Raw genomic sequence first — 243793 nt, forward strand, 5'->3', positions numbered from 1 at the left:
ACTAGGGGAAAAGGCTTTAAACTAGAAGAGCGTAGACTGAAATTAGACATTGGGAAGAAATTCTTTCCCATGAGGGTGGTGAGGCACTAGCACAGGTTGCCCAGAGAAGCTGTGAATGCCCCATCCCTGGAATTGTTCAAGGCCAGGTTGAACAGGCCTTTGAGCAACCCAGTCTACTGCTGCATGGGGGGGGGGTCTAGTGTCCTCTGTTGCAGGGGGATTGGAACTAGATGAAGTCTAAAGTACCTTCCAACCCAAACCATTCAATGATTGTATGACTGGTTTTATTACTAATATTCCCTTTTATGATGATGATGATTAGAGGTATCAACATTTTTACTGGTCATGGTGCAAACATAATAAATTGTGTCTCCCCACCCCTCAGATTATGAATAATCTAACAACAGTCTGATGTCAGCAAATCTGAAACCATCAAGTGGCTGGGAATTTATGCAGATCACTGATCACTTCCTCCTCACATGCTTGAGCCTTTAACTTGGCCTCCTATGCAGTGACTTCATTTTCCTTTAAGGAACAGAGCAAATCAGAGGTCTACACCATGACTTAGGATGTAGTCCCATTGGACCTGAGACTCTTGGGAAAATTTGAAGGGAGCATAGCCTGGTCTCTGGAAGACTTGCAGCACATGGCGTCTTGCAGCCACACAGCCTTCCTGGATAGGGTCATCTCTGCCCAGAGCTGTGTGTCCCGCTAGCCCAGCCTCTTTAAAGCCTTTACTAAACAAATTCCAAAGGGATTCTGCCAGGACACTACATTCACCAATGTTAAGAATTTGTTGTTAGGGGTGTTTTCATTTGTTTGGGTTTTTTTGGGGAGGATGTTGTTTCTGTTTATTATTTCATTTTTATTAAGGGTATTTTCTATTTCTGCTATTATTTTTGCTGAGAAGTGGTGACACTCACGGAGATATGCGACTGTAAATGTGCATAATTCACTCTTGACTATGTCCAAGACAATACTCTTTCCTTATCTCAGATAGTGGTTGAATTAATGGTTGTCGTGGTTTAAACCCAGTCAGGTAACTCGTTCACTCACTTCCCCCCCTTTCTTGCCCTCCCCCTGCTCTCAGAGGGACGGAGAGGAGAATCGAAAAGAATGCAACTCCCACGGGTTGAGATAAGAACAGTTTAGTAACTAAGGTATAACACAAATCACTACTGATACCACCAATGATAATAATGATAAAGGAAATAACAAGGGAAGAGAATACAACACCTCAGCACCAGCCGACCTGATCACTCGCCCCCCAAGCCCGACCAAGCTCCGACCGATACCTCCTCCAACCCTGCAGTCTCCCAGCCCTTCTGGCTAACTCCCAGTTACCTCCTGGGCATGACGTGCTGTGGTATGGAATACCTCTTTGGTCAGTTTGGGTCAGGTGTCCTGTCTCTGCTTCCTCCTGGCTTCCCCTCCTCCCTGGCAGAGCATGAGGCTCACAAAGTCCTTGGCCAAACCAAAACATCGCTATCAGTTCTGCTCCCAGGCCGAAAGTCAAAACACTGCACTGCACCAGCTACCAAGAAGGGGAAAAATGACTGCTACTGCTGAACCCAGGACAATGGTGATGTCAGTCAATAGACTATTGACCTGTTTTGATTCTTCCCCAGCTCAGGCACCAGCCTCTAAGGAGGACATGGGGTTCAAACTGGTCATTTGGCCAACAGCTTTTCCAGATTTTTAGTGTGTTGTGACAACACGATTAATTTCTGCAAGCAACCCACTTCCCAGTCCTCTGATAAACACCCCACAAGCCAGACCAGAGTGAAGCTGCTGAGGGTTTTCATAGCCTTCACCAAGGTATGGTTTAGGAGCTAGCTGAGCCAAGTACAGCTTCTGTGTCCTTGCAGTTCTGTCCCTGAATCTGCTGGGTCTTTCCCTTCCAGCATCCACCACATCCTGCTGTGGGCAGTTCTGCAGCATCAGTGTACATCATGTGAAAGCCACCTCCTCCTGAAGGTTTCTAATCTGCCACATCTTGCCTTCATTGAGCCCTCTGAGCTTTTGTATCAGAGGAGGCAGAGGTTGATTATCTCTGTTAATTTCTTGTATGCCATCTGAAACACTGATTTCACAAGGGGCACAGGATGGCTGAAAGCTGCAAACTGTGTCTAACATATCAGCAAACATGCAGTAGATTGCTAACAGTCTCTGTGTCATCTCTCTTCCCTTGAATAAGGCGAGTTAGGTAACTTGATGGCATAGAAGGAAAGAGAAGAGGTACCCACGTAGATGCTTCTCTGTAGTCTTGCAACTGCTAGACTCTTTCAGACAAAAGAAAGCTACCAGCTCTGTAAAACCATGGCCCCTCTTGCCTTATCCTAGGCTGGCTGCTTGCCAGGCCAGCTAGGCTGATCAAATGCCATTGCATCTTATTGCTTGCTGTGACCTGCTCTAGAAAAATGCACTTTTTCTGTCCATGTTCTTACCTGCCACCCATCTCCTGAGCCAGCCTGTGGAAACTCAGTTTGAGACAGCGAGTGACATACAGCTGTACTCTTCTCCACAGAGATGAGTCTTTCTTTATATGTTTGTTGTATTTTTAAGTCAAGGCCTCTGAAAAACAATCCCTCGCTTTCTTAAGTGGGAGATACAAACACTGAGACCTTGGCCTCTGTGTTAACTGGAATAAGGTGCACCTCTCTGCTTTCTCTCTGCTTGTTTTCTTCTTTCTATTTCATCCTTCAACTCTGAATGTGTCCCTGGAAATGATTCCTTCAGACAGCTAGTCCTCAGCAGCTTAAAGGATACTACTGCCTGTACAAGAGCAGCTGGATGCCCTCTGCATGCCTGCAAGGCTGAAACCCACTGATTACTTCAAGGTAGAAGATGGGAGGGAAGAGACCAGGATAGCCAGAGCAGAATGGCTTAACCCCTGTGCTGCCAGATCTCCTATCCCACTGTTGTGCCCATGATCTGGCAGTGTGTGTAGGCTGGGACACACTCAGGCACTGCCTTGGTGCCTCGCTCTTGGAAGAGTGTTTGGTAGAAGGAAAAGAAGTGAAGGTGGTACCAAGCAGCAAGTAAAAAAATGCATCATCAAACACAGAAACTGCTAGTGTCAAGGAGAGACAGCAGAGAGAACCTGGGAGATGCTGGTGCATTTCCTGCTGAGGGGAAGCAACACTAGAGCTGGGTATTCTTTCTGAAACAACCATGTTGTAGTCACCTTGAATCATCTTCTCCTCCCAGAAACAGCAACGCCATTGCTCCTAGAGGCTCAGGTTGGTACTGAGTGCAAGCCGAAGTCATCCTTTGAGGGTGGCCCCTGCGTGCCCTGGCGGTGAGGACCACCAGCAGCCTGTGGTGGGCAAGGAGAAGTAGGAAGTGGGGGCATGGTTCCTTAAAAGAAACCCCCTCTGTTCATTCTCCAAAGCCCCCCCCCCCCCCGCCAGTAGCTGGAACCTTCAGTCCTCTCCAGAGCTCTGCCTGATCCTGAGGCCTCTGCCAGGCCTTGCACTGGGGAGCAGAAAATCCCTGGGGACTCAGGAAAATTTGCTTTGTGCCATTTCCCTATTTTACTCCTCCAGCTTTCCTGTCTGCTGGGCTTTGTATCATCCTCAACGCCAGCCACGAGGTCCACTCCCTGCCGGACTCCATTCCCTCTTCCCCAAACCCCATACCTGCAGAGCTATCCTCCAGCTGTGTGTTTGAAAATGCAGGCTCTCAGAAAGGGTCTGTGATACTTTGCAAGGAGACTCAGGGATCACTCTGCAGTGCCCTCCCCTTCCCGATCCCTCTACTTCTTGCTCCCAAATACTCCCATTTGCTTCTGTTCAGCAATATGCGAGTGGAACCAGTATGTTGCAAGGCCAGTGAGCTCTTCAGTGTGTACCCTGAGTAAGAAAAAGCAGTTGTACATCATATTTGCAAATGAGAGCTTTCCACTCTTCTCTCCCTTCCTAGCGGCAGCCTGCACTGCTCCTCCTATGCACAGAGTGAAGGCACAGCTGTGTTCCTTCAAGACAGGAGAAAATGAACTGCAGATACCTCAGCAGCACGCCCTCCTCCTCCCCTGCTTGTTAATGCTGGGAAGCTGCACGAGTGTGACGGACCTTTGAAGCTGAGCTGTCACAACTCAAGCGGGAAGTGGCAGCACAAAGGGACTTGCAGCATGCAAGTATGTGCCCAGCACCTCACTCCCTTCATGCCCAGGCTGTGGCTTGCTTCCTGCAGCGATTCCTCTACCATCGGTGGCAGGAGCAAGGCAGAGAGAGGAACGCAGTGGGGACATACTGCCCCACAGTAAGTGACACACCATGAGACTCACAGAGCCACAGCTGCTCCGTGCTGCACAGGCCATGAGCATGTTTTGTGTGGTGCCTCTGGGCTTAAGCCAGAGCGTTCATCAGGAGAAATTCACCCTTAGGATAACACCCTACAAGGGACATTACCAACGCGCCTCCCCCTCCGTGAAGGGAAGTTTCAGCATGTCGCGCTCTGATCTCTCTGCTGTCCGCTTTATCCGGAGTTTGCTGCACTTGATGGAAACAGCTCAATCAGCTTTGGATCGGACTTGTGTCAGCCGGGATCAGCAAAGCCTGCCAGGGGAAGTGGGATCTGCCAGCAAACCGGTGGCGCCCTCTCCTGCCTTACCCTTCCTTTTCGGTTTGCAGCCAAGTCGTCGCTGCCTTTGCAGGGTTTTGTTAAACAAAAATACCCTCCTTCTCCCTCCAACCCCAGGAAAGCAAAACTTAGCTCATCCTCCTGGAGACCTCTTCACCCACAGCAGTTTGCCAGCCACGACTCTTAACATAAGGCTTGGCACTTTCCCCTTTCTGCCACTCATTTCCGCCTAACAGTGAATACAGAACAGTCTGCAGAGAGAAAAAAACATGCATATTACTCTGCATATGATTCCTCCACAAGGTACCTCTCTGTTTAGGTAGAGACTTTCATCAGTCAGTTGTCCTTCATAACCCAGTAGCAAATGCTGTCCAGAAGGTTGTCTATTATTGTGACTATTGCCACAATAAGAGGCTATTGCTTCTTAAACATCCTGCTTAAGAGGAGGTGTCAATATCTGTAACGTGGTACTAGGGGCAGTGGTTCCAGTAGCAAATGATGAAGTCCAAGAAAACTCTGCGAAATACAAGGATCTCTGACCTTGTATAGTCTTGCACAATTTTTCTGCCAGCTGATGCTAAATCTACATTAGTGAACAGCAAAGGGGGAAGAGGTTGGCTGGCAAAGGGTAAAGTCAGGATGCCCACAGATCTGCCCATGCCCTTGCTCTGAAGTCTGATGGTGTTGTTGGAGCCTTTCAATTCCTTCTGTTTTCCTTTGGCAGCCACTGCAGTCCAGCCCTGAGGGAAAGACCTTGCTAACTGAGCTGGAATGTGGTTTTATTGCTTGATGCTGACTCAGTGGTTTACAAGGGTGAATTCCAGATGTCATCTACCTGCTAACATCTGCTTAGATGTCTGGGGAGTCAGAGCATGGAGGCAGACCACCTGTCACCCCAAAATCAGAAGAAATACTTGGAAAGTTCCCTTGCAAACAGAAATGTTCATAGGCTAGGGGTCAAATCTTGGACTCTTTTACACCTGAATAATCCCATATGGATTGGCATTGGCAGGAACTGGCAACCTCTAGGGCATACAGATATGCTGCATTACAAATCTTCATGCATCGCCATGCATGAAGATTTCCAGAGTCAGGAAGAAACAGCTGGAAAAAGAAGCACCAGGTTTTAATGATACATGCACTGACTTCCATTGGATCAGAAATAAAAACCTGTGGGGAGGAGGGAGGGCTGCTCCTCTCAGGTGACCTAGCTTCCGATGGTAAAACAGTCACTTTCCCTGCCAGCTTTCAGCAAGGGTTTAGCTCCCTTCAGCAAAGCAAGACCACACAACCCAGTGTCACCCACAGGGTGAAGCAGTCCCAGGGACCATCAGAGGCATCAGAACACAAGCTGCAAGGACAGAGAAATTCTTTATGAGAGCACAACAAGATTTGTGTATCACTGCTGGGTTTGGGGTTTTTAGCCCTGTTATAACACTGTGAGCCCAAGGAATTGTCAAGGAGTGGGGTGGCTATCATATTTTTCTAACACAGGTCTTGGATGACCAAAAGGAAGGATGTAGACCTGTTGGAGTGAGTTCAGAGGAGGGCCACAAAGATAATCAGAGGGCTGGAGCACTTTTCCTATGGAGACATGCTAAGAAAGTTGGGCTTGGTTAGCTGGGGAGACCATATAGCAGTCTTCTAGTACCTAAAGGGGCCTACGTGAAAGCTAGAGAAAGGCTTTTCACAAGGACAAGCAGTGATAGGACAAGGTGGAATGGCTTTAAACCAAAAAAGGGTAGATCTAGGAAGAAGTTCTTTACTATGAGGGTGGTGAGGCACTGGCACAGGTTGCCCAGGGAAGCTGTGGATGCCCCACCCCTGGTAGTGCTCAAGGCCAGGCTGGACAGGGCTTTGAGCAACCTGGTCTAGTGTAAGGTGTCCCTGCCCATGGCAGGGAATTAGAACTGGATGATCTTTAAGGTCCCTTCCAACCCAAACCATTCTGTGATTCTATGAATTACAGATCAATTTACTTTGTTCTGCTCCACCTGCTAAAGTTGTTGGATGTAGAGAGCAATGAAAGGCTTAGCTGAGCTGTCACTTGATGGTGAAGAAGGGCTGGTGCCCTTAGTCTGTGGTGGTGGGACAACTAGGTTGGAAGAAGGTGTTCTATTAGCCCAGTGAGAATCTGGCTAGAGTCAAGGATTGATTTTAACCTTGCGATGCCTCAAGGGGGAGTGTGATCATATGAATCGTATGTGCTAGTTCAATGTTAAGCACCCTGAAACAGGATTTTTTTTTGCTTTCTTTCCCTAAAAACATAGCTCTCTGATGATTACTGTAGGCTACAGGATACTCTTGTTCTTAAACTTTTTTATAGAAGCCTAAGAATTATAAGTCTGTATTATTACTAGTGAGTGAAAGCTCAGGTATGTAAATCATCACTAGGAGGCTGGAAACCCACGGCCCCAAAGCCCTACTGCAAGACTGCAAAATAGCCAGAGTTGACAATGCTGCAGGTAAGTCAGGCCCAAAGCATCAGAGTTAATTTCCAAAAGGTCATCTCTGAAATTCCTCCTCCTAAAGGCTCCTGCTTCTCTGATGAGGGTGATCTTGATTAACAATGTAGGGCTGTGTGAGAAGGCAAAATCAGCAGCAATTACTAGAGACCATTCAATATAGCAACAAATGCTGTTTTCCCCTGAGGTTTGTATTTATCCTGGCAGTGCTGTGATGAGAGAGAAGAAAAGCCAGGTAAGATGGGTGGTTCTGGTGACTCCTAGATCATCATGCATATTGTGTGGCTTTCTTTCTGTCTCAAAATGGATATAGGCTTTGTGCCTCCTCTTGTTTATTGGGGTACTGCCAAGATCCTTCCTCCTTATTGTCTCGGCTCATAGGAACTCAGCATCAGAGAATACAACTTTTCTTTCCCACACACCCCAGCTGTATTGGAAGGTAGGACTATAAGTTTCAGTTCATGGGGAAGGCAGAGCAACAAATATGTACCTGAGGATTAAAAAAAAGTGCTTGGATTGGGAACCTCTTTTGTGTCAGGTCTGTGGCTGCTTTACCAGGGAGAAACAATCAGCTCAAATGAAACTTAACATGAACCAAAAAGAAAAGAACAACTTGACAACAGTAACCCTTGGCAAAATTAAACTAGTTTGAAAGCCCAGCTGCAAAAAATATGGCTAATCACAATTTTCATTCTCATGTGATGAGTAATGTCTCCTGGTACCTAGCAAGTAGTCAACACCAAGCTAGCAGAAGACGGGAAGGATGCTGAATAATCCTGTGTTTTGCAGCAACATCAGCAGGTGAAAATCAGAGGCTGAAAGTGGCAGCAGCCTCCTGAGATGCCTGACAATAACTGATCCCTTCTGGTACTCCAAGGGTGGCTAACTGTAGCTGGTTTTGGCAGCTCCTGACCTGGTGTAGTGGCTATAAACTATACCATTTCCCAGATCAGTTGAGCTTCTGAAGTGAGATAAACTCTGAAGCCCACCTGCTGCTCCCACAAACACCAAAGGAAAGGTACATCATTGAGTAAGCACAAGACCTGAACAATACCTTTCTCTGTGGAAGATACCCTGGCTCTTTTAGAGGCTTTAGCCCTTTCAAAGGGAAGGCTGCAAGCCATGGTTGCTATCCATAAATGTAGTTACTTCTTTGAAGGGTGCTAGCCCTCCTGTGTGGGAACTCCAGCTTTCACTTCCCCTTCTGCTTTCTAGTGTATTAAAAATAGATATTGTGATCTAATATAAGTAAGTTAAAAACTACTAAAAACGGCTTGTGATCTACTAAAAATCTAGAGAGTTTTACATAGGATTTTGGGTAAATGTGTGAACTATATGAAGTACTGTCTAACTTGTTTGGTCTGATGAAGGTTTGATGTGGTTTGAAAGATGTAGTGAAAAATAGTTGCCGCACTTAAGTCATTAATGAATGGGGGGCCACATATCTCACTCATTCACTCATATGCCAGCAGTGACAGTTTTTTTCTGTGTGTTATATTCTCACTCAATGCATTGTGCAACCACTCAGGGTTTAGAAGGTCTGCACCAGTACCTTATTAATTCAAATAGCATGATGCCAGCCTCAGATCAAGCGGAAGTAGGGGCCTCATACAGTGTCAGTGATTTCTTTCCACTGTTTCTATGCCAACAGCTGTGAACATTTCATCTGGACAGGAGTGATGAAACTTGCTCTAGTTGGGTTCTTTCTGATGACCAAGCAAGTAGAGAAGTGGCACGTGGCCGTATTGCTTCATACAGATAGACAAAAAAAGCTGCAAGTATAATTGTTTGCTTAAGGGTTTTTCTTTCCTGATGGATGCATTTTTTTTCTATGCCTTTGCAGTGTCAGGGATACTGAGTCCTATCTTATTTCTCACTGTTGAAGGAATACTTCTAAATTACCAAAGAGGTGTCTAATGTACAGATATGACTCATGCCTCTAAATCTGATTGCCAGTTGCCAGCTCTGAATAATTTTCAGGTCCTTTTTACTGCGCTCCCCCTATATACATCTCCTTAGGATACACAAACCTTTGATATGAACTCCCAAGCCACCTGCTCCCTCCTCATCTTCTGCTCTTTCTCTCTTGGCATGAAATGTCTGGCTAAGGTTACTGGCCCGAAGGACGTAACAGCTGCTGAACTGGGTTATTATCCCCAAAGAAAGGAGCTAGGGAAATACAGAGACCAGTAACTTAGCTCTATTTTTTTCTCCTACAGGCAAGGAAAATTCATGAGAGTAAAAGGCAAGAAAAGAAGCTTTGTTTGAATAGTCAGCTTTGTGATCTGTTTTCTCTTCCCTCAAGAATGATCAATCTATGTGGCTTCTGCCAACCCAAAGATAATTCTTAGTAACCAATAAAGTAAATTTTTTCCTCTATACCAACAGAGAGCTCCTGTTAACTCATCCCAAAACTGTATTAGCTGATTTTGCTAAGTCTTTTGCAAGGCTCCATATTTCTGTGTTCAGCTTGTGTTTTATCACAGTCACCATGTCCCTATCCAAGACATAGCCTGTGCTTTTCTCTTCTCCACACCACTCTTGTCAGCTTGGAATAAAACTCTTATTTCTTGGTGTTCCTCCTTTCACAGGGTTATATTAAAAAGTACTTTGATTGAATGGGCCCATGGCCAAGTAATCCAGTCCATGCCATACGACTGATGGTGGCAGATGCTGCTCTGTAACCACTAAGTAGTTTTGCAGGAGTTGAACCACCTGGAAGTATTGTGCTGTCCTTAGGCATATTTGTCAGATGACAGTACAGTGTGATTATTATTTGCATCATTTTCTTCTCTCTGTCCTCTTTCTTCTTACAAAAAAACAGATTTAGTCTGAGTACCATACTCTACCCATGAGACCTGGTGGAGTTTGGTGTAAGAATATTTCTAAGGACCTATGCAACAGCTCCTGCTTAAACTCTTCTTTCCTCTCATAATGGAACATTCTTACTTCTCTCTTCAGTGCTTTCCCTCTCTCCTCTATGAAACACTCTTCAAGCAGACCAATTGGCATTGCTGAAGGGCAGGCCTGGGTCATAGAATCATAGAATAGTTAGGGTTGAAAAGGACCTTAAGATCATCTAGTTCCAACCCCCTGCCATGGGCAGGGACACCTCACACTAAACCATATCACCCAAGGCTCTGTCCAGCCTGGCCTTGAGCACCGCCAGGGATGGAGCATTCACAACTTCCCTGGGCAACCCATTCCAGTGCCTCACCACCCTAACAGGAAAAAATTTCTTCCTTATATCCAATCTAAACTTCTGTTTAAGTTTTAACCTGTTACCCTTTGTCCCATCACTACAGCCCCTAATGAAGAGTCCCTCCCCAGTATCCTTATAGCCCCCCTCAGATACTGGAAGGCTGCTATGAGGTCTCCACGCAGCCTTCTCTTCTCCAGGCTGAACAGCCCCAACTTCCTCAGCCTGTCTTCATACGGGAGGTGCTCCAGTCCCCTGATCATCCTCATGGCCCTCCTCTGGACTTGTTCCAACAGTTCCATGTCCTTTTTATGTTGAGGACACCAGAACTGCACACAATACTCCAGGTGAGGTCTCACAGGAGCAGAGTAGAGGGGCAGGATCACCTCCTTCAACCTGCTGGTCACGCTGCTTTTGATGCAGCCCAGGATATGGTTGGCTTTCTGGGCTGCGAGCACACACTGAAGCCGGCTCATGTTCATTTTCTCATCGACCAACACCCCCAAGTCCTTCTCTGCAGGGCTGCTCTGAACCTCTTGTTTGCCCAACCTGTAGCTGTGCCTGGGATTGCTCTGACCCAAGTGTAGGACCTTGCACTTGGCATGGTTAAACTTCATGAGGTTGGCATCAGCCCACCTCACAAGTGTGTCAAGGTCCCTCTGGATGGCATTCCTTCCCTCCAGCCTATCAACCGAACCACACAGCTTGGTGTCATCGGCAAACTTGCTGAGGGCGCACTCAATCCCACTGTCCATGTCACTGACAAAAGCGTTGAACACGACTGGTCCCAACACCAATCCCTGAGGGACACCACTCATTACTGGTCTCCAGCCAGACATTGAGCCATTGACTACAACTCTTTGCGTGCACACTGATGCACGCTACCACAACACACCTCACCTTCCATGCTGGTCTGCCTGGAATGTCTTAGCTTTACATGTGAAGTCCAAGGTGACAACAGGACTAGACATTGCAAATATTTGAACTTTACTGTGAACAGAAAGACCTCAGAGGAAGGAGAGCCACACAGAAAACACATGACCCAGAAGAGATTATCTGGTTTCTGCATATACAGAAGCTAGAGGCTATTATTTACCCTGTGGGCCAGCAAGGTCAGTATGAGTCAATGTTTTGCAAGTGGTCGTTTCCTGTTTTGAAGGTGATGCTCTGAAGTCCTGAACAGGGATGCTGACAGGTGGTGATCTCTGGTATACTGAATGTGTATGTAGGAGCGGTTAAGAACAATATAAGAACACACATTTTAGTACCATTTAGAAAGCAACACTTAGGCCATATATACAAAGCAACAGATAAAATATCTAATCACTAATATGGACATTTGCATACTTATAGTTTGCTGTTGTGTTAGGCAGTGCTTCTGCATTCACATTCAGTCTGTCATCTTAATGAAAATAAAGCATGTGAAGCCAAAGAAAGCAAGTATTTGTCCACTGATGGTTTAGAGACATGGATGTATTTTTGTGTATATATATTTTTGGAGCCACTTTTATTTTTCCCACCACTGTTTATGTGTATGATTACAGGGTAAGGAAAGAGTAGTGTCATTTTAGGCTTGAGCAGCTGGGTGCTACCTCTAAACGACTGATATTTTAAAGTTATTATCATTAGGTTTCAGAGTTAAATGATCCAGTTGTAAGGATGGAGGCAGTGCACACCTGCCATCCTGAATGAGGAGCAGGAGACACTGCTATGATCTGAGATCATAGTGAACTGTAAGATCAAGTACTTTGAAGAGCACTTTGAAGTCAATTGAAAAGGTAACGGATCCAAGCAAGCAGCTCATGACAGTCTCTTGTTCTGCACTGTTTGTGAGAAGTGGTCTTTGAGGGGCGTAGAGGTCAAAGGAGGCCCATTTGCCACAACAGCAGCAGACTGGGGAACATCTTAGCCCAGACTGCAGTATGAAGCTCAGATCTCTTTAGAGCCGGAGTTGGACATGTACAAAACAGCCCAGCTTGTCTCAGAAATGTGCAACAGTGTGTGGGGTAATGAGCAAGGCTCCCCTACATGCTCCCATGTTAGGCTGACCCCTCTGACAGCCTGGTGTTTCTTCGCAGCTGCTTTGCCAAGCTGTGCAGGACAACTGGTGCAGCAACAGGAGATCGTGTGGAGTCCCTCTGATCCCCTGGGCTTTCGTGGGTGGAGGCTGGGAAGCCCACAGTGTCCTGGGCAGACTAGAGTGGGAACTCCCATACACCACCAAGAGTTCCCCCTCTGAGACTGCTGCCTTCTGCTGCCCTTTCCCCTGCCAGCCCTGGGGAAGTTCTGAATCCCTCAGCTGGGATATGCCCCCCACATGGAAAGGGAAAAAAATCCATAATCAGCTCAGTTAATGTTAAATGGATTGTTATTTAGGAAACTAAGCACCAGAAAGTATGTTACTGCTTAACTGACCTCTCTTGTCCTGGCTGTACCTGATTTCAGGAGGAGAATGGCACCATGCACTGCTGTCTTCCAGCTTCTGCAGACACTGCATGGACCCCTGTTAAAAATAAAGATGTAGGTGTTTGTGCATGTGCTATATCATTAGAGCAGCTACTGTGTCTTTCCATCAGTGCTTCCAATGTTTAGACTACTCTGTGATTTGTTTGGGGTGATTTTTCTTTCTTTAAAAAACTACAGGTACAGACAGTGATGGCTTGTTAATAACACAGTGCCTCTTTCTACACAGGGATGCCTCGGAACTCGTCTGAATCCAGTCAAAAGGCTTTGCTTTAAAATAACTAGCTTTGGTTTTGTATCACAACACACTGAAATCACACCTGCTCCACGCCGAGTTCATTTGTGCAGGTTTCTGTTAACTTCACATTTTAACATCGAAGCTATAAACCCTGGAGTGGTAAGGTGGTGGTCAGAATGGTGTCTTGCAGAAATGCCATGAGGCACGAGGCTGACAGCAGCACTGCCAGGCATTGTTGCAATGATCTTTGTTTTTCTGAGTTATGTAAGTACTACAGTCTCTTCCTTCTATGCCTGTCTAAGGGCAGAAGGCTGATGTTCAATGGATGCTACTGTTGAGGCAGAGAGTAGATAGAAAACAATGCAAAATTCATTGGCAAATCCATTGTCGTGCACACAGAGGCTGAAAAAATCAAACCAACAGCAACATTTGCAGAGCATTTAGTTAGCTCTGGCTTCAGCTGCATGTAATTGTTAGGTGTTCTTGGCATAGGATAAAGGTCCCGGTTTACGGTGTGAGAAGGGAGGGAGAAGGAGGACTGAAGCAGGAAGCCCTGTATTTGATTTGAATAAGTTGCACTCAAAATCAGGTGTGGTGCAAAGTGTGCTGCCTAGTTGATTGGGAAAGTAACATTTGAGATTGATTCCTTATGTGGCTGATCTCTTCAAGCATGACAAACCCTGCTTTCATCCTAAAGGATACAGGCTCAAGTTCCAGGTTATTATTTTTAAGCACCCCTAATCTCTCAGTTTAGGAATCCTCCTGGCATAGCTCTAGCAAAGATGGGATTTGGTGACTACTTTCTTTTTTTATTTTTTAAAGATGGTGGTTGCTTATTCTCTGCCACCCCACTCAGGAACCCACTTTTCCCACTATTTAGCTTTTTGCTTATGTTGGTTTTCCAACTTTACTTTCTGAAGGGATTGACTGCTGCTCCCAAATACATCTTTCGCATCAGCTTGGGTTGTCCTTTAAAAGGGGAAACAGCCAATGCAGAGCATTCTGTTGGGAGTCAGAAATCCTTACGGATGAGCTAAACACAGCAGAGCAGAAACCAGGTCAACAGTAGTAGCTCTCACGAGGATTCAGCTATATCCCTGGCATGGCACTTCTGATCTCTCTCCCAACCCTTCTACTTCCCTGTATGGCCACACCAGAGGGAGAAGTGTGCTTAAAATCTTTGTGTGGACAGGGCAGGTTGTACTGACCAAGCATGTTTCCCTTTGCCTTAAGAAAAATTCATCAGTTAATGCCCTGATGTCCCTTCTCCTTTTCCACCCCCATTAGTGAAGACAAAGGCTGTCCACTCTTCTTCAGTATTGTGTTTCAGGAGTGAGGACCATCTCTTGTTGCGTATGTCTGTACAGTACCCATCAGACACGTTCCACATCTGTTTCGCAAGAACATTACAAACCAGCGGTAGAGAACACCACATGCTCGCCCTTTGTAGTGATGTTAGAATCACTGCATCATGAGACATCCAAAATGCTAGGACAGCCAAGAAGCTTGAAATTTGACCCTTGGGAATTGTTCTGAACTTGTATTGTATGCTCCAGTTCTGGTGTTATTATATAACCCTATGCTATATGATGGCACCATCGCCTACTAGCAGTGCTCAAGGCCAGGTTGGATGAAGCCTTAGGTGAGATGGTTTAGTGTGAGGTGTCCCTGCCCATGGCAGGGGGGTTGGAACTAGATGATCTTAAGCTCCTTTCCAACCCTAACTATTCTATGATTCTATATACCAGGCCACATCAGTGGAGTGTAGCTGTCAGCTGCAGAGATGAGCTACAACAGCATTTGCACCCAGCCTCACATGACACATCTGCCATGGATGAACTATTATGTTGCAGTCTCTGATGCAAGTATCTGATAAGAGACTTTCCATGTTGCAGTGTGATAGCAGAGTAACATGGTGGGACTGTGGTTAGAAACTTCTCAAGAGCTGCTTTCTGCCTTGTACTATCACCCAAAGGCAAACTTGCTAGCATCCCCTTTCTGCCCTAACTCTTCCACAGTCCATCGCTCTCTTCTGTCCCAGGTCCCCTCTGCTTTCAGTCTGTACGTTGTCTTCCATTCTATCAAGGATTATAAGCCTAGCAAGGAGCTGCTCTAGGAGACAAAGCTAGCCACTAAGGAAAAAGCTACTAAAGTACAGGACATTGCAACACATTGTGCCATGATGTCAGATACAATACATGCCTGCTGATGGCCTGCTGGAAATACCTTTCATGCTGCTTTTTAGATGTGAGGAGTTAATATATGTTTTAACTCATGCTTCAGAAATTCCCATGGCTTCAGAGAGGCAGGATTTCTGGCAGAGCGTGATATCAGTTTTTCATGATGAAGCTACAGTAACATGACGCCAGTGGCACAGTTCTAGGAGTCTGAACACAACTGGAACATCCTGATGGGTTGTGAGTAAAGTTATACCTGTGGCTGTAATGTTCTGTGGATGCACAGGGAAGATGTTTTTTAGATGTCTGAAGGTCTTTAATTCTTTATAATAACTCAAAATGCAGTCTGTTTGATGTTCTGTCCCTGTGACCAATTCTTTGGTGCGCACTGCTACAATTATGGTATTACATGAGAATCTTAGCTTTAAAATAACTTGATAAAGAGCATTTTGAACATTAGCTATTAAATTTGACTTGTCAATGGATGGGAATCCCTATGCTCAAGAATGAGGAGTTCAGCTCACTTGAGATATGCATACCCACATTTCCACTTCTAGGGGCACTTATTTCACATTTTCAGACATCGCCTCACATACACAAAAGCTATTTTAAAAGCCAGGCAAGACTCTCATGCAGTATCTTGACCAAGGAAGCTAGAATGCTCAGAAAAGACTCAAAATTACAAGAGCTGCCCAGACTTATGATTTGGGGGAACTGAATTCAGGGCTAGGAAAGATGCAAGACCAGAGAGGAACTGTGGTCAAATCCCTTCAAGATTGTCATGCCAAAGCTAGCCATTGTAGAGCTGACTGCAGGCACTAGTCCTGCTGGATAAGGACTCTACTTCCCCAGCTAAAATGTCCCTTGTGTCAGCCTTACTAGGGTTCCTTGCTAGGAAAGTCTGTGCTTCTGCAGTGTATGCTTCCCCAATTGCACAGAGCAATAGTACGAACTCCAGCACTGAAATCTTAGGGAGAATGTAATTCACAAGGAATGTATTTCCTTATCACACCATTGTCTTTAATAAAATAGTTCCAAAAATTCTTTAATAAAATAGTTCCAAAAATAAGTATGGACTATTTTTTTCAGTAGTAATTTATTCAGCCTAGCAGATGCCAGCATGCAAACTATGCAAAGAGCAAATCTCTTCCTCCAAGTGGAAATATTTACAGATCATATTAAATGGTATTTAGTACTCTGCAAACATATTGTCAACAGTTCCATACAGACTCTTCCCTAATCACAGCCTGAGAGTTGGCAGAGGCATATCCTCTGTGAGAAGATGGTTATGGAGAAAAATGGTAGCAGCTAAATAGGTTCTTGGCTTAATTAGACTGGAGTTATACCAGAGGTGAATCTGGCCTAAACCAAGTTAAAAGTGTTATAGGAGCTTGTACCTACCACATACAGGGTTGGAGGGATGATGCTTCTAGGGGACAGCTCTCCCTGGCAGGAGGGGATGAAAAGGGTGGTTACAATGCAAAGGAGGGAGTTTGAACTTTCCACGTGTTTTAAGGGATGTAGTTCCACCTTTTCTTAGACATAATGGACAGGAGACGTTTGGCTATTCTTTGCACTGCATCAACTGGCTAAGTTTATGTGAACAGTCTACAAGAGCAAATATTCCCTACCAAAATCTGTTCTTAAAACAGAAATGTTTTATTTCTTAAACGCAGACCTACCTTTTGGTTTCTAGCTCAGTCAGTGCAAAATCCCTGAATGGGTTAAGGTCTGGGACATAGCTTGACTATATCGGAGCCATTCTGTTTAAACTTATATAAAATCCCCTTTCCTGCACCTTCAGCCCAATCCCCTTTAACAGAATTTCATTACATCTCATAATCTCTGCTCTCCTGGCAATCCGGCACAAATACAAACGAACTGAAAGCTCAGTGGTGGCTTAGCCCTCATTTATATTATCATAGAATCATAGAATCATAGAATAGTTAGGGTTGGAAAGGACCTTAAGATCATCTAGTTCCAACCCCCTGCTATGGGCAGGGACACCTCACACTAAACCATGTCACCCAAGGCTCTGTCGAACCTGGCCTTGAACACTGCCAGGGATGGAGCATTCACAGCTTTTCTGGGCAACCCATTCCAGTGCCTCTCCACGCTTACAGTAAAGAACTTCCTCCTTATATCCAATCTAAACTTCCCCTGTTTAAGTTTTAGCCTGTTACCCTTTGTCCTATCCCTACCTTTCATACTACTTTCATATTCTATGAAAATCTGCTAATGCAAGCATGTCTTAGCACCCCACATTTTCACACGAGGTATGAAAGTTGCAAAGATCTCTAAACACTTCAAAATTATGTCCTCTGGGATTCCCAGAGGAAACAGCCTGACTGATTGACACTCACTGTGCATCACAGGGAAAGAGGTGAGTACATTCATGACATCCCATTTTCTTTGCTTGCTTGATGACAGCTTTTTGTTTTCAGTGCCCATATTTTCCTAGTCCACATCTGGGCTTCTGCACGAGCATTTTCCTTTTTTCTGCCCGACACTGTTCTTCCTCGAAATGTGCTTGTTCCCCACTACACCAACCCTAAGGGCCATGTGCCCCCCCAGCCTAGCTCAACAGCTTCTCATTACTTCCTCCATTATTGTGCTTGGTCCTGCCAGATAATGTGTTCTACAGCAGACAGTCCTCCTCCCTCCTTCAATTGCCTCTTCTAATTCTCTTAAATTGCAGTTTCCTTCTCCCTTCCTCCTTCCCTGGAAATGAGGGAGGGAACATTTCAGTAGATATCAGTGTCCTACATGAAAGATGTGATGATATGTCAGTACAATATATACACAGACATGGCTTAAATTGAGTCCTTAATGTGGAGTGCTGGCCAGCTCTGTATTTTGTCTACTTTTAATTAACTGATGGACCACAGTATCAATTCCTCCTCATTGCTCATTCAGAAAGCAAATTTCTGGGATCTAAACTTACACTGGGATGTGTGAATGATTTCAGCGACACTTTCATCTGTGGCCAGATTAGCAGCAGTAGCTGAAATCCTGACATGATTTGAGATAGCAAGAGCTCTTTCTTCACCTGTTCAATGCCACTGGCACAATGTAAAAGCATCTCAAATGTGGACTGCCCCTGTGTGTGCACAATGCTGTTTTCTGCACTTTTTTTTTGATGACTCTTCTTCGGGTAACCCAGAAATAACTCAAAGGAGCTGACTCCAGGAGATAGGGTGCTTGTTCTAAAATGGGCACCCATGCCTTAAAGGAAGTCCTGCGCCTGCTACCATTTCATGGTGCTGGCTCCACACTCCAGGATGTAGCTCAGATATATATGAGTCTGTATATACATGTACATAATGTGATATATAAAAGCTTCAAAGATCCACTGCTGATAGGGTTTGCCCAAGCAGCTGTCAGCTGCTGCTGTGTAACCTTTTAGCATAGGCAGCAGCACTAAAAATAGCAAAACAATCAACAAGGAACTGATCTCTACTATTTGATTCAGTATTTAGTTCAGCAGTCTCTACTTAAGCAATGCTGTTGCCAGTAGACTATAATGTCTAGTAAACCAGAGACTTGCATAGTTTAGGGGTTATATGAGAAAAGTTATGTCTAGGTTATGGTGGAATGCCTGTGTTTTTCATAGTCCAGAGTAGCAAGAGCCTGTTAGCCTGTACATTTTTCTCCATTTTCCTCCTTGGTGGCAATTATCAAAGTCTGAATCCAACTTATTCAGCCATTGTTCCTTTACTCATTGCAAAAAACATGTCCAAAACACACTGGTATTAAACTGAGCTTTGCCAGAAAGGCACTCCTGCTGCTACGCCACAGCTTGCAAAAGGTGGTGGATACTGAAAGTCATGTTACAAATGTTCAGAAGAATGAATATACCTCATCAGACTACTGCTTCTGTCCTTGTTTAAGCCGGGTTAGAGTTGTTTTTCTTCCTAGTAGCTGGTGCAGTGCTGTGTTTTGGCTTTAGTCTGACAGCAACGCTGAAAACACACCGATGGTTTAGTTGTTGCTTAGTAGTGCTTACTCTGATGAAGGACTGCTCTGTCTCATGCTCTGCCAGTAAGGAGAGACACAAGAAGCTGGGAGGAAGCAGAGACACCTGACCCAAACTAGCCAAAGAGGTATTCCATAACACAGCACGTCCTGCCCGGTATATAAACTGGGGGAAGTCACCTGGAAGGGACCAATTGCTGCCTGGGTCGGGCGGGGTATCAGCTGGTGGGGGGTGAGCAATTGTACTGTGCATCACTGCTGGTTATTGTTTTCTTTTCCTTTTCCCTTTTAGTTTTATATTCTCTGCCCTTATTTCCCTTATCATTATTATTTTTGTTATTATTAGTGTACTTTAGTTATTAAACTGTTCTTATGTCAACCCACGGGGTTACTTTCTTTCGATTCTCCTCCCCATCCCGCCCTGGCTGGGTATTAAACCACAATGGCTTCTCACCAGCATATCCTAGCCGGAACTCCAAGGCCACTAAACCTCTAAATACACAGGAACAACGACCGGCCCCTGGTACGTCCTGGTGTACACAAAGGACAGTGGCTCGCGTACCAGCTCCCGCACAAACCCATCTATCGCGCTGCGGTAGGGGCGGGGCGTCAGGCGGGCGGACCAATAAGAGGCTGAGGGGCGTGTCCGGGGCGGTGATTGGTTGTGGCGCGTGTCTCCGCGCGGGTCGGCGGGATCCGCTAGTTCCTCGGTGTGTGTGGTAGCGTGGGGCCGGGGCCGGGGCCGGGGCCGGGGCCGGGGCCGGGGCCGGGGCCGGGGCCGGGGCCGGGGCCAGGCTGCGAGGGGGTGCGGGTGGGCCGGCCGGCCGGGCGGTGGTTCGTCCTGCGCCCAGTCGTGGCTGCCGTGGTTTGCACTCACCCGGTGCTCCTCTGCAGTACGATGTGCGTGTGTTCACACGATTGCGGCCCTGGGGAGGTGGGAGCGGGGGAAACTCGGTTTCATTGCCGGGAAGAGGCTGACTGACTTGGCAAGTAAATCACTGCCTGAAATGGGAAGTTTTTAGGCCTTACAGACCACCTCAAAAATACGGTGTCTGAAGCAGATCACCCTCATGCATGGCAGCACGGATACGTACAAGTATCTTGTGTCTGAATAAAGAATGTCGAGTGTGTGCAGTTGAGATTACCTTTGTAAATGGAATCCTGCTTTGTGTGGTATGGTACTGAAATCTTTTTCATCTTACTGTACCTTAAGTAAGGGTTCTCAGTAGGTCTCACTGTACTCTGGGCAATATTAGCAAAGTGTCAGCTGGGATCTGGTAAATACTGTTCTTTGACCAGCATCCTGTTAGATATCCTTCTGTGGGGAGTGCTGCACAAGAAGCTGCGCCAGTAGATCTGAACGAGAGCCCGGACATCTGGACTCTTACCAGCCACAAACCTTGGGAGAAGTGAACGGGACAAGTCAGGAAGAACTGGAGAAAGAACATCGGGTGAAACTGAAGAAGGAGCATCAAGATAATTTCTGAGGACTGTAAATTTGGAAACAGGAGGATGCTTAAGACAAGATAAAGAATGTGTAGTCAAGGGGAAGTGGAAGTGATGATGTAATGAGTAGTGATAGCAGAGAACTATGTTTAGAAATAATTACTCAAGCAAATGGCGCCCAAACAGGGGCAAGACAGAGGGCCGTGGCTCGGCGAGCGGTTAGGACACCCAGACAAACTCCGAAAGGCTGCGGCAATTAACTGATACTCCTGACTGAAGTAAGCGGCTGGGAACGGGGACATGGGAAATTCAGTATCCCCTGAGCACAAATCGGTGTACAGAGTACTAGTAAAATTCCTAGCAAAGAAGGGGGTTACTGTGAAAGAAGATAGACTGAAAGACTTGTTAATATGGGTCTCGACCCATGCCCCTGAGGCGACATCAACTAATATTTATCAGAAGGGAGTATGGGACAAGATTGGGGTCTATCTCTGGGTCTGTGCTTCCACCCTCACATCCTTCCACAGTGGATATTGTTCCGATGTATTCAGTGAATGCCTTAACTTTCCTCTTTGTTGTCTCCCAAGTTTTGTCTTCTAGGATTGTCAAAGAAAAATCCCGTCTCAGCATCCTGTCACGTCAGGTGCCTTGATCTCATATGCTGGCCAACTGAATCCCTGCTAGGCTTGGTCATGCAGCAGCACTCCTGTCTACTGATACAGTGAGTTAACTGCTTACTGGAGGAACAAACCCATAGAAGTATTGACTCTCTGCACCTTGAGCTAAGTTGCAGCTGAGTGAGGTAAACTCACTGCTAATGAGTCTTTTAAACTTTTGTGCCCTTTAGACCTCAGAGGGTTTTTGGCTGATCAGTAGCTTTGAAAACCAGGCTGTAAGGTGCATGTTGATGTAGCATGTCTCTTGAAAGTGCATGTATTTCTGTATCAATCTTACTTATCTACTGTGATTATCCACTACTATATATGTTAATGCAGTCCCTTACACGATAATGGATAGTTTAGATGGAATCTATCAATTTTTATTATCTTTCATGTCTCTAGTAGATTAATACACTTGCTGTGCATGTTTGCTGCTTGGTTTCTAGTTTTTATGTATATATATATGTGGATATAAAAATGTACGTATATGTGCATGTATGGTCTTAGGGAGAAATTGCAGACTACATGAGTTTTAACATGTTGGTGCAGACATCTTTATTTTTTGTTTTAACGGCAAATTCCCTTCTGGATTTATAAACCCATCTGCCAGAAAACAGACTTTGGTTATCTGCTACTGCACTTCTAATTGGCACATCCATGCAACCTGCAGCCTCTGTCTTCTAAGGAAAGTCTCCTGGCACATGCTTTTCCAAGGCAATGGGAGTAATTTGCAAGCAAAATTTCAAGCTTCAGTGGTGAAAAACATTCAAGCTGAAGATCTGATAATGTATTTGAGATGTCTGGCTGCATACCTGGGTTTACAGGGTTAGGTAATGTACCTAGTTTTAAATGTAGTAGCTTTTTCAGTGAGTGACTGGATTTTCAAGGGAAAATGTAGGGACATTAAGGAATTGAGATGTCTGTTTAAAGCAGTGCATGCTGGAAATATCCAAAACTTTGCTTGAAGAAACCATGAAGAATTGGTTAGTTTGTGTAGAGTGTCTTGCTTCTTTTGTTTTTTAAGGGCCTAGATGCAACTTTTCTCCATGACGTTTTTAGTATACAGTTCTGCTGACGTCTTCTCATGCTCTGACACCCAGTGTTAACTGAGCATGTGTTCTATGTGTCATTATGCACACTTGAGCATGATTTTATAACCTGAAAGCGCCATAAAGTGGGTCCAGCATGAGTTTACGCCATCATATCTGTAGTGGAAAATACGGGGGACCTGGATGTAGGAGGAATGGACATCTTTTGTTCTACTGCATTCCCACAAACCAGGTGTATTGCAGGGGCTGCTTCGTGCTGGCTGACGTGCATGTTCTGAGTGGTGCTGGTCTTATGGCTCAGAGCAGTGGTACACATGGCTGGGTGTCATGCACACACATTTCCTTGCAGTCCTCATCTCTGTATGGAGATTTCACACACTGGCTGCATGTATGTGGTGAACAGCTCAGATTCATCTGCTCTGACTTGTTTCTGTTCTTATTGCTGGACCTGGCATATAAGTGTGTTCAGGCAGTGCTAATGTCAGTTTTAGGTTTATCCTTGCCCTTTAATTGCTGATTTGTGTTTTAAACAAATGTCTAATATTGAGAGCTATTACCCACTAGGAAAGCCAAAGGAAAAGCAGTCAATTCACCGGCACTTGCATGTAGATCCTCAGCTGGTGTGCAGTTGCTACTGCTATGGTTCTTTTTATATCCTCCATCCCTGGCAGTGTTCAAGGCCAGGTTGGAGAAGTCTTTGAGCAACCTGATCTAGCAGAAGGCGTCCCTGCCTGTGGGACAGGGGTTGGAACTGGATGAGCTTTAAGGCCCCTTCCAACCCAAAGCATCCTGTGATTCCCTGTGGTGATGTTTATCCATGGGGCTTGGGCTAAGGGTATAATTTTGTTGTACTTTGGAGTGCTGGGTTACGATCCGATAGACTCGCTGGTCACGAGGCTCATCCTGTCTGTGCTCTCAGTACTGTGGTCACTTTTGTTCCTCGGGAGCCATCTGGTGGCAACGGTTAACAATGGCGCGTTTGGACATGGAGAGCCAACCGTTAGCAGAAATGGCTTCCTACGGCTTCCGTCATTCCTTTACCTATTCCTTCCTTCCTTCCTTCCTTCCAATATCTTCCTTCTCCTCCAGGATAATTACAGCAGTATCTGACAAGTTTAAAGATTTGGAATAGCCTTTGAATACCCTTGAAACCAACCTGGCTGTATTTGTACGAGCTAGCATGTTGTTGAGTATGGTTCAGATGTTGCTTAGGCTTAAACAGCTTACTGTGGCTGCTCCAACCCCTGTGAGGAGCACTGTGCCTTGAAGGAGAGGGACTCAGACTCCAGTGACAGGCACTGTGGCTACTCAAATTCTGGCAACAGGGATTTTGGTTACATCAATGCCTGTGACATGCACTAAGGCCACTCAAACCCCCGTGGCAAGCACTGTGGCTACTCAAGCCCCAAAGACAAGCATTGCAGCTATTCCAGTTTCCATGACAAGCACTGTAGCTACTCAAACTCTGATGACCAGTTCCACAGCTACTCAATCTCCACCACAGCTACTTTCATCCATGTAACAAGCGCTGCAGCTACTCAAATTCCACCAGGAGCTGTGCTGAAGTGACGGGAGGTGGTAGTCAGTGCATATTCTTTTCTCTCTGGCTATCCACCTGTCCTTTTTCAGTGAAGGCAGAGCTGGCAGCATGTAACAAAGTTAAATCAGAATCCTGCTTTCCATACAGGAGCTTGACTTTTCTCTGAAAAAGGCAGGTTTGCTGAACCAAGGACCAAATGAAGGCAATATTTTAATCATCAGGAAATAGTTCAAGAATAAAGCTTTTCACGTCCATCCTCAGTCACCTATGAGTTCTTATCATAATGTTATTAAAAAACTAGGAAGCTCTCCTTAGCTTGAATGTTATCAGAGAGAAAGGATTAAATACCAGAGAAGGGAGCTGCAGGTGTTATTTGAATTGAAAAGCAGCAGAGCCTTTTACAAACCAGTCTTCAGCAGATCCTAAGGAGCCAAGTAATACTCATGTTTTCCTTAGTCAACAATTGCTTTTCAGTTGCCTCTGTTGCGGAGGAGAAGATAGGTGTTCTGCTGCATAAAAGCCTACACGCAGTTCTGTTAATGGCAGGGGCACAGTGCTTCCAACAGACAAAAGGGAAAGGAGAAAATGAATGAACAAGCAACCAACCAACCACAGGACATGAAAGAACATTCGTAAAGCTTTATTTCCTGGTGCCTGAGACACTCCTCACGGAAGCTGATGGAGAGACTTGCTTCGTTGCTGCAGCCTTTGAACGCTGTTAGCGCTGTGGGGAACAGGCTGCGTTTGTTTTCTGGTTTTTAACTGCCACGTATGTTTAGAAGAAGCTTATAAATAAAGGCACCCTGCACCCATAAACTTATCCTTATGGCTTAGGATGGAAAAATCAAGTCCCCTAAATGGCAAGATTTTAGCACATCATTTAAATTTTTGGAAAAGGGCTGATTTGTCACGTATGCTTCTGCAGTTACTTCAGGTTTGCCCTTTAAGATGATCTTCCTAACCAAAAAGGTACTTATTTTATCTGGATTTTTTGTTTGTTTGTTTGTTTGTTGTTTGTTTGTATTTGTGGTTTGGTTTAGTTTTTTTTTTTTTAATCTGTTTTACCAAACCAAACCCCAGTTTCGTGATCTCTTATAAATAAGCATAATATTCGCACTTTCTGGGAATTCATCTCTAGTCACACCATCATGGGACTGCGCCTTTGTGTGTGCGAATGGCTGAGAACAGCTGCCTTCTTTCCATAGAAGAAAACGCTAGGGAAAATCCTTGTCCTTTTCCCCACTGCCTGTTGATAAAGTGTCAGCAGCGTAAATGAACTGTCTAAGCATGTTGATAGGTTTTTGAGACTGGAACCTTTTGCTTATGAGGCCTGCCAACACTGCCAGATGAAAGGTCTTTCCCTGTTCCTACGAGTTCTTGTATTCTCTCTGCTGATTGTATCTCCATCCGCAGTAACCTGCTGCTCACTTAATGGTAGGAAACAAGGCTTGAGACTGAAACACAGGATTTTCATAGTTAGCTATTCAGGAAAAGAAATAGATGCTCTTGATGTCCATCCTTCTATGCATAGGGGTTGGCCTGGGCATGTCCAAGCATGTCCATAACACTTGAAAGGGTGACCCTATTAGGCAACAGCTGCTCTCAGCCAACGGTCTTGAAATAGCACTTGATAGAAAGCAGTTCCTCTTTATGCCATTGTGATAACATGAATGAATTGTAGTTGTTGATTCATTTGGTGGGAGAATCGTTAATATAAACGCCACTAACAAGCCTGGACTTAATTATACTCAGAATTCCCAAAATGGTCATCTGTTACGAGGCCACTTGCTGGCCACCTTGTCACCCTGCAGCTGCTGGCTGCACTTGTAAGTGCTGGTTACAAGGACCTTCTTGCTCAAAGAGGGTACTGCCATTCTCCAGTGTTGGTACATAACTAATCAGCAATGCCACTCAGAATTCGGCGCTGAATGTGGTTCATCAAGATATCACATTTCCAGCCACCAGGCCTCTCCACTGTGGCCTGGCCAGTGAAGCTGGAACAGTGCAGAGGTGCTATAAGGCAGCTGTCTTATTTCACCCAGAGCTGGGTTAAACTCCCAGAGACTCCATCGTGTCTGTTCTTGGCATCTTCCTGCATGCAAACTCCTGCCTAGAGGCACCTATGTCCTTCCAACACAGGACCACAGAGATGACTGACATGTTCAAACTAACATCATCAGGGGTAAGAAAAACTGTGGGTATCAGTCTCTCCTTTCAATGCTTTCCTTTCTCCTCACTCCTGGTTAGTCTCAGACAGACAATGCAGATGTTTCTGCTGCTTTACATGAGAGAAACACCTGAAGTCTTGGAGAGGACCCATAGGAGTGGCAGTGTCCTGCCTGCTGTGGAACAAAAAGGGATTGCATAGGAGAATGGGGACATTTTAGGCAGTTGCTTAAATTCATTTAAAATGTTTTTTGTTTCTTTGCTTGCCTTTGGCTGAAGTTGCTACCTCCTCATTACAGAGTTTGTTCATTCTCATCTACAGTTTCTCAGCTGTATCCTTTCCTCTGCAAGATGCAGGCCATTCCTGGCTCTGCTAAATGTGTGCTGCCTGCACCTTCATGGCCCTATAGTGCCACCACATCTATTCTCTTGATCCCCACAGGCTAGTTATGTTCCCTAGAGTATAGTTGTTGTGTAAAAAGGACAATTTCTATAATAAATCTGTTTCAAGCAATTGATCCTAGCTTGCCAACTCTCCCAAGGTGAGATTATGCTTTCAAGTGTGTTGTGAAAGCTGTATGTTTGTTCTCTGTCAGGAATGTTATTTTCAGTATCTGCACCATGTGCAGCAGCCTGTCAGGAGTGCAGAGCTAGAGGTATGTTCCTTGTTGATGCACTCAAACTCCTTTAGCTCTGCCAGCACTGGGCAGTTCTACTACAACTTTAGTTTTTGCAAGGTGGCAAAAACTTGGTGCATTAGGCTAATGGTTTATTCCAGATGTGTCCATATACAAACTTCAACTTCATTGCTTTGCTGTGCTGCTCTTTCTACGTACAATTTTTGGCTGCCTGGGCACATGTGCTGGTTTGTATCTAATGGCCTTATTCGGAAATGCTGATAGGCATCGCATATGCTATATTGTCTAGGCCTTGTACGAGCCAGCTTGTGCAAACACTGCAAAGATTCTCTTTAGGCTCTAAAGGCTTTGCTCTTAGGGTGCTCTGGGCTGTGTGTTAAACTCCTCAAGCACCAATAGAAGTCCGTTGTACTCTCTCAGACACTTCCAAGGGAATACTGTACAAAATGGATACATGCCCCATGTGGATGCCACTGTATTTCTAGCAAGACTACCAGGTGGAAGTGGCAGTGGGTGGTTCAGCAGATGTTCAATGCTGAACTCTTCAAGCCTCAGTATGAAGACAAAAATGGAAGTAATTACCATGTATTGTTTGAGAAATTGTAATGTTGCCTTGCTCATCTTTGTTTTTATGAATCATAGCCCTACATGGTGCCTTTGGGAGGGCTCACTTAAGAAAAATTCCTAAGTGCCTTTAGTTATACTTCTGTGCATAGCCTGAATTGCCCAAATTACACCACTCAGCACAGCACAGGACCTGTTACGTTTGAGAGCTTTCTCTTAGGATCTACAACTAACCAGCCCTTCACTTTATTTTGAAAGGGGCTCAGCCTGTTAGACTATCTCAGATAATGTCTAGCATATGCACATAGACCCAAAGCCTTCACAAAATGCAGTGCATTGATAGCATTGTCCTCTAGAAGGCAGGAGAGACCGCTTCTTCCGTTACTGGATGGCATTTAAATTCCTGTTTCCCAGCTGTTAGTCTGTTCCCCTGCTCACAGTAAAGTTTTACAGGGAAAGCAGTAAGGCCCTGCTGAGCAGCAATGCCTAGTTCTTAGGGTACTTAGGGGAGGAAGGAGTAATGGGGTGCAGCCCTTACTCCCAGGGCAGTTTGTACATTTTAACCAGGGACTGTTTAGTGCAAAACAACAAAGCTTAAGATGTTCAGAGGATCTTTTTGTATCCCAAATTACTTGTTTCTTGATGAGTTCAAGTCCTGGTGTGGATTTGACAGTTGCCTAGAAATAGCACCCAAAATGTCAGGTCCCATTTCTCCTGTATGTTTGGCTTCAGCCATGGATGTCTGAACTGCTGTTTCCAGTTGACTCTGCAGAAGCCAGCTGGGTCATTTGCAGTTCTTATACAGTTCCCAGAAGCAGGTGCCGCTGTGGGAGACTTGGCTTTCTATTATGAGATGCCGCTCAGTGGAAGCTGCAAGTGTATGCAGCCTTCGATGAAGTTTCTGCCTGAAAGGGGAACTGGTCTCTTGGTGAGTAATCAGAAGCTGTGCTTACTATCCCAAGCGCTGTCTTTCAGTCTGTGATCAGGACTGCCTGCCTCTGTGGGTTAATAATTTACACCTCCAGGGACCTGATGGTGAGCAAAAGATGAGGAAGGGAAGTGCTATGCTCGAAAATCATAGCTGGGCACAGCAGGTTTTCAAAGGTTAGGGAAGCCCTATGTAGGCTGAGGTGTTCCAGGCACTGCTGCCAGAAGTCCAGTCTTTGGAGTACGTAAGTATTCCAAAGGGCTTCCCGTCCCACTCTTCTGCCTCAGATAAACTGTAACCAGCTGCTGAGCTCATATCAGGCTTGTATCTCATACAGGCTTAGTCCTTCTGTGACTATTTGTTTCTTTGACGGTCCTCTCTGGTCTGCTATGTATCAAAAGCCTCAGCTACTTTGTTGTCCAGTGTCAACCTCAGGCTCCACTGCAGATATATTAAGTTTCCTGAAGGGATGGTATCAGGACTATTTGGTATGATGGACAGGACCAGTGATTTCTGACCCATAATAGTTTATTTGCTAACTCTGACAGAACAAGTATGTGACCCGTCACAAAGATGTTTACCCCTTTTAAAAGAGAAAACCTCACTTTGGCAAGGAAGAAAAAATCCTATAAAATCCTAAACTCTAAAACATCTAAAAAAAGAGTCCTGTTGATGGAAACAATAGATGGTAACAGAGTTCTATGAGTTTATTATCGTTACAGCTTGTGGTTTTCAGCTGACAATTGCTCTGAAGAGCAGCAGTAGGTAGATTTCTCTGTGGCTTCATACGCAACTGGAAAACAGCCACTTCATCTTGCTTGTGCTGTTTTATTTAAACTCAGTTGGCTTAATCTCATTCCATCAGGTTTATTTAATGTTTCTTCATTAGCTAGGTCCTGCTGGATGCTCCAGCACAATATTCTTTATGTCAAGGAGTGAAAAACATATCCCCATTCCCCACCATTGCCCTTTTGCTCCTGTTGAGCATTGTGTTTTGCTGTGGAATAGTAACAAGTCTTCACGGACAAGAGGTGAGGACATGCGTGACTGAGGAAAGGGAAAGCACTTTGACTTCATCATTATCCTTAAGCTCCGCAAAGTGCCTTTTGCTGATTGACGACCTCATGCCCACTCATCTCTGTTCTTCTGTCTCTGCCTTGCCTCACTATTTCATTCTGGGTGAAGAAGCTCTCATACATGAAAGGCAAACATCTCAACATTGCTTCCACATTGGGAAATGCTATTTTAGTTGCTAGGGGATCTGCTTAGCAAAGAAAGCCAACTCTTGAAAATGGTGTTTCCATTTCAGGGAATCTTATCTTGTGCTGTTCTGTTGTTTCAGCTAATTTTCTGAAGAATCATACCCTGGTTTTGTTTTTCTGTTAATATCTGGGGGGAAGTCTTTATCGAGAGTTAAGACTGCTTGAGAACTAAACTTGCATGCACTCATACACCACAAGAAGCCTGAACTGAGTCACTTTCTACACTGGCAATATGTTGCCCAAGTTCCTGGAGAGGAAGAAAGAGAAACACTGCAAAATGTAGAGGCAGTTGTGCTGCACTTTTTGGCTTTGCCTCAGGTTCAGCATCAGAGTAGAACACTTTGAATACACTTTTAAGTATCTTGTGAAAATGGTCAGATATATCTGGTGAGAAAATCAAATGGATCAGCAAGTTTTCTATGAATGAGTCTTAAATGCAGGTGGAGAGGTCATCTGCTTATAGGCTCAGGTGATAGCTTAGCAATAAAAGCCAGGGATCTGGATGGAGAGGAAGAATTCCTAATAAAGTAGTTGTCCCCAGATTAAAAATGTTGAAATGCAGGTTCACATAGCTGTATCTGAGGTGAAGTAGTATGCGGTAAGAAGTGAAATAAAAGTCCTTGGGGTGTATTAGGTTAAGAACAGTCTATGATTGCAAGTAATTTTAGCAGCTAAATGGCTCAGCTTATTCTTTGATACCTAATGATAATGTCTTCAATTTCACACACTGATTTTTAAACAATGCATGTCAAAAGAAAGGGAATTCTGTAGTCAAATAAGGACAGTTACAGATTTGCCACCTTCTCCATACCTCTTTGGAAACCCTATGCTGTTGGAGCAAGCTAATTCCCTTATCCTCGAGGTGAATGTTGGAGTAGGGCTTAGATCATGCTCAGGACACATGGGTTATCAGCTGTAACAAGTATAATGCGGCACAGCCCATCCTCTAGCAACTGCTCCAGATGTGCTCCCTGAAATTCTCTTGAAACCTCCAAGCCCTGCATTTCCCTTGCCAGTGACAGACATCTTGCCAAATAATCCAAATAATCTAGAGTGGATTATAGAATCATAGAATAGTTAGGGTTGGAAAGGACCTTAAGATCACCTAGTTCCAACTCCCCTGCCATGGGCAGGGACACCTCACACTAAACCATGTCACCGAAGGCTCTGTCCAACCTGGCCTAGAACACCACCAAAAAACTTGAGGGATAATTGACCATAATATTTGGCCTGGATGTACCAGAGAGCCAGATTCTGCTTCAGCACTGGTGTTAAGTCCAGAGTCACTCCACTGAAGCCAGTCACATCCTCCAAATCAAAACAAGGTCCTGTGTGTTTAAAGAGCCACTTGTTACCATAGGCTCAAAAACCTAACAGTTCTGTACCAAGTGGTAGTACAAAAAGCAACAATGAATAACTTTAATTATTTGTACTTCTCAAACAGAGGGTTTCAAAAAGGGCATCAAGAAAGTCACAGATCATTGGAGTATTAGAAAACTGATGTTAGTAGTGGCAACTGTGCTCTTTCAAGGTAAAGGAGTAAGAAACATCTGTAATTACTGTATTAAGAGAATGAAAGAAAAAACACAGAGTCAGAAATCACAGCACATTCTGTAACTGAGCTGCTGTCATTCATCTGATTGAAGGCAGATTTCCAAAAGGAAATCACAAGTTCAAAAGGCTGGAAAACACCAAGTTACACCACCACTTGAACCCACCCGCCTGTGCTGTCAAGCTGTTGCAAAGAGCAGACCCAGTATACTGACTCTCCACCCTGCCTGCAACCATGCTACCCAGTCTGCAGCAACTCAACAAGCTAGGATCAGTTGGAGCAATTACTTGCATGGAAATCAGCAGTGGCAGAGCATGTGTAGCTGTTTAACACAATGAATATGTTTTAGAAACATTCTGAGAAGTCACCCAGTTACTGTTACTCCTTCTTCCCCCACACACACTCCGTTACAGACTTACAGGGTCTATGGAAATTGCTCTGTACGGACCATCATCAAGCAGTGCAGACAGTGCTTTTTGGGAACCGCAGCCCTAAGTAGCAAATGCAGTGGATAATTATTCATTCCTGGTTATCCATGTGTACACACATGGCTAAATGTATAGCTCCCATCTCCTTTCACTTCTGCTAAGTAAAACCATCAGTCCAATCTGACATGCTGGGAGGCTAAGAGGTCACTGGGAAAGCCAGACCTGGTTTCAAATCATAGAATCATAGAATAGTTAGGGTTGGAAAGGACCTTAAGATCATCTAGTTCCAACCCCCTGCCATGGGCAGGGACACCTCACGCTAAACTGTATCACCCAAGGCCTCGTCCAACCTGGTCTTGAACACTGCTGGGGATGGAGCATTCACAACCTTCCTGGCAACCTATTCCAGTGCCTCACCACCCTCACAGTAAAGAACTTCCTCCTTATATCCAATCTAAACTTCCCCTGTTTAAGTTTTAACCCATTACCCCTTGTCCTCTCACTACAGTCCCTAATGAAGAGTCCCTCCTCAGCATCCCTATAGGCCCCCTTCAGATACTGGAAGGCTGCTATGAGGTCTCCCCGCAGCCTTCTCTTCTCCAGGCTGAACAGCCCCGGCTTCCTCAGCCTGTCTTCATACGGACAAACATCCTTTAGTTTTTGTAGTAATTAGTATTAAGTGTAGGTTTAGATGGAGGAAAAGCAGAGGAATTTAGTATTGGCAGAAGGTATAGTATGGACAACCCTGGGACCACTAACTCATGTAAATTGTGGTGCAAGGTCTTTGGGGTGGAGTTTCCTCCCTGCCTGTCTGGCTCCGTGGGAGACAGCACTGGGAGGGACGGAGAGTTTAGGTATTATGACCTGTACCTGCCACAGACTTCAGGGTCTAGTATGCTGGTGTGGGGCCACACAAACACTATTATTTTCTAAAGACCAGCTCTTGAGGCATCGTGGCTCATCAGTTCCACGTGCCTTTCCTGTGTCTGGTAAGGGAAACGGTAAAATGGAAACTTTCCTTCTGTAGCCTAAGCCAGCTACAGCTACTAAAATCTGGCACCTGTACATATCTGTGGTCAAATGCTACAGAAGAAAGGGTCTGCCTGTACACAGCAAGTTGCTTCACTGTGCTGAATATGGTATGACCTTGGAAAACAGCATCTGTGGTAGCAGAGTGTAACCCAAATCAGTGCCAGGAGCATCTATGATGAAACACAGGCCTACTGAGAAGCTAGTATTTTTCTGTTTGTTGCTTTCTTTCTGACATTTAGGAAATGCCATATGAAGAGAAATTAAAGGGTGATGTGCTAGGACAGGAAAGGACCCTCAAGATACTTTAACTTGACTGATCTGTTGTGTCAGCCCAAGGAAGAAAAGTGAGCAGCAAGAACAGCTTCTTTGCCATCTCCATCCACCTGCTCTGTGCTCCTCAGGGTCTGGCCAGCAACAGCCTAAATATTTTTCAAAAATTTTTGGGTTACTTGGGAAATGAGCATCATTGTCTCGGTTGAGAAGCGCCAGCAGGCCTGTCCTTTTATCCACGGACTGCCTGGAGAACAGAACACCCAAAGCCACGAATGTTTTCCCCTGTCTCTGCTATGACGCTGACAAGGGCTATGGCTGGCGGGGCTCTGTGTATTTGCACATTCACAGCTGTTTCTGACTGCAGAAGGTGCTCCCTACATTTCAAACAGCTCTCTTCTAAGCAACACAGAATTCACCCTGCTGAGTTGGTGGTGCAGATGGGGATGACATTGCCACTATGCACGTGTAGTGGTACTATTAACTATGCTCCTTTTTTTTTTGTTTGCTCCACAGATTCTATGTGGGAAGGAGATCCCCCACTGGGTGAAGTGCCTGGCCCACTTCAGCTCATGCATCCCCCTCCTCCAGAGCTGCCTCCTCAAGGAGTGGCTGACCCCAGCAGTCCTGCAGAACCATGTCAGCCTCAGCCTCCACAAGGAGGATCAGGGGGACACAGCAGATGAGGAGCCCCTCAGCCACATCATGAACCTTTAGACATAGCCCACTCTGCCCTCAAATAACCTCTCTCCCTATTTCTCTTGTACTATTTCTTTCTATGTCTGCTGCCCTCTTGTCAGCTGAATCCCAAAGTACCCACAGAGCTTCTACAGTACCGAGCGTTCCCAGTGTAATGCTTCAAGTTCAATGCGACTGCTTGGCTGTTCTCTTCAGTTGTTACAGTGACACCTGATGGTTTTAGCCTTGTTGATAGAATTTGACAGTAAATAGTTGTATTGCCCTGGATTTAGGAAGCGGAGGCTTTAAAGGATGCTTGGTAGCAATAGTGGCTCAGCAGCTTGTTGAGAGAGAAGTTTAATGTCCCTTTGCCCTGAGGGTTGTCCAGCTTTCTTGAAATGTGCATCTTTGAAAAAGAAGAGAAGTCTGAGACATGTTCCTGGAGAGAGCATTCCTCTCTTGAAGCAAGGCAGGAACACACAAGTTTATGCACTGTTATCCAGACAGCTGGTTTTGCCTTTTTCTCCACAGGACTGAGTCATAAATGTCTGCTTTAAACCTGTTACAGCTAAAATCTGCAAGCTGGGATGTGGAATCCCAGATGAGCAATACAAACAAATCAATCTATATAGGAGAGATAATTAAAATCAGTATTCTATGATCCACATCTGCATCTATGAGAAGCTCCAAAATTAAGCTGAGACACCTTTTGGCAGCTGGTTGCTCCAGAAAACCGTGATGTGCACCGTTCTGCGCTCTGGGGCAGCACAGTTGTAGAATGCGTTTAATTGACGTTGGTACCTAAGGTGTTTTTGCTTGCCTGTCTGAGGGATCTGTGGGAAGCCTTCAATGAAAGCAGATCTTCTAATGAGCTGTCTCAAGTTGTGTTTTGAAGATTGCAACCCAAAAGTAGAGCATTTTGGTTTCTTATGAGGATGTTTAGGGATGTTTCTGGATGGAGTCATGTAGACAGAGCTTTGTTCCATGAAGGCTTGCTGAAGAAATGCAATCCCTTCCCACCCTGGTTTGGAATTGCTTTGGTTCAGTGCCAGTATCTGGAATATGCAGTTTCTGCATTGTGGCAGTCTGGGAACTGCTGGAAAGTTACACAGGTTTAGTTACTGCATGCTCACGTGGGTAATACAAACCCCAGGTAAGGACTGCAGGAGTCCCAGGGTAGTGCAGTGACAACAAGGAGCTGGCACTTGTGTCCCCAAAAGCAGCGAATTGATGGAACAACTGTAGAGACTGCTTACAGCGATAGCTGAATGAAGAGAAGCAGCCCAGTGTTAATGCTGTCGAGGTGCTTTAAGGGCCATAGCAGCTGCTTGCTCGTGGTACCTTACAGGGAAAAAGATGAAGAAAAGAAAATGGCCAGTTTTCCTTGGGTGCTCCAGTGCAAGAGGGACAAGAAGCTGTGGATTTAGTGGGTTACCTCTGGGGATGAAGGGTGGTCACGTTCCTGTACTTCTTTCACAGTGTGCTCACCATAGCCTTGACCTGTGTTTTTGCCAGTTGGTTGGCCCCTTCTGGGGGGTGAAGGGAAACCTTGGATTTTACCAAGAGTCTAGTATGGTATGCAGAAACAGCAAGCTTACTGACAACTGACTGAGTTGGGTACTGAGGCGAGATCTGTTCTCCACCCGTGCTGTGTTCAGACCTAGGCTCCTGCTCCAGGACAGTCATTGAGGTGCTGGAGTGGGGCCAGAGGAGGGCAACGGAGCTGGTGAAGGGCCTAGAGCACAAGTGTGGTGAGGAACGGCTGAGGGAATTGCGGGGCCTTAGTCTGGAGAAGAGAAGGCTCAGGGAGGAACTTATTGCTCTCTACAGCTGCCTGAGAGGAGGCTGGTGCCAGGAGATGCCTGGTCTCCTCTCCCAAGGAATAAGGGATAGAATGAGAAGAAATGGCCTCAAGCTGAGGAGGGGAGGTACTCCTACTGAGCCTGCTGTCAACCAGCACCCCCAGCTCCCTTTCTGCAAGGCTCGTCTCCAGCTGCTCCTCTCCCCATTTGTGCTTCTAGATGATGTTTTTCTGTGTCCATTGGTGTCTCTGCCAGGTCTTGCCTAAAGCGCCTGCAACTGTTCTTTGGACAAGATTTACTGGAAGGTGCCAACTCCGGAAATCTGGCACTGGGCATTATTTCTTCTGGGTCATCCCCTCTAGCTTAGGACAGAAAGTGGTGAGTCAGGAATGCGAGCCTTGGAGAGGGCTGTATTGAAGAGGACAATCATTACGGATAGGTAATGTTCTCTCTTCTCCTCTTGTAGGTTTGGAAGAACATTGTTCTCCGGCAGTGAGTGATCTGCACTTTTGAACAAGGTGCTACCTGAAGGAGTAAAAGGAATCGATAGTTATTGCTTTCTTGCAATTCCTTTTTGTACTTGAACCTCTTCCTTTCTCTGGGTTTTTGACTGAGAAAGACCCCTGGAAGCCCACGGCAGTTCAGTGTCCCAGGATGTGGAAGATGCCTGTGGATAAAGAGGCAAACACTCATTCCCAGCTCGCTGTGGGCAGGCCAAGTGAGCAGAGAAGGCACCAGGTGAGGGCCGGGGCAGGAGAGAGAGGCCGGTGGTGGGACAGGGCCGCTCAGAGCTGCCTCAGTGCCAGGGCCAGGCACTGCTTTTAAGCTCCTGAAGAATTAGAAGATCTTGTAGGCCTGTCTTCCAATCCTGCAGTCATTGATTTCACTCTGGTTGATTTTGATGAGGTTAAGGTGTGAATGGCACATTTACCTGAACCTGGTAGTCAAATAGGTTTTCTGTCTTGCTTCCGGATAGAATCCATCCTTAAGGAAAGATTTGAAATTCAAAGTTGTCAGTGCACCTGTTTACCCAGCCTAGAGGTGATTGTATGTGTTTTTGTAGAGCAGACATGATGAAAAATGCATTTCGTGTATGACATTCTCTCAGGAGCAGACCCCTCATTCACTGAGTGTTAGCCCAAGGCTCAGAGAAAGTCTGGCATACTCATTGTTGTGGTTTAAAACCAGTCAGGCAGCTCATTCACTCACTCCCCCCCTTCTTTTCCTCCCCCTACTCCCGGAGGGATGGAAAGGAGAACTGAAAAGAATGCAACTCCCACGGGTTGAGATAAGAACAGTTTTGTAACTAAGTATAACACAAATCACTGCTGCTACCACCAGTAATAATAATGATAAGAGAAATAACAAGGGAAGAGAATACAACACCTCAGCACCAGCTGACCGATAACTCTCCCCACCCCACCTGACCAAGCACTGACTGATACCTCCTCCAACTCCGCAGTCCTCTAACCCATCCAGGTAACTCTCAGTTACATCCCCGCGCATGACGTGCTGTGGTATGGAATACCTCTTTGGCTAGTTTGGGTCAGGCGTCCTGTCTCTGCTTCCTCCCAGCTTCCCCTCCTCCCTGGCAGAGCATGAGGCTCAGAAAGTCCTTGGCCAGGCTAAAACATTTGAACGGTAACTAAAAACATCGGTGTTATCAGCACTGTTCCCAGGCCGAAAGTGAAAAACACAGCACTGCACCAGCTACCAAGAAGGAGAAAACTAACTGCTACTGCTGAACCCAGGACACTCATCATGGTGCTGCCATGAATGAACTCTACTGGTAAGTACTGAGCTTGAGGGATCTGGAAGACTGAATGCCAGGGCACTGAAGAATTCAATGAAATGTGTATTGGACCTATCTTTGAAGATCTGTATGGTAAAAGTAAATGGAGGTCGTGAATGCAGATGTAAAACGTAGGGTTGATTCTGAATCCAAATAGGGAGTACTGAAAGTGGGGAGGAGGGAGGAGCATGTTCTGGTGGTTCATAACATTAATTGTTGACATTGCTTAGCTGATGTGTTGTTTGTACGTGACACCAGGTGGGCACACCAAAGTCTAATTGTGTTTTCTCTCCCTTCCCATATGATCTGATGGAAGACTGATGCAGAAGGTGACTTGATGCAATTGATAATGGGATTGTCCTAAACTTAATCTTTTTTTGGGGGGGTGTGTTTTTGCATGAACTTGAGCAGCATGGATTGAAGCTGCCTTTTCCCAAAGGCAAAGGACAGTACTTAGTAATCTGGGGACTGGATCCAATCTGTGCTTGATAGTCACTCTCAGAGCTTGTAGAGACTATCTGAAAGCAAAGCTGTGCAAAGTCTGATTTTATTTTCCTAATTCACAAGTTCTTTACCACTGGAATATCTGAATATGAAATATTCCAGAAGATTATTTTTAGCATGTATTGCAGTGAGGAAAATAGACGTAGTTACAGACACTACAGAATCCTGCACTTTAAGGAATGTTCCAGAGCTATATATTTTACACTCTTTCTAACTTAGGAAAATTCTGTCCTTCTGGCAGTGCAACTTGCAGAAGTGGCAGGAAGTTTTATTCCCCTGCAATCTCTGATTTTGATTCTCACATTCTGTGTTTAAGCTCCTGAAGAAGTAGATTCCTCCTCAAGTGAATCTTCTTTATCTGATATCCTTGCTCCCACTCAGGATGATTCTGATGAGGTAAGGAGTGATTGGCACACTTACCTAAACCTTGTAGTCAAATCTAATTGATTTCTGTTGTGCTTCCTGAGGGAATGCATCGTTAAAGATGGATTTTACATTCAATGTTGAGTTGTCAGTGCATCACTTTAAGCAGTCCAGAGGTGATCATATGCCTCTATATAGAGTAGACATGATGATAAATACATTTCAAGTACAACATTCCTAAGGATGTAGACGCTCTTTTTCACTAAGTAAAGTAGTACATACAGGGTCTGTATGACTCAGTCTCTAGGACTACTCCTAAAGGCCTTAAAAAATCTTTTTTTACACTTACTGCTCTTTTTGCAGCTAGAATAACACTTGATCCATTTGATACTGTAGTTTTTAACATCACTTTTATGATGCCACTGCTAGCTTGCAAAACAGAAGCAAGCAGCAGGAATCACATGGGGTGGTACCACATCCAGGGCTTCTTCCTGAGCCTTTGCAAAGGAAAGGCCTCAGACTTTACACAAATATTTGCATAGCCCAGGTTTAGTTCCAGCAGGCACCATCGTGGGCTTTGGGCTTGTGTGTTTTTTTTCTTGATCAGCTGTTGGTCTGATAGGAAGTGTTTCTGGATATCACACCTGAATTGGCCTGTTTGAGGGAGAAATGGGGAAAGAATCTCTTCCAGCCTAAATCCAATTAGGGGATTCTGAAGCTGGGGGGGGCGGGAGGAGGCTGTTATTCTTGGTCATAAGCTGCCTTCATTTCCACCCCTTTGCAGCAGCATGAGCAAAAGCAGAAGCAACCACGTTTTCAGAGCAGCAGCTGATCTGCTACTACTTTTCATATTCTTCTGCAAAATTAGAGAGCGATATCCTACCATTCTAAGCTTTTTTGTTGACATTGCTTAGCTGATGTGGTTTGTATGTGACACTGGGGGTGCACACCGAAGTCTAATTGTAGTTTCTTTTCTCTCCCTTCCCGTATGTATTGATACCAGTTGGAGGATGAAGGTGAATTGATGTTTTACAATTGATAATGGGATTGTCCTAAACTCATGTCCTGGGGGCTGTGTTTTCCAATGAATTTGAGCAGCATGGATTGAAACTGCCTTTTCCAAAAGGCAAATGATAATGCTAAAGCATCACACAAATGGATCCAGTCTGTCCTTGATAGTCACTGTCAGAACTTGTAGGAAGTATCTGAAATCAAAGCTGTGCAAAATGTTTTCTTATGTTCCAAATGCACAAGTTCTGCAAACATAAATTTGATATTAATTTAATTATTGCTTTTACCACTGGAATTCTTGCTTTGAGTAAGAAATGGACAAAAGGGATATTTTGGCCTGTACTGTGTGACGGAATCATCTGCCACCAGTTTCAGTGGGGTTGGAACTATATGATCTTTAAGATCCCTTCCAACCCAAACCATGCCATGATTCTATGGCTCTACGAACTAAAGAAGTTATAGACTCTAGATAATCCTGCATTTCAAGGAATGTTCCAGAGCTGTATGTTTTATGCTCTATCTACCTTAGGGAAATTTTGTTCCTCAATACAGTTCTATAGTGGCAGGACATTTTATTCCTCTGCAGCCTCTGATCTTGATTCTCACATTCTCATGTTCTTACTCTCCTGAATCAGGTGAACCTAATCCTCCTCAAGAAATGGTTGTCATTTTCATTGTTCATATTGAGGTAATTAGTGAATGGCACTCTTAGCTAAGCCTTGTAGTCAAATTAGTCTTCTCTTGTGCTCCATGGTAGAATAGTATTTGATCCAATCCACAGTGCTGTGTATGACCTCAGTTTTGAGATTCCATTGCTGCCTTGCAAACCAGAAGCAAGCAGCAGGAATCATGTGGAGAGGTATTTCCTCCTGGGATTGTTCCTGAGCTTGGCAAAGGGAAGGCATTGAGCTTTATGGCAGAATCTGCATTGCCCCACCTTTAGTTCCATCAGAGACCGTAGTGGGCTTGGTTTTCTTGTTGTTTTTTTCAGCACCTTTTAGTCTGATAGGCGTGTTTCTTGATATCAGAAAAGAAGGAATTTCTTCCAGCCTAAATCCAATTAGGGGGAGAAGGAAAGATGGTGTTCAGGGGCTTCTTTAGCTGCCTCCATTTCTATCCTTTTGCGGCATCTTGAGCAAAACCAGAAGCAACAGCTAGTTTCCAGAGTAGCAGCTAATCTACTACTACTTCTAAAATTCTTCATCAAAATGAGAGAATGATACCCTGCCCTTCTCAGCTGCTGTTGTTGTCAGCACTTAGCTAATGTTTTGATCTTTAAGGTATGTAACACCGGTGCGCACACCAAGTCTAACTGTATTTTCTTCTCTCTCACTTCCCATATGTCCTGGGTTCAGCAGTAGCAGTCATGTTTCTCCTTCGTGGTAGCTGGTGCAGTGCTGTGTTTTGACTTCCAGCCTGGGAACAGTGCTGGTGATACCGATGTTTTTGGTTGTTGCTAAGTGATGTTTACCCTGACCGGGGACTTTGTGAGGCTCATGTTCTGCCAGGGAGGAGGGGAAGCCGGGAGGAAGCAGAGACGGGGCGCCTGACCCAGGCTAGCCAAAGAGGTATTCCATACCACAGCACGTCATGCCTGGGGTGGGGGTAACTGGGAGTTACCCGTAAGGACACGGGCTTCTGGGTGGGACTCGTTTCTTGGCCGATGGTATCGTATTCTCTTCTCTTGTTATTTTCTCTTATCATTGTTGTCGGTGGTGGTAGCGGTGGTGATTTGTGTTGTACATTGGTTGCTGGACTGTTCTTGTCTCAACCCGTGGGAGTTGCACTCTTTCGATCCTCCTCCCCATTCCTCTGGGAGCGGGGAAGGGGAGACCCCCGGGGGGGGGGCCTCGATTGCTCTCAGCCCGGCACCACTCACTGGGAGTGAGTGAACATGCTGTCTGGCTAGGGCTTAAACCATATATACCGGAAGAGGCCTGCTGAAGGTAAGCTGACGTTTTACAATTGCTAATGATTTTTCCTCAACTTGTTTTTTTTTGTTTTGGTTTTGTTTTTTTCCAATGAACATGAGCAGCATGGATTGAAACTGCTTTTCCAAAAGGCAGAGGACAGTGCTAAAGTATCTGGACAGTGTCTTACAGAATGGATCTATTCTGTACTTTACAGTCACTATCAGAGCTTGCAGGATGTATCTGAAATAAAATGCATCAAAGCTGCTCAAAATATGTTTTCTTGTTTTCCAAATACAGAAAGTCTGTAAGGACAAAGTCACTTGTAATCATCACTTTTAGCACTGGAATTCACCTGCTTTGAATAAGAAAATGTTGAAAGAGGGGTTTATCCTTTATTGCAGTGGAGTTCCTGCAGTGTAGGACATGTTGAAAGCTATTCATAACCACACAATTCAGGATAGTTCCAGGGCTATAGATTTTATACTGTATCTAACTTGCTGTCATTAAATTACAGAGAACCAGCAAGAAGGGGGAAATTCTGGACCAAGAGTCCAGCAACAGTCGGATATCACTGTTCCAGCTAGAGGTGATCCAGATGAGTCAAGATGTAATGATATGTATGTAACAGCTAATGTGTCTCTCTAAATTCTGATTTTTTCCAAGCTTTTGGGTTATGTTTGATTACCATGTGAATTTCAGTCATAAAATCTATTTGCATTTCTTGAATAGAACTTCTTTTTTTTAAAACCCAACAAAACCGAACACAATGTTTTCTTCTATTGTTCATCAACTCAGGATCTAATATATTTTACAGTATGGCTTGACGTATGTCGAAATGCTTGTAATACCTGAAGGACACACCCAAAATATCTGAAAACCTGCTTCTTATCGTGACAGATTTGATAAGGAAAGAGTTCGTGGAATGAACGGTTTCCAAAGGACAGCTAGATGCTTTTGTCACAAACCCCTTATTTCTGACCTGTTGAAGATTAATGCTGTCATACCTGTGCTGCGCTGTGCTACAGACTGCTGTTACTTGTAACAGTAGAGCAGGGGGACTGACTACATCATCCCCTGTAATGAGAAGCAAGACCCTGTTTCCTTTAGGGAAGGGTCATCCTAACTGCTTATTACATGCAACAAATGAAGAGAGTGAAAGGTACACAGGGACCTTCAGATGAAATGCATCATGGCCAATCTGTGCAGTTGGGGGATGATATCACATTATAGGAACCCGTTACCCTCAATGCACAGTGACATTAATGGATGTGTGTTCTTTCTGCTTTTGTTCTCTTTACCACAAGGCCACCTGGTACCATTAGATGTCTGATCTACATGGATTTCTACTTGGCGGTAAGAATCTGCATTTTGTCGTGGCTTCTTTTTTGTCAGAGGGAGAACAGGGTGCGGGGTGAGCCGAGCCTCTCTGCTGGGTGATGTGGGATGCTGCAGACAGCTGGTTTGAGGTACAGACCTCACTGTGAAGGTCAAGCTGGCTTGCAAGTCAAAGTCATTTCTTGGTGGTCAACACAGTGCCAGAAACACTTCCCAAGGGGGCACTGAAAGACCTTTGGGTTCCTTTAATCAGTAATGTACTGATCCCAGGCACTCAAGTCCTCTCTTCCAGGTGCCAATAGACCAGCAAAGCATAATTCTTCACACCAAATTCCTCTTGTGCTGTTTTTTCTTCCAGATTGTGCAAAACGGATGACATCTTGTGGCAACCATATGCGGCCACGTCTTCTGCAACCACTGTCTTTATTATTCCCTTATGAATGCCAACACTTGCCCAACCTGCAAGACAGAGCTTGGTGATGGAGACTATCATCGCCTATATATATGAGTTTATTTATGTTTTATTGTTCCAAATAAAAATAGTTGTGTTTTTGCAAATCAGTGACTTTTTGCAAATCTAGAGAGCTTTCTTATGTTCCAAGTGGCTTCTTGTAGTGTCCATGGTTAGAATGTTAAAGTTAGGACTGGCTGTATATTAGATCAGTAGAAGAAAATATCTGTTGGGAAGGTCAGTATTTCCTTCAGCTTTTCCTTCTGCTCCCACAGATCTAAAACTTGGCTCCAGAGCCGCCCTTCCCCAGCCTATTTTTGGGCCGTCACTCCACCACTTCTTGAAGTGATGCATGTCTGGGCAACAAACCCCTTACAATACACCTCCCATTGTCATCCTCTGAGCAAACTGCTTCAAGTTCTGTATTGAACTAAAGTCATGTTCCTTATTAATCTTGCCTATTCACAGCCAATACTGAATTGTGAGCATTTCTGCAGCTCTTGGTATCCAGTCCAGCACCAATTCTGGCTTGTCCATGGATGTTTAATAAGATTTCCATCCTGTTCTCCATCCTGCTGTCCAGAAATCAAGTTACACAATGTACTGTTGCACCCTGCAGTTGTGGTCATCGCTGCCTAAACCAGCAGTGCAGGCTTAATACGTCAGAAGTTTCCAGAGTGCCTGCCAATAGCCAGCAGCAGATTATGTGCACTGAATTTTTATGTGCACTGGTCCTTCTCTGGAGGAAAGTGATAAGAGGCTTCCCCAGAGCTTTTCTCCAGAAACACTCAGTTCGTGATGGGACAAAAGCCAGCCAGCCATCACGCTTGTGTTTCTGTTCTGCCCCCGAGTTCCACATAAAGCAATAGGAGAGAACCAGGACTCCAGAGGCATGCTTCACACAGAAAACCTTCTTACAGTATTTCACAAGGTAAAAGAATGCTTAACTCACTGTATGGTAACCTGGACCAGAAAGCTACGTTCAGCCTCCTCGGGGACATGAATACGTGCTTGAAGTATTGGGCTTTACCTCTGAAATTTAACAGCATTTTATAACAGATTCTTAAACACGAAGACATTTTAAAAGCCTAATTTACCATTCATTCCTGGCACAGCATGTTTGTTTTAGCACTTTTCTTACTTCAAATGTACAATCGGGATAAGGGATAACGACGCAGGAAAACAAAGGCCCACCCTCCGAAGTCGGCTCCTGCTACCAGACACCCACTGGTGCGCAACCGGCAGCGCAACCCGCAGATACGGCCGCGGAACCCGTCTTGCCCGGGCGCGTTGCCGCGGCAGAGGGGCCGCTATGGCGGCGGACCCGTGCTTCGCCGGAAGCGCTAATGCCGGGCCGGAGGCGGGAGGACGATGGAGAGGCTCCGGAAGCTTTGGAGGAGCCGCACCATGACCTTCGGGGTCCCTCTGTTGGTGAGCAGAATGGGGGGTTGTACCGGCACCGGGCAGGAGAAGCGGCGGCAGGCCCCACCCCGGCCTAGGCGAGCGGCCTCCGAGCGTGCGGTGCTCCCGCCGGTGCCTCAGGGCTGGCAGTACGCCCCGCCCCGGCCCGGCCCGCCCATGGGGCCGGTGCACTGCGGGGAAGCCCGCGTCGGTGTCAGGGGAGAGCGGGGGATGAATTTATGGTGGCAGGAGGAGGAGCGGGTTTTGAGTGAGCTGCGGGACGGTGCCGCCGCCTGCATGCTTGTGGGGAGCGGCCGGTAGGACTCTGCGGTGTGTCCTGACAGGGATGAGGAAAACGCGTCTTCGAATCATAGAAACAGCGAGGCTGGAAAAGACCTTTAGGATCATCAAGTCCAACGGTTAAGTCAGGGCTGCCAAGACCACCACTAAACCATGTCACTGAGGGCCTCATCCACACGGTTTCTGAACATTTGGAGGAACCGTGATTCTGCCACTCCCTGGGAATCCTGTTCCAATACCTGAGCAGCCTCTCTGGTGATCAGGTTTTGGTGTTTCTAGTTTAAAGCACTGCTTGCGTGTTTGTCTAACTTTCTTCAGCTTTTCAGCGGATTTCAAGCCGCAGCAGCAATCATCTGGTAATTTGTACATACAGTTAAAAGAATTTGAGTTAGAGTTGATAGGTTAGAGTTATAGTAGAACTAATAGGTGAGGCGTAACTACTTAGAATAGTTGAGGCTAGAAAAGGTCAATAAAGTCAAAGGAATAAACCAAGATTGTAAGAGATGCAGCGTAATGGATTGCACTTGCTTATCTTAAGTACCTGTGCGCATTAGAGGAAAAAATTAACAACTTGGGTGCACTTATGTATAAAAACTCCGGGAGATGGACAAAAACTGCCGCCAGGACATTGTTGTTTCTGTTTGTGCAATTCATGTCTGGTTTTCTGTATATACAGTTGGTTCACAGAAAGTAAGCAAAAAAAGAAGTGGATAAAGAGTAGGTTAAAGTAGGTTAAATTCTAACTTTTAATAATACTGCTAGAGAAATTATTGACTTTTTCCTCAAATATGAAGCAGCATGCAGCAGAAAAAATGGAGTGGCCCAAAGGACAGTGACACTTGTTGGAGTTAAAAAAGTTTAAGCCCATTTTTTTTTTTTTAAGTCATACTACAGAGGTTCTAGAGTAAGGACTTTAAAAGGATTAAAAAAACATTATAAAATGTAGTTATTAGGTGCCTTTGAAATTGAAAGGTATCTTAGGTGGGATAGGTCTTGCAGAATAATAGAATCATAGAGTAGTTTGGGTTGGCAGGGACCTTCAGAGGTCATCTAGCCCAACCCTCCTGCAATGAGCAGGGACATCTTCAGCTGTGAGCTGTAATACTGTGAAAAGACAGAGATGTTATTGTAAGACACCGAAACTTGTCAAAAGTAGTGTAAAACACGGAACAGGACTCTTACAGTCTACTCAAAGTCCTCAGCTGGAGTAATTTCCCAGCATTGTGGTGCCATTGCAGAGATGACAAAGACAAGCTGTAAAGTCAGGATTAGAGAAACATGAAAGATACAGCAGGCATTCCACCTTTAAGGAATGCTTGAAGGAATTGACTTAGTTTATTTTAGAAAAGGCTGAGAAGTTCTGTACATCATGTACATGTGGTGATTGCTTTCCCTATAGCTTGGGAAAGAAGTACCAAAGCAAACTAGCTTCAGAGAAGATGTAAGGAAAATACTGTTCTTCATTAGGAAAGTGCACTCGTGGTACATGCTTAGGATTTTTAAGGAGAGGTTAACAGCCGTCTGGCAGCAGAGGCATAGATTTTCTAAGTTCTTCGTCAGTGCTGGAGCTAGGACTTCAGCTTTGCAGGCTGAGGTAGACCTGTGGTTGTCTTTTTGGCCCTCCTAGTGTTTTTGTACAATCTGACAGAGGTTATAGCAGAAATCTTTGGGGCTGGTTTCTTTGACTTTGTACTAGCTAATTTCATTCCATTTCTGTTACCACAGAGCTCTTTTCTCCAGAGACAATATTATATAGAGAAATAGTCTATTATATTTCTTTCTAAGGTTTCATGTCTCCCTGCCTTAAAATTATTCTCTCCTCTGAATGCTTCAGAATGTTTCTGTGTTGCTGCCCAAAGGCTTCCCGAGGAGTAAGAAAAAGGAAACTTCATGTAATTCTTGTCAGCTTCCCAGGTGTCTATTGAACTCTGAAAGCATCTCTGAAGCTGAACAGAATTGTGCTAGAAGATAAGTTACAGCAAAAAAGACAGTGAAGCTATACACAGAATTAGAAGGAGCATGCCTTTTTAACCCTTTAAATTCTACTGAATTTATTGATAATACTGAAACCAAAGGTTTCTGTTAGATTCTTACATCCTCTGCAGCATTTCTTTTACTAGGAACTTACTGGACTTTACTCTTTAGTACTGCTGGACTTTTCATCAGTACCATATTTGATTTTTCAAAGGAAAAAAAAAATCAAACGGCTTTCATGTCTTCCCTTCTTACACTGCAAATTTAGATGAAAAAATCCCTGTGCTACTTTTTCTAAGGGCTCCAAAGTTAGAGATAGTTAAAGAAATAATTCAGAGACAGGTGAGTTTCTCATTATACACACACATGCACAAATATACGTTTAAAATACTTCTTTTTAGTGTAAATTATCTTGATCCTTTTTGCTTTGTTCTTTGCTCTTAGAATATTTCAGTGAAAAAGAAATATTCTTGGTTGACCTTTAAACCTCAAACTGACAACAGCTTTCAGAGTAAGATGTGTAAATCACAGTTTTCAGTCATACTTTTTGAGAAGATAGGTGTGTTTCTTTGTAAGCATCAACAAGACTGTAGGAGGTAAGAATGAAACCTGCAGAAAACCTTAATTTGTGAATGTTTAATTATGTAAATCTTACAGATATCTCTACATGGCATAAAACAGTAAGCATGCAGGGGAGAGTGATGTAGACTGGCATGGAATATCTTAACAGCTTGATCGCTACAGGGTGAGTAGTCCTAAAGCATTGGTAAAGATAGTAACATCTGTGTAGATGCTGGGATGAACTCCAGTGACCTTACAGATGTATGTGTAAAAATTGCTGTTGTGCTGGAAAGCTCTGCTACCTCTGTGGTAACTTAAACCATCTTTGTCATCTGTACTGACATCACCGTTTCCTATCATGATAATGGGAACTCTTTCCTTATACTGAAGCTTATCTTGCAACTCTTCAGTGTTCTTGGTTTTGTTACAGAAGAAGAGCTTCAGTCACTGTTCCTTTATATTCCTCAGGGGATCTTGAGCACCCTGGTTTAGTGGAAGGTGTCCCTGCCCATGGAAGAGGGGTTGGAGCTGGATGATCTTTAAGGTCCCTTCCAACCTTAACCATTCTATGATTCTGTGACCAGAATTGGTGAGTCTATTAATATCCTGTTGCTGCTGTGATGCTTCTATAAGATCCTGAGAGAGGAAGGCTCTTTGGTATTACAGCTAGTGGATCCAGTGTCATACACTTCTTATGAGACACTGGACATCTAAAGTTACTTCTGTAGTGCTGTTAGAATGTTTAAAGGTTGCAGGAAGTTATATTTTTAGACAAGATAAATGTATATTTTCAGACAGGTATGATATGGTGATTCTAGATCATTGAGGAAACATGTTTGGATTTTGAAATTGCAAAGCAATACTATTCTAACACACGTATTAAAAAAACATTGTATCATATGCTCACACCACTTTCCAAAACTTACATTTGTGGTCCTGTCTCTAGACAACTCTAGACAAGGATCTTTCATACTCTGTAAGTTGCAAAATGAATGCATAGATGCAGTTGCAGTTCTGCTGTCAACTGTGTTCAAAGGGAAAAATGAAATTCTGAGGATCTGAGGCGGCATCTTAGCAAACAGCAAATGTAGTCTGAGGCTCATTTGCTGATTTTTATTGCACTCCTAAAAAAAAGTATATTGTACGATATATGTAGAGCTGCAAGTTTCAAATTTGCAGTATGCTGCAACATTTTCCATATTTATATAGCTGTAGATTATTACTTTATTTGGGGGTTTTTGCTTGTTTTCTCCCTCCCCCCACTCTGTCCTGTACTGACTACTTTTACAAGTACTTTGCTTCTCTTCCTGGATCTTGTCTTTAGTGTTCTATGTGCTGTGCTAGTGTTGCCAAAAGAGAAGATGGAGGAAGCTTGAACAGTGAATTTTTATCCTTTTTTTTTTGGTGAAGAAACATGTTTCTAAAATCTGCTTCCATCAGTGTTTGTGTACCCAGACTGTACTACAATGCCATCTACATTGCTGCCTTGCAAGTGCAAGTTTACTTCGATAAACACTTTGTCAAGAGACGCCAAGAATGCACATCATGTAGAGGACAAGAAAAAAGGTCAGGTTAGAGAGTCCCTAACAGTGCTGAAGTGATGTGGTCAGTTCTTCCAGGCACCATTAGAGAAGGTCAGTGGCATCTCAGGCCTTTGTTAACAAACCAGTTGTCTCTCACCCTTTTTGATAAACAAAACAAAACAAAACAAAATGCCTTTCCCAGACATTAGGACATGAAATTACATGTCTCTGCATTAGTTTTGTTCACTGGTGAAGTCAGGGTCATCTGGACTCCTCAGAAATTTTCTGCAGATATTGTGAAATGGTATTTTCTGGTGCTGTGAGTTGCTGAAAGCAAAAGTTTTACAAGATTAATGGGCAGGGAAGTGATATTTTCATCTTTTAAATGTATTTAAATAGCTACGTTGCCACAGATTTATCTAAATACAACATTACTAATTAATTTCATAAAAAACTGCTGAATTCGGAGTCCTTGGCTATGCTGAATACAAGGCACAATTTTTTTCCCATGGATTCTGGAGGGATTCAGGCTTATAAAACCTGAACACTGAGAAATACGGGAAAGTCTTCTCAGGAATAATGATGTTTCTGAGATCTATTGTTGCCACTGGTGTCTATGCATAGAAAATGTTTATTGGTCTGATATTTGTTCTGATATTGTTTATTGTTCTGATATTTGTTCTGATATTGTTTATTATGTGATTACTGCAATCAGCATTTTTCACTTTTAGATATGTCAGTGTTATTGGTAACATTATTCACATTATTGCCTTGAACAATTCATAATATTGAATTGCAGCAATTTTATTAATATATATTACTTCATGTAGCTTTGCAATAAAATTTGACATATGCAGAACAGTTGATTTAAATGTTAATATGCTTTTGAGAGATGACTAGAAGTTAACATTTACCTATGAGAAGAGAATTCTGACTTTTAATATTTGTAGATAAATTGTGATTGACTGTAAAAGTCACAAGCATTACGTTTGTAGCATAGAAAAGCAATAAATACAAAACTGGGTTTAGAATTTCAAATTGGTTGCTCCCAATCAGCAAATCACAGAGTGTTGCTTTTATGCTTCAGTGACTTGTATTATAAATATTGGGTCTCTAAGCTTGTGATGAGATATGTCTTTGACTTCTGCTGTGCTTCTGCTTTGCATCTCCTCTTCGTCTGTGTGTGTTTGAGTCCACAGCAGAGTGTGGAGCTGTTCAGACAAAACCATCCCCTGGAACTGTTTGTGCAGGAGTGGAAGCCAGTGTGTTTAAGCTGAATGGGCCTCTGTGGACCCCAGCTTGTTCAGTCTGAATTAGCTGACTTCCATCTTTCAGTTGACCGTCAGGCCTTAAAATGTGGGAGTTCATATTTTGAATCAATGCCTTAAACTTTTGATTCTTAATCTTTGATTACTATTTTTCAGTAAATGTTAGACAAGAAAATAGACGCTCTTTAGGTCTTCCAGATATCCCCTCTGTTTCATTTTAAAACATAAAGAATGTATTTGCATTGTTTATTGCTGTTAGAATGGACTAACTGGCACTGCGGGGAGCTGATGTTCTGTGTCGATCCTCAGAACAGAAACATAAGTACAGAATTGCCAGTTTTCACTTAGTGCTTTTAGCCACCTTCTTCATAGGGTGGTGAGGGTAATGGTGTAAGATTAATATTTTCTCTGTAGTACATTTCATCTTCATCCCTGTCTACCATTGTCAACAGGGAAGTATTACTTGACCAGTAGTGGTTTCTTTTTATGTTCTTTAATGCAAGTTTCATCCTAACACATCACAAGAACACAAGGATGTCGTGAGATGTAAACAGTTTCCCACTGTAGTGCACTTTGGCTTGATTTGAGCCAATTAGTAATCACAATGGTACTTTTATAAGGAATCAAGATTTTGGCTTTTAGAAGCATATGAAAGATGAGAAGATGGTGTTCAGAAACTGCAGCTTCACCACCACAACAGACTTGGTTTTCAAACAGTTGCAGCTGCGGAGTGAAATTCCCTTGTCATCTGACCAGCCCAAGCAACGTGTATAGTGCAAAATGGCAATGCTGTGGCTGAAAATGGCTTTTTTCACTTGTGCTGAGGAACATATGGGTTTCTGTCTCTTCTGCACTGTTCTTATATTGGTTTCTATTAAATGATCTTTTTTGTGCTTCCCAACCTGTTACGAAATGGACATCTTAGTAAACAGAGGTTTAGTTTTTTTCCTGAGACATTGAATAGTAGCCTTGAAAGGATATGGGCAGTTTTTGTTGTGCTCTGGCCCATAGCCATTTGTATTTGCAATTTCAGAAATAATTGCTTTGACCATTCTCTGTACTGAGCCAATTAACCTGATATTGATAAACTTGGGTCCAGTTTAATATTCTGCTGAGTTCTGCATGCTGTGAAAACTACACTCTTCTGCTCTGTCAGTCAGCTACAGCTGGCTCCAGTTCAAACTAGCTGCTGGCCTGGGTTGCCAGCTTCATATCCATGCAGTCATCCAATAGCATGTATCATCCATTTTTGAATATAATGCAGTTCAATCTTTCTACAGTTTGTCAATTCTTGTATGTGTGGTAAGTCAGTGCATTCTCTTACTTTGTTGAGCTTTTGAACAGAATAACTACTAAGGGATTCATAGTTTTGGTTTCTGTTTTCCCCCAAAGGAGGCCTTTGATCAGAACTAAAAATGATTTCATTTGTTGCAGACTAGAAGAAAAGGTAGACCCCTTCTGTTCCTATCAACGGTAGGGAGATGATTTAGGAAGTTTTTGAGAAGCCTTTGAGCTGTTTTTCTCTCAGCAGTTTCTGCATTAGAGACAAGTACTGGAATGACTGTGGGGAATAAACTCTTGAGAGTTAGAGCTGGCAGAGGGGGGCGCTTCAGGTTAAGATGAATTGCCTAGGTCTTTTCTGGGACTGGCAGTTTGCCCTCCTACTTTATTTAGGGAACATAATAGAGACTTCAGTCTTCTGGGCTGTCAAATTGCCATCTTTCACCAGTCTTGCACTGTACATATATCAGTTCCTTAAAAAGGAACCCCCAAAACCTTTTTTATTGTGACCACTGCAAACTAAAATAAAATATTTCACATGACTGTTCTAGTTTTGAAGCTCCTAATGAATAGCTGGAGGGTTTTGCAGCAGCAGTCTTGAAGAAGAGGTCAGAAAATTACGATGTTCCTTCTCTAGTCATATGTATCATGACATTTTCCACCACTGCATAATGTGTATTGCCAGCACTAAATACTGTGATTTGGTTAATTTAGGGATTTATGACAAATGTAATTTTGTAATCTGGCTTTCACAACTGGTGCTATTGTAGGAACGGCTTTCGCTAACAACAGGGATGCCTGTAATACGGTAAATTGCTGGTGCTGCTGGAGGATTAGTTTCTTGTTACTTTGTTAACCCAAGGAACTGAAAGTGGCAGCTTCAGATTATGCAGGAAACTAAAGAAGCAGGGATCTGCTCTAAGTCCCTGGTATTGTTGTTATGAGTCCCCAGTGGCCATCTCATTGTGGTTGGTAACAAATTTAAGTATTTCCCATCCTAAGATGTGGTTAAAGGGATCAGTCTGATGCCATCCATAACTCATTGCATAACACACTTCCCAGTGGCGAAGTGAACAAATAGAATTTTTAAAAGAATGTTATTAAAGAGAATTTGATGTCATTTCTTTACATAAAACATTTATTGAGGTTTCTGAGTGTATGTGACAGATGGTGCTCCAATGTCACATCCTGTCATACATTTTGTTTTGGAACACGCAAGTCTTTTATGCATGCATAATTGCATTACAACATTGTAGAGGTTTTTTGTGTACTCACTGAAACATAAAGAAATAATCCAATGTGAGATCTTTAATGGGAGTTGTGCTAACAGTGCTGTTAAGCTGTTTGCTTTGGTGTTAAGTGCTGGTTAGCTAGTATGTTTTATGTTTTTTGCTTTCTTATGGTAAACTTCAGGTGTAAGAAAAAAGTGAGAAATTGTTACTATTTAATCAGTCTGCTGAATGTATTCAAGTATCTAAACAGGTGATGTTCACTACATAGTAACATTTTTTGCTCCACATTCTGAAGCATATAAAATGAATCCCTTGCAATTAAATAATGCAGGTATTTTTTAACTCCCAGTTTGAGTGCTCTTCAGATACCAATACCATAACATCTCATGATTCTGAAATCAGAATGAAGGAAAATATATTTTAAATTTTCATTATATATGGCATGGCTTTTTCCTTTTCTGTTAACGGGAGGGTGAACTTGAGCCTGACTTAATTAGAATGGTGCCAACCTGTGTTATTTATATGGTGTCCTGAATAGGTTCTACTGTTTCCTTTATGTCTGGACTAGTGGATGGAACATACTCGGCTTCACTGTTTCCCTTGGCTTGCATTGAGCAAATTTGTCCATTGTAGTGCTTTTTTTAACTGAAGAGTGTTTTGCAAGGAATCACAGAACTGTTTAGGTTGGAAAAGACCTTTAAGATCATTGAGTCCAACTGTTAACCAAGCACTGCCAGATCCACCACTAAACCATGTCCCAAAGTGCCACATCTACACATCTTTTAAACGCCTCCAGGGATGGTGACTCCACCACTTCCCTGGACAGCCTGTTCCAGTGCTTGACAGTCCTTTTGGTGAAGAAATCTTTCCTAATATCCAAAATAAACCTACCCTAGTGCAACCTGAGGCCATTTCCTCTCATCCTATTGCTTGCTACTTGGTAGAAGAGACCAACACACAGCCTCCTTTCAGGTGGTTGTAGAGAGGATGAAGGTCTTCCTTGAGCCTCCTGTTTTTCTAGGCTAAGCAACCCCAGTTCCCTCAGCCACTTCTCATAAGACTTGTGCTCTAGGCCCTTCATGTATGTATTCATTAATATAGAGATTATGTTACAAATTGGAAAACCAGAAATGTCTGTGAAACATACAGAATATGCCAAACCAAACAAGCTGATAATGTTGCTGGACCTTTTGAGTCTTATCCCACTTCGAATTATTTTGACTGGTGACTCCTGATGCTTCACTGTTGTTTGCATATGTACGTTCTTCCCTTTAAATGCCGTCAACTTAAACGAAGGTAGTGAGGACATCTTCTAATGCAAAAAAAGAGAAAGGAGAGACTTAAACCAAGACTGATATTTCCACTCAATGCATTGTCAGTCACTGAGTCCTTTACTACCCTTAATGCTATCATAGTTGCATAAATTCATTTATACCTTCTTTTATTGGCTTTTGAACAGAGTTTTCAAAAATTTGATTGAATAGCTGTTCATTGCTGTTCTGGCTTGTATAGATCAAAGCAATTCCTGCTCAGGGCTGTCAGATAACTATATTGACATATTCTTGGTTGATTAAATCATTCTGGTCTGGTTTTACAATGAAATCTTAGACATCGTATTTGGTTCTTTAGAAAATTGGTCAGGTAAACTTGCAAACATATTACTTATATTTTTATGTATATTCTGTGCTTTTGAAAATTATTAAATCTTAATCCTAACCTTCCAGCATTACACTGTGTAATATGTCAGTGGCATTTGTAATTTCTTACAGCATCAGCATGTTTTGATGCAGCCTAACTAATGTTTCATCATAAGGTAAATCAACCATTGCAGTATTGGAAGTGTAAAGGCAACTAACCACACCTGTAATGCCTCATAAGCGAAATATGCCAACTTGACAGGGTAGTTGCGTTGTTTATGCTGCATGAAGAGCAAAAGCACATCAGAAACCAGGTGGGCTATTGTCGTGGTTTAAACCCAGTCAGGTAATTCGTTCGCTCACTTTCCCCCCCTTTCTTGCCCTCCCCCTGCTCTCAGAGGGACGGAGAGGAGAATCGAAAAGAATGCAACTCCCACGGGTTGAGATAAGAACAGTTTAGTAACTAAGGTATAACACAAATCACTACTGCTACCACCAATGATAATAATGATAAAGGAAATAACAAGGGAAGAGAATACAACACCTCAGCACCAGCCGACCGATAACTTGCCCCCCCTCAGCCCGACCAAGCACCGACCGATACCTCCTCCAACCCTGCAGTCTCCCAGCCCTTCCAGCTAACTCCCAGTTGCATCCTGGGCATGACGTGCTGTGGTGTGGAATACCTCTTTGGTCAGTTTGGGTCAGGTGTCCTGTCTCTACTTCTTCCTGGCTTCCCCTCCTCCCTGGCAGAGCATGAGGCTCACAAAGTCCTTGGCCAAACCAAAACATCCTTGTTATCAGCTCTGTTCCCGAGCTGAAAGTCAAAACACTGCACTGCACCAGCTACCAAGAAGGAGAAACATGACTGCTACTGCTGAACCCAGGACAGCTATACTACCCCAGTAGTATAAAGGTGATGTGAGTAAAATTAGTCACATGATAAAACCTCTCTATAGGAACTGAGGTGTATGTGTGCAACTTCTTTATTTTATGTATAGTTGCCAATGTAAAATGCACGGTATAACCAGATGGTTGCTGTCAAGCAAGTGATAGGGTATGATGAGACAAAATAAGTAGCACATGACTTATTTCACTTAAAAACCTTCTACTTAATTTGCCTTAGTTACAGTGTATGTTACATAGTTTTAAATGATCAAAGGTAAAGAATGTAAGAATTCTTTTTTTAGCTTGGAGAATGGCTTTGTAAGCCACAATGTACCTTTTCATTATTTTAAATAATAGTTGGGTTATGAGGAGCAGGCCAGTTAAAGGCCTGCCACTTGTTTGTATTGCATCTCATAATGGTATATACTCCCTGGAAGTTTGTTGTTAGGCAAACTAATTTTCAGTTGTTGTCACAAGTAATTGCTACTTTCTACCTTGTTTAACAACTGTGTGCTAAACCATTTCTAGTGTAGTTGCTTTTGCCCTGTCATAGCCACTCTAACAACAATGAACTGTGGTTTGTAACAGCCATAAATTTGTCTGTAGCACTTCTGATTTCTGTTCTTTAGGGCTCAAAGTTAACTCATGGCTGTTAATTAGCATAATACTTGTTAGGAGTTAGAGAAAAGCAGCTAATGAAAATTTATGCTGAGGTGTCAACCATATTAAAATTCAATTACAGTCTGATCCTTGAGACTTTTGGCATTATGCATTACCGTATGTTCAGCTGACAAATCTTCTGCTTTGGTTAAATAAATCCTGACTAATGTTTTGTTTTGTTTTTTAACTATTTTGAATACTTTTTTTCCTCTTTCCTGTTGCTCTTTCTTACCAAAATACTGATGTATGAGGAAGACTGTTCCCCTTTATACAAACACCTTTTTTTCTGTTGTGTATTTTGATGATTCAGTATTTGCAAGAGTGTCATTAATTCCTTGAACAGTTATGATACAAGGACAGTGCCATCCAATTTTTGCTAGGTCAAATTTCTAGTCACTGAAAGTTAGCTTGCTAGCACATGATGATTTTCTGATTGGCTTTCTGAAATCAGCATTCTGTGGCCTGTCAGCTGGATGTTCGTATCACAGAATGTTGATGTCTTTGTTTCTAATTAACAGCTAGCTTCTTAGGCTTATTGAAAGGGCCATGCCAAAAAGAGACTGTGGGTCCTGTAACTCCTGCCTATTGGTGAAGAGTTCCCTGTCCTGTGAAGAGAGTACATTAGTTCTTGGCTGCTAATCTGTAACTTACTAGTATCTAAGTGAGTGTGGGCACTACATTCACATGCTGGTGAGTAGTTTTCACCTGATTGATAGGAAATAACGTAGCCCTGCAAGTCCTGCAACTTTTAGAAAAAATAAACATAGAAGGCTTTTTTTCCTTTTTTCCCCCTTTCTTCCCCTTCCCTCATTAATTTGAATGAAAATGGCTTTTTGTCTCAGTGACCTGAACATTGGATAGCATACTTTTTGGAAAAACACATTTTTGACTACCTTACCTGTGCAGCATAATTATAACAATTGTTGTACACAGGCCATAGCTGCAAACCTAATATGTAGCAAGAAATCTACCAGCAATGTGTAGAAAGCAGTATCCCGTGCAGCAACAGCCTGTAATGAAGGACTGTAACACTAATGTGTGATGATAAAATGCGGTGGTATTAGGCTTTGTTTTTCGATTTTGTGGGGTTTCTTTTTGTTTTTTTTTCACTCAGGTCCTTAGAGCTTTCTCATGCTTCCACCTTCCTTAGATTTATGTCTTTAGAAGTGACGGTTTTTGGCCTCCTGTATGTCTGCCTTAACAGAGAACAGCAGACAGTCTGTCAGGTCAGAGCAAGAGCAAGAAGTGTGATTCTTCCACAGAGTAGCTAGATTTCTACACTAATTTTTCAAGTCCTTAATGGTGTTTGTTAACGATACTTGATCTTCTGTTGGTCTGCCATTTTTAGTTGTAAAATATAGACAGTTTTATGATCTCCCTCTGTCATAATAAAGGATAATTGAACAATTTATGTGGATATGAAGTTTCCCCCCCCACTCATTTCTTCCTTTATTATTTGTATTCATAAGCTTTACAGGTGTGGAGAGAGTTGAAAGACAACTAAGAAGGCAATAATAAAAGCGTAGGTGTGCTGGATATGATTTCTTAGCCTATGTGATAATGTGTCACTGAACCACAGCTCAAATCAGCTGTTCTGATGTTTAGTTAGATCTCTTACTGACAGACATCAGAGTAAGTCAATGTGGCATTGTTACTTCCCCATAGAGTTGGAAAATAATAAGAATAAATCCAGTAGTGGTGAGGTAAAGGTTGCTTTGCTGCAGTTATGCCAGGAAGCCATGTGGGGAGGGAAAAGAAGGTGTTTGAGGAGAGGAAGTCCCTGGAAAATATGAGTCCTGAAGCAGCTGTCTTGGTATATAAGAGAAATTTGTGAAATCTGTACCTAGAGAGTGGAAGAAGGCTCTGACTTTGTATCTACTTACTCTCCTATACATACCTTTCAGTTGGTTATTTTTTTCAGCTCCTGGTGTTTCTGTTGGAAGAATAGTAGGGTCCCTTGGTAAATGAATTGGGTCAGGATGCTCCCTGAGTGCTCTTTGTAAGTATGCAAAATGTTCTTTTTCATAATAGTAATAACACATTGTTTTCATTTTGTTGTTTTTCAGCTGTATCTTATTGGAGGATCTTTGGGACTCCGTGAATTTGCTCAAATAAGATATGATGTCCACAAACTACATGGCAAGGTAGTTGAAATGGTTTTCTTTTCATTTCATTTTGTATGTTTACTGTCTTCTAAAGAATTGCTAGGACAAGCAAGCTATAGTTATTGGGGATTGCCTTTCACCCCTGGGCCCTGGGCTGCAGCTGTCTCTTGGACAGTGAGTGGTGTAGGTGGCAATAAAGGGGCTGACACAATGATAAATCTTTCTACTGTCTGTGAAACAGATCAACATAAGTAACAGAAAAACATTTTTCCTTAGGCTGACTGATTATAAATGGCAGTTCTGAATCCTGAGAAAGAAGCATAGCACGTCTAGGAGTTTATTACAGAGAATAAGAAATGTAGACTAAGACTAGAATAGTTAGGGTTGGAAAGGACCTTACGATCATCTAGTTCCACCCCCCCTGCCATGGGCAGGGACACCTCACACTAAACCGTCTCACCCAAGGCTTCATCCAACCTGGCCTTGAACACTGCCAGGGATGGAGCATTCAAAAGCTCCCTGGGCAACCCATTCCAGTGCCTCACCACCCTAACAGGAAAGAATTTCCTCCTTATAGCCAATCTAAACTTCCCCTGTTTAAGTTTTAACCTGTTACCCCTTGTCCTCTCACTACAGTCCCTAATGAAGAGTCCCTCCCCAGCATCCCTATAGGTCCCCTTCAGATACTGGAAGGCTGCTATGAGGTCTCCACACAGCCTTCTCTTCTGCAGGCTGAACAGCCCCAACTTCCTCAGCCTGTCTTCATACGGGAGGTGCTCCAGTCCTCTGATCATCCTCATGGCCCTCCTCTGGACTTGTTCCAACAGTTCCATGTCCTTTTTATGTTGAGGACACCAGAACTGCACACAATACTCCAGGTGAGGTCTCACAAGAGCAGAGTAGAAGGGCAGGATCACCTCCTTCGACCTGCTGGTCACGTTCCTTTTGATGCAGCCCAGGATACGGTTGGCTTTCTGGGCTCTGACTAATGTAGACAGAGACTAAGGTAGACTGAGAAAACTGGTATTTTGAAAGGTTTTGTTTTCAAACAATGCTTGGCATGGAGTATATAATGTCAGATGCTTTTCAGGGCTTGGCTCTGTGTTGGCCGAGTTAAGCACTTTGTGGCATACCTGTGTTCAGTTCCGTATTTTACACAGCCCATAGACAGGGGAGAGTTATTTTACAAATGTTTTCTCCAGTCCTATCTTAGTTATTTCCTTTCAGTCCTGGGCATTTAGGACCAGTTGGAGCCTTGTTTTTCCAACCAGATAGGGTTGGAAAACTGAGGGGTTTTCCAACAGATGGGGTTGTCAAGAATTTGCCTGCTGTGTTTCTGTCAGTATTTTGGTCTGATTCATATTCAGTGAACTACATTTGACCTCCATGATCTGCACTGTGACTGCAGCTGAGGGAAGATGGTAATAGTTGTGCTTATTTAGATCTATGAGGCAACTTGTCCCAGCATCTATTAGCAAGGGAAGCATCTCTGAAATAGATAATAGTGCATGAAAGCTCTGAGGGGAAGCTACTACACCCTGGAGTTCCTAAGCTCTGAAAGCTAGAATAGGACATCTGGATTCTGCTCTAACTGATATTACTATTACTTAAGGTTACAGCATTTCTTTTGGTTTTATTTTTATTTATTCTTTATGATTTTATTTGAGAATAGATGAAATTTTAATGAAGAACGATGCAGTACTGGCTGAGAACTAGCAGCCCCAACTTTGAGCTTGTTTGCAGAAAGACAAATCAAAGCAATGTGTGCCATTAATATCTGTTTCTATGTCCATAAAAACAGACTTAATAACCATTCTAATTCATTAAATAAGACAGCAAAAGAGACTAAAGTATATTTTAACTCATAAAGAGAAACTAGCTTAAAATGTACATGAAACTCAGAAAAAGAATGTTAATCTAAGTAATTTAAAACTGCTATTAAAAATCTTGATGGTCATAACATCTGTTTAGTTTGTCACTGGTTAAAATGTTTCTGTGTTGGAGTAGAGTATGCTTTTCTCATATTAACGCACTTGGGCTAACGTAAATCCTTATGCGAACAGGGACAAGTGTGCCTTTTTGGGGGTTGGACAGGTATTTGCAAATTGCAGTAGGCAATAAAATAAATAGGATTTTTTTCTTACAGTTGCTCCTTTGGAATAATAACAATGTTTAATTAAATAGCAGTTTTCATAAAAGAAGCTTCAAAGACTTTCACAGAATTTAAATGAATTAAGTTTTATAGCATTACTGTCAGAAAAGGCAGGATTATTTCCATTTTACTACTGAAAAAATTGAGGTTGCAGGAAGTTAAGCAACACATCCAAAAGTAGCCTAGGATTTGTAATACCTAGTGTCTGTCTTTTCTGGTCATGTTGTAAGGATTTGCAAACTATAATATCCCCGCTTTTGTAAGCATGGAGTCCCCTCATCAGGGACTGCAGCGATAAGTCAAGAGGTAATGAGTTCAAATTTAAACAGGGTAAGTTCAGGTTAGATATAAGGAGGAAGTTCTTTACTGTGAGGGTGGTGAGGCACTGAAACAGGTCACCCAAAGAAGTGGTGAATGCTCCATCCCTGGCAGTGTTCAAGGCCAGGTTGAACAGAGCCTTGGACAACATAGTCTAGTGTGAGGCATCCCTGCCCAGGGAGTTTGGAACTTGATGATCTTAAGGTGCTTTCCAACCTGAACTGTTCTATGATTCTATGATTCTATATTATAGTTACTCCTAAACTTGTTTTCTTGATAATTAAACTGCTAGATAGACAGGCAACCTTTTGTGGTATATCTCTACTATATTTAAAATGTTAAACCAGGATCTCTGCCCTTCAAAAGTATTTGTCCTTTTTCAGTCTAACCATTCTCATTGTGCTGAGAGGAAAATCACGTAAGTAGGCAAGTTCTCACTTGACAGTGATATTCTGAAGGAAGTGTTATAGTAGAACTAGTGTCTGTGTTTCAGTGGCTAAGGGGTTATAACTGCCACTTTGTATTCTTGTGGCTTAATGAGCAAAAGCTGCATTAGTGATAATGCCTATGTTATGTCAGACTGGCTTTTGAAATGTTTTGCTTGATAAAGGAATAAAAATTTAAGAGAAAATGGTTTGGACTTTTGAGGGAGTATGGTGTAGTGGTGATGCACTGGTGTAGGATGAGGGTTACGGTTGTGAGAGAGATGGAGCCTACAGCTGTGACTGGAGTGGGGGTGGGAAGGGACTACAAAAGGAATTCTGTCCTCTTGTTCATTTGGGCCATTGCCTGGCATCTTGGGCTAAGGCTCAGACGATGTGTATGAGAAAGAGGCAGAGCCTAGAGCTACAGTTGAAGAGGAGATGTTAGCATCTCAGATATTTTACCCATTTAGTATAGCATCTTTGGATATCAGGGCTTCATATATGCCCATCTCTTGCAAAAGCAACAAAAATAGACCATTTTAGGTACACCTTAATTTGCTCAGGATACCTACATCAGTCATGTTCCCTCAGCATACTGAATGTTCTGCATTTAAAATGAGCTTACCCTGAGACTCTTATTGATGCAAGTGCCTGTTTAGGCTAGTCAGAATTCTCCTGAAACTAATCAAGGATTTCTCCGTTATCTATTGTTGCCAAAATGTCCATTAATAGAGAAATCATTAGGTTAGGCAGTGTTTTTTTTTCTGGGAAGAATTTATGCAAATGAAAATTGGTTATAGAAAACCAGGTATGCTTATGGGAAAATCATGTAGAATTAATGGAGAAGAAATGAGTATGTTTGTATAGGCGTTTTTCCAAATGCCTTTACAATTAATTGGAAAACTAGGCCCTTTGTCTGTCTTCTTGTTGAGTATGTAACTGAACAGACATGCTTATTTACTGAGTTTTTTTACAGAAAATGTGACTTCTATTAAATATACAGAAAATATTTTAAGTACATAATAAAAAATTGTTTACTATGTGCCTACTATTGACACTCAAAGCATGGTAGATACTTGCTGATTCAGATCTGATTTGGATACAAGAATCTTGGACATGTGGAATGGTCTGTACTGCTGAGTGGTACTTACTGCAGGGTGTTGAAGAGAAGCAGCATATTAACTACCTGGGAAAATCTGGACTTCCATCTCATCAGCAAATCAATTAGACTAATAAAATAGAGTTTGTATGCTCCAAAACGGCTTTGTTGAAGAAATATTATTGCAAAATAGGTTCTCAGAATATGGGGAGGGGATGGGACTGAGCAAGTTCCTCCAGGGTAACATGAAGCAGAAGCACTTTTAGGAAAGCTAGAATCTCTGGGTCATTTTGTCAGGAAACCAAATACCAGTTAACCTTTGAAGTCTGGAGGCAGTTCCTGCTGTGGATTACGTATGACTGTTACAATACTGGCCTCTTCAGTGTTTACAAACTGTGTAGGTCCTATTCACTTTGTCTTGTGCAAATTGAGTGCACCCTAAAAGTAGAATGCTAAAATATGAGAAGAATAATGCTTTCTGTCTTAGTGAAGCAGGAAGTAGAGGTAGTAAAGAGTCAAAAAGACAGAAGTTTGATCTTTTCTCCTGCACGAGTTTCATCCTTGAATCTGCTCTTGTGCATTAGAATGTATATGACCATTGTGCAGTACTTTAGGAATTAAAATCCAAGTGAAAATGAAAATACCTGACGTGTTCTTTCAGAGTACCATCCATCCTTTATGAGCAATAAAACTGTAAACCCAAAAAGAGTATAAAAGGAGCTATGGTGGTCATGTGAAGCATATTCATAAGTAGGTGTGCTGGGAATGTAAAGCTTTTTTTGTGCAGACTGAGTAGATTGCCTTTAAAATTTCTGTAAAGGGAATGGCAGTGTTTTGAGTTCCGTAGGTAATCTTTTTGACCAATTGATTGGCATGTGTTTATCCATGAGATATTGCTTATAGACATCTGCAAAGTGTTAATGTTGTCATTGTCAATTCTCATGCATTGCATTTACTTGGTGTCTTGAAGTCCTAACTCGTGAAATGATATAACTGTGAGGATCTCGGCTTTCATTTTATAATCCTAGAACTTGGAGTTGGGAAGAAGAGCACATATGGTGTATAGAGGATTATCCCAGAAGCTTTGCTGACCTTTGAAAAAGAAAAGAATGAGGAGTGGAAGAGAAAGAAAGCTAATATGGTCGCTTATGACATTCTGACACGTCACTGGTTTATACCTGCTCTCATAATTGGGGTTGATAGTGATTTAAATGTGTTGACTGTTGGTCGGTTATACTCAGTGTTACGGTTTTAGAATATTGTTACTGGGTTCCTGGTGTTGTCCTTTTAACATCGTGTCTTGCAGCTCATGAATGGTGTTAGGGGACCCATAGCAGCATGCAGTTTAAATAACTGATCTCATTGGAAATTTTATTTCCATCGTTCAGGTTCTTGCCTCCATTCCCTCTGCCTCAGGTCCTCTCTGCCTGTGAGCAAGTCACTGAGTTCTAATGAGTCTCGCTTTCTCAGTCTACAAAAGGGAGATAATTACTACTGCTCTACTTTACATGGGGAAAGAAAAGTTAATTAATTCAAATAGAAGGAATTCTTTACATTTTTATGAGTACTTAAGAAACTATTTTCTGAGGTGAGATCCATTAATTCAAGTGTTTTGAGTCGGGGTGAAGTAGTGTAGGAGGAAACAGGAACAGAAGACTGACCGGTTTCCATGAGGCCTTTATATCAGGGGAGAACACGACTTGCATTTGCCTTAGGAAAGACTGGGGTATCAGTCCAGTATTTTCTCATTATAATAACAGGATAGTTGAGAAGTGGTATCCACCTATTAGAATGCTTTTGTGTTGCAGTCAAAACATTACTCTGGTTTACAGACAGCCTGCAGTTTGTTTCAAACATTTGAGTTGAGATGGTGACAATTGCAGCAGTGCAGTGCTTGAATGAGGTTGCAACATCCACCCAAAAAAGGGGAATACATTTGTGAGTGACTGGACAAGACCATGCTGTGTTGCTGGCTGGCACATTCTTATTGCTTCATTATGTAAACTTGCTCAGGGATGTCTGCAGGAGTTGTACACACACATAGGCGTGCCCTGAAGTATTAAAACTAAAATTGTTGATTATTGCTTCTGTTTTACCTGCCTATGAACTCCACCTGGATAGGATTTCTGTGCCCCAGCAAAAGTTTGGTTCGGTTTTTCGGTTTATTTGGTTTACACCCTCTTCCCGGGGGGGGGTTGCTGTGAGAAAGATAAAAGTGTTACAGAATTAAATGTAATTTAAAAGATTGTAAAGTTAGTATGGTTACTGAAAAATGTCTTGTGTTTTTATATGTCACATAATTTTCTTCCTTTAAATAATGTATATCATATGAGGTGAAGATTTAAAACCAAAATAACCTAAACCTTTGAATATGTCTGTAGCATTTAAAATGACACAAATAATGCTGTTTTTTACTTATAGTTGTGGAAGTCAGCAGATTGTCCCTATCATTAAACATATTGCGAGCTACTAGTGCTAGATAGAGCTGCTTTATTGCAAGGTATCTTACTTTTCTTATTTGAGTATAAATAGCAGTATTTGCTCTCTCTGCAAAGCTATCAAAGATACTAACAATTTAACTGAGATAGCAAGCAGTATTACAGCAGGATGTAAAGGCCTGGCCAAAAGTTGACTGATTTCACCATTTCAAGGAGTAATCTGGATAGCCAAGTCATTGTGATTGGATTGGACTGGCAAAGCCCACGGTGGTGTAGTTTGTTCTAATGACAACTAATGGACTTAATGCTATTGCTGTCAGCCCAGATCTTTCCATGCACTTACTTATCCTGTGTGTTCTGCAGGCTTTCTGCTTGATTTTGTTCCACATGAATTTATACTCATTCTCTAGACTTCCTGCTGTGTCAGTACTCCCTACCTATGCTAAGGTCAATTTAAATTAACACTGTTAGTATTCAAAATACTCTGGGTTATTTGTATTATTAGAATTTAGTGAAATTTAAATAAATACCTGCTCCTATTTCTGTGTCTGAATTTATTTATATTTCATTTGACCAATGAATGGTGGGTGAGATAAACCTCTGCCTAACTTCAGGTGCAGATGAGTTAGGTTTTGGGACACATATGTTAAAATGGGATTTATTTTCTCTAGATATGCCCATCTCTGTTCAGCTGATAGTAGGAGGAGCCTAGATACAGACTTTATGCTTCAAGTCAAAAGTTGAGATGGATAGAATTAGGTGAGATAAAGCCTGCCCTAAATATTATTTCCCTGGAGCTTTATTGGCAGTCTAGCAGATGGCTTGAAGGTAGAGAAGCTCTTACTTAATCCGTTGTTTGTGTCTGAGGAATTCTGTGGTTCTGGAGAGTTTGGAATCATTTTAGTGTCACTGAACTTGGAAGAATAATTAACTCTTCTCATCTATCATTTTAGCATTTATTTTTTTATAAATATATATTCATGTGTTTAATTGGTTTCAGTAAGCTAATTACACAAGCACAGTGTGGCAAGGGATCGGTGTTGGTGATTATTGTTATCTTTTATTTTTGCTTAAGCAGGTCAGGTTAGTGTGAGTCTCAAGTCTAATGAAGGAAAAATTTGGCTAATTTCCTTGTGTAAGTAGATTTAGTTGATTTTCAAAAACTAAATTCATTAATGAGCTTGGTCCTAGGTCCCCCCAAAATTAAGAAAATAATACAGTGAAATGTTATTTGGTGCTTTAGATAATGTGAGAGACATTCATTTATCATTGCTTACAGGAGAAAAAAAAAAAATCTTTGTAAGTTGTTTATGCAATGAAGCACATTTTACTAAATTAAAGCACAGACCTTGCTTTCAAGCATGGCCTGCTTTGTGGAGGGTTTTAGAATTGGATGTTAAGCAAGGCAGCCTGGCTTTTGATTGATGGCTAAGCAGGTGCCCTTTGTTTCTGTTGGCAGGGGAAATTTGGAACTTGTTACATCTTTTGACCATGGTTCAGAACCATCCCAGGTAGTAATTTCAGTCCTGCAATATGGCACAGAAATGAAAGGGTAGCAGAGCTTTTCATACTCTATATTGTGGTGGTACCAGATGTTCAGACATAAATTTTCTTTCTTGTTTCAGTTCAGTCCAGAGGATTGTATGAAAATGAGCTCTTTATCCATGCTATTCTTGAAGATTTTGAGGTTCAGCTGCTCGAGTTGGGGTTCATGTTTTTTGCATTGATTTCAGCAAAAACTAATCCATTTTGCTTTATCTCAGATAATTTCCCCACTTTGTCTCTAAACAGCAGCTTACTGAATTTGCTGTGGTGTCAGACAGAGGTGTATGTTTTCATTTATCAGACATTGTTTCAGTTTAGTGCATTAACCACCATTTTTCTGTAAAAGATAAATACAGGGTCAGTCTGGGAATTCAGTAAGATTTTTGTTTCCCCATTCTGAGGCTGACACTATATGTGTGTTTTTGAATGATTTCCGGCGATTGAATCCACCTAGACCTACTGCTTATTGTCACCACAAACAGCTTAAAGCACTGTAGGACAGCCCGGAGATGATGTATTACTTGTGATTGTCCTTTCATACCATCTTGCATAATGTTTAAAAAAATGAGACCAAGGTTATCTGGCCTGTTCTGATGAAACCAGGAGACCTCTCAATACCAAAAGACTTCAGTTAATACCCTGAAACAGCTATGGGCTCTCAAAATCACAATGTGGTTGTTAAAAGTTGGGACTGTCTCATGAAATCTGGATGGGATGATGTTAATAGTAATACAGAGATTATTTTGGTAATATGCGTATTTATTGATGAAGAATTAAAGCTGTACTAATTTTTAACTTTGAAATATCCATTTTTTAAATGGGTCTTTAGTTTCAATCTTGTAATATTGTGCCAGCATAATTTTTTGGCAATGAATATGAAAATATATTGTTAATGATACTGAGTTTGGCCACAGATGCTAAATAATAATTATGATGAGGTGTTCAACTGAATCCTTGTCTAAAATTTTTTAATAAGTTTTTTTTTAATGAAGAGAAGCCCTTGCCTGTGAGTTTCTAGGTGTGCATGGTTACTGCTGTAGAAATTGCAAGGCTCTTCTGCTGTCTATGCTGTGATGTCATGCTATATCCTGTGTGTAAGGATACATTAATAAACATAATTCAGTCAAAAATGGCATGTATCTAAGAGGCAGGGGATTCTTGTGCCTTTTATAAAGATTTGGAAAATTAACTTAAAGTTTCAGATTGAGAGTTTTGATTCTTAAAACTTCCATTCTCAACTACCTGCATGTATGTTGCTTTTAGACTGAAGATCCTTTACGTTCCTAAAATTCTGCTTTTGGACAGGCTCTCTACTACCATAGTTTTCGTGGTGCTGCATAGCTTGGCGTTTCTTAAATACATAGAAAATATTTTAGGCTCCATTACATAGATGTTCTTCAATTTGTGTTAGCTGAGATGTGAGCTCTGGTAAACATGCTGTGAGCGCAACTTGTGAGGCTTCACACGAACTTCCTGTGATCCATTGTTTCAGACAGAGGATGTGGATGGGAGTTTCAACGCACATGTCCTTTCTCTGGGAAACATTCAGTAACTGTAAATTTGTAGATTGCCTGAAGCTACAGGCATTACCAGCTTTTCTTTTTAAAATTCATCTCAGTATGAAGTAATTAAGAAATTGGGAGAACGAGAGAGAAAATGTTATTGTGACTTAGTGGTTAGATTAGATATGTGAAGTAGGGGAAACCTGGGTCTTAATTTCTATGCCATTTAGAATTTCTGTGTTTTTATGAAATGAGTATTTGATATTAAGCATCTTGAAGTAGAGTTCCATTTTGTAAGGACATTGTTCCTTCTCTGAAACGAGGGATTTGTTCTTTTCTTTAAAATGAACAAAGTGTGGTCTGCCTCACTCTGAGATGACTGAAGACTATGAATCCTAACTGGAAGGAGGTATCTTTTCAAATCTTGGGGTGAGTTGGCTGGTTCTTAAAAACTCTTCAGTCTTTCCTCTTGTCTGTCTGTAGTTACTGCTGCTCTAATTGCCTCACAGTGTGTGTCCTCTTTCTAAGAATCTAAATCTTCTCTTGCCCTTTTTTTTTAATTCCAGAAGTCTAATTCAGGCTGTGGATTTTGCTACATAACCAGGTGCTAGATCTCTGTAAATCTAGTTCTGAATCTTCAGATGTGTGTACTAATACGTGTGCCAAGTGCTATTTGCCTATTTTAATTTGCTTTCTTACATGTATATGCAGTTGTGGATGCCCTTAAAAGATTGCATTAGAATGAGTAGTTGATGTGAGGGCTCTCATATTTATGGCCAGGAAATACAGGACATTGTTTGGATCCTATCTGGCAGATCTTACTTGGGAGTACTCAGTAGAGGGAACATGTTAGGTATGTTCTGCACATAAGTCAGATGCACAAAAGTCCCAGTGGATTTACATTGTTCAGGATTTCCAAGCATCAAGCAGCCACATTAAAGCTGCCACCTGACTGTGCTGCCCACCATCTGGAAATTCCAGGCACATGGCCAAATTTGCATGCTATTTATTTATTTATTTATTTAGCCAGGACGAGATTTCTGTGTTGAAAAAAAGGGCTGTGATTGGATTAACCTGGACATATGGTAGCTTTACCTCAGATTATTGAGCTTCTCTGTGATGAAATACAAAATAAAGTGCAAGTATTAAGAGTTCCTTGTTTTAAACAGGAGCCATTTTTCCATTTCATAATTCTTGATGGAGTTTCTGTTGTCAAGATTAGATTCAGATGAAGAGAAGGTTGTTAACCGGAGAAACTCGTTCTGATGCCACTGCAAGTGGAACTAATTTAAGTACATGAAATGTTGATAGCTCTCAGATTTTTACATTTTATATACTATCAAGAACTCATTTTGGTTCCTCTAAATCTTGTCACACTGCCACAATTAATTACTGGTATTTTTGCCTTGCAATTGAAGTGATTACAAGTGTGTAATTTAGCTTCAGGCAGCTTTTAGCCAAAACATAATTTAATATCCAGCAATTTTTCTCCTCACCTCCATCAAGCACCAGAAAACATCCAGCTTTTCAGACTCATCTCATGAAGCCAATGGCCATGGTGTCAGCATACTGGAGCTCAAAAGGAAGTTCTGGAGTCTCAGTTCTTAGGTCACGATTTTCTGCACTTCTGGACTTGGAGAAGTTTACAAGTCTACTACAGTTTTTACCAAGAAAGTGTTGAATACAATTTACCCAGGAGTGTTTCCGTTCTGAGGTGCAATCTCTACTTAAATGGTCCTTTGCTGTCTTCTTCTTTGTGTTTTGAGGTTAGAAAGACTTGAGTCAATTTGTTCTGTTGCAAACTTCAGCTATGCAGCTGTCTGAAATAGCATAGCCCAAACTTTTATCTGGAGTACGATCACTAATGAGAAGGGAAAATGCATTATCTGTCTCTCTTCAAATATCTGTCACTGCAGAAAGCATTTATAGGTTTGCTTGTGATTCAATAGGTGATACGTTTTCCCCAGAGTCAGCACTGAACCTCCTGTATGTTGTCAGGCAGTGCTTAACTGCCTTTTCTCAATGAGGCATAAAAATGAGACTTTGCCTTTAGAAACTTAATGAGTGCTGAAATTAATGTTGTAGCTGGTACAACATCATGTCTTGCCTCCCTGGAGTGCAGCTCGAGGAGGGTAGAAGGTATCTGAGATAGTATTTTGTCCCTATGCATATATGGCAGCTATGGGGTCAAGAAATTCACAAGCTCTCTGTAACAGTCCCTCACTTCTGCGAAGTCTTCTCAAAGACTATGTGTACTGTTCATAAAGCCTACCAAGCTCTGGGATGACTTAGAGCAGGAGACTAATTTAGGTATTCCCAGAGGAATCTCTCTTTTTTCATTGATTACTGAAAGAATGTAGGGATACAAGATTTCTGGATACTGCATAGGGAAGAGAGATGACTTGTCTTATTAGTAACTAAAATGTATGAATTAAAATATTTTGCATTCATAATTCCCAGTGAATGTAATAGAATTGTTTTGTTAATATTGGATGTTTAGCTTTTTAAGTACATCTGGCATGATAGGAAGAAAAGTAACTTTGCTACTGATGTTTTACATCTAATTACATAACTTTTTCTATTTTACTGATCAGAATGTCTGAACCTTTGGCAGGTAAACATGTTATTTATTAAAATGGTGGCAAAATATCTCTCAAAAGAAAATAGTGCATGATGTATAATCATGTTGCAAATTGTAGCAATAGAAAATATAGGTAATTCGGAAGTTTAAAAGCTTTCTGTAAGTGCAAAATATTAGAATAGGCCTTTTTCTTACTGTAAAACTTCACTAGATGTCAGTGTGGAAAGTATTTTTACTTAAATGTTATGTGAACCGTATGATGAGAAGTGTTAATTTAAGACATGCAAATTTAGGATGGCAGTTATTAGAATTTGGTAGTTGGGGAGTTCTCAATACATAATTTGTAGAAATGCAGTTTCAGAACAACGAAAGCAATTTCGGTAAGTTCACACTGGATTCTGATAATTGTTTCTGTTCAAACAGACAGAAAAACATCAAAGCAGGTTTCAATGCTTACTGAAAGTTTGGAGGTTTGTATTATAAATAGAAACTAAATTTTAAAACATAACTAACAGATTTTAGTGTTAACAAAAGAGCAGACATTTTGGTTTGGTTTTACACTGTTGGTTATTTTGAGCCAGCGGAAACGTTGTATGTATATTTTCTTGCTGTTGTTTTGTGAAATCTGGGCTTGTTTGCATGAGGATAGCAAGTATATTTTCACGTGGTTCAGGACAGGCCTTAGGCATTAAGTTATACTTTTAGAAAAAAAAAAATGCATAAACATTTACATATGTTTATGTTTGATTCAGGAAAGCATTCCTAATCTGTATGTGTGCTTGTGCGTTCTTTTAACTGTGTTACGTGTTTATCTGACATTTGAAGAATCAGAGTAGCTCTGTTCCTTCATGAGAAGGTTGGTTGTTGCGATTTTTGGGAGTTTGGGTTTTTGTGGTGGGTTTTGTTGTTTTATTGAAGCTTCAGTGCATTCACTGAAACTTTAAGGTTTGGCCTCCTATGAGGTAGTTAGACTTTTCACTTTAAATGTGTTCCTGATACACCAAGCAAAAGATAGTGGTTTAGATATTGTATGGTGCCTTTGGTTGTGCTCTTGTGTTAAAATGAGCTGCTGCCAGGATTAATTTACCAAGATGAGTCGAATTGAACGATCAGTGCACAGGTATTTCTGCTGAAGCACAGAACTAAGGAGTACACCCTCTCCAATCCTATCCTGTCTGCTAGTACAGGAATGAAAGTATGAAAACAAGAGGAACACAGACTGCTTGCATGATGGCTTCAAATGCCAGTTTATGATTTCTGTCTGGAAGTTACTTGCTTTTAACAGAAACTTAAGTGACTTTTTCTGTTTTTCAGAGTTACCACAAAGAGGCTAATTTTGTCCAGTTAGGATGTGACTAAGGGAGTAATAAGGAAAAGCTTAAATGGTATTTGCACCAATGTTCCAGCTTTAACTTGTATAGTAGATACATAGCCATTAAAAAGCAATATTTTAAAAATATGATAAAGAATGTTGACTCTGCAGGATTTGCATCTAAAATGTGTATTTTGTCTTTATTGTTTCTAGCTATTAAGTATCTTCCATTTAGAGGCAAAAGGTGGGGTTTTTTTGTTTGTATGGTTTGTTTTTTTTTTTACCTAAATACTGGTCTCAAACTCACACTCTCTGTAAGTCCTTAGATGCATCTTTCAGTAGCATGTCCATTACTCCCAGCAAGTTGGTGCACATGAGACCAATTAACCCTGTAATTTAGATACAGCAAATAATTACTTAGTAAATACTCAAGAACTCTTAACAAAGTTTCTTTTGTATTTGTATAGCTTTTATTCAAAGTAAAAGCTTTTGCTTTTGCCAAAAAAGATGACGTGTTTCTGAATGCAGGAGTTCAACGTTTTGTATATTATCATACAGTAAAAGTTAGGGTTGGAAGTGACCTTAAAGATGATCCAGTTCCAACCCTCCTGCCATGGGCCAGGCATGTTGCTCAAAGCCCCATCCAAACTGCCCTTGAACACTTCCAGGGATTAGAACTGGACTTCCATCTTGCATACATTGGTTAATGCTGTACTGACAGTAACTAAATAACATGCTGATGGGTTAACTGAAATATGTAGAAAATGCATTTGAAAATGTGGATGTCAAATATGTGTATTAACAGCAGACAAATTATAACGAATTTTCAGAGGTTTATCCTCCAAAGAGATCACATGTAAGTTAAATTATGATAAAACCAGTATTTCAGAACTTGAAGCCTTTTAGTAGATTTCATTAATTTTTCATGTATTATACCTACACATTGAGGAGAAGGAAAGGGTTTTTTTAAGTACTGCTTTATGTAACATTTCCTTTTTTGCACTGATACCTTAAGGGTGTTTCGTTTATGCCCTGTACTTCACGATGTCTAAGTAGCTGTAGCAGGACAGGTGTAGCATATTAAAGAGCCTTTACAAAGGCACCTTGAGAAGTTGTATTTTAATGTTTTTGAAATAGGCAGCTTATTCCTCTTGCTGTTTTCTCTGTCGGGGTTTTGTGATGGCTGACTCAGCAAATTCAGCAACTCTTGTTCCAGCCTAAGAATCACAGTTTTTGTGACCAGCAGTCCACATTTTGACCCGCAGGAAGGAATGTGATGTTGTCTTACTTTTCACTCCTTCCTGTGATGATAAATAAATGCATAGAATTCTCTCACCAACTTTCGTCTTTCTTCCATAGTTTAGACCTGTGGCTGGCATACTCCAGCCATTTCACCTGGGAGGTCCTATACTCCTATACGTCTTTTTTTGGAAGAAAGTAGAAAGGGGATTGGGAGACATTGCACAAATACTTAGCGTGCTCTTTGTACTGTTGGATTGTGGGAAAAAAAAGATGTAGCAAATCCCAGGAATGCCAGCTTTGAGATGCTGTATAGGAGAGCTCTGCCATTATGATTTTGAGGGAAGAGGTGTGGTTGGGTCTATACTTGGAACTGGTTCATCTTTATGCATGCAGCAAAATTTGCTTTTCCTTGCAGGGTCCTTTCAGAAGTACCAAGGGTCTTCTTGTTGGTTTCAGACTTGTGGATTGTTGTTTTTTTTTGTCTATTGAAATACTTTATACTGGAAGGAACAAATTTTGCACTGATTTTTACTGTGAAATTAAATTAATGCTAGCTTACTCGGAGCTGAGGTTTAAGGCTCTGATTTGTATTTTATAAATCAAATAAATCAAAATTGTGCACCTGCAAATCAAGCTGGATGCAAAAGCATACAAATCATTGATTAAATGCCAGAGTACTTTCTTCTCAGAACTGAAAGCTATAAAACTTCTGTTAGTTTTGATGACCTTATATATGAGAAATCTAGAAATGCTTAAGTGCTTGCTGAAGTATGGGATCATCATATTGGCTTTTTTTATGCAATTAGCTTAATTGCATTTTCCATGGCATTATCATGTGAAAATGCATGGTTCAGCATTTGGGACTGTAGGTCTTTTTTTTTTTTTTTGGTCCATCTGTAAGCAAATAAAAGATTTGGATTTTAGGAGATGACTGGTGCACCGTGTACTGTAACTCTGGGAACTGCTGCTATTTTGTATTGCTCCTTTGGAAATGTCTGCATTGTTTTATGTCAGAGACTGGGTTGATTTGTTTGTTTGTTTGTTTAACTGTCTGTATTCTACGCAGATATTAGGAAACAAAGGACACAAAGCCAGGTTTTGCACATAGTCTCAGCTGTCTCCCCTGTGTTATTCCTATCCAAGTATAAGCAGTTTAGAATCATAGAATGGTTTGGGTTGGAAGGGGCCTTAAAGATCATCCAGTTCCAAACCCCCTGCCATGGGGAGGGACACCTTCCACTAGGCCAGGTTCCTGAAAGCCCTGTCCAAGCTGACCTTGAACACTGCCAGGGATGTGGCAGCCACAGCTTCTCTGGGCAACCTGTACCAGGGCCTCAACACCCTCGTAGTGAAGAATGTAGCATTACCTGAGTGTTTTTAATGTATTAAATGTTATAAATAACATAGTTAAAGGATCTTGTAAATGAAGTTGCACAACTTGGTATGTTTTGCCTCTGTTGCCAAAAAAATGTATGCCAGGAGTTTGGCATAAGTACAACTTTTGTTGTACTTTACAGTCTTTACAAGCTTTGTTTCTTTAATTCCTTAAGTAGAATGGTGATCAGCTTTGCTGTGGTTTACACTGCACTTCCTGAGTCCTGGGGTTTATCCTCTCTTGTCTACAGCTTCTCTTTCTGCTCAGAGACCACAATTTGCAATATTTATGACAGACTTGTAACAATTTATGGGAGTCTTTTCTTGTCAAGGAAGATAAAAGCTGACCGATCCATGCAAGATTGCTGATTCTCCATGTAGGGGAGTTAGGCATATGTTAAATGTTTTCAAAGATTTTCTTTTGGGAGAGCCAGACCTGGTGGTTCTAATTTACTCTTTAATTTTGAAGAATGGGTGGGGAGAGCAAAATGAAGAATTTCATATAAACAGTCATTTTGTGGACTCTCTGTGCTGTGGATACTGCAGCAGAATTGTGTCCCATCTTTTATGCTAGTGTGAGCAGATGGAAATAAACCAAGGTTAATTCATGTTCATTGCATTCAAGCCATTGTCTTTACCCATTTCCAGATTAAAAGGTAAAATCTTTTTCAATGGTATATTCTTTTTGTGGAGGATAGGATAGGAAAGGATACTCATGTTTTAGAAAAATAACTAGTTTTAGTGTAGAAACATCTTCTACTGCCTTCTGGAAATGTTTGCTGGAGTTCTAAGACTTTGCATGCAAATATTTGGTCAGTACATGCAAGTCTCTGGATACCCAGTATACAATTTACTGCAGTGACTTTTGTGAGAGGAGACTGTTAAAAGCACAGTCCTCTTCTCATGACGTGGTTTTCTCCTGACAGTTTCTTTGTGTAGTAATTGAACCCTTAATTTTAGAAGATGCAGTATATTGGAGACTTGGTTAGTGCTAAAACCCATGGTCACAAATAGTAAGTGGACAAATAAATAATAATGGTTATATCTGAGAGAGACTGCTTGTGAAAGGTGGCTATTTAAGTTAGAGATCTAGGCATACATATATTGTGGACACCTGGGGTGCTACCCTGAAAATTAGAATATGAATTGACTCTGCTGAACAGGAGTGACACTACTAGTCTGCTTTGCATTCCCCTGTTTCATAGAATGGTTGAGGTTGGAAGAGACGTTTAAAGACCATCCAGTCCACCCCCCTTGCAAAGAGCAGGGACATCTTCAGTTAGATCACGTTGCTCAGAACCACATCCAGCCTGGCCTTGAATGTCTCCAAGGATAGCACATCCACCACTTCTCTGGGCAACCTGTGCCAGTGTTTTACCACCCTCATTGTGAAAAGTATCTTCTTTCTATCTAGATTAAATCTTTTGTCATTTGAAACTTTTACCCCTTGTGCTATCACAACGGCTCTAATAAAAATTCTGTCTCCATCTTCCTGATAAAGCCCTCTTTAAGTACTGAAAGGCTACAGTAAGGTCTCCCTAGAGCCTTCTCTTCAGGCTGAACAACTCCAACTCTCTCAGCCTTTCTCATAGGAGAGGTGTTCCATCCCTCTGAACATTAAAAGGGGATAGCAGTGGTGTTCTTCGGGTTCCATTGTGGGAGAGCTGTTCTTTCCATATCCTGGAGGTGAAGTTAGTGACATTCACAAATTGTACAGTTGCTTTCTGTCTGTATTATTTGCCTCTGAACCAAAATGAACTGTGGTCACTGAGGATCAGTACAAAATTGTTAGCGAGAGATATTTTTTAGTAGCAGCACATTTAGGTTTATAACTGTACCAGAAATATTTGTGTCATAAACAAAATTTCCCTTTACTGAAATGAATATAGAGAGGCCAACAGTTTGTCACAGTGAGCTGCAGGAGTCCCTAGTTTTTGGTAGGGATGGCAAGCACCAGATATTCCTGCTTTGCTCTAAAGTGATGCCTCTTGCCTGCACCCTGAGATGCGCCTTTTTTTCCACCTAGAAATTCTGTCCAGATTCTCATTGGAAAATTGAACTGTCATCCTTATAAAGAGAAGTGGCAGCCACATTTTAAATTTTTTTTTAGGGATTTAAAGCCTCAAATAGCTGCCTACTAAGATTTCTAGGAATATTTTTGTGCTTAACCCCTATTACTTTTAGCCATCTAAGAATTTATTTATTTTTAAGTCTGTATCTTTTGAAGTTAAGGAAAGATAAATCTGCAGGGACAGTGGAGTCTGAAATGGGACAGAATTCTAATTTGAAAACTTTCTTCTTTAACCCTTTTTGAAATGTGTCAATATACCTGCCCTTGCACTTCTAATTGATGTAATATGGAAAATAACCGTGAGAATGTTTCATTTTTGCCACAAGTGCTGCAAAGGAAAAAAGCCAAAACAAAAAAAAACAAACCAAACCAAAAACCCCACAAACAGAAAACAACCCACGCCCCAGGAAAAAAAAAAACAACCCAACAGTAAAGACTTGAAAAACGCAATTTACAGCAACGGTTTTGAAGCCTTGTAGTCACCATCTCATGAAAGCTGTCTGAATACTTACATCAAGTATTTCAGTAGGAATTTAACATGAAGTTACGCTGTAATTATAGTTCTACACATCTTTGAATTCCGTATTTAGAAACAAAGCTTGACTGTAAATGGACTTAAAGGAGAATCTGAGATTTTGCCTGACAAGAATGAGTCCACTAGCATAAAGGGATATTTTTTCCTGTTCCTTCCTGCCTCCTAGATAATGGCGCAGAGGACACTGCCAGGCTACTTTGGCATTTGGACTTTTTCTGCTCCCCTTATCCTATTTACTAATAGAGATTTGTATTCATAATTTAGCTGATGATTCATTTACCAGTACATAGCTGAATACTTCTAGCTCATTTGGCAGCATATGTGTTGGCATAGCAGTCATCATGGAAGCAAAATGTATGTGTTTTTATTTGGATCTTGTGGCAAACGTGTAATACAAAGGAGCTACTGCTTTGGCATGGGCACTTTAATGGCTTTGCCCCCATTTTAAGTGTTCTGTGGTTACGATCTGTGATCATGGCTCCTGTTGATATTTTTCTGCGTTTTCTGAATGAAAATAGCACCATTCTGTTTTCTTTTCTTCTTTTTGTTCTTTTGATGTTGCAAAAATAGTGCAGCATCATACAAACACTGTGGAAACAGGACTTTATAATACACTTCTTCTCAACTGTCATCTTGGTTCTGAAAATGGTAACCTGTCTGTTTCCATTTGGCAACTGCAAAACAGGGTTTTGCAGTCAAGGCTTTAGAACGTGCAGATGACTCAATTTCTGTGTGGAGTCAAGCATGTTTAAATTATGCTATGTGGGTAAGTATGTAGGGAGCAATAAAGGTAAAGAGAAGGTAAAGATGAAGAAATGCACACTTGTGTGCTTGTGTCCCCTTTGTTTTTGTTTTTGTGGAACTTTGAGCAAAATAGTATGCTCTGCAGAGTGGACTTTAAGTCTTGACCAAAATAATATGCCCTGCAGAGTGGACTTTAAGTCTTTCATGTACCTGTATGTTAAATACTAAAAGTTTGACAAGATGTGGATATAGTTTGCCCTCAAAACAGGGCTTAATTAGCCTTTTTTTGTTAAGTTAATTTGCTGAATAAAATTCCTGGTTCTGAAGAAGCAGCAGCTTCTCTTCATCTCTCATTTACAAGATAACTTTTTCCTAAGAAATTTCAATTAGCCTCTTTTATTCCTGCTTTTTTGTCAATATTAAAGCGACAGCATCAAAAGTTATGAGTGTTTTATCAGTTTTAGCTAGTCTTCTCCGTTTGTGAGGCAATAGAGAAAGAAGACACAAGGAAGTCTGAGGATAGAGGGTCCTGGGAGGATAAGCAGCAGTAGATTGCTTGTTTCCCTTTACCTTACACAAATGTGGTCATGCAAGAGAGCTAAAAATTGTTAAAATAAAACTTGATAGTGGGGATATTGAGCTGTCTTTGTAAGATAAATTCTGGCTGGGGTTAATTAACTAAAAATGCTGCTCCCGCTATGTTTTCTCAGGTGCCTTATTATTAAATGAAGGGAAAATGTACGAAGAAATAAAATTCTCTTGCTCCTTTACTTCTGGAGCATTTTTTTCCCCGTATGTGTATTGCAAGAACACCAAGCATAACGAATAGTGTTTGCATTTAGTTCTGAATACAGTGAGGTCCATGATCACTCTTATCTCTGTGAAAGCAAGCTCCAAAGCCTGTCTGGCTGCCCAAAGAGTTTGCATTTCTGCACATGTGATGGATGGGTTTGTAGTTCTAATGAAGCATGGCTGTTGTTGAGGTCATGGTCACAGGAGTGAGGCAATCCATCTTTAATGAAGGGCAGTTCTATGGAAGCCTTGAATGCCAAGGCAGAAAAATAGCATTTAATTTTTTATCTGATGTTGAGGGCCACTGCAGAGACAGTGCCTTGTTTTATACAGCTTTTTTAATTACAAAGAAGGTGGGAGCTGTATCCTGTACAAACTCTAACCATTTTAGATGTTTTGGCTTCTTTCCCATATGTAAAGAGTCTGGAGGTTGCAAAAACATAATTTCTATGACAAGATTTAATCATAGAATCATAGAATCATAGAATATTTAGGGTTGGAAAGGACCTTAAGATCATCTAGTTCCAACCCCCCTGCCATGGGCAGGGACACCTCACACTAAACCATCTCACCCAAGGCTTTGTCCAACCTGGCCTTGAACACTGCCAGGGATAGAGCATTCACAGGTTCCCTGGGCAACCTATTCCAGTGCCTCACCACCCTAACAGGAAAGAACTTCCTCCTTATAGCCAATCTAATCTTCCCCTGTGTAAGTTTTAACCCAAGGTCTTCATTCTCACAGTCCCTGCGTCTGCTTTCCAAGACTTGGGTGGTGTGGTCAGAGCTTTTGCCAGTGAAGACCAAGGCAAAGAAGTCATTCAGAACCTCAGCCTTCTCCAAATCCTGTGTAGCCAGTTCTCCCGAGAGCTTCTAGAGGGGGCCTACATTCTCCCTTGTCTGCTTTTTATGTGCTACGTACCTGTAGAATCCCTTGCTGTAATTCTTAGCATCCCTAGGCAAGTTTAATTCTAACTGAGCCTTAGCTTTCCTAACCTGGTCCCTAGCTTCCCGAACAATATCCCTGTACTCTTCCCAGGCCGCCTGTCCTTGCACTTTTTATAAGCCTCTTTTTTTCATTTGAATTTTCCTCAGCAGCTCCTTATCCATCCAAGGAGGTCCTCTGGCCCTCCTGCTGCACTTCCTTCTGGTTGGGATGCAACACTCCTGAGCTTGTAGCAGGTGATCCTTGAATATCAACCAAGAGTCTTGGGCCCCCCTGCCCTCTTGGGCTATGTCCCATGCAACCTTACTAAGCAGGTTCCTGAAGAGGCCAAAGTCTGCCCCCTTGAAGTCCAGGGCAGTGAGGTTGCTGCACGCTCTTCTCACTGTCCTGAGGATCTCAAATTCGACCATCTCGTGATTGCTGCATCCAAGGCTGCCCTGGAGGGTCCTGTTTCCAACGAGCCTGTTGGTGAGCACGAGGTCAAGCATGGCACCTCTCCTTGTCGGCTCCTCTATTACTTGCAAGACGAAGTTGTCTTCCACACAATCAAGGAACCTCCTTGATTGCTTGAGAGATTGATTGCCTCCTGGGTTGTGATGAGATAGGGAAGTCAAACCTCTGGCCTTGTACAGATGGTGTTAGACTTACCTGTCTGAGCATCCGTAGGAATTGAAGTCTCACAGGCTGCATACTAACTAGTAGGCAGTAACTGTAATCAAGTGGAACATTATGGCTTAGGGAAATTATTCTTCAGAGCAGTATTAATAAAGATAGTATAGGTATTTCAAGTACCTCTGAGTATGAGGAGCTTGTGTTGGTGCACAATCTGAAAATGTGTCTTCTCATCAACCAGGCAAATTCTATATCATGTGCTACCTCCTTTTTCTTTTCTAGACTGCTTATAGACATTTCAGGTTGGTTGTGTTGAGGGTAACTGTGCCCTTTTCATTCAGATCAAGAAGCAACAAGTGAAGAATAACAACTTTTCTTCACTGAACTAGTTTTAGTTAGACTAGTGTACCAGGAATATAGAACTAAGCACGTTGCCAGTCTCTTTACATCTCTGGTTTGTTTAACACTGGTTGTATTTAAGGTCTGAAAATGAGAATGTTTTCTCATGGCAGATTTATCTGATATTTTAATTGGTTAGCCAATGACTATGTCTGAATACTGCATACATGGCTGATGTCTGAGGAGAACATAAAATGTGTTCTCTAAGTATGAAGAATGCTAATTATCTTTTTCTCCTTTGCTTTTGTGCTTAGGCCTGTGGGAGACAGATGTTACTTAGCAAAGGGAGGGATGAACATAACTTATTTTGGGCTCTGGAAAAGTTAAAACCTGGAATGCATCTGCTGTGGTTCACTGGCATGTCTGTTCTTGCATTTGTTCCTTGAACAAATTTCTCTGAAAGGTGGCAGGAATTGCTGGCATTGTCAGTACATAATCCAAACTAAGAAAGAGCTGTGTGTTCCCCAGAAAACTGGATGTTTGACTCATGCTTAGACTTTGAAAACCAGAATGTATTGTATACCTACTCACTGAACACAACGTTCAGGAGGAAAATATGTAATGTGATAAGAATTTTCTCTTTCTTGGTCTTGTTTCATTTAAGGCTTTCTTTAGTTTCACATTTTCGAACTGAAGAGTTACACATTTAAGTATCTGAGGTGATACAAGTGCAGGGCTAGTTTCAAGAATGCTGCTTTTTGATTTGAAGAGTTCGGCTGTTGACCTGTCTCATCCTGGTACATGAACAAATAGCATATAAACTCATTTAAAGGAGAGAAGGGTTTGCTTGTACCAATATTTAATTTATTTGAGGTTAAGTTTTCTTAAAAAAAAAGTAAAATTCCTTAAAGCAAACATTTTTGCTGTATTTTTGTTTGTCTTGCAGGTTGATCCAGCTTTGAAAGAAAAATTAAAACAGAACACTGTGACACTGGAATCTGAATATGAGGTAAAATAAATTTGTTGCTTAGGGCTCGTAAGCTTGGCTACCCTTGATTACTCTGGCCACTGGTGGGTTGTATCTGTCCCTAACTAAAATTAGATCAGCCATCTGCCTTTGACTCAGTGATGTCCAATAAAAACAAGGTTTTATGTGAAGAAAGGGTTTTGAACATGCAGTGCTTCTTTCTGAACACAGCTTTACTTTGCTGTCCGGGTACCAAGTACAGTGGTACAAACAAAATCCACTATTTCTGTGGTTAACTAGTCTATAGGTGTAGGGCTGATGTTGGCCTTAGATGGAATGTGTGTACATATATGCCAGCACTTGTACTGCATGAGGTTTTGATGGTCTTTAGACCAAATTACAAAACAATGTGCTTGATGTGCTTTCTGTTATTTCTTGCTTCAGAAACTTAATGTGTGTCTTCTGTAAAACTGCCATTCGTTTTTCAGTATTTCAGAAAATTTAATAGAGAAATATTTCACTCTTTCCTCAATGATTTATTTTCTTCAAATATTACTGAGCTCCAAAATGGCTGTTTTAGCCAATTTAATATCCAGAGTTTCATAAATCTTCAGGCCTAAATAAAGTCATGTTAGGAAAATGAGAAAAAGTCTCCCTTTATCTAGAAACAAAGCATAAAGCTATTTAAGGGATTTTTTTATGTCTTAAAAGTACTTGGATAAAATGTCCTGCTAATGCTTTATCTATCTCTATGGTCTGTATGCTGAACACAGGGTTTCTTTTTCTTCCCATACCACATTCCTGTAACAAGCCTTTGAATAGCTTGATTGCACCCATAGCTCTCATATTTAGATGTCCAAGTGGCAGCACATGGTCTTGCTAATAAAAACTTTCTTTTGTATCACTCTTTTTTCATTTTTCTGAAATAAAAATAACTTTTGTATTTTCACATGCCTTTTTCACATGTATTTTTCACAGAACATCTGCCTACCTGCCAGGTTTGTGGCAGTGTTTTACTACTATTGTAAACAGTTTTGGGCTGTTCCCCTTCTACCAAGAACTGTAGTTTATGATGTATAAAAAGGGAATAAAAATATCTGTGTAGGGAATAAAAAGATTTGATCCCTGAGTACATACGGAGAGCTCCAGTGGAAACTCAAAAAAATACAAATCCATTAAGTTCTGATTGCCTCTGGGATTATTGTGTCTCTCACTTTCCATAGAATATACTGTAAGGCTGCTCTGGTTTACTTATGTGGAAGAACCACAAGCAGTAAAAAGAACCACATATATCTGTTTAACTCAATACTTAACCTCAAAATCAACTGATCTGTATTCAGATATGACTTGCGTGCTCTCCAGAAGTAAATAGCTGAAGGATAATATTTAAATAGCCGTAATTGCATTATCTTTGTAGATAAATCAATGGTAATAAAATACAACTAGCATAACAACATATTACAAGCTTGCTTGGGTAATGAGGCTACTTCCTGATGGACAGAAATGACAGAAGCAATCTTTTTATTATTTTTTTTTCCTTAATCTAAACTGCAGAATGTTCCCAGTAGTGTTTGGATGTTATAGAGGACACAGCAGTTCAACAAAATTTTGCAGTTCAACAAAAATTGGCATTTCAACATAATGATTCAGATTATTGTTTTGAACTCTAATCTCAATATATGCTTTACTATGGGCACCAACTTGCAAGCACTAGGCATATGCGTTTCATGCTTCATACCAGCAGGCTCCACACCGAGTATTTGGCAATTTTGTTCAATGTTACCTCTTTATTCTGGTGCAAAAAATCTAGCCAATCACAGAGTTACAGCTGACATTTAGGAAAGCAGGATTCCGTGGACCCTATGTGTTCAAGGCTAGGGAGTCTTGACAGGGGTTTTTCCCCATTTATTTTTTTACTTGTCCAAAATGCAGCTCTTAAGGACATCTTCTAATTCTGTATATAGGTCACACAGGAGGTTTACACTGGTGGCTCCTACTAAATAGGGCATGATAAGAGATCAGGGACAGTTAAAAAAAAAAAAAAAAGGTTGCTGTTTTGATATGTAAAGCCTTATTTTACAGTATTATTAGCATTATATCTGCAGCTGTTACTGAGGATACCAGGCCAGCTCTTCTGAAGCATGGTTACCTGATGCATGCAAATGTCTATTGGCCTTCCCTAAGACTTTTATAAATAACTTATTGTTCTTATAGAAATGTATGTATTGAATACTGTCATGGTTTAAACCCTAGCCAGACAGCATGTTCACTCATGGCGCTGGGCTGAGAGCAATCGAGCACCCCCCCCCCCCCCAGGGCTCTCCTCTTCCCTACTCCCGGAGGAACAGGGAGGAGGATCGAAAGAGTGCAACTCCCACGGGTTGAGACAAGAACAGTCCAGCAACCAATGTACAACACAAATCACCACCGCTGCCACCACCGACAACAATGACAAGAGAAAATAACAAGGGAAGAGAATACGATACCACCGGCCAAGAAACGAGTCCCACCCGGAAGCCCGTGTCCTTCCGGGTAACTCCCAGTTACCCCCCACCCTGGCCATGACGTGCTGTGGTATAGAATACCTCTTTGGCTAGCCTGGGTCAGGCGCCCCGTCTCTGCTTCCTCCTGGCTTCCCCTCCTCCCTGGCAGAGCATGAGCCTCACAAAGTCCCCGGTCAGGGTAAACATCACTTAGCAACAACCGAAAACATCGGTATCACCAGCACTGTTCCCAGGCTGGAAGTCAAAACACAGCACTGCACCAGCTACCACGAAGGAGAAAAATGACTGCTACTGCTGAACCCAGGACAAATACATACTGAATTCTTTTAGAAAGTCATCATTTCTGCTGTAAACATAAGCCTTTATGTGCATATTGCAAAACTTAAACAGGGGGAGTTTAGGTTAGATATTTTAGGAAGAAGTTTTTTACTGTGAAGGTGTTGAGGTGCTGGAATAGGTTGCCCAGGGAAGCTGTGAATGTTCCATCCCTGGCAGTGCTCAAGGCCAGGTTGGACAAAGCCTTGGGTGAGATGGTTTAGTGTGAGGTGTCCCTGCCCATGGCAGGGGGGTTGGAACTAGATGATCTTAAGGTCCTTTCCAACCCTAACTATTCTATGATTCTATGATTTCAAACACGTTGAAGTCTGCATTTTGTCTCCAGTGTGTTGGTGGTGATTAAAAAGTTGTAATCACAGTTTTAATCAATTTACTGTGAGGAAATCACATAGAGGCAGTTTTTCACCTTCTAATTTACCTAAGTATATTTTCTCAATCTGTACAAAAAGTATTTTATTTCATGTAGTTATATTTTCTTATACTATTCTAAGGAAGGAAGAATTTGCATGTGTAATTTGTACTGAATTTCTTTTATCTCAGCTCTGTTAATAATGCCATTTATCTTGGGCCCTGGGGCATGACAGAAGAGCAAGCTACCTTTGCATGTCTTCCCTGCTGTTTCTGTATTCCTCTCACACACTTATGTGTCCTCATATGGCCAATTAGTCCTTGTTGCTTCCTTTTGCCCAATAAATCATGCCTCTGTCCACTAGTGACGCTGATACTAATGTGAATGTAGTTCTGCTGCTGAGCTGGGTCTTGTAGAACACCCTGTAAAAAATGTCAAGTGTTTGACCTGTGACAAAAGCCTGGAGTATTTTATTTGAAAGGACAAATATATTGTTTGAAAGAGAGGGGATAAAAACCTGATTAATGTGATGAATGAAAAACATTCTCACAGATGTTTAACATTCACAGTACTTTCCTTTTCACTGTTTGAATGCTATCTCAAAATAACATTCCTAATTCCTAACATTTGGTTTCTGAACTTCTGTGAAATTAATGGTCTAGTGCACACTAAAAAAGCTGGCCTTAGTCAGTTACGTCAATTCCCAGAATAAAGAATTGTTTAGTTTTTTTTCAATCAAATAAACAACATCTTCAAGTAGAATTTATTAACATGTTAAAATAGAAAAGTCAATTAAGTTTGAATCAAGTTTGTGATATCCAGTGGGAACCACTGGCAATTGAAGGCAGAGGAAAAAAAAAATCACAATAAATAAGTAGTGTGAAGGATTGCTATGGAAACAGTAAATGAGAAGTTATAAAGCAGAGAAGATTGATAAAAGACAGTAAAGACAACAGAGAGTTGTCTGATAAGTAAGCTGACAAGGATATGGGTAAGAGGATGGTGTTGCAGGAGACTAAGAATAAAATGAGGATGTAAAATCATGAGTAACCATGTTGACAGAGTAGCATCATTCAAAAAATTTATTTATATTTCTTTTAGAGAAAATGGTATTCAAATCAGAAGAGACAAGAGATGTACTTCCAAACCTCTCAATAACCAAACAAGATGTTATTTAATATCTGTTAGGGTCTGCTGGTTTATTGCAGAGTTCCAAGAAAATGCTTGGAAGACTTCAATGGCTGCTGAAAATCACAATCTGGGAATTAATGGTTCTTTGGGAATCGTAAACAGACAGGATGGTGATACTTTTAAGTGTTCTGTGAAATTTGGGATATATCTGGGCAATACTGACTACTTTTTTCAGGGATATGGAAGAAATCGTAAATCATTACTGATGTGCATGTGACACAAAAGTATTGAAACAGTAAAAGTATGGCAAGTCAGGGACAGAGAGTTGTTTGTATGACGTGGTAAGCTGGGCCCATTAAATAAGCAAAGTACCTTTTAAAGCAGCCAAAGATACTTGTTTAAAAAACTGGAAATGCAGGCCAGAGTGGACTGCATTGTGGAAAGCAGCAGCTCTGGAAAAGATTTAGGAGTGAGTGAATAAATAATTTGGATTGATCTTCTACCGTGATGCTGTTGCACATAAAGCTGATTTAGTCTTTATGAATATAAACAGGAGTGATAGGTGGTAGGAGCAGGTGATTTTACTTCTGGCTGTGGCACTGATGAGGCTAGTACTGAAATACTATATCTACTTTAATGGGGGAATGGTTTTAAACTGAAAGAGGGTATTTTTAGGTTAGGCATTAGGAAGAAATTCTTTACTATGAGGGTGGTGAGGCACTGACACAGGTTGCCCAGAGAAGCTGTGGCTGCCCCATCACTGGCAGTGTTCAAGGCCAGGTTGGACGGGGCTTTCACCTGGTCTAGTGGAAGGTGTCCCTGCCTGTGGCAGGGGGCTGGAACTAGGCGATCTTTAAGGTCCCTTCCAACTCAGACCATTCTATGATTCTACTTCTGTTGTCCACATTTTGAACGGGGCTTTAAAAATGGGATAGGTTGCAGAACAGGCTGAATGCATCAACTTAGGTCTCGAGAAAGTGCCTTAAAAGAAATGTAACAATTTAAATCTCTTTAAAGGTACCAAACCCAATGTTAGTTATATATATAAATACCTTCATAAGAAGGAGGTGCTAGCTGCTGAAGATTTTTTTTCTTTTTTATTGCATCAAGGATACTAAACTTAGAACTAAGGTCCATTATTAATACATGGGAACACTGTTTGAACACAACAGCAAGCAAAATAGGTTCTGTGCCTTTCAGAGTATCAAAGCTGTTTTAATTTTTCTTTCAACTGGTTGCAAGCTATTGGACTCAGCATGACATAAGTGAGTAGCATAAGTATATGCTGGTCTGTGAATGTGCAGTATAGAGAACGCTGCTTTCTTGACTTAAGTATATGAATATTGAACAGTTTTTGTGCCTCATAATCTGATAAATTTTAAAAGGTCAACATTATCTCTGGACAAAAATTGTGTAACTGTTTGTCCTGAGACTTACAGCAAAAGTATTGCAATTACAGTATTAAAATGTTTATTCAGGACAATTCACAAAGTAAAAGCAGATACATGAAGCGGTGGCTTGGGAATAGAACCTGTGTATTTCCTGTCTTAAGAGTAAAAAAAAAAGAATTTGAATAAGCTTTTCTGAAAAAGATTCAAACCAGTTAAAGTTCATTTGACATAACTGCAGGGGTTGTAGTGCCAGCAGAAAGGATGAAACTTTTACTAACATAGTAATTTATAGTACTAAATAGATGCATTGAATTGTCTGGACACCAGGACTACTCTAGAAGGAAAGTAATTCCTCAATGCCAGTAGTTGAAATCAGCAAGTATCTTGTTGCTGCCATTATCAGTACCAGAGGATTAGCGAATTTGCTGTTGTTGAAGAATTAACAGATTAGGGTATTGAATAGGTTTATTTCAGTGTCTGTGAAGATACTAGTGGCTAAATACCTTGAGCTGTTTGAGATATGACAAACATGTTGGGAAAAAAGCCCTCCTTGTGACTGTTGACTAAATGAGATTGAGTTATTATTCTTTCGCCCCTTAATTGCTCCATCCCTTCCATGAGCTCTTTGTGGTCAGTGCGTTGTTCAGCCCAGCCATTAGGTTCCAATTGTCCTTCAGGTTGTGTCTGGGATGAGCGGGGTTTCTTGGATTTCAGTTTATTCATGTGTAAAATGATCTTGAGTTTTTATTTCACTGTAATTTTTCATTACTTACTGTTTTGTAGAGAAGAACAAAGTGATAATAGCTTATTATTAATGGAAACTGCCAGGGGCAAGGATTTTAGTTAAAATAGTTTGCGCTAGGCATTTTATTCTGAGTGGATGTCGTGAGGATATAGCGAGGCTATAGTTTGCTCCTTTTCTTCTTGACATCTCACGTCTTTTGTGCCATAGTTCAAAATGTGATCAGAGAAACGCAAGAAGGCGTGTTTTGGTGACTGGTATGGCACAGGAAAAGTTCTGGTGGAAAAGCCTTCTTGCAGGAAGAAAGACACTTAGCCTCCAGAGGAAACTTCACAGGGTTTTCCTTTTTACTGGTCTTATATCTGGAACTCATCTCTATTGAGCAGCCCTGTAAATTCTTTCCTGCTTATATTTATGGCGTATCTTTTTGCACATGGTTTTCTTTAACTGTGAGTTGTTTCTTTCATGTGTGTGGCATTTGCAGTTCTCTTTTCCCATAAGAAGACACTCATTTCTCACAAATGGAGAACAAAGTGAAGCAGTTAACAGTGCAGTCAGGCAGCAAACATGGTCAGGACATATAAATACCTATTTTAAATATAACATCTTCTCCTCACCCTTTCTCCAAAACAGAATCCTTCATACCTGCTTGTGCTCCCTTTTTCTTTTAGTCCCGGAGGAATGAACCAACTCTTACCATGTTAGGGCCAGCACTGTGTGTTGTCTCAGTTACAGAAAAGAAGTTTGAGTAGGAAAAGTGGCATCCACACAGCATGGCTGAATTCTTTCATTTATTGTCCTAAGGGATGCCGCTAACTTCTACCAGGCAGTATTGGGAATATTTTCTTATGCAGCTGACTAGGTGGAAATGTTAAGCACTTCTGTCATATTAATGGGCCCCCTGTGGGGAATTGCTAGATCTTTGGTATGAAGTAGCTTTAGTTAGTAACTTTAGTGTATGGGAATTTAGCTACACAGCTGAGGCTATATACATTCCTCTCATGGAGTGCCTCTGAAGAGGGGTACAGCAAAACAGATAGATAGTTTTGAAGGAAGCTCTTGTTCTTGTCTTGTCAACCAGGCAAAGTGCCTTTTTGCAAGAATATCCTTCTGTTTGTTTTACTGTGCTTTTTTTTGCCGATTTCATAAACACTATCTGGAATATTCTGTGACTGTCAGCATAGTTCCAGATGATGCCCACATGGATGCTTAGGCTAAATTTGAAATATACTTTAAAACATTGTTATACAATTCTTATGTGTTCTTTTAGTCTCAAATTACTGCAGCCCATCTTTAAGGCTCTAACTATACTGTACAAATATACTCTGCAATAGCAAGTTACTGTCAGAGTGCTGGTTACTGTCTGTCCTAAGAGGCTTACTGATCAAATGGAAAAATGTGATGCAAGATGATGGTGGAGACTGACCATGGAGTTTATACACTTTTAAAATAATCAAAAATTTGAAAATTGAATGGGGAGTTTCATTATTTCAACCTCTGACTTCATTGTATATGTGGTAAGACTTGAGTTTTGCCCAAGTATAGCTGGGAGACATCACTGAGCAAGTTCAGAGGATGAGGAAAATGCTGTTGGCAATTCAGTATGTAATACTCCATCTTGTTCATAGCATCTTCTTAGCAACTGATGGGACAGCCAGGTGTCCTGCTGTGCCATCTTACAGCTCTAACATGAAAATAACAGGAGAGTCTTCAAGTGCAATGCAGTTCAAAACCAAAATAGCCTCCAACTATAGAAAGACCCCAGAACTTACCTTCTAAAACTTCCCCTTCACTCTGTGAAAATTTAGGTAGATGTCTTGATCCTTTTCAGATAGAAGTCCTTCTGATTTGATTTTGAAGACCTGTTGGTTCTGATACAGTGAAAAGTAGATTTATTCTCAAATGATTTGCATACTGTATATTTAGCAGTTTTTTGCTGAGAAGTAGCTTTTCTGTTACTGGCAATATAGTGGAGGACTAACACTCATATTACTGTCCTCATCAAACAGAACCACTACTTTTCTTTTTTCTTTTTTTTTTTTTTCCTGTGGGAAATCTGCCCAACACCACAGATCAAACAGTGGCCACTGACAGAACTGAAAGAAAATATTTATGGCTGAAAGGACTAAAGTTGCTCTGTTAATGTTAGACAAAACATTTCTCTGTAGTTTCTACACAGAGAAAAGCATTCTGTTTCAGTATTTGACAAGCAAGTTTTGGAAGAGAGATGAGTGGAAAATCAGCAGGAAAGTGTAGATAAGAAACAAAAGTCCTGAACTACACTAACTCTGTGTGACTGTTAGCTGAAATAACTTGAGGCCAGGATAGAGGAGCAGCATGTGAGAAACAGAGGATTTAACTCACTAGTTCAGAAGGGTCAACTACTCAGTAAGGTTGGTTGATGATTTGAAGGAGCGTGTTACTTTAAGGTAGTTGTTTAATGGCCTGGATTTAAGTTTAATTTAACATGTTGTCCTGAGCCTTCTCTAGTTGTTTCTTTTCTTATACCCACCCACTTCTCAAGTAGTTTCATAGTGGCAACTGATCATTTCTTGTGGTAATCTCTTAGCCTTTTGCTGTGATGTTCATCACAGCTTCTTCTTCTTACATAAAAACCTGTAAAAGCTTATTTTTCACATCTTTTCAGAAGGAAAACCACATCATGCATCTAATACATTTTGATCCTCGTACACCTTTTTATTTTTTGATTAGAGTATCTTTTTATCATTATTAGGTGGACATAAAGTGCCAGATTTTATATACACAAAGTAAAAAAAAATCTTGACATTTCCAGGTATTTATAGTTCTAGCAAGATGCTTGAAATAAACCTTCTCTGTGGAGTCAGGAGGCTTTTGTTCGTTCCAGACAGGGATGTGCTGTGGAAATCCGTATGTTCTTCCTACCAGCCACAGAACTGTCATTTTATGCTCTTAACTGCACTCCTGCATTTCAAAAGATCACATATCCCCTTCAGCCAAGCTCACCTTTATGTAAGTTGAACAAGATCCTGAAAACATCCCAAAAGCCTGTCCCTGACTGCTCTTCTTTTAGAGGGTTGTGCTGCAGTAACTAAGACATACCTTTACAAAGTTTAATATAATTGAAAGTTTGCAAGATCAGGCTCTCAAGGTTGGGAAGTTCTTTGGTCCTGTTAACTTGGATAGGTCTCCCAAGCAGTAAAGTCAGAGATAAACCTTAATAAGGAGTCCTTCTCTTTCTGGGGACCATTATCTGTAGCTTGAGAAAACTTCTGTACACAAGGGAAATGAAAATGTACTTCATTGCTTAATTAAAAGTGGAATTTGCTGAATTTTGGATGTTTGATCTTGAAAGTGTAGTGCTGCACTCATGCTATTCTTTACAGTGGATCTTTCAGAGTTTCATTTTTGCTGAAGAAAAGAAGATAAGCTGAAAGTAAATGACCTATAGATGAGTTCCCTTAACTTTACCCATAGAGTTTGTGACCGGGAAGTGCATCTTGGGTGATCTGCAGGTGTAATGCATAAATGGCACTGGGTTATCCTCTGACATTTAACATGGTTATTAAGACTTTCTTCATTTTAAGAAGGGAAACTGTCAGTTAGGAGGACATCATGGCAAATCCTAGTTCCTAGATGGAGGTCTATCTGCCTGCGTTATTTTCTGTTATTTTAAAAACTCAGGGCTGTGTAATCATGTAGTTTTAACCAAGTGTTATAATTGTTCAGTTTACTGGGTAATTTGCATCACTCTAGTATTTCCACACAAAACTATGGCAGCACTCTGCAGATATTAATTAAATTCTGTGACATCTCTGAGATGGAGGCAAGTTCTGATCTTAGAAAAAAATGGAAAAATGATGCGCAGACAAATTGGTGGTGCAGTTCCTTGATACACATCTTTTACAAAATAGCCATTTGCAGATGTTTCTGTTTTCTGTCAATGATTTCTCCAGGTTTGTCAGTTCAAGTGTTTGCCCCGTCTTATGCTTAAACAGGTTCACTCATAAGCAGTATGCATTTGTTTTCCTAATCTGTTTTATTTTTGTGATTGGGGCATAGCTCCACATAGTGTTGAATTGGCATAATTAAAGTGAAAATAGGGAAACAGTCTTTAAATGAGTTCACCATAAATCAGTTAATTGTGCCATAGATGGCTGATAGTGGATCCCACTGAAGTAAGCAACGGAACTTCTGTTGGTTTTAGCATTGTATTTTTTGCCAGTCTTCAGCAAAGCCAAAAAGTGAAGCAGCTCTTTGGATGCTTACATGTAAAAAACCAAAACAAACCAAATTCTCTTGATGAACAGAAGAATCTTATTCTGGCCATAGCATGCTGCTTGCTGACTTGCTTGTATACTAATAGCATAAAACCAGAACATTCTCTAGTTGGAAAAAAAAAAGAATTTTTAGAATCTTAGGATTTAATCACTAATCACAGTCTGTTAAATCACAGATTATTAAATCACTGATCACAGATATTAAATCATGTCACGTCCTAAACAGAGTAAGTAACACTAAGTTTATATTACAAAAATGAGATGTCAGAAAGTTGGCTCTTGAAGAAAGCTGTGAAAAAAACCAATAAGGCCATATCAGTGTGACGGTAAAGTTAAGATTTATGCACAAGACAGCAGTTTCAGCTTTAGCCTTAGTACTGTACTTCTGCATCTATATGTCATAACAGAGTTCCTAAATATCTCTTATATGGTCTTCAAGCTGTTTTGACACCTGTGCAAAACTTGGCTTGTTTCATGCATTTCTTTCACTGCATCTTTCAGCCATGAGGACACATTCTTCCCTGCTTATCTTTTATCTGAAAATGGGTTTGCTTACTATAATGATGGAAAGTAATTGTCTCTCTGAATTAGAACAATTTCTTTCTGTGGTGCTCATCACAGAATTTATTGTATCAGGCTGTAAAGTAAACAGGATTTTCTTATCCGTCCTTTCGCATGTGGGAAACAAAAGACCAAAGTCAAATAGTTTTTTTGCAAGTGACCACCTTGAATGAACTCAGCCTGAGCACCAGTAGCTCTAAATGAGGGCTGTCCTGCAAGAACAGAATTCAAGCTCTTTTTTAAAATGTTATTGTATTTTAAGGCTGAGAGAGGATTATGGCTTTTACTTAATACCAAGCATCTGAACCAGCAATTAAGAAGTGAAGATCTCTCTACATCCTTATAGGTACCTTTGCACCAGGCAAGTTGTTTAACTAAAGTCTTAGAAGTCAAGTGCGTGGCAAATGGTTCAACAGGATTTTTTTGTTGAGCTTTGTTTTTTTTGTTGTTGTCTGTGCCCCTCTGCACAGCTTCTTTTTTTTTTTTTCTTAAATTTACAGCTTCTGTCAGACTTGTAGTTTTAAGAGGCAGTTTAGCTGATTTAGGAAGTGAATTGGTAGATTTAATGGACTACACTGATCTTAATTTAAACAGCTAATTTTCAATATCCTTTGGGCTATTTGAGACAAGCAGGAAAAGTGGTATTGGTCTGATCTGATTACATTTCACTGTAGTCTCCGATGACTGACATAGTGCATTTGAATTGGAAGAAAAAGCTTTTTGGTTTTTAGACTGCCAATTCATATGGATTTCAATTTAGTAAAAGCCAGAAGTGATAGTTTACCGTCCTTATGTGATGTCTCCATGAAGTTAATTGAGCAGAGTTCAGGTGGCCAAAAAGGGAAAAGAAATTAAATGAGAAATTGTACCAGGCTCTTGTGCACCCCAGCCTCCTTGCTGGTGGGCGAGGGTGAGAAGCTGAAAAGGCCTTAACCCTGTGCAAGCACTGCTCAGCAATAAGGAAAACATCCCTTTCAACACAAATCCAAAAGAGAGCCATATACTAGCTACTAAGAAGAAAATTAACTCTATCCCAGTCAAAACCAGCACAGGTAGATACTTACAAAAATACCTGTACAGTAGGAAAGCATTGCAGACCAGATTTTCAGGTCCCCTTTCACTGGTGATACTCCTTGTGCTTATCCACATGCATCAGGAGTCTTCTATTCTTGCAAAATTGATAGCATCAGTTTAGAAAATTGCATTGTCTAATCATGCTGCCTTCTGATGACTGAACAGATACCTGTCCCATAAACTGCTAATTTCTGCAGATACTGCCATGTGCCAGTATAGAAGATGCTTTCTTCTTGAATTGCAGCCAGTTATCAAAGACAATTTTTATACGTGACACTAAATGTTAATGATCTTTATAAATATAATGAGAATAAAAATTAAAAATACAGTCTATGTATTCATTAATCTTTATATCTTAATTGATAAAAATAACTATCAATAGATCTCATCTGTTATGTAGTTTCAGGCAATGCCATTTGCTGTACATAAACCTTAGTGGCTTTATTTTGTCAGTATATCACAGTGTTTTCTGGGTACCTTTATGCTTCCTGTTGGAAACTGCCAAAGTATTTTCTTGTACCAGTTTGTTTAGCTTTGAAATATTTCCTGTTTTGGACAAACCTTCTCTCTGAAAAGCCTTTGTGAAGTTTCAGTGGCAGATTAATATGGACTTCTGGTAAGGACCTCCAGTATGCATGTCTCTTTTGATAGACTTCTTTATATAGCCTGTCTTTAGATACTACAAGTTTTGTTATGTGTATTTTAAATGTTATTTCTTGTTCAGACTTTGGGAGCTGAGCACCTTTGGCAATAGTTCAGATCCTCACAGCTGTGTGGTGCCTTTGTGTTTAATAAAATCAGCATGCTTCTGTTAAAGCACAGAGTTATTTTCAGTGTAGTTTCTTTGACACTTCCAATAGAATAAGATGATAAATTCTTAATTTGCAACCAGAATGGATAGTTGCTGCTGCATGGAATGATGGATACCTTCCCTCCTTCTCCCTCTTTCCCTGTCAGCTCAGATTCCATCCCGTTGAAATGAAGTATTGGCTAATCATAAGATGTATAAAGTAGTGAAGACAATTCTTCAGAAAGAAGTGCCAAGTCCACTGTACAAAATATTCAATTGCTCCTACTTTGTGAGTCTGCTGTGTTTGTGTACATGTTCTTATGTAACTTCTGTTGAATGTTACCTAATTTCTTTTGATATCTGACTAAACTCATTGCAATTTCCTCAATTGTAGAAGTGGCAGAAAACTCTTACGTAACACGGACTAATAGCAGCAGTTCTGTTATAGCTGTTGAATTATTCTGTGACTGTTATTCAGGTCTTTCAGTGTTTAGCATTGATTTGGACAATTGACAGTAAGCAAATTAGACCACAGGCTCAGGGCAGGGTTAACTATTTTCTGATGTATTTTTACAGCATTTGCTGAGATGAGGCCCTGATCATAAACCAGACGTTTAAATCCCACTGCAGTATGTATCATTAATGGTATGGAGGATTGCCCTATTTACTAGTGTGTAGAGCAGCCCTGGTTCTGGCAATGGAGTGGACCCCCTCCTCAGTCTCCTGTTGGCAGACCCCCACTATATCTGATGTACTGTTCCACAGGCTGGTATGTGAGTATTCCCTCTGGCTGGTATTCCCTGTGTCTGCTGGGAACAGCCTTCTAAGTCTCTTCTCTAAGTGTCAGTCTCTAAGGACTGTGGAGATGCAGTATGTTTGTGTTGTTCAACTGCAGCACTTGATAGGTGAGGTCAGGAGAACTCCTGTTCTTCATTTTTGTGTGTCTCTAAGGCTAGATAAATATGGCAGTTATTAGTTCTTCTGACTGGCGATGATAAGAATAGGCAGTGTGGTAAATAAAATCTAGATAGTTTTTAAATGTCTGACAGTTTGGTCAGTTAGTGTATCTCATACATGACTTAGAGACTTATCTGTGATGGCTGGGTGCCATGAGAAACTTAGGCAGCAGAAAGCATTACATACCTCTCTGAAGTTAAACTCACATGAATTGAAGGGGATTGCCTTATTACTGTCTTCCTTTGTGCTAGATAATTCAACTTTTCCAGTGTGCTTTGTGTTGACAGGGTATTTGTGCTGACAGGATACTTCAGATCACTAATTGCTAATCTTCTGCTTGAGCTATACCAATGCTCCACTACTTCAGTACATGGCAGACTTGCAGTTGAAGAACAGATCTGGAAAACAAGGTGAAAGAAGAAAGAAGAAGTGAATACAGGATACCTTCAGTCATGTTCAGATGCGATAATGCTTCCTTCTATTTCTCAGTTAATAAGCAGATGGAGTGATGTAACTATATTAATGTAACTATACTGATAACTCCCATGTGTTTTTTTCCTTGCTGTTGAACTTCTCTTGCAGGGTAGATGAAAGCTCATCAACCCAATACTGATACTGAGCTTCTTGTGTTAAAAGAAAACCATTTATAATAATACTTACTTTAAATCATGGGCTGTCAAGGTCACACTGTTATTTTTGCTGTTTGTCTGCAGAAGCTGAATAAGACTGGCCTAAATAACTGGGAGAACATCAGAGGACCCCGTCTGGGGGAAGATTCTAGGAACGTTCAGAAGCAACAGCGGGAAGCTCTCCGTCTCAAGAGACAGTGACTGAGCAAGCCTACTTTGGTGCCTCTGCAAAAAACCAACCAAACAAACCCAACCAAACAAAACAGTCTCAGGCTGGACTATCTCAGTTTTCAATACAGTTTCATGAATACACATGGGAAGAGGGGATTGCACTGAGCTGGTGTACATACAAGTAACTGAAACCAATCCAAAAGGCACTGTATTATGTGAAGCTCTTTCTTTGCATCTGTTTGCACAGAGTTCTATAGGCTGCATGTATGAATTCTTAATTAAAAAAAATAGCTGATTATTTTACTGAGAATATTCCATTGTTTTTCAGTCCCTGTCATTCAAAACCACGATGCTTCAGCAAGGAATAACATTTCAGGAGTCACTTGTCAGTACCAGGAGTTATCATCCTAATGAGAACAACAGTGCTGTCATCTAGATACATGTGACCAGATAAATGCTGCTCTAGAGAGCCCCTGCATGACTTCAGGCTCTTAAGCTTGGAAGGGACTTCACAGGCACATGAGCTGTTCGAAGCAGTGAGCACATTTTTGACTAAATAGTGTTCTTGTATGTCATTTCCAGGAACTTAACCGTACAGAGGCATATACAGCATGTCAGCTTGTAATTGGTCAAATAACATTTCTTTAGCTGTGGTTAGATTTTTGTGATTAGTTTATTGATATCTTTGTGCAGGCAGGACCTTTGCACAGCAACTTCTCAGCTGAAGTTGGAAAAATTCTTCCTCAACAAGAACTGCACTGTTTCTCTGTGAGCAAGTATTGTAGCAGAATCTTTCTGAACTACTGTACAGTGGCAAAGTTCATCTTACATGTATTATTACATGTATATTTGTGCATGTGCACATAAATTTTTTATCTTTTGATGAATTCTGCTGAAATGCTTGTCTTTTTAGATTTGTCTTTGTGTGGCAAATGTTTGCTGTTAGAGGACACCAGGCTACCATTCAGGACCCTTCTACTGGGATAGTTCAATAAAGAAGCATGTAGTCAATTTTTCAAATGGAATGAAACTTTTGATAAGGTGTTAACAATGGACTGGTAAAACTCCTGTTCAGAGAAATGAAGAAGTAGAGCGCAGGTTAACAGTGGATTCTAGTTTGAAAGCATTCAGTGAAAAATAATGATGAACAAAACACTCACAGAAATATTTAATATATTCTTAGTAACTTGATATTCCAAAAAGACTGTTTTGGGAATAGTCATCTTATTTCAGCAAGTCTGGAATACAGTGAGTAATTACTTTTATGGAGAACACTTCTTATGTCGTAACTTAGGACCTAGTTTTAGTTGGTTGCTTGCTGGTTGTAGGGTCCCCTACCCCTCACTTTTTCATAGGCACTATATTTTCTGTATTTTCGTTGGGCATATTTGTAACTACCTTTGAAGTGGTGTCTCTGGAAAGTGATGGATTTATGTTAGCATCTCTGAGAAACACATGCAGTTGGAAAACTTTCCAAGTCACCCTTTTCTTCAACTTCCCTTTTAAGAGACAGCCCCTATCTATTGATAGTCCACTCAAAAATTCTTTATGGTTTATTTTTTTCTTTCTTTTAATGCTGTTGACACATTTATAAATTAAAAAAAAAAAAACAACAAACCCAAACCCAAACCCCAATCAAACAAAAAAGCCCCAAAGTAACTTTTGGCAACTGTACTTCTCATAAAATGGGGAGAGCTATTTCAGCAGTTTCTCTTTATTGCCATGCACTTGACCAATGGCTTCATGTATTTTGCTATGCTTTTCCTAGCCAGTGAATTGGAAATAATAATACTTATGGAAGGCATGTTGAGAGTCAGTTAAAGTCTCTTAAGTTGTCATGTAACCTAAAGTAGAAGCCACTCCAGAAATGTGGAGAATTATAGTTCACAACACTAGCAAGAGATGATGCAAACTTCAATTGGTTCAGGATTTGTGCTTAGTTTGGCTGCTTATTTGAGCTGTCCTTTTGAAAGCCACATTATAGCATTTCTGGTTATCTCTTAAGGCACCTGGAGACAACCTTGTGGAATTCCTGAATTGTTATTCTAAGCATCTGTGGCTGGGGGGAGTCACAGGTAATTAAATACAAGTGTTAGTCAGAGACAGTGATTGACGTTTTTTCGTCCTCTTTAGTAACTGACATATACCGGTCTGAGGGGAATGAAGCAAAGCTTTAATGAGAGGTGTGAAGTATTTAAGGGCTAAAAGAGAGGACTGAAGAAGCCGGATCTTCTGATTTGTGTTGCTGACATTAGAAGTAAAAGAAGGAAACCTGACTGGGTGTTTGTGTGTATGTGGACTGAAAAATCAGTTTCAAAATCCCTGTTTTAACAATACAGGATAAATATTCTTCAAAGAAACTGGCAAGATTGGTCCCTGGGATCCTCCATAATAAAAGCAGTTGGACACAGAGGGGAGGGAAACTGGGACACCTGTCTCTAGGGGTAGAGAGAGCACAGTGTAGCACCAGCGGGAATCTTGCTGGATGGTTCCCAGCAGCAGCTATCTGTAGCCCAAAATGCGAACCGGATTTCTGTATGAGATCAGCCCTGTGGATCCTACTTATTGAGTGTGTTCCTCCTGTAGTACTTTCAATTTGCAGACTCATGGATGACCCAAATGAGAAAATGCTGAATATCTTAGTTCAGCTGTAACACAGGTGAAGGAGACACTCAGTGAAAGCTGTAGCTACTGTGATCAAAAAAAGGCTTCAAAACCTACTTAATAGCATAGCAGTTGAATTTCAGATCTCCTAAATACATCTGGATGAGCAGCTGGATGTTTAAAACTTTTAGAATCAAGATGCAGAGAACAATTTTGCCAGTAGTGATCCTCCAAGGTCTTGAAAATGGCTCCAGCTACACAAAAAATTAAGGTTATGGCTTAATAACGGATGAGTGATGAGACTTTTAGACCAGAATAAAGAATGTAGAGACTTCTGAATTACAACTTAAATATACCTCATCATCATCTGGGGACAGTCCCAGAAAGGTCCCATTTCTTCACAGAGAAGCAGCAACATGGAGTGATTTAAAGGTCACTGTTCTTTGGATGTTTTACACAGACACTTTTTCTTTCACTGTATGTGTGTGTATATAGGTGAAACTTAAAACAGTAGGTTTCACCTTCAGAAATAACTGCATAGATCCTTGTACTTCTTGATGATCTTGCATTTGCTCTGAGTTGCTATATTTGAATTTCCAGCACAAGTCCAGGGCTTCATTTTTAGATCTTGTATTTTCTGGAGGCTTTTCTTTCTGCAAAAAATGGGAAAGCCTGGTATTATCCTTTGCTACTAACTACTTCATGTCCACTGGAAAAGAAATAAGAACAAAGAAACAGAGAAAAGAAGGGAATGATCTGAAGTTTTAGGAAAAGCAGAGTAACTATTTTTACATGAATATGGCCAAAGAATTTTCCATAAACTTTGATGGTTAGAAAGGTTGCTTTTTGTCAGTGTTTTCAGTGGAAAACCTCTTTTCATCCTTCAGTGGAGCAAGGTTCACAAAAAAAATTTCCACTCTGTTTTAGACTTGTGAACTAGAAGGTTTTAATCAAAGGAAGGTAAGTGCTCACTGTTAGGTCTCCTTTTTCTGCAAAGACCTGCAGCCAGACTCAGCCAACACACAGTTTCTAGACTTGGGAACAAAAGCTCCATGCAGATGTTTTTCTTAAACTTGTCCTCACCCCAGGAACCTAAAGCAGTCTTTCATACCACTGGACTCAGGCCGACTGTATTTTCTTGTTCAACGTGTACTTTAACTGCATGTTTAACTGTCTTGCATTACACAGACCAGCAATTAAAGCCTCACCCTCACCATCTCCGTGTGGCTTGGGAGCTATGTTAAAATTAAATTCAACCAAAGCAGCAGCTGATAGTGCTGCAGAAAGCACATATAAAAAGTGGTTATACATCGCAAATGTGAAAAAGAAAGTAGTATATGTATCACAGACACAGGTCATTTGAGAAAGGGTTAAAAAGAAACCCAAATCCAAAAACCAGAAATGAGGTGAAACTCTGTATTGCCAGTGCCTCTGTAGGAGAAATTTATGCGCTTCCACACAGCACACTTGGAGTCTAGCTTGATGTGCTTCAGTTGATGGAAAAAATGACCATACTTACGTTGCATGTCTGTTTCGAAGTAGTTGATGAGATCTTTGATGTTCAGTACTAACTTCGCTGCGGGTCTTCGGTACCAAATCCATTATGGTATCAATCTTAAGGAGGCCCAGTGGCTCCCAGGAGTATGGCTTAATCCCAGGCAGGATCATCAGTAAACTCATCTCTGTGCCTTACAAATCATTCTCGCTCCTCTTTCTGTCCTGCTTTTCAGTGTTCCTCCTGAAAAATAATGGCTCTGTCTCTGAGCTGCTCTTTTGTAATGGAACTGGCTGTAAAATGTCACCCTCTTTTTAAAAAAAAAGTTCATTTTTTAACGTCTGCCTACCAGGAATTGCAGAACAGTGGTTTCTAAATTAATTTGAAGGTGTCCTGAATGTAAGCTCAGAAACATGAACCCAGTATTAGATCCCCTTAAGTATGGCACCCAGCATATACCGTCTCTTTTTATCTTTAGATATACAATGTTGTGCTCTATGGTTTATGTACAAAGGAAATTAAATGTACCTTTTTCTTTAAAAGATGAGATCGTCATCCATCACCAGCTGTCAGTTCCTAATAAAGTTGCCCAGAGAACTGTTACCTGTGATTCAGTGGCTTTATTGGACTATCTTTTGTTGAACAGAGGACATCAGAATAAAATTTTAGCTTAATATAGCTCTTTTCATACTCCCGAATAAACAGAGAAAAAGAAGAGAGCAAGAGCAAAGAATCTTGCATTTCAGACTCAGGTTTCTTCTGTTCTGCAATAGATGGGGCGTTTTAAGAAAGAAAAATAAGGAAAAGGAATGTGAAAAAAAGGAAATAAGAGAAAAGAAGATGTGGAAAGAAAAAAAGCTTAGGGACAAAAATGGTAATATACAGTGTGTTCTTTCTCACTGGTCCCTCTGGATAGAGAAGGAAGGAAAATTGTTTCTGTCTAAGGAAAAATTTTTGAGCTTAAAAAATACTTGTCTCAAGTCAGAATGAAAAGTTTGAGTATAACGATTTGCAAGGTGGTGGTTTTAGAAATACTTTTCTTTGGGTGAACAGCAATGTTTTATTTTGCTTTTCATGTTTTTCCTTTCTTGATTCTTTTTCCTCAGTTTAGCCCTAGAAATGAAAACCCGCCACTGAATCTGAAAAGCGTGTTTTTCACTTTAAAGAGTGTCAGCGCAAAATGTTTCAACAGCTTCCCAAGCTTTTCACAAAAAGTGATCTCAATAACAGTAAAGATCTATCAAGAGAGATCCATCACAATGAACAGGTTGCAAAATATCAATCAAACAGACTAAAAAAGTAAGACTGGAAAAGTTCTTGTATCAGCTGTACCAGTCAGTTCCTTCATTATGTTGCGAATGTGGATCCTGCTCATGGATGAGTGCATTGCTGCACACCTTTGTGGATGTGTACACCTGTGTTCGGGAAATTGCCTGCTTGCAATTTAACTGAGCATTTTGGTACTCAGTAACTCGAGAGGAAAGACCTACCCCTTACTGCATCCAGTATTCTGCTGTCTATCTCAGGTGATACTGTTTTAACTTCTACACAAACAGATGAAGTTCCTTCTAAAAGCTACTTCCCCTCCCTCCCTGCTTTCCCAAATACCACAACCTGAATTTATTTCTGTTTATTTCATCTTACAGAATCACAGAATGGTTTGAGTTGGAAGGGACCTTAAAGCTAGTTCCAGTGCTCTGCCATGGGCAAGAACACCTTCCACTAGACCAGGTTGCTCAAAGCCCCATCCAGCCTTGAGCATTGCCAGGGATGGAGCATCCACAAATGATGATATAAAATAATGTAATTTTTTATTAGATATTCAAATAGTGTGCTCATATGTCATAATAAGAAGAAAGACAACATTTTTCCCAGTCTAAAAAAAGACATCACTCCTGTTTAAGTGCTTGGCCTAAACAGGCCAAATTCCATAATTTTAAGATCCCTGTCTGGTAGCAAATTGGCGATGAAAGACAGAAGTCTTACTCATGTTCACATATATTTCAAGCAACTATAGTCCATCCAATTCTGGAGTCATGTTTTACCATTACTTAGCTATCCATCCCACTGCAGATGCATTTTGCCTTCCAAGCATCCTGACTGGGCTGTAGATGTGATTAAAGTTAAACTCAGAACAAAAGTCTGAGTTTGCACATTTCTTGTAACGGGCCTTCTGGGCTGTGTGCTCCCTGTGAAGTGCAAACATCCTTATTGGCTGTGCTGCAGTAATGGGCAGCAAAATCACATGCTTTATTTTTATCATCCTTTAAATGTGGATGAACTTCTATGCAGTTTGGTCAGTTTTTGAAAGTTCACCCTGGCGCTCATACGAGATTTTTAGGTTCAAAGTGAATTACAACACAGTGTTTTGCAGTTTGACTTATGGAAGCCATTGGAGAGGGAACAGCTGGGAATATTCATGGTATGTTTCAGTTTAGCTAAAGCCCTCTATATTTTAAATAATCAGAAATTCAAATACCTTAAATGCTTGTTTGAATGTCTGGGTTTTTTTTTTGTATTTTCCATGGCCAGCATAGAATGTCATTTTCTGTTAAGTGTACTGAGGTTTCTCACTAATCCAGGTTATTCAGACTTTGCTGAAGAAAAAGCTGGATATAGTAACCTCTACTTTCTATGGACAGACCCAGCTGGATGGTCAATGATTTTGAATCCGAGTAGGAGGAGGAGACCTTTATCTCTTACCTTTCATCTGGTCAAGAAGATTTCTTACCTCTGTAATGAATTATTCACAACAGAAATTAAAAATGGAGCAGTCTCTGTCCCTTGAAGCTACACAGGGTTGTTCAATGTTATCTGTCAGATCCATCTAACAAATACTGTATATGATCTTCAAAGTGCAGCTATAATGTCCTGGCAAAGCCAGATTTCCACATTATTATTTTAGGTCAACCTCACTAACTTGATAGTGACCTCTACATGTGTCATATCATACACAGGTCTCACATCTATTTATCCCTGAGGAGTCTACTGTTTCCCCCCATCTTCTTTGCTAGCAGTAGAAGGATGCACGGGATTGTCTACAGCTCCCTAAGATTAAAACCACCAAGACTGCTCCCAAATAGGAGTATTTTCTTGATTTTTCTTTTTTTTTTTAGTTCTGTTGCTGGCAAACTCTATCCACTTCAGCTGACATATTCCATACAGTCTTTTTGCATTTCCCTCTCTGTGTGTTCACATAATGCCAAGAAACTAGTGGGAGAACAGGTGTTAGTTCTGCTCTGTGCTCTCTGCACAGAGATAACCATGATCTAGAAACTCCTTCAGCAGTCAACCAAGGTATTGCTGTGCCTTGTTCTTTTGTCCTTGTTCTTTTGCTCTTGGAGGATTCAATTGCTTTCTGCTTTCTTTGCATGAAGAGGTGTAGCAGATCTGAAATTTTGAGAATATATAATACCTTAAGGTCTCATGTGCTGCCATATGACTGTTATAGCTTTTTTTTAGACTGTGTGCATTATATATCAAATATAGTAGATAGATACATACATATGCACATACACACACACATATTTAGGCTGCCACAAAGACTGAATTCCGTTTTCTGTACACAGACAGTGGAGAGCTGGAACATAGCACCCCATTGCAGTCAGTGCCCTGCCAAGGTGGGGACTGGCATGGAGCACCTCTGAGGGATGAGGATTGTTGCCTTAGTTGGTTCTGTGCAGTGAATGCCTGCCCAGGTTATACAGAAGATAATTAATATTCCCACTGACACACATAGTAGCTCCATTGAAGTCAAGTGTCCAGGCAAACATTAACATCAAGGTGCATGCAGACAGTGATCACCTCATACAAAGGTAGATGTACACCAAAGTGGGTGTTGAATTGTGCTCCACTGCTTCTTCCCTTCGGCTGATGCGTAAGGCACTTAGATTACGAGCTTTGATCACTTTGCCTTTACAAGGCTATCTTTGGGTGAGCTGGACCCAAAGAAATCTCTTCATTTAGTAAGCAGTCAGGGGGACTCCATTTTTGACATTCATGGAAGTTAAGATAAAACATTTGGATGGGTGCTTGCAAAAACAGCAAGAGTCTGTATTATTCCGCTAGTGCCCTTGAGCTTCCCTCCCTGAACCCTCTGGGTCAGAGTTATGGGCTCTGAATGAGTTTGAAAATTGGGGCAGCTCTGATATTGCCATATTTTTAAATGTCTTATTTCTTCTTTCTCTTGAGAAGCTGCTGAGTTTCTTGACAGCTTGAATAAAGATTATCTCAGTAAATTATTATTACAAAGATTAGTAAATATCTTACTCTGTCATACTGCTGTTTAGATAGAAATTGCAATCCCAGCGTTGCCTACTATAGTGGTAACGTATCTAAGCTACCTTCCCAGGGAAAACTATGGCACAGACAAGGGGAAGTCATGCCGTAGGGTTTCTTGGGCAGCACTGAGTGCAGTCCTGTCTGCTGTCTGAAGCAGGAATACATCTTTCCTACTTGAAAAGCAAAGTTTTGCATAGAGCATCCTTCAGCCAAAGTTCATGTTGTATGAGCAACAAGGTCAGAGGATTCATAGTCTCCTTCAAGTCAAGAGGGAGCAATAAAGACATATTTTCTGTCATTAAAGATAATCTTGTGTACAGTAAGGGCACTAACAGTGTGTCAGCAAACTGGCCCTGTGAGACAACGTTATTGATGCTACTTCAGGCTTCTTGTTGCATGCAAACCAGCATTACTATTACAGTAGAGAACTGGCACAGACCTTTCAGGATTATGTATGAAGAGCAGCAACTCAAATACCATCTGCCTAACATCATAAATTCTAAGTATTATTCCAAAGAGGTTTGCCTGAATCTCTTCTGCAGAGCGCATAGCTCTTCTGCAGCTGCCAGTTGCTTTTATCCTCAGTCCCCTCCCCATTACTGCTTCTTGGCTTTTGGGCTAAGGTCAAGTGTAGTACCAGTTAAGTCTTGGCATCTCCTCTCTTTGGGGACTCTTCTGCCCTGGCAGCAGGGTGGAGTCAGTGACCTCCTAGCTCTTTTCCATCTGTAACTATTATCATTCAGGCTCTTTAAGAGACCTGGAAGCTTTTAAAAGTCTCCTTTAAACTGCCTTGCAAGCACAGCTGAGATGCATTGTCCTGAAGTCTGTTTCAAAACGCAGGTGGGTCTGGGTTTTGTAGAGTGGGAGGGATTGCAGTGTAGTTGGAGGACAACAGTTATGTTTACGTGTAATAGGGGATTTTTTTAATATTTTTTTTTTTATTTTTTAAGTTCCTTTAATGCCTGGGGAAAATATAAACCAAAACATTTTGGAAGACACCACAGGTAAAGTTCTCTGAGAGCTTTGCACCCCTGCATCTTCTGGGACCAGGCAAAAAATCTCTCTTACGTAGGAAGACCTTAAAGTACTGTGGTAATATAAGTATGTTTTTCTAGTTTTGGTAGTTCTAAACTTTTTAATTCAAAGCTAATATCCACAAGGGCCACTATAATTGCCAGCTGGACTTAGTGCCTGAAGACCTTACCTAATCCTGGTTTTTATACAGGGACCTATTAATCTGCAATGGAAAAGTTTGTTGAGCAGTCAGAAAGGGGAGTAAGATGCTGAAGTCCCAGACAAAAAACTTTGGAGGCTATTTTATTTGAGATTTTGTTGGAACGTTGGGTTTTTCCATGCCTTCCCTTCCTGAGCTGTGGCCCATTTTAACTACTGTGACAGTAAGTTGGTGCACCTGTTACAGCCTGTGATATAGTGCAGGTGATGTGTTCCTTCCCAGTTTGTTTTTCATCCTGATGCAGCTACAGAGTCTAACCCTTCAAATGAGGAGGTCTCCAAGTGGGTTTTGTCCAGAGATCTTTGCACATTTTTCTGGCAGTTTCTTTCCAGAGCAGTCTCTGTTTTGCTGTCTATCGTAGGCCCACCTCAGGGTTTATATGGAACAGTTGCATGAGTTTAAGTACATGATGCATGTGGGGGTTGGTTTGTTTGGTTTGTTTTTTTTTCCCTAAGTCACTCATGGAACAAGAAACCACATATATGATCTCTGGAAGAGACCATAAAATGATAGAGCAGAACCTTGTGTGCAACTTGAATAAAGGAATTTCACTCCAGCATTCCTACATCAAACCCTGTAACTACAGGGTATCTTCCGGTCCTTGTGTTGGCGGAGATCATTGAAAAACTCCTTCCTTGTCTCTGCAGCTACCCTTTGTAGAGGAGATACATGGAGGATGTTGTGAATTTGCTTTCCACCTAAGGAGGGCTGGCCAAGTACCTTCTAAAACCTCTTCTGGGGCAGTACCAGCTAGCTCTATATGCCTTGGCATAGGGAGGGATGAAGGAGATTTCTGCTGCAGGAAATCTCTGGTTGGCTTTTGTGGGAATGTAGTGATGTCTTCCAGAGTCTTAGTCTCCCAGCTGATTTTGTCTCAAAGATACGTCTGGTTTAATGGCACAAGCTGTGGGAGGCCAGGTTTTGTTCACTGTCTCTTGCTGCTATTTTTGGGATGTGATTTTTCTATTTCAGTTGGCTGGGCACAGAGGGAGTATTGCTATGCTTTAGGGAACACTGCAATTAGATTCACTGAAAACAATCATGATTAATAATTATGACTGTTTTGTTACTAAAAAAAAAGGAAAAGGTAGAAATAAATAAGAAACTACAGTTACTTTGAAGGCAAGCTCTATCTGTGTCTCTTTGAAGAGCTTTGAACTGACGTAGGAGCGCTTGGGCTCTCCTCAGGGGACAAGCAAGGCTCTCATTTCCATACGTGGCAGTGCGCCCTGCTCCAGTGTGTAAGTAATCTGATGAGTTGTCTGATGGAAGAACCGCGTTTATCAGCTGGTAACTCTTGTTTGGTAAATCCCAGATAACTGCAGCAGCTGGGCAAATCTCAACTGTGTTCCAAATAATTAGCAAATGTATTTGAATCAATAATGGCAGGGAAGCCACTGAAACAGCTTTCCTGAAACAAATCAGTGAATAAACACTGCGAATTTTCAGTCCAAGTGAAATCTGTTTACCAAGGGTAGCTTCTTTCTCTCTGGGAGTACATGGCCTCAGGCCTCTGATGTCTAACAGAAGCTGTTCCTACCTGAAATCACACTTCATTATCCCATTAGAAGCTGAACTAGAGAAGTGTCATGCTAGCTGCTGGCCCCTTTTGCTAGGCTCTTGTTCCTCCTCGTGTCGTGGTTGGGGATGTCATTGTATGAGGAAATCCCGCTGAGCTGGGAAGGCTGCTGGAAGACTGCTGCTCTGCATGGCTGGCTTGCTGCTGAGCCACAGACAGGCTGGAGTGAACTACAGCAGAGAGCCGGTGCACTGGGAGGGCAGGGCGCTGCTGGTGGCTCAGTGGAAGGAAAACATCTGTTTTCTTCAAGTTTCTGTAGAAATGGAACATCCTGTGCAGTGAGGGCCTGGCAGCATCACTGTCGGTCCCTCCTGGGCGCTGTGGCTCAGTGCCTTGGTCCTGGCAGGACTCTCACACCACGAGCCAGTGGTCTGCTCAGGACATGGAGAGGGTGCAGGCTGTGCTGTCCTTGAGGCAGAAGCTCTGAAGAATGTCTCTGGAGCTTTTTGAAACTCTTAGCATTTATTTATGTATATATATATATACACACACCTATACATAAAAATATGTATATAAAACATATTTAGTTCATTTTTGACTATCATAGGAGCTGGAAAACTGTTTCATTTGGTCCAAGCACATGTGAAAGAGTCTTTAATTTAAAGTCATCTCATGGGGGACCACAAAAGAAGTGGTAAAAATGCTTTCAGACATCCATTTATTCTATGAAATTTTGAAATGAAAATTTTGGAGTGTTTATTAAAAGAGGTATCTATTAAATAGTCCCCTGCTTTTGTGTGTACAAATCAGAGGTATAAGGGCATTTTCTTCTAGAAGCGCAATGAAAAGCTTGAGGGTTTTTTGGATACTGACAATGATTTTGAGTAGAAATGTTTGTATCTCCTTAATCTTATTAATACAAGAGCGTTTCATTAATCTGTTGCTTGAGGTAAAATTCTCCATCTAACAACTGAGGTCTTGTACCAGATTAATGTGTCCTGGTTTTACATAAAACCAGCCATGTTGCTGGTTTTTCTTCCCTTTTGATCCTCTGTTGTTGAGATTTATTGCCTGCCATTTATAGCTTTTGCAACTTGCAATTAAGGATTCTATTTTGAATACCTAATGCATAAGCAGGAATTACTGTAACTTAGTATTTGGATACGTCTTTCAAACCATAGCAGAAAAAGAAAATGCTTCAGATGTGACGTAAAAGCATTTAAAGCTGGAGACTGACTTAATGTTACATGAATAAACTGTATTTTTATTAAATACTTTCTCATCAGTTTGAAGAGCTCCCTGCATAAAGTCTGTCTGATATCATCTGTAGGCTGGTGTGTGTGTATATATACATATATGTATTTATTTTAGCATAATTGCAAGTACATTAAGCATTTGGAGCAAGAAAAATTAAACATTTGTATCGTTAACTTTTTTTTTAATCTAACCCCTCCTGGTTTTAAATGCTCAGCTGGCTTTGTACAATAGAGACTGACTGGATATTCATCTCTGTTCTGGAATGAGTATTGGAACACCTGATATATGCATCATAGCCGTATCCCCTGGAAGGACAATTTACCCAGCCTGTGCACTGCTCTCCGGGCCCCTACCTCTGCAGGGCAGCCAGGAGCGGTAGGAGCTGGGAGGACTTTTGTGGTGTCTGTCCTCTGGGAGGCTTGTGCTCTGTGGGAGCATGCGGCTGCTGCACGTGTGATGGGCCCCAGCTCTGTGTGTCTGCTGCATACTCAGTCTATGGCAAGGAAGGGGCTGTGAGAACCTCAAACAGTAGCTGAAGTGGCCAACAGCATGAGAAACTTGGACATTACCGGGTTAGACCTTTAATCATGCTGAAGGGCTGGCAGATACAATGATGGGTAGGAGAAAAGCTTTTTCCTTTGGTTGGGCTGGGAGATTGCTAACTGATGGTCACCCAAAGAACTAGACTGGGCTGTAAATGTTGTATAAAGGAGGGAGATAATGAAAAGAAAGAAATGGTCTTGTGCCCCTGAACATCTTTCAGATAAAATCTCTGTGTTGGTTAACAGGAAAGATGGAAATTCTGGTCCACCAGAGACAGGGGAGTGGAATGAAAGCCCATGTATATTTTTAGCATCCCTTGTAATCATTTCACCTTTTGAAATGAAAGCATCAGTGCATTAGAGCAGAGAAACTGGAGAGAGGACGTGTTCTACCAAGGAAAATGTCATGCTCAGAGTGGATTGACTGAGTCACAGACTGACTGAGAGATATTGGTATTGGCCAGGGCCAGAACCATTTCCTCCTTGCTGCAAGCTTCCTTCCTCTTCCAGCTCCTCAGCTGTACCTCCTCCATCACGCATCTCTGCTTGTTGTCTTCTCAAGCATCTCTTCCCAGGTGATTCTACCCTCCAAACTATATCCAGTTGGAATAAAACTCAGCATACGCAACATGCTTTGGGATGTTCACCACGTCGTGCCCAGAGAGTAGGCAGCCCTAGCAAGGTGACGTTATCGTAATGGAAGCTACTTAGCAATGCTCTTTTCTGCTTGCTTCTTAGGCAGAAAGATAAAGATCTATCATGAGGAAGAGAGGAGGGCATCTGTTCAACAATGAATGCATATTTACTGTTCACCTCTGAGATGCCAATGAGCATTTGTGCTGTCTATTTTGAGCTGACTATTGGCATTGGAGAAATTACTGATGCTGCTGTTGAAAGAAATTGTCCCTCAATTTCTAAGGAGGCAGATGAGGTCTGTTAGACTCTCCCTTTGTAATCACATGCTGTTGCTCTGCTGCATCCAGGAAAAGGGAGTAATTCCCTGTTGTTTCCACCCTTTCCCTAGCCTTCGTAAGCTGGTAATCAAAGCCTAGTCTCCCTGCATTTACACAATACCTAGAACAACATTCATCTGCTGTGGATAAATTCCTTGGTGCTGTTGGCATGCAGCTCAGACAGTTAGAGGTCACTTGTAGCTGTTCACTCTGTGTCCCTGGGCCCAGCTCTGGCAGATGCAGGTGGGCACCAGCTGTAAGAGCTGGAGGAGTGGTTTGCACTGGGTTTTAGCACATTGTTCAGTGCCCAGGAAGGTAAAGAAGCAGGAGGGGTACAACTGCTTGAGGGGGGCTGACTGTTGTGTGCACGGCCGTTCACTGCAGCTTCCTGTGCCTTGGTGAAGGTGCTATCTGTGGCTTAGGTGACCCTCCTTGCCAAGCAAGGTAGATGCACAGTTAGTGCTGTAATGCTTTAAACAGGTCCTGTTGTCCCAGAGCCTCCTTTACATGTCCAAGAGTGGCAGGCAATCCTTGCCTCTTTCCCTTCCTCCCTCTACCTCTTCCCTTGAGTGTCAAATTAAGTCGTTCTCCATTGTACTGGCACCAGCAGAAGTGTGATGTTTTTTCGGTACCAAGACTTTTGTTTCGTGTTTACCTCTCACCGCATGACAGCCACCCGTAAGATGAATTATGCCACACTGCTGGCTTTCTTTTTCTCCTTTCTGGTGTATTTTCACTTGATACACAGCTTCATGTCTTGACTTGAATGCAGAAATGGAAAACTTCACTCTAAGGGTATGGAGGTTCCCCAAGAGCAGCAAGCCTTCAAACACCAGTGGAGGGAGCTGAGCCTGGTCCTGCAGCCACTGTGCTGCCCCTACACCTCCTGGGACAAGGCATGCTCTGCTCCTGTCTCCCAGGACAAGGTGACACTCCTTCAGCTCCTGGGGAGAGGTGCTGGTTCAGAGGCATCCTCAGGCAGCCAGCCTGCCCTGTGTTCATTGCTAATTTTGTTTAGCCTGATCAGAGTTGAGGAAATTTTTCAAAGAGTAAATGTGACTGCAATAATTTTTTTCCCATCAAAAGGTTTAGTGCAGATCTCCCTCCCCCCCACTATTTATTTTCATCTTGGTTGTTAATGATGACAGTCTCTATTTGCACAGCACTCACCTGAAGATCTCCAGATACTTTTCTAAAGGTGGATATCTATTTTTAACCTAATTTTATAGGTGGTGCACCTGAGAAGTAGACAGGTTTGTGCAACAAACTCCTCACAGCACAGCTGTGCTGGGGTGAGAAGAGGTGAGCTGGCTGGCTGGCTGCTGGAGCTCTTCTGGCAGATGGAAAGGTGCACATCCTTCTGCTGGGGTGGCTTTAGGGCTGCCTGGCCTAAAGTGTGGATGGGGCCAGCCCTCGTCAGCCTGTGTGCCCTGTGTACGTTCACATCTACCCCTCTTCTAGTAAACATGGATATTCTCATCCAGAGCTGCACTCTTGGTGGCTTGGAATTGTTGTGCAAATCCAGGATGTGGCTCCGTTGTCCACTTGTGTGCACACTGGTGTACAGTACCTTGCTAAAGCATCCCCAAGGCCACTCAAGCAAGGCCTCTCCAGCTCTCAGTTAGTCTTGGCTGAGTTAGGAAGCAGCCCTGTGTACACGTAGCATTTACTTTAGGGACTTACCCGTCAGTTAAAGTGGAATTATATGGTTAACTTACTAAATTACCCTAGGCTTTGCCTAAGCATGTAATTAAGAATTACATACTTAAAGTTAACCATTTATAGGTCTGGGGCTTGCTGTCCTGCTTCCATTTCCCTAACAACACAGGCAAATCACTTGTGCTCTTGTCTTGTTCCGCCTAGGATCAGAGAGTGACAGAGCATACAGACACATAGGAACACCTTATTGCTCTGGGAAGCCATCTTAAAACATGTGAGCATTTTGGAGGTCCAAATATTGCTGGAGAAGCTAATTTAAATGCTGCACAAACCTTTCTTCCCTCTGTGCATGGGTTTGGAAGGAGCTGGCCATGGTTGTCCTTGGCTTATATGCTGGCAGATCTGTGTCCCAGAATCACCGCCTGACCAAGGATGGCTTGGTGTTTAGCTAGCTCAGCTTTGCAGACTGAAGCTCTCTCATACCTGCCCTGTCAGTGGTTTATCCAAATAGCTATCAGTATCCCAGGGGACAGCACTGGGGCAATGCAAGCTGCTCCTCCCTTACGGTTAAACTAGTATTGAAGGCTGTGAGTGAAGAGCGATGACTGGCCATGGTGACAACAGCCTTCCACTGGAGACCCCCATCTACAGGAGGAGGCCAAAATTGTTTTGCTCAGTTATCCAGATGGTGTCAGGCAAGGAGCTACTGAGTAGGAATGGGTCTGAGCTGATGATGGCTGCAGCTGATGCCCTGTGTCCATCAGCTTCAGCCTGCACTGGAATGGAAAATCCCTGGCCCACAAAATGAAAGCTACCTTCGATGCCCTTGGACTAATCTGGCTCTTACGGTAAACCTAAAAATGCTGTTTCTGCTGTTCAAACAGAGGATTGCCTGCCCACACTGAGTAATTTCCACTTCTCTTTCACTCCAGAGGTCCCAGTGACAAACATTGTATTGCTTCAGTGTTAACTGCTCAATTCATCTTGTGCACCCAGTTTGGTTTTCCACAGCTTTTAGCAGTTCTGTTGTTTGAGCAGAGCCTCACCCCACATCTCCTTCCCGCATAACTCCTCTCTCTGTAACAAGCCAGGGAAAAGCAGGTTTGTGTGTGTGTGTCTGAGAGGGAGAAGCAGCTCTTTCCAAATTCCTGCCCATCATGTGGCTGTTCGGCAACTGAACCTTCTGCTGTAGCCATTTGGGTGCTTTTTTTTGCAGAGGCGCCTCCTCGTCTCTGATCTTCTGATAACAAATGTCTCCTTTCATATGCTACATCAAGGCTGATGCTCTGGCCTCCCATTTCATTTACTCTTCCTTTTAATGCTGTGCCAAACATATTAACATCAGGCACTGCTGCCCTGGACCCTTTAGTGTAACTCTGAATGCAAAACCCTCCCTTTGCCCGCTTGGCCAGGGCTTTGCTGGGCCAGCTCCCTCCTGGCCCCATGTACTGGCTGTGACAGTGGTAGCACCATCCAAACCATGGCCTGTGTATTGTCCTATTTATTGCTCACTCTGGATGCAGAGGGCTGGACTGTCTTGTAGCCCAGCTGGCTCTGCTCTGTCCATCTCTAAAGGCATCCTGCTGCCCTCTAGTGAGAAATGCCTGTGGTCCAAGCCTGGAGTTTGGAATCGGAAGGAGAATGAAGGGGGCCCATGGTGTAAAATTAATCTGTTGCGTGCACACATAGGCCTGTTATCAGAGCCTGGTGACGAAGGACCTGCTGCTGACCACAGTGCCCATCTCCTTTGGGAGCACATGCCACATCCTCCTCCAGGCTTTGTGGGGTACTGCTCTGCTGCCTCTGATTTACCTGCTCACATGTAAGCTTTATCCTCAGACCCAATATACTGCAAACCCATTAAAAATCAGGAGCAGGCTGACAGGGAGAGAGACAGGCTATGAAGGCAATGGAAGAGAGTGGGGGAAGGTGCAAGATACTTGACAGGTTATTATAATTAGGGATTTTCTTCCTGTTTATCCTAGTGTAGCTGCATGCAAGCCAGTTGGGCTGCTCTGTACGTGCTCTGGTGTAACCGAAGTTTGCCGCAGTGTTGGTATGAACATTCCCCCATTGCAAAACAGAGGGAGAGTCTCCCATCACCCACACCTCTAGTGCACAGGAGGGGTTTATCCAACATGACGGATGCCCTGCAACACACCACTGATGCCCAAGTTAATGAGGCAAAGGAGGATCCGGTCACTCTACATTACTGACACCCCCCTTTGGGCAGCCAGAGTACTGTGCAGTGTGACAGCTCTTGCTGGCTCTGGCTTAGCTGGGATGAGTCACTTTGAATGCCTGACTTCTTGATAAATCCTGCAGAAACCGGGGCAGTTAAATGTCAACCAATGGGGAAAATCTTCAGCTGGGGTAAGTTAAAGTAGCTCTGCAAGTGTCAGGGACACTTGGGCACCAGCCACCCACCTCCAGAGCTGGCTGGTTCAATAGCACTCACCTGCAATGGATGTGCTCTGGTGAGGTAGTCCACAGTGTTTTACTGAAAGCCTGAGCTACTGGTACTGTTTTCTCTCTCAGGAGGCCTCAGGGTTTGTCTAATTGCTGGGGCCAAGTAGGTGAAGAAAGAGGCTTTGTCTTCCCCTGCTTGTCAGGAATTATGGTAAATGAGAAAATTCTTCCGTTTCTGCGTAACCTATGGTTCTTTCCAGCTCCTCAGGTGTCTCTTCAGTTGCTTTAAAAGCTGATGGGAATCATTGATCTCATTTACCTTCTTTATATCTTGACGGATTCTTTGGAAACCAGAGTCTTGTGATGCAGAGGAAAAGCAAAGCTTGTCTCATGGGCTGGAACAAAAATGTGCTTTACTGTATCTGAAACCCATAAGGTGCCTCTGTGATTCTGTGGGTTGTGCTGAAATCAGAGTTCCTGGCATGGAGCAGACCTCGACCCACTTCTGTGCTGTGTAGAGGATTCTGGGCTCCTGGTCCTCTTTTGTAAGGATAAGAACCTCTTTTGCTACTGCCCTCGTGCGCATTTCTCCAGCTTACCTGATCTCACAGCTCTGGGCAACAGCAGTTCTTGCTCAGGAGGGAAGCTGCACCCAGTATTTCTTCCTCTGCCCTGGCTTCTCCTGCCCTCTAGGGCAGGTCTTGATGGTCCTAACCAAAGCATTAAAGACAGACCTAACTCCACATTTCCAGATTGCATTGCACAAGCTTCTGTCACACCTGCAGCTCTCATTTTAGGTCTTATAAGTGGGCTTGATGATCATTCCTAAGAGCACTGAGGGAAAGCTCAGTAAAGAATATGGTTGACTCTAACCCTGGAAGCAGCAAGAGCCACTTTTTTCAACAGCTGTGCTCAACAGTGAGATAAGTTTCAATGACCCACCTGCAGGAAAGAATAAAAAGAGAAAGAATTCATAATTCTGGACAGTTCTTGACCTACTTCCCAGCCACATTCCTCCCCTACCACCCCCCATTGCCAGTGCAAGCCCAAGGTTTTGCAAGGAAAATTGCTGTGTGACTGTTAAATGCAGTTTTATTTATTGGATGCTTTAGAAAACATCAAGAGCAGCTAAGTGCACAGACAGACAGATGAATCCAAATGATTTACTGCTTTGCCTTTTATAGCTCTTGATTACATCAGGTTGCTGCATCAATATCTTGTCTTTTACAGCCCAGCCTTATGGGCCAGCAAGGCAAAGAATATTGTTGCTGGGTGGTTTTCCAGGTGGTGTGGCAATTGGAATAGCTTTCCATAGGGGTAGAGTGCAGATTCCCAAAAGCTGGGAAGCAATTTAACCTCGTGCATGTTCAGATGCTTGTCCAGCCCATAGATCTGAAATAAAAATACCATTTTTATGAAACCTCCATGTATTTTAGGACTGGCTGGCTGTAGTTGAGCAAAAACCTTGCCTGAGTATTTCACTGCATCTGTCTTTCATCCAGGCTGCAATCTAGAAGTGCAAATGGCTCTTTGTATCAAAGGATGAGTGAGGACTGTGAGCTAGGATCTGGACTCCAAAACCACTGGGGTATGAAGCTGTTTGAGTCCAGTTCAGAGAGAGGCTCTGGTAGCAATGCTTTTCTCCAGGCTGGGATTCACAGGCTTCATCTCCTTCAAAATATCAGCAGTGGAGGATTCGGAACTTAGTGCGCCAGTGCCACATCAGGGCTGGCTTTGCTTCTGTAAGCCTCATGGTCCTTCTGGAAGAGTGCCTTCCTGCCTGCCTAACAGCTGAGGAAGTGTCTGATGGGGTTTGGTTTTGAGGACCCCGCAAAGCCTGCAATGGGAACAGATTCCAAATGTCCTGATAGCTCCTGCAAAGCCACATCGGAACCAAAAGGAGATTTAATCATGGAAATTTACCCTTGCCCCCTCCCTTCTTTGTCCCCTTCAGCAGGCAAACCAGCTTTTCCAGTGGGTTGCAGAGGGTGGCAGAGCAAAGGCAACCAAGTGGTGTGCTCTTGGTAAAGCCCTTCCCAAACCTTTGTTCCTGAAGTCAAGCCATAATCATCATCTCTGCTATGGCCCAGAGTAGCTGGGACAAGGGAGGAAGGGAGAAGTGACAGGGTACACATTGACAGAGATTTCCTCTCAGTGATCAGAGAAAGTGGGGCTAGAAAAGCAAGTATTAAACCCATTCATCTATGTCTTAGTGAAAGAGGCAACAGTTGTGACTTTAAGCCCTGGACAACACAGCGTGGGGGAGAGAGGGAGAGGAGGAAGCTCCCTGGTGTAAACCGTGTTCATGAACAGTTCAATTTCCTACTGTAACCAGGGCTTATGCCTCATTCATGTACATCTCTAAATCAGATATGCTTCATACTCCTGTTCTTTGGCTGTGCACTACACACAATGAGTGACAGCAGGAAATTGAACACAGGGCTGCATGTCTGTAGCTGTGGGGAGTGTGATGACACCAGCAATCCAACCAAGTATCTCATTCTGGTGGCTCCAGAACTCACTGAAATACAGTATGGAACCTCAGATCCAATTTCCTGCTCTCCTTTATCCTGGGTGTACATGTCAGTCAGAGAGACTGCCTGCCGTTATCGGGTGATCCATCATATTAAAACAAGGAGTAAGGAAAAAACACAGCAAAAAGGGGAAGAAATGCTTTGCAGACTTCAAAATCCTTCCCCTTTTATCCTAGCCCATAAAACTATGATTTAGTTTTGTATCCTGGCTCAAGGGTTTCTCTCTGTTCAGGTGCTCTGATGTGGTTGGTCCAATTTGGACCATAGCACTGCTCCTGTGCGTGCTGACCTGGCCCACACTAGCCTTCTCTTCTGGACGTGGTCAAGGCAGGTGCCTATTAGGACTGTCTCTTCACCTGTGCTGGCTAACACCATCCCATGCCAGGGAAGCAGAAGAACTGTTGCTGTTCCAGGCAATCCCCTTCTCCACCTGCTTCATTAAATAATAAACAGTCAGACTGTAATCCCAGGGTGGTGTATGAAGGACAAGGTCCTTCACCGCACGGAAAAGATACAGGTTGCATCAGGAGGTCTCCATGTGTGTTGCATGTGTCTCTTTGAGAGACTGAGGCAGTGCCAGTGTGACTGCAGCAGCTTCCAGAACAGTTCAAGGCCAGGAGCAAACCAATGACCTGTTTGTCTGTGATCTTGCCTGTTAGTAGCCGGCATCAACTCAGCAGTTGTCATTAAAGGTCTGATATGCTCCACCAGTGGGCTGCTGACTGTGATGTTCTGGACGGAGTCCAAGTTTCATTCTGCTTCTGTAAATTCCCCTTGGAAGATACTGGACACAACTCGCTTTGCTTTCTGCCCTCCACCACTCTGTGCTGCTTCTCCAGGCTCTCCAGCAGCTCTCATAGTGTAGCATGGGCTATACTGCTCACAGTGACAAAGTTCCAGACAATTTCCATAACATCAGGATTTGGCTTGATCTCTTCATAATCTGTACCCTGCTAAAGTGACTGGAAGCTCTGCGTCTCGCCCTGTGCACTGCAGCAATGTTGGGACTGGTCAGGACCTCATTGCACTTATCTCTGTGAATGCACTGTGTGAGGGAGAGGACCTCCTCTGGAAGCTGTGGATGCAGATGGGGCAGCTTGTCCTCATGTTCTCCAAAAGCCCAGAGAAGGCATCCGAAGCTCATGAGTTTGCATTTCCTGAATTGGTTCTACAGGATGTGGAGACCTTTGACCTGGATGAGAGGAATGCAGTGCTTGGACAGTTAAGAGTGCCTGGAGGCTGAGTCTGTGTGCTTCATGTTTCACAGACAGGGTGGCTGGGCTCGGAGCTCTGCCTTTGCTGCTGCTGAGTGGTGCAAGTCTTTTCCAGGCAGTAGGGCCCTGGAGTAAGTGTGGAAGTGTCTTATTTACTGTGTGCTGGTAAGAAATCCGTGAAGGCAACTTCCACTGCTCAGCATCACAGCATCCTGTGAGGTTTCTATAGCAAGGACTGGCACTCATCTGTGTGCTTCCATCCAAGAAAAGAGGTGACCTGGTTTGGAGTGTTTTGTCTCATTGCTTTCCCCGGTAGTACCTTGGGTAACAGGGGGAGTTGGTAGCTGCAATTGTATTCAGGAGAGGAAGGTTTCACGTCCCACCTTCTGTGATCAAAATCTCTGTCATAAAACTAATCAGTGATTTCACACTTCCTGATACACTATGAAAATGATTAGACACAGCAGCAGCTGGGGGAAGTGATGGGTTGCATTGGGGCTTTGCTCCTGTTAATATCTTTCTTTGTTCTCCTCCCTTTTTTTTTTGAACACGTGTTCACTGTGTGTCCTGGGTTCAGCAGTAGCAGTCATGTTTCTCCTCCTTGGTAGCTGGTGCAGTGCTGTGTTTTGACTTTCAGCTCGGGAACAGAGCTGATAACAATGATGTTTTGGTTTGGCCAAGGACTTTGTGAGCCTCATGCTCTGCCAGGGAGGAGGGGAAGCCAGGAGGAAGCAGAGACAGGACACCTGACCCAAACTGACCAAAGAGGTATTCCATACCACAGCACGTCATGCCCAGGAGGTAACTGGGAGTTAGCCGGAAGGGCTGGGACTGCAGGGCTGGAGGAGGTATCGGTCAGTGCTTGGTCGGGCTGGGGGGGGTGAGTTATCGGTCGGCTGGTGGTGAGGTGTTTTATTCTCTTCCCTTGTTATTTTCTTTATCATTATTATCATTGGTGGTAGCAGTAGTGATTTGTGTTATACCTTAGTTACTAAACTGTTCTTATCTCAACCCGTGGGAGTTGCATTCTTTTCGATTCTCCTCTCCGTCCCTCCAGGAGTAGGGGGAGGGAAAGAAGGGGGAGAGTGAGTGAACGAGTTACCTGACTGGGTTTAAACCACGACACTGTGGAAGCTGGCAGAGGACTTAAAATCTCAATACACCCACTAAACAAGTCCAACAATGAAGCTGCTCTTGCAGCCTGTCCCCTGACCTCATGGCAACAGCTCTCTGTCTCATGAAGGCAGTAAGCCATGAAGCCACCAATAAAGAAACGGGGACAGCGATGTGTCTATGGAGAGGCTAGATAAAATGTGTTTCCTGGTTTCTGTCTTTCTGAAGGCATGACAAAATAAACTTCACCTCACGGCTTTATTGCACATGCTTGTCCTTGCACACACTTACAATGATGGGATTCAAACCCTTACAGCATGTGGAGGGGGAGCCATGCCCTTCACCTTCCCTGGAACCTCACAGTGGGTCTGGCAGTGATGGGAGCCAGTGACTTGCTGCCAGGCTTCTGAGTGCAGTAGGTGACCAGCAGCAGCATGTGGATCTGCACGACAGTGTTGGGCAGAGGAGATAATGCTCCACCAGCCCGTGGAGAAGAGGGGAACCTTGGTCTTTGCCCCAGAGGTGGCTGTGGCAGCCAATGGCTTGGCTATCACTTGCTCCCCAGTAGCAGTCACATCACTCTGCCAGTGCCCTGTAGGACTTGGAGCCACTCTCCTTCTCAGTCACAAGAAAGCACTTGAACAGGCACTATAAAGATGTGAAGTGGAATACCACAAGAGTATAACCATGCCAAGTAAGAGCTCAGTCCATTTCTAGACACAGCTGAAACCAGTGAGATGATGACAACAGCTGAAGGGGGAGCACAAGGGTTCATAGCAGAACCAGCTGAAAGGGCATCCAAGCTCCTGCAAAATCACATGATGCTAGGGAAGGAGGCTGCTTCATGATGCTGCTGCTCCTGGGATGCCATTTCCCTTATCTAGTAAATACTAACTTCTGTAATGAGCCGCATAATGAGTGTGCTGAACCACACCTTCATCTTCTGGAGGGCATTGCAACCAAGTGTCAAGCAATTAGCCCTTGTAGCAGCTTTGGGAGATGAGTAATGCCCATTGCATTTCTGGAGTTGCCTGGCACTGCTGAAGCTCACAGAGTAAGCTAGGGCAGGGCTGGGAGCAGCAGGTCAAGTAACTTGGTCTGCAGGCTGCTGGGACTCAGGAGCCTGTTCTGCTGCATGGGTGATGATAGGGAGATGCACCTGGAAACTGATTCCGACACTGTCAGTACCTTTGACTTCCAGATCAGGAGTAAATCCAGGCCCTTTTGAGGACCTTGGATGCAGCAGATGTGAGCTGAGTGCAGGCTAGGGCAGGGGACAGCATGTGGAGGCAGTGGCTGGGGAGTTCATACGGGTTCACAGATGACCCTGTCTCCACGAGGAGGGGGGCTGGTGGCAGGGCAGGGCAGGGCAGGGCTGAGGGCTCTGCCACTGCAGAAGGACTCCTGCAGGCCACTCCTGGGGCATGGCAAAGGCAGGTCCGAACCAGGACAGTGGCAGCAGCACACTCCCAGGGACTGGACCCCACCGGCATCCTGTCACCAGCCTGTCACCACCCTGCCAGCCTCTGGGGCTTGGTTTCCTCTGAGCTCTGGTGTTTGCATGAGGTTCTGCTGCTCTCCCCATTAAGGTAAGTGGCGTTTTCCCATGGTTTTGTAAACGGCTTGTGGGGTTGGTAGCTAACCTGCCAAGAGCTCTGCTGTGGCTTCTGGGCTGGGCTCCTGAGGCAAGGAAGTCTTCCTTTGCCTTCCTGTGCTCATGTGGTGGTCTCTCCCATAGCTGCTAGCCTGCTGCAGGGAGCTTTGGTAGCTGGGTAGCAGTTCCCAAAACCTTAATTTCCCAGTTGTGAGGAGCTAGGCAGATGGGGGAAGGAGACAGAGGCTCAGGATGTCCAGGCTGAGAGAAGCACCCAGTGCATTAGAGCTCTACTACTAGACACTGAGTGTTGCCAGCTTGGTCTTGTCTACCAGCGGTGCTGAGCGATGCTGGGTCACTCCTGTCACGGGCTGCTCAGGTGGCTGGTGAGGTGTGATCTTAGACAAATCTCCTGCTGGCATTTGGAGATGAGGTGTGCGTGTTTTCTACCTGGTATTTCTGCTCATGGTCTTTGAGGCGAGGTTGGTGTATCTGGTAAACAGCACTGTGAACGGCCCTGTGTGACTGGGATTCCTGGAAGTGGGAGATACTGCTCTGTAGCTGCAAGATGGTCAGCAGTGCAAAACTGGAAGTGAAAAACCACCTAGACCAGGGGCTGTGCAAAATGGCCATAGCATCCCTCTGCCAGGAGCACTAGGAGTATGCTGGGAGCAGGACATGGGCAGCCTGAGACTCTCCAGGCCAAAGTGCTGCTTCCATTATGAGTTATTCCACCTTTTATCTGCAGAGCGAGATTCCTTCTGCACATTATGGGGTGCAAATTAGTTATCGTAGAAAGAGAGAAAAGCGAGAGCTACTCCAAGCTCAAAGTGTATGTGATGTGTTGGCAAAGAGCAACAGCTAAAACCATGTCCCCACAGCAACAGCAAAGAGAGGGGCTTAAAGAATGTGTGTGGTGAGAGGGTCAAGGGTAAGAGGCATGAGCAGGTAGGAGATGATGTACAGAAAGGGGCAGATGTCAGGGCAGAAGCTGAAGGTGGGACTTTGTACAAAGTACATATTGTGTGTAAAAGAAACACCTTTAAAAGGAAACCTGGCTAATAAAAGATCACCTTGTCTCGTGCACAGGGCTGAGTGTGCCATCTGGATCCTTTTGCGTTCTCTGAGGGTTGGATCCTGTTGTCAGAGCAATACTGTGGGACTGCTTTGGGCTGCGAGTGTGCTTGGACAAGCTGGTTGTGTTCAGCAGGATCTAGGAATGTGTAGGTATGTGTTGCATGCGCCTGAGTCCTTCTGTGGTTGGGCCTTCTTTTAAACATCAAAAGAAGGGCTAATACTCAAACTCCACTTTGAGGAGAATCTGAATAAATGAATACTTTAGCCAATGTTTTTTACCACCCACTTAATCCAAAAACATGACACACATCAGAAGGACAGTTCGGCGACGTAACTTCAGATTCAGAATCAAGGCTTCAGTGCTGAGGGTGGTCGCAGAGCTTGTGTGAAGTTCTGATGGCAGGCTTCTTCCCAGGAAGACTGTCTCTACCTACCGTTATTGCCAGAGCAGTCTGGGGTCAGTTTACCACACCAGAAGCATTCATCCCATATGTGTTTCCTGGGTTCTGCCAACCTGGACAGAAGTCATGTGCATCCTAGAGATGGATGTGTGTCTCTAATCTCTCCATGCACAAGTTGCTCGCTCCTTTAATTAAACTGCTAACTTTCATTAACGGTTGATGTTAACATACTTTACAGTTCCTTTTCCCCCCTGATTTTTATAAACCAGGATCAGAATCTCTTGGAGGAAGCACGGCTTTTTTCTAACTGCTCAAGGGGAAGTGACAATCTGGCACTCTCCACTTTGTCCTAGATTTTTAAAAGAGGAGACACTATTATATGGGAGATTCTTTTTTGGTTTTTTTTTTTTCCTTCAGTAGGTCTCAGCTGTTTTATTAAGAAAAGTATTATGTTGACCTTAGGGGAATAGTAAAATCTTATTCTATCTTTATCCAGCATTTATTGTTATTCCCATTGGACTGTGCTATCAAGGTCTGTAGTTGTGCTATCTGGTAACATCCCCTGATGTTGGAGGCCTTCAGTCTGGCATCCTGCATGCTCAAGTGGAGACAAACCAGAGCGTGAAACCTTGTTTGCAGCCCCAACAGGGGTTGCCATGAGGCTAAGGGCAGGGGCAGCCGCAGCCACATCGGTGTTTTCTGCCCAGGAGCTGAGCACCCACAACCCTGTGCCAGGCACTGCAAGTGTGTAGATGGGTATCTGTGAGGTGGCTGTGGGTCCATTGGCCACACACGCTGCAAGATGGGTGGGAGCACTTGAAATGCTGATGCTGTGGAAGACCCATAAGCAGTGGAGGCCAGTACAGAGGACAACATGCTCCTGCTGCAGTAAAACATAACCCCAACCCTTTTTCATTACCAATAGCAGCAGCACAGTTCAGCCTGTTAGCAAGTTCACTGGCCAGGGAGTAGCTCTCCCAGAATTTGAAGGTACAGGCACAGGATGAAGGGGGAAGAGTTTGAGAGGTGTAAGAAGCCAGCCTGTGCATGGCAGAGTATCAGCTGCTGCTCTAGAGTTGCTGTGGATCCTCCTTTCTGTGAAGCACTGACTTAGGTTTAGAAACATGGATTTATTTTTTCTTTTCATGCTATTAACCAGCAAGTGGTGCAGGAAGCATAAAGAAAAAAGTCCTGGTGCCAGTGTTTAACAGGAGAACCAGAGTGGTGGAGGTACAATTGATTTTTGTCTTTGTTGGGTTTCAAAATCAATGAAATACAAACTTTCCCCATTGATTTTTGGAATTCAAAATTATTTTGGGAAGTTGTTAAATAAATCAACAACTTCGTGAGCCAAATTCTTTTCTAGGGCTTTGTCAGACACGTATGAGAACCCATCAGAACATGCTGATGTGCTTGCAGGCTTCTTGCCATGCTAATACCTGTTACTGTCATCTGTCATGCCAAACACCATCCTCTGAGACCAGGCCCCTTGGTCCTCAGTGGGAGCGGGGAGAGGAGCATATCCAATCCACTGCTGTAATCTGAACCTCATGTACTTGTTCTGCAGCTGAGAAAACAGGTGTACTGCCAGCAGTGTGGGTGCTGGTTGCTAATTACTAGTCACTGTAGTTGAAAGGGATGTTCTGGATGTGCCCTTTGTCCTGTCACATACCCCAGTGCTGCAAGTGTTAGCATCCCATTGGTCCTTGCTGGAAAAAGCTTACCTTATAAAACCCCTCCAAAAACATATAACCTAGCTTGTAAAAGAGTTGGTATTAAGCTGTTGCTCTAAGATGCCCAAAAGAAGGAAAGTCTCAGAGCTCCTCAACCCGAGAAGGCCCCCCTGACCACTCTCTGTGGATGGCGTTTAAAATGATGGAAAAATCCCCTTTGAATGAGTGCTTGCTTCCTGACCCAGAATTCACTGGCTTGTCAGGCCTCACCCCAGAGTGTTTGTCCAAAGTGGGTATGCTCCACCACAGATGTCCACTTTCTCTTCACCCTTCAGTTTCTGAAGCTAATACTAAAATGGAAACTTTGGAATTAACATGTGTCCTGAATAACATGATCATTATAGAACATGATGTCCTGAATAACATGACTTTGGTTGTGAGGTGTGCTCTCACTCTCCGTTGTCAGGTGGGTCCTTTGGAACAGGGCACTTCTTATCAAAAGGTTTCAAGAGTTTGAGTTGCCCTGGACTCTCAATATATTTAGTTGAGGTCTTTTTATTCTAGGTGGGGTGGTGTTATACATGGTGTCTGAATGCTGCATTAAGTTCCTTTAGGTCCGCGTTCACTTACATGGAATAACCTTGGCAAGCCAAGACCAGAACGTGTTTGTGGTATCACTCACCTACACATGGGCGTGTCTCTATGCTGCTCTGTACAAAGTCATGATGAAGATGTCCCTCTTTCTGAGCCAGACCTGAGGAACATGGCCTCTGACCCTTTCTCTCGTGGGAAGCTCTGTGATGAGGCTCGAGGACCTTACCACAACCTATGTCTGCCAGAGTGGGTCAGAGAGTTTCAACCCATATTTCACTCCTTTCTGATCAGTGTGCACAAAGTACACAAAGAATGAGCAATGCTTCATCCTTCATTGTGCATCTGTGGCAGAAAGACATCTGCTAGGATCTGTGGAGGAATTGCCCACTGGTCACAGGAAGTGCCATAAAGAGAGCATGGGCTGTCCCAGGTGTCCCACGGCTTGTTTGATAGGAACTTGTGCATTGTTGAGGATGTGTGAGTAAAGCCCAGCTTGGCTCTCAAAGCTGTAGTCACATGTGCAAAGCAGGCTTTTATGGGGGAAAAAAATGAAGCACAGAATTTTACAGTTAAACTGTGTTCATTGGCTCAGTAATCATGGACAGCCTTGAAGCTGCTTCCTACATGGTGGCTCCTTTCCTCTTTCCCCTAGAAACTAATTTTTTCTCAGACGTGGAACTTCATTTCAAGGCTCTGCAGATGCATCATACTAATAAATGTCACATTATCCCATCTCTTCTGACAGAGACGTGAGCAGGCACCTGATAAAACCTGATGAGGGAGGAAAAGCAAAGCTATGAAAAAGCAGGCTGGCACATAACCCAGGTTCAGCGAGAACAAATCTTGAATGAGAGAAGGGTTCTGTGCCAGGCCCTTAGGTACAGACTTTGGGTCAGGGGCAGTTGAGCTGCACGTATTCAAGCAACAAGGGCAAATGTAAATAGTGTTTGCAGCTATTCTTGGGTCACTCAAACAAGGGCTGAAAGATCAGAGGAGGACAGCAATATGGTGTGAACCATTCCTATAGCCTTGCTCGGCTAGAAGTTTTCCAAAACCTGGAGTCAAACCTGCAGCTTGTGATGTCTGCCTTAATATAGCAGTAATATTGCTGTATCCACCTGACATTTTGGATGGCAGCTGTGTAAAATTCTTACCCGTATGAGCTAAGTGCATAGCTGGTGGATGAAAGGGAAGGAGGAAGTTCCTTCTGAGTCAGCCAACACACTCCCAGAGTTTCATCCAGAACTTGCAGGACACTGGCAGGTTTTTATGTCAGTAGATGACATTGGCCTTTGAGAGCAAGCCAATGCCTGGTACACATATTATCAACAGCACTACCACTGGATATGTCCTGCTGTCCTCATCTTTATTATCAGCATGGTTGCCAGCAGAAGACTGAAGACGTGGGATGTTTAAACCACAGGTTAAGTTAGGAAAATCCTCTCTAGTCTTAGATGGACAAGGAAAGGAAGAACAAAGCCTGCATTTCTTGTTCTGCTCCAAATCTCAAGAGCCTCGAGACAGGTTTGAGAGTGGGGTTAAGGCCCTGATTGCTCATAGGAAAAGCACCCAAGTGATGCCATTTTGGTTCATGAGTGACGTTGCTTACCTGAGCTTTTGGTTTCAGGTGATCATGGAGGAGTCTGAAGGGGAATGGGTTTTGCTTTAAAAATTTGTTTTTTTTTTTCGTTGCTGCACAAACTATTAATTAAGCTTGTTATTCACAGGGAGTGAGAAAAGCTTTTATGAAAGAAATGGTGTGTGTTCCTTATATATATATATATATATATATATATAATTTGATATAGTATTTGATAGTCTTCCAGTGGTTTTGGTGATCTGGTGTTTTTTTCCAGTGTTTTGGTTTTAGGTGAGGTAATGCTTGAAACATCAAATGATTTTGGTATTCTTTAAAAACTGACATCCAGGCTTGCTTAGCAAGGTTGTGCTAAGCAGCCCAGGAGTTTGAAATCCCTGTATTTCATTTGCTAAAACTAACATAAACAAGGGGGGGTATTTTTCGTAGTATTATTATATAAAGGGTTTTGATGCTTTCATCCTAGCTTAGTACCTTGCAAGGACACCTTTAAGACTAAGGAGACGAAAAATTTCTTATACTTCCTCTTGTGATGAACAGTTCCTACCTGAGCTGAGCAATGTAAGACCAGGCCCATATGGAAGGAAAGGAAAGAGGGAAATGCCTGGGAGCATCTCTTAAACAAATTAGGCATGATTTTACAAACTGAGTTTAGGAGATGAAGTGAAATGAAACTTCTGTGTACAATAAAGAGCTCTGCCTTAAGTTATTGTCAACTGTAAATTTGTGTGTCACCCCCAGGCCTTGTGCCTGCTCACAAGCAGTTGGTACCACCATTCCTTGAGTCCAGACCTGCTCTCACCGAGCCTTAAGCATGAGCGGTTGTTTGGAACTGCCATCATGACAATGAGCCGGGGCAGTTTCTTCTTCTCAGTGCTGGAGAAGGCTGGAGAGCTGCAACCCTCTGGGTCTGTGCCCCCTGGCATGGGTGTGAGGTTTGGAGGTGGCCACCTGGAGATTGGGTGACACTGGACAGCATCAGGGTCCCTGCATGCATCATTGGTTTTAGCCATTGATGCCGAACTGTCCATAAGGGCTCTTCCACAGCTCCAGTGGTACTGCTGAGAATTTTAATGCCCTGGGCCATACATGCACTGTGTTCCCTGAGGCACTTGGAAGTCCTTCTCCTTCCTGAAGTCACACAGGGTCATCATCCAGCCATGCAGCCCTATGTGGGGCTGGGTGGCACCCCAAGCTCAGGCACCTCAGCACATGTTCAATGTCATTTTGTTCTCTGGCCCATGTGCATCCATGTGCATCCTATGCCATGTTCCCACCTCATACATTGCCTTGCTTGGGTTATTTGGGGACAGCAGGAGTGCCAGGTAGCATGTGAGGAGATACAGGGCTGAGCCCAGGACCCACAGGATGTTCTGCACTCTTCTATGCCACCATCTCCTACTCATTCACCCAACCTGGCAGCAACTGAATCCCCTTGTGGCCTCTTCTGCCTGCCCCTTTGTCTCTGGGTTGCCATGCCCTGCTCTAATAACAGTAAGTAGCCAGGCCAGAATGGGTAACTGCTCTTCCAGGTCTCTGGATCCTTTCTGTGCTGCTGAGGTGTGCAGCCAAGGGCTGCCGAGGTAAAAGCTGTTGCCCAGTGTGAGACTCAGGCTCACATTTCTCATGGCAGTTTACACAGCTGCTTTTGACAGGGATAGTTTGCACTTGTGCATGTGCTTGGGTCTCACCAGAAAGCTTCTGCTCCCTCATCACCTCCTGGGGTAAGGGGAGTCAGCAGGGATAACAGAGTAGGGACAGCTGCTCTCTGGGGAATGGAACAGCCCATCCTTTGGCAGTATAGCCCTGTATTGGGGATCCTTGCCTTATAGTACATAGGCTTGCAGGTCCTTTAAAGAATTGAGAAGCCATGCCAGAAGGTAAATCTCCTGGAGGCACACATCTGCCTGTAACTGCTGTGTCAAGGACAGAGTGGAGACAAACCTATGTGCTAACATCTTGATGTGCCTTGTGCAAGGTATAAAGCTACTGTCCTGTTCCATGGCCTCGGAAACCAGCCCTCAGTCGTCTTCTGCCAAAGTCAAACAGCAGCTTTGGAGGCAACATGTATTTTTTACCTTAAAATGACTTGATGTCTCACAACTTGTTATTTGACTTCAGCTGAAAAAAATGATGGGGTGGTTTCTGCAAGCACAAACCAAAGCATGCAGCTTCAAATGGATCCCAGGACCAACTCTGCCTGTGTAATTACACTGCCTATATTTAATCTCTCAGAAGTGTTTGGCAGATGCTTTAAATTTCAGATATTTCTTATGCTCTGAGGCTTGGCTACCTGTTCTTCCCCTCTCTTGCTTGCAATACATGAAGTCAAGTCAGTATACTAGGAGGGTACAGGAGTGATCACCGCTCAGTAAGTGCACATCTCTATCTATATATACCCACGAAGCCCTCCCGGAGAGGTGAGTGTGTGAGTGTGTGCATGCTACATGCAAAACATGCTCTGCCTTTATTTATTTAGGAAGGGGGTTGCTCTGGTTTCGTCTTGCCTTTTTTTAAATGATCTGAAAATCTCCCCCTGGGTTCAGGAGAATAAATATGCATGGCTTGTAATTTGTTGCAGCTCTCGCTCCCAGCTGATAGGGTGACGTGGAGTTTGGAGGCTCGCAGATTGGCTTTTTGATTTGGCTTCTTGCTGCAGTTGTGCAAACCTCGCTGGCTCCTAGGAACCCGGCTCAGCGCCTTGCCGTGCTCCGTAATGCTGGGAAGCCTGGACGGAGCCCCGGTGGCGTGAGAGCGGGAGCGGGGGAAGCCCGGCACATTCAGTGGCAATCTGGGGTACAATCCATTTTCTCTTTCCCCCTCCCTCGACCCCCGTTCATCTCCATCCTCCTCCCCCTCCGCCAGACCTCCCTTCCCTCCCCAAACTCCACCGCACGGAGCTGAAGATCAAGGCTGGTGGATTTATCAACATTTTACATCCACCCCTCACCCCCTTTTCCAGATGCACCTCCCCGCTCACCCTGACAGCTGCAAAAGAGAGCACAGGTTTTGTAGCGAGCAAGGCAACTTGGACTGACATGCAAAGGCGAACCCCCCCATGCCCGCACGCACCGTCGGTGAATCACCGGGAGATGCGATGAGCTCCCGTTAGGAACCGGAAGGATTTGTACTGGGGAGAGAGCGGAGCCCCCACCTCCCCCAGCCCGACCCTCCAAAAAAGTCAGGAAAGCAAGCAGAAGGGTAAGTAAGAGGGTGCTGCCCCTGCTCCGTAGGAGACGCTAGGCTGGCGGTTAAGTTTCCTGCTGTCAAGAGGGGCTTCACGCCTTGCATGGCGATGGCCGAGGGGCGAGGGGCTCTTCCCAGGCTCCTCTCGCAGCTGCGGAGGGCGGACACAAGGGGATTGAACGTTGCCCGGGCGCTGGCAGCTCGGTTCAATGCTCCTGTTTTCGCGGAGCCGCGGCGGCTCCGTGCGTTTGTGTGTATGTGCGTGTGCGTGCGTGTGTGTGTGTGTGTGTGTGTGTGCTGCGGGGGGAGGGCGCTGCGGGATGGGTGGGTGGGTGGGTGGATGGATGGATGGATGGATGGATGGATGGATGGATGGATGGATGGATGGATGGATGGATGGATGGATGGATGGATGGATGGATGCGTGCCGGGGAGGGGGCGCCGGGCCGGGCTCTGCGGGGCCGGGGCCTGGAGAAGGGAGGGAAGGAGGGAGCGGGTGGTGGGAGCAGCCCTAACCTGCGGGCCCGTGTGCATCGGCCCCGGGATCCCGCCCGCCGCCGGGCGGGGGTGCCCCGGTGCGGCTCGGCTCTGTGCGGCGCGGCCCGCAGGGATGCCGGGGAGCCCGGGAGGGGGAAGGTGGCTGTGGCCGGGGCTGCCGGGAGGGGTGAGCGGGTCTCATGCAGTGCTATAAATTTCCCTTTCCCCCTCCGTTATTTTTTTATTTATTCTAATTGTTTTAATTTTCATCTTTTCCCGGGAGCATGCGGGGGGAGAAGGATGGGGGGGGGGGGAAGGGAAGGGCAGCGCCGCTGTCCCAGGCAGCTGTCGCGCTCCGTCCGCCGGGCCCAGCTTGTTTATCCCGGGTGTCAAATATAGCTGCTGCGCCAGGCTCTGCTCTAAATAGGGCACGGGGCCGGTTGCGGGGCCCCCTGCAGCCCCCGACTGGCGGAGGGGGAGAAACAATACACACGCATGCACGCATACGAGCTGACCTAAATGTTGGGTTATTCCATGCTCTTCCTCCCTCCCAGCCTTGCTTCAGGTTTTCCTTTTTTTATTTCACCTGTGTCTGAAGTATTGCTCACCCAGTGTGGGAGATGAAACCCTTACAAGTGTATTTGGGGTTTTTGGTTTTCAACTGTGATTTTAAAAATGTGAGGCTATGGCCATTTCCCCCTTCACACACACACACACCCCCACACACCCACACCCCAAGTGGATCTGTAGTGTAATGGTTGGGCTCCTGGCTCCTCGTTTTGTTTCTGGGCTTGTTCTGGGGATTTCACCCTAGAAATCTGTTTCAGATTTAAGGTGAGACACTGGAGGAGCAGTGGGGGTGAGAAGGGGTGCCTTAGGCACATCCTTCGCTACTCGTGCTTATATGTATGTTCCTTTAATTCCCCACATCCCTTTATAGAGCAAAAGGGTGATTTTGTTGAGCTGGTTTTTATTTCTGGAGAGGACAGGGCTGGAAGACTTAGGTAACAGTCAGCAGCATCTTTCCATTCAAGAGTACTCATCATCCCGTGCTCCCTGTAGCCTGGCTGGAGGCTCAGGAGAGCAGAGCTGGCTTTGGGGGACTGCTAAGACACGGATGCCTTGAAGATGCTCTGTAGGTTTGGTGCAGCAGGGAAAGGCGTCGCTCCCCCACGGCACAAGCATTTCTAGGGAGTTCCTAATGCTGCTCTGTCCACTGGCGTTGCAGGCGTTTGTTTACCCTGCTCATGGTTTAGCTGAGACAGTCATGCTTGGTGCTTATGTTCAGTCTCCTGTGGTCAACTGGATCAAGACTTACTTCCTGAGCAGAAATAGTGATGTTGGGAAAGAGCACATGCTGCTACTGCTGAGGGCTAGCAAGGAGCCCTCAGTTCAGCCACAAGTGTGCAATGTGATGGTAGTCAGATCTGTTGCCCCCTGTTGTAAATAAAAGGGTGTAATATCATCCAGGGTGGGGAAGGAGAAGACTGGGATAGAGATACTGCACCTGGGTATAAGGTGCAGTACAGCAGTCTCCTCCTTTTTTTTTTTTTTCTTCCAAAGCCATATATGAGCATTGCTTTAGGAAGTGGGTGGTTCAAGCATTCCCCAAATGCCCAAGGTATGACAGGTTGTGGTAATCCCTCACTGAGGTCCTGTTGTGAGAGCAGTGGAAATGCAGGTAGGCTCCTGCTGGGCACATTGTTTCATCTCCCTGGGTCTCATTTGTATTGTTAATTATATGTTTCTACCTGTGTGGTGATTTGTTGAGGACATGGTTGCAATAACTAGTGGGTGAGAGTGTGAGAGAGGGAAGGCAGATGCATAGCCACCTGAATGCCCCTGTGTGTAGCGCTTGTGCCTGGCAGAGAGATTGCCCCCTTCCTCTGCACAGCTGCCACTGACAGGATGGCACCTGGGATAGCAGATGCTGTTGCCAGGTGGGATAGTCTTTTCCATCACTCTAGGCAGTGCGGGAAGCATGATCTGTGGTGTCCTGAACATCAGTACCCAGAACAGGGGAACGGATGGGAGCTGGATGCAGAGCATGGCCTGGGGCATGCATCACTCTGTGCCCCATAGGCTATTGTTGGGACAGTGTGAGGATGAGAGCTGCCCCGTCCCACTGGAGCAGACTTTGTTGTGGGGAGTCATGAACAGTTGTTCTGCATGGTGGTCAAAGGGCACTTGGGCCAGCTTGGTTGACTTGTAGGAAGGAAAGAGGTACGCATGGACAAATCCAGCCTCCCTGCTTCCTTTGCTTTCCCCTGGAGCTAGTGGGACTGAACTTAGATGAGGCTGGTCTGAGCATGGCAGATGCTATGACATTGCTGGTTGGACAGGTCGAGGGATTGCTAAGGGCCTGGGATGACCTGCTGCTGTGTTGTGCCTGATCCACACGTATCACTGCTCCGCAGGGTCCTCCCTGTGACAGGCATCTCTAGCCCCAAGGCAGGGAAGTGCCATAACGGAGTGTGTCAGCACTTTTTGTTACAAACCGAGTTAAGATGTATTCCCTCTGCCAATATTTTCAAGTGAAGCACTATATAGATAAATGGTCTGTCTGTCAGGTTTTTGTTTGCTTGTTTTAAACAAACAGCATCAGTCTCCTCCCCTAAGCTTCCCCAATGACCAAGTGGCGTTGACAAATAGTTCCTTGTTCTTTGTTGCTATTGCGTTTCAGATGCCTTTCATGTGCTTCAGCAGTTAAAAAAAAAGCTTTGATTGCTGGCCAAAAATTTTATCTTTTTTTTTTTTTTTAACTCAGGTAGTAATATCTTATTCTATGTTAAAAAAAAAAAAAAAGAAACAAAAGCCAATGAAGGAAATTAAATTACACAGATAAAAACATCTTCTTAATAGGGAGAAAAATATCTCTGAAGCCAGGAAATTGATAGTTGTGACACTCTGTCTACCATCACCCACTGTGTTTAGGTATTGTGGCATAGATTAATACAATTGTTGATTTGCTGTTTAGATAATGGAAACTCCTAAAAGCATCAGCCTGGTTGGGGGCCCAAGTTTCAAATGTCTAATAAATTACAGTCTTTGTCCTGGAGTCTTCCATGCATTGAAAGATACACGAGATCACAAGGTGTTCTCAGGGCAACCTTAAAACACCTCTGTACTTCTGAGAGTGTGATTCTGTATTGGCTGATTTCAGTGATGGTGGGGCTGTGGGGTTTGGGGTGAAGAGCTCACTGTCCTTGCTTCACCAGGATGAAATCCAGGAGCCACCTCACATGATTCCTCCTGTAGGCTCAGTGGGCTGCTGCGCCACTTGGGGACTAACATAATACAGGCAGTAGTTGGTTTCTCTCCTTCCCCTCTGCTCTTTCTGCCTTCGTGCTTTAAACCACGGGCTGTGGCTGAGCGCAGTCACAGGTCTGTGTGTGAAGTTCAGCACCGTGGCCCTCCCGGTCTCCCCTCCAGGCAGTTCTGACACACGGTTTTGCAGGCATAGCAAGACATTAGGTGGCAGGGATGAGTCATGTCATCCTGAAGGTACTACCCCCCTCCTATCTTGTCATGACAGTGTCACAATGAGAAGACCCAGATGCCATTGTTCCTGTGGTACAGCATCATAAAGTAATTACCTCACCCCATAAGGCGCATTTATAAACAGGTGATGATCATGCCCCCATGCTCCTTCAGCTCTCAGTTTTCTGGCAATTCTGTCTTTAAATCCACTTGCTGGAGCCTTTAATCACACAGCTGAGCTGTCGTTGATGTCTCTGACAGTTGACATCATGGGAGAGAGGGGTGCTTAGGGCTCTTAACATTTCTTTTATGATAACTTGTTTTCTAATGAAATCCTCCAATGAGGATTTTCCATCATAATAAAACAAGGAGCTTTTCCAGAGCACCCTAGATTTAGGGAGAAGTTTCTGTTTCCATTCAGCATTTCCATTCAGCATTTCCATTCAGTAGCAGATTATTTCAAGGCTGAAAAACTGGACTTGCTGTGTTTGCTGCCTTCTCTACTCTGCTGTCTTTTTACCCAAGCCTCCTAACTCAGGACAGCAGCAGAGACAGCCAGGTCAAGAGCAATCAGAAACACTAAATATCCTGTGCTGCTGGGCATGTTTTGCAACCAGGGAAGCGTCAAAGAGTTTTAGAAGCTATAGACATATGAAACTGCATTGCCAGTGCTTTCATTGTCACCCTCTCCTAGGCTGGTACTGGGAGGCTATCTCAAAGCAAATGGAAGCACTCTCCAGCATCAACACAGAATACAGTTTCAATCAAAAGAAATGTAGTGATGTAGGTATGTACCTGTGAGAGGGCACTTACATCTGACTGCTGAGGTCATGTTGAAGGTGATATGTCCAGGAGTGAGTGGGGGCTTACAGTGTTGATAGTGCCAAGCGCCCTGCAGATGTGTCTGCATGCTGCATGATGGTGAAAGCTGGCTTCCTTCCCGAGGGACACAGCTTCCCAAACACATACTGGAGTAATGATCTGTGTGAAGAGGCTGTCCTTTTGCCCTCCATACTGTTTGCTCTTAAGAAACTTTGGTTTGGGACATTGAGGCCTGGGTGTCACCTTGAGGTGGACCTTCTTTGGTGGGAAATAGTATTTTGAGGTTGAGCCTAAAGTTCACCTTAATAAGCGCCTTTATCCTCTATCCTCTTCCACAGTTTTGGTTGGGATTACTCAGTGACTCTTGAACATACATGTTGGTTGGGAAAAATGGAGGTGAAGATGTGTCTCTTTCTTTGTGTAGCAGGATGAGGCTGTTAAATGGCTCAGAAGGTGTTGCAGAATTCACTGCTGCAAGAGGCAAACCTGCCCCTGCCATGCTTGCCATTTTTACCTTGGTTTCTTCCCACCCTGGCTGCTTGCTCCTGCTCCTCTCCTACCCGTGCAGGGTACTGGCATGGAGGCGTGGGTGGCCTGGGTTCAGCTTGCTTTTTAGCCAGATCAGCTCCTGGTCCTTATTCATGGCATCACCATGCAAACAGCTGTGCTAACAAAAAGGGGAGAGCTAGTGAAGAGTGGCAACAAACGGCTGGAGGTGAAAAATGTTCAGGTTGGCTTAAGAAGCCCTGCTTCCACCTGTAAAGCTGCCGCCTGGATTGCCTGCAGCAGTTAAGGCTTGGAGTTGGTTCAGCCCTGAAGTCTGCTCTTGATGAGGTGGATAGTCCTGAATGCAAATTAGTTGCAAAGAACCTAAGAGTGATGGGGTCTGCAAAGCGCTTCTTAAGCTATGAAGAGGCCCAAGAATCAGCAGGGAAAAAAAGGACAAAGTGTTTTGAAATATAAAATCTTCCCAAGAACATGCACAGCAGTTGATCCTGATTTAAAAAATGAAAAATCAAACAGCAAGCCTAGGCCAAGCTGTTTTACAGGCCCAACATGCCAAGTGGACTCAGGTTCCTCAAGAAGAGGATAAAATGAGAACTTCCTCTCCGCTCTCAATTCCTTCAAGTCCCTTGAAAGCTTCACAGTAGCACTCAGCACTTCATCAACAACAATCTCTCCATGTTGAAGCCTCCAGACTGCATTCCCTGGCAGTGCAAGTGGGAGTGGTGCCAGCTGTTTTATTAGGTTTGCACCCACAGAACCCACTAGCAGGGAAGGACCTGACTCCTTATCCTCATAAGGCTGCAGAGGGCTAAGTTTGTGCTGCTGCCCTGCACTCACTGAGGGTGCTGCGCTTGGCCAGTGTGTGGGTCCTGGGAGAGCTGCCTGCTTTAAGGCTAACTGGGGGCCCCTGTGTGAAGACATGGGGACCAAAGCAAGGTGGAGGTCTCAGTGTTGTTGTCTTCAAGATGCAAGGCAAGGTTCTGTGTGTGCTTTTCCTTTGCAAAGGATCCCAATGAAGGATAATAGCATGATGCTGCTTTTGTTTTGGCAGCCCCCTGATCAAGAATGAGCTTTTTGAAACAGAAAGCAAGCAGAGGAGATGCAGCTGGAGTTAGATGTGATGGGGTATTCTCCTAGAGAATGCACTAGAGTTTGCCCTGACATAAATTACCACCTGCTCTGACTCTATAAACATAATTTTTTCCCTTTCATTTTAATCTTCCAGATTAGTTTCAGGTTCACTTCTTCTGGTAAATGTTTCCTTTTCTCTAACTTAAATATTTAATCCATCTCCTCAAAGCTGACCTGACAGATGTTTCCCCTGGTGACCCTGCGTGCACAGTACACTTTATGAAACCCTGGCTTCTGTGGGACAATGCAGCACCAGCAGTGACCCTGCTGGTGTCCCAGCTAAAAATAAAGCCCGTTCCTCCTGGCAGAATTGGGGTTTGCTTTTAAGTAGGTAGGCAGTTTTACCCATCAGCTGCACTGTGCTCTTGTGCCAGGCAGAAGGCACAGTTTAACCTTCAGAGCTCGGTGGAGCTGCCTCCCCTCTGGGGATTTGCACCAGGAGACTGAAGGTGAGATGCGCAGCTGCACTTAGTTCACCTACATCCCTCCCAAAAAACTGCTGGCTTCCCTGTTGCCAGGCTAGATCCGTGTCCTTGCTGCTTTGTGCATCCCAGTGTGACACAACCAACCCTCCATCCCCCAGATCTGGCCATTTCCCTCCTCTGCTTTTTCTTCTAAAATAAATAAATAGATTTCTTCATGATTCTCCAGTAACTGCCCCAAGTACCCAATTCCTGCAACAAGTCCATGCCTTCTAGCTTCCCAGTCTTCTATCAGCATCCCTCATGTGTTCAACCCCCCATTTATCCTCTCTCCATGGCTTTCTGCCCGTCTGTCAGGTCCATATGAACTTGACTGCTGGGACAAAGCAAGAGGTCAAGAAGCAGATGCTCAGTTAAGAAGGGCTTTTGCAGCTTTCACCATACATGCGCATTAGTGAGTTCCACAAAAGCTGGTGAGGTTGAAATATGCTCTGGAGCAAGAGGAGGGAAGCATCCAGAGGCTGGTGAATCTATGAATATTTTGAGTGTTTCCATGCACATCTATTTTTCCTTTGAGTCTTTGAGTACATTATTTACTTCTTATAGCATTGAGTTCCACAGGTTGCACAAATGTGTGGCATAGAGCTTAGGAAGCGCTCACTAGATAAAATGTCCTGAGTCTGGGAGCTTTCTGTTGGTGTTAGCCTTGAACTTCTTTTCACCTCATTGGCCAGTACTGTCCTTCAAAAACTGATTCCCCACAGAAGGCTCAGGAAAGGAATGTGGGAGTTGTGCTTGATTGTGCATGATTCCAAACCTCATCTGCTTACTGTTGCAAAGAGAGCATGAAAAGGTGGCATGGTCGTAATTTGCAAGTGTCTGCACGGGAGCCAACAGCTGTCAAGCACTGCTGGCTGGCTGCTGTCACCTAGGGTATAAGGGTGGTGGTCTCTCAGGTGTCACATTCTTATGCTCTTATGAGCATAACATGAGCCAGTGGTGATGGCTTGCTGATGGGCTGGCCAGAGCACTACCTCAGCACAGAGGGCCAGAAGAGTGCCTGCTGCCTCTTGCTTGGCTGGTCACTGGGAAGGACCACAGGTGCTGTGGGAGGAAGGGTCAGGAGAAGGGGCATGGGGAAGTGTTTGTTTGCATGTGTGCAGGGGGGAGCAGAGGGCAGGGAGGATGGGCTGAAGAAGGATATTACTGCAGCATGGAGGGTTGTTGGGATACAGGGCTCAAATTAATTGAAAACCCATTTTTATTCATTTATCTGCTCATTGAGTTCCCACAGTAAAATGGATTAATTTCAAGGCTCTGCTTGTCTTTGAAAGTGACCATCCTTTTGTCAAAGACCTTTTGTGCTTGTTCTTTTACCCGTCTGCATCACTGACATGAATGAAATAGTATACTGGTGGCTCTGCCTGGGGTAAAGCTCTTCCTGTCCCACTGCTCTTCACCCACTGGTGTTTGGGGGCTGTTGCTTCTCTTCTGGGCAAAGCGTTTTTCCATCACTTGTGACAGGTTTCCAAGATGACAGGAGTTACTGTTACCAGTATGGTCAGGAAGAGCTGGGTTCAAGGCACCACCGCAGATGTATGGTTGGCAAGGAGAGGCTTTCTGGGCTGAGGGAGGAGGCGATGGGCGCTGAGTGTGGAGTAAGGGTATGAAAACAGATTGTTCATTTCTGCCATAGCTGTTGCTTAAGTCAGCCCTCCACTGAAACTCTCAGCAAGAGAGAGACCTTGCTATTTTCCTGCCTTAGCCTTGTCTTAGGAGAGATTTGGACTTAATTTTAAGTCTCAGTTTTAATCATCTCTTTGCAGAAGTGGAGGAAAAGATAGTTTCTCCAGAGCCTGAAGAGGGCTTAAGCTCCTAGTAGAACTGATGGAGACGTGGAACAACTAGCATCCATATGGAGGCTGTGTCCCTCAGAAGCAGGATAGAGGCTGTCCTCTCTCTTTGCATTGGTGGCTTAAATAGATCGTATAGTGGGTGGCTGGGCAGCTGCATGGGCTGAGCATGTTATCCAAGCTCCTGTGTTAAGCCTGTCATTGCACCTTCAGGATGGGGCACTTGAGGATGCTGATCCAAGGTGATACGGGGATCATTTTCTCTTTCCCTTGTCTCATTTCAGTGTATCTGGCTGATGTGGTCACCTCCCATGACTCAGCTGCTCCTGTTGGCAGGACTAGTTGTAGCAAATCCATGGCCAGCATGGAGCACTGGGAGGAGGGAGGAACCAGGCTGGGAAGGACAGGAATGCATTTGGTGTGGAGGAAGCAGGAAGATGCCCTTCAGCTGATGTATGTGGTGCAAGTTGCAAAGAGGAAGTAGATGAAGCTTTCCTTTTGGAGGTTTATGTTATATGAAATGTTGCCAAAAAGCTCCTCAGGCTGCTCTTACAGTAGAATAAGCTGGCTCTGCTGACTTGGGCTCATTGGACCTATGCTGGTATACGCCAGAGAAAATCTGTTCATAAGGATCCTCTCTTGCTTCTCTCTTGCCAGCTGATGGTATGCAGGTTGACTGGGCTGGAAAGATAGTCCTAATTTTTAGGATGACTTTGCGTAAAAGGAGGCTTTTGGAAGGGAGGGCCAAGGGACGGAAGCTGATGTAAGTAGTGCTCTGAATTCAATGGAATCCTATCTCTTCCACTTGGGGATGAACAACAGCATGGTTATGATATACTTTGCCAGGAAATTCTTCAGATACACAATGCCCTGCATTCAGTTTTAAAATGTTCCTCACTAGCTTCTAAGTTAAGACTTGCTGACTGCTGGGAATTAGAAGAGTATCATTGCTGGCATAGTGGAAATGACAAGAGAGGAGCCTCATCCTTTTCAGACAAGGAGCTTTGTTGTATGCACTGCTCCCAAGCTGGGATACACATATAAGTAATCCTGAGTTTCTGAATCTCCTTGAAGGATCAAGTCACACATTTACCTGGTTTAGCTCTATACCTTCTGGGTGTGGAACCTGCCCAGCGCTCTTGGCAGGAACCAAGAAATAAACCTAATGCCTTTCCTTGGAGAAGACAGCAGTGGCCTCTTGTAGTCATCTGTTTGGTCTTCTGCAGGAATTTTGAATCATGTGGATTCAGTGGAAAACCTGTGATTTCAGTGGGGTCCAGGTATCCATGCAGGTTAGAGAACTGCTTTGTTAAGCTTCTAACTACCCTGTGAAATCTGCTCCTTTGTGACTCCTTCTGTAAAACAGCTGAGAGATGTTGAGGCTATGGATAGAGCAGAGGACAAAGTTAGGGCCGTTGTAACAGTGAGAGAGAAAGTGTGGGTATTGTGGCTGACTAGCTTCAGATTTCTGATTACTTACCCTTAACAAGACAGAGTGGGGCAGCCAGTGAGCAGGGCAGAGCTGTAGTCGAAACACAGACTGAGAGGGAAAAGGTGAATATTCCTGTCTGGTAATGCCATAGTGAAGGACAGATCTCCACCTATCTTTACTGTAGAAATCAGAGTGGCATATGGCTTTATACAGTCCACAAGGAAAGCCTTCAGAGGGTGGGGGGAAAAGAAATGAAGGTGGAGCAGCAGATAGATAGTCTGAAGACTGCTGGCACTTGCTGTAATTGCCGCAGCAGCTGAGCGTCCACTGTTTGTTGTCCATGTCATCTCTGCAATTACCATATGGTAAATAAAACTTGAGTCTCTAGCAAATAACAGAGCTAATATTAAGAGAGAATCTGTAAACAAGCTAGTGCATAAATGAACAAAGAGCAGTAAACAGCCTGGACTTAGGAAGAATGAATTGTCATGGTAGATGTGAGGCTTTATTTTATTTTAAAGCAGGTGCAGAATTAGCAGCTGAAAAAACACTGAAGGATTAAGATATCTAAAATGTCAATAAGAGATACATGGGCATATGTGTCAGTAAAGGGTGAGAGAGCTGTGTGAGATCTTATTTGATAACTGTATTCAAATGGGTTAATTTACAGGTTTTGGCACCTTCCAAGTGAAGTGGGAGGTATTTTGAGGATAAACCGTAGCTCAGTGCATCTCTCATGCCTCCTGCTGTGCTCAGATCTGCAGACGCAGTGAGTGCGTTACGGTGTATTTCCCTCCTCTCAGCTGGAGGCTCTGGCGTTTTGGTTGAAACTCTGGAAATCTTCCATTTTTGTTCCACACATGCCAGTCAGCACAGCGCTCCTCATGCAAGCCTCACTGCGCTGGGGATGCAGCAAACAGGCACGGAGACCTTTGAAAGTGAGCAATACGGTGAGCTTCTGTATATCCATCTCGATTTAATCTTTGTAACAGCCCAGTACCTCATGAAAACCTGCTGTGCAGCAGAGCTGAGGGGTGAGACTTTCCTGCCCTGGCTCTGCTTTCCTGCTTCAACATGAGCAGATCTGCTGCTGTTTTTGGTGAGAGAAAGTGGTGAGGCACAGTGCTCCCAGAAACCCCGCTGCTTCTGACTGCCTCGAAGATGGAGAATCGTGACGAGATGAAGATTAATGATTAAAAGGCAGCTTGGACTAATTTATAAGGATTAAAATAAATTTGTGTGCTTTGGCCAAAGAGTAACTATGGAGGAGAGCAGCTATTTACAAGTATCTGAAGCATGTAAATCTCAGGCAGGGAGGAGAATGGTTGAGAGTACTCCAAGGACAGGATAATGAGAACTAGCAGTATAAATTTTCTTAATTTCATCCTAAATATAAGGAAGACAGCTAAAACCTCCAAGATAAATTACATCGTGGCAGAGTCTCTGTGGGAAGTTGTGGAAATGCCATCACTTGGGTAATTTAAAACTGGGCTGGACAAAGTACTGGGAAATTACGTTCTCAAGGGGAGCAATGGAGCAGTGGCTCCTGAAACATGGACCAGACAACTTCTCTGGCTCTGGTCTAACTAATTCTGAAATTAGCGAAACCTGTGCTAACTGGACTAAGTGTGAGCTTTTCCTACATACCCCATTTCTGCGCCTGTCACAGAGGAGTGTAGAAGTCTTCAGCCTAGCATGACAAATGAAAACTGCTTGTTCTTTGCTGCAGTGGTAAAATGATTCCTAAGTGTAGGCTTCTCCTCCTCCTCTTTCCTCCCTGTTTTCTGCCTGGTCTCTCACTGCCCCATTTGTGCTGCTTCTGCCTCTATTCACTTTTTTTATATTTTCTTTCTCACTGAGCCAGAAATGAACCCTTCTGAATAGACTTGTGGCGGGCACATAATTTCTGTTGTGTGTGACGTGGCATTTTTGGTAAAACACATAGTTTTTGCTGTATTAGGGGAAAAAAAATAGAACTTTTATTTCTGTTTTTCCTTGGAGGAGAAGTCGATAAATAAATGGGCCTGTTCTAGAGGATCAGAGCAGTGTGTGCAACATGCGCCCCAGCTGCAGGGGTTAGCACCCAGCGTGGCTGGCGGGTGGCTATCCCAAGAGCCCATGAGCCAGCCAGGGAAGGGCTCACTGCCTAGCTACTTGTCATGGTTTAAGCCCTGTCGGCAAGTCAGCCACGCAGTTTCTACTCCCCCCACCTCTTTCTTCCCTACCCGTTCCCCTCAGCCCACTCCTGGAGAGATGGGGAGGAGAATCGAAAGATTGTTAACTTCCAATGGGTTGAGATAAGAACAGTCCAGTAACTAAGGTATAACACAAACCACTGCTGCTGCCACCAATAATAATAATGATAAGGGAAATAACGAGGGGAGAGCATATGATACCACCTGCCGAAACGAGCCTGACCGAGCAGAGAGAGCCCTTCCGGGTAACTCCCAGTTACATCCTGGGCATGACGTGCTGTGGCATGGAATACCTCTTTGGTCAGTTCGGGTCAGGCGTCCTGTGTCTGCTTCCTCCAGGCTTCCCCTCCTCCCTGGCAGAGCATGAGGCTCACAAAGTCCTTGGTCAGGCTAAATATCAGCGTTATCAGCTCTGTTCCCAGGCCAAAAGTCAAAAACACAGCACTGCACCAGCTACTAAGAAGGAAAAAAATGACTGCTACTGCTGAACCCAGGGCAATACTTGTGTGAAATCCAGCACATTGCATGGTTTGTTTTGTTTGTCTCTAATGAACATGTTCTGTCAGAAAACTTGTGTTTTTCTTAACTAATTCTGTATCTAAAGAGGGTGAGCTATGACTACAACATCTTTTTCCCTCTTATTTACCACTTAGCCCACCTCTGTGTACAAATAATTGATGGCTGTGCAGCACAAGTGCCCTGTTGACAACAATCCTCGGGCCTTTGATTATAGCTGTTGGAGATCTGTCACCACAGTGCTAAAGAAATGTCATGAGTTGCCTCTGTCATCTTTCTTCTAGGATGCCATGAGTCACTACATGATAAGTTGCACTCTGATGGTGGCACCTGAACCAGCAGTATAATATGTCCGTGAAGCAGGAGCAGTAAATAACACACTGTGTGTGCTGCCATGGGTAGTACATAAAATGTCTTTTACTGACAAGAAGTTTTCCTCACACCGCTGGAATAATTTTTTTTCCCTTCCCACCTGTTCCCCGAATTGTGTTTGCTGCTCTTTAAAAACAGAAAGACAGAGAGTGATGAAAAACAGTGCCTTGAAAGGCTGCAGAGGAGGAGTCAGTGCCTGTTGCAAGCCCAAGTGTTGTCGTGTGGCCTCTCCAGCTTGTCTCCAATCAGCTGCATGGAGACATGGAAGAGGGAGGGGGGCCACTGAGTGGATGACCCAGTAAGTCCACTTCTTTATTTTGCTCAACCTCCTAAACCACAAAGGAAGAACTTTCAGCCTCTTAACTGGGCCTTTCACATCATAGGCATAAAATCAAGGGTCGGAAATATGTATCTTCCCTCTCAATTTGGAACTGTTCAGATTGTGGAGAATGGTGTGTTCAGATGTGCACTGGTGTTCAAGTGCCTAAAGGCTTTAATTGTGTTTTAAAGTACTTCTAAATGCCATAAAAAGACCAGTGCTTGAAGATCTGCCTCTAAATGTGCAATGGAGGCTTCCTAGTGACTTCTAAAAGGTCATGGTGGTGACTTCTTGCCAAATACAAGTGTGGTTGCTACCAAGGCACTGCAGTGAGCTCCTGATGCCATTTGTACACAGGGTGTGCTTGTTCTGGTCTCCCATGCACTGATGTGGACATGGTTGTCACAAGCAGGCCTGGACATGCTACCTGGTATTTTTCACATCCTTTACTCTGAAAAGATAGATGAAAAGAGGGTGACTGAGTGCTGCCCTGGATTTCACAGAGAAGTTGTGGAGACTCCATCCTTCATCCACAAACATACTCCAGGTATTCAAAAAACAACTGGTCATGGTCCTAGACAAGTGGCTGCAGGTGGTCCTGCTTGAGCAGGGAGCTTGTATTAGATGACTTCTGAAGGTCCCTGCTATCTCCTTGTGTGAACTGGCTGCTTGAAAGTCCCAGAAAAACCAACAGCGAGATTATATGATATTCATGAAAAGATAAACCCCTCAACTATATATAATACTGTGTTTTAAGCCAGAGGATGGCCTCTTCTAATCTATATGACAGCCTAAATACCAGGTTTTGTTTTCTGAATGTAAAAAAAGCTACAATTCTGGGGGAAAAATATGAAAAGGATAATGCTGTCTGTCCCTTAGGCTGAGGAATTCAGATAGATGGATGTGTATGGGGAATGGAAGAGAAAGCACACTGCGGCTCCCAAGGAAGCTGTGCTAGCCCACACCATAAGTAAGAGTGACTCTAAGAGCACGGCTGTGGCCATCTACCAAAGTGTTTCCTTTAGTGTCTGACACCTCTTCCTTTACATGTCTGTGCGCAGAGCATAAAGCGCAGCACCTATATCCATATATTATCAGTGTATTCTGTACAGACATTTTTCATCTAGGGTGAGAGTGAGGAAATAAAATGCCCAGCCAGTCAAGTGCAGCCGGTGCAATACTGGACGGGGACAACTAAGTACAGGCATCTTTATGGGTTAGCTATTTATGACTTCTTCTCCAGGAGCATCATGGATGCTAAAATACAGAAAAAAAACCATCATGGACCAGTTTCCTGAGGCGAGCTGAGTGTTTGGAGGTTGCCTGTAACTGTATTGAGAGTTTGGAGATTGCTCCTAGCCATACACAGACTTTCGTTCCATTTAGGTCAGCCGCTGGGATCAATCACTGAATGTAACTGGATCCCATCACAGCATTTCTATAGGGAATGAGTAGATTTGAGTTTTTATCTCAATTAACATTAGAATGATAGGAGCTGCTCAAATTAGTTGAGACAAGTGCCTGTAAATACTGAAAGATCTGCTACCAGAGATGTTTTTTTTATGGTAGGTTTTTACATGATCTTGAGAGGGAAAAAAAGGTTGGTTTTGACACATACCAAGGGGTTTATTCTGTAGGCAGCTAATTCTGGGTTTTGACATGTTTACTGTGAAGCGCAAAGCAACAAGCACCTATGGCTCCCTGCCATAACTTTTCCATAGAGCCAAACTGCAGGGACGTGTCATAGCCTAAGTGTGAATTATGGTGCCTTTTCCTCATGAAACCTAGCTGGTGCTTAGTAGGTAGCTAAACTACCTGCTGCTGTGCAATAACCTGTGTAACTTCAGCTTGGGGTCCCTGGCTGTACTTATACTGGTCAGGCACATGCCATCAGTATGATGGTTTAAGGCCCGGTCTGTGTTTGGAAACTTGCATTTGTCTGACAAAATGAATTTAATTACACTGATCTGGCTTTTGGCTTGCAGGTTGATCTTAACTTACACGCTGGGTACTACTCTTGTCATGATGAGCATAGGGCTCAGTAACATTTGAGTGGAGATGATTGAAAAATATACTTTGTTTTGTATTAAATATTTTGTTAAGCTTTTATTTTGCGGGAGGGAGGAGTGTGAATTAGGTATAATACCTCTTCTGTGAAAACTCAGTTGTTTGTGTTCTTTGGCAGAAAGGCTATAATTTCAAGTTTTGCTGATGGTTATAAAAACAACCACATGCACTCAATCAAAAGCTTTTATGTGCTTTAGAACTAAGGAATGTGAGGTCCTGTTAATAAGCTGAACCTTATTTCTGGCTCCTCCAGCTTTGGAGTGGGACTTCAAGAAGACAGTAATAGCAGCACTGCATTTGCTCTGTTCTGGGATGGATGATTGTCAGGTCGACAAAACTCTTGATCTTGAGATGTCTCTGTCTGACACTTGTGCAGTGTCCACACCTGAATGGGGCTCACCCTTTGCTCAGGTCTCATCAGCAGCCTTTCCTGGCTAGTCTAGAGTCAGGGGAGAGAGGATATATGGCCACAGATGTACTCGGGTGTCTGATTTATTTGAGGGGTGTGAGGGAGAGGGGAAGGAGAAGGAGGTGCCAGACAACCTAATCCTATTTGCTGGACAAATCCAAAGTTTTTGATGATGGCTTACTGGGAATTTTGCCTAAATTTGAAATGGATAGGGATTTAGAGATTTGCCTTTGGTTTTGTGTTTACTGAGGAGAGATCTTGGGAACACCACTGTGTTATGCTGCCTCTTGATTTTATTTCTTGAGATGCATTCTTTGAAAATATCCTTGTTTTTAGAGTCATGTGAGCATCAGTACACAAAAAGCTTAATTATAAGGGATCAGAATAGCCTCCTCAGCTTTGTACCTTGCTATAGGTCTACAGCAGACAAACCATCAGTCTTCTGAAATTCAGCTATTATAAAAGACATAAGGAGCTTGAGAGTTGCCTAAAAGTAATTTTCTATTGCAAGCTTCATTGTGACAACCGTGGTCCATCCTACTTTCTGGACTGTCTCCAGAAGTATTTCAAGAACTGATCTCTTTATTTATGGGTTCTGTTTATGGATTTATGGATCACATGGCCATTGTTAACTCTTGTAGAAGAAGGAGCTGCCCCTGCTAAAATAACTGTTGCACATCTTCCCAGAGCCTTGCTATTTAAAGCTAGCTTAGTCTGGTGCACTGATGCTTGCAGCATTTTGTCTCTTCCTTGCATAGATTGAATTTTCAAATTTACTATTGAACTTAGCCTACCAGGTAGGGAGACTGTCTGGTCTTCTCACCACTAATGCCCTTACTTGCACACATTCAATGCAATAGCAGTAGTGGGGCAGAGGGCTGTGGAAGAAAATCCCATCTGATAACAAAGAATCAGTGGAAATGAGGATCCTCATAGGATAAAGGCGAAGATCACTCCATGCCAAATGACTTTCCACTGTTGCTGCAGCCTCCTCTCCTGTCATTTGCATCCCGCAGGGCCAGGGCAGTGACGTTGTTGGAATGACACCTCTCTGTGCCAGATGTGGATGCGTTTTGTTGCACTGGCGTCAGAGGAGTGACACCTCCTCCTGGGTGACTAGCAGTGACTCAGGACTGTGCTGCAAGCCTGCCTGGTGGCTCAGAGTGGGACTTGTGCTGAAGGGTGGCTCTTGTCACAGTTAGCACAGCGGCTGCTAGTTAGAGGAGGGGTAAGGGATGTGTCTGCTTCACTCTGGGGAGGCCAGAACTATGTAGATCCCCTCCAGTAATTTCTGGACTGAGTTTAGTAGATATATCTGAGCGAAAACTTGCAGCTTGTATAAACAAACTTGCTGACCTAGAGCTACAGAGTGAGTTTTAGCTCTTCTATCCTCTGTCATCTGAATGTTAAAGCTGTTACCACAATGTTTTATTAACTGCAGTTTTAAAATGTAATATTCTATGTTGTAAAGCACTTTTGCATCACTTTCCAAGAGGGGAATGACAGTATGAATGCTTCACTGTTTTTCAGATTAGTTAGGTTAATGTTTTTCATATTAATGAACACATACTAAGATTTTATTAGACAGTGCATCTGTGGGCAAAGTTCCTGTTGATCTCACTGGGGAGTTTTACGTGTGTCAAAGAATTGCAGGATTAGGTCATTATTGTAACACTTTAGAAAATTATTTTGACCTCCATTTAATGTTAAAATGTTTGTCAAAGGAATTGAAAAAGAGTGAATAAACATATTCCCAAATTCTGAGATTTTAGTCTGTGACCCATTGCCTGACTTTGGAGGTCCTAACACATAAACAGAGGCTACCCTGGTAGAGGTTGCTTTTGAAATAATATACTATTAGTTTCAGGAATAAACTTAAAATCAAATTAAAAATAGGAGAAAGAACAGCAAGGTCCTGGAGTGTATTTGGGGAAGGCTAGAATAGAAACCATCATGGCATTACAGAAGGTAGACAGATAGTGTTAATTACAGAAGGTGGTTGTCCCACAGAGAAGGAGGTTGGTAGCAGTGATTTATTTCAGAGGGCAGTTTAGTCATCGTACTATTCCTAGAAAAGGCTCTGAATTTAAGTGATACTTTACTCTTAAGTCGTTTTTGAAACCAAATTTAGGTGCTTGAGTCACATAGATGTTTTTGAAATTACTTCTGTCTTTCTGTCAGCCATTTTTTCATGGCTGATCTTGGAAGACACGGCACTTACTGGCTGCGGTACAGTTAAGTAGGAGCTGGGAGCTGGAAGTGTCAAGAAGTTGGTGGATACCTGCCAGCAATTGCAGTACAGATAAGGATGATCTGATGTGCCTGGGGTGTTTTGGAGCTGCTGTGCTTGTGCAGTTGGTCTCTGCTTGCACCTTGAGTCAGAGGCACCTGGAACATGTCAACTTCACTATGCATCTGCACACATCTGCCTTGCAGCCCAGAGATCTTGGCCTTGCTGCTCATCATCATTCTGCACATGTTCACTGGCCCTTCCTCAGGGATTTCCCACCATCCCACAGCCAGAATGCTAGAGCTGGGGCTGGCTAACAGCCCTCACTGGGGCTGAGGGGCTCAGCCAGGCACTGAGGCTATAGTAGCAGGCAGATGAGTAGGCACTGGAGAGAGAAGGTAAGTAGGCTAATGCAGAGAATCTTGCTCTTCTGAATTAGTCCAGGTAGCACGAAGAAGTGTATTGTTTTTTCATATCAAGGGTGTCAGATATGGATTTGTGATCCTGATACTGCATAATCAATTCTCTCCCCTCTGCTATGCTTTGTCAGGAGCCGTTTTGTTCATTTTGTTCATCTGCAGTCTTTGTTCATGCTTTCCTTCCTGTTTTGCTTGTCTTTATAGATTTTTATCTGAAGGTTGAAAATGTTTTTGTTGCTATCGGAAAGATTGCACCCTCTTTTGGAAAGAGGCGAGTGACACAACATGATAGTAAAATAGCCATTTGAGATGCATTTGTTAATGCTGATAACATGAAGATGTTGCCTGAAATATTTACAGTGCAAGGGAGAGGGAAGGGATCTCTTCAAGTGTTTGGGGGCCAGTTCATCTCTTTGAACTGCTGCCATCTGAACTTTGAGTATCTGCTGTAAGCTGGCTGACTGGGCACCCTCTTGAGACCATGGAGAGAAATGGGAAGGGACAAAACCCCTTCTGGAGATGTGTGTCTTAAATGCATCTTTTGGGTCAGAACAGAGTGGGACAGGAAGGATCATCCCCTGGAAACAACTGTCTTTCCTCTGACAAAGGGAGCCAAGGTGACTTCATTGACTTACTGCCCAAGATTTAGGTACAGTAGGGGAAACGAATCCCAGCCCTACTGATCCAACAGTACAAACCTCAGTGAAAGCCATTGGGAGTTAAGACTCTTGAACCCTCCAAGTGTTGTAGATAATGCTGCTCTTAAGTTTGATGTTTCCTGTGAGGTACTTGGCTGCGTCTGGACTCAGAAATGTGATTTGTTATTTTAAGCCTGAGACCAAATTCTTCCAGAGACCTGGTATATAGGGAGGAGAACAGTATGATCCATGACACTGAAGTGATCAGAATCCAATTTTAAGTGGTGCAAGCCCTACAGCAAAGTAGTCCCTAAGTAATAGGAGGCATTATTGGACAGTAATATGCCGAACCTACGTGATATGTGACCAGCTTTTTTGGTTTTGCATGGTATTTAATGTTAGAGGTTAATTTTAGAGGGTAGTTGAAAATATATCAATTTCTTAGGGATGTTGGTGGTACATGAATTTTGCTCTGTCTTTTGGGTTCATGAGCACAGCTTTTTCTAACCGTGGAGGTTTTGCAGGTTTCTGTGACCATTTAAAAGGAGGATTGTTGATGTAACATGTGATTGTCCAGGTCACAATGGAAACACTGGTGAAAAATGGCCTTTGACACTTTGTTGAGCTCAAGAGTCCTCTGCCCTGTTTCTGGGTTGACATCTTTACCTCCTAATGTGGAGACCCTGTGCCTCAGAAGCTTACGGGAGCCCTAGGACCCTACTGGAGACTCTGCAGCCTATTAAGAGGGGTTGACTGTGGGGAAGGTTTGGCCACGAAGTTACTCCATAATTCATAACTGAATTATGTCCTACAAATGGACTTCATTTGGAGATTGATCACTGGCCTCAAATGGTGCTTCTTATGCTTCAAGTAATTCCTTGACTTGTCTTATCTCCTGGATGGTGAGATAGGGGAGTCTTTAGATTTGGTTTCTTGTGCTGAGTTGAAGTGCTCTATGCTGGGGAGCACCACAGGTTCATTAGCTGAGTGGCAGCTGAGCACTCAGTACTCCTATTGAACATGCTCTAGGTCAAGAGTGGTGTGTATAGAGTGTATATATAGAGACAAGTGTTTTCACTGAGTTACTTTTTTAGCAATTGATCTTCATCTGCAGGGCATGTAAAAGTTGTGGTTTGTTAAAGTCCCTGCTAAATACCTTCTTCAAAGTGACAGAGAGACAGAGAGACAACCCTCTACCAGTACTCTTCAGTGGTGAGATACTGAAGTGCGTTTGGGTAAATGTTGCATTTTCCTTTTCTCTCATGCTTCCCCCCTCCCTCTCTGTTTTGTTTGTTTCAGGTTCTCGGCCTTTTTGGATCTACACAGTGGAAATTGCATCTTGTGTATGGCGTGGTTAAGCTTGCAGCCTGTCACCTCGGCCTTCCTCCATTTTGGGCTGGTTACTTTTGTGCTGTTTTTGCATGGTTTGCAGGTGGATGCTGGCCTGACGGGAGACTCAACCAGTTCAGTACAAAACAGCTCGTGTTCAGGATCTTTTGACTGCAAGGAAGGTGTTATCCTGCCAATATGGTACCCAGAAAACCCATCCCTTGGGGACAAAATTGCTCGTGTTATTGTATACTTTGTAGCACTGATCTACATGTTCCTTGGAGTCTCCATCATTGCAGATCGTTTCATGGCATCTATAGAGGTCATTACATCACAAGAAAAAGAAATAACGATTAAGAAACCCAATGGAGAAACCACAACGACCACCATTCGGATTTGGAATGAAACTGTTTCCAACTTGACCCTCATGGCTCTGGGCTCCTCTGCTCCTGAGATCCTTCTGTCTCTGATAGAAGTGTGTGGGCATGGATTCGTAGCTGGAGACCTGGGGCCATCTACAATTGTTGGCAGCGCTGCTTTCAATATGTTTATCATCATTGCCATCTGTGTCTATGTGATCCCTGATGGGGAAACCAGAAAGATAAAACACCTGAGGGTTTTCTTTGTCACAGCTGCTTGGAGCATCTTTGCTTACATCTGGTTGTACATGATCCTGGCTGTCTTCTCTCCAGGTGTGGTTCAGGTCTGGGAAGGTCTGCTCACACTTTTCTTCTTCCCACTTTGTGTCCTTCTGGCTTGGGTAGCAGATAGACGTCTGCTTTTCTACAAGTATATGCACAAAAAGTACCGTACTGACAAGCACAGGGGCATTATCATAGAATCAGAAGGTGATCACCCTAAGGGAATTGAGATGGATGGCAAGATGTTGAACTCTCACTTTCTAGATGGAAACTTAGTGACTGTGGAGGGGAAGGAGGTAGATGAATCTCGCAAAGAGATGATCCGTATCCTTAAGGACCTGAAGCAAAAGCACCCAGAAAAGGACTTGGACCAGCTGGTAGAGATGGCTAACTACTATGCCTTGTCTCATCAGCAAAAGAGCAGAGCCTTTTATCGCATTCAAGCTACCAGAATGATGACAGGAGCTGGCAATATTCTGAAGAAGCACGCAGCTGAGCAAGCCAAGAAGAGCACCAGCTTGCATGAGGTGCAGCCAGATGAACCTGAGGAATTCATCTCCAAAATTTATTTTGACCCATGCTCCTACCAGTGTCTTGAGAACTGTGGTGCTGTTCTCCTGACAGTGGTGCGGAAAGGAGGGGACATGTCCAAGACCATCTATGTGGACTATAAAACAGAGGATGGCTCTGCCAATGCTGGTGCTGACTATGAGTTCACAGAGGGGACTGTTGTCTTGAAATCAGGGGAGACCCAGAAGGAGTTCTCAGTGGGAATTATTGATGATGACATCTTTGAGGAAGATGAGCATTTCTTTGTGCGGCTCAGTAACCTCCGTGTGGTGGAGACTGAGGAACCGCCAGAGCTCAGTAACTCCCCATACCCAAAGGCCATATTGGCTTCTCCTTGTGTGGCCACAGTGACCATACTGGATGATGACCATGCTGGCATCTTCACATTTGAGTGTGATGTTATACACGTCAGTGAGAGCATTGGTGTGATGGAAGTCAAAGTCCTAAGGACATCAGGTGCTCGGGGTACAGTTATAGTGCCATTTAGAACAGTAGAAGGGACAGCAAAAGGAGGTGGAGAAGACTTTGAAGACACCTATGGGGAGCTGGAGTTCAAGAATGATGAAACCGTGTAAGTACCCAATTTCTGTTCCTGGGTCTGCTTCTGGTATTTAACCCCACATTTTGCATCCATTACAGGTGAATGCTGACAAGGGACAGGCTCCTTTCTTCAGCTTTCCATCTGTTTCCCTACCTCTTTCAGGCAAGAACCGACAGCAGGATTTAAGAGCTGAAAGCTCTTGTCCGTTCCCTCTTGGGAATGACAAAGTAAGGCTTAGAAATACTGGGGGTTCAAGGGAACAGGGGGAAAATATATCATTCTTTGAGGTCCTGTACTAAAACTAGGGGTTAGTGAAGAGTTAAGGTAGATAGAGAATTAAAAGAGCAAGCTTTTACCTGCTGGGCAAATATATGGGAAAGCCTCTTTTTGAACACCAGGCATAGAGCACACAGGAGTTTATTGCAATCCCTAGATGAAAAGTTGACAAGTTATTCCTAGGCAAGCAAGAGCTGCTCAAAAGACATTGGGGCTTTATTTTCACAGGAGCAATACATCATACCTGTGTCCCTTGGCTGCCTGTGCAACTTGCAGGTCTGTGTGGCAGCTAATTCACAGTATAGGCACAGCTGCAAGCTATTCTGCTGGACTTGTGAAATCCTTCCAGCCTTTATGTCCCTATGGTCTACCAATATTCTCCCCATCACCTTCTCTATGATCTCTGTATGTCTGTTCTTTTACTACCTGTGGTTTTTCCCCTTGTAAAATACCATGGCAATTGGCAATAATGGTCTAAAGCACTGCAGCTCACAGCCTGTCCATGTGCCTCCATGACCCAGTGTTTTCATACAGAATAAGAAAAGGAAGCAGAATAGCCTGCACCATCCTGTCAGTTCAGCTCTTTTACTGCTTACAAAATAGCTGATACAAGGTAGGAAGTAATAAAGACCAGAGAGGTGATAATGTCTAATTGCTCTAAGTACCTGCTGTTAACATTTGTGAGGAATGAGAAAAATCCCTTAGCTGAATAGGGAGATGGGTGTGAGCTTGGTGCTAAAACTCCCTAATGTTAAGTGCCTAAATTCCTCTTGTTAACATCTAATCACCTGAGCCATCAAAGGAAGAATTGAGCAGACTTGCAAGTGGTACCAGGGAAAGGAAATATTTGTACCAAGCCCCCGGATACAGTACCCAAAAGGATGTTAATGTATTAAATGCTATGCAGTAGGGATTCCCTGTTTCAAGAGCACCTTCTGTCCTACCCCACTAAACAATTTAATCCACCTAATATCCACAATCTCAATGCTTGATTATAAGTACGTTTTCTTATTTAAGGAAGAGGAGCTCTTGGTTGGCTGGCTTCAGCCACTATCAGAGATGGAAGAGGATCAGCTGTCCTCATCTGTCTTTTCAGGGAGATAGGCCATACAGGTTAGTCTCCTTAATTGAGCTGCAAGCTCACGTCTCTAGAGAAAGTGAAGAAGAATGTTAGATGTGTGATTCTAGTCTCCTATGAGTAGACTGTCTAAAATATAATGGCTACTACCTTGCTTCAGCCAGGTCTGGAAAGAAGAGACTTTTCTTGCTTGAACAAGACCCATCAATGAAAGGCAGGCAGGTTTGGATTACCAGAGAATAAACTCATGAGCCATCTTCCTCCAGAATGTAGTCCCTTTCTTTCATCTTCCAGCTGGTAGAAGGCTTTTTGTCATTGAAAACTGTGACAGAAGGTCAGAGCATACCCACATAGTTGCTCACTTAAGTTAAAACAAATCTCATTCAGCAGGACCATGTGCATCCTTCTGGCACAGACTAATGAAAATGAAAGCAGTCCAGAAAACAAGTATGCATAGGTTGCTTAACACTGTGGTTTGTGACCCACAGAAGATGCCCTAGAGCACAGATGAGACACCAGAGGGCTGTGTTGCCATTCAGTGAGACCTGGACAGGCTGGAGAGTTGGGCGGGGAGGAACTTGATGAAATTCAACAAGGGCAAGTGTAGAGTCTTGCATCTGGGGAAGAACAACCCCATGTACCAGTACAGGTTGGGGGCTGACCTGCTGGACAGTAGTGAAGGGGAAAGGGACCTGGGGGTCCTGGTGGATAGGAGGATGGCCATGAGCCAGCAATGTGCCCTTGTGGCCAAGAAGGCCAATGGCATCCTAGGGTGCATTAGAAAGGGTGTGGGTAGTAGGTCAAGAGAGGTTCTCCTCCCCCTCTACTCTGCCTTGGTGAGGCCGCATCTGGAATATTGTGTGCAGTTCTGGGCCCCACAGTTCAAGAAGGACAGGGAATTGCTTGAAAGAGTCCAGCGCAGAGCCACAAAGATGATTAAGGGAGTGGAACATCTCCCTTATGAGGAGAGGCTGAGGGAGCTGGGACTCTTTAGCTTGGAGGAGACTGAGGGGTGACCTCATCAATGTTTACAAATATGTAAAGGGTGAGTGTCAGGATGATGGAGCTAGGTTTTTTTCAGCGATGTCCAGTGATAGGACAAGGGGCAATGGGTGTAAACTGGAGCATAGGAGGTTCCATGTGAACACCAGGAAAAATTTCTTTACAGTGAGAGTGACAGATCACTGGAACAGGTTGCCCAGGGGGGTTGTGGAGTCTCCTACGTTGGAGATATTCAAGGCCTGCCTGGGCACGTTCCTGTGTGATGTACTCTAGGTTACCCTGCTCTTGCAGGAGGGTTGGACTAGATGATATTTTGAGGTCCCTTCCAACCCTTAGGATTCTGTGATTCTGTGATTTGTGGTGTACTTAAAATTGTGCTCATGCTTAATGAATTAATGTGACTTACGCTTCTGCATCAGGAGACCGCTGGGAAAAAAGCCTGCTAGGCATAATGGTTATGGCGACCATGTGGCTAGCAAAGATCAATTTCCTTTGAATTAGCATAGCTGGCTCAACACAGCACTTAAACTAATAATCCTAACAAGCAGGAAGATCATGTCAGCCAGCAGGTTTCATTTTAAATATCCAAGTCTTCTGGGAATGGAGTTTTGGGCTGGAAACAGGTTGGTGTAGTTTTCAGTAATCAGCCCTTGGCCTTTAAATTCAGTGAACAGAGGTCAGTTGTTATACTTTGCCAGCTCTTCTCTGAGGTGCAGGTGGAAGCAGCTGTAGAAACCCGGGGGAAGTAATGGATTGGTTTAATCTCTGAGTCAGTTTCATCTCCTTCCTTTCTTCTAAATCTGAATGCAGAAAGACAATTTTGAGCAAATATTTAGGCTGCAAACAAATTTGAGGTGATTCAGGTGTGAAGTTGGAGTTCAGACCCATAATGCTACTCTTCTAACAAATGTTATCTGATTTTGATCAGCCCAGTTAGGGAAGATGGGTGGATAGGATGTTTGGGACGGTTTTGCTGACTCACAGGGCAGCGTATGAGCAACTGGTCATGGTGTTGTTTGGTACAAGGCTGTATGAAGACACTGGGTCAATAAATAGCTAGAGGCTTGACTGGCTGAATATTTGAGGCCCTGCCTCTTAAATGCCTTGCCACTGAGGGGAATCCACCACGAGGTACTGACATCCCCTGTGCACTGAAGGGGGAACCAAGGGTCCACAAAGCCTGGTGGAGCAGAGGAGAAAGCAGGAAGAGTAGAGTGGTCAGTATATAAAGCTAAGGACAGGGGGTTGAGAAGAAGTGAGAAGTTACATGCTCCCCATTTCAGCCTACGGATTGGGCTCTCTTTTAGGAAAGGTGAAGCTTAGGTTCAAGTTTCCATGCTGGTGTAGGAGCTGCTCATGAATGGCATCCTGCCTACTTCACAGCTTTAACCCTGTCATTCTCCTCATGGGGTCACTTTGAAAACATTTTTGAGTCATGGAGGAAGGAAATGAATTAACAACATCTTGCAGACACATAAAACAGTGCTAAACTTTGCTGTGGCCACACATGTATGCTAAGGATCCACACAACTGCAGCTACTGAAGAAACACTGATCAGTGTGAACTGGAGGAGAGTAAAACCTTCATATTCTCAGCTTGTCTGACACCAAATTAAAAACTTCAGCTTGTGTTCTGCAGCGGTAGGCAATCTGTAAGTAGTTTGTAGGTCAGTCTCCTGAAGTGTAGCAATAGCTAGATTAATCTGAGAGGCACTGGATTACAGCATCCTTGAGATTAAACTATAGGAGAGTTGCTGCTGTCTACCAAATCCGTAGGGCTAAGGATAAATACTTTCCTGAAAACTAAATGGAGAAGGGGTCTTCACATAAATATAACAAGATAAAATACTTTGGGGCTGTTTTTAAGAGGCTTTCCCTAAAATATGTGGGACTAAAAAAGCTGAGTTGATGCAAACATTGCAGAATGTGAGGGAAATGGATCCTGCCACCGGCTCTTGCTTCTTGCCTCTGTGATTCTTTCTAGACTAACACGGTCAAAGTTTCCTTACTCACGTTTGGGTGGGAGCACAAGAGAAAGCAGGCTGAGATGAGGAGTCTTGAAACAATGCTGTTATTACTGAAATATGGTTCCATGCAGTGTGTGTGTATGGATGTGCATGGGTGTTGGATAGCTGTAAATCCACGCCATATGATCTTGAATGCTGCCATCTGTTGAGCAAGGAATTGATCAGATCTCAAATATTTGATTATGCTGCCTCTTTTTCAATACACTGGTTATTTCTGAACTCCTGCTCCAGTGAGGGTCAGATACAACCTGAGTGCTTGAAGCAGAATCCTAGCTCTCTTGTTGACTAAAAGGAAACTCAAAAAAATCAAGTCCTAGACTTAGTTATTTATTTTTTTTCAAGATGACCAAATGCTTTTCTATTAAGTGATTTTATATGGAAATAAATGTTAGGTTCTTAAATGTATGAAAACATAGAAGACCCAGCTGCTCTATCATATCCAAGCAATAAAGAAATCATGAAGAGTCAGCAGCAAAAAATGAATTGAGTTTTAAAGGTTTTCCTTTTTGCATAATAAAGGCAAGTCATTATGTTTAATTTAAATTTTCTGTTTAAACTGTTTCCTCTGCTTAAAACTGTTTAAATTCATGTGGAAATTTCTCTAGGTCTTGCTTTATAAAGTTTAGGAAGATATACAAGTTACCAGCAGCTAACTGGTATGTCAGCTAGAAAATTGAGTGGCAAGTTCTGCTGTGGCAACGTCCCTTGCATCAGCTATACAGAGTTAAGGTTTAGGCCAAGAACTCTACTTTGTTATTTGCCTTTGTTGCTGGTTGCTCAATTGCTTGCAGCACCCGAAGGTTCCTAGAGGTGTAGCCATCTGCCCTGAGTCCGTAGCTCTCAGAATATTGTCTATGGCTTGGAAAGGAAATGGGTGTTGAGAGACGCTGTGGTAGTAAACTGCTATTAAATGTCCTGCAAATCCTCTTTGCAAAGTCAGCATGGCTGAACTTCGTTAACATGCGGAGACCTACAGTCACCAATGTGCGTATTAGGCAGAGCTCTCGGTAACAGAAGGGCTGTCTCCTCCATTCAGAGACTGCTGGAGACAAACGTATTAAAGGCTTAATAGGCAGTGAGATTTTTTACTTTAGGGTTTGGGCAGGATGTTGTGTGCAAGTTGCACGTTGCTTCTCCTTGTCTGCTTCTCCCCAGAGAAGCCCCCAGGCTGCTGTGTGCAGGGCTGTGGCTGCTCCACAGGGTCACTGTGAGCCTTGGGCTGTATTTACCTTCCTGGAGCTGGTCCTGCAAAGTGCTCCTGTCATACTAAGCAGTGGAAAACCACAAGCATTTCTTCCCATTAGGGGCTTCAGGCCTTTTCTGGCACAGGAGCTCATGGAGTGTGCACAGCTCATGGCTGTGCCACAGGTGCTCCTGTCTAGTTCAAGCTCAGGTTGGTGCTGTGCCCCGAGGCTGGTGGTTAATAACTGTCCCTGGCAGCCACCACATGTTGCTGCTGCTGCCCTCTCTCCTGCGTGTTGTGCCACCCTTGTTTGGTGGGAAGGTCATTATCCCTTACTCCTTCCTGTCCTGTCCACCCATGCTTGGATGAAGAGATATCTGGGCCCCAGCCCCTTGGTTGTGGTCCTGCCATGGTGGCAGCCATTGGCTTCCACCAGCAGATCTGGTGAAGCTTAGTGGAGAAAGATAAATAGTGGTTTTCTGGTTGGAAGACATCACACTGGCGTTTGGAGTACTTAATTGTCCTTTCTTTTCACCATTTATCGCTTGAGGAAACTATCAACTTAATTTCTAAATTTGATTACCTACACAGTCACGGTTGTGGCCTTCTGAGGGGAATGCTATTAATGATACTTAGCTCTTTTGCATGGTGTTTTTTTCAGAAGATCTTATAGCACTTTGTGAAGAAGTTTGACAGATCCTATTCCCATTTAGCAGATGGGGGAAAAAATACAGAGAAAGTGACTTCTATTCCCTCTAGATGGATTACCCAGCAGGTCAGAGGCAAAGACAGGAATAAACCTGATCTCCCTGAACTGCTGGCCTGTGCTCTATCCAGAAAAAGATCTGTGCACATCAAGCTTGTAATTTCCTGTTACTCAGAACCACAGTGAAATTATGCAGATTCACTGACCTCTCCCAGCCATTGTGAATCAGGCTGGTACACGTATATGCAGTAGCTGCAACATCTTGCTATTCTCCCACGCTGTCAATAGTAACTGTGGTTTTGGGTGCTCATTTTCCTAAATTAAATTTTGATCACATGACATGGAGGTCTGTTGCATCTGCAGACTTCAGTTTATTTATACCAGCTGTGATGACTCCAATTAATGACCAAGGTTATAACACAATTATTTTGGTAACCTAGTCTGAACCCTTGTTCAACAGCTCCCATGTACCATGCACTGACCCTAGGGCTTTGGATTTTGAGAAGAGTACCCCTCAAGAAATTGAGACTAGTTAGTAGGACTCCAGGCAATGAGAATTTGTTGTGTGAGGAAGATGGTATCCTTCTCTCAGGACAGGCTTTGTTCCTGCTAGAGCCTTCTTGAGACAGAATTTGAGACTGAATCCCCAAACTCTTCTCCAGTTTGTTTTGATCAGTGGGTAAGCTCCTTCTGGCTTTCTTTTCCTACACCTTCAAGTAAATTAGGAGTTCTTAATTCCTGTTTTAATTTGGATTAAGGGAAAACAGTGGCAGCTGTTCTCCGTTGGAAAGCCCCCCAACCAACAAATACCACATTCCCCCACTGTGTTGTCAGTGGTGAAAGGCTGTGATTTTTTTTTATTTGTTTCTTGCTGTGAATGGAATTTTCATGTTGCTGTTCTTAACGGTGCCAGTTTCTAGTTTAACTCAAGTCATTTACACAAATGCACCTGCTGGGCTTCTGCTGTAGTGCCCCTGTGAGTTCTAGGTGCTGTGACCTGCAGGGGATTAGGGTTAGGCATCAGGGGACTGTTCTGGAGCGTACATAGAATCAGTCTGCAGAAAAGTGACACTGTTACACCATCCTGGGGAGAAGAGGAGCCCTGAGCTGACCTTCACGTTCCCAGATAGTCCTGTTGGCAGGTGTAAGGGGGGGACGTACTTGCCATCTGTCCATGAAGAAAGACAAATTACGTCCTGTCTCAGAGGCTGTGACTTCTTGCCCATCAAAGGAAATACTTGTATGAGTTTGTGACAGCATCGAACAGGGATGGTCTAGGACCTCAGCTGAAAAGAGAAGCATGTAGTTGAAATTGACTCTTCAAAACTGGTGTGTGCTTTGATCTAGCAGAGAAGCCCCTGGGAAGCTCACGGGTTCCTGAAGTAGGAAGCTCTTGGAAGGGATGTTCTTGGAGGTATCAGAGAGGGCAGTAATTTTCCTGGTTTAAACTAAACAAACTAGAGAATTCACCCTGCCAAATGACACAATGAAGTTTTGGGTTTAAAACAACAGGTAAGAACCGATCCAAGATACGAGAAGTCTGCTGTGGCTTGGGTGAGCTTTACCTCCTCTACTCAGGCATTACTGCATGGACCACCTTTGCCAATGAGTGGCTTAGACAATATGCCCTTTAGAGACAAGTTTGCAGAGGCACAGGTCATATTTCTTTCCCACCTATAAGAAGGAGGAGAAGGCACAGTTTGAATGATGCAGCTTCAGGGGATAAGAAAAGATGCTGATGGCAAGGCTTGATACACCATATATCATTCCAAGTACATGGTAGGTTTTTTTTTAACCCACAGCGGGCACATTGCCTACAGCATTACCGTAATGTGTCTGTGACTTCTAACAGATCAGAGTGTCAGCAAAGTTTCTGAGTTAAATATGGACTTACCTTTTCTAAATGGGATAAGAACAGCAGAGTCAAATCTCCCCAGCCCAGTGGTCCTCCAGCACGTTTATTGATGTGGCTAAATAGAAGCAGTTGATCCTGGTGAAAGGTGGCAGCTCTTTCAAATAAGAGGTGATTTACCTGTTTCTAGCAGCATGGCTTGTTTCTTATTTACCTCATGGCACAATAAAAGGTGACAAAAGAATTTGCTATGCTAGCTAATAGGAGTGCTGAGGACGAAGTTCATCCTCTGTTTAGCTTCAGTGAAAACAGCAGATTTAAAGCTGGGAGGAATGTGGACCAGTACATATTTACAGCTGTCTTAGCAGATGGGCTGTTGACACATGAGGCCCCTCAAGTCTCTGCCTAGGTGCCAGCATGTACTGCTGTGAGCATTTCAGCTGAAGCCAGTCCTGGTGTTGAGCAAGCCCTGGCTGCCTGTGTGTTTTTCTGGAAGGGAAGGGCAGTGGTCTGGAAGTCTGAGCGTTGGATAGGACCAGTTCTTTCTGCTAGGGTTTGCGGGACTTGTCCGTAGGAGGCCAATGGAGATGTCTGATGAGCTGCCTTGAAGCCTGAGCAGCCTCACATGGAGCATGGTGTAGCCCCAAAGCTGGAAAACCTCCTCTGGATATCAAATCCATGACAGCCTCCACTGTGTCCTGCTGCTCTCCTTCCAGATCCTGGTGTGGAGCCCTTCCTGTTATTAATAAAGGGCCTGGACTTGATGCTCTTCCCCATATGAGCAAAAGCTATGGCTCTGATCTCTTGATCCTTCTCTTAGACAGTGGAGAATTGCCTTTGGTGTTTTTAGGTGCTGGGAAGAAAGTAGCCTTTTCTCTCTCCCCAGTTTGCCTCTCCAAACAGTTTCCAGGAGTGGTTGCTCCTGCCTGTCCTGTGGCTGTTGTGCTGAGTGCGTTGCAGATAGTTTATCTGCTGCTGTGCCTCTTTGGTGCTCCATATAGAAGTATGTTGTTAAAGTGAAATGGGGTTGGAATTAACTTCCGTGCTTCTGGTTTTCTTTCCATGAGATAAGCATGCCAAATGTGTCCTACCCTCATAAAACATCCCCACCTGAGTGCTGTGCTCTCTGCTTTTATCCTTTAGAGATCCTCAGGACAGTGAGAAGAGCGTGTAGCAAGCTCACTGCCCTGGACTTCAGAAGAGCAGACTTTGACCTCTGAAGAGGGAACTTGCTTAGTAAGGTTCCATGGGATATAGCCCTAGAGGGCAGGGGGGCCCAAGACTCTTGGTTGATATTCAAGGATCACCTGCTACAAGCTCAGGAGTGTTGCATCCCAACTAGAAGGAAGTGCATCCATGGATGGATAAGGAGCTGCTAAGGAAAATTTAGATGAAAAAAGAGGCTTATAAAAAGTGGAAGCAAGGACAGGCGGCCTGGGAAGAGTACAGGGATGTTGTCCGGGAAGCTAGGGACCAGGTTAGGAAAGCTAAGGCTCAGTTAGAATTAAACTTGGCTAGGGATGCTAAGAATTACAGCAAGGGATTCTACAGGTACGTAGCAAATAAAAAACAGACAAGGGAGAACGTAGGCCCCCTCTAGAAGCTCTCGGGAGAACTGGCTACACAGGATTTGGAGAAGGCTGAGGTTCTGAATGACTTCTTTGCCTTGGTCTTCACTGGTAAAAGCTCTGACCACACCACCCAAGTCTTGGAAGGCAGACGCAGGGCCTGTGAGAATGAAGACCTTTGGCCCACTGTAGGAGAGGATCTGGTTCGAGACCATCTTAAAAACCTGAACGTGGTCCATGGGACCTGATGAAATCCATCCGTGGGTCCTGAAGGAGCTGGAGAATGAAGTTGTGAAGCCACTGTCCATCATATTTGAAAAATAATGGCAGTCAGGTGAAGTTCCTGATGACTGGAAAAAGGGAAATATAACCCCCATTTTCAAGAAGGGGAAAATGGATGACCCAGGGAATTACAGACCAGTCAGTCTCACCTCTGCCTGGCAAAATCTTGGAGCAGATTCTCCTGGAAGGCATGCTAAGGCACATGAAAAACAACAAGGTGCTTGGTGACAGCCAGCATGGCTTCACTAAGGGGAAATCCTGCCTGACCAATTTGGTGGCCTTCTATGACCAGCAGGTAGAAGGAGGTGATCCTGCCCCTCTACTCTGCTCTTGGGAGACCTCACCTAGAGTATTGTGTGCAGTTCTGGTGTCCTCAACATGAAAAGGACATGGAATTGTTGGAAAAAGTCCAGAGGAGGGCCACAAGGATGATCAGGGGACTGGAGCACCTCCCATATGAAGATAGGCTGAGGAAGTTGGGGCTGTTGAGCCTGGAGAAGAGAAGGCTGCGTGGAGACCTCATAGCAGCCTTCCAGTATCTGAAGGGGGCCTATAGGGGTGCTGGGGAGGGACTCTTCATTAGGGACTGTAGTGATAGGACAAAGGGTAATGGGTTAAAACTTAAACAGGGGAAGTTTAGATGGGATATAAGGAAGAAATTCTTTCACATGTAAGGGTGGTGAGGCACTGGAATGGGTTGCCCAAGGAAGCTGTGAATGCTCCATCCCTGTCAGTGTTCAAGGCCAGGTTGGACGAAGCCTTGGGTGACATGGTTTAGTGTGAGGTGTCCCTGCCCATGGCAGGGGGGCTGGAACTAGATGATCTTAAGGTCCTTTCCAACCCTAACTATTTTTTGATTCTATGATTCTATAAAGCCATCAATATTTGATGTAGGACTTCTGCTCTGCCTATCTCTGCTTTATGGGTCTTGCATCCTGGGTCGGTCTCTCCTTTACCTCATATGCTTGAGAGTTTTGGCTTAATACTGCTATCTCCACCTCCCTCCATAAAGACAGCTGGACCACGATGCTGTTCAGGAAGGATGTGCCAGGACCAGTATAATGACTGTGCCAGAATAAATAAGCACTAAGCTCTCTTTCCTAAGACATCAGCAATGCTGTTCTATTTTGGGGCAGACTGTGGTTAGCTTTGATGGTGCATGGTGTTGTCTCTCTGTAGTGGAGCTGGGGAGAGAGAATGTGTGAATTGGCAGTTTTTCCCAGATGTGTCCTGTTACTGACACCATTGGAGGTGGGCAGAGCTGTGAATAATGCAAAAGCACAGTGAACGGACTATGTATGAGCAATGACTGCTTGCATAGCAGCCTGGCTCCTAGGGTTTCATCAGTTGTATCCTGCAGAGCAATACCTGAAAGCTGCGGCAGGGTGGAGCATATCAGATGCCCAGCTACTGCTGGTAGCACCGTGGAAGCACGAGGAGCTGTGTGTGTGCTTTATCTCAGTAGTGACCGTGGTGCTTACTGTAAGGTCTTAATTTTCTATAATTAGCAACTTTTTAGCATAGCTGTGTTTCTTGCTCTTTTTGTGGCCTGACAAGTGGAGCAGAGCTAGATGTGGTCTGTGGGAGTCAGAGCTGATGGCAGCTTCAGTACGTCATTAGACTTGGTGGTGGGCAGCTGGTGCTGTCTTTCCCTTGAGGTGACTTAAAAAAAAAGATAGGCTTAGGGGCCTGATTATCCCACCCTTTGTATGGTACAGAGCAGCAAAAAAAAGGCATAACAGATGTGACATCTCCCCTGGCTTGACTGTAAGCTGCAGGCAGCAGTGGTGGAGCAGAAGAGAAATGCAGGGTGATTTCGTTGGTGCACAGCCCCAGAGGAGAGGATAAAGAGCAAAGGAGTTGCTGCCTTTGTGCTGTGAGAGCATCAATAAGTGGTCAGATGGGGCTTTTTAATTCTCTGAGCTCTGTGGGGAGCAATACGTTTCACGTGTGTTCCTGTGCTGTGCTTCTGGCCAGCAGGGAGCCTGAGGAGATGAGGGGCCATAGTGCAGAGCAGTTTGGGGGTACCAGTCCCCAGTACACTGCTCACAGGTTAGCCTTGCTGGTACAATGGGCAGTGGATTTTGCAAGCCTGGTGCTGCAGCTCCCTGGGAAGATCTGATTCATGAGGCTAAACTGAATGAGACCAGGCTAAACTGGAGAGCAAAATCCAGGGGTTGAAATAGGCCTCTGGGAGTATAGGTTTGTGTGCCCAAGCGGTGGAACCATGGCCAGCATCAGGGGAGCAAGCTGCCTTGCCCAGGATTGCTCCAGCTGTCCCTGAGGGACCACGGTAGCTGTTCATGACTCCAGAGCGTTTGAAGGCAGGACAAATGGATGGGCAGGCTGAAGGGGTAACCTTGCTGTAATGATGGGAGCCCCTCTTTGGACTGTCTTGGGGCTGCTTTTGGGGACTGCTTCTCAGGGCCTTTCCTAAGGAGGCTGAGGCTTCCTCATACCTCTAGCTGGCACATGACATCTCATGTGGTACTGTATCTTCTGGCCTTGCCCTGGGGATGGAGCCCATGGGATGACAACTGCCCTTGGTGAGGGATTTCTCCCTTGTGGTGCAGGGCTGTCCCAGGCAGCAGATGAGGGAGTTTCATGGAGCTGTGAGCTTATGGAGTATGCAGTAACAGCAAACTTCTGCTAAGGGTATCTCCTTTTCTCCTTTCCAATTTGGGGGGGTTGGGGGCAAGGGGAGGGAGATGATTTATGTTGTAAGTGAACTGTTGCATAGAGTAACCCCCTTCTCCCTGGAGGGTACATCTAATAGAATTCAAGGGTATCTCTGTCTTGTTCTGGGTGGTGAGAGCTTCCTTGAACTGTTGCCCAGCATACTTGTGGGACACCCTATAATTCAATTAGAAGTACTCTCCAGGGAGCATAGAATTATATCATATCTATGAAGCGTAATGACAGCCCCCTCCTATCACATGGTGAGCAACTCTCTGCTGCTGCCCAGAACCTTTCACCAGTAAGGAACTAATCTGCTTAGCGCAGATTGAGCTCTGCAGTGTACAGCACTTACCCAAATGCTTCTGAAGGGAATCCCTGCCAGTGGAATAAACCTGTTAGCAGCATGTGAACATTGCTGCCCCTGCATCCTTCTTCCCAACCCTCAGATCGCGCCATCTAGGGCTGCTTGCCTCTGCTCTTGCTGTCCTCTCTGAAGCTTCCTGGGAGTTTTGAAGGATAGGAAGTTTTCTTTAACTTTTTTAACTTGTGTTCTCGCTCCTTGTTGGGTGGTAATAATCTGTGATACAGAGTGTGCTGAAGGGATTTAGCTCCATAATAAGTAGTGTTATCTGCTGATACCCTGTAAAATTTTGATACAAGTTAGGATGATCTGAGGGGAGAAATAATTGTAGTGCCAGTTTAAATAAAGCTGCTCTGGTGTGAACTGCAGCATCACAGCATCTGAAATGGTTTAAGGCTGGAAGTGAAGAGCACCAAACTTGACCATCACGTATGGGACTTCCATGGGATACTGTCATTCCAATTATTTCTCACAAATGGCATCAGCTTAAATCAGTCTGCAGAAAACCAGAGAAGGAAGATGGGGTGGGGGTCTGGAGTGACTTTGGGTACCTAAAGAAATCACAGAAATCGTCTGCTGGGAAACAGCATTAATTGCTTCATGACTGAAGGATACTCCTGTCCCGTACAGGTCTGATGGTGCGCTGCTGAGACTGTTCTGCCCCCAGCCTTGCTGTAGTTTAGCACCTTCAGACAGCTTTCCCAGAAAGTTTGTCCACCCACGTGAATAAACCCATCTACTTGTCACAAGCAGTTGCTGTGAGCGCTGTTGCATTGCTGGCTGGCAGCCTCAAAATGCCTTTTTGCCCTCAAATACCAAAGCTCTGAGTGAGCTGGACACCTCTGGAATATGAGATGGAAGCAGGGAAGAGACCCTTGAGAGGTGACAGAGGCAGCAGACTAGTGAGGTTTGCTCCTGCTGGGAGGCAGAACAATATTGTTATGATAACTTCTTAATGCAAATGGTGGACAAACCAACTAGGAGAGGAGCACTGCTGGATCTGGTACTCACCAACAAGGAGGGTCTGGTTGAAGCAGTGACAGTCAATGGCAGCCTGGGCTGCAGTGACCATGAGATGGTGGAGTTTAGGATCTTGTGTGGGAGGAATAGAATACCTAGCAAGGCCACATTTCTGGATTTCCGAAGGGCAAACTTTGGCCTCTTCAGTCAATTGCTAAGGGAAGTATCATGGCAAAGGGTACTAGGTGGTAAAGGGGCTCAAGATAGTTGGTCAGCATTCAAGGACCACTTCTTCAAAGCTCAGGATGAGGGTGTCCCAATGAGTAGGAAGTCAAGTAGGGGAGCCAGGAGACCAGCATGGTTAAACAAGGAACTGCTGGGCAAACTCATATGGAAAAAGAGAATCTATGGATTATGGAAGGAGGGGCTGGCCACTTGGGAGGAATATAGGACAGCTGTTAGAGGATGTAGGGAAGCAATTAGGACAGCTAAGGCCTCCTTGGAACTTAATCTGGCAAGTCGGGTCAAGGACAATAGAAAGGGCTTCTTCAAATACATAGCGAATAAAACTAACACAAGAAGCAGTATAGGCCCACTGCTGAATGAGGTGGGTGCCCTGGAGACAGAGGATATAAAGAAGGCAGAGGTGCTGAATGCCTTCTTTGCCTCTGTCTTTACTCCTGCAGACTCTCCCCGGGGGACCCAGATTCCTATAGCCCCGGAAGGAGTCAGGATAAAGGAGGAGTTTGCTTTGGTAGATGAGGATTGGGTTAGGGATCAGTTAAGTAACCTGGACATCTATAAATTGATGGGTCCAGATGGAATACACCCATGGGTGCTGAGGGAGCTGGCGGAGGTCATTGCTGAGCCACTCTCCATCATCTTTGGTAAGTTGTGGGAAACAGGTGAGGTGCCTGAGGATTGGAGGATGTCAAATGTCACGCCGGTCTATAAGAAGGGAAAGAAGGAGGACCTGGGTAATTATAGACCGGTCAGCCTTACCTCCATCCCTGGAAAGGTGATGGAACAACTTATTCTTGACACCATCTCTAGACATATCAAGGATGAGGGGGTCATTAAGAGCAGCCAACATGGCTTTACCAAGGGGAAGTCATGTTTGACCAACCTTACAGCCTTCTATGAGCAAGTAACTAGGTGGATGGATGATGGTAGAGCGGTAGATGTGGTTTTTCTTGATTTCAGTAAGGCATTTGATACTGTCTCCCACAGCATCCTCATAGATAAGCTAAGGAAGTGTGGGCTTGACGATCAGGTAGGGAGGTGGATCAAGAACTGGTTGGAAGGAAGAAGGCGGAGAGTTGTGGTCAATGGGGCAGAATCTAGCTGGAGGTCTGTCACTAGAGGAGTCCCTCAGGGGTCGGTGCTGGGACCAGGGCTGTTTAATATTTTCATCAACGACCTGGATGAGGGAACTGAGTGTACCCTCAGCAAGTTTGCTGATGATACTAAACTGTGAGGAGTGGCTGACACACCAGAGGGCTGTGTTGCCATTCAGCGAGGCCTGGACAGGCTGGAGAGTTGGGCGGGGAGGAACTTGATGAAATTCAACAAGGGCAAGTGTAGAGTCTTGCACCTGGGGAAGAACAACCCCATGTACCAGTACAGGTTGGGGGCTGACCTGCTGGACAGTAGTGAAGGGGAAAGGGACCTGGGGGTCCTGGTGGATAGGAGGGTGACCATGAGCCAGCAATGTGCCCTTGTGGCCAAGAAGGCCAATGGCATCCTAGGGTGCATTAGAAAGGGTGTGGGTAGTAGGTCAAGAGAGGTTCTCCTCCCCCTCTACTCTGCCTTGGTGAGGCCGCATCTGGAATATTGTGTCCAGTTCTGGGCCCCACAGTTCAAGAAGGACAGGGAACTGCTTGAAAGAGTCCAGCGCAGAGCCACAAAGATGATAAAGGGAGTGGAACATCTCCCTTATGAGGAGAGGCTGAGGGAGCTGGGTCTCTTTAGCTTGGAGGAGACTGAGGGGTGACCTCATCAATGTTTACAAATATGTGAAGGGTGAGTGTCAGGATGATGGAGCTAGGTTTTTTTCAGTGATGTCCAGTGATAGGACAAGGGGCAATGGGTGTAAACTGGAGCATAGGAGGCTCCATGTGAACACCAGGAAAAATTTCTTTACAGTGAGAGTGACAGATCACTGGAACAGGTTGCCCAGGTGGGGTTGTGGAGTCTCCTACGTTGGAGATATTCAAGGCCTGCCTGGGCACGTTCCTGTGTGATGTACTCTAGGTTACCCTGCTCTTGCAGGAGGGTTGGACTAGATGATATTTTGAGGTCCCTTCCAACCCTTAGGATTCTGTGATTCTGTGATTCTGTGATTGTGCTGACCTTGAAGGCAATGGATCTGCATCTCAGTGCAAGTCCTTGTCTAGGATTTGGGGGGTGAATTGCAAGCATGGAGTAGAGGTGTGTTCAGATGGTGTTGTCTCCCTGGGGACAATTACATGAGGAATCATTGGACAGTGGAGCATTTGTGGGGTATGTCCAGGGCTCAAAGGTGCTTAGCTGTGAAATCCTAAGTAATCTGGAGAAAGTCAGATAGAGATGTGGTTAGAATGACAAAAAGAAATGGAATTGTTACTTGCTGAGAGCCATGGGGCCTCAGTCTTCTCCCCTAATGTGGGGCTTGGTTTCTTGCTGCAAGGCCAGTACTTCAGCCAGGACTTCTCAGTCAGTAGGGATGCCTTAGAGGTAGGCTGAAATTTATCTCCTAGTTCCTCCTCCACTAATTGGTAGAGAAAGAAACTTTTAGCCTTGCTGAGGCAAGCTGAGGAAAGGAGTTGTTTTCTGCTTCCTGCTCTTTTCCTGCTACTGTCTGTACTCTGTCCTGTCAACCCACCCCCAAAAAAGAAAAACAACCCCCCAGAAACCCATAGCACTTTGGAACCTACTTCTTCCCACTACCTATTGCCAGTGAATGCTTCAGGTCATGCTGGGAAACCATCTGATCTTTTTTAGGCAGCATTGCCTTTAACTGAGTATAGCTTGGGACAAAGAGAGAAGCAGTGTTCTTCTCCATGTGCGTCTTCTTCCCTCTTGGCACGAAGGTGTCTGTAATGAGGATCCCCAACTCCAAACAGTGCAGAAAAGTGAGAGATTTGGCAGGAAAGAAAATGTTGAACCATCATGTAGAACCTGGTGGCTCTGAAACACCATATCCTTGTCTAGAAGGAGACTTGATCAAACAGTTATAGCAAGCTCTTCCCTGACTGCATTAGGGTTGTGTTTTCACTTCAGCTCTGGAGCAGCTTTCACTGCTCGCCTGCATTTGCAGAAGGAAGTCGATGTGTGGTAACTCCTTGGTTTTCTCTTCCCTTTTACCAGCTAGCTTGTGCTTCACTTGACCTTAGAAACAGTTGCATACTTTTTCTGTAATAAGGTGGTGGGACAGTTGAATGCCCAAGGTTAGCTGACCTCCTGTAGACAGAGCATGGAGAGTGCCTGAGGAACATTGTGGTAATATTACTTGGTTACCTCAGGCAGTTTCCCATAGGACTTAAAGGTACTTTGCATTTATATTTCTCCTGTGTTCGGCAGCCTGTAATCCTGTGAGATTCTGGGGGATGGGGGTGATCTAGGTGAGGGGATGCCTGTCCTGGCCTTGTTTGAGGCTGGCATGGTTGGCGGCAGTGTGTCTGTCCCATGAGGAAGGCTGCATCATTCTTGGGGAGCATGCAGTGAATGAGGGGTGAGCACCTGGGCACTGAGCATCCTTCAGTGCTGGAAGATTGTGTAGCGCTCAGTTGAAAGCGCAGGCTCCAAAGAGCAGGGTGGTCAGCACAGCTGGGGTGCAGGGACTCAAAATGGACACTTTCCTTCAGCAAGTGCACAGCTGCTGCAGAAGTCACATTCTGCCTCCAACACGGCTGCTGAGTAGCACCAGGCACCAGGGACAAAGCATCTCCGGGGTGGCCTGTCCAGGGTCACCTCTGAGATGCTTCAGTTGCTATGCCCAGATGCAGCACATTGGTCATCTTTGGGAACAGAGGTAGTCTGGTGGATTTATGTTATGCTGTGGCACTGCTGCCCCCAACACCCCGGGCTTCCACAGGCCTGTTTCAAGAGCTGGCTTGGATCTGAATGTCAGCTATTGCTGCAAGGCTCTTGCAGGGATGTGGTGTCTCGCCAGAGCCCTGCATTTAAAGCATCAACCTCTTGCTAGCCCCTTAGCAGCTGTGGAAATACTGATCTGCTTTTACCTGTCTCCCACAACTGGGCACACCATTCCCTTCCCTCTCTCACATCACATATGCTGTAGGTAAGAGGTGGTGCCACTGACTTCTCCACTCGTGCTCCCCATGCTGTCTCCAGTAAGGACCTGTTCCCAGACCCTGGTGAGCTCTTCTGTGAATTGTGGAGACTGAAGACCCATTCATAAAGGTGGCAGGGTCTTGCTCACAAGCTGCTTGTTAGCTGATGTCAGGATATGTGACATGGGTATGTGCCCATCTCAGGTTGTGCAATAAGCCCTTACTCACTCAAGCTTCTTTCCAGAGACAATTAGGGTCCCTTAGCAACTTTAAATTGCTTTTAGCCTTGAACAGCCTGAGAACCTAAAAGGAAAAGCTTTTTTTTACAGCGAAGTGGATATATGTTAGCTTGTGCTATTTGTATGTGCAGGAAGGTGACTGGGAACAGTCACCCTGAGTTTACTGTAGCAGATCATGCCTGACTGACCCGACTGCTTTCTGTGACGATGCTTAAGTTGGTGGTCATGAAAAGTAGTGGGTGTCATTTACCTTGGCTTTTGTTTTTTTAACGTGTTCTCCCATATCATCATTATAGCCAGACTGGGGCCTTAGTCAGTGGCTACAAGGAGGATTAAAAACCTGTCAGGCTGAAAAGGTAATGGTCAGTGCTTTGAGGTTTAATGGGTAGCAAATTCCTAGTCACAACCTTGAGGAGTCAGCATAACACCTGAACAGTTCAGCACCTTCATCCACACCACGAATGTGAGGTGGTGACATGCAGGTGACATGCAGCCCTGTCCAATGAGCCCATGGTGACTATGGTCCAAGGAGAGGGTTGGTACACTGGAGTGTGAGTTGCTGGCCTGTGGGGCCTTGTTGGAAGTAGAAAGTGGCCAACAGGGGCCTTGGGAAGCTGGACTAGAAAAATGCACATCTGGTTCCTGGGCTGGAGTCATTGCTGCCCTAGTGCAGGCTGGAGCCAGCTGGCTTGGAGCAGCTCTGCAGGGAAGGAACTGTGCTGCAGGGCAAAAACGGCTCAGTTTGTGCAGTGTCCACCAAATCAGGTCTGAAGCAGTGCATTGATTTATCAGCAATGCATGATTAACCAGCAATCAGTGAACTCTATAAGGAGGATCAATGTCAGCAACACAGTGGAGAAAACAAGTGCTGGACACCTATGCGATGCTGATGTTCAACTACAAATTTCTAAGCACCCTTCTGTAACTGATCCCAAGAAACTATGCTCACACACACAATTATGTGCCCCTGTGGTGCTCCTGTCTCAATGGCTGTTGCTGCCCAGGGTGGCCCTGTGCAAAGCATAGCACATCTTAAATGTTAGCCCAATAAGTCACTGCTACTGACTTGGGAATTTGCAAGCAGTGGCAGAGGTTTATTCCCTGGAAAAGATCTAACTGGCTCTGGCCGTGACTGGGATGTCAAAGGAAGGTCTTCCAGGGCTACCCACCTTCTTCCCTGCTCCAGAAAAGGTCCAGGCAAACCTGGTGAGGTAGGATTTCCCACCCAATGTCCATTTTCTGCCTTTTTCCTATCTGAAACAGACGAGTGTTCTTAGATGCTGACCAGCGGAGGTGTTGGTTACTAAATGCATAGCAGAGCTCCTGAGGAGAACACTTTGGCAAGTGCCCTCCTTGCTGAACCCCTGGGTAGTGTTAGAGGATGTCCCTTTGCATGATAACCATGTGTGACATGTACTCACAGTGTGTTGTTTTTCCCTCTGCACAGCTGTACACAGATGTTATTGGCTGCTGGAAATGGCTGAAGTCATGCAGCAACATGCTCTCCTGGTCATCTGTTGCTTTGACCTTTGGGCAGTATTTGTAAATTTTAGTAGTCTGGTGCAACTGAGGTTGTGGGGCAGAAGAAAGCACCCCTGGCATATGCCACTGTGTGATGCTGGCTGGAGCCCCAACAGTGGTGACCCCAGAGCAGGTTTCTCTTCAAGACATCAACATTGTAGGAGATTTGTCAGAGATTTGTCAGTAATGGAGAAAAAGCAGGAGAAATGTTCCAGAAACAAGTTAAAAAAAAAACCCAACAAAACAAGTGTTACTGATAAGGAAGGGAGAAGCACCATCTTCTCAAGATCTCAGATATGTATTTCATGTGGAGTAGCACAACAGCCAGCCTGGCTGTTTTCCAACCCCGATGTCTGATTTCTTTTTCTTTTTTTCTGTTAACATTCAATTTTAAATAAAGTAGTCCTCTGAGGGCCTGAGCTCAAGCCTCTTATATGTGATAAAGACTCACATAGAGCGGAGAGAGGGGGTTGTGTTAAACATCTCTTCACTGGAATTTGCTGTTTCGTTGCAAAGTTGCTTCCACATCATTAAGACTTTATCGGTTGGAAGGGCAGAAGCCATGCAGTCATGGCAATTTATTTAAAACTTCCCTTCTCAGGCAGTTCAGGTGTCTCCAGATGGCCATGTGCTATGAGGACATGTCAGCAAATAGCCATGAAATCGGGCTATTTACACGAGATTTTAACCAAGGTCTGCCAGGACTGGAGTGCAAGTAAGCACTGAAATATTTAAGTCCCCTATGGAGTGGAGGGACTTTCTTTCCCTTGCTGAGAGGGTGTGGAGATTTTACAAGCTCAGAGGAAAAGTGTGAAATATTCTTTGAGAACCTCTGGTTTTGGTAGTGCTTCTTTGAAAAACTGAATAAAGGAGCAGTTCAGACCCATTTTGGTTGCATGACATTTTTGTTTCTTTTGGTGACTTGGAGGGACAATAGGAAGCAATGAGAAGATGCAGTAAATGGCAATCCTTACTGTAAGGGGCCTTTCCTGCAATTTTTTTTCTGCTTTCACTGGGTTTCAGTGGAAGCAGGAATTTGGCTCTTCCATTGCCTTTTTTGGCCTGGATAGAGATTGTGAAGTTTTCTCTCAAGGCAGCTGTAGCTACATACTTCTGTCATTGGAGGGGTTAAATATCAGTGATCAGGGTTAGAAGTGTGACCGAGGAGATTAGATCTCGAATTCCATTTTGCTGGTGCACTGATAACGGGATCTTATCAGCCTGCCACTCTTATTTGATTACTAACACTTGCTACTGCAGAAACTAAGAGGGAGATATGTGAAGTGGCTATTGATTGGCAATCAATAGGGACTGAGGTGCTTTCATCAGCCCCAGGGAAGGTGGCAGATTCACCTGCTAATTGCAGCCTCCAAATCCCAGAGGAGATGCTCTGGGTACTGGGTATTGGCATGGAAGCATGTTTTGCGGTCAGACTGCTTCTATAAGAGATCAGTCTTGAAATTAGTGCTTTTGGCACTGTCCCTGTGTAAGCTGTGCCATCCAGTGACAGAGCCACCCACGCTCCAGCCTAAGGTTAGCAGCACTGACTGAATCAATCAAATATGCTCTGGGAGGATGGAGAACAACTGGATATTGTACAATGGGGCTGACTGTGCTCACTTTTGGAATACTGATTCTTCATTAAACAATAGGGGCTTGTGCAGTTGGGAATAGGACCAAGCCTCTGTTTTTTTTTGAAAGAAGCCAGATGGAGTTTCATATTCTTTTCTCTCTTTTTGTGTATACTCCTATATGCATATTTTATCTCCTCTTCTTCTGTAGCCCTCCTTCATTTCTCAATTCACTTGTGGTTTTGCCTCCAAGTGCACCTCACTTCATGTGCTTTAAAAGTCCTTGGAGAAAGGAGCCAGGATTGGCAAATAATGCAAATATAAGAAAAGCTGAGGAACGTAATACATAATGCTGATGTCACCTCCAGTAAGTGAGTTTTAAGAGATTAGAAAGGGCAGTCTCACTCATAGCCCTCTGTGTTCAGCATACTGTGGTGGATACAGACCAAAGCACAGATGGTCCCTAAGTTTCTGGTGGCTGGGAGCTGGAATCCAGAGGAGAGACCATTGCATTGCCTTCTGCTCTTCCAATTAGGCTTGATGCTGGGCATGGCCAAGGTACTCCCTGCCATCACAAGTTATCTGTGCAGAGCACGAGTGCCGCACCCTGACGCAGGACCATTAGTGGCAAACTGGGACATCGCTGAGCCTAGCTAAGTAGTGTTTAATGTTCAGTATGTGTAAGCAGGACAGACATTTGATGGTACTTTTGGCATCAGGCAGGGAACATGGCTTTGTTCTGCACTACTGGGTGCTGAACTGCATTCAGCCATGAGAACTGAATGAAGCAGAGACTTTGGACAAAGCTAGGTTTCTAATATAGATGTTCATGAACACCATGTATTGCAGCCATTCCCGCTTTGCTTCTCCTTAGGCTTCCTTTCCATTCTTAGGATGACTTCTTTTCTGTAGTAAACCACACTGAGTGTGGCTACTCTGTGCCCCAAGAACCCATGCGCGCGCAGGCTGCCCAAAGTGGGAGCTTTCTAAGGGGTCTGTAGGGGTGCACCTCTGTCCCTCCTGAGCAGAGCTGCCTGGGGTGAGCACATAGCACATCAAAGGGACGGTATTGTTGTGCAAAACCCTTCCCTGGGAAGGAGAACCACCTTTCTTCTCTTGCATTCTCAATTTAAACCCAAGAGGGGCTATTTTAAAAAAATCTCGTTAAGAGAATGCTGCATTTGCATGATTAAGTCCTAGAAGTCAAAAATGCCAAGCAGAACATTAATTCTGCCCCCAGTGTTTATAGTTATAAAATGATATTTAATTACACAATTACAAACTGTTTATCTGATAATCAAATGTACTCTCAGTGTCTTCTACATGCAGAGCTTCATATGTGAATTGTCACATTTTTGCCATCTACTGTACTCTCACCAGCTTAATTATCCTGATTCTGACATGTGTAGCTGAATTGACCCATGCCTAATTCTCTTCTAATTCTTACTGAGCCACTGGTATATATTGGAAGATGCTCCCTTTGCATTAAAAGTTACACTGGTGCAAACCAGGCAAAATGAAATAAGGAGTTTGTCCTGCATACAGGGGTTGTCAGCCCTTCTCAGTTTTTGGTGCCTTCAAAATATTGTTGGGATGTATATAGGCCCCTTTAGAAACATCTGACATTGTTTTATAGTGTATAGCGATCTTGCTTTTCATAGTAACCTTTTGTGAATCCCTCAGGAGCAGTCCACAGTCTGCCATCAAAATGGCAGGCTGAAAGCTGCTGCTTTAAGCCTTTTAGGCAAAAAATCTCTTCCAAGTCAGTGGCTCTGTGTTATGCCATTCAGTCCATTAGCACTCACTTTGGAGGGTGAAATGGTGAACTTTGGAGTTATTTTAGCTGCAAAACTTAGGTGGCCTAAATATGCCTGCAGTGGTTCTCTTATTATGTGCTGTTATATTTAATTTCTAGTATGTTGTGTAAGAGCCTACTAAACTCTTGTGAATGACTCTGAGGAGTTCTGTCTCTAGTGCATAAAGAGATTCACTTACCAATATAATATGGCTTTGTGGTATTTAAATAACGAGATGTGGTTATGTTGTTGATGTCTGCTCTGTGTATGAAGAATTACATTTGGGTAAGCATCTCTGTCATGCCGTGGGACAAAATTAATTCTGCCATCATAGTATTCTTGATATTGCCCTTTAATTTGCTTGTTGTAGTATACGTGCCTGAATGCTGCTGAGCTAAGGCTGCAGACTCAAGCATCACTTTCCGTAGCAAAACCAAACCACGATTTTTAGTGGGGATCTTTTTTTCAAATGGATGAGGGCAGACATGTATCTTTCTCTTGATTTACTATTGAAATCAAGAAACAAGCAACAGAATAATAAAATAGAATCCAAATGATAGTGATAGGATGGCATCTAGAAATGTTCTGTGCTGACCAGAGCTAGCGGGGTACAGCATTACTGCAGTGGTTAACAGCTATTTAAGCACCCCATAGCTGCATCAATAGCAACAGTATGTTTGGAGTGTTTGAGTCCAGGCTATGGCCACGCTGCAATCCAGAGTTAGTGATGGCTCTTGCCTCTGTTCTGATGGTGGACATGAAGTTTCTAGTAGTTGTTACAATATCTGGTTCTTGGAGAGGAAAATATGTCCAGAAACTGTGGAAAACTTGGAACAGAACTGGAGCACGGTGCCACTGGTGTCTAGATTGATGGTTGTGCACTGAGCAAGGTCAAACTCAAGTCTCTCAAAACCAGGCTGGAGTTGTAGTTTCATAGACTGAGGGTTTGTCTGCAGAGGATAGTTTAGTCTGTTAAATTCTTCTGTGGATGAGCTTATTCTCGGGACCTTGCTCTAGTCTAATTGCTTTTACAAGAAGATTAAGCCTAAACTGAACTTCAGAGCATGAGTGTCCACACAGGACTTCCTCATGCCTTAACTTCCCATTCCTAATTAATTCAGCTTAATTTTCTGGAGCATCCTCAGGCAGACAAGCCCTTTCCAGTGTTGCTGGATTACAGTTTTCTTACATGATGTCTGAAGCTCATCTTTCCTCCTGCTAAACCTAGAAGATAAGGGGAACAGACAGGTCTGCAGTCCTCAAAGAAATGCCACTGTCAAATGCCACTTGAACCACCATCTGGGACTGTACCTTCATACTGGGGCACCCAGGATGGCCCTCAAGCTCTGGCAACTATGGAGCAGTTCAGCAGTGCTATCAGTGCCCAGCAGGGCACCCAGTGCAGGGACAGCTTGGATTTCAGCCTGACATGGGTCTGCTGTGCTGTGCTCCCAGGAGCTGCTAGGGCAAAGTCCACCTTTGCTGGCAAAACCAAAAATCACACCTTTATTATGGGTCCATTTGCCATAACTGAGTAGGCTAGGATTAGATTGGATGTAACTTCTGTTGTTTTTTTCCCAGTAGTGAGTATCTTTTTGTTGTACTTAACAGCTGTATACTATACAGCTTTAAGGGGAATAGTTAGGAAGTCTCTCTCCTCAGTTTCTAGCAGTCCTTGTGGCAAAACAGTGGTGAAGGGGTGTTTGAGGGGTGCCTAATCCAGCCTAGGACCAAGGTTCTTGGTTTAGCATCAGCTGGCTAGAATTTGTGAGCTGGGAGTTCTCACAGGACAGCTGGGTCAGCTGCAAGCAGGAAGATCTGTTTAAATCTATTGCTGAAATGCCTATGCCTACTGTTGACCTGCCTGGCTGGTTCCCTTTTCCAACTATTCCTTTATAGCACTTAATACTGAGGGAGCTGGCTTTTTATCTTGGACCTGCCTCTGGTTTGCTGTGCAGCTGTGGGGAAACTGCATCACTGCTATGTACCTCAATTTCTCTACATGCAAAATGGGGATAATGTAGCAGCCATTACCTTTCCTAATGCTGCATTACCATGGTAACTGTCTTGCCCTGGGTCTTGTCCCCAGTCAATTCTTGCACCGCTCTGTTCCAGGGAGACTGAGGACTGAGCATCTCTACCCTGACAAGGTACGTGTAAGAAGGGTCAGAGTGATTTTGAGGAAGGTGGAACTGAGACAGAAGAGACAGCTGCCTTAGCAGCCTGCCCAGCTGCAGATGGGGATAAAGCTGAAGGCATCTGTCCTGCATTGGGTGCTAGCATGGTAGGAGAATGGCGTCAGTGAAGCTCCATGTAGGATCAGATCCTTACATATATGTAGCAGCATGAGCTGAGCTAAGGGGAATGCAGAATCCAAAACTCATGTAAGGCAGGCATCTTCAGTATTGTGGTCCACAAAGGACTGAGAAGCTCTTCCTTCCAGGGACCAAATAGGTTTTCCGAGTACATTCGTCAAACTATACATTAGCTTACAGCTTAGCATCTTTCAGTAGTAATGCAGAAACCTATCACTTGGCATTGGGCTGAATTGAGTGAAATCGCCTGCTGCATTACACCCATGGGTCTAATGTATTTATTTATATGTTAAGCATAGAAGAACATTTTCTTTCAGATGGAAGGAAAGATCTTTTAAATTTTACCTTCACAGTATTGCCAGTTTAGCGATGTCAATACTGTATTACTTAAAGAAACAAGAGTTTGAACAACTGTCTGAATGTTCCTACATATGTTATAGAAAACAGACTGAAAATCTCACTGTGTGTAAATAAAATAGATAATTTTTGAAATCTGAGCTACTTCTCATCACTTGCATAAGGTCATGTGCTACTGTAAGGATCTGTATTTTCCCTACTCTCCTTGCATAGATATTGCCTAGCTTAGACATGTCCACACGCATGAGGTTTGACTGGAATGAAGTTAATGGGCTTGTTCAGAGGTAAAGGCAGAAGAAAAGCCTTTTCTTCAGATAGAGGCTTGATCAATAGAAGCATTTATTTGCTGAAGGACTGCATTTGTGTTTGGTTTAAAAGACGGCTGGATGGGGTAAGCAGACACTAATGTAGGAACTTGAAGCCTTGTGAAAATCCCTGTAGGTTTTGGTATGCATGTTTTTTGGTATGGGGTCCTGCTTCATCCTGCTGCAGAGGGCACAGCCCCTGAGATCTGCCCCTTCTCCACGATGTGAAAGTGCTGGAAAAGTGGTGGGCAATGGTGCCCTCCAGGCTCAGTGTCTGGCTTCACTACGGTGATGGGCTCTTACCACTGGAGGTGTGCTTGGTGGCTCTGGGAGAGCTGTCAACATGATCCTGACTACATGGCATGGTGTGCTTCCCTAGCTATGCTGTACACAGAGCCACAAGCAACATGATGGATGCAGGACTCTGTTCCCTTTCTCCACCAGCTTCTCAGCTTTAATGTGGGATTACATCCAAAGCCTGGTCTCTTTGTGTGAGTTGCCTGTGTTCATGCAGACAGCATGGATAAACTATTCTCAGTCTTCCAAAAACAGGGTAGCTGTGAAAAAGACTGGGATGCCTTCTGGCTTGTTGATCAGCACCAGGCTTTCCTGTATAATCACAAGACCTTTATTACTGGGGAAAGCAGATAAGGCCTTGCCTGACTTTCAGGTCCTAGGCTGAGCTTGCAGAAGTGGTAGTTAAAAATAAATAAATAAAAATAACAATCTTTTTAGTTGAAACCAGCCTATTTCATATGGTAACTGAGAGCATGGGTGGGTGGGGGGTGGGACCCAAACAAAAAATCTCCCAGCAAGAACAGCAAAACTCCCTGAAATTAGTTCCTCTAACCACACTCTCGGGGAGCTAAATATGTTTCCTTCTAACATTTGAAGATCTAAGTATCAAAGCTAGGCAGTAACAAAGGAGACCATCAGCCATTTCTGAGCTAGACATGTGTGACTTGCTGACAGTGTTTGCAAGGTCACCCCTTTCCTATCTCTCCCACCCCCAAAACTGATACAGCAGGGAGCATCTACCATCCATTTCCCCCTGCCAAGGAGTGACAGGAAAGGTGCACTGGGAAGATGAGAAGCATGATTGATGGCAGCATAGCTGTGCTGAATTATTGCTTCTTGCGTGGGGAGCCGAGATTTGCTTTTGGGATGCTGGACTCTACATCATCCATCTCTTTCTTTTAAACTGAAAAGCTTTGCACGGGAGAAAGAATTAGCCAATTATTTAAGAGCACAGTAGGCTTTGAGCACAGATACATTTAGTTATTGAAAATGAGGACTGAAAAATCACTTCCTCCTTTATTCTCTAACTGATTTTTGGTGGTTGTTCTTATCTAGTCAACAGTATCAAGTAAATCAGTGTTGGAAATGGTTACTGCATTTTAGTGCTGTGCCTTCCAAAGTACCACCTCTTTCCTCCTTTTCTGTTAAAATGCAGTCGTCCTGGAGTTGTATCTTGAGGTCTGAGATGGGGTGGGAAGCTGGTCAGTACAACCCCAGTGTAGATGCTTAGACACACTTCATTATATAAATTGAGTCATTCAGGAAGTACAAGTTGGTTATGTGTTTCTATGTTGTCAGAAAATGCAGGTATGAATGCACATCTGTATCTGGAGAAAGATTTGGGGTATAGAATAGCTTTTAACTGAGATTTGTATGTTGCCTTACTGAGTAGAAATCCAGGCTTGAGTTAGAAGCAATTTCAGGGTAACTGATGGCTAAACTTAGGGAACATCTGTTTCTGTGGGTGTGAAAATCCCAAGCAGTAAAAGGACTCAGTATTCTAGTCCCAGTGTGATGCCCTGCTGTGGAGGCACCTGCTGTGGGCTGGGAAGCAGCAGAGCAGGGACCCTACTGCAGGCAGGGAGACGGCCTGCCTTTCAGCGTAAGAGCAGTAACTTTGATCTTCAGTGGCACCATCTAGCATTCCTTACAGATCTAACTCCCTAATTTGTAGATGAAACTAAGACAAGGAGACAGTTTTGTGAGGTTAAACCATGAAGTTCAGGGGAGATGAAGAATGGAAACAAAGCCTCCAGGGTCACCAGGGCTTCTCTCTGCTAAATAACCCGTCCTCCTGAAAGAGCATGTTTTCTCTTTCCTGCTTTATTTCTCAGGCTTAAAGGGTTTCTTGCCCTTCTCCTTAAATGGAAAAGCACAGCTCTTGCTGTGGCTTTACAGCACATATGGCATCTCTCCAGGAAGCAGGTTGGTGGGTGCCAGTTTGGTCATGAAGAGCTAATTTGGGTGCTGAGGGTGATGGAAATCTGTGTGGGGAATGTGTTTCCCAGGGAATTTTGGGCTGCCTGTGGGTATTGGGAATGTGTGGACATACAGGGGCTTTGTGAAGGGAGGCCAGGAGCTGCATACCCTGAGCCAGGGAGACCTGATCTCATGTCCCACCTACCTGAGGGCCTCATTAATGGACCCTGGGGGCTGTAAAGGCAGGACTGGAGTTCAGGTTTTATTAAGTGTCCCCCCTGCCAAGTAGGAGCAGAGGTAAGTAAAAGATTTCCACAGAAGATTTTCTGTATTATCTCTGCCTGCAGCAGTGAAAGGCACATGGTGACATGGGGATCGTGCAGCCCCTCAGAGCCACCCTGCCCCGGGAGAGTGGGCAGTGCTGTGTTTGGGTGAAGAGCCTTGGCAGGAAGGGTGAAACTTTGGTTATCACTGTGGACTGGGTCTGAGATGCATTTATGAGAGGAGGGTGGAATTGCTTTTGAGTGTCTGCTTCTTGTCTCCTCTGCTTGAGCATCTCCCTTCCAATCTGGTTGCTCTTCCACTCAGAAGCTTTAAAAGCCCAGAGCCTAATACTCCCTTCTGTTTGTATTATCTCTCCTGCCCTTCCGCTGGGGTATCACATGAGCGTGGGCTGACATTTCCGCTTCCAGCAGATGAATTACATGCTTCTGCTTGGTGTGGTCTCTCCCAGAGATCAGCATCTCCCCAAGAGCCTGCTTGGGCTTTATTGAAGCACTGCCTTCCTCAGAGACTCCCCCAGATCTTTCTGTCTCTTTTGTTTTTATTGCTGTAATAAATCTTCCTGGATCTCTCTCTCTGGAAGAGTGGGAGGGATGGAGAGGGGAGGTTTCCTGCCTAGGGCGTTGCAGGCTTTTATTGACTGCCAGAAGTAGCAGTAAATCTGAAGCAGGAGGTGGGCTGGCATCGATAAGCAGATCATTGAGCCCTTGGTGGGGATCCAGCCTGGTCTCTGGAGGATCATGGCTGCTCCACAGATCCACTGGTAGACAGAACTCAGCTTCAACAGATCTGGGCTTACAGCTTTGGTGCAGCTGCGTGAGACTGGTCATCTACATCTCCAGGACTTGAGTCAGTGTGTCTTTGAGCATCTTCAGCACTCTGGGAGTGATATAAATCTGATAAAAGAAAAACCTACCCTGAAATGTCTTGGCTGGCATCAGTGTGATGCTCGGATTCCTGGCTTGTAGGGGGTCACCAGCCAGCTGTGTTATTTTAGTCAGTATGTTTTTCCTAAAATCTACAGCCCCAAAGTCCAAACTATCTTGGTCTTTGGGTTTACTAAATTTTTCCTGTTAAAAAATCCTTCTCTGTGTTTCTCAAAAGCAGTGTATATAGTGGGTGGGGCTGGTGCGTGACAATTTCCCCACAGCCTGGTGGGGCTGGCCCCAGCAGTCCCGTGTTGCAGCATACAGTGGTGCCTAATTAGAGGTGATGGCAGTGAAATCTCTGTTCTTCCCCAGCTTTTGCTGGGATGTCTAAACTCCAGAGCGAATAGCCTGTGGGCCTGTGTAGTCTCTATCATTGGAGGATTTAAAAAATAATTAGATGGCTCTGTGTCAAGGAGTGGCACAGGTAAAATTCATGTTGCCTGGAGGAGCTTGCTTCCAGTGCTGGCAAGGGGCTCTCTCAGATTTCCCCCATGAGATTCCTGCCCTTCAGCACCAGTGCTTCCTGCAGCACGGAGAGGGCACTGTCACAGCTGGAGCAAAGTCAACAGCATCAGTGGTCGTGTGTCCTGGAAGGATGCAGGCTGTGGCTCTGAGAGCACTGTGGGTGCAGCCGGGACAGCGGAAGGGGTGGGAGAGAGGGGATGCCGAGTTATGCACAGTGCTGCACTGTGCCTCTCCTCCTGCACCACGGCTGGAGCACAGCCCCTGGATATCTCTTCAGAAAGCATTAATGCAGTCAAAGCTTAGGGTCATCACATGGATGCCAGCTCTGAGCATAGGTGTCAACAGTCCTTCCCAGCAACATTCATTCACACTGTATGATCCTGTAGTAAATAAGTATTTAATACACAGCAAAACATTTGAAATAGCATTTGAAATACTTAGAAACATTTTTCAGAAAAAGCTATTAGGCAGTAAATCTATCAGGGTTCTCTGTGAAGATTTTCCCACTTCATCACATTTAAATGCAAGGCTGCAGTGTAACACTTAACTTTAGCACATGCATGTGTAACTACAACCTCCTCTGATTTTCTTTCAGAGATGTTTTCTCAGACTCATTGGTAAGAATATGGTAGGGAGTGTGTGTCACATGGATTCCTCTAGCCTGGGAAGAATGACAAGGTCTTCTCTCTTTTGGCTTTGCCATGGCCCATCCGAACTGTGTCAACCAGGTGAACTCCAGGGATCCCTACAGCTAGCACCATCTTGCTGTCAGGGTAAGGCTGGACTGCTGCCCTCAGATGGTGGTAAATCATAGAACCTCTAGCCTGCAGTCCAGGTCAGACAAATAATAGAGGGGGATCTGCCTGTAAGAGACCTTTTCCTTGGATTTCTCAGTGAATGTCATTTCCTTCCTATCCACCCCACTGCTGTAGGTCCCTCAGGTTAGATGAGAATCACCATCTCTCTGCTTCTGTGAGCTCTTCCCTGCTGTCTTTTAAAAAGAGCATGAATCCCAGCTCAGTGTGGTGACAGAAGTGTTTGTGGCCCCTCTAGCAATGACAGTAACTTCTTGCTATGGTCATTCAAATGAACAGTAGAAGCAAAAATCTAACTCTAGTAAAGGGACTCTCTATTATTTAAGGTATAAAGCCCAGCTTTTATAACTCATGGCATAAAAGTTATTGATGTGGCTTATCTGGCTTTAATGTCTCTTAATTACCACCTTAAGGAACCCTTCAGAATGTGGCTCTGCACATATAATGAAGCATCCTTGTATTCTGACACCCCCATTCTTGGGCAGGAGGCACCCACACAGAGGTTTATGACTCCCCCTTATGCTCCTTTTATTTCTTCTCCCCTATAGATGTATGCTAGACCTGTATACAGACTGAAAGCCTGTATGCAGGCTTCAAACTTGGAAGGGATGTTCCTGTCTCTATCATGAAATTCGTATGCTTCTTACAGTAATTCAGCTAGAAGCAAGACTATCTTTTCAAATTAGATTTCAGCACACTGACTGCATTTCTGGCCAGGATGTGGCAGTTTGTTGGCAAGAGAAAATGAAATCGGTGATAAATGTTAAAAATGTCAGATTCTTAATGATGTTCTAAAACTGGTGATGCTACAAAAATGGACATGGATCTCAGCTCTGTGAAACCAGTTCTCACATCCTTAATTCATAGTTTGTCTCACCTCAGTGGGGTCAAATGTCTTGGCAGGGCAGGTGATTGACAGCATTTTTACCACAGTGCATGCAATGTAGTGCTCTGGCTTTTTGAGGTCAAGCTGGGTAAGCAAAGAGCTTTTTCTTATTCCAGCTAGACAGTTCTGAGGTTAGCTTTGTTGGTCATCCTCTGTTGGCTCTGGTATTTATAGACAAGAATGCCACTACTCTGCTTGTTGTAGCTTAACATCAACAGTCACCATTAATGCTTGTTTTAACTTGGAAGAGATTTCTCACTTCCCCACTACCAGCCTGCCTCCCAGCAACTGCAGTCAATGCAATGCCCTGTCTTATGGGGAGAATAAGCAGGCAAGGACACTCTTGGTGATTCCTTTGGGAGAAGCAATTCGGTTTGTGGAGCATTAGGATAGTCAAGAGGTGATCCCTCTGAAGAGAGGAGTATCTCTCTGTTGCTGTCCCAGTTAAGCACAATGGCTGTTTGCTCAACTGAGAAACATGGGCAGAACATGGCCATCTCAAAGATGCACCATGCAACATCATCTCAGCCTAAGGCAGAGCCGCTTGCACCTATGTCACTTCTAACCAATGGTTTTTTCAGCCTGTTCTTGAAAATCTCTGGAGCAGAGCCATCTACAATATCCCTAGGCAATGTGTATTCAGACTCCATTACCCTAACCCATGAGGTTAGGTTCCTAATTTTTAAGCTAAGTTTGCCTTGCTCTAACTCCAGCCTCATACTGTTTATTCTGTCCACTGGGGACAGAGGAAATACATTTTTCCCAGATCCTTTCTTCCTTTGGTTGTTCCTGGATAAGTCTTTTACATCTTTGAATGCTGTGCCTGAAAGTTGCACTTCCTCTCCCATATTCCCCTCTTCTTTAGGGTTAGATCTGTCTGTGGATCTGCCTGGGGACTGGAGATAGCCTAAGGAAAGAAACTAGTAAAAAAAGATATGGAGGAGGGAGTAGGATATGTCAGACAACAGCACCAGAGTAGCTAAGCCATGACAGATGGGGCTGCAATGGGAAGGGAGGGTGAGCTCTGCTGTTTGATATCTGCTACCCTGTATTTGATAAGAGCTCCTTCTCCAGTGCACAAGGCTTTTCACTTCCATTTTTTAACATTTCCATTAATTACATGTTTCTCTGAGTAACAATAGCAATACCAGTTTACAAATTAGGATGAAAGGAGTCCTCAAGCTTTAAGATAAGAGCAGAATTGCAGCCGGGGCCAGGAGAAAGCAAAGACTGTTCAGAGATCTTTAACACAGGTGGGTGTGCTGCAGGCACCATGCCCAAAACAGCTGGAGCCAGGCACTGCCAGGGGTTTGGGGTGGATCAAACAGGTTACCCACTCGATGTGGCAGATATCTGCTATTCTGTGACAGGAGGTAGGGTAAGGACAGGACCTGTCTATCGTGTTCTGGGAAGTAGGGAATTCTAGCTGGCTTTTCCTCTTGGAAAAGCAGGCACAGCTGTTGACGACAACAGCAGATGAAGAGGTAGAGAGATTGCCTGGGATGCCTTCACTCTGCCCTTTTGAAGATCTCAGGTGGCACTTCTAGGAGACATTACCTCAACAGAAAATACCAGGCAGAGATGTCAGAATTGTTTCTGCCCCTCTGAGACATAGGGAAGTGCATGAAACTTCACTGTGGCTATATACGGGACTGCTTCTACAAGTATCTTCTAAAATGTCACTCTTGGAGATTGGTGTAATGTTTGCTTTACACAGCATTTCTAGCATTAGTTATTTTTAGCTGCATATGTTCGTTACTCTCAGCATGTCTATTGCCTCTTTGAAGCTTGCTCTTTTTTTTTTTCTTTTTTTTTTCTGGGATGTCATAGTTATCTATTGTGTGTGAGATGGGCCCAAAGCTGGCCATCAGCTATTTCTAATGAAGCTGTGTAGGAACCAGCAACTTCAAGACGAAAATCCCCCAGATCTGCTGGCAACCCTCTGAATTACCCAGGCCCTGGAAACAGTTCTGAAAACAGTCACCTTTTCTCGGGTCTCATGATGTCCTCTTATATGGTGAATGCCTGAAGCTCAAAGGAGACAATGTTGTATGGTAGTAGCAATGGCACATGCAGATGAGGAGCTGGAGTCAGGAGGAGAGATGTTGCAATGGACCTGTAACTGTTTGGCCCCCAAATTGAAAGAGATGAGGAACAGCACTAGCTTTTCTCTGTTCATTCCCTCATCAGGTCCTGAAAGGATCATGTGTTGTTGGGTTTTGTGGGCATCCATTTTCAGTTGTTTTGTTGAAAGGGGATGTTTGTTTGCTCCAATTCAGCAGAAAAGGGATGCTGAAGACGCTCACCGTATCAGTGGCTCCTAGCCAAAAGCAAGCTCTGTGTGAACCTGAGCCTATGGCGTGCCATTTTCTCCTTCAGGAAATCAGGCTGGGTCACAAAAACTTGGTGTCTCTGTTCAGATGTGCACACTGACCTGAGCCTGTTGCTCCAAACCTGAGTGCTTCCCCACCTCTCAGAAATGTTAGCCGCACACAAATATCATGCATGATACTCTGGCCATCAACACTAATCACTAGAAAATGTGATGGAAAAGGAATTTCAGTCTTTGATAGGAAGCTGTACAGCTAGATATGATCTTTTTAACTTCAATCTCCTAGGTAGCTTGAAGCCGAGCCTTTAATTCTTCTCTGAAATAGCTCCACTGGCCCCCTGAGCTCCCTCCTCCTCCCACAGACATGGCTGGTTTTGTATAGTGTGTTTTTCCTACAGAGACATTTCCTGTGCTTGCTTTCCTCAATGGACACTGATGTGACATGCAGAGCTGAGCTGTCAGAGCTCTGGGGTGCTTTTTTTCTCCATCCTGTGATGAGCTGTGACACTCCAGCATCCCAGCTCCATAGGCCACTTCTCCATGCTTTTGTTCACATTTTATTGAGAATGCAGCAGGAGTCGAGGGGCAAAACACAGTGTTTTGCTAGAGGTGTGCCAAGTCAGGGGGGTTTTTGAAGTACAGCATTCTTCAGCTTCACCTGAAGAATCCATGAGGTAGCATTGCAGATTGTCTCTGCTTCTGTTCCTCACGGTCCTTTCTCCTCCGGGATTTTTCCCTGTTATTCCAGATTGTCCCAGCCATTATCTTCTTCCCTATGCTACTCTGCCGTCTGGCTCAGGGGACAGTTCTGTGGGTGGATCATGGGCTCTTTGGGGCAAATTTACATCCCTTGGTGATGCAAATAAGAATCACATTATTTGAGTTGGTAGTGCTGACAGGTGTAAATGAAATGATCCCTGCAGGTTTATTTCCATGGAATAAAAGAAGGCTGGAGCTGAGGAGGGAGTGAAAGAACTGTGAGAGGAACTCCCTTGTTGGATCTTGTTTAACAGCTGTTGCAATGAGTGAAATTTCACCTGTGCCCCATGCTGGGCAGTCTGAAGGCAAAATCTGGGCCTCCAGCCAAGCTGCAGAGCTGGGAAAGCTGGGAGCAGGGAAAGATAGGAGCTACCTGGGTCCTGCTGAGACAGAGTAGATCAAGGAGGGGGCAAAGCTGTGGGCTCCCCCCGGGCTGTAGGGGACATGTCCTTGTAGCCAGCCAAGTGAAAGGAGGGCATCTGGCCCCTTTGCTAGCTGATATGTTGTTGTGGTTTAAGCCCTAGCCAGACAGCAGCTTGTTCACTCCCAGTGAGTGGTGCTGGGCTGACAGCAATCGAGCCCCCCCCCCCCCCCCCCCCCCTCCTCCCGGGGCTCTCCCCTTCCCTGCTCCCGGAGGAACAGGGAGGAGGATCAAAAGAGTGCAACTCCCACAGGTTGAGACAAGAAAGAACAGTCCAGCAACCAATGTACAACACAAATCACCACCGCTACCACCACCGACAACAATGATTAGGGAAAATAACAAGGGAAGAGAATACGATACCACCGGCCAAGAAACGAGTCCCACCCGGAAGCCCGTGTCCTTACGGGTAACTCCCAGTTACCCCCCACCCCGGCCATGACGTGCTGTGGTATGGAATACCTCTTTGGCTAGCCTGGGTCAGGCGCCCCATCTCTGCTTCCTCATGGCTTCCCCTCCTCCCTGGCAGAGCATGAGCCTCACAAAGTCCTCGGTCAGGGTAAATATCACTTAGCAACAGCCGAAAACATCGGTATCACCAGCACTGTTCCCAGGCTGGAAGTCAAAACACAGCACTGCACCAGCTGCCACGAAGGAGAAACATGACTGCTACTGCTGAACCCAGGACATATGTGGACACGGACCTCTGGATGGGCTGATGCTATAGGGATTTTCAGCAAAACCTTCCTTTTTACACTTCAGTGTGTTAAGGCTGAGCTCTGTCTCATCACCTATCTCCTTTGCAATACATTCTCTGGCTTTAACCTTTTAGTGGCCTAGTGCTGTTTAACCCTGATGACTTGACCAGTTGGGCTTTTCATGGGGAACACCTGGGATATGAAGAAGGTGGGCATCTCGCTGACAATGCTGCATACCAGGGAGGAGGCTTTGCATTGCCATGACAGCATGAGAAGGGTTTGGCCTTGCATCTTCCTGAGCTTGCACACTAGTTCTGGGAAAAGGGTGTGAGCAGGAGACTTCTCTGGAGAGCTGCTTCTCCCCAGCAGGGAAGAGGGTCAGTGTGCAGCAGGACACTAGCACAGCTTGACCAGCTGGCCCCCAGTGCCTCCAGTCAAAGGCCATTGCTTCGTTTCTGACTGCAGTCTCATTACTGCAGGGCAGATGCTGTGTGCCACATGCCAGAACAGGCAGCTGGGGCTTGGTGCACAGAGATACGGGGGTCTGGGGCAGGGGTCCTTGAGTTTGCATTGGTAGGGTGTCCTCCTGGGAGGAGAATGTATGCTGGAAGAGGGCATATACAAACATATACTACTGCCTGTGCTAACAGGATCAGGGAGGGGAGATGTGAGATTGCCTTTGAGGTATCCAGCATGCAGGAGGGGTTTGCTTTTAGGGATGCTGCAGAACAGTTATGCTGAAAGGGGTTTTTGCATGGCTTCAACCAAGCGTTGTTTTTGGCTAGGACTGTTTGTCCTTTTGCTACATCATCTTCAGAGTGTCTCCTAGAGTGGCTGGTGTGCACTGGCACTATTCCCTCTCACTGTGGGAGAGAAGGTTTCCAGTGGGGAAATATTGCAGTCTCACAGGGGAGACACCTGGTTATGAAAGAGACAGGGAAACGTCTAGTTCGTTGCTCCCCAGTGATCCAGCTGTGCGCCAAGGCTGGGGAAGCAGTGAGCTGCAGGCAGCATCACATTTTGATATCCCCGTGAGTCACAGCTTCTACATTTCAATTTCCTTTGCCTGTGAGCAAGGTCAGAAGGTGTCAGCAGTACCCTGGTGGGTTGAAGGCGTGGGAAGAAGCCTTGTGCAGGGAGCAGGTTGGTGAGTAGGGAGACTTTGCTCTTGTCATTTCAGCTTAGGTAGAGCAGGAGGGGGAGTGGGGAGCCAGGACAGGCATTCAGATAGGTGAGTAAGACTCTCACTGGGACACTGCCAGACAGGGCAGGCTGCTGGAAAGGGCAAACAGGAAAAATAACTTTTCTTTGCTCCAAATTCTGTAAATTAAAACTATAATTCCCACTGTGCTCCCCCCTCAGAGGTCCCAAGCAAGGACTTCTTTGAAGAAGAATCTTGGCTGTGTTCCAGATGCTGCAGATTGACAAACACTACAAATAAGATCAAATGCTGGAAAGTATCTGCTCTCATCTAGCAGATGCCCTGGAAGGGGAAGCTGACTGGAAATCCTCAGAGATTACCCTGCTTTTCTCACAAACAGAGAAGCATGGAATAGAATAACTTACTTGAATGTTAAATTAGCGTTAATATTTAATTTTGACTTTGGCGGTGGTGGGAGGTGCTACTGTGGCACTCCTAACAAGCTGCAATCTTCTTAGAGGTCTTAGTCTTACAAAGCTGAGATGGGAAGGGCAGAGCAGATGTTTTGCTGTGCTCTTCTGCAAACTGGTGGAAAATCTACAGTTTGTTTCGCCTGTTCTTCCATTTTGATGATTCTTTGAACAGTATGGAAAAGCTTTTAAAAAATACTTCACCACTGTCTTGTTGCAGTGGCTTTTTTCCCCCCGCCTGGTTAGGGGAGAAAAAATGTAAGCATTGCAGAGGGAGCAGTTTAATTTGTCAGCACAACATCTCAGAGGGTTTTCTTCAGGTCAAGATTTCCAGAGTATGTAAAACTGCTTGTTGGCAAAGAGGCCCTCCATAAAGTGCACTTTCCACAGCAGCAGGGATAACAGTAGACATACACAGATCCTAGGATTCCTGAAGATGTTCCAAGACATGAACACTGAGCCTTGTACTGCTGTAATTATGTTAAAAATATCGCTGAATTTGGGAAAGTAATCTATAAATTAGATTTGTGGCTGCAGACCCACTGCCAGCTATGGTTCTCATGCTGTCTCTGCAGAAGTCAGGGATAACTTGGCATTCACTTCAGCGCACCTTGGCCTGAGCATGGACTCGAACAACTTTGAGACTTTTTGGTGGATGTTTGTTGATAAAGCAGGGTTGTGGTGCTGTGGCCAGTTGTTGGGAAGTGCCTTCCCCTGTTCACTGGTCTGTGCTGACATTACTCATTTTGCAGTGCTACTGCAAGGCTGGGCTGGCTGAACTCAGCACAGGTTCTCGCAGCAGCAGGGCAGGGATATGCTCAGGTCGGGGCATGTTGTGAAAATAAATCATAGCCTTTTGTGGATCCATTATGCAAATTTCATAAGACATAGAAATATCCCGCCCCCTCTCCCCCCAGTGCTTCTACGCCCAAACTGTGCTAGAAATTCACCCAGGTATGTGATTATGTGGAAGTATTATGCAATGAGGGCTTTTGAAAAGCACAACTTGCTCTGTTTTGCAGCAGTTGGGAGGTTTTTTGTAAAGCATTTAGCAGCAGAATTGATGTAGCCATACCAGCATCCAAGGCTGTGCAATTCCTACATGTCTTCTGGATGCAGCAGTGTCTATTTGCCACTGTGAATATGTTGTGTGATCATTTTTGTCCCAATCCCAGGAATTTTGCAGGTTTGCTGATAATGCTGGTTGAAATACAACCAAACTCATATTTGTTGGGATATTTTCTCAGCAGCACTGAAATATGAGGATATTATCTTTGTGTCCTGGAGAAAAGAAAGCCCAAGATACAGTCCCTGTCTCCCCTGAGCTTTGTGCAAGCATATATATGCATATAGTTAGAGACCTTTATTTCCATATGCTGTTTATCTCAGGTTTACTTCCAGTGGTAAGATCTTACAGACCTGCCATTTAAAGCATGCACTCTAGACAAAAAGCTGATGATACAGCCTTTGGGAATCAGACCCTACACTTTGTCTTGTGAAGGATCCTACCCTCGCCCTTGTAAGGGCAGAACTACACTATACACAGAGCACCGAGACAGAGCTGTCTTTCAAAATAAGATGCTTCTGATTATTCTAGCAAAAGTAATGAAAAGTCAAAGAAAAACAGAAGGTGACTGCAGGGGTTTCTTTTCCTTGCTCAACCAAACTAAGCTTTTGGCTTTTAAGCTTAGGGCTCTTAGAGACACTTGGACAATAACCTCTCCTCCCTCAACGCAGCTTTAGTGCTTTTGGGATGGCTGCTGCTGACCCTGTTTTGCTTTGGCAGGGATGAATCATGCCTGTGCATATGTCAAGTTGTAACAAACAGTGAAGGAATGAAGGAAGGAAAGATCTCTGCTGTAGGAGCACTTCCCCACTTGCATAGTCCTGGTTCCTTTCCACTGGCATCCTACCTTCACCTGCCTTTCCCTTCAATAAAATAAAAACAGACCAAAAAAAAAAAAAAGGAAAAAAAAGCCCTGCTGCAGCTCTCTCCTTTGGGCACAGTGTCTGTGGTAGAAGTAGTAAGGCACAATGCCTTTTCGAAGGAAATCATGTGTCTGTCATTATTTATGAGCTACAAGGGTTAAGGAGATTAGCTGTTTCAATGGATTAGTAAGGGGCTGTGAGATCTGTTTGTCTCTGCGTGGCTAGCTGTCTTGCAAGTGGATGTGTTGAGCATCTAAAAATAATTCAATTATTTGTTCAAAATAGCTGTCAGGCTCTTTTTCCTCAGGCAGACATTTGCTTCCAGAGTGCTGCTCTGCCAGTGCAAGGTTCCAGACTAAGAGAGATGGGTACAGATCCCTGCCACAGCCGTGAACTGTCAAGCTGCTTATTGCCTCCCCCTCTCCAACACTGTTTCAAGTGGTCGGTTTCCCCCTTTCCCCATACCTGTCTGCACCTCAGCCACCCCCTTTGCTATCTGCCCCTCGATAGCGATGGCTGAAGGTGGCTGCTGTGCCTGGGCAGGGCCATTGCAGGCAGCCCCAAGGTCTGGTGCTGCCCTGACACTGGTGTGACCATGGGGAGCATGTGCGTGGGCTCCCCCTGGGACAGGGCAGGCAAGCTGGCAAGGACAGGGTCTCCCTGGCTCCCCCCTGGCTGCTGCGGATGTTTCTTTGTGGGCAATAACTCTGTGCCCAGACACCCAGCATTAGTCTTCTACAGCGCTAGTGCAATAAAAGTCAGTGGCCCTGGGTGGTGTGAAATGAGCTCTGGAGGCGTACTGAAGGCTTGGCTGTAGATTCTCCACCTGTTCCAATATATGAAAAATAATAAAATTTTTATAGATCCCTGAGGCATCTCTGAGGCATGGGAGAACATTTCTGCTCTTTGTGCTGGTGTTACTCCCGCTTGTGTATGGCTGCTTGAGCTAGAGGTCCCCATGGTGTCTGGTCAGGGTTAGAGCTGCGGGGGAGCAGTGGCTAGGGAAAGGGGTGGGAAGGTGGCAGGATCCTGGATTCTTTCCCGTTTTCTTTCCACTGATCTCCTGAGCGCACTGGCAGGTCACTCACTTCACTGTGTCTCATTTTTTGCTGTTTGTAAATGGGAACACGTTTCACCTCGCAGGGCTGCTGTGAAGCTTAATTAAGATTTGAAAAGTGCTTTGGTGCTGTATAAATGCCAGTCACTTTAATTAATAAAATGAAATGGCTGCGCATAGTTGGCTTCTTTGTTTACCTGGGTGTGAGCAAGCAGCAGCTAGCAAGATGGTGTGTGATACAGTTGGTATTCCACACAGTTATGTCTTATAAATGTCCTGTTTTCCTGAAGGCACCTTTGGATACCTTACCTGTTAGGATCACTCACTCCCTGACTGGGTATCTATCTCCTTTGGAAACCAGGGATAAGTAATATCAAGGCTAGGTTCTAAGGACTGTCTTACTGCTCTGGGTGGTCATCTGGCTGGGCATGTGGGAGGATGCAGCATAAAGCATGTGTGTCCATATGTGTTTTAGCTTTCTGCCTTCTGATGCCCAGAAGGCAGAACAAGCTACCTGCATGTGCTTGGACCTGGAAGAGCCGCTTGGTAGTGTGTAATGTCACTGGTGAACATCAGCTGCTCAGGTTGAGCATGTCCTGGTAATAGAAAAGCTGTGATGTGCATGAGGAGAGGTCTGTGTTGAGACAGGGATGGAGAGCAGGTTGGGGTCCAGGCTGTGTTGGCAGGGCATAAACAGCCGTAATGCACACACCTGCAGCGTAGCTCAGGCAGGGACTGGGGTAAGAGCCTTAGGTGAAAGACAGCTCTTCAATGAAGGAGCGGATGAAGGTCCCAGCTGAGGCTCTGGAGGAGAGCTGGGTTTGGGAGGCTCTGTTGAGGCTCTTTCTTGCTTGTTCATTCATAGCAGGTGTCATTGGCTGGCCAGCTTGGAGCATGGGAGGTGGGGCAGCTTGCTCCAAACCCTCTGTGGTGGGTGATGCAAAAAAGACTAAAGCAGCCTGTGGAGATGGTTTTTCTTTTGCTTTCTTAGTTTTCCCTGCCCATGCTCAAGGAAGGATTTTGCTAGCTGCATTATCTATATCTTCATAGAAAAGGCTTATTTCACATTCATGAGAGCCAAAAATGTCCAAGAGGGAGAAGCTAGCAAGGAGCTTGTTAGAAGACTTTGTTTTTTCTCAGTCTTCCAGGTGCCAGATGCTCCAGAGAGTGCTTTCATTTCTGTCTCTCGGTGCCTGGCCCAGATCTCCAGCAGTTGCAGTGTCCAGGGCCACACAAGCAAGGGTTGCTTCACTCTGCAGTGAGCAGATACTGTCACATTCTGGTCCAACAGAGCAATGCTGAAACAAACAGCCCTGTTTCTGGCCACTCTAAATCCAGATCTGAGCATTCGTGTGCTGAAATACAGAATCAAAACATGAGATCTGCAGTCTCTGATTTTCCAGTAGGTATGTCTCTGCATCTGAAAAATGCACTGTGGTTATCTTTGTGGGCTCTCTCCTTTCTGAATGACTGAGGAGAGAGGCTGTTCAAAGAAGAGTCCTAAATAAATGATAAGAGGGAGTAACAATCTGCATGAATGAGTGCTGTCTGTTCCTGGGCAGGTATCCCAATTGAAAGCTGGTGGAAGGAGCCCTCTGGGAGCCTTTTCTTGGAGCCGTTAATAACTCAGCTTTGTCCAAACTCTTTCCTGGTGTAGGCAGTGGGGACAAGGCTTCCACGTCTCTCTTGTCTGTGGGGAATGGAATGCTGTTCCTCTTGCGGGGTTGTCACAGGTTAACCCCAGCTGGCAACTAAGCACCACACAGCTGCTCGCTTGCTCCCCTCTGTGGGATGGAGAGAGAATCAGATGAGTAAAAGTGAGAAAACTCGTGGGTTGAGGTAAGACAGATATAATTACCTTTAATAGGTAAAACAAGAGCTGCACACATGCAAGGCAAACCAAGGAATTAATTCGCCACTTCCTATGGGCAGGCAGGTGTTCAGCCATCTCCAGGAAAGCAGGGCTTCATCACGTGTAATGGTTACTTGGGATGGCAAATGCTGTCATTTTGAACATCATCTTCACCCTGGCCTCCTGGACAGGAACAAGGAGAAAAGAAGTTCTGCTAAAGTTCACCCCCAACACCAGACTGGTCCCTATCCTTCACCTATCCGTGGGTGATGCTGCCACTGGAGGTGCTGCAGGTGGGCACACCAGCACATCCTCTCCTGGAGGAAATAGTGTGGGCAGGCAGGAGATCCCATGTCTCCTGGTGAGGATGATGTTTAAGCATGTAGGTATCAGTGTTGGTACACTCTGTTAGCTTGCATGGCTGTGCGTATCTCCACACCTATCATTTGTATTATAGAGAAGAACCACCTCTTTTCTGGAAGCCTGCACCATAGGGATGAGTAGGCGTATGTGTAGATGACTGCTTTTTATGAGCTGCCAAAGGTTCCTATGTGCAGCCTGCTGGAGTGCTTGTGCTTGAGCACCAGGTGCATCTCTTTTCCTCCCCAGCCCTCTCGGTTGGAGTTTTTCTGGGTGATTTCTCAGCAGCCACCTCTTTGCTGGACTAAAACTGATCTTTGGCATCTGATTATCACACCGCAGTTCAGGCTTCTAAGCAGAAATCTGTATCATCTTTCTGCCCTTGCAGAATGTCAGTAACTCAAAGCATGGGCAGAAGAAAAGGATCAGAGTACTTACAGGCTCTCATATTGCTTCTTACTCACTTCTGTGTGACCCTGATGTTATATCACAGCTTAATATGTTGTCCAGAATGTAATGTGTTAGCATAGTACCAAATACTGGAGAAAGTCACAAGATCAAATTAAACTCCACACTACTGACAGATTGGATTTCAGGAGTGAATTTACATCAGGGGATGGATATGTAGAATTGAATTCCGAGACCAATATGAATTTCAAAAATATAATCAGTCTCTTTAAAGACTGATGGGAATATTTTAATATTTTTGTTTTATATATCCATTTCTACTGATAGTGATCATACTGTGTTTTTGTTTGAATCCAAAAGGGTGATAAAGAGTCAGATATAGCAAAAATAACTCTTAAGCAGGTTACTGCTTTTTGAAAATCTGGATATTAATACTAGATCAGCCTTGTAGCTTGCTTGTACACCCAAGGACCACATTTTTAACTAATTTCTTTAAATATGTATGTGAGCTAGGGATCTACTTAGTTCTCTACTATGGTTTGCATCAGTTTAAGCCTATCAGATTTTAACACCCTTTAATTAAACCGCTACAATTTCTTGTGTGGACAAAGTCAGTAAGAATGAGTACAAATTACTTGAAAGTAGTATGTCTAATTCTGTAGTGACTATTTCCTTGAATCAATGGTACAAGACTCTCAACACCTCCTGTGCAAGATATAAAGGAGTGTGCTTTCCTGGTGACTTCTCTGCAGTTGAGAGGGTGAGTGGCCAATAAAGGACACTGTCTGGTTGCCAATCTGGGAAGGAGGTGAAACCATAGAACTTCATCAGGGAGCCAACTCCTTTTAGAGGCATCCGGACCTAACAGAGGATGTCAAGAGAAGTAGGCAAAAAGCCACAGGTCCACGGTCAGTGACGGGGCAGAGTTCAGCCCACCCCTTGGAAAGTTCCTCATTAAAGGAGCAGTGATGCACAGTGTCTGAGCTGTGATAGAAGTGCAGTGGAGGCCTCATATGAAGGACTAGCTGGTATCATACAAAGCAGATACATAAGCCTTGGGTTTGGTCCTTACTGGGTAGTGCTGCTCATTCTGAAAAGAGCCACTGCCTGTGACTGAAGTCAGAACAGCATAAAGGCATGGGATGTGCTCCTGTCTGCAGAACAAAGGCAGTGAACCCTAAAGGTGATCTCAAAGGATTTGATTAAAGGCATAGCAAGAATTGGAGTGTTTTAAACAAACTCGGGCTTCTTCAAAGAGGCTGAGACTGGAACTTCACTTCCTGAGGCATGGCCTTGCCAGGATGATGCTGAACATGATCCACACACTGTGACAACAGTGTTAGTCTACTTAGCCTTTTCACTGTCCAGGTATGGAAAAGCAAAGAGCAGTGAAAAGTTAAAAAGCTAAAGCAACTCCTTTGAAATCCCAGGAGTGAGATTCAGTTCAGATGCTAGCAACAAAAGTTCAGAGAGCGTTTTTTTTCCCTTTGCTTTAATAACATTGAGCATTGGCTGAGAAACTTAAAACCACCATTCATTCACTGACCGATTTCAGCTTCTCAGAAATATTGCACAACCATCCCACCATTGCCTGGAGAGCCCTGCAGGCCTGTGAGCAGCAGGAAAGGTGGCTCATCTCTCTGGTGGCTGGAGAGGGAAATCCGCAGTGAAGTTCCTTCAGGCTGCCTGCAGTGAGGACCAGCTCTCTACAAACACCCTGGCCCAGGCAGAGCCATTTTGACTGGCATGTTGGCTGCGTTAGAGGACCTGCCTTTGTGTAAGGCATCTTTTTGTCAAAGCTGGGGTGCTCTGTCTTAGTTGCAAAGCTGTCAGCAGCAAGGCCACAGGAGAGGGAGCATTCCCATGATAGGGGAGTTGCGGGGCTGCTGACTCACTGTGCATGCCAGCGGCACTGCTCTGCCATCCCTAGCATGGAGGGGAAGGGAGATGGAACCACTGCAAAGATTATTTGAAAGATAAGGTCACCTAGTGCCTCCAGTCACCAAATCAAAGCAGCTGGGATTTTCACAATGATGTTTGCCCACACAGAGATGAAAGAAACAAACATGTAAAAGTGCTACCCACATGGTAGGTCCCTTTCTTAGCAGCCCTGACTTCATTCAGATGCCTGATTTAAAACTATGTGTATCAGGAAGGAGATTCAAGAATTAATTAACATTGAGCTGACCCGTTTTGATGTGCCAGGTGTGATTATCCCACTGCCATTTGTACTTAGCCACATGAGCTATTTGGCACAGCATCCTGGAACATAGTCTGGTTTGTCAGGTATAGGTGTCCTACCAAGAAGCATATCCTACTCTAATTCCATGCTCAGGATCAATAACATGTTATGATGTCTGTGGTTAACTCTCCCCAGGCTTGAACTGTAAATACGAACGCGCTGTGACATTTGGTCTGCCAGGTACAGCCCATGCCAGGCAGTGGAGTGACTTCCCCCAGGCATTGCCCCCTCCCTCTGCAAATGCAGGGTACTTTCCTGCAGCTGACAGGACCACACAGCAGCAAATACCTTGGAAAAGAGAGCCTCTAAACCCTACCAAGACAAAACTCTGTGCTGCAATCAGAACCTTCTGCATCCAGAGCCTGCGGGGAGGATGGGAGTGATAACAAAGCACACGTGACAGGCGTTAGGCACGCTGTTTAATGAAGGGCTAGAAGGCACTTGCAGACCCTGAATAGATGAAGGCTGCTTATGTGGATTTTCTAGCCCTAAAGTTAAAGAAGCATAAGAGACTTTGTTCTTACAAGATTTCAGGTCAGGTTTTTCTATCAGAGATGCCTCTCTTCAAGATAACCATGTAAGGGAGCTCTTCAAAGTGAGCTGAAAATGAAGGGTTTTTTTGGGGGAGCTCCCCTTCTTTTGCTTTTGAAAATCATTCACCAGAATGGCAGCTGGGGGAGTGCCCTGAGCTCATTTTTTTTGATATTTCTGGCTTCCCCATCATCTTTCTCTCCTCTTCCAGTCTGTAGGTCCTGACCCCATTCCTTCCCTGAGGTAACCGCAATGTTAAGGCTAATTATCCAGAAAGGAAATATTAATGAACATCATAGGAAGCGTATGAGGTGAATTTTCTCAGAGCAGTGGGCACAGATGCCTGGTTAGAGTACCCTGCCCAATATGACACCAACACTGCTTACTTTCTTTACAGACACTTTGGTAGGTGAGTTGCAGTGCTCTTTGTATGGTTTGTAGTCCTCTGCCGGGCATCTTTTATGGCTTCCTTTACATGTTTCAAACCAGCCATCAAAAGGAGCTGTAGAAGAGCCTGGCGCAGACAGGCTCAGGATCTCTTTTAGCCCAGCTGGTCAAAAATAGTCTTGGGAAACTGTGAATCTTGGACGGGAGTATTAAGAGCAGGTCAGGTCACTGTTTAAAAAGTGACAGATGCTTTGCCATTGTGACAGCAGCTAGTCTGGTGACCACGTATGGATGCTCTGCAGCCCACTGGTACCCCACAGACCGTGGATTTTTAATAACTTGGCCTTTGTGTTCTTTCAGTCACTGAAATGTTTAGCATCCTTTTACCCCTCTGCATGGGCCATTCTAGTTCAAGATCCCAGGAGTGCAAGGTTTGACTCTTCTCTCAACAATTTTCAGCCTTCATAATGAGCAGGGTGTATATTCATTTCAGAACAGAGGGATAGGAAGTAATTTTCCTTAATCTGCTTGTGGAAGTCCAGATCGTGGTTTAGCCCATCTCAGAATAGGGGTCACCAATCCTCTTTCGCCTGTTCATGTGTCACTGAATCAGGTGAGCAGGTGAGAGACCATTTCCAATGGGACACCAAGCATTTTCAGAACTGAAGGAGGTAAGTACCAATGTGTTGATTAAACATATGCAAGCCAGTGCATCCGAGCTTGCAGCCAGAGACATCATTGCTGTCATCAGCTTGAGTCATATAGGCCTTTGCATGAGTTCCAGACACAGCATCGGCTTGCATGTACTCTGTTTGTAGTAGCTTTCTCACAGTATTCGCAGCATATGCCACCATTGTTGTGCTATTTCGGGTTTGTTGTGCTCCTTGAGGAATGGTTGTTCTGTTGAAGAGAGGAATCTCACACTGCCCATTACTAGAATGGTTGGCATTTTAGCATCCTGCTTATTCACAGTTTTCACAGAATCACAGAGTGGTTGAGGCTGGAAGGGACCTCTGGAGGTCCTCTGGCCCAGTCCGCCTGCTCAAATAGGGCCACTTTGAGCCAGTTACCCACAAACCTGTCCAAACGGCTTTTGACTGTCTCTAAGGATGGAGACTCTACAACATCTCTGGGCATCCTGTGCCAGTGCTTGGTCATACACTAAAAAAGTGTTTCCTGATGTTCAGAGGGAACCTCCTGTGTTTCAGTTTGTGCCCGTCACCTCTGATACTGTCACTGGGCATCACTGAAAAGAGCCCATCTTCATCCTCTTTGTGTCATCCTTTCAGGTACTTGTATACATTGATAAGACCTCCCTGAGCTTTCTCTTCTCCAGGCTGAACAGCCTTTCCACACAGGAGGGATGCTCCAGTCCCATAATCATCCTTGTGGCCTTTTGTTGAATTCTCTCCAGTCTAGCAAGGAACAGTGGAGTTGTACTTGATGATCCATATGGGTCCCTTATGTCTAGCAAGGAGCAGGGGAGTTGGACTTGATGATCCTTATGGGTCCCTTTCTATTTGAGCTATTTTAAGATTCTGTGTCCATATCTTTCTTGTACTGGGGAGCCCAGAACTGGACACAGTACTCCAGGTGTGGCCTGAAGAATGCTGAGTAGAAGGGAAGGATCACCTCCTTCAACCTGCTGGCACTACACCTCCTAATCCAGGCCAGAATACTATTGGACTTCTTTGTCACAAGGTCACATTGCTGGCTCATGGTCAACTTCGTGACTACCAGGACTCCCAGGCTGTCTTCTGCCAAGCTGCATTCCAGCCAGGCAACCCTCAGCATGTACAAGGACCTGTGGTTGTTGCTTCCAAGGTGCAGTTTCAGTCTTAGTCAGTACATTTACCCGCACCACCGTAAAACATTCAGTGTGTAAGAAATACGTATTCATCAGCTGGTCATCCTTCACTAAACTGTTGTGCTCTGTAAAGGTCACAAAGCAAAGAAATAGTTGCTAATATGCAGGCAAGCCAGTGCCCGTCATCCCATGCCAGGCTGCTGCCTGGAGGGTGCTCCCCAGGAGCTGCGGGAGAAGGGCAACTCTGAATCACACTGGCAGGATTTCGGGATTACGTCTAAAGTCTTAAACACAGTTGATGAGGGCACAGGACAGGAGAAGTCTGTATGTTGATTAGACTTCTGCTTCTACAGCTTTGAGCTCTATCTCCTTGGTTTTCCTCAAAGCCAGTCTAGCACTTTTCCTAGGAAATCACTTATGTACCCATCTTTCATATAGACATGACCCTCCTTTTGATTCTGTCCCTTTCTGTGCAGTGCAGTGCTGCTAGCAGCAAGGCAAATTCCAGCTTGTAGCAGTGGGGCTCTGCACTTGGGATCACAAGAGAGCTCTGTGAAGAAACAGTTTTATATCCAGCCAGAAAATGAAAATGCCAACCCAGAGAGAGCCCACTAAGAGTTCAAGCAACCCTGTGGGGTGAGGAGAGGTTGGGTAGACCTTCCCATCACCTCCATGGAGGCTATTTTTCATGCCATAGTCCAGTTGGGAGCAGTCAGGGACTGCCCTAACTGGTCCTAGCTGGGGAGAGATCAAGTGGTGCAGGCTCCAGCCCTCCCTTCCCCTGCTGCAGTGATAGCAGAGGCAGCCATAGTGATGTAGGCACCAGTTGGGTCCTGACAGCAGTTAGATCCTCCATCCTGGGCTGGCAGGGGTTTTGTGTACTTTAGCGAGCAGTCTGGAAGAGCTACAGTCAAAACACTCAGGCAGAGGTAAGAAGAAGAAGATGAAGTGAGAGTTGTGATTTTTCAGCATCTTTGGGGTATGACTGGGGAAAACACCTTTATTTTGGGCCTTTAATTCTGGACACATCTGAGCTGTTTGTAGGAGACATGAGAGTTTTAAAGCAATTGCAGTATCTTGAAGAGCAATACAATTACTTTTTCCTCAGATTTGCTTTTGCTTTTAGCCTGTGAGGAGCTCTGTACTGCTGTAGCTATGTTGCTATCAACCCCCAGTCTAGCTGATGATAGCCAACATGAGTAGCTTGACACCACCTGTAGTTATGGCAGTGATTGCAATACAGATGCAGCCTGCAGTATGCGAACCTGAAAATATTGGCCAGCCTACCCATATGTAAATCTCAGTGCATATATTTATTTGTGTCAAGAACTAAATTAAATAGAAATGGATTGCTTGCCAGGACTATAAAAATGTCAGGTCTTCAGAAGAGTCCCATCTCTGCAAGAGCATTTGAAATATTGCCTATATATTGGAGGGGATTAGAGCCAAACGAGAAGATACCACTCAGAGCAATGAACTCAGCCTTGCAGCCTATTTTGTTGAGACTTAGGAGAAAAGAGACTGCAGATCCACCTTGCGACAAACAGAAGTTACTCTAGGGAGCGTGGCAAGCTCCTTAGGTGTATGTAGGAACAGCTGCAACTTCACTACATTTATGGGAGATGTTTACCTTCCTATTGAGCTTAACGTACAGGGCATCTTTCATGAATTCATGCTCAGCTTCTTTAGAAACTAATGTTAAAGCAGGGGCTAGGTCTGTAATGTGGGGTGGGAAGTGAGCGTGGCATGCTAGCAGTAACATGGGAGCTGGTACAAGCCCTCGGGAGTGTTGTCTTTAGGGCTTCAAGGTGATGATTTTCCTTTTGACAATTTAGATATATGGTGCCCCTTTTAACCTGAGCAGTTAGATAGGAAAACAAACCCCAAAAGGACAAAATAAAGCAAATCTCTTGCTCCCTGGCTTCAGGATTGAGCTGGCTGAGATAAGAGAATATGGTGAGAGCCATCTTTGCATAGACTGAATCCCATTTCTCACTCAGCCTGTAGGTTTTGTGCAGTTGCTGCTTTAGTCTTTGATATTTTCTGCTCTTCACAGAGGTAATTTTTCCTTCCCTTTCACAAAACAATAGCTAGCAGGGCTCTTCTGCCTATAAATGTCTTCATTTTGGGTAACAAGACAAGCCTCAGTTTAGGCATTGTTTCTTAGTTACTTTATGCAGAAAATAAGATTTTATACAAGGCATACATTACAACTCTGCCACCTTTGGTACTTTTGGCGTGCTGTTCTCCAGACATGATCAAGACTCAGATGAGAGAATCACTTACACATAAGGTGCACGTTAGTGTTGCTTGTTAAGTGTGCTTTAACACAAGCTTTATCTGTAGCTCATTCTCTAAAATCCAGAGTATGGGGGGGGGAGGGAAGAGGGTAAGTGCAATCATTTTATTCTCTCCATTTCTGTTGCCTGACTCAAATGCAACAACAGCCTGCAAGGAGGGATGTAATTTACTACAGACTTCCCTCTGCAGCTGGCACACCAGATTGTGGGCCTATTCATGAGACAAGCCCCCCACCCACTAGCTACTCTTTATCTTTGTAGTAGTCTTATCTTACAAGCTCTTGAAAATCAAGCCAAATACAAGGCAAGGCTTGACTCTTCCTTGCCCACATGTTACTAGGCTTTGAAGCACAGTGAAGTAGTAGTGATACATTTGCAAGCGGTTCAAAACTGCAGCACATTCTCTAAGCCCTGGGCCCAGCTTAGAGTGCTCCAGACAAGAAGCAGGCTGGTAGTGTTAAAGACATGCCTATTCAGTAAGATCAACCCTGACTCTGGTGGTCCTGGCTACACCAGGTTTCTGTGAGGAGCCAACATGCTCCTGTTCACTCCGGTTCATTCCTGATGGGCTGGTGCAGCCATGGGGAGCTACACACTTCTTTTTACAGGGCCTTCTTTTCAGGGCCAGGCCGGATGTGGTTCTGGGCAACCTGATCTAGCTGCAAATGTCCCTGCTTATTGCCGAGGGGTTGGACTGGATGACTTTTGAAGGTCCCTTCCAACCCAAACTGTTCTGTGATTCTCTGATTCTGTTGTATATGGGGTTGGAGTTCCAGACATTGAAATTTCTCTGAATAATCTGTCTGAATGTATCAAGCCCAGGCAGTGTTCAGTATCCTTTTCCTTTCCTAGCTGCCATCTACAGCAACTCTTGTCTGTAGGAGCGTCTTTTCCCCACATGGGAACTGGTGGCCAGGAGCTCTGTGAGTCCTGTTGTGCACTGTGTGTGAGAGCTTCATCTCCTTTGGTTCCCGTCTCGTTGGCACACTGCAAGGATACATGCATGAACGTGTGTGAGATATTAGGGCATCGGGGGTCCTGGGAGAGACCAGGTTGCTAGAAACAGCTGTGGCCTTCCTATTCACAGCAAGCCTGTAAGATCTGCCAGTGAGCTTTGTAACTGATAACAAGCAGAGGTCTAAGAATCCATTTATAGGTTTTATCGTTCTTGACAGATCTGCTGTCTTTTTGGTTTGTGAGAGCTGGGGATGCAGCAGGACTCTTAAATGGACTAAGGAGCTGAGCCAACCCCAGCCTCCATTTGGGTTATGTACCACTTGTCCCTGCCTCTCTGTCATGCTGCTGGATACCCTCCTGCCAGCAAAGAGAGAATGTCAGTGGAAGCCAAGCTTATCCCGTCTTGACAGCTTCATCCCTCTTACAGGCAGCTCCCTGCCTGCTTCTGCACTATTGTCTAGTCCCACGTTGGTCCTCCATGGGGTCCAGAGAGCCTTGCACAGGAACTGCTGGGAGCAGAGCGGGGAAAGGTGGTAATATAAGGAAAATGGGGCCAGTATGCAGGAAGACTGCCCTGCTAAGAGCATCCCTAAGGAAAAATCCTGGAAAGGGGGAGAACACAAAAAACATGGGGGATGTGTGAAGACAAATTGCAGAGCTGCCTGGTGAGTTGGAAACCTGCCAGAGTTCTCTGCTTCACTGTGAGGTGTGAAAACAGCCCACGTGCAAAGCCTGTGAGAGCTGCTTTGCAGCCAGAAAAGGCGTTATCTTCTTTTGTGTATGTAGCAAAGCAAGATTTCCAGTCTGTCTGGGAGAGACAGTGCTCGGCAGCATGGCTGGAGGAGGGCAGGCAGGAGAGGTGGTGCTTTGGGATGCTCCCTCTGGGGCAACTTCTGTTCCATTCTGCAGGGTGGGGTCCTGGCTCTGCATGGGGGGTTCTCTGATGGCTTACATGGTTCCAGTTCCTGCAGTGTGATTGCTCATCTCCAAACATACTGTGCTTTTCTGATGTCCCTGGTAGACTCACCTGGGCTCTTGCTCTTTTAAAGATACTAGGAGCACCTTTGTATTTCTTAAAAGCTAACATCGACCCTTGCTGTGAGACTGCGGTCTGTTTTTACAGCTTTTCTCAGGCAGGCTCTCCTAGGTCCTGCTGAGGACTGAAGAGATATTCAAGAACCTTATTAAAGATTTGGCCTTGTAAGTACCATGTCTTGCCGTTTCCTTTAAGTTAGTGTTTGTTTCACCAGCTGGTATGATCTTATGTATTGAGGTGGGTGACTATAGGGCAAATTATGTCTCTGTGTGCTGCCATCGTTATGGCTGTAGCTACAAATATGGTGCAATAATGGAGGAATGTATTGTTTCAGCAAATATTTTAGGTTGCATCCTAGGTTGTCTGAAGCCAGAGCTGTGGCGGAAAGCTGAAATGTTTCCAGAAGCTGATGATGATGCTGGCTTGATTGCTTTCTTACTTTTAAGTAAAAAGTTAATTAGCTATTTATGTTGTTGCAAACTGTGATGGCCTAAGGATATGAGAGTGGCTAAGTCTCTAGGGAGAGGATGTATGAGCCCAGCTGATTGGTATGAGTTCCCAGGAAAAGGCAATTTGAGGCAATGCAAACCCTTTTACAGGCTTAAACACAAAACCTAAATTTGAAAGTGAGTACATTCTGGGCACAAATCCCTTATGCTCAGAAGCTCATACAGCAAGATTAGTTGAGCTAGTAAGGCATATTACCTCTTCTTAAAAAAACCTTACTTCTGTTTATTTATGCATTTCAAGCGTTCTCTTCCCCATAATATTGAAGCATCTTGAAATATTAATGCATTCATGCTCATGACGTGCTTCAGAGGCAAAGGAGCACTTCTCATTTTACAAGCAGGAAAAGTAGTGGCTTTTCTGGAGTCATGAAGGAGGACACTGCCAGAGGCAGAGCAAGGATCAAATGGTGGCACCTCACAGTAGTGTGATTCCTCTGATTAGGAAATACAGGTTAAGCTAAGGAGCTTGAAAGGAAGAGGCCTATGCTCTCACTATGTGCCATTTATGATTGAACTCCGCATTTTGGGGAATGATACTGGATTGTGCTGTAATTTTCAACAGAACTTGCCCTTCATCTAAGTGAAGGTGTGGATATGGCTGACTTCCCCATTCCCCACCAGTGCTGCATTCCCACAGCCCAGGATCCTTTGATCAAGAAGATGCTGCACTAGCTCCTTCTTGGAAACACCATCCATCATCTCGGAGAAGGGCATACAGAGCTTTGATGTCCACTCATTTATTTCAGAACTCGTTGGGGTAATGAGTTTGGGGTTTCGACTGTATCGCTATACAATGCAGAATGACTGCCCAGGCCTATTTCACATCAAAAGTTATTTTTAGAAAGCTCTCAAAGGGAAAGGAGAAAAATCATGAGGACATATAACCTTGTGGTTCAGACTACAGTTCACTGAGAAAGCAGGTCTGTATAGGCTAACCTGTACATCCATCACTTTTCCAAAGAGGAGATGGCACATGTACAATAGCGAGCTTCAAAGACTGGCTTTACTGAACCGGTGTGAGATCCAGTGCTACAGAGGCAGGGTGGTTCGGCCAACCCCTCTGTGTGCAGCTTGGGGGGATATTGATAGTGAAGCTACAGCCAGGCAGCCTTGTGACATGAGAAGCAGGAAGGAAGGAAATGGGATACCTGAAGAGGCAGCATTTTCTTTCCAGCTTGAAGACAACAAGTCAGGACCAGGGCTGCTGCAGTGCTGAAGACCTTGCTGCATTAGCAAGCACTGTGGCCAGTTTTCTGCATGGGTCCCTAAATTTACCTGGTGGCTTTGGCATCTTAACTTGTGGCATTGTTTTTGGTACTGTGTGTAGGTTAACACATGCCATGTTTAATCCTAGCAGCAGGCACTTTCCATGGGGTGGAGAGGTGATTTTTCTATTAGAGTTTGTGAAATGCTTCATGTTGTGTTTCAGTAGGCTTATAACAGGACATGAACCTGGTTTAGCAGGAGAGACATAACTGATGGGATCTAATATATACAGAATCAGCTTATATAAGGGTTCAGTGCCTCCAAGTAATGAATTTTTGCATCAACACGAATGGTTCATTCTGGAGAGAAGAGTACTGGGTAGGTTGCTCTGAATTGAAGAATGCCTGAATACAAGAACCTGAGCCAAAAGAAGTAGAAACAGTGGTTTTGATTTTAACATTCAGATTTATGGAGTTCTAACCAGGTTTGGAAGCCTGGATGGGGTGCTTTATTTTAGGTGTGCTTTATTTTAGAGGCATCTGATTTTTGCCAGAATTTTCATTAAGAAGTTGCAATTCTCAGGGCCTTGATTTCTATGTTCCCAGTGTCAAATATGTAAATTTGGACAAAGGCTGTTCATTCCCTTTCCCCATGCTATTTTTCCATGCATCAGTTTCTCATGACTGAAGTGAAAATGTTAATATTTATCTTTATTTTTTGAGTTGCTTTTATTCTTTTCAGTCCTTTGATAGGAAGTGGTGTCTCTGTACATGGTTGTAAAGGAAATAAGGATAAATTCCTGAGGAAAAAGAAAGCCAAACCCTGCATTTTGGAAAAATACTGTTCATTCATAATGGAAACAGAGGCTTTGATATGTGTCCCAGTGAGCATTTTCCAGCAAAGGTGTCACCCTCTGAATAGGAAATTTAACTGACTAGTAACAGGCTAGCTTTTCTGAGGTATTTGCCACATTTCACAGAAATAATCCATGGATCTCTAAACACCCATCAGCTACAGGACAGCCCCTGCTGACCTAATACTTACTGCTATGCACACCAAAGTGGGATTTTTGGCCAGTGTGTATACTCTTACACACAGTGTAGGAGGATCAGTATGGAGGACAGGAGGCAATAGTCTCCATTTTATTCTTTGAAAGCCAAGCTTACATCTTTTTAGCCCAGATTTTTTTACCAACAAGGGTTTTTTTTATAGTGGTTTTCTGCCCCCTACACTGGCACAGAGGACATCATCCATGAAACATAAACCAATACCACTTCCTCCATGACCTTAGCTGTCCTCAGGTTTCCTGGCTCCATATCAGCCAGTTCTACCACCATATTTTGTGAATTCTGGCAGAAGCCCATTTTTACTGAAAAGGTGGTTTATAGTATTGGTAGACTGAAACAGACTTCTTTGATTTATCCTTATTTTAGGGTTTCTGCCTGTGGGTGATTGAGTTTAATTAAGGCTGACTAGTAAATATTTATCCTCATGACAGAAATAGGTCCAGGTTTGTCTGTTAAAAATACTCCACAGCTTGCCTCTTTGGCTGCTTCTAACTGAACTGAATGCTTGGCAGTTTTATTAACACCAGTGAGGGAAAAAAAACTCAAACCCTACTGCCTCGAGCTTTTAACTGTGCAGCTCTCCCCTGGCTGAGGAGCACCTCTCCCCCCAGGCATCCCTGTGCCCTGCATCCCAGTCCCCGCCGAAGTGAAGTCCGTTGCCATGGAAGCCTCATTAAATCTGAATCTCGCCTGGCAGGGGCTGTGGCTGTATTTTTAGCCAGCAGTGGTTGCATAAGGGGGGCAGGATGACCCCAGGATGTGCCTTACATCTTGCCTTGATGGAGACCTGCCAGGAACCACCATGGCCAAAAGACATGTCCTGCTCAGGAAAGCTCTCTTGGGCAAGGCAGCCCTTGACAACCCCTGGTGTTGCTAAAGCTGAGCATGGAAGAGATGCAGCATGTGGAGGTGGTCTTTAATGACCAAGCAAGCTTTTGGGTTGTGGCATGGTTTTATGGAGGGCCAGGGCCTCCAAAGGACAGGATTCTCTTCACATTAGACTAAAGATAACAAATCTCTCTTGACTTCAGCAGAACCTTAACACCTGGAAGGATAGGAAAAAACTCATCTGAGCACAGCTGAAGACCAGCACTGCACTCCTAGCCATGAATATTTTGGGGAGTGTGATGCCACATATAAGCGCACAGCCCCCAAAAGAAGGAAATGGAGCTACATGTTGTCATAGATTCTCAGGATGAATGCCATCTTGGGTGCCGTCTTTCCTAAATCCATATTTGGAAGGACTGGAATTGAGCCCATACTCCTGTTGAGGAACACGAGGCACTAAAGAATGTGAAATCTGCATTTACTATGAAAATAAAAAAACCCAAAGCATCAAAAAAGCAGCCAACAAACCACCAACAAAACCCCACAATTACAAACAAAAAACCCCATTCTACATGTTCAGTCTGTGTCATTTCAAATCAGATTTGCTGGCCATTGAAAAAAAAAAAAAGGAAGGTTTAGTGTGCCTCAGCACTATTAGGATTTCTTGGCTATCCTGGGGTGGTCCTCCCTATACATCTCTAGCACTGAATCCCAGCAGTGATAAATACTCAACCCCCCAGATTTTACCCTGAATTGCAACTGGGCAATCTTTCAGTCTTCCATGTGTCTCACAGATGGCCAGAAGAGCCTCATTTAGCCTTCAAAACTGTTGTTATTTGTGCTGAGGCACAAAAAGGAAAGAGTCCAGCTTGACCGTAAACTAATAACTCTTGTCTCTAATAAAAGCCATCTCTTTCTTTGGAGGCTGAGAAAATTTGATCTGGAGCACTTGGGCTAAAATTAAATAGAGCCCAGCACTGCCATCCTGCACAGTCACACTCCGTCAGAGCAGAGTCATATGTGAAGCTCTGAAGGCTAGTAAGGGCTGTTACTATCATTGCTTTTTAAAGAGGTGTCAATATCATTAGCAGCATTTTTTTCCTCCTTTTTCCACAGTCACAGATCTCCAAAAGTCCATCTCTGCAGGAGGCACCAACTGGTGCATAAACATTTAAAAAAACCCAACCCAGGATAATTTCTAATTTGCTGGAAATGGAATGAGACCTGGTTCTCTGTAGGCAAGTGTGCCTGACAAAGCCAGCTTTTGCAGATGTGGGCTCTCTCTCTGCTCTAGACCATCTCTAAGACCTCCATGGGCATGCATTTCCAGCTTCAGGGCTGGCTCTGCAGACCCTTCTCAACATTAGGACCATGAAAAAGGCAGTTTTTAGCTGTTCACAGGCTCTCCTCTACACTTGTAGGAAGTGCAACGTGCCTTCAGTCTTGTTATGAGAGTAGGGCAAGCGGTGTTTTGCCCAGGCAGCATCATTTCTCTTCATCTATTGTCATGATTGTAAGTCTCACCCCTCTCAAGTGGGCTTTTAAGACTAGTTCAGAAAGCCCTAAGTGTCTTCCTCTGACTCTTGCTCAAGCCCTGACTCTGTGTTCAATGACCCAAGCTGGTGAGCATGGTGCCACCTGGCCACCCAGGAGGTCACGAGTAGGGACCTGGAGGGCCCAGGACACATCTTGTTGTGCTCTTGCAGCCTCTGTGCACCAGGAATGCTGCTGCAGATAGATCATAGGACAGAAACAAGCTGCTGTGCTGCAGTATGGAGCAAGCACTGCATCGCTTAGGCAGCAGCCCTGGGTGCGAGGAGTGTTCCCCAGAAGTGGGGAGACTGGGTGACTGTTTAGGGGCAGGGGGGCTTTTGCTCATGTGTTGCATTCCCACATGCTGCAGCTGATTCCTATCTATGAAGCCCAGTAAGTCTTTAATACCATCTCTCTGCTTTTGGAAAGCAAAGATGAGCACTGCCTACCCGCAAGTGTAAAGCCAGGGGAGAACCTCAGACCAATGAGTTGCACACTCAGATCCAATTTGTGGTGAATGGCATCAGTTCGGGAGGCTTTTAGCATCTAGAGAGAGTCTATTTCTCAGCATACATTTTACTCCAGTGCCCTTCTGGGGTGGCTAAGGAAGTGGGGTGGGCAGCATGAGGGCAGGGAGCAGAGCTTGGGACAGCATCTGAAAAATAGAATAAGCCACTGATAAACACTGACAGACGTCCCGGTAAACAGAGCAGAACGCTCCTGCTCCTGACAGTCTCCCTGGTGTATAGCAGTTTCCTTGTAAGAGTGCTGACGCTCACTGCAGGGCACATGTGAAGCAAGCTGGAAGAAAGCAGAGGCTGGAGCAGGGAGGGAGTGATGCTCAGGCACCAATGGCATTGCAACCCAATTACATTCTGGCTGCGCAGAGAGCTGGGATGGGCCCTCCTTTCAGAAAAAATCAAAATCAGATAAAAAAAAATTCAAGTGTAGCTTTTCCTTTCTCTTCAGAAGCTCTTATCTTGGGATTTCAAGTCCTAAAATGTTGTCTAAGTGCTGTGATGGCAAGGACTCTTGATGGAGTCAGGGAGTTACATTTTTAAGGTGGGAGGACAAATGGGGAGGTCATTAAACAGCCACACATCTGAAACCACAGGGGATTCATTGTAGAGGTCTGAGTAAGGTTTTAGCTTTCAGAGCAGTTGTATCATGTTACTGAACCCTCAAGGACTTGTTTACTGATGCTGGGGTGAAGGGTGTTGCACCCACCATCAAGCTGGGTGGAAGACCAAGCCTGCGAGAATGGTTATTTGTTGTTATCAGGCTACGGTTCTAAACAGATGGAGAGAAATGCATGAGACCAGCCTGAATCGGTCATCAGGCTTTGCCAAAAGGACTTCCCACAAAGTGGGATCCACCTGTGAAGGCTGAGATGGGGCTAAGTGTTAGGGTGGAAATTACAGCAGGAAGATGGTAGAGGATTGTTGTTGATTAAAGCAGACCCGCTTGGGTGGATGAAGGCTGTGCAGGTTGTGATGTGTTTGGATTGTTTGGTGGGTGATGCAGCACTTGTTGCTGTCCCTGGCTGAGCCAGACTGTCCTAGGAAGGGACTGGCTGTGGTGAGGCAGGGGGACATCCAGTAGTCAGGTCTTTGGGAATTGAAACCGGGTCATTGGCAAAATTAAGTGAGGCTTGAAGGTTTATCTGCTGCTATATTTAACCCTTCTGAAACACTCCACTGAAAGCTGGCTTATGACATAATTTTTGTTTAGTTTATGAATAAGGAGGTGGCTTCTTTTTATTGTCCAAAACTCTGGATTCTGGAAGTGCAAGCCTAGCAGGGCTGGCCCTCTCCCTGGAACCTGCAGCTCCTCCAGAGGAATTAAATACTGGGAGGTAGTGAATGGTCCTGTTCAGTTTTCCCAGGGTGTTTTTATTAGGTAAGATATAGAATTAAATCACTCCCAATGAGTGAAATGAAATGGTGAAACCGAGTATGCTCTACCCTGTCTTTAGTGGTACAGAAGAGAATAGTGAGCCTGGTTGAATGCACAGGGCCTTGGATAAAGATGCTCTGTGTAAATGGTAGGATATGCAACTTTGATGGTGCTGTGGCAATTTGGCATGCTCTCCCTTAGTTTGGTCACGAGAAGCCTGTGACCAAATCCAAAGCACCCCGTTTCTGGCTCTGTCTCCAGCTCCTTTGGTTCAAATATAATAATTGTATCTGCAGCGTGCAAAGTGGGCTCATTTCAGGCTGGCAGCTGCACAGTGTTGTTTGCAGCTCATTAATTTCCTACAGATTGCTGCTTTGCTGCTCTGTTGAACATAGCGCAACTCCAATGACTGGGCTGAACACTGCCCTGCTGAGCTGAAAGCACTGTTGGGGTGGATATGCGGGAACAGCAGAGCAAGGGAGGGGAAAGAGGGACTTGTGAGGATGATGTCTGGATAGGTTTGTGATGAAAAATTTGCTTCACTGCCCACTGCTTTTGATGTGCTTTGAGAACTGAAATCTGGGGATGCTGTCATGTGCAGGAGACAGGAGGGAGGTCTAGGCAGGCATGGGGTGTTGACATAATGCCACCTCCCATGCTGGGAACTGGGGCGGGGGGGAGGACTACTCTGACCTTTCTTGGAAAGCCAAATTTCATTGCCAATGCAGTAAGTGTAGGACAGTGAGTTCTGAGAACAGCCACATTAAGAGGAGCCCTTTTTCTCTGCTTGTGTTGTCTGTGCTGGAAAGATCAGTGCTTTGGGCAGTAGGTGCAAATCCCTGCTTGCAGAAGCACATCTGGGCTGTGACCGTGGCTGATGCCAATCCAGAGGATTGGCACCAGAGGATTGGCACAGTGTAGACTGAGGACTGTAATCCCTGCCTGTAACCCACCTTCAGTTCCACCACAACCTTGGGTGCCACACAACACCGCAGGTTTGGTTTTGAGAACCCCATGTCAGATGTTTTTTTGCAAATTCTTTGGGAATTCAGAGAAATGAATTTTGAAGAGAGATCAAAGAAACTGTGGAGCTCAGCTGAGCTACAAACAGCAGGGGGTGGCACACAGCCCTCCAGAGCCATGCCCAGAGAGGAGAATGTGGCTGGTTGTCTTCTGATGTTGCAGGGTGGAAGGCCTGAAGGTGCAGACTGTTATCAGCACTCACTGGAATGATGAGCTGAGGCAGCGATCAGTGCTAAGCGCACATCCCAGGGCAGCAAGCTCAGGTCAATGGAGGCACGTTCTCCCAGAGGAGCAGTGCCTGAAGGCAAGACGCTTGGGTCTCTTCAAACCTGCTGTGACAAAGCACTGAGCAATGGGCAGTGCTGGGGGCTCCCTTGGGCTAACAAGCTTCAGCAATTTTTTGCCCTAGGAGGAATTTAAAGTCTTCTGGGACTGGTGAAGGTTGTTTTGAATCTGACACTTCTTGTTCCTCAACTTCCTCTCCCCCTCCATCTCCACCTTCTCATCCTTGCCAGCATCTCCATGGCAACCCTGTTGCTGAAGAATAGAGAAGACATCTAAATATAGCTTCCAAATCTCCATGCCTTCAGTGAAATGTCTAAAACCAGGGGTGGTAGCCTGAAGCACTGGTCTGCTAATAGCAGCCAGTGAGGGATGTCTTATGGATGGAATTTGGGAGTGCTGTGGTAGGTCACATCCAGCTGAATGCCAGTTTCATGTTTGCATAAGACATCTCAAGGGGTTTTGAGGTAGTCCAGGCTACCCCCCTCCTGTCCAAGGCACTCCCACTCCTGCACCCATTCAGGTTTTAGAGTCATTCTCTAGAGCAAACAGAAGCATCTCCAGTACTTTGTCCATCAACATGATATCACAGGCTCTTGTTGTGGTGTGTTAGACTAAGCTGGACGCAGAAAAATTCAAAGACCTTTAGTAAGGAATGAATTCCCTTCCTTCTTTCTCCACTCTCTTTTTTCTGAATTTTTGTACTGTAACCACAGTGGCGTTGTGGCTGAGGCTTTGCTCTTTTCTTAAATTCCTTTCTGAGGGAAAAAGGGCACAGCACGCTCTCAGGGAAGCTGTTCCCCTGGGAACCTGCCCAACATAGGGAAGAAAGAAAGGTCCATGCCCAGGGCGCTGGCACTGCTTTGCACCTACACCAGGCTGATACCCAACAGGACTGTCTGGTTTTGTGGGCTGCCAAGTTCAATTATTATTTGCACAAAAGACAAGTGCTTATTGTACTGACCTAAACAAATAGCTCCACAGGCTGCTGAGACTTTTGTCTGCTCTCTCCTGGCCCTAAAGCATCAAGTCTCACAAGGTTGGCAAGAAAAAGCTGACCTGCAGCAGGCTAGGCAAGGGCCTGCTTGTGTCTGTACACACAGCTTCGGTATTTGGAGCCAATAGCCTGGAAGGTGATGCACATAGTATAATTAAAAAAAAAAAAAAGATATAAAAAGTTTTATATAAAAATAATATTTTTTAAAGAGGAACTTAAAGATTACAATGGAACCTGAAAATATTTAATGGGGAAAAAAATGTAGCTTTATTAAATTAAATAAAGCAAAAAACCTGTGGAGCTGTGCTACTACTCTTGTACATAGCTTATACATAAGCTCAACTTAAATGTCTCAGCTGAGCTGTTCAGCAGCTCAGAGAAAGGAGGTTTAACAAACTGTGGTTTTGCCATCTTTGCAAAAATTCTTAAAGCCAAATTGTGGCATCTTTCCTTGAAGAACCCTGCATATTAGAACATTTCATCATCTTTGAACAAAGTGGAATTCAGACTGCTTTGGAAATACGCTTGTCTGGCAGGGCTGACTGCATTAAGGAAGCTTCTGGAATGTTCTTTGGTGCTTCCCCGCCATGATTTTCCAGCTTTCCACAGCTTCCGAGTTGAGTGTGAGACGTTTGCCATCTACTAGCTCCAGTGCCGATGCCCAAGGCTGACACGTGGTTATACCACATCTCTTGAGTTGCCCTGAATAACATAACAGGTACTATTTGTTGCTGTTGCTGTTGTTTGCAATGCGTAACAGTGTGTCCTGGTTTTGCCTGGCTCACCTGCCTGCAACTTAGGAGCTCGGATTTCTCACTGCTGGTGCAGTTGCTTGCACCAGTATAAAGGAGGTGTGGAACACTAGGCATCATTTCATGTTTCTTTGAAGGGTTGGGTGGCAGTGGGAAGTGTGGGCTGAACCGCTGTGCAAGAAAAAAGCCAAATTGGAAAGTGAAGATGGCCACAACTGCAAAGTGACCTCTTCAGTTTTGCTATCCAGGGTGTATATTTTATAGCATTTTTTATATATAATACGTAATATATAATATATAATACATATAATATGTCATATATAATAGAATATGTTATATATAATATATGTAATATATAATATATAAATATATATATTTAACATTTTAGTATCTTTTTTATTTGGACTAATTTTTTACCTGCTATTACTGTAAATCTTTTATTGGTAGCACTTTAAAGTTTTCTAATGCAAGACTTAAAAAGCATGGCTTTAGTCTTGGCTATGTCCCTTGAATTATCATGTGTCAGGTACAAAAGCATTTTCAATAGTTCTAATTGAAACATGAGCCAATTTACTAATTAGCCAAGATTACATGGGGAATACACAAAGGGAAAATGCCTTTCTCATCAATATTTCTCCTTTATCCCTTACAAAGACCTGGTGTGACGTGAACAAATTTCACTGCCTACAGTCAACCAGGCACAGCCCTTGAGCTCCTATGGTCCCAGACAGTCCCATGCAGGCCTGGGGAGGTGAGCATGGAAGGGCACACATGGTTTTGGACTGGCACCCTTGTCTCCACCTCAAGGTACAGCCACTTTTTGCATTGTGCCTTCTTCAGTGGACCTTTCTCCCTCCCTGTGACCTGCTGCAATAGAGATGGATGTCTCTGGCCCTGGCTCTCACAGGAATGGAGCAGAGGTTCCCCATGTGCTGCTTACTTGGCACGGATAGGAGCTTGCAGAAGGACTCTAGGACACCTGGGCAGGTCCCAGAGCCTGCCAGTGTAAGGTGGGACAGCAGGGGCATAGGGAGTCCTCCTTGCTATGTGAGTCAGGAGCCAGCGCCAAAGGCTTCTTGCCCCTCCCAAGCAAGTTACACCTTGTCAGTCTGGATGGACATTATGAAGGACTTTCTAGGGGTAAGGAGTTGAAATATGGGGAAAGATTGTCCAGAAAATCATCTCTACTGCGAAGTTTTCAAAAACCACTTGGGCAAACACCTAGCATCCAGCAATAACTTGGTGGGACTGGCTCTGCCCAGAGGCAGAATGATAGCTGGCTACTAACAGTTGCTCTGAGCCCTATTTTCTGAGGTTTTTTTGCTCCCTAATAGCACAAAGGAACTTTAGCAAAGAAGAGGAGGTGCCCTAGAGAATTGCACAGTTCCCTTAAATGGGAACCGCATCAGATGAAGCAGAATAAGTTGATACATGAATAAGTGATGCTTCCACCACCACACCAAGCTCTCTTTTCTCACTGTTCTCATGGCTACATCACTGTAACAACTTCCACACTAGGAGTTCAAAGCATGTAGGGACTGTACCCTACCAAATCCATGTGAGAAATAAGGATCACCGCTACTGCATGGATATAGAAACTGAAGCACAGAAGTATCAATGGCTTGATCGGATGGCTTCAGGCTTGCCTGGGTAAATACATAGGTTGTATAGTCATTATCACTGCTGAGAACCTTATTTTAATGATAAGATGATTACTAGTTTATCAACTGGCTATCCCATAGGCTGACTTGAAAACAAAGGAGAAAAAAATCCAGTTTCTGGTGGGGGCTTCAGTCTATGATACTTTACAACTGACTGGTCTAGTGAAACAGTTCGGGCTCTTCCCCATTGTGCTTGCTTCACAAAGTGAGATGGCTCTTGCACAGCTGTTCTTCCAAGATCCTCATGAATGACACAGCCAGTTCCTGGAAACAGGCCTGCAATGGCTTGTCTCCAGTTTCTGTGTTAGTACCAGTTCTTCTGTAACTCATGCATTAGCAATTTGCATACCTGTGATCTGTTTGAAATGCTATCCTGACAGTTTGTCTTTCCTGTTGACATCTGCTTAGGGAGTTGGTACTAATGTCTGCTCTGACCTTAGAGGCATCTTCAGTTCTAACCTCCATCTAGAACAAACTGTGACCATCACCATTAGTTTCAGCTGGACGCTTCATAACCTCTTCCACTCTGCGGGAGCCAAAAAATCTTCTTTCATGGGCATGAGCTTAAGCTAAATGTGCAGCCTGTCTGTCTTGTCATACTCTGGGTAGGTTCTTAAATTACCAGGATTTTCTGTTGAAGCTGAGATCACTCAGCATCTCTTTTATATGAGTGTTTAGTGAATCCACTTTGGGATCTAATGATTATCTCCCTCAAATACCTCCTGCTTTCGTGCTATGTGATAGCATAATCTTCTGCTTCAAAATGGCTCAGGTTGTCCCAGTCTAGGTTACTTGATGCACAACTCCATATGACCATGCCCATCATATCGGGGCTTCTCTTGCTGGCTTCTTTACCTTGCAGGCCAGCACTGTCACATTGCTCTGTTGAATATCTCCCCTCAGGGAAATCTCCTCTGTTGAGCTGGGCAAAGACAGCTCCCCTCTGTGCATAGACTTATTTAAGCCCCTCAAATGTTGGCATATTACCTAGTCAGCATTTCTGCTGACTTCTCAATGAGATTTTCTGGCTGAGCGAATAAGTCTTATCTGTAGTTTCATGTTGATACCCCAGCTCAGTGCAGAGCTCTGGGTAAGAGTCAGGCTGGTATGATCTGCTTGAACTTCATGCCACAAAGACCTGCAGCTACAGCAAATCAGATGTGGATTTGGATATATCAAGATATGTCAAGAACACCGTGGCTTGACTCAAAGTGTATGCACTAATGATTCACATTAATGAGTTACTAAAGGTCTCCTGGTACTTCCCACTGTCCCAGGGGTGATTACCTTGCTGTCCTGGCTGTTTTCCACGCTGGCTAAGAGCGTCCCACCAGGGACTGTAAATCCTGCCCTTGCACAGCCCTGTTTCAGTGTTGTACACTATGTGACATCTCCTGACTTACACTGTTTTTAATGCTGAGCCTTATTTCACATTCCAAAGTCATGCAGACATATCCTCTTAACATCCTCAGCAATAATTTCTGCAAATGAGAGTTTCCACACAGAGAGATACTCTATATTTTCTAGCACATTAATCAAATAACCATCCAGTTGTTGCTTTATGCATTGGAAGTGGACGTGTTGTCAAATAAAATGATTTTACAGATTATCCTCTGTACTTCCCAGATGGGGAATTTAGCAACATCATGTGCACAAAGTCCTTTAGGAAAAGATTGATGTCTATTCATTTCATCTTCTGTTGCTTGCTCAGGGAAATCTCCTACTTAATGTTGCTCCATAGAGGAGCTTTCCCATCCCTAAGTTTTAAACCCACTGATTTTCATTAAGTGCATGTTGAAAGGAGAGTCCTGACTGACATTATCTGAGGGCAGCTCAGCAACAAGCCCAGAGAAAAAGGAGAGAAAAAGCAGCTATCATGACTTCTGTATGGCCACGTGTTCCCTGGGAACCCTGGCTCTTGGCTTGCCCTGTTGTGTCCTAGCCCAAACAGAAAGCATTGCTCAGTCTGCTGAAAACACCGAGGCCTGGATTAAAGAGCTCTTCCCACCAGTGTACCCATGCAGGGGTTGAGATCGGACTGTGCTGTGGCTTGGTGGTGGGGGTTTTGTGGATTGCAGAGTGGCTTTTTGCTGCCAGAAGAGGCTTTTGAATGGCTCCTGTTGTTCTCTGCTTTCGAGCTGAGTTATGTCTTGGCTGTGATCAAGCTCAAGAGAGAAAAGGGAAAGCTAAGAAGTGTCATCCTTTCCTCATGGAAGGCAACCAGAGGCTGGGGAATGAAAGCTCCTTGGCTGAGCAAGGTGGGCTTCAGATCTCTCACTTTCCATTGCAGTGAGCATGCTTGTCAGGGCTGCTGTGCCTCCAGCCCCTCTCATGTCTGCCTCTGCCTCCATTAATTTCAAGAAACTGTCAGGATGTTCTTGCAGCAAAATGTTCCCAAGCCTTCTGCTTTGCACGCTCTCTGCCTCTTGGTGTCCTCCTGTCACATCTCTCACATTAACGTGATGTCTTCCCAGGGCAGTGTTACATTCCAGCCCTTCTCCCCATCCATCTCCTCTACTCTCCATGCATTCTGAGGAGGTAGCTCTCAGTGTGGCTGTAGGTAAGAGATGAGATTGCGAGGAGCAATCTGAGTTTTGGCCTCCAGACAATATATGACAGCTCAGGACGCAGCTGTAGTTATGGTTGCTTTCATAGTCCTGGAAAGAACAGAGATGCTTGCAGTGGCTAGGCTGCCTGGAAAAGGGCAGCCCCCACCATCCACAGCATGCTGTGAGGGGTGGCGTGATGGGCCACAGCAGTCATCCTCCATCAGCCCTGACCATTGTGTGGGGCAGCTGGGACAAGGGCACTCCTTTTCTCCTTGCACAGGGAGGTCTGGCACGGCACTGGCTCTGGAGCAAGAGTGGGCAGTGGCTGTGGTTTGGCTGGAGCCCTCCATCCAGCACCACCCCACCACAGGTTCCCACTGCCACGCAGCCCACACCTCTGTGCTCCTAGGTCCTCACACGTTTAGGTCCCCAAAGCTTTTCTGCTGCAGTAGACCTGCTGAGCACTCACAGCCCCTCAGCAAAGCTGAGGTGGTTGGGCACATCCTCTTTTGCGATTCAGTCGGATTGGGCAAGGGGTGTAAGGCACCTGCGGCTCTGGTCTGTGGAAGTTCTGTCCCTCACTTGTTGTTTCAGAGCCAGGTAAAAGAGTCGTTATTCCTTCACAGGTTTGAGTATTCATTGCACCAGTAAGGGGCTTTCCATACGCAGAGCCCATGGCTGGGGAGATCATTGGCCGGGCACTCCCTCTCATTAAACAAGCATTTCTTCTTTGCTCTGGTACATGCACACACCACTCATGGAGATGGGAGAGCCACAGGGAGGGAGGGAGGGAGGGAAGGAAGGAAGGAAGGAAGGAAGGAAGGAAGGAAGGAAGGAAGGAAGGAAGGAAGGAAGGGAGGGAGGGAGGGAGGGAAGGAAGGAAGGAAGCAAAGAAGGAAGGAAGGAAAAAAAAAAGGACAGTTGCTGTATGAAAGCAAACTCAAATGGTGTGCATGTGTGATGCTCACTGCATGAAGTCTGAGAATAGCTCTGTCATGATACAGAACCTGGCTCCTGGGAAACAGGGTCTGTGGGGTTATTTTCCACATTTTTGCAGACAAACAATACTGAGTAATTTGGAGCTCCTAGAATGGAAAAAAACCATAAGCAACGGTAATTACAAATAGGATTTTAAAAAGTAACCCATGTTCAGGAAGCACAGGCTGCCTTTGAAAATCCCACCTTTTGTTTTGTAGTGTATGAGCAAGGAAAAGCTCAGAGCTGTGAATCAGCTGCAGGTTTAACTCAGCAAATCGAACGAGCTTTCCGAAGTATCACCACACAACACCTGGTTCAAAAGCCAAACTCAGTCAATCTCTCAAATGAAAATGCAACAAAATCATCCCAATGAAGCTTTAGCAGAGCACCAACATTTACACTGGAGACGTATTATGTAAAATCCTACATCCTTCAGGGTGGATTAGTGAAGACTGAAAGGGTCTAGAGCAGGGAATGGAGCCTTGCTAGCATTAGTGCAGGGTATGGTTGGAGCAAGCACTGACAAAAATAAAGCTGATTTAGCTTAGAAAGAAGAATGGGAGGCAATTTTTCTTGCATATTCCTGCACTGATGAATATAACAGAGCTTGTCCAAAGTCTTCCCTCTATCCCGTATGCCATCAGTTGAAAGACAGGTTTTGGGACTAAGACCAAAACAAGAGCCAGTACAGGGAATGGGATTTCCACAGTCAAACTCCAGGAGCAGTTATGACTTGAGGATCAAATTGTAGGATGACTGGATAATTTTCTGGTCATTAACAGTATCAGTAGGAATGCAAGCTGCAGTGACGACAATTAATTGACTCTCTTATTCTCCATTGCGAAATGGTGATTTTCAGGGGGTTTCTGGCAGTGGCAGCATCCCCAGGATACAGGGCTGGACTGCTCATTCTCTGAAGTGCCAAGAGCTACTGGATGAAGGGCATAGGTATTTGAAGCTTGGGGCTATTTTTCCAGACTCTGTGATTGCCAGTCCAGCTTTTCACCTCTTTTCAATCCCCAGCCAAGACTGGTTGTGCACAGCATGATCTGAATGCTGAGGATGGTCAGGGATCAAGGGGAGGTCACAGTCACATGGCTATGCATGGGTACAGAGCTGTGGGAAGCAGGGGGGTATTCACTGGCAGGAGGGGCAGCTGGCCTCGTGGCTATCGGGGCAGATGTTTTGGGGTAAGAGAAATGTGTTCTGTATGGAACTGGCTTTTTGTCTAAAAAATGCAGCTCCAGATTAGGGTTGAGTCTGACTGGAAGTCCAGGAGCCCCAAGGTGGCAAGCACATGCCTGTTTAGAGCAGTTGCGTTTATACCAGCATGTAATCATATGGGCTCATCAATGCACGTGCAAACAGTGCTGCATTTAAGAGGGTGTGTGATCAGCCCAGAATAAAAACATCAATCCTTCCTGTCACAAGTGAGGGGTGAGATTGCAATGAAGCTTTGCAGCCACCAAGAAAGTGAAGGGAGAGCAGGGGTCACTTTCATCCCATGACAGTCAGTGCAACCCTAGCAGAAAGGAGGCATCAGGTTGGCAGCGCCTTCAACTCATTTCCCTTGTTCTGTTTGTGTGTGAAAGCCAAGGGATGGGGACCTCTGCATAAGGCATGTATTTGCCATGAGAGGAAACCACAGCACAATGAGCTCTTCTGCAAAATGCTTCAATAACTTGTAAGAAATTTGCTGAAGGAGAGATGTAGGATATGTTGCCCCACTGCTCCAGCAGCCAGCAGCTCTCAGAGCAGATTGATGATGCTAATAAACCCTCATCACCTAGGGTTACCTCTGACATGAATGATATCAGAGCTGCAGATTGCAGGGTCCTTCCCAGTCCGTGTGGTCAGCGTGTGCTGCTGTCAGGGAGGCAGCAGCATGGTGCCCACAGGGTGTGTGTGCTTGTGTATCTGCTTTTGCGCGTGTGTGTGTGTGTGTGTGTGTGTGTGTGTGGTGGGTAGCAGGGTGAGGGAAACCTGCTTCCCTGCTGGCCATCAGACCTCATTGCTGGTGACTCCTGAGCCCCTCACTGATTTGCTGGGGAATCAGCAATATTTTTGTCTGACTTCGCTTTGCACGGTGTGGCATGCCATCATGCCTTTGGGTTAAACAGAAAATTGGCCAGTATCACTTGCAGGAGTGGGGCTTTAGTCTTTCTCAAGGGCCATGTTGAGCTTGTTCAGTGGGTGAGAAAACTTTGACTCTCTAATGCACCCATTCGTCTCCTTCCTTCACTTTTGCTTCTCTGTTCCCTTCTCCTCTTTATGACCCTTACTATTTTTCCATCCACAGCAAAACAGTTCACATCAAGGTAATTGATGATGAGGAGTATGAAAAAACCAAGAATTTCTTCATTGAGCTGATGAGTCCCCGCATGGTGGATATGAGTTTACAAAAAGGTGTAGTACTGGCCCTGCAGACTAACATTAACGTTCTTTCCTCTTCTTTTCCATCTCCTTCCTCTTCTCCTCCTCTTCCTCTGATGTCTCTCTGTCTCCAACCGCTCTGCCCTAAACACTGCTGTGCTTGCACACTGTGTCACATGGTACCCGTGGGGTGGCAGGGGGAGTGATGCTGGGAGTAGGAGAGGCAAAGTGGCCAGGGGTGCAGAGAGAGAAGGACAGAAAGCAGTCCTGCTTGTCTGTATTTCTGTAGTAGCTTAAGATGGACCTTCTGCCATGCCCACTCTAGGGTCCAAGCAAATTTTATGGTGTCAGTGGGAAGATGCTGGCTAGAAACATACCCAGCATCTCAGGAGATCATCACCCAGCCCTGGTCCTGTGGTGTGTCCTGGTCAGACCCATGTTAGAAAAAGACAGGAATCAAGGCCTGGTAGAGAAGCAGCTCCTATAACTTCTGAGAAGGACTTTGCAAAGGCTGTGCAGCCCTCAGTCCAGCTGCTGCGGAGCGGCTCTGGGAGGGCAGGAAGAGCTGATGCCCCACTTCGGTTTGCCTGAGGGGTCACAGTAGCTGTGTGCATTGCAGGGGTGCTGGAGGGAGCCAGGAGAGAAGGGCCAGCCCCACTCCAGTGGCCAGGGTATTTCTGTTTGAGCCTCAGAGGTATTTTAGTGCCATTGTGTCCCTTGTCAGGTCCCAGCAGTGCTGTCTGCTCCCTGGGAAAGCTGTGTCTTCACTCGTGGGACATGTCAGGGGGAAAAGGAAGATGCTATCAAGAAGAAAAAGCAGTAAGATGTGCCATTTTAAAAATGGAAATTAGAACTATCAGCCTCCTTTGCAGTTGACAGAGCTGTAGCCTGCTGGCAGAATCCCACTTCACCCCACTGGGGAATGTGTCTGTGAATGCCCATCTCTCTCTGTCCTCTTCAGGCTTCCAGCCCAGAATCTCTACAGATTTATTATTAATTTTAAGGCTAGTAGAAGCAATTGATCTTCCAGCTAAAATGCAGTGGGTACCTCAGGGTGGTCCCTGGTGATTTCCAGGCAGCCGACACCCTTTCCATTACCATCTGACACTGAAAACAAATGCATTGCAGAAGTCGCCTTCCACTAACCATCAGCCAGGCCCTCCTCCCCCTTTCCTTCTCTCCCTCCTCACCTCCTCATGAGCTCCCTCTCCTTTTAACACTCTCCCGCTCCCTAAGGAGCAGCTGTGATGGATGCCCCGTGTCCAAGAGGCAGGCCGACGTGCACCGCTCTGGCAGGGAAGGGGCTGCGTGCCAGGAGCCTGCACTGCTGCCGCCACTGCTACTGCTGCTGCCACTTCACCTCCAGCCAGCTGACCTGCTGTACACAGTTGTCTTTCTTATTGTCCCTACAGGAAGACCGTAAGGGTTAAGATAGTAGATGAGGAGGAATACGAAAGGCAGGAGAATTTCTTCATTGCTCTTGGTGAACCGAGATGGATGGAACGAGGAATATCAGGTGTGAGATCCTTTATGAAAAAAAAAAATGAAAAAAGAAATAATCAAAGTCAAGTCTCCAAACCCCAAATCCAGAAAATATAACCTTCTTTCTCCTCCTTTCTCCTCCCTCCTTTTATCCTCCTCCTGTAGATGGATCGGTTTTTACTCTCTGTGCTCCTGTATTCTTGCTTTCACCCTGTTCTGGTGTCATCTCTGCCTTTTAGAGCCCAGCTTACTTATGATCCTACTGTTGTGCAATGCTTGAGCCTCGGAGGCTGTATTATGTTGACTGGGTTTCCTTGTCTTGATATGTTTCTTTGTTCTGAGCACACCTCTGCTGTTTTCCCCTCTCCTGCTCCTTTGCCAGGACCCTGGGGAATGAGAAAGGCAAGAGAAGGGTGTAATGCATGGCTGCCCCTTCAGCTCTTCCCATATGCCCTCCCGGTCCTCCCCTCTGTTGTTGCATGCCAGGGCATTGCCTTGGTGCTCTTGGGTGCCTACTCAGTGCAGTGAAAAGCTCGTGAGAGAAGAGGGAATGTGTGAGGTATCTTGTTTTGCTTTAAAAAAGAAAAAAAAGGTCCTCCATGGCTTTCATCTGAAAACCCCCTTAATGTGGCACAAACAATTGCAATCTGTCATGTGGAGGGTGCAGGGCTCTGCTGAGGTCCTTCTTCATCAGCAGTGAGACCCAGGATCTCCCAGCAGAGCACGATTATAGTGGGAGTAAACCCTGACTTGTGTTTTTTGCCTTGCCTACATATATCTTTGTCTTTGTACAATTTGTGTTCGACTTTTTTCTCCCAGAGCGGGTCTTGACATTGGATTCACCAGCTTTGAGGTGGCCCAGGAGGGCCAAACTTTAAACAGAAGCATTTTACATGAGGGAATTCAAATCCACCTTCTGAGTGTCTGATACAGAGTGGAGGCAGACGTGTGCACCCGTGAGCTGATTTCTGCTCCTGGCAGTTGCTCATGCATCTCACAGCTTTCCCTTGCTGAAACGTCTCCCATCTCTTATCTCGCCAGCACAGCAGCTGCCCTCTGGCCAGTCCGAGCTCCCATGAAGAGCTCTCCAGGACAACTGGGATAGATACAGCTTGCATTAGCATGACAATGTCATACAGCATTCCTGGATTTGTAAAATGTAAACCCAAAGAGGATTCATAGTTTAATGCCTTTAGACTGCCTCTGGAAGCCTGTAGGCCACGAAGGACATTAGGATTTGTGTGTCTGTTGAGCTCAGGCCCTCAGGTTTCACCAAAGTCCAACTGCCCTTGAGTGGAAGCAGTGACCAAGCTGCCATATCCAGTGAGGGTATATCCCAGCAGTTAATTGCCTCAAGGGTGAACATGTGAGCACAGCTTCTAGGTAGAAGTTGTTTGGCCTTGGCTTGTAGCCTCTAGTCATTTTCCTACTTTTCTTTGTCAGATGACAGAACTGTATGTTATGCCACAGCTTCTGTGAAGAATCTGCTCACTATACCCATATTACACTTGGATGTTTTCTTGTGAGTTTAAGGAGATTAAGCTCTTTGAATCTGTCAGAAAAGTGTTCAGACCTAGGTCAAAGTTTCCAACCCTGAAATCCTGTACTTCTTTTTCCCATATAGGCCATGTTGCATCTGGCTGAATAAAAACACATATTTGAAAAAAATCCAAATAGCTCCTAACATGGTTCAGTTGTAAGATGTCCTTGTTTTTATTAGTACAGCCAGATTGCTGTATTGTGTGTCTCTCATTTACACCAGCATCAGCTGGAGTCAGTGGAACTTCCTGATTTGCAACAGGCAGAGTGGAAATGAGAGCTGGACCGAATGATCTGCAGCACAGAGCCCGCAGGCTAGGAGCTTCAACCACCAATGGTCAGGGTGCACCCTCGGATGGACCCTATTTACTGGGAGGAAGTAAAGGACCATGCTGAAGAGGAGATGCAGAGCCCTGGTTGGCCTCATAAGAGAAAAGTCAGAGTGAGAGCACTGTGGGATTAAAATCCGAGGCAGGAGATTAGAACGCATTTGTAAATGTTGCTGGCACAAGGTGGCACAGTCGCTGCACCAATTGCAGGGCATCTGGAAAGATCCCCAGCTCTGTAGTGCTGCATGTCATGGCATCTCCAACAAGCATACCTTGTGCCTGGGGTGAAGAATAAGGAACTATGCGAGACTCCCATCAAGAGTGATCGAGAGCAGCTGCTGTCGCCAGCATCTTCACGGGGTGCACATGAGAGCAGCTGGCTCCCGGCGGAGAGGCAGCAGGCTGGGATGCAATCAGGAAGCATGCAGCCTGACATACAGTGCTGGGAAGGGATGCTCATGCTGACTGCTACACATGTGTTTTGCTGTCATCACACCATTGCAGGGGCAGATTCCAGATGGTTTATTTATTGCAAAGCATGAATGCAACTGAAACAGCCTGCAGGCTGGAAGGTCAGAGCAACCACCTTGGTGTGCGGGTACTGCCATTGTCCCGCACCCACAAATGGAGGAAACAGCCCAAAACACAGGTGCCTAGCTGGGACTTCCCTTGGGTTTGCTGCAGTGGTGAATGGACCCCAAGCAACTCGTGGCAAGGGCAAAGCACAGCTTTTGCCTCCTCTGGGAGGTTCAGGCTAGGTTACTTCTGATGAAGAGTCTCTCTGGGTTTCAGCTACCCACTCATTTGTTTCCAACACCACAAAAGATGTGATTTTCTTGATGGTGTGTTGTTGTTCTGTTGTTACGCTGCACTTAGCCTGTTCCTGTAGGAGTATTGGATGTTCTCAGACAGCTCTTCTCAAAACTGCTCTTTTGGCCCCTGTTGGGAGCAGGGTAGTGTTGGGCACCTCAGCTGACTGTCATGTTTGGAAGTAATCTACAATCTGGGGCATGCAGATGCAGCCAGTCCATCACAGTCATGCTTGTACTACCATAGGTTTGTGCAAAGGGCCTGCTCTTGCCCCAGGACCTCCGCATGCAGGGGGAAGCTGCTAGCTTATCTTAAGGATACAAGTGAGGTAGCAGTGATGAAATCAGCGATGAAATGTAATGCCCTGAAAGGAAGGCAGAGCTGAAGGGAGGGATGAGTAGATGGGTGCTTTTCAAACCAGCCAGGAGCACAGTTTGGGTGGTTTATTTTGAGATGCAGAACTTGGTCCTGAGCCCAGTGTTATTCAAATCCAGTGTGCTGTCCCTGAGGGTACCACGCTGCTGCTGGCTGCAGTGGCAGTGGTTTCTGATAGACACACAGTAGAAGAAGATCCAGGCAAGAGGAGGGTTTGCTACCATATGGCTCGCATTGCTGACTGTGCTGCTCCATGCACATGCCGATAAAAAGCACGCACCTCCAGTCAAGGGAACATTTCCTTGTCCCTGACAAAAGCTGTGGGGCAGAAGACTGTATCTCCAGGAAAGTCTCTGTGAGGGCCAGAGCTCAGCATTAATTCATGCTCTTGCTCTTGCTGTTTTCACCTGTTAGCGCCTTACCAGAAGAAAAAAACATCTCTACCCAGAAAGGTGGATGTGGTGGTTCAAACATGAATTCCTGTCTTCATGTTGCTCAGTACTTGCACGACATGTAACAGCCACTGGTACAGCCTTTCCATTGACACATCTTGCACCATCTGCAGATGCTGCTCCTCGCTATTTACCCCCAGTTATATTAGTGCTGTGCTGTTTTGAGCCTTGGGGCATTTGGTTGTTAAACCTTGCCATAAGGAGACCAGACCACTCACTGCTGTTATATAAGTGCTACACCTACAATACCAAACTTTGTCTTGCAGCTCATTTATTCTTTTTCACCAACTGCTTTTTGCAGCTGGAGTTTTTCAAAGCCTTTCTGATCACCCGAACAAATCACATCAAGTAGTTTTACTTCAGCAGCTCTTTTTGTTGATGTGCTCCAATAATTCAAAGAGATGAGAATAGATCTGAGATGGGTATCTTGCCAGCCCAGTCTGTGATGAAGACCAATACTGACTTGGTAGCAGCATATCAGATGCAAAGAGCCCTGGCAAAGATGGTGCTTGCTGCAAGCTTGTTATATTGAAGTGAATGAGTAAAAAGAAATCAGAGACTCGTATTCTTTGCTTGGCAAAGATGGCAGATGTTTCTTTTCTGTATCCTCCTGGCCATCTCCCAGATTTACTGATGGTTTTGTTTTCTCCATTTCTAAGAAATTAATCTCTGAATCCTTCTTGTCTCACCTTTCCTCCGTATGTGCATTCACATAAACTGAATCCCTGTCTCCTGAGCACTGCGGAGCTTTGGAAGCTCCCAGCACCCTGAGCCACCTTCCTGGCCATCCTTTTTCCAGCACCTTTTAAAAGTGCTCCTGCAGTGAAATGAGTCTTTTCCTTTATGACAAGACATTGCCTGTTGGTTTGACTCTTGCTCTCATGGCAGCTTTGGTATTGTGTCAGCTCACAACTCAGAACGAGGATTTTGCTGCTGTCAGCCCAGCAGGATTTTTGAGACATATTTTCTTCACACTTCAGCTCTCACACTTTTTCTTCAGTCCTGGATTACAGGAGAAAAATTTGCTTTGCTTTACCTGGGTAAATTCAGTCTGCTGCTTAAACGGGGATTAACCTTAGTGTTGATGAAGCCTGAATGGCAAGTGGGTCTACTTCGGAAGATTTCACTCGATTTCAGACAATAGTGAAAAATTGGAAAATTATGTTTCATGAGGGTAATTGGGCATCTGCTCATGAGAATTCAGCTCACAGCACAGCAGTGGACAGTTCAACCTCAGAGCTGGTGCATGAAGGCTGAGTCTTGATGGTTGTGCTTTGTAAAAGGGACCAACATCCTTCATGCAAAATTTTGCTTCAGAAAGCATGTCTCCCACAAGATACCACTTCACTGGAAACTGGAGCACAGATGGCTGGTGAGCACTGTTGAACAGCTTGCTGGCATGACCTGGCTTGAGAAGATTTTGTCTGAAGTCCTCTCAGCCCTCCTAGCACGAATCAACTGCTCTGGACATATCTTGCAACACAGCTCCTTTTAACACAGTCTCAGCACCCCTGATGGGAAGGTGTTGTGCTCCAGAGGAAGGATGTGGCTAGGAGTCACAGAGTGAGGATTAAACTGCAGATGAAGAAAGATTCCTAGCTTGGATTGATCCAGCAAGTTATCTGTATCAAATATTGATGGAATGATGTGACTTGGTACAAAGGTCAGTGCCTGTAAAAGTTAAGCAGCATCGATACATGAGCACATGCGCTGCAGTTTTCTGAAATGTGGGCAGATGCTTCTTAGCATTTTCCTTCTTCCATCAGCTGCTGATGGGAATAGCAAAGAAATGTCAGACTGCTGTTACCTCCTTCCCGAAGGTTTAATAATTTGCTTACAGCTCTATGATTAAGCTGAACTCTGCTGATTCTCCTGATGGAGAAGAGTCTCTTGGAGTCTGCAATAATAACAGCATTAAGGTTAATGCTGCAAAATCTCTGTGTTGTTTAGCCTATAAAAACCATGTTTATAGCTCTTCACAGTCCATTAGGGAAATGGTTTGCTCACCTCAGTGAGTGGAGGCAGAGCCTGTGGACAGTTACGTCTGGAAGATGGGGGAACCTTACCTCTCTGGGGAACTGAGCCCACAGTTTGCTTGGTCACTGAGCTCCTTTGGGTGTGTGCAAAGTGTAAGCAATGTATTCTCCTTGCCTTTGGCTGCCTGTGACCGCCCTGCTGTGTCACTGAGGGTCTCATCAAAATCCAGCCTCCTCTTCCTCATTTCAGCCTCACTCTGTAAATTCCAGGCCTTTAACAAGGATCCACTGATTACTCATTGGCTTCCTGGAGCCTTTAGGGATAATGATTAGAAAAGATTTATGTTAATGAAGAATTAATCCAGAATAAAGCATGCAGTGCATGCATGGTCAAATCTCTGCAAGGTAAACAGCAGAAAAAAGGTATTTATGAAAAAGGCTGAGATACACATTTAGCACACTGGGTTGCTGTAAACTACAGGATTGCCCCCAATGGCTGTTCTGCTCCCTTCCCAAGCCTGGTTCCTCTTGGTTCAACCTTCTTTGGTTTTGGTAGAGTTAAAGCAGGAGGCAATTCAGCCCCTTAACACACACCAGTGCAGGTGTCAGAGCAGGATATGGCTCCAAAGTACACTGAAAACATGCAGATGAAATATTTTATTAGTAAATAGCTTTTAGTAGCTAAGTTCAGGTCTAAATTCGCCAGTCCCAGGGGTAGTAGGGGAAGCAGAGTTTGTGCATGCAATTTTGGCTTCACCTGGTGAAAACCAGGCCTGCAGGGCAGAGAAATCCCAGTAAAGGATGAAACTGGGAACCAGAGATGAAGGCTTTGGGTCTTCTGAGAGAGTCAGTGCCATCTACCTTGTCTGTGGGTATGCAGGTTTGTCTGCATTCATGTCATGCAAGGATTAGGTAAGGGATACTTGGAACTGCTATTTTGGATTTGATTGTGGAACTAATTTTAGCAGCTCCCTGTAAGACTATGCATGTCAAGCCTTTGGAACTACCTGAGATGACAACAGCAATGAGGTGGCCTGGCTTAGCCCCACAGGAAGTGTGTCATGCAGAGCAGGAGTGCAGGAGCGGGAGAGGTGCCCTGGGGAGGGATAGAGGAGCACAGCCCAGGCTGAGGGGAAGCGGAGGGAGGCTTGTGGGATGGGAACAGCACGGGGACTGTCAGCAGGACTGGTACAGGTACAGCATCCTGATATGGACTACAGGAAACATTACAGATCGGAGAAATATTACAGGTCAGAGCTAAGGACACATCAGCAGATGTATGTGCAGGAAGAAATTTTTTGTCTGGAAAATCATTTTCTTGCTTGCATGCACAGCATTCACACAGAAATATAAAGATAAAATAATCCCTTGGCTTTCTGCATCTGTATTCTTGATGTTTCGTTCATAGGTTTATAGGCTTCTTCAAATATTCATGTATCATAAGTGAAAATGAGAAAAATAGTTCTTTTGCAGGCTGAAAAGCAAATGAGGGAAAAAATAAAATCAAATCCCAGAGCACTAGAATAATGGTTTTAAAGAACATGAGAAACCAATGATACATTTTTTTTAATAACCACAGTAGCTTAGGGGCCCAGTAATAATTCATTATATTAAATTTGAACACCAATTCGACCCGTTGTACTAATGCCTGTAATTGCAAAAGGCAAATTAAATTTCCCTACATTGTCTGGAGAACCAGAAGACCACAGAATAGTGAGGAAGCCACAGGACAGCATAGAGCTGCAGCAGGATAGAGCTAGAAGGAGACTCATGCCACAAGGGGAAGTGACAAACCTGGAGCAGACTTCCAGGCACAACCGTGTGGAGGACAGAGCAAGCATCCTATTGCTTCTTATGGCTCTGTGGCACTGTACATGCTGCAGAACACACCCGTGAATGGTTCTCCCAAAAGTTTTGGACTCGCCAAAGGAAGCGACCCTGAAATAGAAAGGATACTCGGCAAGGAGCCTCTTCATTGTCCCTTCCCTTTTCACTGCACCTCCATCTGCCATCTGTGCAAGGCAGACTTCCCGGACTGCCCACGGTATTTCCAGCTAGGGAGGTGGATAGATGGATGAAGATCTTGACAAAGCCAATGCATTTCCACAGGCTGGAAGAAAATCTCCGCTCCTGGATGCTGCTCAATGGAGCAGGGAAGTTGGAATTTCCCCAGCTCTGCTGCTGATGTGCTGTGCAACCTTTGACAAATCGCTTAGGAAATCACTTTCAAACAGCACAGATACAGTTAGGTGTATCTGTATAAAAGTGCCTGCTTTTCAGAGGCCTGAACTGGCAAGTCTGGGAAAATGAGCTCTTTTGGACTCCAGCCCATTTCTGAGTTTGCAAAATGTTCCCTTTAGCCTCTCTTTTCTTGCTTTACTATCTGTCAAATGAGGCTGTTAATACTGACTCAGTCTTTCTACAGTTTTAAGCTTCTGAGACTAGAAGTGCATGATAGTGTTACTAATTACAAGACGGTGATTGCACACAACCAACTCTTTAGGGACTAGTTTGCTGTTTGAAAGACAGGTAAAAGTCAGAAGTAAGGCACAGAGCTGGTGCATGGCACCTCTTAAAGAAGTTTGGTACTTTTTCCTCAACAGACCCTTCTGTAGTTAGTTAGAGACTGGGATGGAGGCTGTGGCTTTCTAGGGGCAACGCCTAAGAAAAATCCAGCCAGTTGGGTTTCTGTGACAGCTCTGAGGAATGGAGAAATCAAGGCAGGGGAGGGCCAGGAGGTCACTGCCCAAGGCAGCTGGCGGGCTGGACTGTGCCGGTGTGGAAATTCAGGGTAAGGTCCATCCCTTGCAAGGACCTTTGCCTATTCTCCTTCCTTCCTCCCTAACTCACGGGACCATGTGGTCACATTTCCTGGGTGGCAGTTGCATCCTGCTGCGATTACGGTTGCACAGCACATGCAGCACTGTCGGGCAGGCCAGCAACAGAGCAAAGACAGCCAGGAAGACTCAAAGCAGTGATGTGTGCCTATTCTCCCCCTGACCCTCTGGGACTGGTACCTGTGTGTGTGGCATAAACATAGGTGAGCTAGGGCATCCTGGGGAACGCCCTGTTCCACGCTGGAGGCCAGCGCCCATTTTATCAACACCTTCCTCTGATGATGGTCTTTGCAGTGAGCTGCCAGTAGCGCCTGGCTGCCCTCTCTTCTCAGTCATCCTCTGGTTTACCAGGGCTCCCCAACTGTGCCAAGCCCCACCACAGCCACGTACTTCTGGCTGAGCTGGGGCCTGCTCTATGCCTTCAGATCAATTTGGGTTGTGTTGGGCCCGATGGCAAGCATAACCACTCCCCTCCCCTTCTTCCCTTCCTCTCCTCGCTAATCCCCACGTGCATCCCATCCCTCTGCCTTCACTTAGGGGGTGTGTGTGACTTTGGGGGCCAGCACCCTGGTGCTCACAAGCCTCCTCCCCATCTCACTGCTGCAGCGTCTGCTCCCCAGCCTGTGCCCAACATGCAGCCCCAGTGAGCTCACACGCTGCCTTGCACCATGTCCATTGTTCACTGACAGCGATCATCTGCAAAACAGCTTTTTCCCCCTGGATATTAACTTATTCCCTCTTTTATTCTCTTTCCCTGTCTTATTTTCTTCTCTCCCTACAGCCTTGCTGCTCACCCAAGGTAAGTGCTTTTTCTCCTTTCCTTTGCCTGCTCTGGCTCTATTTTTGTCCCCTTTGGTCAGCCCCTGTGTTTGTGTTTGATTTGTAGACAATCCCAGCTCACGGTATTTGTGTCCAGCAGGAACTAGTTAAGAGCAATGCATTAAGAAATGACAGTGATTGATTGACATCTAAGAGTATTTCCCATATTCCAGATTCTTCCCTGTGGCTTTAGGAAATGACCCAGGCAGGGTTGCAAAGCAGATCATGGAGCTCTGGCTGGTCTGGGGCCATGACTCCACCCCCTCCTTGGGCAGCTCTGGGGCTTGGGTTGTGCTTTTCTGCTGGGGTGCAGGATGGTGTTGCTTGGGGTGGGCAAGGGTGCAGGGCTGTGACGGTGTCCCCTTCCCATAGAGGATTAAGCCATGTGTCACCCCTTAGTGCATACGCCCACGTGCTCCCCAACTCCCATCCATGGGGATCCCAGGAGTGTGACCAGCGACAGGGCAGTGCTGCCAGGGCATGACAAGCACCAGCATCATTTCCCTCCTCACCCTCAGCTCTGGTTCTGCACTCTTCATCTCTCCCTGTGGCAAGATTTTACATGCATTTATACTGAGTCTCCCCTTCCTTGCCTGAAATCCCAGTTACGCCAGTCTCCCTTGATCCCACTGCAGTGCGATGTATGCCAACTGTATTTTTCTTATTCCTTCAATTCCTGATACGATTACAGTTGAATTTGCACTAAAGAAACATTTGTCAAAAGATAAGGGCATGCAGCAGGGTGCAGAGAGGAGCTTGAGTCTGACAGGTTTGCAAACAGAGCTGGAACCCAAAGCGTTCATCATGCCTGAGCTGTGCTGCAAATCAGAGGAACAGCATCTGCCACCCTAGCTTCAGTCTCTGCTTGTTTTTGGAGGATGCCAAATCTGCTGTGCAGGGAATGGTCTGAACCCACTGGATATTGGGCTAATTAGGAAATTGCTAGTGGCAGGCAGAAATCCCCAGCTCCCCAAATACCAGCTTAGGGTGTTTACAGAGAACTTACTGGAACTGTGGACATTTTCTTTTGTTACTTCTTCAGGTCTGGGAGGACTGGAGATAAGTTGAGCACAGCCTCCTTCCCAGTAATTTCATTGCTTTAATTCAGTAGCTGCCTAATTTGATCAGAACCCCAGAAATCAAATAATTTCTATTACAATAACATACCTTTCTTCCCTCTGTTGTGATCCAACCCTGATTGCTTTTGGCAGCTCTTATTGGAGGACTTGGTCACCAGCTATGGACTTTCCAGTTAATAAAGAAAAACTTCTGTCCTTTCTGGGAGGAGGATCCCTGGGGTGCCCCCTTTGCTGGGTTGCCCTGGTGTGCCCTCTGTTCATGCAGTGTGTGCTTGGCCTGAAGTTTGAGCTCATGGTGCTGGCCCTGGCTCCTGCTTCAAGCCAGCAGCCGGCCAGTGAGCAGAACTCGCTGGCCACAGAGGCACGTGCTGGAGCGAGTGTCACTCAGCAGCAATCACAGCTAATCAGCGGGGAGAGAAGTGATGTCCTCGTTTAGTCTGTGTCATGTTAGATTTAGATTACACAGGCACACAGGAATCTGGGTAAAAACCCCTGCATCATCTGTCAGTCCTGCTCCTCGTCCCCTTGCTCCCACAGCTTTTCCCAGGCAGTGTCCCTTTTCCCCAGGGCTGTGTCCCTGGGAATGCTGGGTGCCCTGGCTCTCCTCTGCAGCCCTGGGGCATTCACCCTCCCATGGCACCTCTTCTGCAGCCCCCACAGGGCCACAAGTGGCTCAGGCCCAGGTCATTGCAGTGGCTCCATCTCCTTGGCAGAAGCCCTGGGGTGCACCAGTGAACAAGCCCAAGTGAAAATGCCCCTCTTGTCCCAGAAGCCCTTATTCGGAGGTAAATGGGAGAGCTTGGCTCTGCGCCCCTGCCTTGTAGAACCCTCCCTGGGAAAGAGGGCTATGAATTTCGCACAAGGCAAAGTAACTGGGCAGGGGAGTACCTTTGGCACAGGTTCAGCTCAGTATTTGCTTCTTCCAAACAGGCTCTCCAAGCCAGACTTGCAAGGCTGTGCAAAGCTTTTGAAAGCCTTGGTCGGCCAAGTGTCCAGTATCTGCTGCTGGGACTGCAGAGAACCACAGTGGTATTGAATGGCTGTGGAATGACTTGAGAGTCAAACCTGTTTGGGTTTTTTAACTCCTCTGTTGCATAACCTTTTGTTTTGTCATTGGCAATGATCTCTCTGTATATTCTTTATACAGGGAAATATTTGATACCAAAATCCATAGCTGCTCCAGTTGTCCCTGCTATTGCCAGCAGTGAACAAGCTGCTCTGGTGGTCTTCCCAACCTTTGCAAAAGTCACTGAAAGTCCGAGTAGAGTCTTTGCTTGCAAGTTCTTGGGCTCAGGAAGTCCACATCTTTAAAGCAATGAGGAATTACCTAAATGGTAGATGCTGCTCTACTTCCATTTCCATGTATTCACACACATCAAAGAAAGTATCTCTAAATATGTTTCTTCATTTCTGTATTAAAACCGCTGGGTCCACAGTGGGAAAGGCTGGGGAGCAGTGATGCCAGTTGACTAGCCCGTTGGGGATGGTTGTGTCAACAGCAATTTCAAGGCAGAGCCAGTGGTGGAATAATGTGCAGTTTCCAGCCCTGTGCCTTAGCCTCCCTCTCATGAGTGTGCAGCATTTCCCAGTTAGCTTTAAGGATGCTGGGGCATGTTTAGTGGATGTATCATGTCTCAAAAATAGCTTTCGGGGCTAAGTAAGCAGATTCGTCCCTTTTTAGAAAGCAGCCCAAGCTGGCAGTGCTTGTGCATGCGCATGTGTTTCAGCAAAGGGCATATCCATATGCTAACCTCAAAAGCCAGAATGTCTTTTAGCCAGCAGTCTTCCATAGTTGTGACTGACAGCTTGACAGCGCTCTGGAGAGAGGAACTCATTCATGCTCACTGCTTACTTTGTTTACCAGGATTATATTTTATTGAGCAGCAACAAAAAGTTCCCATTTTAATTGTTGTTTTAATTTCTTCCTAGCAGCTCAGTCCCCAGAAGGGGTGACCTTCACGCAGATACATGCTCTCTCTAGAAATGGATGGAGATTGAGGGGTGTGAAATGGCTCTCATAGCAATCTTCAATGAATATATTGCTGGTTTTAATCCGATTTATTTAGCAAGTGACAGGAAATACAAACTGGTCTGTGGCTGGCATTCTTGCAGCACTGCCTAGGTGATGGGTATCTACCTCTCTGATGATGTTACAGGGACTTCCCATTGCCTGTTTCAGCTCAAAGGGTGCAGTGGCCACGTTATCTAACTTTGATATATGATGTGTCCTGGAGGCCACATGCAATGTCCAGTTCCAATTTGGTCCCTCTGGTCTGAAGGAGGTTGAACAGGCGAGCATCCATGTAGTAAGTACCCTGCAGGAGCAATGCATGATGTGGGAATGCTGCTCAGTGCTCTCCATTCTCCTGGGAGAAATAAAAGGAGGAGGAGATCTGCTTACAGCATTTCAAGCCCAAGAAACTGCCTATGATGTGTAGGTCTGAAAGCACTTTGAAAACGGCTTCAGATCAATTCTCTGGATGGCGCTGCAAGTGTAAGTCATTGCGCTGTGTAAGTCATTGTGCTGTTGAGAGAGCTGAGCAGTGAGCATAGCAGGGATGTGCCCAGCGCTGCCTGGCAGTGGTAGGACTGTAACTGGGGGCTGCTGGCCCCCTCATCTGTCCCAGTTTTAAGGGTCTGAACTGACCCTGATAGAAGCAAAGTGAGGACACAGAGTGGTTTAACCAAAACCCTCTGCTTGCCTCCTGCAGGTAGGTGCTAGAGTCAGCTGTGGCCGTTGCTACAGCCTGGCCCAAAGCAGACTTCGTTCTCATTCCTCCCACCCAGCCTTTGATCCTACCAGATGTTGTCTCCCCTGCTTATAGCATCTCTTCTAACCTGTGGGCTCCCTGGCATGAGGAGCAGAGTACCTTGGTGTAGCACCTGGCACAGCAGCCCTGTGTGTGCTCCTGTAGCCCTGATAGGTTGTTAGCACTTACTGATAGCACACACCTATATGCCAGAGTAGGTGGGATGTAGGGGACCCCTCTCTCACCACTTTCCCCTTCCCGGGGAGGAAGTGGCAGCAGCCCAGAATGTCCTGGCAAGCTCTTGTTCTTGCTGGGCATAGCCAGACCTTATCAGGCTTAATTAGCACGGAATCCTGTCAACCCAAGTTCCTGGGGTGTAATCTGCGTTGAAAAGCAGGTACTGATGCTGATACAAACAGAAATCAGGCTAGTTAATAATTAAGCTGCAGCTTGGCAGCATTCACCTTGACAGACTTGACCTTCCGAATATAAAAATCTGTCTCTCCCCTCCCCTTGTGTTTTATTTATCACAGCCCTTGGTAGTGTCCTTTACAGGCTACTGCACTGGGGGGGGAGGGTGACACACCTCACCAAGGACCTATCCCTGCTTCCTGGAAGAGCCCTCCGAGTCCCTGGCCCTACCACCTGGTCCCTCAGGAGGTGGGGCCCTGTGGCTACCATACACGATGTGAGAGCATGCCCCACGCTTGCTGAAGTGGCCTCCTGTGGCTCCAAAGGCAGGCTAGTGCATGTGGATGCTGGCTGAAGTTCTTCCCTGAAAGGCAGGAGCATCGGGAGTGTGCCCTGCCACTGAGATGTTACAAGAGTTGATTCCCTATCAGCTGTTGTGTCTGCACATATGGGGCTCAACTCAGTCCTCAGCATCCCATCGAAACAGATAGATCGAGCAAGCCTGGAGCAGATTCTGATTTGGGTTTAGTGTTTTGCAGAGGTTGGCGTTGCTTCTTGCTACAGAGTGCTCAGGTGTCCTAAAAGGTAGGTGGGGAGAAGTGGTTGATTCATGTAGGTGCTTTGTACTGCTCTTTGGAGGTGCTTAGGTCTCCCCCTTAACTGTAGGGTGAATATAGGCTGGGGCAAGAGATTGGTCAACTGGGCTCCTGAGCTTGTCCTTCCTGCCACAAATACCACTGCCTTAATTTCAGAGGACCATCATTAGCCTGGTATTTGGCACCTACATCTCACTTGCATGAGTGCTTGAGCACAATACTGACGTGAGCCTTAATCTGTTTATCTCCTACGTTAGGAGAGAGGCTCAGTGAAAATACAATGGCAGATTAAATATTTTTATATGCACCTGTGAAGTTTGTTAGGTTTTTGTGACTTCTTTTCAATGGGGCATGAAGGAATTACCTCAGTTTTGCTTTATCTGCAAGCTTCCTCTATTAACATTTCCCCAAGGTACCCATTTGAACGCTCTGCCTATGCCTGTTCTCCTGTGGTTTGCTGCTGACTTTGAAAGGTGTAGCCTGGCAGTGGCATTCAGTCAGCTGCCCCCATAGGACATCCTTGACGTGGCTTCTTGGGCAATTGTGTGTCTTCTCTCTGTGCCCCAGTTCACTGTATTTGCTGCAGAAGAGCTGCTTGGTGACAGCAGGGTCTCCATTATTCATGTCTCGGTGGATATGCTGTCAGCAGGCTGATCAGCTTGTCCCTTCACCACAAGTGGCCTATTTAGGGCTTAAAGGTACCTCTGGTGGTGCTTATTCTGCTGGCAAGGTGCTCTCTGAAATAGCACGAGTCCCACCGCCCTTCAGTGCTGTGGTAAGTGCCAGCACCTTCACTTTGGTGCAGTGCCTGGGCCCATACTCATGATGCATCCAGCCTCAGGCTGCAAGAGCAATCTATCCATTCTTGGACATGGATGTATTACTTAATTTACTCTAAGAGCTGCCTGGCAAGTGATTGCCATGCTCATCAAATCAGTAGCTGATATGTATGTGGCTTGCAGAGACAACAAAACCACCTGCTAGCAGCTGAACATCCTGCAGGCCTTCCCATGCAGCATGGCTAACAGCCTTGGACCTGGTCACAGTAATAAGAGATGCAGGAGACCTTCCTCCACAGAGGAGGGTTTCAAGTCGTGTGATGTCCTGCCTGGCACAGGTACATAAACCAGCACGAGTGAGATGCCAGATTCTGGAGTAAAGCTGTGTTGGATACCTCTGCCTACAGTGAGGAGAAAGCTTTCTGCACTGTGTGTGCTTACAGACCTGCCTGCAGCTCAGCCTTGCCTAGATAGTTAATATTTACATGAGGCTCCATGTTGTCTTACCATGCCAAAGGTTTTTGTCAGATCAGTTGAAATAGGGACTGAGGTTTTGTTGCACCGGCTCTCCTGGAGTTGTTAAGCTGAGGAAATTCTGCCTGATATTCCGTTTTCAGGACGGCTCCTCTGAATCCAGACAACTGCAGCCAGTGGGCGAGAGCCCAGGGGACTGAGCCGCCAGCTGTGACAGCAGCTTTCCAGATGCAGTTACTTCCCAGCTCAGGCAGTGGTGAGCCAGGCCATCACCACATCTGGGCTCTGCAGCCCTGCTGGGCTGGCTGCTTTAGCTCAGCTCAGTGCTGTCAGCACACGTCAACATGTGCTCAGCTCACCTGCCAAGCTGGGCCTTGCAGCGCTGAGGGTATCTCCCTCCCCTGAGCTACAGGTTATGGGGAAGCTCAGGCAGCTCAGCAAGCACGTATGTGCTATATGTGCTAACACTGGCACTGTCAATGATGGGTACAGCTTGTCATCTTCATACACTTCCAGGTAGAGGCAGAGACTGGACTTTGTCAATCTCTGTCTTGGAAAAAGAGATGCAGATTTCATCTAACTACCTGCCCAAGTGAATCTTGATAACCATCATTTCATACCTCTGAGTGTAGCATAAGGCAGGCCATTTTGTCCAAGTTCACCCTGTTTCTGCACTTCTCCAGCTCAGCTGCCTCCTCCCCTCTGTGCTTGCTTGACTTTACCTGCAGTTGTCCCACATCCCTCAGCATCCTGCATTGCCTGTCTTCTTCTCCTCCAGGTGCTGTGCTCCCCTATCTATCATTTTTTTGTAAACTTGGGATTCCTAAATCCGAAGTACACTGTCATTGAGCTAGGCAGTGATGGTTTTGATGTAAGTCATTGATTTCAAATGATGGATGCAGCGGTTTCTGCTTCTGTGATGGCTATAATAATGTCACCTGCCACAGGAGTTCTATATCTTATAAACTCTGCAGGCAAGGCTTACAGTTTTTGCAATCAATCTAGCTGGACTGATGGAGAGAAGGCAGAGTTTTTAACTGGATTTCACTGGAACTTCATAATTTCTGTGATATCTAGTGTGGAGTATGAGGTCTGTTGGAGCCCACAAGGGATTCATCCCATCTTAGGCATTACCTGGGGTGTTTGTAACCTCTACAGTAAACCTTGGGTAACATCTGACCTCTGCTTAGCCACAAGAAGATGCTCTGCCTCTGGATACTCCACTCCCCACATTCTGGAGAGCTGCAGCTTCTGCTCTCAGGCTCAGCTGGGTCCCGTGTTGCAGCTCCATATACCCTGACTGGTCAGGCACAGGAAAGCAAATCTGGGAAATCTAGCTTCTTTCTTGGGATGTCAAGGCTTTTCAGAGAGACCGTTGCATGTGCCTGTGCTTGGGTGTATGGGAAAGCAGACCTAGGTTGGGGCTGGGGACAGTGCCAGGACACCCTTCATGATAGCTGGGGGGCTCCTTCCTGTCCACACAACCAGAACCTCCCTAGGCTGGGTTTGCTGGGGCAGCAGCAAGATGGGCCTGACACAGGGCCATCTCGGCATGCTGCTGACTTGGAGTCCTGGTTTAGTTTCCTCCAGAAGAAACTAAACATGCAGTGATATGAAAGAAAATCCCCACTTGCTTCCTGAATTCTTCCTGTTCATTGTTCATTAGGAATGTGCTCTTGTGGTTGTGACTGTGTGTGTCTGTCTGAATGTTAGATCAAGCACTGAGTGGCACAGGGTGCCGATAGTGATCTAATCAAAGGGGAATAAAAAGATCCTGGAATCAGGAAAGAAGCCAGGGCATTAAAGCTGTCTTAAAGGACAACTGTGCCAAATGGCAGAATGAATTTGTACCTTGGTCTCCCCAAAGATGTGGCTGCTGCAGGGTTGTTGGGAGGGTGTACGCCATCCAAAAGCACCAATGCAGGCTAGAGAAACAGCTATTTGGGTTTCTTTTTAATAAATTAAAACTATGCTGTGTATGGTTTTGGTGACTGAGATTCCAAACTCTTGGCCCTTTATTTCTGTGGTCCAACACCCCACCACTGCCCCCATATTGCTGTGTGAGTTTGGCAAGCTGTGAAGGGGCTGCAGAAGCCCATGCTCAGGCACTGCAGACAAGCCTCCATGGTGCCCCGATGCTCCAGAGCTGCTGTCTAAAGTTGTGTTGACCTTGCTTTCACAGAGGTGGCTGAGAGGAAGCTGACAGTTGAAGAGGAGGAAGCCAAGAGGATTGCAGAGATGGGCAAGCCAATACTCGGCGAGCATCCCAAACTAGAGGTCATCATTGAGGAGTCCTACGAGTTCAAGGTCAGTAGTTGTCCTAGAGGTCCTCCAGGAGGTGAAAGCTATGTGGCACTGAAGAGCAGCCATGGAGATCAGGACTGAGGAGGCAGGGAAGGGATGCTGGAAGAGGAAAGGGAGTATGTGATGGAATAAAGGGTAGGGGAAACCTACAAGAAATGCCGGGAAAGTAGCTGGTGACAGGAGAGGTGACGGGAGGAAGACAAGGGACCCCTGCTGGAAGCAGAAGCAGCCAGCGTGCAGGAGAGTGCAGGAACAAAGCTGTCTCTGGTGAGGCAGGGGTGAGGTAAGGAGCCTCATAAGGATTAAGGGGTGGCAAACTGGTGAGGAAGGATTAAGGGGTGGCAAACTGGTGAGGTTTGAGTCAGCCTGTCCAGGGAGAAGGTGGGTCCAACTCCAGTCACGGCCTCAGCTGTCTGGTAGGAGAGTACTTGTGGCACTTCCACGGTTTGGGAAGGGTCTGTGAGACCACCGAGGACTGCAAGATCAGCTTTGCTGGCTAGCAGCTGGTTTATTGCTGTGCATCTTTCTTTCCCCAACAGAACACTGTGGACAAGCTGATTAAGAAGACAAACCTGGCTTTGGTTGTAGGGACACATTCCTGGAGGGACCAGTTCATGGAGGCCATTACCGTCAGCGCAGGTGAGGGGACATCAGAAAACCCACACCAGCATCTGTAGGGTTCATTCAGCCTGAGGTGAGATCTGTCTAGGCTGAGGAGACAGGATCTGCCTGGTCAGTGATGCTCAGCTGTTGTGTGTGTTGTGGCTGTCAGCAAAGCCAGTTCAAAGAGCTTTTCTGCTCCAAGTATACTGGACTTTTGCAGATGCATTAGCCAGGAGCTCAGGAGATCCATCTCTGGGCACAGAGACATCCAGAAGGCCAGTTTTCAAAGACTTTACGTTTGCTGGTGGTGCTCCTGCTGCTTCGGTGGTCTGAAGGGCTGTGTATAGGCAGCATATTCTCATCCTGACTGGGCTCCTGGCTCCTGCCTCGTGTTGTCCTGTTCAGGTAGCTCCTGCTGGTGGAAGATGTCCTGTCTGCTGTGGCCAGTAGAGTCTCTGGGAGTGGAGAGGGTTACCACATGCGGATAGGAAATACTTTCCCATGAGGCAGCTGCTGGTGGAGGGAAAAGCCCAGAGACCTGCCAGCTGTTGTCCAGGGAGCCTGGGAGAGCTCACCCCTTCCAGAGCCATGCAGCTGTGGAGCAGACATTATAGGCAGGTCCATGTTTTTTCCCAGGCCTGCTTCTCTCTTCTCATGTCTCTCTCCTCCCCTTGCCATCTGCCCTGTGTTCCCTTCCTGCTTTCTCTTCCATTATCCTGTATCAGCACAAAGACTGGCAATGCCTCCATCCTTGGGGATGACCTTGCCCCAGGCTAAGAAGGAGACTCCTCCAAGAGCCTGCAACACTGCTGCTGATCCCTCACAGAGATGCGAAATTTCTTGCTGGGGCACTGCTGGTGACCAGCCCGTGCTGTGGAGCAGGAAGACCAAGAGGTCTCTCCAGTTTCCCAATTCCATAGCTTTCTGCTGGTTTTCACCCCCCAGAAATAAGTATTTTGGGCTGATATTGGCATAAAGTTATTGGACAACAATAATTTCATGGTGCCCCTCAGCAGTGACCTCCACAGGTTAACTAATTCCTATGCAACGTCCTGTGGATGGGGACAGGGCTGTCCCTTTGTGGGTACAATACATCCCTGTGCCTCTCCCCTGCCCTGCAGGTTCTGAGGTGTTCTGGGAGGCACCCCTCTTAACAAGCCTCACCCATCACTGAGGGACCTGCTATGCCCTGAGTCCACTGCCATGGCTGGCACCATGCCACCTTGCCCCATGAGGGCAGCATCCCTAGAGCCCTGGGGTGGGGGGCTGTAATCTTGACCTGCCCCATCATGTGTGCTGGACCTCTTCTTCCATGTTGTTTGCAGCAGGTGATGAGGATGAGGATGAGTCTGGTGAGGAGCGCCTGCCATCCTGCTTTGACTATGTGATGCACTTCCTGACCGTCTTCTGGAAGGTGCTGTTTGCCTGCGTGCCCCCCACTGAGTACTGCAACGGCTGGGCCTGCTTCATTGTCTCCATCCTCATCATTGGCATGCTCACAGCTGTCATCGGTGACCTCGCCTCCCACTTCGGCTGCACCATTGGCCTCAAGGACTCAGTGACTGCCGTCATCTTTGTCGCCTTTGGCACTTCTGTACCAGGTGGGGTGGCCGCGGGCAGGGGATGGGGTGCAAGGAAAGTCCTCTGGTGGCTCTCCTGCATGCAGGGGAGCAGCTCTGTTATGGGATGGGGTTCAGGCTGGAAGGGGCTCTACAAAGCCCTGTCCCAAGGCAAGGTCTGTGCCCCGCTTGGTGGCAACATGGGGTCCTTGGACCCAGGAGGCGGGCTGTGCATCAGGAGAGGTCTGTGTCCCAGACATGAAGGGTTGACCGTTTATCCTGTTGGACCCCCAGTGATTTCTCCTTCCCTCCTCCCCCAACCGCAGACACGTTCGCCAGCAAAGCCGCAGCCATTCAGGATCTGTATGCCGATGCCTCCATCACCAACGTCACAGGCAGCAATGCTGTCAACGTCTTCTTGGGCATCGGGCTAGCATGGTCAGTGGCAGCAATCTACTGGGCGTCGCAGGGGCAGGAGTTCCAGGTGTCAGCGGGCACCCTGGCCTTCTCTGTCACCCTCTTCACCATCTTCGCCTTCATCTGCATCAGTGTCCTCCTCTACCGCCGGCGGCCCCACCTCGGGGGGGAGCTGGGTGGCCCCCGGGGGTGCAAGCTGGCCACGACATTTCTCTTCGTCAGCCTCTGGCTGCTGTACATCCTCTTCGCCACCCTGGAGGCCTATTGCTACATCAAGGGGTTTTAGGCAGTGGAAGGACGGTGCCTCCAGGGGGAGGGACACCCCTCCTCCATTACCTCACTGGACACCGGTCCTGGAAGCATGGTTTCATGGGAGGCGACGGCTGCCCGTCGAAGGCTGCCACTGCCCAGGCGGTCACACAGCTGGGTGCCAAGAAGGGCAAACCCATCACAACGTGAAAGAACAACCAAACAGACAAAACCCACCCAAAATGATACAAAAGGAAAGGAAGCAACAATGGCAAGTGTTGAAATAAAACAAACCACAATAAACCCAGCCACTGACCCCGCTCAGTGAGATGACCTAGCCTCAGCCATCTCTGAAGGCCACCTCCCCACAGGGGCTTGTCTCCTTTCCTCCCAAGCACACCTCTGCTGTAAGGAGATGTTTTCTTATTTTCACTAGTTGGGAATTGCAGAAGTCTGATGAGGAATTTGTGGGTTTTTTCTCTTTCCATTTGCTCGTTGCTTTTCAGTTTGGGGGGAGCCTCTGCTCGAGTTCATTTTTTTTCCCTTTTTTACTACTTAAACAGAAAAATGTTAAAAATTTAAACTCTGAACCTTTGAGCTGCCGTCAGTGCTGGAATTGAACATGTGTATTTTCTGAAGCCACACAAGAATATGACACAGTCAAAGAACTTTTTCACTATTGCCCATTCCCTCCCCTGCCGCCTTCCATTTCTTTCCAAGAACATCACAAGACTGATATATTTTTAATACAGAGACACACAGACACACATTTAGTGACAAAGGCTGGAGCATGTAGCATCTCAATCACCTGCCTGGGCTAAGAAAAAAGGAGGACACCCCTCCCTCCCCCCCCCCCCCCCAGCCCTCTAATATAATACGTACCATGTATATTTTGACTATGGCATTTCTCTTTGTATAATTAACTTCTAGCTTGTGATATTGCAGGGAGAGAAAAATTATGTTCATTTTCAACTGATAGAGAAATAAATGGCTACCCAGGAATAGCCTCCCCTTCAAGGAGAGAGGTGTCCAAGGAAAGCAGCACCAGCTCCTTGGAATGGTGGTGGCGGTGGGTTCGCTGCGCAGTCCTTCTGCTCAGAGGTGGAAATGAATTCAGGAACACCTGGACAGTGTGCCCATGTGTTCCCAGCACCAGCCTGCC

At 44.6% G+C, this 243793-nt stretch overlaps 2 protein-coding genes across 12 annotated transcripts; both read left to right on the forward strand.

Annotated features, from left to right (window-relative positions):
* Positions 1-43846: 43846 nt before the first annotated feature.
* LOC130605018 (cytochrome c oxidase assembly protein COX16 homolog, mitochondrial) lies at positions 43847-95509 on the forward strand. Its single transcript, XM_057420089.1, has 4 exons — positions 43847-43915; positions 57276-57353; positions 80285-80347; positions 95113-95509. The coding sequence occupies exons 1-4, from the start codon at positions 43856-43858 to the stop codon at positions 95227-95229; spliced, it is 318 nt and encodes a 105-aa protein (XP_057276072.1). The 5' UTR covers positions 43847-43855; the 3' UTR covers positions 95230-95509.
* A 32023-nt stretch (positions 95510-127532) lies between these two features.
* On the forward strand, positions 127533-243109 carry SLC8A3 (solute carrier family 8 member A3). 11 transcript variants are annotated; one of them, XM_057420072.1, is made up of 9 exons: positions 127535-127745; positions 127912-128150; positions 148724-150535; positions 220718-220824; positions 231373-231390; positions 239682-239806; positions 240343-240442; positions 241732-242007; positions 242292-243109. In XM_057420072.1, exons 3-9 carry the CDS (start codon positions 148770-148772, stop codon positions 242666-242668), a joined length of 2769 nt encoding a protein of 922 aa, XP_057276055.1. In that variant the 5' UTR covers positions 127535-127745; positions 127912-128150; positions 148724-148769; the 3' UTR covers positions 242669-243109. The 11 variants fall into 11 exon arrangements, with proteins under 11 accessions (XP_057276058.1, XP_057276059.1, XP_057276060.1 ...); XM_057420075.1 differs by having other exon boundaries at positions 127533-128150; positions 241735-242007; XM_057420076.1 differs by lacking the exon at positions 220718-220824 and adding an exon at positions 222204-222307 and having other exon boundaries at positions 127533-128150; positions 241735-242007.
* The last annotated feature ends 684 nt before the right edge of the window (positions 243110-243793 follow it).

Source organism: Pezoporus wallicus, unplaced genomic scaffold (genome assembly GCF_028554395.1).
Source record: "Pezoporus wallicus isolate ANWC-B61680 ecotype Strahan unplaced genomic scaffold, APGP_CSIRO_Pwel_v1 contig_5418, whole genome shotgun sequence".
NCBI lineage: Eukaryota > Metazoa > Chordata > Aves > Psittaciformes > Psittacidae > Pezoporus > Pezoporus wallicus.

Coding starts and splice junctions, on each gene's coding strand:
- LOC130605018 (XM_057420089.1), top strand. CDS start 43,856: ATGGAGAGGCTCCGGAAGCTTTGGAGGAGCCGCACCATGACCTTCGGG. Junction 57,354..80,284: donor TCCACAAACTACATGGCAAG/GTAGTTGAAATG, acceptor TTTGTCTTGCAG/GTTGATCCAGCTTTGAAAGA. Junction 80,348..95,112: donor CACTGGAATCTGAATATGAG/GTAAAATAAATT, acceptor GTTTGTCTGCAG/AAGCTGAATAAGACTGGCCT.
- SLC8A3 (XM_057420070.1), top strand. CDS start 148,770: ATGGCGTGGTTAAGCTTGCAGCCTGTCACCTCGGCCTTCCTCCATTTT. Junction 150,536..220,717: donor TTCAAGAATGATGAAACCGT/GTAAGTACCCAA, acceptor TTCCATCCACAG/CAAAACAGTTCACATCAAGG. Junction 240,443..241,731: donor GGCCATTACCGTCAGCGCAG/GTGAGGGGACAT, acceptor TGTTGTTTGCAG/CAGGTGATGAGGATGAGGAT.